Source organism: Abramis brama (genome assembly GCF_963993115.1).
Source record: "Abramis brama genome assembly, chromosome: 8".
NCBI lineage: Eukaryota > Metazoa > Chordata > Actinopteri > Cypriniformes > Leuciscidae > Abramis > Abramis brama.
The window spans coordinates 42,525,955-42,783,454 of NC_139970.1; the positions used below are offsets into that span (position 1 = coordinate 42,525,955).

Here is a 257,500-nt window from a genome sequence, read left to right on the forward strand (position 1 = left end):
AAATCATATTCAACCACCCCTTTAATACATTACTTGTTTGTCTCCTCTCAGGTCTCGGCCAATAAGACAAGTCAAGCAAGCTTTATTTCTACAGCACTTTCTACAGTACAGCATGTTTCAAAGCAGCTTCACAGTAATAAACAGGAAAATAACAGAATCAATTATGCAACCCAGCAAGCAATTTTGCGTTTAAAAGACGTATAATAGCTGTCCAAACACAGCCCTGACGTCTAGGCTAAAACAAGGCAAAATTTGGGATTTCAGTGAAAATGTAACATACGTCTAACCATATCCCAAGAATAGACGCACAGGCTACACGTAGAACATGTTGTAACATGAACACCTTGTAATCACTGTTGACTTCACTTACATAATGGAATATCATACATCTCGCAAGTTATTTTGGCAATAACGACATGCAAACAAATTCAAGGTTATTTTGGCTAGAAGTGGGTTACTCGATTATATCGGGTCTGTAGACGGTGAAAGTCTAGGTTAATAGCTATTGCTTGGGAAACTTCATCAGATATGAGGCAAATACAAATCCAGCTGTAAAGCAGCTCTAAAAAGACGTGTCATTATTCAGCTCAGTTCAAAAAAGGTTGTTCTCATCTGATAGTGTCAAATTTACAAGACAAAAAACAAACAAAAAAAAAAAAACCTTTACCTTTAACCTGACCTAACCTTACACAAACATCCACTGAGCACATTCTCTCTTGTCAATCAAGTCCACGGAGATACTTGGTAATAGTGACAGGAATTCAGACTCATTTTAGTGAGGCAGTTCAGCAATAAGAACGGCTCTTTCACTCCAAATGGGCTCTTCATTTAAATCAGGCCCTAATAGCTATTTCCTAACAAAATGAGTGATTATTAGACATTTTCGAGTGCTCTGGAGTAGGACTGAAAAACACAGTAAAAATATTCCTCGAGTAAAGATCTTTGCAAACTCAAGGGAACCTTGCCTACACTTTATTTGTAATTCTACATCTGTTTTGTACCTCCCTAGTGGATCCTGACATGTTGATTCTCTTCTCACACATTATTCTGTTTCCTCTCCTCCATGTCTGTCTGTGTGTGTGTACGCATCTGTTAGTGCTGATCGTCTGCGCTCTGTTCGTGTGCTGGATGCCAAACCAGATCCGCAGGCTGATGACAGCAGCGTTGCCCAAGTCATCGTGGACCGCGAGCTACCTGAGAAACTACGTGAAGCTGCACCTGGTGGCCGACAGCTTCTTCTATCTGAGCTCAGTGTTGAATCCGCTGCTGTATAACCTCTCCTCACGCCAGTTTCGCTCTGCGTTTTGGCAGACACTCCTGTGCCGTTTGTCTCTCGAGCACGTCAACAGAAGAACACTGGAAAACAGTCAAGCCTCAAAGAGCTCCAGAAACACCGTACGCCCCCTGCTGAGACGATCGCTAAACCGCATACGGACAGTCACCAGCGACAGATCGACGCCTCCATCTTCAGAAGAGAGACAAAGTGCTCCGATCCCCACAGACCGACAACCGGCCACCTCTGAACCACAGGAGGACGAGAGAAATCAAGCCACCACACCACCTAACACTGACTGATGAACAAACTAACTGTGTACAACTGAAGACCGCTGACCACTAAAGACTGCTGGAGATTGCTTTAAAACATAGACCACTGTAGATCACTATAGACCATTATAGACCACTGTAGATCACTATAGACCACTGTAGATCACTATAGACCATTATAGACCACTGTAGATCACTATAGATCACTATAGACCACTGTAGATCACTATAGACCACTATAGATCACTATAGACCACTATAGATCACTATAGATCACTATAGACCACTGTAGATCACTATAGATCACTATAGACCACTGTAGATCACTATAGATCACTATAGATCACTATAGACCACTGTAGACCACTGTAGACCACTGTATATCACTATAGATCACTGTAGACCACTGTAGATCACTGTAGATCACTATAGATCACTATAGACCACTGTAGATCACTATAGATCACTATAGACCACTGTAGATCACTATAGATCACTATAGATCACTATAGACCACTATAGATCACTATAGATCACTATAGACTACTGTAGAAAACTGTAGACCACTGTATATCACTATAGACCACTGTAGACCACTGTAGACCACTGTATATCACTATAGACCACTGTAGACCACTGTAGATCACTGTAGAAAACTGTAGACCATTGTAGATCACTATAGACCACTGTATATCACTATAGACCACTGTAGACCACTGTAGATCACTGTAGAAAACTGTAGACCACTGTAGATCACTATAGACCACTGTAGACCACTGTAGAAAACTGTAGACCACTGTATATCACTATAGACCACTGTAGATCACTGTAGAGAACTGTAGACCACTGTAGATCACTATAGACCATTATATACCACTGTAGATCACTATAGACCATTATATACCACTGTATATCACTATAGACCACTGTAGAAAACTGTAGACCACTGTAGACCATTATAGACCACTGCAGATCACAGCAGACCAGACGCTTTAGAGTTTGCAGACTTCAAACACAATTCAGGACATGAAGCAGTAAATGGGTCAAATGTGAAAAGAGAGTGAGGGACCAAGAAACTGTTACCATAATGAAACCTGGAAAAGGTCAGAATTACAATAGAGGCCACATAAAACCTGTTTAAAAATGTTTCAGGAAACACTTATTATTATTATTTTTTTTAAACAAAGTCAAGACATCTCTATAAGTGTTTTCATTCCCATTCATCTCAAACCTTCACTAGTGACTATGCTGAGCTGTGGCTGAATCAGTCACTCATAATACAATAAGAAATATTAGTGAATGAAAAAGTATTTTGTCAGAATATATGGCTATTTCTGAATGACTTTCAGTAGAGAAAGATGCAGTTTACCAACAGAGTCTAACTGACCCATGTTAACTAGCAGCCAAACCACTCTTTTAAACCTTTGAAGTTAACAGGGAATCTCAGTTTGACTGATACAATTATATATAGTATCAATTTAATTATAAAGTCCAATTAAGACATTCTACTAACAAGTACGTCAACTTATTCTAATAACCCTGACCCTAACCTAACACTCTACTAATACTCTAATGAAAGTTAGTTGACATGTAGTTGCAAAGGTACTTATAGTTAGTAGAATGTCTAAAGTGGACTGACTATCCATCTATCCAATCCAAAAATGATTTTTCAGAGTTGTAAATAAAGATTATTGGAGTATGACAATTGTTTTTTGTAGTTGTTTTTTTTTTTTAACAAGAAAATACTATTTCAGTCTTTCTTCTTTAAATTTTGTTTCAAGGCAACCCATACAGTGAGACTATTTGATAACATTGGGAAAGCGTGTCCTTTCCGTTAGGAAAGGGAACGCTGCGGAAGCCACATTCTTCCCCGAATGAGTTATGTGGAGATATACATATGGACTAACCCGTAGGTTGTACTGCATACAAATATAGAAGACTTAGCCCAAGGGAAAGACACGGGCTTCCGTTTAGGAGCAGCCGTGGAAGAATACACGTATGGGATCCCCGCAGGGTCGCACATATGGCACCCAGCCTAGACCCGGTTCTCAGGGATTCAACGGATAAAGGCCTGATGCCGGACGCGCCGCCACGTCCGGCTCCGAGGGTGGTGGAGGACTCAACAGGTTTTCACTCTGGAGCAATATAAGTGCTCGGTAGGGCGTAGCAAGCCGACAGAGCCGGGCCTCTCAGTGCTTCTACCCGTTTAGGGTGAGGAGACCGGCTCCACATGTAGGCTATAAAACCTAGAGAACGTGTTAGGTGTCGCCCAGCCCGCAGCTCTACAGATATCTGTTATTGAGGCGCCACATGCCAGCGCCCAGGAGGATGCAACGCCTCTCGTGGAGTGAGCATGCAACCTGAGCGGGCAGGGTACACCTTGTGCTTGGTAAGCCAAGGCGCTTGCAGGTTCACCACCTGGTCCCTGAAGAGAGTGGTAGGAAGCTTGGGCACATAGCAAGGCCCGAACTCTAGGCATGATTCGTCGACTGAAAATGCCTGCAGGTCCCCGACCCTCTTGATAGAGGCCAGTGCAACCAGCAGCAAAGTCTTCATGGACAGAAGCTTTAAGTCTCCGGACTGCAGAGGCTTAAAGGGAGCATCCTGAAGTGCTCGAACACCAGGGAAAGGTCCCAAGAGGGTATGGACGGGGATCGAGGAGGATTTAACCGTCTCGCCCCCCCCTAAGGAACCTGACAACCAGGTCGTGCTTCCACACTGATTTGCCATCTATGTGGTCGTGACACACTGAAATAGCGGCAGCATGTACTTTGAGGGTGGAGGGAGACAACCTTCGCTCCAACCCATGCTGCAGGAAGGAAAGCACGGACCCTATTGAACATCTTCGGGGTCCTCTCAGTGAGAGGAACACCACTCGACAAACAGGTTACACTTCAAGGTGTAAGCACGTCTCGTAGACGGCGCTCGCGCTGAAGCGATGGTGTTGAGGACCTCTGGAGGTAAGTCACCTAGAACCTCCGCGTCCCGTCCAGGGACCAGACATGGAGTTTCCAGAGGTCCGGACGCGGGTGCCATAGGGTGCCCCGTCTCTGAGAAAGAAGGGCTGTCACGAGGAGCATGACTTCCAGGAACCAGGTCCGGATGGGCCAATAGGGAGCCACCAACAGGACCTGCTCCTCGTCCTCCCTGACTTTGCACAGGGTTTGTGCAAGTAGGCTCACTGGGGAAACGCATATTTGCGTAGGCCCCGGGGCCAGCTGTGTGCCAGTGAATCCGTGCCGAGTGTTCCCTCGGTCAGGGAGTAAAACAGCTGGCAGTGGGAGGTCTCTGGAGAGGCAAACAGGTCTACATGAGCCTCTCCGAACTCTCTCCAGATCAGCTGAACCGCCTGGGGGTGGAGTCGCCACTCTCATATGGAGCATCCCGAGCGGTGTTAACGCTGCCATATGCCCCAGGAGCCTCTGGAAAATAATTCCGTTCAGTCGGTCCGACGTACGTCAAGAGTGACCGACTGATAGGGAACTGAAATATATATATATATATAAACAATTACATAAAATAAAATACAAAAAACTTATTTTATTTCAGCTAGCTGCCAAGACAACATTTCTTATTTTCATTTAAGTTGAAGTACTAAAATAAAATAACTAGACATTTTAAAAATGCAAAAACTAATAATAATGACGTAAAAATGGACTAAAAAGAATACTAGATAAGCTTATGTTTTGTTTACAGCTATCAATCTGTTCAATTCTCTTACCAAAGATAGCTGCAAAGTGATTAAAGACCATAAAAATTATTATAGGCTTTAAATATGGCTCATTTTCATATGGATGCCTTCATTGTTTGATCATTCCAAATCATCAAAACATCTAGTGGTTAATCATTAATGCTGCAGCCCATGTAGATAACTTCTGAATAAACTTTATTTTAATATAGTTAAAATACAATGCTCTTACAATGCATGGTGTAATTTATTTGACACATAACCTACTTAATAAACTCCTGTTCCAGTCATAATTGTATTTAAGGAAACTTAGTTTTGTCATAATGTTATTTTAAAGAAGACAGTGAGGAGATATTATTGATATAATCAGTACAATCTGAATCCCACAAACTTAATAACATGTAAATAATAAGTAATGCTTCTCTTCACTGATTCAAAATAAAACCTGATTGTTGGTGCAAACACTGCAAAAAAAAAAAAGTATTTCTGTCTTGTTTTCCAGTATAAATATCGAAACATTCTTAATAATAAACATCAGAAAAATAATCTTGTTTTCCCTTTGAATTAAGTTTATTTTTCTGACAACATTGGCAGTTATTTGCTCTTGTTAGAAAATACAGAGGAAAAGCATTATTTTTGCAGTGTACTGAAAACAACATTTGGCCCTCAGCTGGCCTTCTCAATGCCGTCCTCACAGAAGAAAGCCGTCAGCTCCTTTCCATCAGGAACATATTTTATGTTCTCAACCTCTCCTCCATAGTTGCTGGGCTTCTGGAAGTGGATTTCTAGATGGTCCTGAAGATCTTCTTCATCCATCAGCTCCTGAATTCCCCCCAGAAGCACGGTGCGATTCGGGGCACCCGAGTACGTCTGCAATGTGACACAGCAAACACCATAAATCAAATGCATGCTCTTCCTCACTGAACACCTGTTTCTGATGTGGAAAATGAAGACGAATGTGAGTTGTTGAAAACATACTTGAAATTTCTTGAGCTGGTAGTCATACAGAGGAAACACGTCAACCACCACATCGCTGCCGGTGTCGACACAGAACTTTCCTCTGAGAGCCAAATTCTCCGCAACTGAAAGTGAAACCAGAAAGGCCGTCATGAAAAACTATGAACCTGACAGATATTAAACTTCATAACTGAGCTGAAACACCCATCCACAAACACAACAGACTCAATCAGAGGAAGCATCTGAAAAACCTACAGTGGCTGAATTATGAGGAATGTTAGCAAAACATTCTTAGAGCATATTTTCGATAGCTGGGTATGTGCTTCCCAATTTGCATCCTTTTGCCATTTTGCAGCATAAATAGTCTCACGCAATCGCTCTCTCACTAATGTATTCATATAAATGTATTCTGTACTGTGCTACTTTATCTGTATCTCATTTAGAACGAGACGAAATCTGTGAGAAATATAACGAGCCAAAGACAAAAGAACTTATAAAAATAATCTGTGTCATATGTGCTGTGCACAAGACAACCCGCGTTCACTCTCAGCTCGAGGTTCAGGCTTACTTGTTCATTATTTACGTAATCTGCGACTATTCGACTCGACTTTAATCACATAAATGTCCAATTAAAAACATTCAGAGGTAATTCAACCCCTATTACATAGAGCACTGTATAAGTGTGTAGTGTGTGGTGTATAGTACGGCATTCCTAACACAACTTCTATAATGAACAAAAACTTTCACAAAACACACAATAACAATATAGAAGATCAAAACAACATCATGTGAGGATAAAGACACACCTCCAGTGTTGACGAAAGTTACACGGCCTGTGCCGTTACTCTTGTTGTACTCCAGTTTCTCCACTTCACCTCCACCTCGACTGACTCTAGAGAAGGACAGCTCCAGCCGGTCTCTCATTCGCTCCTCGGGTAAAGTGGGCGGGGCGTTGCGAAACTTGATGGTCTTCTTGGATACCTTGATATGAACCTGCATGGACAGAAGTAACAGCAGTTCACGTCAACAAAGAACACCTTATTCTGAAACAAATGTGTGATACTAGCGATGCACGGATATGAACATTTTGGCCAATGCCGATAACCGATAATTCTTTATTATTTGAGTGCCGATAACCGATATATTGGCCGATAAATCTAAATCCAAATTTTTATTTGAGAGCCTGATTAAAAAAACTAAAGTCTCATCATTAAAATCAATGTCCCAAGCACACTTATTATAATTTTATAGCCTATATGACAGACTTGCACTGCACATGTTGTACTGAACCGTATTTTCCTTTTATCGAAGCAATTCCAATCATAATAATCCATTATTTATCGGCTGTAATATATCGGTCACATTTTTTTATTGGGCCGATAAGGATAACATTAAAAATGAACAGCCGAAATGAAATGAAAGCGTAAATATCAACGTTATAAAATTAAGTAAAATTACTCAACTTTTCTGATACTGATGTTCCCATCATGCACTGGGCCTTGAATAATTAATGAGGTTGATTTTTCACTGTTTTCCAGCTGTATTTACACTGTTGTATCATTGCTTTTGTTGTTAGGATTAGTAACGTGCCATTTTGTGACATTTGGAGTTCATTTTCTACTCAAAATGACACATTCAAACACAAAAATGATCCATCAAATGCTACCGTCATTGTGTATTGTCTACCAAGTATTGAGGTCTCTGCGTTCACATGATGCTTAACGTCTGATATGTAGATATGCTGTCTTGCACAATATCTATTGTATTAATTACTTAAATGTTTCTAAGTAAAGCATATACTTTAAAAGTGTGGTTTAATTCAGTGTTATATTGTTTGAGTGAAATGTATTGCAAAGGAAACTTCAACTTAATAAATATTGCTCAGCCTTTTGCTAGCCAAGTTAAAATTACTTATTTTCTTTGTTACTTTCACTTAACTTAGTTAAGTGGAGTTTGCTTAATTCCATATGTGAAATTTACTTAAAAAATATGCGTGTGAAATTTACTTGAAAAATTTTTGTGCAAAAACTTAAACTTAAATTGAATGAAAAACCTCTCAAATCGCTCTACCTCAAACTTCACAGAAGGATCCAGAGTTAAAGAGTATGGCTTCACATCCATCTTGGATTTGTCACAGGTCACCGAGCACTTCGCCAGTCTGAGGATCTGCTCTGCCACTGAAACACACAAAGCAGAGGCAGTGTGTCCACATTATGAGAAACATATATACAGTAGTGGCAAAAGTTATATTTGTTTTTAATGACTTACAAGTTCAGTTAAACCATCAAAATATGAGGAAAATATTTAATTTTTTTTAAATATTAAATATTTAAATATTTAAATATTATTTATACGAGGGAAGAACAAAACACTAAACTTGGTTAATGTATTTATCTGACAAAATGATTTGGCAAAAAGGCAAATTACAGCTACAGATTTTAATTTACTATGCGAGAAAAAAACAAACATAGAAAAACAAAAAATCGCACAGGAAAATCAAGTAGCAATGTTAGGAAAACTTCCTACTTGCATCCCTATCTCACTAACAAATATATCACTACTAGACCAACCACTGGTATTCATCTGAATGTTCCTAGTGTATAAAATTTTCTTTTTATGCACATTGGTTATGGAATGATATGCAATGCATTGTTACTGAATCAATTCCCACTATTAATGCTCCAAAACATCTATTACAGTCTGCACTGAAGGAATCATGTTGCAGTTTGCATTAATCTTTGATATATTTGTATTGTATTTGTTGTTTAAATTGTGTTTTTATGTGAAACTTTATGTCGCCATCTTGACCAGGACTCCCTGGAAGAAGAGATTTTATATTTTAATGGGACCATCCTGGTAAAAGACAGGATGAATAAACATCCAGCAGAACCCACGACACCAGGATCTCTCTGTTGCAACTCTTACATGAATGGATCAATGCAAATAAAATCAGAAAAAATGTACAGATAATGACATTTTTTTATCTTTTCCATACCCTTCTCCTCCTCAAACGTGATGAGAGCCTGGCCGCCCTTCAGGCGAAACGATGGTCTTTGTGTGACCGTGAACACAGACGCCACGACATCCTCTCTCTCGTCTCCCTCTTCCATCTCAAGACCACGAGTAAACTTCACTGTTTTCACCGGGATTTTGGCTTGTATCTGCATTCAGAGAGAATGAAGAGTTATTGGTCAGTTATTCATATAAATCACCTTAGATTTTGGGAAAAGGCCATATATGAGTTGAGCACTCTTAAAGGGGTGGTATAATGCCCTTTTCACACGATGTAAAATAAGTCTTTGATGTCCGATCTTTGATGAGTGTGTATGTGAAGTTTTAGCTCAAAATACCCCACAGATATTTTTATATAGCATGTTAAAGTTGTCACTTTTTGAGGGTGAGCAGAAACGCACCGTTTTGTGTCTGTTCCTTTAAATGCAAATGAGCTGCTGCTCCCGGCACAGGGGGCGGAGCTTCAACAGCTTGCATTCATAGACATGCACTGAAAATGTCAAAAACTTTTAGCCTTTTATGTTCAAACCGGAGTCAGAAAATGATGGAGAGACTCAAGAAGAACAACATGTACCGTATTTTCCGGACTATAAGTCACACTTTTTTTCATAGTTTGGCTGGTCCTGCGACTTATATTCAGGTGCGACTTATATATCAAAATTAATTCAGACTGAGATGAACCAAGAGAAAACATTTATTCAGAAGCGACACCATATGAAGAAAATTCAATGGATTCAGTGATGTGGAATGAGATCGCGGGAGCTTGTTGAACTTGTTTACTGGTAACTTGCTTGTTGGACTCACTGGCTTATGTTAATTTAGCCTATTCAGCCTCCCAGGTATATGTTCTTTATGCTATTGTGTAGCTGAATAACTGTTAATGTGTTGCGTTAACATACCGGACACCTACTCAGCCTGTTGTTCTGTGTGCTACTGTGTAGTTGAATAACTTGCCTTTCCAGATTAAATGTCTGTTCTTGGTCTTGGATTTTGTGAAATAAATGTCTAAATAAATGCGATTTATACTCCAGTGCGACTTATATATGTTTTTTTCCTCTTCATGACGCATTTTTTGACTGATGCGACTTATACTCCGGAGCGACTTATAGGCCAGAAAATACGGTAGAAGCAACAGGACATTTCTGAATGGTTAGTTGATGAATTTATGTAGCTTATGTGTAGTTATCTTCTAGTCATTGATTAGCATATTCTGTCTTGATAATCTATAAATCGTGTTCAGGGGGCGGGGTTTATGTAAATTTGAGGGTTAGTGATGTCACTAACCCTGGAGGAATGTCAAGTAGTCCCTACCAGCCGTTTGTTGTAGTCCTTAAAAATAGATTTCTTTAAAAGCAAATATCTCCCTTTGCTTTGAACTTTGAGTGTCGTAACTTTGCAGAACTAACTAAAGTTAGAAAAGTGAAATCATAATCAACCACCCCTTTAAGCTACAAAAAATGTATTAAAGAAAGATGTGACATGGCATTTATCACTACACTTAAAAAAATAAAGGTTCTTTATTGGCATTGATGGTTCCATGAAGAACCTTTAACATCCATGAAACAACTAGAGTTCTTTATAGTGGAAAAGGGTTCTTTAAATTATCAAAATGTTAATTAATTAACAAATAATCCCATCTAGGGCAACAGTAAAAATAAATGTGCACATTGTAATAATAAAACACAGGTCAACCTTGAATTTGCGTTGCAGAGAGTCACTTTCGTCCCTCTTGAGTTGAAGCTTCTTTCGTAAATCATCAAGTTCTCTCTTCAGATCCTGATTGATCTGATCAAGACTCTTCATCTCATCCTGAAATGATGAAGGATAAACACAAATACTCATCAGCTGCTTTCAGTTAGAGTGGTCACCCAGCTAACAATCACATGTTCCCTTTAAAGCTATGAAAGCTTCATTTCTGAATGATCCCTGAACAATAAAAACATCCAGTTCTAAAAATGTTTATTGTTGGTTATACGAATATTAAAGGAACATTTCATTTTAGAATTTTGCACACATCATGGGAATGTTACTTTAAAACGTTCTCTAAACATTCTGAAACAAGTTACATTTAAAAAACGTTAGACGAATGTCCAACTAAGACATTTAAGAATATAAAAGAAGGTTCCATAAATTATGTATAATTAAATAATGTTTTTGTGCTAACATTTAAATAACATTTTTAAAGGCCAGATAACTCTGAACGAACGTTCTGTTAATGTTACTGGAAGAACGTTTGTTTGAGAGAACCTTGGCAAGTAGAGATTCGAGGACATATTAATGTTTATAGATCTGTGGAGTAAAAGTTATAGTTTTAATTCTGAAGTAAAGAGATAAAATTAGGCCTTTGGGGTAAGATGGGTCATCCAGAAATGGCTCAGAAGGCAACAGCTGGTTCCTAGTGTTAATCATTTTTCTTATTGTAAAAAAAAAAATCTTATTGTAATTAATGGTGTTATTATTCAGCATTTCTATGAATAAGATGTACATTTCAGACATCTTCATTTACATATTTCATTAAAACCTATAGGTTAATTGAGTGAAATCATTTAATTAGATCTCACAGTGTTTTTAATATGACATGTCTTCGATTAAAATATATGCAATTAAATATGTAAATATTCATACGCCTGTATATAAGTCATATAATTTTACCTTTTTTAGATCTCTTTTACTGGTATTCTGCTTTGTCTGTCATCGGTTATTCAATTGTTCAACTAAATTGTCAAAATAAAACTTTAAATAGAATAGCTGATTTTTACATTAATGACACTTTAATAATATATAAATATTAATATTAATGAGAAGAATTATATCAAAAGTAATTTATACATTGTGTAAAATGTTATCCAGTAGGGGCAGGCTTGCCTCTTTTAATATTTGACATTTTGTGCTATAACAACTAGGCTAAATTAGCAAATGTTTCTATTTCCCTTTATTTCCTTTAATAACTCATATGTCTGATGCATCATCATCTAAATGCTAAACTTATAAGCACATGCTAAACTTATATCTAAATATGTTGCTGTTTAAAAGGAAATCCACATTGTTCTTGAGGAAGGCATCTTCCCCCATGTTACCCCAAGTCCTGAGAAAGCTCCATGTTATTGGTTAGCCTCGAAATTCACCTGTACTTCTTGCAAATCTCTGTTATGTTGGTTAGATAGATTTTCTTCAGAATCCATGAATGCCTTAAGTTCTGCCTCGGCTTTTCTCTTTAAGTTGTCAGCTTCAGCTTTTTCCAGCAGCAATCTGGATCTTTCATTATCAGCAGACTCAATGAGATTCTGTGTGGAATCATTAATAACTCAAATGTTAGAAATAGATCATTTATGATCAATTGTTCATAGGCCTAGTTTCTGTGTTTGTGTTTTTTACCTTGTATTTCTGTAGCTCCGCCTCAGCAGCGATCATCTCGTCGTCCAGGCTGCGAAGCTGTACGTTTTAAACACGATTTTTGACAAGTTTTTCACCAAAGCATTATAAAATGTTAAACTGGATTCACCTAAAAAGTGTGTGAAACGAATGTTTACCTCGCCGTTTACTTGGTCTCCAGCGTTGTCAGACATAATCGAAAGTAACGTTATCTGAGGGAAAAAGAAGAAGAAGAAAGACAGAAGAGACGAATCAAACCACCAAATGCTTGTCCAATGACTAAATATTATTCATATTCATAATTCATATTCACCACATATTATTTACCTTCCAACTTCCTGATCCCGAACTTGGCTTGTCTCGTATCAGAAGTCACGTGAGCGCAAATCGAAAGTCTCTGAGGTAAAAAGACGAATCAAACCACCAAAAACTTGTCCAGTGACTTAATGATCAGATTTACATTCAGTAAATATTATTCGCCGGTTATTATTTACCTCCCAACTTCCTGATCTCGAACTTGCCTCACGTATTGATCAGAAGTCACATAATGCCTAGTTCACACTACATGATTTTAAGCCCGATTTAAGCCCGATTTGCAAGTTAACGAGCTCGCCGACAGGTCAGGCTGTAATCGCGTGCAAATCTGCGGGTGATCCGCGCTCGCCAATCTTTGAGTGTGAAATACTTAACGACGCATCAAAACCCCTCGCTGACACATCGCCGACGCGTCGCCGACGCCAGAAAAATATCTAGCATGCCAAATATCTGGAATTGTCGGCCGACTCGATAGCCTGTGGTGTCACGTGTCGCGACGAGCAACAACCAATGATCATCTTGTTATGATATTACAAAAGCCCTTTGTATTTGTAACCATCGTTGCCAAACCACAACAGGCAACTGCTTTTTCATTATAATGTTTTACTCACTTCCAAATCTCTATCTGACAGACAATCCCTGCTGCCCGCGTGTGCTTATCCATCCGTTCACCCATATTCTTTTTTTTTTCTTTTTTTTCTTTCGGGGTTCTAAACAGATCATTGCACAAACAATATAGGCCTATATATATATATATATATATATGGGGTGTGCGTGTGCCGGTTTCAGAATTGGTGTGACGGTTATGACGTGAGTCAAATGACATAACTCATCGGTTATTATATTGCCTATTTCCTTTTTATTTTATAAATAGGCCTACATGCAATTGGTTGATGAAACATTTATTAAAATTAAGATACACTTTGTACAAAACGAAATTCGTTTTAAATAAATTATTTCTACAAAGCAAAGTGGTAAAAATCATGTCTCACGATTTACAAAACAAAACTTCATTAAGTGGTAAAAACCCAAAATAGCATCTTATGATCCTATCTTTTATTACAATTGTTTTTGAGCTAAAATGTAATACACATCATATATACACTGTTTGGGGCCAGTCAAGGGGTAATTAAACTGCACGATCAGTTATCGGTAATGATATTGTTTATTATTGCAAATGTTTATTGCTAATGTTTATTATTGGAAATGTTTTTCATTTGTTTAATAAATCTCATAATGATGGCACATAACTATATCATAGTCATAGCTTTTATTTCTATCTCAAATGATTGAAAGAATCAATTACAGTTGGAAACGTATAGACCAATAATAACACAGACTGTCAACAATTGTTTTTAATTAGTATTTAAACATTCTCTATAATAGAAAAGATAGAAATTTACAAATATTTTAATAACACGTTTTTTTGCGGTTATAGCGTTCTAATGACGGTGCTCAACTATATATATATATGTATATATATATATATATATATATATATATATATATATATATATACCAACAATTTTGTCCCGCCGTCCATTTGCCATTGGAATGCGCCAAGACTTGTTGTCAGCTCCTGTAGTGTGTAAGCCCCTGTTGCAGAAGATTAACGTAGTGTCACATAGTCTGAACACCACAACGACTTCAAGACTCCAGAGCAAGTCATGTAGTCTGAACAGCACAGCGATCTGCCGACGTTTAAAGTCGTGTAGTGTGAACTAGGCATAAGCGAATCCTGAAGTAAAAGCGAAAGTAGGCTAAGTTACTGTTGAATCGAATCGGTAACGTTACGCCTTGTTGATTCCTTCATTTATAATTTGCTGTGAGTATCTTCGTGTGACTTATGATTGTTTTGTCACAGTTTTGTGACTTTAGGGGAAAGTTAGGCTACTTTCTCAACTCTTTTGGAGCGCAATGGAAGAGAGATGTCTGATTCTCGAGGGTTTGCCGGATGATTTTGACCGTGTGAAGTCAAAAGTTGAGCTTTATTTTAAAAATAAAAGAAGATCAGGAGGAGAGATCGAGCAGATTCGAGAACATCAAGATGACAAACGAAAAGCACTTCTGATTTATATGACTGAAGAAGGTAAGTCATCGCAACATCATAGCTAATAAACACAGAGACAAAACTAATACTAAAGCTTATTACTGACCTGGAAGCTTAATTATTTCCTCCACGGAAAAATATAATAATAATAAAAGTAATTTCCATTCAGACTTTTCTACAATACAAAATTCAGAATTACGAAATATTATAAACTCGCATTTATATTCATGTCTTTATTTTATGTTTTAATTTATTTGTAATGTATTTCTATATTTGTTTACTTATTTTTTTATTGTATTGTACTTTATTATTATTAGTCTATTGTTATTATTATTATTATTATTATTTGTAATTGTTATTCCATATAGCCTTCCTATCCAACTTTTATACGCCTTTGCCGGAATTATGTGAGTAGCCTAACTTCCGTTAATCTGTAAACAATCAACGAAAGTTTCCCCAAACCGGAAGTCCCTCCCATAATCTGAAATGCAGTAGGCTCGTTTTTTATGCCAAAGCAGCAATAAATGTGAGATGAAAAGTCACAATTATATATTTTTTATTCAGTGGCGCAAACAACCTTCCAGTTTCCAGCTCAAAACAAACCTTCCACAACGTTACATAACATACATGATTAAAAAATAACTGAAATAGTTTGGGAAATGGAAGTTTCACAGAGAATTCCCCTGTTTTCCAGATCTGAAGAAGGTGCTTGACAAAAGAATCCATAAAGTTGATTTCAAATCTAAGGGAGCAGTTGAAGTGACAGTGAAACTACCAGAAGACAAGAAAAGCAAAAAGATCAAACCACAAGTTCTGCCAAAGCCCAAGCTGGAGAAAAGCGCGCTCCTTAAGTCACTGCCCGCTCCTGCAAACCAGGTGATTATTTATGAATTATTATCGTTAATACATTTGCATTACATTTAATCATTTAGCAGACCCTTTTATCCAAAGCGACTTACAAGTGAGCAGAGCAACAGAAGCAATCAAACCAACAATAGGGCAACAATATGCAAGTGCTGTGACTAGTCCCAATTAATCTTTTTTTTTTTTTAAATAGATATATTGAATAGTAATTCTAGCTGGGATGAGAGTAGAGTGTGTTAGTGTAGCATTGATATGAAAAACCATGTTTCTGAATGACAGATCCTAGTGATGACATGTAGATGAAGAAGAGAAGTGGTCCTAGCACTGAGCCCTGAGGCACTCCAGTAGCTATATGATACGATTTAGACTCACACGTTAGACTACAAGTTTCAAAATATCATGATTCATGCCTCTTTTGAAAGACAAGGAAGCAACGGGACATTTACGCAACACTCCAGCTTAATATGGGTCTTGATCTTGATTTAAAATATCAAAGAAACATAAGAGAAATACAGTTAGGGGTGTAACGATACCCTCATGTCACAATTCGATACATATCACGATACTGAACTCACGATACGATATTATTGCGATACTCCCAAGACAAATGATAAAAGGTTAACAAAAACTGCACAGCTGATTAAAATGCTAAATTTGGTATTACATTGTGGATGTAAATGAATAGTCTTGGACTTGGTGCTGGAAAACCCAATGCAGGACAGTAGAGACACCAGAATAACAATATTCATGATTCTGAAGCTGAAAACAGAATTATTTTAGACGAATATGCTTGCATTGTTTCACGACTAGATACATTTATCAATTTTTACTGGTAACATCAGACATTTGGCATTATCAGGACCCACAAATATCCCCCCATTGCATTATTATACATTATATTCAACATTATATATAGTAGTTTAATGTAGTACTGACACTAAAACTCTGTAAACTTAAAAAAAATTCTCACACAGGTTGAATTATACACAATACAAATATCGTCACTATCCACGATACTTATTGATGCATTTTTGTATTGCGATATATTGTGGCATGATATATTTTTACACCTCTAAATGTGTAATTCAGTGAAGGAGGGACACATTACTGTAATTTAAAACTAGGTCAGATGAATGTTCATATACTCACACACTTCCTCCTTATTGTGCAAAGGTCTCTGCAGTAAGAAAGCCTGCAACACAAATTAAAGGTTTGACTATAATGCTTTTACTTTTAGTGTTTAAAAATATTCACAGATTTTCAAAACATTAACAATGACACTTTGGTCACATGTATACATTTGTTCATAATACAGACAATGAGGAGGATTCAGAAATACCAGATCTTCTAATTACCTCTTCATTAACTTCGGTTGATAAGGAAACACTTCAGATGTATTTTGAGCAATTTACAGAGCAGTTTGAGCTAGCAAAGCACGGAAATAACAGCTGGATCCTGAAACTCTACAGCCAGTCAGGTATGATTTTAAGACCAAAGTTGCACGGGAGTTTGTTTATTAGCTGCTCATATTGTAACATGAAACCAGTTTTGCAAGTCTATTTTTAATGCATCACTTACACATGATGTAGGCCTAATTCTGTTTCATTAGACAACTAGCACTAGCTAAGTCAGAGCTTACCTTAAAGAACATTAAAAAAGAAAATCATGATGATTACACTGCAGAAAATGCTTTTCTTACTTCGTATTTTTGTCTTGTTTCCAGTCCAAATATCAAACATTTCTTAAATCAAGATCCATTTACTAAAGTAGTGAAATGACATAAGATATTAAGTCTTGTTTTCTGGGGAAATAAATACAAATTTAGTGAGTTTTTGCTTAAAACAAGCACAATTATCTGCCAATGGGGTAAGAAAAATAATCTTGTTTCGGTTTGAATGAACATTATTTTTCTTACCCCATTGGCAGATCATTTTGATTTTTTTAAGCATCAACTCACTTAATTTTGATTAATTCCCCCGGAAAACAGGACATAATATCTTATGTCATTTTACTCATCTAGTAAATGCATCTTGATTTTTAGAATTTTTAGATATTTGGACTGGAAACAAGACAAAAAAAAAGTAAGAAAAGCATTTTTTACAGTGTAGTTATCATCTTTGAGATCAAAATTAACATAATGTTGACCCTTTTCTCAGATTTCAAGAAGATTTTTGGCAAGGAAGAACATGATCTTGGTGTATCTGTACAAGTGTATAATGAAGGAAGTCTGGGAGGGAAGTCAGACCCCCGTCGCTTCATCTTGACGGGGTTTGATGGCAACACAGACTGCAAGAAAATCTCAGTGTTCATTGGCAGCTGTAGCAAGACGACAGAATACACTTGGGAGACACTTGATGATGATGATAGGATTGTCGTCACCTTTAAACAAGATATTGGTGGGTTTGGAAGTCTTTCCCTCTTGGTGTCTGTTATTGTCACTCTCTGCAATGTTTTGTCCTCTGTTTTTGGGACGCCTGCTTATTTTCTCTTGTCTTGTCACCCAAGCATATAATCTGAGCAGTCATTAATATTCACAATAATGTTCTCCAGTTAAAGCCTTTTGCAAATGAGTAAAACAGTGAAGCGTGAACATTTGTTCCACCACTGCATGCGCGTCTATTAAAATAAAGACTTGCTCTAATTAGTCTTGTTCACTTCCTCAGTATTTTTGTCTTGTTTTCCAGTACAAATATCTAAACATTCTTAAATCAAGATTCATTTACTGGAGAAAAAATATAAGTGACTTTTTTCTTAAAACAAGAAAAAAATATCTGCCAATGGGGTCAGAAAAACATAATTCAAAGGGAAAACAATATTATTTTTCTGACTCGACTGGCAGATTTTTTTTTTGTTTTAAGCAAAACCCAATTAATTTTGATCAGAAAACAAGACTTAATATTGTTAGGGGTTAACAGTTTAGGACCCCAGATCCAGATGTTTGAAAGAAGACCCGGAGTCAGAATTATAAAAAATTGAAGAAAAGTTTTACTGAAGATAGTTTGCAGTTTCATCAGCAGAAGTTCAGCTTCAAGACTCACACAGGAGTTCGTAGGCCGCCCCGCTTACAGTTACAAAGATCACAGCAGTTATACACACACACACACACCAGTTATACCCTTCACCAAGGTCTAAGCTACGTCATTGCTTACAGGCTGAATGATTCTGATTGGCTAAGAAATTGATAAACATAGTAATTTTCCACACATATACAGATAGACTGAAGCATATCTCCATAGATTATGCAGCTGAAACTCAGACCCTGAAGTTTGGCACGTCGTGACCTTCCAGGTCGCAGATTTGGGTTGCTGGGTGTCAGCATGTCCCGAACAACAACTCAGTCAACCTCTAACAATGCCAGTGGTTCCTTAACCTGTAAGCAAGAAGACTAACACACACACCGACACACAGCTTTCCCAAGGTTGGATTTGGCCAGGCTCTAACTATAAACAGGAGTCTCGTCTCAAAACATCAAGATAATGCGTTCTTTCTCAAGAAGAGCTACATTTTAGTCTAAGTAAGGCTTTTACTGAGAAATGGTCCCTTAAACTATTGGCTTCAATGACCCCTATGTGTTTTAACATGTTGAAGACCTTTCTCAAACACAAAACCAGTCCCTATTTAATTTCTGGAAGCTGGGATAAATGAGCAAGCACTGTTACTGCATTCAGATATCAAATATGTAAAGTTATTCAACTCATTTGATATTTAGATATTAGATATTACCTTGATTATAATCACTCTCATTCTCAATCATTATAGTCATTTTGCTTCTCCAGTAAATGTATCTTGATTTAAGAATGTCTAGACATTTGTAATAGAAAACAAGACAAAAATCATTGTTTTGCAAGCAAATTTTAATAGTAATTCATGATTTTAATACAGTATTCACATGACAGATTTTCAGATCTAACCTCTACAGTTTGTGCTAAATCTATAACCACCTTTCATCATTGCAAATAATCTGAAAATGAATCATAAATGACATTAAAAACAAGAGGACATTGAGGAATAAAAGCAAATATTTATCACTACACTCTTAAAAATAAAGGATCTTTATTAATGGTTCAGTGAAGAACCTTTAACATTCATGGAACCACTAAAGGTTCTTTAAAATGGAAAAACATTCTTTAGACTATTAAAATGTTCTTCACAGTAAGAAAAAATGGTTCTTTTAAGAAAATGTTCTTTGGGGAACCAAAAAAATATCACTGTGAAATCTCCCTTTTGCAACCTTCCGTAAATAATGTTCAGTTCTTAATCAATAGGAAGAAAAGTGACACCATTTGACACCATCTTTTATTTCCACTCTTCAGTGTTGTGTTTTATATTCTCATGAAACAATTGTTTATAATCTCATCCAGGGCACCAGTAAATATAAATGTGCACATTGTCAACATTAAAAACCGATGTTCCCACTTCACCGTTTTACACTCTTAAAAATAAAGGTTATTTATTGTCATTGATGGTCCCATGAAGAACCTTTAATATCCATGGAACATTTCCAATGCACAAAAGGTTCTTTATAGTGTAAAAAGGTTATTTAGATTATTAAAATGTTCTTCGCACGTAGAAAAAAAAAAAGAAGGTTATTTTAAGAAATGAAAAATGATCACTGAAGGATTCTTTGGGGAACCAAAAATATCTCTTCTATGGCACTGCTGTGCAAAAAACAAACACTTTCGGAAACCTTTATTTATAAGAGTGAAATCTTTAACTGGAGAAAATGAATGACTGCCGGCTGTGGTCAACATTCAAATAAGAGTTAATAACGACATACTCAATTCTGTGAACGTTTTAAAAGAACATGCATCCTAAATAATTTTTCTTCCTTTATCATTTTATCAACAGATGTGAAATTCTTTATAAGAAAATGCACATCAAAGCAACTGCAGGGCCGAGACATCGGAGTGACGCGTATGGAGCGGACGGACTCGGTCCTGGTCCAGGGAGATCTGGAGAAGATCAGTGAAGAAATTCTCACCCTTTACTTCAGCAACAAGAAGAAGAGCAGAGGAGGAGATATCGAGAACTTCATATGGATCAACAGACGAACAAGCGCGGTCATCACCTTTGGGAACTGTGATGGTTGGTTTTCAGATGCAATGATGAAATATTCGTTTAACACCGTACACCACAAAAATATATAGTGATGCACGATATATCAGCCAACATATCGGTATAGGCCGATATATGATCATGTTTAATATTATCGTTATCAGCCCGATAAAAAAAATTGGCCGATATATATATATATATATATATATATATATATATATATATATATATATATATATATATATTAAAGCCGATAAATAATGGATTATTTCCTTCAGCTGAGACACAGATGCACACTGTTCACCATGATGGTTTTGAATTGCTTGAAATATGATTGGAATCACTTCAAACAGGAAAATACAGTGCAACATGCGCATCGCAAATCTGTCATATACGCTATAAAATTAATGATTACACTTTATTTTAAGGTGTCATTGTTACAGTGTAATTATATATTTAAGTACTGAGTAATATTAATCAACTACATGTACTTACTATAGGGTTAGGGTAGGATTAGGGTTTAGTTGAGGGTTAGTTGCATGTAATTATGCATAATTTACAGTTATTACTATAGTAAGTACATGTAACATATGTAACAAGGACACTGTAAAATAAAGTGTTACCGAATTAACTATAAAATAACATCATTAATTTGTGTGCTTGGAACATGGATTTTAATGGTGAGACTTTTTTTTATTTTTTATCAGGCTCTCAAAAAATATATAAAAACTTGGATTTAGATTTATCTGCCAATATATCAGTTATTGGCTTTCAAATATAAAGAATTACTGTATTGGTGTTGGCCAAAATTTTCATATCGGTGCATCCTTAAAAAAAAAAAAAATCTGTATTTCTGTCTTGTATTCCAGTACAAATATCTAAACATTCTTAAATCAAGATACAAGCTAAATGACATAAGATATTATGGGCCCTATTTTAACGATCTAAGCACATAGTCTAAAGCGCAGGGCGCAAGTTCACTTATGGCGTGTCTGAATCCACTTTTGCTAGTTTAACGACAGGAAAAATGGTCGGTGCTCCCGGCGCATGGTCTAAAAGGGTCGTCCCTATTCTCTTAATGAGTAATGGGTGTGTTTTGAGATTTACGCGTGTTAAACCAATCAGAGTCTCATCTCCCATTCCCTTTAAATGCCAGTTTGCGCTCGCGCCATGGCGGATTCGCTGTTTACATGACGGATTTTGATAGTGGAAAGGCTGAACGCGTCTCCAGAGCGCAAATGGAACTGCTCGTGCGTGAGGTTAAAGTGCGCAAGCAGAACATCTACGGGACAAGCCGGATTCCACCATATCGTTATGTACACAATAATAATCTTTTACATTGTAATCCTTTTATTTTAAATATTTTGCATGTTTTTGTGCTGCTGTGCGTCCTTGTGTGTTTAATCAGCAGACTGTACGCACGTTGTGGACCCGCCACATAAAAAAAAATATTGCGCCATTGACTTTAGACCAGGGTTCAGTTGGTCAAAGGCTCAGTCTATTTCTGTTGCCTCAAAATAGCAACGTGCCAACAATGCGCCAGAACACACCTCGTTTTCAGACCAGCACGCCCATGGGCGCACAAATGGGCGCAAATGCATTTGCTATTTAAACAATAGGACGTGAAAATGATAAATGCGTCGGGCTGAAACTAGCAAAAAAGCATTGCGCCGGGTGTAAGATAGGCCCCTAAGTCTTAACAATGTATCAAAATGAAGTGAGTTTATGCTTAAAACAAGAAAAAATATCTGCAAATGGGGTTAGAAAAATAATCTTAATTTAAAGGGAAAACAAGATTTTTCTGACCAAATTGGCAGATATTTGTTACAATACAGTAATTCTATTAACATGAACTAAGAATGAACAGGACTTCTTCACCATTTATTAATCTTAGTTAATATTAATGTCAACATTTACTAATACGTTATTAAAATCAAAATATGTATTTGTTAACGTTAGTTAATGCGCTGTGAACTAACATGAACAAACAATGAAAAGCTGTATTTTTATTAACTAACATTAACAAAGATGAATAAATACTGTAACAAATGTATTGCTCATTGTTAGTTAATGAACCTTATTGTAAAGAGTTACGAATAATTTTACTGTCTCTTCTGTTTTAATAGATGCACATGCAGTGGTGGAACAGAAACACAGTGTTTGCGGCACAGATGTTCACGCTTCACTGTTTTACTCAAGTTTGCAAAAGGCTTTAACTGGAGAAAAACCCTCCCTGACTGACAAAACCACAAAAGTCAACATTCCTGTCAGCGAAGATCTACTCCTATTCTTTGAAACCAATGAGCGATATAGGAAACAACTGGAGAGCGATGCCAAACTGCTTCATGCCAAAGTTCTCATTGACAGCACTGCATTAGCAAGTGAAATAAAACTGGAGATGGACGTCAATAAAGAGTCTCTGACCGCCATGCAAATCGCACCAACTTGGGAGTCCAAGATAATGAGAGGAGTTGAGTCATTTTTGAGTGGATACGACACAGAAGAGCTGAAAGTAGAGGAGGACGTCTGGAGGAAAGTTGAAAAGGAGTGCGACGCTCTCGTCACGGCTGATACAGCGCTGTCCTTTAAGGAGCGCAACTCTAAAGTTGTAATTTCTGGAGTGAAAGAGCAGGTCAGGATCCTTTCAGATAAAATCAGGGTTCTCCTGGAGAACGCCGCTGTTGAGGTGGAAGTGGAAAGAAACACGATCGAAGCCACAATTCAACTAGACTGCAGAGAGACATTTGATCTAATAAAAGAGCGCGTGCTGTCCAAACTAGGGCAGGTGAGTTTATCCCATGATGAGAAACAGCATATTATTTCCCTCAAAGGTTTGAAGGAGAAAGTAAATTCAGTGGAAATGCTCATCAAAAACGCACAGAAGAACATAATCACGCACCAGCTGAAGCTTTCTTCGCATCTGATTGACTTTCTGAAGTCGCTGGATCTTCAAAAGTTTGAGCAGGACAACCACATTCCAGCTAGATTCCTAAACCGAAAGGATTTCTTCGGGATCTTGGTTGAGAAGGAAAACCTGAAGGGAGCTGAAAACAAAATCGGGGAGATTCTCAAAGAGGAGGTTGTGTTGATTTCTCCCAATCAAAGCGTTGACGCTTTAACATGCTTTCTCAGGAATCTTCAAGGTGAACGCGAGAAAGCAAACGACGTCAAGGTCGCACAATCAAACATGCAGGTTATAATATCCGGGCTTTCCAACGCAGTTGCGGATGTTACAGGAAAAGTGAGGCGATATCTAGAGAACAAGGAACCAACGACTGAAAACGTCCCTCTGAAATCTGCGCAAGAGGTCGAGTTCGTGGACTCCTGCCTGAATCTGTCCGATCTCCCTCAACTCAAGCGGCTTGGCGCATCGATGCTTGCGTGCAAAGCGCCAAATTCTCCTGGTTTGAAGGTCACAGCGCCTAAAGACAACATTAAAGAAGCCATGGATGTCGTACAGCAGAAGCTGTCATCCATTGTCGTGGAGAAGCACAAGTATCGCAAAGCAGGAGAAGCCAAGGTTCTGGAAAAGCACGGAGACAGCATGAAAGCAAAAGCCAGAGAGAAGCAGTGCAACCTGTATTTATCGCAAGAACACATAGTTGCTCCTCCGAAGAGCTTCACGCACAGAATAGGCGATTTCGTGACTCTGAGCATCACTGAGGGAGATGTGCACCATTTTACAGCCGACGCGTTGATCTGTACGTTGAATGGGAATCTAGATTTTAATAACCCCATGGCTCAGCGCTTTCTCAAGTTTGGAGGCGAGAAGATTTCAGAAGTGTGTGAAACTCCCAAGAAGGAAAAGCAGAGTCTTTTACCTGGAGATGTGCTGGTCAGCGACGCTGGAAAACTCAACGCCGAGACGCTCATTTACGCCGTGCTTCCGCAGAAAGGTCAAGCGCTGGACTCGGTCTACCTTCAGTCATCCGTGAAAAACTGTCTCCTGGAAGCCGAGGGAAAACGATGCGTTTCCATTGCAATGCCGGCAATTGGTTGCGAAACCTTTGGATTCTCCGTCAAAGAAAGTTGCGTGGCGATCCGAGCAGCCGTTCTGCAGTTCTGCGCCGGACTTCAGAATTCACCTAAAAACATTAGAAATATCAGTGTTGTGGATTCAGATGGGAAGATCGTTGAGGAGTTCAACGCTCTGATCCAGGAACTAGTACGATCCCCTACTAATTTACAAACCTGTAATGTTTAACAACACTGCAAAAAAGTGGTTCTTCCTCAGTGTTTTTGTCTTGTTTTCCGGTACAAATATCTAAAAATTCTTAAATCATGATATATTTACTGGAAAAGCAAAATGACTGAAGATATTAAGTGAGTTAAGTCAGAAAATAAACTTAAAGAGAAAACTAAATTATTTTTCTGACTCCATTGGCAGATATTTGTTATTGTTTTAAGCTAAAAAAAAACATAATTTTGATGATTATTATTTAAGTAAACAAGACTTAATATCTTAAGTCTTAGTAAATGTATTTTGATTTAAGAATGTTTGGATATTTGTGCTGGAAAACAAGATTTATTTATTCATCATTTTACGCCATATCATCATCAAAGGCTATATTCAAGGCAAACTCAAAAGTAATAAAATTTAAAATACTGAAAAATATTGATAAAATATTGCAATCATTTAAGAATCTTATCCCTACAAACAATTAAAACAAAAAATATAATAATAATAAACATATTTCAATTTGATATTCAATAAAAATTCTAATATTTTGCCAGGAGAAACCTTTTTAAAAATGTCCATTAATGTACTTTCTGAAAATTAAAAATTGCCTAATATCATTTAAAGCAGGAATTCCAATAAAATATGCAAGGAAGACTTACAAAAATCATATAACGGCTTTCAATAAATATACATGGGTGAGTCTTGTGTGACCAATTCGACATCTCGCATGTCTGGTAATTTCTATGATCTAAATGTAAACAATGGTTAGGACTTTCATTTATAACTGGATTCACTTCATAGAATTTGTTATGGACACTTCATCCCATCCCATTCGCCACTTTTTGGAAATATTCAAACTCAGTATGGGTTTAATCCTGGAAAACAAGACAAAAATACTGAGGATGAGAATCTTTTTTGCAGTGCATCTTTTTTTTTTTTTGATCACCTGTATTTTATCATTAACAGGGATTTCCTGATATGTCAATAAAAGTCCCCCTTCAATCCTGGAAGATTAAACATGGATCAGACAAAAGAGGTACTATATATATATATATAATTTTTTAATGCCCTCCTGTAGCTCATATAGTAACATCAAGGTCATGGGTTCGATTGCAGAAACTAATACAATGTATACCTTGAACGCTTTGGAAAAAGCATCTGCCGAATGCATAAATATAAATGTAATTTCACTACTATACTTTTCTTTTCACATGACTGGGAATTCCATCAGTGCAGATCAATGGTGTGCCAATATGCCTCAAAAAGGGTGACATCACCAAAGAAGCGGTGGATGTCATAGTGAATTCATCCAACACAACTTTAGATCTTAACACCGGTGAGTGTTTCTTTGCTATAGCATCAATACTAACCAGACTTGCATCATCACCATCACACTTTTACCTTTCATGCAGTGTTTTCCAGTCTTGTTTCCATCTAATCATCATCATTTCACAGGCGTTTCTGGTGCCATCTTAAAAGCTGCTGGGAAATCTGTTGCTGATGAGTGTAAAAAGCAAGGTATCATCATAACGGCACTGAATATTGAGGAATGCTTATATTATAATGGCCGTGCTGAGTGACTTGACGTGTGTTTGCAGCTCCTCTGAAAGCAGGTTCAGCAGTGATGACGAGCGCCGGAGCGCTTCAGTGTAAGAACATCGCTCAGATGGTCGGGCCGGAGAAGATCGCAGACATCACAGCATCTCTGGGAAAGGTGTTGAACCTCTGTGAGGGAACAATGGCCACAACTCTGGCCATACCTGCCATCGGAACAGGCATGACAAAAACCATAATGTTTGATATTTACAATTATTCTTTTTTAGAGGAATTATGGAAGCCCATTTCTGCCACGTAGGGGAAAAAATCATGCTTTGGTAAATCATAATTATGACCAAAAAAAATCATTATTATGTCATAAAAAGTTTAAATTATGACATATTAAGTGTACTAATTGACATTATGATGTACTAAGTTATAATTTTGACTTTTTATCTCATAATTGACAAAATGTCATAATTATGACTGTCATAATTATGTCATTACTGTCATAAATTCTAATATGTTGCCAGGAGAAACCTTTTTAAAAATGTCCATTAATGTACTTTCCTAACATAAAAATTGCCTAATATCATTTAAAGCAGGAAATTCCAATAAAATATGCAAGGAAGACTCACAAAAATCATATAATGGCTTTCAATAAATATACATGGGTGAGTCTTGTGTGACCAATTCGACATCTTGCATGTCTGGTTATTTCTATTATTATGTCATAATTATGAGATAAAATTATGTCGAAATTATGACATACGTCATTATGAGATATAGTCATAATTATGACATACTAAGTTATAATTATGAGATAAAAAGTCGAAATGATGACATTAAGTCATAATTATGATGTACTAAGTCATAATTTCGAAATTACAAAAACTCATAATTTTTTTAAATTAACAATTAAAAAAAAATGACTCAAAACTGACATAAAAAGTCATACTAATGAGTCATTATTATGGTGTACTGAGTCATAATTTTGACTTATCTCAAAATTATGAAAGAAATCATAATAATGACATGCTTTCATACTGTAATTACGAGATAAAAAGTTGAAAAATGACAGTCAAAATTATGACTTGTCATTATGAGATATAAAGTCATAATTCTGACATGCTAAGTCATAATTATGAGTAAGACAAAGTAAAAGCTGACATAAAAAGTAATAATTATGATGGTCAAAAAATTAAGACATTAAGTCATAATTCTAATAAATAAATCAGAATTTTGACTTTATCTCATTATGACAAAAAGTAAAAATTAAAAATGGACAAAATCATAAGATGAAGATAAAAATATGACATAAGTCATAACTATGATATACTAAGTAAAATTGAGATAAAAAGTCAAAATGATGACATACTACTTAATACTACATAGTTTTGACTTTTTTCTTATAATTATGTGTAATGATATTTTAAATGTCATAATAATAATTTTATGAAAGCATGTATTTTATGTGGCGGAAATGGGGCTTCCATAAGAAATATCAAGTCCTGAGCAATAACCTCGTTTCCGCAGGACGAGGCGGCTTTAAACCGGAAGAGTCCATCAAAGCCATTCTCACAGCGATCGAGAAACATCTGCAGGAGCCGAACTCCTCCTGCTTCAGGAGCATCACTATAGTGGCATTCGAACAGAAGATCTTTGATGACTTTCACGAATACTTTAAAGTGTGGAACAAGGTTAATACCAATGAATTCACAAAAATAGTTTCCAGATTTCTTTTTCCATCATATTCAATTTGTTCAATTTGTTTTCCTGCAGCCTGCATGCAACAAGATGCCCGAAAATCAAGGTTTTGACAACCTCCTCATGCTTATTTAGCAATGCTCTAGTGTTTTAGATACACAATAAGCCTGTTGCAATGTAATAGTGAATATTTTAAATCTTTCTCGTCCTCTATAGTCAAAATCGGAAGCGTCAGGATTGAGGTAAAGAAAGGGGACATCACTACAGAAACTGTCCGAGGGATTGTGAACACCACCAACAGAGACATGAGCCTGAGAGGAGGTCGGTATAATCAAATATAACTCAAAATACGCAACACTTTTATATGAACACATCATTTACTCTAAAGCCCGATTCGGACAGGATTAGCTTTACAAGGGTAGATGGAGTGATGTAATTTAACCACAGGACGTCTGTAATATTAATGGCCAATTCGCACGGGATAAGAGATCTCAGTAAACCAGCAGAAGTGTGAGAGTAACTCGATTTACACACCGCCGTCACTCCTGTCCTCATGTGTGTGTTACGCTGCTTCCTGATATCACGTGCGCAAACACATATAACCTATATTTATATATATAAATCAGTTATGTCCGGTCGAACGATGTATTAATTATCTTCAGATTGGATTGTGTTGGTGAAAGGCTCTTATCTAACGCTAAAAGATGTTTCGTGCCTCTAACAAGTGCGTTCGGTCTTCTCTCTGATCTGATGGTGTGTGTGTGAAACACTTGAGTTTTGCCACAGACTCGTCCCAGCGTCTAGAACGCAACTGATGCTTTTTCAAGCGTCTCCATACTTTAAAAACTGCGGAAAACTACTTTTAAACAGGAAATGACGGAATATTAACGTACATATTTACAGCGGGTCTATTCGCACGGGATCAGTATCACCTGAGGTCATTTTTCCAGACCTTTTTACTGAAGGTAAAGTCGCCGTAATCTTTACTGACATTGTCCGTGATGATCACTGAGATGCACATTCAGACGGGACTAAAATCACGGAGAAGCTCTGGAGATTATTACTTTACTCCACCTCTCCATGTCACACTAGTCCCGTCCGAATGGGCTTAAAATAAGCCATAGATCTCCTAGGGTTTGTGATGCAGCTGCTGTCAGATCCATCACAACTTGTTTACAAAACAATCTCCGAACAAACATATAATCCTCCGACATGATCCAGGACGCCATTAAAATCAGCTTGATTAAATAAATGCTTTGTTTATAATGAGAAGGACGTTGTAAACTATGAAACTTGCAGGATGTTTTAATGGTACAAAGACCTCTTACATGTCAAAAGAACAATGCATTTTTAATTTATCATGTCATGACTCATTTAAATCTTAAATCTAAATTTTTTAAATTAAATCTAAATTTAAATCACTCAAATGGTTTAAAAATTCAAAAAGTTCATGATAGAATAAGAAACAAATCATGTACTCTATTCGCTGTCATTGTGAATGGTTTGAATGGCTATGCAAGCCTACACCGAATTATGATGTTTTAAACATGTTCAGCGTCTCAAAAGCTCCTTGTTCTTCAGGTGTATCGGGTGCCATATTTAAAGCAGCGGGAGCGTCTGTGGAGCAGGAGTGTCAAAAACACGGTGAGAGAACGTTACACACCACATTATCAAACCTGGATGATAATCAGTCACATGAGCAAGAGATGTTCTGGAGATCAGGTGTGATTGGGCCGAACCGATACTGAATGACAGGGACTGGTAATGTTAAACAAATTGAAGTGAGAAACTTTTCAATCCATTTTTAATGTCTTGTGAGGATGACTAACAGTACGTAAATAATTAAATCATTATGTGTCTGTAAGTCTGGTGGGATTAAATGATAGACACACACACACACACACACAGTGACACCAAAAAAGTTCACCTTTACAGCGCTTTATAATACAGATTGTTTCAAAGCAGCTTCACGGTGATAAACAGAAAAAATAACATATGTAATGCGTCGATGATGCAAACTTCATCAAATATGCATAAATCATAAATATCCTTAAAGCCTTTATATAAAAGTATTTTAAAGCATTAATTATGCACTTTATAATGCATGAATGAATAATTGTAACCACAGTTATAATACATTAAAACACTTATCTATTCATTGATACCCATTTAGAAAGTATAATGCATTTAAACACGACAAACAACCAATTTCAGATGTAACAAGGAATCTGCAAAGATTATGAAAATATATAATGCATATTAACGTACACAATGAATGCCATTATAATGCATTACACATAAAGGCTGTTACCAAAAGTCTAAATGTCATTAGATACAAAGTGTCACAACAAGAGTTATGATGAAAGATGCACGAACACACTTTACAATCATACAGAAGTTTGTTGGTTCCACTAAAAGTCCTCAAAACACACTGAGCAAAAATAAAGATCTAGTGGTGATGTTGCGAATTGCAACCAGTGGCCGACAGGAAGTGATGTCATCGTCTGAGACAGCAGAGAGTAGCCAGTTAAGCAATGAGGTTTCTTTACAAAGATAAATTAATAAATTATGTCCATTTAATTATTCAGTAAAACGATATGTTATTGCGAATATTATTGTAACTTGTTCATCATTGTGTCAGTGTTTTATTCGCTGACTTTAGCTCGCTTCTTTACACGAAGTACAACACAAAAACACGTTTGTCCGTTTAGGGCCACTGTAGAAACACGTCGATGTAAGCGGACCCACGTGTGTGTAGAGAGAAATGGCTCATTCTAAGGTAATAAAAACACAACGGTTCATTATGTAAGGTCTTTATACACCACTGAAGACATAGTTATGTGTATGATATTGCATTTCTGTCAACAGATCCTCTTAAATATTACACAATGCACCTTTAAACAAGCATCTGACGTTCTGGTTTCTTTATCTGTGAAGGTCCGTTGCAGAACGACGTCGCAGCCGTGACCAGCGGTGGGAACCTGCAGTGTGATGTCATCATTCACATGGTGGGCCCGCACTCGGCGGCAGAGGTCAGATCCCGCGTGAAGAAGGTCCTGGAGCGCTGCGAGGAGAAGCAGATCACCACCGTCTCCTTCCCTGCTGTCGGCACCGGTACGAGCGTCGGCTGTTAAAGGCCCACTGAAATTTTTTTTAGCTCTTAGTATGAATATGATAGCCTTAAAGGGGTCATCGGATGCAAAATTCACTTTTATATGGTGTTTGCATATAAACGTGTCTTTCCACACAACCACCATACAATGAAAAAAAGCCATTCACTCATTTTTTTTTAATCCTCAAAAAGCCTAAACCCTCAATAATCAAGCCGTTTGGATTTTCTGAGCAAAATTATTTCATAATGCTCATGCTCCGCCCACAACCGCTGACGGACTGTCCCGTATTAGCATATTTCCCGTATTAGCATATTTCCTCCCTCAGACATTTGAATACTGTCTGCCAAGTCAGCACTTTATGTGTCTTGTGTCGACACGCCCCACGGTGAGCACGGTTATCATTTAAAGAGACATGCACCGAAACGGGTCGCTGTGAACAGAGCTGTTTTTGAGGAGGTAAAAAGGTTTTGTTTTACACAACCACTGAGGAATTTTAACTAAAGTATGTTACAAACTTTACATGAAGACCTAAAGAATCATACTAACATGTGGAAACCGGGCATCCGACGACCCCTTTAAAGGAGCAGTCTGTAAGAATGACAGCTTGTGGTCGAAAATAGGTACTGCAATCCAAAAAAAAAAAAACGGAGATTGTTGTTTCTCCCGCCCCTCCTCCTCAGACTCGACGCGGCTCACGCAGATTGCCAGTTTGAGGACACGCAAGGGGAACGAGCACAATTGACAATGAAAATTGGCAAATTGGCAACTTGCAGACCTAAACAAAAACAGACATCCCAGCCTGGAAACGCATGTTTCAAAGTAAAACAACTGGCTGTAGAAGTGTTTTCCAGAGAAATGAGTATGTGAACTCAGCATGTTTCCTCAAAATCTGCAAACATATTATGGTATTTGTAGGCTTTAGTAGAGTGAAAAAGATACATACACCACCTTTAAGGTTATGTATAAGCTGGTGTGCTCCAAAACAATGACAAAATTCGCATTCAGGAGATATAAGCATTCAAAACAGTCCCTAACTTCCGCTAAAATGGATCGGGGATTTTTATGACATCACTGCGGACTTCAGCTTCTCATCACATCTTCTGTCCAATCAAAAGCTCTCTAGTGTTAGGGGTTAACAGTTTTGGACCCAAGGACCAGATGTTTGAAAGAAGACCCGGAGTCAGAATTATAAAAAATTGAAGAAAAGTTTTACTGAAGATAGTTTGCAGTTTCATCAGCAGAAGTTCAGCTTCAAGACTCACACAGGAGTTCGTAGGCCGCCCCGCTTACAGTTACGAAGATCACAGCAGTTATACCCTTCACCAAGGTCTAAGCTACGTCATTTTTTACAGGTTGAATGATTCTGATTGGCTAAGAAATTGATAAACATAGTAATTTTCCACACATATACAGATAGACTGAAGCATATCTCCATAGATTATGCCGCTGACACTTGGACCCTGAAGTTAGGCACGTCGTGACCTTCCAGGTCGCAGATTTGGGTTGCTGGGTGCCAGCATGTCTCGAACAACAACTCCGTCAACCTCCAATAATGCCAGTGGTTCCTTAACCTGTAAGCAAGAAGACTAACACACACACCGACACACAGCTTTTCCAAGGTTGGATTTGGCCAGGCTCTAACTATAAACAGGAGTCTCGTCTCAAAACATTAAGATAATGCGTTCTTTCTCAAGAAGAGCTACATTTTAGTCTAAGTAAGGCTTTAACAAAGAAATGGTCCCTTAAACTATTGGCTTCAATGACCCCTATGTGTTTTAACTAGGGCTGTCAATCGATAATTTTTTTTAATCGCGATTAATCGCATGATTGTCATGAGTTAACTCGCGATTAATCGCATGATTGTCATGAGTTAACTCGCGATTAATCGCATGATTGTCATGAGTTAACTCGCGATTAATCGCACATTTTTTTTATTTGTTCTAAATGTACCTTAAATTAATACTTTTCAAGTTTGTAACACTCTAATCAACGTGGGCATGGATAAATATGGATGCTTTATGCAAATGTATGTTTATTATTGAAACCATAGTCATAGAGCATGAAGACGAGACATGTTTCAAAGGTCATTGATGTTTTTCAAAGAACTTGTTCATGTCTATTAGACACATGTAGAAAGAACAAAGAAATACCAGGTTCCCATTACTTCTCTTTCTTTGCACTGAGCAATTTACTAACACAAACATGTTTAGATTTTTGCATGACAGGGCAGCTCTTCTGAAAATACTAAATGTACATTTATTATTTATTATTACATTATAGTTTGTCTCTCTGTGCCCATTTTGATGAAGCTAAATTCTGAATAAAACTGTTTTCATTGGTATATTTTACTGTTTCTGTTGTCAAACAACGGAATGATTATGAAATGGTGACTGAAACGCGACCCATTAAGACATAACCAGCTCTCCCTTCCAAGACGTTAATCTGCACAAAAATCCTGATAATCGAGTCGTCGTCTGGTGAAATCAAATACACATAAGATAAAGACAATATCTGTGCTCCGATTTCGGCTATACTTGCATGTAAAATTAGAGAAGCAACATAATATCTAAACAGAGAGAGAGAGAGAGAGAGAGAGAGAGAGATAGATTCTCAGAAACTAAATAAGGTTTGGGCGCTTTGTTGAAGGGAAACAAATTGCTAAAGGGGTCTGCAATGTCGCTAAGTTGGCAACACTGTGTATTAACGCGCTAACTTTGACAGCCCTAGTTTTAACATGTTGAAGACCTTTCTCAAACACAAAACATGTCCCTATTTCATTTCTGGAAGCTGGGATAAATGAGCAAGCACTGTTACTGCATTCAGATATCAAATACAGACATTAGAGAATACATGAAAAGAACATTTCAGTGATCACACTGGTAACTTCTATAACAAGTCAAATCTCCAGAGAAGTTATTCAACTCATTTGATATTTAGAACGAAAGATATTGATTAATACCTTGATTATAATCACTCATTACATATACATTGAAGCAGCAGTGGATTCCAATCCACCCCCTTCACTATAATCTAAAGCTCCGCCCCCTCTGCAATAAACACCACCTGGCCAACGCGACCATTGACACGTCACGGAGCAATATGTGTTGGAGATGTGTGTTCGGTTGCTCAAACGCTCAAGTTTTATTACGTTTTCCAACTATGTTGGTTAAGAATGAAGTGGCTAGAATTTATTCACATCTCTACTATTGAATCCAACATATCATCAGCGCTCGGATTCGCTTCCATGGTGCTGTCAGTCTGTGAGGTAAACTAAATGCTATTGGCTATTTGAAAAGGGGGAGGAGCCATTCAATATGTCCCGCCTTAGTTTCAGTGGAAATTACGTCAACGCATCAAACAAAGCTGATTGTTCCAAGACGCTTCAGTGGGCCTTTAAACAGGTTTAACTGCAGCATGTGAATGATGTCTCATTCTGTTATTAAAGGTATATTAATCTCATTCTGTTCATTCATTCATACATAAAGGTGGTGGAGGAGTTCAGGCTGTGGATGCCATCGCTGCCATGCTGGAGGCCTTTGAAGATCATCTGACTCCAAACGTCTCAACTGTGATCAAGCTCATCTATATCGTGATTAACCAGGACAACGTCCTACAAGAGTTTCAGAAAGGTCTCAAAACATGGGCTGCAAATGCACAGGTAGTGATGCCAACCATAACCATAACCAAGATGATTGAAAAAAGGAGGGATCGTTCACTGCAAAATGTTTTGTCTTGTTTCCCAGTACAAATATCTAAACATTCTTAAATCAAGATACATTTACTGAGTCTTGTTTTCTGAGTCTTATCTAAATCAAGTGAGTTTTTGCTTTAAACAAGAAAAAATATCTGCCAATGGAGTCAGAAAAACAAAATTAATTTAAAGGGAAAACAAGATTATTTTTCTGCATTTTAAGCAAAAACTCACTTGATTTTGAAATTCTTTTCAGAAAACAAGACCAAATGTATCCTGATTTAAAGGAACAATGTGTAGGAATTTCTCCCATCTAGTGGTGAAATTGTATTTTGCATTCAAACGAATAGTGCTCTCTAGCGCCTCGCTGTTTCAAATGCGTGTTGCAACTACGGTAGCCGTTATGTACCAAGAAGCTATGACAACATGTCTTCCAATAGCACTTCGTCAAGTTTAACTATACGGGCCCTATTTTAACGATCTGAAACGCAAGTATCAAGCGCGAAACGCAAGTAACTTTGTGGGCGGGTCTCGGGCGCTGTTGCTATTATACCGGAGGGATAAATGAATCTTGCACCCGACGCAAATCTAGAATGGGTTGGTCTGAAGTAGCTTCATTACTCATAGGTGTGGTTTGGGCGTAACGTGAAATAAACCAATCAGAGCGACATCTCACATTCCCTTTAAAAAGTCCACTGTGCATCGGGTGCAAAATAGGAATGATACATGCGTCGGTGTACAAAGTCAATTGCGCTGGGTGCAAGATAGGGCCCTACATGTTCTTCTACTGTTGTGCTGCCTATATAATGAATTACACGACCAAGCAATGAAAAAAAGCTTGTAATTTAGACCATAACATTGACTTACCTGTCGAGAAGAAAGCAGGCAACTTCAGCGTCCCTTTCAAAGTCTTTCTCCTTCATTAGCTCTTTCCACCTGGGAAAAGCTATCCCCATATTTACCCTCGTTTTTCGAATTCGTCGGTCACGTTTCCTTTTACATTAAATTTTTTGCTTGGCTGCAAAATGGCTCCTTACTTAAATTCAAACTTACCCGTCCAATGTAAATAAATATAAGAAATTATTCGCTTACGAAGATAAGTCAGATCATTGGCAGAGGTAATTTTACACCAATAAGGACATGTTTATGAATAAAGACATTGATTTTAGCTAATAGAATTACTTGAAAAACTACACAGTGTACCTTTAAGAATGTTTGTACTGGAAAAACAACAACATTATTTTAGCAGTTTAGTGTAAATGCTTTTGTGCACATTTAATTAACATCAACCCACAACTAGGAAAGTGAGGATGATGATGAAGATGATGATGAAGATGGTGATGATGAGTGGGACGATTATAGTTCAGCGGAAGAAAGCTCGTCGTCTGACCAAGAAGCTGATGCCAGCGGTAATGCGGCTTTTGATGACTTAACTTTTGTAAATGTGTTGCTATAGATGTTTCATATTTGCTTCAAATATTTACACTTCACCAGGAAACCCAGTGGAGATTATAATTGGCCCGATTAAAGTCAAGGTGTTTTCTGGCGACATCACCAAAGAGAAGGTTGAGGCTATTGTTAACAGCACGAACACAAGCCTCAATCTGACCTCGGGTGAGTTTGTTTTTAATTAACATGATTAATTAACTGAACTGAATCAACATTGAACTGAAACAACATTGAACTGAACCAGGGAACTACACTGCGACCTTTTGAAATGCCATTGCGACCCTAATTTTTAATGGGTCGCAAATGTATCACTGATTATTTTTGCACCTATGTTTTAGGCAATATGCTATGATTTACTATGAGCATTTATTAAAACAGAAATGTGTATTTTAAGAATACGTTTTATAACGTGCTCTGTCTGAGCATTCAACACATCAAGTTGGCTTCAGCCCCGCGACCGTTACTTAGATTAAAACGTACCATTGTATCAGTGATGCGTGAGCTCTCTCTCTCTCTCTCTCTCTCTCTCTCTCGCTCTCTCTCTCAAAACACGGACGCGCGCACACAGAGAGAGAAGATAATTGTCAAATGAAAATTGACATTTTTCATTTATAGTTTAAATTTTGTTCTTGCTTGTTTTTTTCTTTTTTTCTGTCAAAATGTCAGAAAGCATTTTGTATTATCCATTCGTGTTTTTAAAATTCGTTAAATGACGGACGTTTTACTGTTAACACAGCCCTCGTTATATGTCGGATTCGTCTAACTTATACTTGATATTATTTTTAGAATAAGTGATTCGTTATGCTATTATTGGACTCCTGTCTATTCATTGTCAACTGTTTTCTATAAATATGTTTGTATTAGCTAACATTTATGCAGCTAATGCGTGTCCTGTTTAAAATGTGCAATGTTCAAACGCAAAGACAGCACGTCACAAATAGAAGCCCTTTTCCCTGTGCTATTTAGTATCATATTTGGTAATTGGAATAATAAATTAAGTAGCATATCTTAATTGTACACAATGTTCCTGTTTTTTTTTGTTTTTTTTAACTGTTTTCTAGGGGTTTCTTAATTTTAGACAAGTTGACCAGCAACACATTATATGCAATGCAATGCAATATAATGCATGTGTGTCCTATGTGTGACATATTTTGCACACAGGTAAAGATGCCCAATATCAGTCATTTCTAAAGTAAAAAAAAAAAAAGTGTTTTGGAAAATATCTCTTTATTTGATTATCAGTAAATTTGTTTTCTATACAGAGATATCGGTATCGGCCATAACAGCAATATTAATATCGGTTATTATCGGTATCGGCCACAATTTTCACATCGGTGCATCACTACTTAAGAGTTCAGGAGTCTGCCCATCTATGCCAACCATAGCATGTTGAAATCCATTTTGCACTTTATTGTGTACTGCATTTTCTATTGCAGTAAATCTATCCCAACCAATGTTAAAGAAAACAAAAACAAGAGGGCATGTGGTTTAAAAGATGGCAAGTAAAATAAAAAGCACATCTGTATGCAATACAGTTTCATTATTGTTCATTATTATCCAGAGCGGCTTACTATAAATAATTTGTGCGACCAAATCATGTTTTGCGCCAGTAACTGAAAAAGTTAGTAGCGCAAGTGCCACCAGTGGAAAAGGTTAGTGTAGTTCCCTGAACTGAACTGAATCAACTTTGAACTGAACTGAATCAACATTGAACTGAACTGATTCAACATTGAACTGAACTGATTCAACATTGAACTGAACTGAATCAACATTGAACTGAATCAACATTGAACTGAATCAACATTGAACTGAATCAACATTGAACTGAACTGATTCAACATTGAACTGAACTGAATCAACATTGAACTGAACTGAATCAACATTGAACTGAACTGAATCAACATTGAACTGAACTGATTCAACATTGAACTGAACTGAATCAACATTGAACTGAATCAACATTGAACTGAACTGATTCAACATTGAAATGAACTGAATCAACATTGAACTGAATAATGCCACTATTGTCTTTTTTAGAGCTGTAGAATTTGAATTGGTCTCATATTTGAAGAAGTTTGCATTATTGATTCGGTTATTTTCCTGTGAAACTGCTTTGAAACACTCTGAATTGTATAAAGGGCTATACAAATAATGCTGACCATTGCATGTCTTTATACACGCACAGGTGTATCAGGAGCCATTCTCAAAGCATCAGGACCAACAGTGGTGGACGAGTGCAAAACAAAAGGTACAGCCTTCACAAATGTAGGCATTTCAGGCCCATTATAACCTTTATGAGAATACTCGCTCATTCTTTCTCTCCTTATGAAGCGCCTCAGCCTGCCGACGGTGTGGTCTTGACCAAAGCGGGAAATCTTTCAAATATCAAACACATCGTTCAAATGGTTGGGCAGACGAGTGAGAAAAGCATCAGCAGCTCCATGTATAAAGTCCTGACGATGTGTGAAGAAAATCACATTCAGTCAGTTTCATTCCCAGCTCTTGGAACGGGTAAGTTCATGCATTTGGAAATACAGATGAGCAAAGTCAAAACCAAGCGGTCTGGATGAAAACACAATGTTGAATGTCCTTTAGGAGCTGGGAACCTGGTGGCAGCAGGAGTAGCCAATGCAATGACTGAAGCTCTGATGAAGTTCGTAAAGGACTCGCCGAAACATCTGAAGGTCGTCCACATCGTGATCTTCCAAGCCAAACTCCTGCCCGACTTTCAGGAAGCCTTCAAAAAGTGCAAGAAGATTTCTCGGAACGCTTCAGGTACGTTTCAGTGTCTGAAACAGTAGAGGTTTGCGATGCATTTTGTCTATAATAATATGGTGATTGTTGTTTTAACGATGTACGGTCGATCTTACTGTGATTTAATCTATTGAAATGCATTTATAATGCCTCCAAAATTCAACATAAGGGGCAAAAATGCCTCTGTATGTCTTTTATATTTATAGAATTTAATATAGTTAATCAATATCACACGAAGAGTGACGTCTTTTTTCTCCAAATATCAGCATGATTACAAATGTGATTTAGATTTTATTCAACAAACTAGAACTTAATATTAAGTGACTTGCATTTTAAATACATGAAAATGAAAAAATGAAAATATTTCTGAGCAACACACCGCGGTGAATGAACGAATCGGTTGAATGAATGATTCAATGACTCACTCATTAAGACTTCGTTACTTAAGACGTTTAAATGAATCAGCTGAATATTGAGATTCAGCTGATTCATTTAAACGTCTTAAGTAACGAAGTCTTAATGAGTGAGTCATTGAATCATTCATACACGACTCACTCTTTAACAGTGACTTACTGCCACTTATAATTTCACATTTTAAGTATCTTTTCTGTTTAAAAATCATTTTAAATATCAATATTCAACATTTTATGTTTTTTAAAACATCAAAACATTATTAATGCATTTGTAACTGCAGGTTAAATGCATGCATGTCCCTCTGAGCTGCATTAAACAGTGTGTAAAAGCATCTAAACACAACTTCTGTGTTTCCTCTGCATTGCAAAGAACAATTCTGTTGATATTGATTCAGTTTGATTGGTTACAGCCCTATTGTGTCTTATTATTCTAATTGAATTTATTGATTAAATGTAAGAATTTGACACAAAAGATTATGCATACATTTAATTAGGTTACCTTCATAAAGGTAAACAGCCCATAAAAGGTAAAAATCAATTTAAACTTATTGAAAAAGGTAAAAATCAATTTAAACTTATTGTGAACTGACCAACAAACAGAATATGAAGAATATCAAAAACTTCAGGTGCCGGCTGTCCACAGCAATCCTTACGATACCAGCGCAATAACACACTCAGCTAAATATTGTTTAATTATCGTTTTTGAGAAGATCCCAGAAAATATTGAGATATAATTGTTTGTCAATATCGCACACCCCTAACGCACATCCAGACTTGGGCAGATGTACGATCAAAAAACTAAAAATCAAAGAAATGAATAAACCTGCACTGTGCTTTATCTGCTGCAAAAAATATATATTATTTCGAATTTTTGTCTGGTTTTCCAGTACAAATATCTAAACATGCTTAAATCAAGATACATTTACTGGAGAAGCAAAATGACTGAAGATATTAAGGCTTGTTTTGTGAAAGAAATTTATCAAAAATAAGTGACTTTCTTCTCAAAACAAGAAAAAAAAAAAATTGCCAATGGGGTCAGAAAAATAACCTTAATTTAAAGGGAAAATAAGTTTATTTCTCAGACCCCATTGGCAGATATTTTTCCTTGTTTTAAGCAAATTAAGACAATCCAAATTAGGCAAGAACAAATATCTGCCAATGGGGTCAGAAAAATAATCTTGTTTTCCCTTTAAATTAAGATTTTTCTCACCCCATTAGAAGTTATTTGTTCTTGTTTCCAGCAAAAACAGAAAATAATACTTGATATCTTAAATCATTTTGCTTCTTGCTATCTTGATTTAATAATGTTAAGTATTTTTGTGTTGTTTTCAAGTACAAATATCTAAGAAAGAAAATCATTTTTGACAACATACAGTGCACTGCAAAAAAATATTTTCTTAGTATTTTTGTCTTGTTTCCAGTACAAATATCAAAAAAATTCTTAAATCAAGATGCATTTACTAGATAAGTAAAATTAGATAAGATATTATGTCTTGTTTTCTGGGGAAATAAATCAAAATTAAGTGAGTTTTTGCTTAAAACAAGCAAAATTATCTGTCCATGGGGTAAGAAAAATAATCTTGTTTCTGTTTGAATTAAGATCATGGACATAATTTTGCGTTTTAAGCAAAAACTCACTTATTTCCCCAGAAAACAAGACATAATATCTTATCTAATTTTACTTATCTAGTAAATGCATCTTGATTTAAGAATTTTTTGATATTTGGACTGGAAACAAGACAAAAATACTAAGTAAGAAAAGCATTTTATGCAGTGTGTGAACTAACCTGGTTTCTTGTGTGTTCTCAACAGCCCGTCAGCAGACACCAGTGAGCCGAACTCAACCTCCAACCCTTTGTCTAGCCACAGAAACGGCCTTGGTCTCGTTCCCCGTTATGTCCGTTGACGTCTACGGGACGTCCCATGCAAACCTTGCCGAGGTCAAGAGAATCCTAGACGAGCTGATCTCTGATGAGTGCTTGAGTAAAGACGTCCAGTCGAGACACATCGCTGATCTTCCAGAAACCGACAAGAAGAACATCGTGAGCCTCAGCCGAGCCAATCAGGTCAGCGTTCTGGTGACCGGTCTGGATAAGCTCACAGTATCAGGGAAGAAAGATGACGTTTTGGATGCCGTGCTGAAGATAAACGGCTTCATCCAAGCGGCGGGTGAGGTGAAGCGTCTGCGGGAGATGCTGTGTTGGGAACGGGGCAGAGGAGAGCGATGGGAGCCGCTGGATGACGCCGTTAGCTACGACATCGAGCTCGCGTTCCAAAGCAAGGTAAAGAGCTTTCAGTACCAGGAGAACGGAAAGAGCTACACGGTGGACTTCAGCGAGATGAAGCTCACTAACAGCAAGCAGGAGTCCTGCAGGATCAAGAGGACTCTGCTGGGAGACTCGGAAACGGGTACGAGTTACAAATCCAAAGGTTTTTCATGAGAATCAGAAGCATTGGTCTCTATATCACTGCAAATATATATATATTTGCTCTGGAAAAATAGACAAAAAATACTTAAAGGGTAACTCTCGCCAAAATGCAACCTAGGGTCTTTTTGTTAATCTACCCGAGGCAAACTTTTAAGTTTGACCATATTTTCGTTTTCGGTCAAATTGCCTCTTGAATGGGAGTGAACGGGGCACGACTATGATAGCATCAAAAATCGCTATTTTTAAAACACTAAGAAGGCTCGACACAACATGAAACTGTGCTGGAAGTATCACCAGAGGCTCTACACATGAACTCCAGCACTGAGAACATTGTTTGTGTACACAGAGTTTACTAAAAAGAAAGATTTTGAACAACTCACTGTCTCTGTGTCCGCCGGTGTTTTGACAGTCAAAACTAGTCGATCTCCGAATGCGAATGAACTGACTCTGAATTTTAGTATTGTTTCATATATGAGGATCCTTTTTCAAATACAAGGTCAGTATTGATTTTCACTGACGACAAAACAACAAATTATCCGTGAATTTATATGGAACTGAGCTTTAGGAGCTTTCCATCTTTACTCTCCTCCCTGTTACGGAGATCGACTATTTTTGACTTTTTAGTAAACTCTGTGAACACAAACACTGTTCTCAATGCTGGAGTTCATGTGTAGAGCCTCTGGTGATACTTCCAGCACAGTTTCATGTTGTGTCGAGCCTTCTTAGTGTTTTAAAAATAGCGATTTTTGATGCTATCATAGTCGTGCCCCGTTCACTCCCATTCACAAGGCAATTTGACCAAAAACGAAAATATGGTCAAAATTAAAAGTGGCGTTTCCATTCTAATTATGCTTTTAAATGAAAGTTTGCCTCGGGTAGATTAACAAAAAGACCCTAGGTTGCATTTTGGCGAGAGTTATCCTTTAAATCAAGATACATTTACTTGAGAAACAAAATTATCTAGTTTTCTGCTGAAAACAAGAACAAATATCTGCCAATGGGGTCCGAAAAATAAACTTAATTTAAAGGGAAAACAAGATTATTTTTCTTATTCCACTGGCAGATATTTTTTCATGTTTTAAGCAAAAAGTCACTTAATTTTGGATAATTTTTCAGTCAACAAAACTTAATATCTTCATTTTTCTTCAGTAAATGTATCTTGATGTAAGAATGTTTAGATATATTTGTACTGGAAAACAAGACAGAAATACTGAGGAAGAACTTTTTTTGCAGTGCAGTTTGATTTCCAGTTGTATCATATGTCGTGAATTTATGATGGCAGAAACTGTTCTTTTAACTTCACTTGTTTGTTTCTCAGCGATCATTCATCCTCCTCCAACATGGACCAAAATGGATGGACAGGATTTAGAAATAATCACCTTACAATCAGATTCAGCAGAGTACAAGAAGATAAAAACAGCCTTTCTGAGCTCCAGTTTACACGCTGGTGTCTTACCCGTACAGGTTCAACAGGTAAAATGATGATTGAAAAAGTCTTATTTTCCAATAAAAAACATGTGAACTTTCTTAAATCAAGATACATTTACCTGAGAAGAAAAATGACTGAAGATATTAAGTCCTGTTTTCTGAAACATTGCTCAAAATATTTGCCAATCGGGTCATTAGATTCATGATTCGCTAGGTTCACTTAAAGCTGCAGTCCGTAACTTTTTTGGGTTAAAAATTTTCCAAAATAAATTTGAGCAAGTACATAACCAGCCAGTGTTCAACACTCTCTGCTTGCCGTAGCTCGATTCAAAACGGTAAGCTTGTGATCAGAGAATGTCTAATAAGGGGAGAACTTCCACTCTCAGGAAACTTCCGGCTTCTGAACTGGTTGCAGTTCCACTCTGGCTCCACATGAGGGCGCTCACAGGACGGGTGCAGTTCCACTCTGGCTCCACATGAGGGCGCTCACAGGACGAGTGCAGTTCCACTCTGGCTCCACATGAGGGCGCTCACAGGACGGGTGCAGTTCCACTCTGGCTCCACATGAGGGCGCTCACAGGACGAGTGCAGAATGAATGGAGGTCTATGGCGCTATACCCCTCAAAATCCACTTTTCTCAGGATATAATTTTTTGTCTAGTAATTAGAATGTTGTATTCGAAAGGAGATGCAAAGAAATTACACATTGCTGGGTGTTAGAGTCACTTTTTTGCTTTAAAAAGTCTTTTAAAATGTCAATGACGTTTCTCTCGAGGCATCGACAACACAGCTGACACAGGGAAACACACGTGCTAGAAGAGTTTTTGTTTTGTTGTTTTAAAAGACCATCAAGCGGTATCTCTGGTCGTAATCAGTCCTTCACTGACCAATCAGCGTTCATTAGCAGAATCCTAGCGTGTTATGGGCAACAACAACTCAACCTGTAAGAAATCGAAAGGACATAAGTACTCATTCATTCAACTTTCGACCTATAACCCATGTTGAACTTGCAAAACCTACAATCAAATCTGAGATTTCTCAACGGCAATTGGGTGAAAGAGACAAATTTAGCCGTCTAGCTCCATAGACTCCCATTCATTTTGCACTCATGGGCGATCGCCCCCAGTGGAGCTCTGGTGGAACTACAGCCAAAACTCGGTACAATAGGACTTAATAGGGAGTGGCCAGGCTCTCCGTAGACGGGCTCTCCTTGTGATAATGTTTTTAACTCCAGTGGCACTGGTGGATTTGCGTCATTCCGTCTCATCTGTCCACATAAAGAAGAGTCTCGGCTAGTCGGCTATGAGTGTGAGGATGCTGGAGGTGGAGATTTACAGCCTTTTCTCACAGCACTTCATATAATTAAACTTATCAATTTGATGGTGGATCCAGAAAGGTTCAAACGACAATCACCAGACCAGTGACAACTGGAGATTCACCCGCTGTAAAACGCAAAAGACTTCGGACTTCGGAGTGGCTACAGAAAAAAAGAGACCGAAACTGAGAACAAAGTATAATTTGCACGGTTTGACCTGATATGATGAGCGATCGTTAGATTTAATCAGCGCGATTTACTGCAATGCTTTTTTCCCCTTAGTTGGTCAGAACAAAAGTGGATGTTACTTGTTCTGATGATATTTTCCAGTGAAATTCTTATGTTGGTCAAACTTCCAAAAAGACTGCGAATGTCAGGATCCACACCAGCACAGTGATTGACAGCCGCACATTCTCCTCAAAACATCGGATTCATCCGCGCTGTGCCGAGCCGAGGCACAACCCACGTAAAGTTGATAATTCCGCGAATAACTGCAGTTGCAGATTTCGAACAGAGATGGCGACAAAGAGGAAAAACTACGGCCTGCAGCTTTAAATATCAGTAAAACAGATTATCGTTCGATCTTCTCTAGTAAATACATCTAGATTTAAGAATGTTTAGATACGTGTACTGGAAAACAAGACAGAAACACTGAGGAAGAACATCATGTTTTGAAGTGTGTGACTCTTAATTTCACATTGATAGGCCTGTGTTTATTAACGTCTGGTTTCTCAGATTGACAGGATTCAGAGTCAGTCGCAGTGGCAGAGATACTGTGTGCAGAAACACGCCGTGAACAAGAAATATCCCAAACAGACGAACGAGCGCCTGCTTTATCACGGCACTACCAAAGATATCTGCCAAAAGATCAACAAGAACGGCTTCAACCGGAGCTTCTGCGGGAGAAACGGTGTGTGTCAGGTCTCCGTTCGCACAGCTGACCCATAATTGCCTGAATTTCTTTTTCTTTTATTAGAGAATATAAAGACATAAGAAATGACAGTATGTTACATTATATGCCAGGGAGCAAGAACATAATATACCTTTTGAAATGATTTACACAGCTGTCTTTATTGAAGAATCAGAAGTCAGATACATTCTCATTATAATGTTAAGTCATTATTACGAGAAAGTTTCTCATTATTTTGAGATGTTAAGTCATTATTACGAAAGTTTCTCATTATTACGAGAAAGTTTCTCATTATGAGATGTTAAGTCATTATTACGAGATGTTAAGTCATTATTTCAAGAAAGTGTCATTATTTTGAGATGTTAAGTCATTATTACGAAAGTTTCTCATTATTACGAGAAAGTTTCTCATTATGAGATGTTAAGTCATTATTACGAGATGTTAAGTCATTATTTCAAGAAAGTTTCTCATTATTTTGAGATGTTAAGTCATTATGAGAAAATGTCTCATTATTATGAGATACTAAGTCATTATTATGAGATGTTAAGTCATTATTACAAGAAAGTTTCTCATTATTTTGAGATGTTAAGTCATTATTACAAGAAAGTTTCTCATTATGAGATGTTAAGTCATTATTATGAGAAATCGTCTCATTATTATGAGATACTAAGTCATTATTATGAGATGTTAAGTCATTATTAAGAAAGTTTCTCATTATTTTGAGATGTTAAGTCATTATTACAAGAAAGTTTCTCATTATGAGATGTTAAGTCATTATTACCAGATGTTAAGTCATTATTTCAAGAAAGTTTCTCATTATTTTGAGATGTTAAGTCATTATGAGAAAATGTCTCATTATTATGAGATACTAAGTCATTATTATGAGATGTTAAGTCATTATTACGAGAAAGTTTCTCATTATTATGAGATGTTAAGTCATTATTACGAGAAAGTTTCTCATTATTTTGAGATGTTAAGTCATTATTACATGAAAGTTTCTCATTATGAGATGTTAAGTCATTATTATGAGAAAATGTCTCATTATTATGAGATACTAAGTCATTATTATGAGATGTTAAGTCATTATTACGAGAAAGTTTCTCATTATTATGAGATACTAAGTCATTATTATGAGATGTTAAGTCATTATTACGAGAAAGTTTCTCATTATTTTGAGATGTTAAGTCATTATTACAAGAAAGTTTCTCATTATGAGATACTAAGTCATTATTATGAGATGTTAAGTCATTATTACGAGAAAATGTCTCATTATTATGAGATACTAAGTCATTATTATGAGATGTTAAGTCATTATTACGAGAAAGTTTATTTGTAATAATAAAAATTCTGAAAAAGATGCATTTACTAGATAAGTAAAATTACATAAGAAATATCTTGTTTTCAAATTAAAACAAACAAAATGATCACAAAAAAAAATCTTAATTTAAATGGAAAACAAGAAAAAATATCTTTTTTAAACAAGATTATATTCCTTACCACATTGGCAGATCATTTTGCTTGTTTTAATTTAGATTTTTTCAGAAAACAAGATATAATTTATTATGTCCTTTTATGAGAAAATGTCTCATTATTATGAGATACTAAGTCATTATTATGAGATGTTAAGTCATTATTACGAGAAAATGTCTCATTATTATGAGATACTAAGTCATTATTATGAGATGTTAAGTCATTATTACGAGAAAGTTTCTCATTATTTTGAGATAAGTCATTATTACAAGAAAGTTTCTCATTATGAGATGTTAAGTCATTATTATGAGATGTTAAGTCATTATTTCAAGAAAGTTTCTCATTATTTTGAGATGTTAAGTCATTATTTCAAGAAAGTTTCTCATTATTTTGAGATGTTAAGTCATTATTACAAGAAAGTTTCTCATGAGATGTTAAGTCATTATTATGAGATGTTAAGTCATTATTAAGAAAGTTTCTCATTATTACAAGAAAGTTTCTCATTTTGAGATAAGTCATTATTTCAAGAAAATGTCTCATTATTATGAGATACTAAGTCATTATTATGAGATGTTAAGTCATTATTACGAGAAAATGTCTCATTATTATGAGATACTAAATCATTATTTTGAGATGTTAAGTCATTATTACAAGAAAGTTTCTCATTATGAGATGTTAAGTCATTGAGAAAATGTCTCATTATTATGAGATACTTAGTATCTCATAATGAACAATTTTCTCATAATAATGACTAAGTATCTCATAATAATGAGAAACTTTCTTGTAATAGTGACTTAACATCTAAAAAAGAAAGTTTCTCATAATGACTAAGTTTCTCATAATAATGACTAAGTATCTCATAATAATGAAACATTTTCTCATAATAATGACAAATTAAATAATAATAAATTAAAATAAATATCAGACTCTTCTCTCTCATAATTCTGGAAGCTTGGTTCCACCATGGAATAAAGAAAATATAAAGAATTGTAACTTTTTACACCACAAAATATGTTCTTCCTCAGTATTTTTGTCTAGTTTTCCAGTACAAATATATAAACATTCTTAAATCAAGATGCATTTTTTGGAGATGCAAAATTACTGAAGATATTAAATCTTGTTTTGTTTTTTAAAATCATCCAAATTAACTGAGTTTATGCTTAAAACAAGAACAAATATCCACCAGTGGTGAAAGAAAAATAAACTTAATTTAAAGGGAAAACTTTTTTTCACACCCCATTGGCAGATATTTGCTCTTGTTTTAAGTATAAACTTACTTTCTCTTGTTTCTGGGAAAATCATCAAAATCCATTTACTTGAGAAGCAAAATGACCAGACATTTGTACTGAAAAACAAGACAAAAATACTGAGTAAGAAAATCATTTCTTGACATTTAAAAGTCACAATTACCTTTATTATTCCGTGTTGAAAACGAGCGTCCATACATAACTCCCAGTTTGTCCACGATATTGACCTCTGACACGTGTTTTGTTTCAAGCGGTCGTTCACGGTGACGGCACGTACTTCGCTAAAGAGGCCTGGTACTCCTGTCAGGATCAGTACTCCAGCAAAGATGAGAAAGGGCTGAAGTACATCTACCAGGCGCGAGTGGTGACGGGCTCCCTGTGTAAGAGCCGACAAGGAATGAAGGAACCGGATCCCATCAGGCCCGGGGACCCAGGGGCCGGCCTGCACGACTGCGCTGTGGACAGCCTACAGAACCCCTTCATCTTCGTGGTGTTCTGTGACGCCGGAGCGTATCCAGAGTACCTCATCACCTTCAAATCTATATAGTCTTGCTCATCTCTATCTGACAAGCACACTATCAAGTTTATAGACTCAGACGGATAGATGACTTTACACGGACCTTGTCACAATATCACCATGATATTCCTGTGAACAAATGTCTTCAGATGCAACTTTCATCACCAAAAAAATAATAAAAAATCATTAAATCAATTGGTAACAACTTACAATATGGTTATATTTGTTAACACTGCTTAATGCATTAACTATCACACTGCAAAAATATTATTTCCTAACAGTATTTTTGTCTTGTTTCCAGTCCAAATATCTAAAAAAAATTCTTAAATCAAGAAGCATTTACTAGATAAGTAAAATTACATAAGAAATATCTTGTTTTCAAATTAAAACAAACAAAATGATCCAAAAAAAAAATCTTAATTTAAATGGAAAACAAGAAAAATTATCTTTTTTAAACAAGATTATATTCCTTACCACATTGGCAGATCATTTTGCTTGTTTTAATTTAGATTTTTTCAGAAAACAAGATATAATTTATTATGTCCTTTTACTTATCTAGTAAATGCTTCTTAATTTAAGAATTTTTAGATATTTAGACTGGAAACAAGACAAGTAAGAAAATGTTTTTTTTGCAGTGCATGAACTAACAATGAGTGAGCATTATATTTATTACAGCATTTATTAATCTGGTAATGTTCGTGTTCACAGTGAATTAACTGATGTCAACAAATACAACTTTTGATCTTAATCTCAACATTTACAGACAGATTTTCAAGATTAATAAATCCTGTAGAAGTATTGTTCGTTGTTAGCTCATGTTAGCTTATTAAATATCAACAGATACTTTTGATCTTAAAAATGTATTAGTAAATGTTAGGATTAACATCGGGAATAATGAATGTAGTTAATGTTAACTATGAAACCTATAGTAAACTGTTACCAGTCAATTACATGATAACCTAATTTGGTTACACTTTAGATTAAAGTTCAATTATCTCTATTAACTATGACTTTTGCCTCAATAAACTCTTAATTGCTGCTTATTAATAGTTATTACTATTAATAAGTAATAATACTATCCCTTTAAGGGAGGTGTTAAGTTTAGGTATTGGGTGATTAAGGGATGTAGAATATGATCATGCAGAATAAGGCATTAATATGTGCTTTATAAGTACTAATAAAAAGCGAATATCCTAGTAATATGCATGATAATAATCAACTAGTTCATAGTGAGAATTGAACCCTAATCTAAAGTGTAATTTAATAATTGCATTCATCAAAATTTACAGAATAAAGCTCCCAAATGAAGAATTCAAAGACCATAATGTGTCTTTAGAAGTGAATATGGTGCCACTTTACAATGCAATGAGCAATACAGCATTTATTAATCTTTCTTAATAAAAATACAGCTGTTCATTGTTAGTTCATGTTAGCTCAGGTCCATTAAATAATATTTACAGATAGAACTATAATAATGTATTAATAAATAATAGCATTTAGATTAATACATGCTCTATCTTTTTAACAAACAGAACAATATTTTAAAGCGTTCAGCTGAATGTAGTCATATAATATACAGTTATCCGTTCACACGAATGAATCCCTCTAAGGTTAAATCGACAGTCCATTCTGCAGTGTTTTAATCATTCTGAATGTATGAAACATTGACTTATTCTGTACGTGAAAATTTGTAACAAAAATAAACATTTTTGTGATCTCTGTGAGATGAGCGTCGTAACCGGAGAAACACAGAAACTGATGATACAGTGAAAGACGTGAAAGCAATGAAAACTCAAAATATGTTTACCTTTAATATGAATTACAAAACATGATCACACTGAGTACAACAGATAATAGTAACTGCAGATAATTATTGTGTCAGGTAATTCATCAATTTGAGTTGTCCTACATTTTTGCACATTAATGAGTTTCTTAAGATAGTTCTACACTGTAAAAAAAATTTTTTTAGGTTTTAAGTACAAAGTTATTTCAACTTAAATTACATTAAACTGACTTAAAAAATTAGTCGAATCTTGCATAACAAAGAAAAGTTGACTTATTTTGATGAGTTAAGGCGAGACACTACAGGTGAATAGGGTAAGATTTTTAACTAGCAGATATCACCACGAAACTTTCCCAGTTGATTACCTACATTAAGATGAGAAAAAAACGTATTACAAGTTTTCTGTAATTTAATGTTTAAATATGCAAATTAGGCAATATCTAAATATGCACTAATTAGCAAAAAACTGAGTATTGGATAAAGTATTGGATTATTTTTTCATTGTGTTCACATATTAGATGGGAAAACAATTACAGAGGGATTTATGGATATCTACTTTTGTTATCCTGTAAATCAGAATATACTGTCAATAGCCTTAAAAAAATGATTTTTGCCATGTTTTTTGGAATAAAATGTTATATAAATCAGGCTAGGAATAATAAATGTACAAATCCCTCTGTAAATGTCTTCATAATATAACTAGGTACAAGACTGGAAAGTTTGGTGTATATCGATGCTACTGAAGTGGAGATTTCAGAGAGAAAAGTCATTTTGAGAAAACAGGCTTTAAAGATTTATCATCAGCCAATGAGATTGCGCATTCAGCCCTTTTACTTTCACGATTGGCTGCTGATAAAAAGGAAATGACCATATTTGGATCCGACAGGATTGAACAGGAGAGAGAGCGCTTTCTAACGGTGTATATATTAGCAGCGGGATGATTTACAACACCAACTTTTGTTGAATTTATGAGAAATCTACAGACGCAAACAGACAAAGTGTAGTAAAATAAAGACCTAAATGTGTATTTCGGACTTTTTTTCACCAGAAGTCTGAAAGAAGACCCGGTGTTTTTGCCTGCCGTGTCTCGCCTTAAAGCAATGGAGAAACATAACTTATTGATCATATAATGTTTTACAGTGTAGAGGATTAAACCGCAACAAAAAAAAAGAAAAAAAAAGAGAAGAATGACTTCAGTCGAAGTGTTTCATTGAAAAACATCTTTTATTCTATGGTTAAAGGATCAAGTAGCATCTGTGCTGAACTAGTAGAAAGACATTCTATTGCCGAGGCATTTTATGATGCTGTGGGGGGTCAAAACCACCGTATAAAACGCCACAAAGCCCTCAGGAATTCACAGCTTTATTAAATACTGTAACTGTATTAAATCAACCCTGGCAATAACAGAACATCATCCGTGAACCAGTGTGTTTGTCAAGCCTGGAGTCGTCCTGGTTAAAGTAGTCGGCACGCAGAAGCGAAATACGCTAACCTGATTTGATTAACCCATGCGGGATGGAGCGGGGGGGACGGGGAGATGGAAACCATAGCCCTAAATGATAAAACCCACCGTGTTAAGACTGAAACACACTCAAATCAAACAGCTCGGGACCGAATCACTACATCTGCTGCGTGGAGTTGCCGTTCCAGGTGTTGTTGTCGTCCTCGCTGTCTTCTTGAGTCCGTAGTCGGTATATTTTCCCATCTTTCTTGAAGTCCTCTGGCCTCTTCTCAAGAACCCTCTTACGAACTGCATCTCTGGGAGCGGGAAACAGCAGAACGAGGAGAATTGAGTAGAAATTCCTCTCACTGACACACGATATAGATAGAGCCTCGACGACTCTCTCACTTTTACAAGCAAAACATTTGACATAAAGGGTTTAAATGCTGAAGCAACAGATCTAGTGTTAATTGGTTATGAAGCGAGATCCAGTGACTCTTTCATAGCACTACAATAGCCACATATTTTTATGCAAATTTTAGGATATTGCATTAAAAACAAAAACAAACAAAAAAACATTGAATGGAAACACCAAGATGCGCATAAATTCTAAAAATGTGCACAAAAAGCATGTACTCAATTGAAGAAGATAATTTTTTGTATCTGATAAGATGACGTGCATGAACTACAAAGGAAACACTTTTACCAAATAAAACCCATTGATGCAAAAAAAACAAAAAAAACAACGTTGCCTCAGTAGAGGCTGTGATTGGATAACTGGACTAACCAGCGGACCAATCACATCGCAGCATCTCAAATGTTGGTTTGGTGGTTCTGATAAGCCGGAGTTAAAGTGTGTGATCAGAATGATTTGGTTTAATTCCCTCCAGAAGCATCTCACGCGAGTGTGTTCCCGAACACCAGCATCCGAATGCAAGAGACACTCGTTTATGATGGAGGGAGAAAAAGCCTGATTGCAGAAACTTACAGTTTTATTACTGATATTTTGCATCAGTTTCCCAGGAAGTGACGATTTTTCTAAGTTTTGTTTTCAGGCTCTACTAGAACAGGTTTTCATGTTTGAATGTTGATTATTTTCCTCATATTCTCCATTGTTGCGGCTCCTCTCTTCCCAGTCTGTCAGTAACGCTCTGTTTAGTTCCTGTCTCTATGAAGCCCCTCCTTCTGAAAAGCACACTGTGCTCTGATTGGTCGGCTGGAGCAGTGTGTTGTGATTGGTCGAGCGCTCCGAGTGTGTTTGGGAAATGTCCCGCCCCTAATTACCATAACTGTCAGTTTTAACACACTACTAACTAACTCAACCAGGCCCCGCCCCTTTATTTTGCGTATTAATTATTATAATGAGGAATATTGTGACGTGTTCGTTCCCGGAAGAAACTCAAGACTACAATGGAGGCGTTTCAGGAGTTCAGAAACACTGACACTGATATAGAGAATAAAGAAAACTTTGTGCTTTGTAACTTCGCAGAGCTTTTTCCTGCTCTTACACACAACAGAAAGATGAACATGAATAATAAAAGCATAATAGGAGCCTTTTAAATTCACAGCTTAGGATGGAAACACACCACAGACACACAGACGCACCTCTTTGGTTCTGCGCCCGCGCTGGAGCCCGCACTGGAGTCGTGTGTGTTGTGTGTGTGCTGGTTCCGGGCGGCTGTGGGAGTCGGGGCGGCGCTGAACAGGAATCCTCTGATGATCCTCCAGACGGCCAGCAGGGGGTAGAGGAGCGAGCCCAGCAGAGCCCAGACGCCTCCTCCTGAGGACGAGCTCACCACAGCGTTCGACGGCCGGCTCGACTGCTGACGGACCAATCACAGCCAGGACAGTTACAGTTACTCATTTAGCAGACGCTTTTATCCAGAGCGACTTACAAATGAGAACAGAAGCAGTAAAACTAACAATATGCAGGAGCTGTGACCCTTCCCAGTTCCCCAAAACTTCTGTCAGTAATTACTTTGGAGTAAAGCGATTACTGGCCAGTAATTACGGTCAGAAAATGTATCTCGTTTTCCCTTTGAATTAAGTTTATTTTTCTGACAGAAAACAAGACTTTATATATTTATATCTATGCAAGTCATTTTGCTTCTCCAGTAAATGTATCTTGATTTAAGAATGTTTAGATATTTGTACTGGAAAAGAAGACAGAAATGAATCAACACAGTGTGTGTGTGTCTGTGAATGTGTGTGTGTGTGTGTGTGTGTGTGTGAGTGTGAGAGTGTGAGTGAGTGTGTGTGAGTGAGTGTGTGTGTGTGAGTGAGTGTGTGTGTGTGTGAGTGTGTGTGTGTGAGTGTGAGTGAGTGAGTGAGTGAGTGTGTGTGAGTGAGTGATTGAGTGAGTGAGTGAGTGAGTGAGTGAGTGAGTGAGTGAGTGAGTGAGTGTGTGAGTGTGTGTGTGTGTTGCTCACAGGCAGCAGGACGATGGATGCGCTGGGTGCGAGCTCCAGCTCCAGCAGAGATTTCTCCAGGTCTTCAGCGGTGAACTCTCTTCTGGGGAACATGGTGGCGAGTGAGAACTGACCGTATCTGTTCCCGACCTCCTGCAGGAACACACGACTCATGACAGTCACACCACTCTCAGGCGTTGCTCATTACAGTGGCAAACAAACACAAATATGACTTTGCTAAACATTTTTACTAAACATTTCATCAGATTTGAAAAATACTTGCTTTGCATAAAAGCGTCTGCTAAATGAATAAATGTAATGTAAATGGAAACACTAACAGGAAATGAGAAGAAGAAGAGAGCCTCTATTGAGGTTTTGTTAATGAATCAGAGCGAAAACTCAAACCCGGTCACACAATCATCAGATTCACAGGACATTCATACACAGAGAGACGACTCCAGGTAAAACTACATTACACACACACACACACACTGACCTGAGCAGCGAACTGTCGGACCTCCTGCAGACGCGCCTCTGAGGGAAACTGGTTAGTGAAGGACGAGCCGTCCGGCAGACGAAACTGAATCCTGGCGACCGCACTGAGACGAGCAGAGAGAGAACATCATCAGCTCATCACTCATCTAACGTCCTGTTACACTGCAAACATGTCTAAACATTCTTAAATCAAGATTACTGGAGAAGCAAAGACTGAAGATATTAAGTCTTGTTTTCTGAAAAATGCAAAAACAAATATCTGTGTAAAGTTAATCAATTATAAAAATCAGTTTAAAGGGATATTTCACTGCTGGAAAGATGAATGTGTATCTAAATTGGGTCATTTATGTAGTAGAAATGTGAAATTATTTTAGAAGTTGGTGCCTTCTAGACTGAGAAAAGCCAGAAAATGTATTTTTGGCTCATGTGGATGAAAGACTACAACTCCCAGAATGCACTTGCTTCGCTGCCCTACGAGGCCACGCCCAAGCCTGTGAATTGAATTTACTCAGATATTTAAATATCACAGTGGCCAGAATTATCTATTAGCTATGCACACTGCAAAATATGATTTTCTTTCTTATGAATTTGATCTGGAAAACAAGACAAAAATACAAAACATTCTTAAATCAATATTTACTAAAATGTGTCAAAATGAAGCGAGTTTTTGCTGAAAACAAGAACAAATATGTGCCGACGGGGTCAGAAAAATGATATTTTTATTGTATTGCTTTTAAGCATAAACTCACTTCATTTTGATACATTATTTAAAAAAGATTAGACTTAATATCTTCAGTTATTTTGCTTTTCCAGTTTATGTATGTTAATTTAAAAATGTTTAGATATTTGTACTGGAAAACAAAACAAAAACTACTGAGGAAGAACAATTTTTTTTTTTTTTTGCAGTTCAGAGAAAAAAGGCAGAAACTCTTTTAACAGCTTCTGTCCAGAATTTTCATTTCGCTGCATTCAAGACTTTTCATGCATTACAGCAACGAGAATTCTGGAGAGTAAACGATGTCATCGTCACAAAAAAATGTGAAAAAAAATTTGTGGTCACCTTTTCTCATAAATGTACAAAAATAATAATAATAATAATAATAATAATTCTAAAGGTTCTAAAAACAGGTTTGATTTTTTGGTCACCTTTTCTCACAAATGTTACAATAATTCTAAAGGTTCTGAGCACAGGCTTGATTTAGTGCTGTCACCTTCTCTCTCTCTGTGTGGCGTCTCTCTTGGCCTCGTGTTCGGCGGCTCTGGCTTGCAGCGCTGCTAGTCTGGTGGCCTCTGTGTCCTGCTGGTTCTGAGCGTAACGGGCCGCTCTGTCCGCACGGTCCTGTGGATCAAACCAGAGTCAAGCGTGTGTGATGATGTGTGTATGTAGGAGCTAGATCTCCTACTGGACGAATGACACTGATCATGAGCACGTCTGACTTTAGTTTGTCTAAGAGCAGTCAGACGCTCGAGGTCGTGTTGTACAGTGAGTCGCTGCACATCCTTCAGACATCACTGTGTAATAAGGTATTTATTTCTCTGAAAATATTGATTTCTCAGTTGTAAATTTGATTTGCTTTCAAAATTCTTTGTTTTATTAAGAAATTCAAACAATAAATGCACTTTTGTGGCTCTTTAATGTTGCGTGAACCGATCATCTCTTCCTCTTTACTTCTAGTTACGGCACAAAACAAACATGAATGAACATCAGAAGGAATGTTGAAATATACAGTACGTTGTTTCAACCGTGGAAAGATGTCAATAAAACAAGCTTATGAACAATATGTTATGTAATGTTACATTTACCTCAGAAAAGTCCATAAATAGCTAGAAAAATAGTGCTAGAGACATGCATTTTGATAAATATATATGCACTATTATACATTCATTATATTTTTTACTAGTGCTGGGAAACAATTAATCGCGATTGATTGCATCCAAAACAAAAGTTTGTGTTTACATAATATATGTGTGTCCACTGTGTATAATTATTTTGTATATACAAATACACACATGCATGTATATATTTATGAAATATTTGCATGTATATACTGTATTATATATATATAATTTATATTATATATAAATATAAATATTTTATATATAGATAACACATTTTTCTTAACTACATACATGCATGTGTGTGTATTTATATATATACACAAAATAATTATACAGAGTACACACACATATATTATGTAAACACAAACTTTTATTTTGGATGCAATCAATCGCGATTAATTGTTGCCCAGCACAAATTTTTACTTAACCTGTTCTGCAATATTTGATGCATGTTTGAATAAATCTATCGTTAAATGTTTATATTTCAAAAGTAGTAGATACATAATTATGTTATTCAAAAGTTATTACTATTATTATTATTATTATTATAAAACTGCCTTAAATGCTTTAAATTGCAATTTAAAATGTAAATGCTTGTATACAAATCAGTTAATTTTAACAAGTTTGTTAAAACTTGTTAAAACCTGATATACAGTATATCTGAATGAATCAAATTGAATCAAATCTCAAGCTTGTGAATGGAATGATATAATTTGCACTGCAAAAAATACTTTTCTTACTTAGTATTTTTGTCTTGTTTCCAGTCCAAATATCTAAAATTAAGATGCATTTTCCTAAAGTAGTAAAAGTCCATAAGATATTATATCTTGTTTTCTGGAGGAAATAAATCAAAATTAAGTGAGTTGTTGTTTAAAAAAATAAAAATGATATGCCAATGGGGTAAGAAACATTATCTTGTTTCTGTTTGAATTAAGATTATTATTCTTACCCCATTGGCAGATAATTAGCTTTTTTAAAGCATTTCCCCAGAAAACAAGACATAATATCTTATGGCATTTTACTTTTCTCCCAAGTTGTGGAACAGTCTTCCCCCTCATATCCGGCTAGCTCAAACAATAGAAATTTTTAAGTCTTAAAATTAAAAACGTATCTTTTAGTTAAGGGTATTGTATTGCAGATATAACTTATTTTCATTTAGTTTTACTTCTCTCTACACTGATCTCATTAAACTGTTGTGTGAGGGAGTATGTCTAAGAGTGTGTAGTCATGCCTTCATCTGCTAGGCTTGATAAATATTTGTATACATGTATGTTTTACTGTTTTTAGTTAACTGTGAAGCACTTTGGGCAACAATGTTGCTATTAAATGTGCTATATAAATAAATAAAAGTTTTCTGGCAAATGCATCTTGATTTAAAATGTTTTAGATATTTGAACTGGAAACGAGACAAAAATACTAAGTAAGAAAAGCATGTTTTGCAGTGTGTGTCCGTGCCTAGCCCTACTGTCCAACACGAGAAATCACTGATCTGAGGTGATACCAGAGCGATCTGCTGCTTGACTCGTTCTCTGGCCGCTTTCTCCTCCGCCTTCTCTCGATTCCTCTCCTCCAGGAGGCGTTTGGTTTTCTCGTCCTCCTGCTTCTTCTTGTAGTCCAGGATCTCCTTCCCCATCTTACGCCTCTCCACCTCCTTCTTCAGCTCATTCTGCCCGTGTGAGAGGAACGTGGCGTCATTCACGTCATTCAGCTTTCAATGGACGTTCAGAGTGTGTTAAGAGAGAATTACCTCTTCTTCTGCTTTCTTTTTCTGCTCACGTCTTTCCTCCAGCTTCTTCGTTAACCTACATAATAAAATGAACAGAAAACCATTATGAAGACAATGCTTGGGCATTCAGCGTGTTGAGTTCATATTCTGGGCTCATCTGCATCATCAATACGCTCTATACTGAATTGAATCTTTTAATATCAGTGTTTTAGGACTTTAAGTGATTTTTACGTTAAGCGTTTTAGAATATCCCGCAGTTTTTAGTGCCTGAAATACTGCAGCTGGTGCTTATATGCATCACAAGTTCCCAAAACTTGTATTTCGTTCACATATTTTAGTTTTTCTTCTTTTGAGATGGAAAATTGTGCAGTTCTATGGATGTTTTTGCCTCCAGGTCTCCGCCAGTGAAAACTATGAATTAATCTGAGCTTACCTCACATAAAGTACATAAGATCAGATCAACGAGGCCTACGATCAATCAGTTCCAAAATGAAATGTAAAACCGGTGTTAAAGTTGATAAACATATATTGAATCAAATATTTGGCAATAACAAAGCATAATGAGAGATTTCTAAGCATTTTTTTGTACGGCCAGTCATTTTTGACCAGGAACACCACGAGTAACAAGGTTGGAAAACCCCCCTCAAAAAGTACATCAAAATTGCTTTGGAAAATTGTTATACCCTGTGGGAGCAAAGCCAGGACGTTTTAGTCCAATGCGATAACATTTAAGGTAGGGCTGTCACTTTACGTTCGAAAATCGATTGCACAATCGATCGGACCAACCAACACAAGTTTCGAAAACGAAAATAGGGAAACGATTTTAACGGCTTCTCTTGAAGCGCGTCCAGCTCGTCACGATACGCCCGCAGTGAACGCGCGTCACACAGCAACTGCAGGCTCTGACACACACACATAACAGCAAATTATACTTCTGCATAATGTGTCTCTTTTACTACAAAACTGTGAATTCTGCCGGTATGCAGACAGTCTCATGCATACAGACACAGATTCAGGCTATGGTCTACAATCGCCTACGCAGGCGAAATTTGTTTGACATTTCTAACCGTAAACACAGCCATGATGAAGACTGCAGTGATGTTTTTCACTGATGTTATGGCAGTCCACTCTTCTTATTGTTTTTCGAGAATGTTGCACTCCTGTTTGTCATTGTGCACGAAACTTCACGCCAATAAATCATCAGGAATATTGCTGACTTGTGCGCGTCTCAAGCGCCCTCTTAACGTTCGTCATAATGCCTGTTAGTTGTCTGTGGATTTGCCTATATTTGGCGTTTAAAATAGAAACGTCTTTAGACATGGAAAATCGATTTTACAATCGATTCAATGAACACTTGTCAAATCAAATCAAATCAAGTATATTTGTATAGCGCTTTTCACAATACAGATTGTATCAAAGCAGCTTCACAGTATTAAAATAAAATAATACAACAAAGTTTGTTTCTAGTGGAATTTATTGATTGATAGAATAAAATTAAATATCCCCAAAATATCCCCAACTGAGCAAGCCAAAGGCAACAGTGGCAAGGAACCGAAAAAACTCCATCAAGCGGCCTAATGGTGTCCTAAAACTCCATCAGGTGACCTAATGGAGAAAAAAAAAAACCTTGGGAGAACCCAGGCTCAGTCGGGGGCCAGTTCTCCTCTGGCATTTATGAACTAGAGGCCGGATTGTAGTTTGAAACTGTGAGATTAACAATATTATATGAATGCCTGGCTGAAAAGATGCGTCTTTAATCTAGTTTTAAACTGGGAGAGTGAGTCCGAGCAACGAACAGTATCAGGAAGGCTATTCCAGAGTTTTGGAGCCAAATGTGAAAATGCTCTCCCTCCTTTGGTGGATCTGGATATCCTAGGTATGACCAAAAGCCTTGAATTTATTGATCTTAAAGAGCGCGATGGATTATAGGGTGATAGAAGATCCGTTAAATAGACTGGAGCTAAGCCGTTTAGGGCTTTATAAGTCAGTAGCAATACCTTGTAATTAATACGGAACTTTATAGGTAACCAATGTAGTGATGATAAAATCGGTGTTATATGATCATATTTTCTTGATCTAGTAAGAACTCTAGCGGCTGCATTTTGGACTAACTGTAGCTTGTTTATTGAGGATGCAGGACAACCGGCTAATAAAGCATTACAGTAATCTAGTCTCGAGGTCATGAATGCATGAACTAACTTTTCTGCATCAGAAACTGATAGCATATTACGTAGCTTAGCAATGTTTCTAAGGTGGAAAAAGGCTGTTTTTGTAACATACGAAATATGATTTTCAAAAGACAGGTTACAATCGAGTATAACACCCAGGTCTTTTACTGTAGAGGATAAAGTAACTGGACATCCTACGATGTCAAAGTTGTATTGTGAGAGGTTCTGTGGGCGGTTTTTTGAACCGATAAGTATTACCTCTGTCTTGTCTGGATTTAATAATAGAAAATTACGCGTCATCCAATCTTTTATATCTTTAACACACTCTGTCAATTTGGATAATTTAGCGTTTTCATCCGGCCGTGATGAAATATATATTTGAGTGTCATCAGCATAACAATGGAAACTAATTCCATGTTTCCTTATAATATTTCCAAGTGGCAGCATATATATTGAGAATAATAGAGGGCCCAACACAGATCCCTGCGGCACTCCATAGTTTACTGGAATTATGATCGATTTTTCTCCATTTAAATAGACAAAATGGTAGCGGTCTGATAAGTATGATCTAAACCAGCTTAATGCTTGTCCTTGAACACCAGTATAATTTTGTAGTCGATCTAAGAGTATTGTATGATCTATAGTATCGAACGCAGCACTTAGATCAAGTAAAACTAGTATTGAGATACAGCCTTGGTCAGAAGCTAAAAGTAAATCATTTGTGATTTTAACGAGCGCAGTTTCAGTGCTATGATGCGGCCTGAATCCTGACTGAAACTTTTCATAGATATCATTTTCTTGCAAGAAAGAGCCCAGTTGAGCGGACACAACTTTTTCTAGTATTTTAGACATAAAAGGTAGATTTGAAATGGGTCTATAATTTACTAGATTATGCGGGTCTAATTGTGGTTTCTTAATGAGAGGTTTTATCACTGCCAGTTTAAATGTTCTTGGAACATGACCTAAAGATAAAGACGAGTTAATAATATTGAGGAGAGGCTCTTCTACTACAGGTAACACTTCTTTCAGTAGTTTAGTTGGTATAGGATCTAATAAACATGTTGTTGTTTTAGATGAAGTGATAAGTTTATTTAACTCTTTTTGTTCTATAGTTGTAAAGCACTGTAATTGTTCTTGCGGGGGGAAAATTGAGGCTGAATTATAAGGTGCGATTGAGGATTGAACGTTTACAATTGTGGTTCTGATGTTTTCTATTTTCTCAGTGAAGAAGTTCATGAAATCATTACTACTAAACTGTAACGGGATATTTTGTTCGGGTGACGTCTGTTTATTTGTTAGTCTAGCCACGGTGTTAAATAAAAACCTAGGATTGTTTTGGTTGTTTTCTATTAGTTTGCGGAGATGCTCAGCCCTGGCCGCTTTTAGGGCCTTTTTATAACGTGACATACTGTCTTTCCACGCGATTCTAAAGACCTCTAAATTAGTTTGTTTCCATTTACGCTCTAAATTACGGGTTTCTCTCTTTAGAACATGCGTAGTATTATTGTACCATGGTGCTTTAATTTTCTCTGTGACCTTTTTTAATCTAACAGGTGCAACAACATCCAATGTTCTAGAGAGAATGGTGCTCATAGTGCTAGTTAGTTCTTCTAGTTCATCTGTTTGTTTGGGTTCAGGCAGCAGCTGAGACAGATCAGACAAGCAACTCGAGAAATTATCTATGGTGGATGGAAGGATTGTTCTGCCTGGTCGAAAACGCGGCGCCGCATGACATATTACAGCAGTACGTAATATGCAAGTTACCAAGTAATGGTCAGTGACATCATCACTTTGTGGAATGATATCTATATCGGTTGGATCGGTTCCATATGATATAATTAAATCGAGTGTGTGATTAAGACGATGAGTTGGTCCGGTGACGTTTTGTTTGACCCCAAAGGAATTTAATAAATCTATAAACGCAGCCCCTAATTTTGATGTTGGCACTTGTGTCTCAAAAATCGAACAGGATTTTTTCACAAAAGTGACAGCCCTAATTTAAGGTGCTGTAAGTTTCTGACTGTACTAAAAGGATAAAAGGATAAAAATACCATAATATGTTTGCAGGAAACATGCAGAGTTCACATACTCGTTTCTCTGGAAAACACTTCTACAGCCAGTTATTTTACTTTAGACGTTCCGTGACGGAATGTCTGTTTTTGTTTTGATCTGTGCGATACTGCATGTTGCCAATTGACCCAATAGTATTTCGACACCCCGGGATGCCAGATGGCGGCAGACATGGGCAGTATTTCAATTAAATGTATTTTAAATACGTATTTAATTACTTTAGTGTATTTTGTAATTTGTATTTTGCAGGTGTGGAAAAAATTAAATGTAGTTTGTAACAAAATATTTTGAGGGAGTGTATTTAGAGTATTTCAAATACTTAAATACTTAAGAAAAATCACCATATGCTTATCACCATAGTAAATGATTTTGCCATATTTTGATGTTGGCAATGGCAATGTCCAGGTTAGATGCACGAAAATCACGTGACACCCTGTAGACCGGGCTCCCTCCAAGAAGTGAATGAGTTTTGAACACAGGAGAAGAAGTGGCGCTGCTCCTCTTAAAAACAGCATTAAAGGGTTAGTTCACCCAAAAATGAAAGCTCTGTCAGTAATTACTCTCCCTCATGTTGTTCCAACCCCGTAAGACCTTCGTTCATCTTCGGAACACAAATGAAGATATTTTTGATTAAATCTGAGAGCTGGATCACTCCTCCATAGGCTTCTAAGACACTATAACTTGCTGGCCCAGAAAGTATTAAAGACATCGTTAATATAGTCCAAGTGACTACAGTGGCTCAATCTTAAGTTTATAAAGCGACGAGAATACTTTTTGTGCGCAAAAACCCCCAAAAATAACGACTTTATTCCACTATTCATTTCCTTCTCTCTGGGCCTCGAGTTTTTTCACGTAGTGTTTTAGCGCAGCGCGTCTGTGTTGCACGTCACCACGTAGGCTCACTATTGGCCAACGCTGGTCATGTGTGTGATGCGTGTGACGTACAACACAGACGTGCTGCACAAAAACACTACGTGAAAAAACTCGAGGCCCAGAGAGATGGAAATGAATAGTGGAATAAAGTCGTTATTTTTGTGTTTTTTTGCGCACAAAAAGTATTCTCGTCGCTTTATAAACTTAAGATTGAGCCACTGTAGTCACTTGGACTATATTAACGATGTCTTTAATACATTTTCTGGGCCAGCAAGTTATAATGCCTTAGAAGCCTATGGAGCAGTGATCCAGCTCTCAGATTTAATCAAAAATATCTTAATTTGTGTTCCGAAGATGAACGAAGGTCTTACGGGGTTGGAACAACATTTTCATTTTTGGGTGAACTAACCCTTTAAGATTATTGTGGGAGTATTTTTGTATTTTCAAAATACTAATTACTTGTATTTTATTTAAATACATTTTTCACATCAGTATTTTGTATTTTATTTTGTTACATTTCATGAGCCAGTATTTGTAGTTTGTAACAAAATAGTTTTTGATGTATTTGTGCCCACCTCTGGATGGCGGAAAACACAGCATATTGCAGCCATGGAAGCTAGTGAACGAACTGGGTCAGAGATTCATCCGACATAAAAAGCCTCCGCACCCATCTAAAAATCTCTATGAACGGGAGCACATTAAAATGCGATATCAACTCATCACAAATCAATAAATCAACTCATCAACTTGCAGTGTGTAAGTCTCCTCGCCTTCCATTGTCAATTGCGCTCGTTCCTGTTGCGTGTCCTCAAACTGGCAACCCGCGCGAGCGTCGAGTCTGAGGAGGACGGGGCGGGGAAAACAACTCTCTCCAATATTTTTTATTTGGACTACAGTACCCATTTCAACCACTAGCTGTCAATCTCACATCCTTCACCTTTAACTGGCGTTTTCAGTAAAAAGAAAATCCTCTCAAGGTCGAAATGATCAGAGAGGGTTCATTTATTTCAGACAAACCCTCCCATAACGGCATGTAAAAACACACTGAACTGTGACTGGCTTCACATGTACATCAGACGGGCTCTCGCTGTCTAACTAGCGCAGTTCTCGTCCAGAATTCATGCTAACTGATGCTCCACTCACCTCTCCACTCTGGCATCTAAGGGCTCGTCTGGCTGAGACGCGTCTTCTGACGGCAGGCTTTTATCCTCACCTGGAGTCACATAACCTGACGCTCCTTCTTCCTCCATCGGCACAGACAGGGATTCTGGGGGAACAGAAGGATCACTCAATGAAACACGCTTCACCAGAACAGCAATGAAATCGAAACATGCAAATCTCTGTCGCTTGCGTGTTAACCTGCTAAATCAGCAGTGCGTGTCTGAAACACAGCTGAAGCAGCACTAGATGCAAATCAACCTCCCTGAAAACCAGATGTGAGCGAACCATCATCCAGCCACCTCTCGATGGCTTTAAAACGTCACCTTTAGATGTGGCAGAGCTGGAGTTAGTGACGTTCAGAGCGTCCTGAGGCTCACAGGCGGGCGTCTGATCGGGTCTCTCTGTGTCCGTCTCGGCACCTTCAATCTGCTCCGTGTGCATCTGTACAGAAGGGTTTGTTAGCGTGTGTGTGTGTGTGTGTGTGTCTAACCTGACAGAAATCTGAGGCTACATCTACATTAAAGTCACTATGGTAAATTTTTATGTAAATAACGTCCCCTCCCTCTTGCAGCGTCTCTTCTCTTCTCTGATGATGTGGGCGGAGCAACCTGTCACTCACAAACCAACCACTCACAAACCACCACCATCCAATCAATTCCCCACAGACAAAATCAAGCCTCGCCCACATTTGTTCTAGTTTGAGAGGCCGTTTCACTCGGATATGCAAGTATACTCGAGTTTTAGGGCTAGAGGATATGATGATGTATATAACTTTGATATAAGTGATCATCCAGATTTAGACTTGCCTATATTGTATTTATATAAAGCGTTCACAGGCATATTTGCTTTATGTATTTCCCTGGCGTCGTAATCAAGCACATATAAATGTCAGGAAACATGATTCCTGCTGCATGTCAATATCCATGATCGCTGGATCTTTGGTATGTTGTAAGGAACAGTATATCGAGTCCAACCTTTAGTTTAAACTGATTTTTGTTTTACTCGTGTTTTTGCAGTTTCCTCTATTAAATCCAGTCACTCAGAAGCTCTTCTGCCACTCAGTCCGGCTGAGGGAGTGTGTTCCCGCGGGAAAGTGACGTCAATGCATTCCCTCTATAAAGCAGGATTAGCTTTACAAGGGTAGATGGAGTGATGTAATTTTACCACAGGACGTCTGTAATATTAATGGCCAATCCGCACTGGATAAGAGATCTCAGTAAACCAGCAGAAGTGTGAGAGTAACTCGATTTACACTCCGCCGTCACTCCTGTCGTCATGTGTGTGTTACGCTGCTTCCTGATATCACGTGCGCAAACACATAAAACCAATATTTATATATATAAAACAGTTATGTCCGGTCGAACGATGTATTAATGAACTTCAGATTGGATTGTGTTGGTGAAAGGCTCTTATCTAACGCTAAAAGATGTTTCGTGCCTCTAACAAGTGCGTTCGGTCTTCTCTCTGATCTGATGGTGTGTGTGAAACGCTTGAGTTTTGCCACAGACTCGTCCCAGCGTCTAGAACACAACTGATGCTTTTTCAAGCGTCTCCATACTTTAAAAACTGCGGAAAACTACTTTTAAACAGGAAATTACGGAATATTTACGTACATATTTACAGCGGGTCTATTCGGACGGGATCAGTATCACCTGAGGTCATTTTTCCAGACCTTTTTACTGAAGGTAAAGTCGCCGTAATCTTTACTGACATTGTCCGTGATGATCACTGAGATGCACATTCAGACGGGACTAAAATCACAGAGAAGCTCTGGAGATCATTACTTTACTCCACCTCTCCATGTCACACTAGTCCTGTCCGGATAGGGCTGAAGTCACTCTGTTCACTGGCTAGTACACTATATGATACAACTAATCTGATGGTTAAACTATAGTTTTGCAGAACTAACAAAGACAAGTCTTTCAGTGTGAGCAGGTTCTCACCATCATGTTTGCTTGTACATGATCATTTCTAACCGTTGTGACGTGTGTTTATTCACCTGGGTGACTTTGATGATCCTGCGTTTCAGCTCGTCCGCCGTGACGCTGCCAGCGATGACCTCCAGAGGAATACCGTTCTCTCCTATGAAGAAACTGGAGGGGATACACACCACCGGATCTGTGCGAGCTCAGAGTTAAAGACACAAACACACCTGGAATATCTGAGGACTCTAGGGCTGTGCAACGATTAATCGCATCCAAAATAATCTGTGTTTACATAATATATGTGTGTGTACTGTGTATAATTATTTTGTATATATAAATACACACACATGCATGTGTATATTTAAGAAAAATGTTATTTATAAATAAAATATCTAAATATATATACAGTATATACATGCAATTTTTCTCAAATATACTGTATACACATGCATTTGTGTGTATTTATATATACAAAATACATTTGACTCTCTGTAGATGTGCTGTTCGTGAGCATTTCTTCCTTCAGACTGTCACAGGAACGCCTGACTCAAAACAAGCTTATTGGTCATGAGTTTCTTGTTTTGTTTCTTTTTTAAGCACAGAGAGCCCTGTTCACATATGAATCTTGTATCTGCTATTAATGTGAACTTTTTTATTGTATATTTTAGTAACCATTTTAAAGCTTCAAGGAGGAAATCACTGAGATGACAATGATCTGATGTGTAAACACTCAAAATGTTACCTGTGAAATTGGACATTACATTAGGTGTATTTATAGTTTAGATGTGCCATTAAAATCCCACCGTGCGTCCACAGAAGAACAGCAAAGGATACAGATCTGAGAGAACTGGACACATGTTTCACTGAAAGAACAAGAGAGACAGAGACTGGAGTGAGTGGAGGGAATCATCCAGACGACACTGGCTACGTTTACATGCACAACTTTTACATGCACAAAATTCCAATTGATGAATCCGAACGTAATGTTTACATGAACGCTAAACGTAATCGGGTTGATGTGCGCGTTTATATGTCACAAGCTTTTTTGACATGCGCTCACTGCACAAATATACAGAGTTTCCCACTGTTTGCACATAATAACTATTCTCCTACATCGGTTCTTTATTTGTTTTAAACAGCAGACTTAATATTTATCCATTTCTGGTCGTAATCTGGAGTCAATGAGCATAAGAACCGTTAAAAATGCCCAAAACCAGTCGTCTGTGGATGAGAGTCGTTGTCCGGCTCCACTTCATTATAGGATGACGGGACACTCATTTATACGACACTTTATTCAACAGGAAGAACAGCTTGTTCAGCGCGTCATACGTCATTACGCTGTTTCTACATCATTGCACATGTGCAGTGCTTTCAGTTTCGGTTTTCAATCTGATGAAGTGTTCACATGTTCTCTCGATCGAATTAGAAAAGGAATAAACCACCGCTCTCAATCGGATCGAAATTTAATGCGGATCAAGCTCAATCGGATCGATTAAGGCGTTTACATGAAGGCTTTTCAGTCCGATTGAGCCGTCAATCCCATTACTAACGGATTATTTGGTTGCATGTAAACGTAGCCACTGATCTGACGTGTGTGTGTGATTGGAGGAAATCACTGAGATGACACTGATCTGGTGTGTGTGTGTGTGTGTGATTGGAGGAAATCACTGAGATGACACTGATCTGGTGTGTGTGTGTGTGTGTGTGTGTGTGATTGGAGGAAACCACTGAGATGACACTGATCTGGTGTGTGTGTCGGTCTCACTGACCTCTGAGCGTCCACTCGTATCGCCACACAGCAGTTCTCCACCGCATCCGACACACTCTCCGTCTCCCAACTGGAGATCAGCTGAGAGGACTGATCATCACTCCCTAATGACAGACAGATCGATAGACGGATAGAGATAGACAGACAGATTAAATGACATCGACAAACAGACAGAAAGACATGATAGATAGACAGATAGATAGATAGATAGATAGAATAACAGATGATAGATAGATAGATAGATAGATAGATAGACAGACAGACAGACAGATAGATAGAATAACAGATGGATAGACAGAACGACAAATAGACAGAAAGATAGATAGATAGATAGATAGATAGATAGATAGATAGATAGATAGAATAACAGATGATAGATAGATAGATAGATAGATAGATAGATAGATAGAATAACAGATGATAGATAGATAGATAGAATAACAGATGATAGATAGATAGATAGAATAACAGATGATAGATAGATAGATAGATAGATAGATAGATAGAATAACAGATGATGGATAGATAGATAGATAGAATAACAGATGATAGATAGATAGATAGATAGATAGATAGATAGAACGACAGACAGACAGACAGATGGATAGATAGATAGATAGATAGATAGATAGATAGATAGATAGATAGATAGATAGATAGAACAACAGACAGATAGACAGAACGACAGACAGATAGATAGATAGATAGATAGACAGACAGATAGAATAACAAATGGATAGAATGACAAATAGACAGAACAACAGACAGACAGACAGATAGACAGATAGATAGATAGATAGATAGATAGACAGACAGACAGAAACACACTTGAAATCACATGATCGTCTCAGTCAGTTTGACGAAATTATCCGGTTCTGACTGGACAAATCAACTCACTCTGCACTGGATAAACAAAAGACGTTATGATGGTGAAATATTATAATAATGACTCAGCTGATACGGACATGGCGTGTCAATATAAGCGCATATCTGATTAATATAAGCGCATATCTGACACATTAACCAGATCCATCTGTGTCCTGTCATCCTCTGTCATCGACTAATACTGTAAAAACACAGTCAAACAGTTAGTGTGTGTGTGACGGAGATGATAATGATGATGATAGTCAGGTACCTGTGATCACAACCACAAACACACATTTGCGCTGTTTAGCTGACGCGATGGCCGCTGGGATTGAGCCCTCAAACCAGCGCATGATGAAGATGACGATGATGAAGATCAGTGCTGCTGCTGAGCTCCAAAAGATTCGACAACTCACAGCTGCCGGAAGCTGCGCTGAGAACACGGAAGCAGTTCGATCCGAGGAACTCTGGGAAATGTTGTTTAATTTTATTTTATTAATGTCGTACGATTTATTTATTTAATATTTATTATTTAAGAACTAAAAAAGAAAGAGGCGCAAGTAACTCCAAAATTCCAAAGACAGGAAAAAAGACGCCTAATACAGATTCATAATATTTGACATATACCTTTATAATCTACTTTGTAATAATCCAGATGGCTGCGCATTAAATTAATAAAAAATCTTTATATTTAATGGAAAAATTAAACAAAAACATAAAAGAATCGTAAGAGTACATTTTTAAGATTTCAAGACGCATCACGTGACGGTGGTACGTCATTCTAAACAGAGAGCCAAGATGGCGGCTGACAGTGATGTGAGTTTGTTTATGTCTGAATACGCATCATTATGATCTGCATCATGTCAATGTCATATGTGTCATATAAATGCACGCAGTTATTTGACATGTGTCTGCTTTATTCGGTTCTTTAACTGTCACGGTTTCTGTTTCAGCCCGAGTCTGAAGTGTTTGAAATCACTGATTTTACCACCGCATCGGAGTGGGAGAGGTACAGAAAAAAGCATTTAAACAAACATTTCTTCAGTAATCTCACGTTTCTGTGGCTTTTCATGCGGTTTTATGATTAAAGTGCACTAATGTCATCTTGTGTTTGTGTTGTTGAGTCTATATGAACGCCCATTCTTGCCACATAAGAATAAAACATCATGACTTGGTAAAACATAATTATGATATTGATCAAGTCGAAATTATGAAAGAGTAAAGCATAATTATGAGATGAAAAGTCGAAATTATGACATAATAAGTCGTCACATGCTCGTTATGAGTTATAAAAAAAGTCAAAATAATAAGATAAATAGTTATTGTTGACTTAGAAGATCATTAAAATTTTTGATGATTTAGTATGTCATAATTTAGACATTTCATCTTATGAATATTGCTCACCATGTCATAATTTCAACTTGTCACGTCATAAATGTGACTCAGAATGTTATCATTTCTACGTTACATCTTATAAACAACTTAAAAAAAGTATTAGCCTGTATTCTAAAGCATTTATGAATTGCAATCATATTTAAGTAAAGATTAAATGGTGTATTTTCACCTCTATGGTCAAAAAGAGATGCGACACTTAACAGGTTAAATGTTGTGTTTCTTTGTGTGATATTGGTTAATTTATAGTCACCGTCACTATATTATTGATTGGTATTTATTTATATGACGACACAGTAACTATTATGCATGAACTATTCATCTGTGCATTCATTATATTATTCATTCTATATAAATGTTCATTTTCTCCATTTTACACAGAGGTTTTGTTCTTGTGTGTCTTTGTAGATTCATATCCAGGGTTGAGGAGGTGCTCAATGACTGGAAGCTGATTGGTTGTCGTGTTGGGAAACCACCGGAGAAGGTCATTACCCATGATTACAGTTACACGAATGATGTATGAAATGATGTACGCAGAAGTTAACAGTGTTGATGTTGACAGGGCGAATACACCAGCGGCATCTGGGAAGAGACGAGTCTAGAGATTAACTTCGCTGATTTCAAGTTCTCCATTACACATCACTGTCTGAAACAGGAGTCGGCAGAGAGTGAAGGCGTAGATGAACCAGAGGAAGGTTCGTTTGGCACGTTGACCTCGCCAGCTGACCTTTGACCTCTTCTGCATGTGTTGAATGGTGTCTTCTGCTTTCAGATGCGTATCCGCTGGCCATGCAGGACCTGCTCTGCATGAACAATGACTTTCCTCCTCGAGCTCACTGTCTGGTCAGATGGTAAGAAGCTCTATAAAGCCCGATTCGGACAGGATTAACTTTACAAGGGTAGATGGAGTGATGTAATTTTACCACAGGACGTCTGTAATATTAATGGCCAATTCGCACGGGATAAGAGATCTCAGTAAACCAGCAGAAGTGGGAGAGTAACTCGATTTACACACCGCCGTCACTCCTGTCCTCATGTGTGTGTTACGCTGCTTCCTGATATCACGTGCGCAAACACATATAACCTATATTTATATATATAAAACAGTTATGTCCGGTCGAACGATGTATTAATTATCTTCAGATTGGATTGTGTTGGTGAAAGGCTCTTATCTAACGCTAAAAGATGTTTCGTGCCTCTAACAAGTGCGTTCGGTCTTCTCTCTGATCTGATGGTGTGTGTGAAACACTTGAGTTTTGCCACAGACTCGTCCCAGCGTCTAGAACACAACTGATGCTTTTTCAAGCGTCTCCATACTTTAAAAACCGCGGAAAACTACTTTTAAACAGGAAATGACGGAATATTAACGTACATATTTACAGCGGGTCTATTCGCACGGGATCAGTATCACCTGAGGTCATTTTTCCAGACCTTTTTACTGAAGGTAAAGTCGCCGTAATCTTTACTGACATTGTCCGTGATGATCACTGAGATGCACATTCAGACGGGACTAAAATCACAGAGAAGCTCTGGAGATTATTACTTTACTCCACCTCTCCATGTCACACTAGTCCCGTCCGGATAGGGCTGAAGGCGCGTCAGATTTTACAAAGGATATTCAAATAGTGATTGAGAATCTCAAATATGATGCAGTTCAATGTTTAGTTTTGCTCAGAAAAATGTTTATCTGTTTATAGATCATATCACAATAAAGACTCATTCAAATCTCATTCTCCACTAATGGTTGTTTTGAGACTTAAAGGGATAGTTCACCCAAAAAATTTAAATGTTGTCATCATTTACTCGCCCTCACTGTTGTTCCAAACTTGTATGAGTTTCTATGTTCTGCTGAACACAAAAGAAGATATTTTAAAGACTGTTGGTAATCAAACACTTGGTGGTAACCTTTGACTTTACTATGCAAGTCAATGGCTACCGTCAACCGTCTGGTTCACAACATTTTTGTGTTCAGCAGAACATAGAAACTCATACAAGTTTGGAAAAACAGTGAGGGCGAGTAAATGATGACAACATTTAAATTTTTTGGGTGAACTATCCCTTTAAATGCTGCAGTTAAAGATAATTAATTTAAACGAATTCTATATTTTTTAATCGTTGAATGAATGATTCAATGACTCAATCATAAATACTTCACTTGTTTCATTACAGAAATCTCTTGAATAAATATAAATAATAATAATAATAAGCATATTTCTCAGTTCGGGTGTATTTTGGCAGTGTAATAGTCTCCTCACGAGTACGGATGTGAGAAACAGCATGTTGTCAGAATAGACCAGTCAGTGAGTTTCCTCAAAGAATAGTTGACTGAAGAATCTTGCCTGTATAATTACGCTGGTTCCAGGATCTCCTGAGCGTTTGCATGTAATGCGGTGTGTCTGAACGGACCAGAAGTCCTGACGCACGTCTCTGTTGTGCTGTAGGTTTGGCATGCGTGAGTTCGTGGTGATTTCTCCCGGAGCGAACTGTGAAGCCATCGTCAGTGAGTCCAAGTGTAACCTGCTGCTGAGCTCCGTGTCCATCGCTCTGGCAAACACAGGCTGGTGAGTGAACCGTGAGTCCCAGCATGCTCCTGGATCTCTGATGAACACCTGTGATCCTCACATCCTCACTATCGTTGCTTCATTCGCCTGTAAATTCTCCCGCATTTGTTGAGGGTGAAATTACCAAAACGATTCACTGGTTCAGATTGAAAGTGTCTGGTGTTACAGTCAAAGTACAAACCCAATAATAATAATAGTTTATTGGGTAACTCTTTATTTTACAGTGTCCTTGTTACATGTTACATGTACTTATCATAGTAATAACAGTAAATGATGCATAATTACATGCAACTAACCCTCAACCAAACCCTAATCCTACCCTAACCCTATAGTAAGTACATGTAGTTGCTTAATATTACTCAGTACTTAAATATATAATTACACTGTAACAATGACACCTTAAAATAAAGTGTAACCGTTTATTGTTATGATTTATTATTAATATCTTCATTACAATTTTAAAAAAGATCAGGGCAGATTTTATCGTCAATCAAAAAGTGGCGGAAAAGCGTGTCCGACGACAACTCATACTGTGTGTGTGAAGAAAATGTCTCTTGTGTTGAATTTAGGGCTGTCGAAGTTAACGCAACAATAACGCTTTAAAAAATAGTGACGTTAAATCAGGCTCTATTTGATCATATGATTCACTTGTATCGCAAGCCAGATCTGCGTTTTTTCCCAACATCAAACATTATTTGTAGCTCCTCCCATCCAATAATCGCAAAGAGCTTGTGCTTTATTACTTCTGATAATAAACAAAGTCTCAGCTTTTAAATTATGTACATTTTATCACAAAATTCAAACAGTAAATGACGTTTTGACTCTCTTAAATGTGACGTGACCGATCGCTGTAACGCCTCAGTTCAAGTCTTTTCTTCCAATTTAATACAAGTTATAGCATAAAAAAACATGCCTGAACATCAGAAGGTTATGTTGAATGATATAGACAACATGTATTCACTCAACCAGTGTTTCAACCGTGGAAAGACGTCAGTAAAACAGCGTGTGTACAATATGTCACTCAATGTTGCATTTACCTCAGGAAAGTTATCCAATGTTCACAGTTCGTTAGTTAGTTATAAAACACTAGAGAGGTGTTTATTTACTGTTATATATGTTTGAATAAATCTGTCATGAAGACAAGCGTTTATGAAAACTACCGAATGTTGGATACAAACATTTCAGTTTTTTTTTTTCAGTTTTTTTTTTTGTGTGTGATTAGTTCAGTTCAGTTTATTTATAAAGCACATTTAAAAACGGCCACTGGCCGACCAAAGTGCTTTACACATAGAAAATAAAGCTAATAAAAATTAGTAACACAAATATTAATAAACAGTTTAAAACAGAACAATCATTGTAAGCTAGAAGCAACAGAAAATAAATAAGTTTTGAATTTATTATATCTGAAAATAAATAGCAGTTGAATATAATAGCTCTCTTGTTAATTTTAACCTCTAATGTTATATTAATGTACTAAATGAGAGGGTTCCCTTTATAGAAAAATCATACTTTAATCGGCTGTCGGCGGAGAAATTTAGTATCGGTGCGTCTCTAGTTATTGTTATATACTGGTAAAAAATAATAATAGCACATTTTTATGGTATATTATTATTATAATAATTATAATTACCATTTTTACAATTAGTATTGTTATATAATAATAATAATAGTAGTTTATTGTTATGGTTTATTATTATGCCCTATTATTATAAACTCACTCTATTTTTAATACAACTACTAAAAAGCTGTATTTTGTACCATATGCATTCTTGATTGCGAGTATCTTACTGAAGTCTGTATTGACACACGTCATTTTGGAAAACATCTGTCTCTTTGTCAATGTGAAATATGTTTTGACACATTAAAACTCATTTATGAAGTTAGATTGGCCAAGTTCCTGCATTGACAGACAGTTATAAATGTCTATGCAACAACGATTAAGGATGACTGGGGCATTGTGGGATAGAGATAGTTGTTTTTTAATAATCTCTTAGCCTCTTTTTAAATGCTTTATGTGGATGTTCTGCGTATTGCGTCCGTGTCGTGTGATGTGTTTTGTTATTATTGTGCTGCGGAATATAATCACTGTAATTGTTCATACGATGATATGAATTATGGGTGTTGAGAGATGCTTTGGCTCTGTTTGATTAATGAAAAATAAATATTTTGTTTATAAATGCATTTACATCTGTCATATTGCTGAAGTACACTTAGAGCAGCAGTGCTGCTGTTTTGACATCAGGTGGCGCTGTTGAGCTGTGTTAGCGTGTGTGTGTTCATCTGCTAGAGACACCAGAGAACACTTCATGTGTTAATGTTCACCTGCATTTAATAATTTTATCCCTTAAAACTCTTTGATGATGATCCTGTGAAAATTATTCATGCCTTAAAATAGCTTGAATGTAACCCGACACCCTTGCTTCATTTAGTATATGTGGACCCATGAATATGCAAATGAGTCTCCGCCTCCATTTATCTCGGGTTACCTGATCCACTCGGTCGACCGTAGGAAACGCTACACAAGTGGAAATGTTGGTTTAAGTACGTTTTAAAGCAGAAACTGATTCAGAAGAAGTGGAAGAGTGAATTATACAGGGTCGTCGTATCAGAATGATAATGCGTTTCATGCATCAACGTCAGACACATGACTGTAATTTATATGATTAGCCTTTGGCTTGACTACATTATCAAACAGCTAATAATTAGTTGCTAATGTTACACAAACGACGTTCTCGTTCTCCATCTCAGAGTCAAACATCTGCCTTCTGAAAATCAGCATCCTTACAAAAGCTTTAAACATCATAGAAAGTCAGTGGAGAAAGGCATGATATGGTATAATGTCATATGTCATATTAACTGACATGAACTAACAATGAGCAATACATTTCATGCTGTATTAATTAATCTTTGTTAACATTAGTTAATAAAATACAGCTGTTCATTGTTTGTTCATGTTAGTTCACAGTACATTAACTAATGTTAACAAATACAACCTTTGATTTTAATAATGTATTAGTAAATGTTGAAATGAATATTAACTAAGATTAATAAATTCTGTAGAAGTGTTGTTCATTCTTAGTTCATGTTTACTAAGGTATTTAAAGGGGTGGTATAATGTCTTAATGTCACAAGATGTAAAATAAGTCTCTGATGTCCCCAGAGTGTGTATGTGAAGTTTTAGCTCAAAATACCCCACAGATATTTTTATATAGCATGTTAAAATTGTCACTTTTTGAGGGTGAACAAAAACGCACCGTTTTTGTGTCTGTCCCTTTAAATGCAAATGAGCTGCTGCTCCTGGCACAGGGGGCGGAGCTTCAACAGCTTGTGTTCAACAGCTTGTGTCCTTTGCATCTCACACACACATGCACTGAACATTTCAAAAACTTTAAGCCTTTTATGTTCAAACCAGAGTCAGAAAATGATGGAGAGACTCAAGAAGAAGTGACAACATGTAGAAGCAACAGGACATTTCTGAATGGTTAGTTGATGAGTTTATGTAGCTGATGTGGAGTTATCTTCTAGTCATTGATTAGCATATTCTGTCTTGATAATCTATAAATCGTGTTCTGGGGGCGGGGTTTATGTAAATTCTAGGGTTGGTGATGTCACTAACCCGGGAGGAATGTGGTGTAGTCTCTACCAGCCGTTTGTTGTAGTCCTTAAAAAGCGATTTCTTTAAAAGCAAATATCTCCCTTTGCTTTGAACTTTGAGCGTTGTAACTTTGCGGATGTTGTTTATGCTCAAACAGCAACATTACACACTCACTAAAGTTAGAAAGTGAAATCATAATCAACCACCCCTTTAAGTAATGTTAACTAATGAACCTTATTGTAAAGTGTTAACAGGCATGTAGTTCATCATATCATCATGATACATCATACACATAATTCTTAATTCACCCTCTATATTGCTAAATGTACCAGATTTTTCCTGTCCCTTCTAAAAGCTGTTCTTGTGCTCACAGTGTTAAAATGTCATGATAGGAAAGATAGGAAAAGCCTGTTCCACATGTGTGACCCTGGATCACGTCACCAGTCTCGAGTCGCACGGGTTTATCTGTGGCAATAGCCGACAATACATTGTATGGGTCAAAATTATCGATTTTTCTTTTATGCCAAAAATCATTAGGATATTCAGTAAAGATCATGTTCCATGAAGATATTTAGTAAATTTCCTACCGTAAATATATAAAACATGTATTTTTGTGAGTGAATGCAGCACAATCGCCAACATAAATTAACAACTTCAAAGGAGATTTTCTCAATGTTTTGATTTTTTTGCACCCTCAGATTCCAGATTTTCAATAGTTGTATCTCGACCATCTTTATCCTATCCTAATAAACCATACATCAATGGAAAGCTTATTTATTCAGCTTTCAGATGATCTCAATTTCAAAACTGTGGCCCATGTGACTGGTTTTGTGGTCCAGGGTCACATATAATATCTACACACCTGCTCTTCTCTTGTTTTGCAGCCACGTGCCGCTGTTCGTACAGATCCAGCAGAAGTGGAGGAGGATGTTTGCGGGCGAGTGTCAGGGACCCGGCGTTCGCTCGGACTTCGAGATCGTGCATCTGCGTAAAGTGCCCAGCCAGTACAACCACCTGTCCGGCCTGCTCGACATCTTCAAGAACAAGATCGTGAGTTCTGATGATAAGCATTGGTCTCATGTTTTCAGAGCATCTTTCCTGTAGCTCAAACAGTAAAGCGTTGGCGCTTGCAACGCCAAGGTCATGGGTTTGATTCCCAGGGAAAGCAAGAACTGGTAAGAATGTAAATGTGTACCTTGATATGCAATGTAAGTCGCTTTGGATAATGTATCACGTAATGTTTACACACAGAGAACATGCTGATCATGCGGATGTGGACATTTAACTGTATAAACTTAGGAGTGTAACAATATATCGTCTCACATTATATCGCGATATAAAAATGCATCAATATGTATCGTGGATAGTGACAATCTGTATTGTGTATAGTTCACCTAAAATGAAAATTACTGTGTGAGAAAAAATGCAAGTTTTCAGAGTTTTAGTGTCAGTACTACATTAAACTACTGTATATAATGTTGAATATAATGTATAATAATGCAATGGGGGAATATTGTGTGTCCTCCTGATAATGCCAAATGTCTGATGTTACCAGTAAAAAGTGGCTTACATTATTTTAAATATATCTAGTCGTGAAACAATGCAAGCATATTCGTCTAAAATAATTCTGTTTTCAGCTTCAGAATCATGAATATTGTTATTCTGGTGTCTCTATTGTCCTGCATTGGGTTTCAGCACCAAGTCCAAGCCTGTTCATTTACACACACAATGTAATATCAAAGTTAGCATTTTAATCAACAGTAAATGTTTTGTTAACCTTTTATCATATGTCTTGGAGTATTGCAATAATATTGTATCGTGAGTTCAGTGTCGTGATATGTGTCGAATCGTGACATGAGGGTCTCGTTACACCCCTAGTAAAAACACATGCTGTATGAAGTAGGAAGGTTGATGATTTATGTGGCTTGGTCTGAAGATGGTGAGGTTTGATACTGCGTTGCATTTACAGTTAACATTTATGTATTTGGCAGACTCTTTTATCCAAAGCAACTTACAGTATATTGCATTCAAGGTATACATTTCTTTATTGCAGCTTTAGTGATATTTGAATTGTCAAATATGACAGTTCCTTCATTTCAGATTTTGGATCACCTGTAAATAATCTCCAGTATCTTCCTTCAGTAGTTAGCATATAAAGTCAAATACTATTTTTTTTTGTAATACACTTAACATAATAATAATGGTAGAACTTTACAATAAGGTCTCACATGAAAATGAACTTAACTATGACCAATATATTTTACAGCATTTATTAACCTAATATTAGGTAAAAAAATAACAGTTTCATGTTTGTTGTTTCAAAGTGCATTTGCTAATATTAACAGATACAAATTTTGATTTAAAGTATGCATTAGTAAATGTAGAAGTTAACATTAAGATTAATAAATGCTTCAAAAGTGTTGTTTATTGTTAGTTAACTAGTTAACTAATGTTAACCAATGAAGACTTATTGTAAATTGTTACAAAAATAATAATAATAATAATGTCCTTTTCCAACCGTTTTTATAAAGATTACAATAGTTTTACATGTATTCAAGTTCAAAACACACTAATATACATTGCAGCATCAGCTCATTTCTCAGTGTCTGAAACTGATTGATAAAAGATTCAGTCTCTCTAAACCCCGCCTTTCAGAGAGCCTACTCTGCTCTGATTGGTTTTAGAAGGTCCAGTCTGTTGTGATTGGTCTACTCTGCTCTGATTGGTCAGATGACCCAGTCTGTTGTGATTGGTCGACCGCTTACAGCACGTGTTAGAAACCAAACTCCCATTACCATATCTGAATTTCAGCTCTTCTTCAGCTCTTGATACACAGTGATATGAACAGTAACGATAGTACCGTTTGTTCCATTTCAAGTGACCGTTTGCAAAGACCCGCCCCCTTTAGTTACTGTTGCTATGTCCGACAAGCCACGCCTCTCTCACGCCACATCATGGCCTCACAAGGTGAAAAATACATCGCTGAGCAGAGAGGACACTGACAACACACTGACACACAGGACAGACCAGGTTACTTTTGATATGAAACAAAGTCTCAACTTTTAAATTTGGTCATTTTTTTTAACTAAATTTAAACAATAAATACCATTTTGTGGCTCTTTAATGTGTCTGACAGATCGCTCAGTTAAAGCTGCTCGTGAACCGATCATCTCTTCCTTCTAGTTCATTTATAGCATCAAATAAACATGAATGAACATCAGAAGGAATGTTGTTTTAACCGTGGAAAGACGTCAGCACACTCCGCTTTTCAAGTTCTAATCCTCCAACGTTAATCTTCTAACTCTCCTGACTGCTTTGTCGGACAAAAATGGCGGATTCGGAGGATGGCGGATTATGATTGGTCAGATCGCCTGTCAATCAAACTCCCTGCGAAGGGTCAATTCCAGCGCAAGTCTTCATCGTTTAAAAGTGCATCAAAGTGGATTTGCTTTGGCAGTGCTGAAAACAGCGTCTTCTCGACATGAACGACTCAAACCAAACTCTTCCAGTCTCAGATACAGCTACAGCGTTTGAGGGGCAAAGGAGATGTTGTTCGTGGGCAGCCAATGAAGACCATAGACGGGCATTATGTAAATTTGTTTCATACCTATGAAGATTCAGGCAGTTCAGAATCGCTTCTTTCTTTTGGAAGACAATAACTCGATTTATCTGCACTTTGATCTTTGAAACTTTGCAGAGTTTTTACATTCACAAACAGCTACAGTATATTACACACTACATGAAAGATAATACACGAGAAAAGCATGATAGGGCCACTTTAAAGTGTACTGAAGTTCCCTTTTTACCAGGACTACTAGTAAGTGGTTTTACTAGTTGAATGCAAACAGCTTCAACACTTTTCTAATCAAAACTCAAATGCATTGCCAGCTTTATTTGATATTGATTAACTGCATTTCTTGTCATAGAAAGGTGCATTTGACAGGTATGCATTTAAGTATGAAATTTAATAATTGCACAATTGATTGTTTTCTTTCTTTTGTCATTTTTACCGTCTGTCTCCTTCATTCTCTTGATGTTCTGTGTCCACAGGGCTGCCCACTGATGCCGCTGCCACCCATCAACATCGCCATTCGCTTCACGTACGTCCTTCAGGACTGGCAGCAGTGCTCGTGGCCTCAGCAGCCGCCAGGTGTGTGTCTGATCTGAGATCAGTCTGCAGTGTTTCAGCGTGTTGCACTCACTAGAAGCCTGTGAGGAGGGTTTAATGACTTCATGGACTTACCGGCTGCACTGAACACTCATGTTTTCTGTTGTTATTCGCTTCTGAAACTCTTAAAGTCCCCCTGTAGTCAATAATTTTATCCCTTGAAACTCATCTTTGATCACCAAAATGACATATTTAATGACGTTGCCTTAAAATAGCTTGAATGTAACTCGACACCCTTGCCTCATTTAGTATGCGCGGCTCTATGAATATGCAAATGAACCCCGCCTCCACTCACTCACTCAGCTCAGAGATCCACTGGTTGACGATCACACGTTGATCTGATTGGTTACAAGGTAGTTTGTGACGTCAGAAACACCAGCGATTTCAAAGCGTGTTTTTGAGACTGTCTTTGGTTCACTGCAGTTTTAAGGAGAAAATACTCAGCAATGGTGTCGACTTATGAATTTACACATGGTTTGTCTTAAAGCATATTAAAAACACCACATAGACGTATAAACAACATTAAAAACTGGATTTTCACCACAGGGGGACTTTAAATAAAAAGGCTTTCAGAACAGCTGAGAGGTCGTTGAGACGGCAGTGAGAAATCAGGTTTGCTGAAGTCAGAACAACTGAGTCAAGTCTAATATGAGATTATTATTGACCTTCTAAAAAAAAAAGTTCTTCCTCTGTATTTCTGTCCTGTTTTCCAGTACAAATATCTAAACATTCTTAAATTAAGATACATTTACTGGAGAAGATATGACTGAAGATATTAAGGGTCAGATTTACTAACAGCTTACTCCAGCACAAACGCTCTTTGGGCGTTAGAAAACTACTGTCTGGATTTGCTAAAGACACACAGTGAAGAGTTAGCGCTGAAAAGGCGAGGGTTATTATTGCAGCTGACCTTATTGCATATGCATTTGTTGGAATTTCCCTTTTAGATGCAAAATTTATGGGACAGAATTTTGTTTCAATGAAATGATTGTACTATATTTAAGTTCCATAATATTTTTTATTTAACATTTTGTATTTTTAGGGGATTTTATGGCACTTAAATTATATTTATGCAATAGTTATAATCCATTTATTAACTTTTTGAGAATAGACCATACATCTTTAATGCTTTGGAGCACAAACTTAAGTTTGGTCTCTCTTTAAAGACGACACTTGGCAGGTTATTGCTGAAGTGACAAAAGTTGTAAAAAATAAACTTGAAATTTATTGTTATGAAAATGTAAAAAAAAACAGTTTTTATATGAAATATATATTTTTCAAAACTCAAAGCCATAAATCTAAGCAATCTGTGTTCCAAATTTGAGGTTGATATCTCAACAAACGAGCTTTCAGTGAGAATTTGTTTGTGCGCAGTGGTATTCATTTTTGACCACAAACAATACAAGTATGACTATTTTTTCAGGACCATTTAATCTTTTCCATATTCATGATTTTTTTTTGTGTTCACACAGCAAGTGCCAAAACCTTTACCAAGTTTCGGACTATTCCGATGACAAAAAACACAAATGACCGAACTCAAAAATAACCGAACGGCACCAGAATTATTCATGCAAAGTGATTTTCCCTTGTTTTCCCTTTGAATTAAGTTTATTTTTCTGACCCCACTGGCAGATATTTTTTTCTTGATTTAATCATAAACTCCCTTCATATTGATGAGTTTTTCAGAAAACAAGACATACCAGGAATGATAACTATAAAGATAAGCTGTAATTATAACTATATTATTATAGTAATATAATATAGTAATATAGTAAATTATAGTAAATGTAGTAATATTATTATTACCAGCAGACGATATCGTTCTGTTTACTGTAAGCTGCAGTTTTGTCGTCTGTCACTTTAAATTGTTCAAGCTCTTTAAAGCAGGAAGGATTCTGATTGGCTATCAGTGTTTTTATGGTTCATCAGCTGGAAAAACATCGTTCTGAAACTGATTACAACGATATTGTTTCTCTGTGCTGTTATATATATCTGTTATATATATATTATGTAATTTATGGACATTTTACCCACATATTGCATAAAGTAAAATGGTGTATCAATTCATTCCGTTATTTCTTTCATAACATAGTTGAGAATCATCTTTATACAAATTTTGGTTGAAAAAATCCTGAAACCCCCAAATTTATTGGTGATTGAAAAAAAAATCCCATTGTTTTTGCCTATACATATAATTTCATGTCATTTTATTTTTTAAACAACTTAGTCCTGGCGTCCACTACAGAGGACATAGCATAACGTATGAATAAAATATTATTTTTCAAAAATGTTTTTTTACCATTTGTTTATTGTGCTCTAAACAGTGTGATGACATGGAAAAAAACTAAATTCAAAAAACTTTTTTTTTCTGGGTCCCAGGAGGAGATATATATATATAGTTGTGGTGTGAATGATTATTAGAGCTATATCTTTATCGTTATCATTCTCATCCTTTCATATCTTCAGTCATTCTGCTTCTCCAGTAAATGCATCTTGATTTAAGAATGTTTATATATTTGTACTTGAAAACAATACAGAATTACTGAGAAAGTCAAACATAATTTTTTTGCAGTGTTTCCTAGGGAATATGGACATTTTTATTTAATACATTGGAGAAATTTTCGCTGTTGCCATGGAGTCGCACGTGTGTCGATCAGAACATCTCTGTCAATATCACATTTGCTCAGTGGATTCGGTGCGCCGTGAGTGTTTACCTCTGTATTAAGCAGTGCAGAGGATGTTTACACAGGAAGATGATAATATTCTACGTATATCCTGAGTTGATTAATTTCACTGCTCTATATTACTTTGATCATAAGCTAAAATGAAAGTCAAAGTTAATATAAAATGAAAAGGTGTGTGTGTGTGTGTTGTTTTTAGACTTTGATGCGCTTCTCACTGGAGAGGTGGGCGGCGTGGAGTTTGGCAAACTTCCTTTTGGAGCGTGTGAAGATCCCATCAGGTGCGTTTGTGTTCAGTGTCACGGCGGTAGTTAATGTTCAGAGCTCATTTTCTGTTTACCAAACGCCATTAAAACGGCATTAAAGGGAAATCTGAATAAATAGATAATTATATAGGTTAATAATCCAGCTTATTGCAGCAGTGCCATCGACTGAAAGGGCAAAGTATTTTTCGGCAACGTGAAATTATTTTAATGACGATTAAGCACATTTTGCCCAAATTCTCACTACTGAAATGCAAAAAACAAAACATATATACTTAAATAAAGTATATATATATATATATATATATATATATATATATATATATATATATATATATATATATATATATATATATATATATATATATATATATACATGAAGAGTTCAGATGCAAAAGCCTCTAAGTGCCATCTGAAATTTTCTTCTAGAATGATCATTTTTATAAAGCTTGTATATTTAAGTTAAGTAATTTCACTTAAATGACAATTAATAGGTAATTTGGATTGCCATTTAAGTGAAATTATTGAACTTATATATACGAGCTTGATAAAAATGATCATTCTAGAAGAAAACACTTCATATATAATTTATTTATTTATTTTTGAAAGAAGTCTCTGCATTTATTTAATCAAAAATACAGTAAATATTGTGAAATATTATTTAAAAAAACAGTTTTCTATGTGAATATATAGTAAAGTGTAACTTATTCCTGCGATCAAATCTTAATATTCAGCATCATTACTCCAGTCTTCAGTGTCACATGATCCTTCACAAATCATTCTAATGCATTTGATGCTCAACAAACAATTCTGATTATGTTGTCAAAGTTTTTGCAGATTAATATTTTTGTGGAAACCATGATACACCACCATTCAAAAGTTTAGGGTGTGTGAGATTTTTTTTTAAATGTTTAAATTGAGATTATTTACTTATTCAAATTAAAATCTAATCATTTAAAATAATATTTATATTCAGCAATAAATTGATCAAAAGTGACAGTAAAGACATTGTCATATGTTACAAAAAATTATATTTTAAATAAACACTGTTCTTTTCTATCCATCAAAGAATCCTGAATTTATTTTTTTATTTTTTCAAATCAGCATATTATAATGATTTCTGAAGGATCATGTGTCATCATGATCACTTTACTATATATTCAAATAGTAAACACTTATTTTAAATTCTAATAATATTTCACAATATCACTGTTTTTACTGTATTTTTGAATAAATAAATGCAGCTTTGGTGAGCAGAAGAGACTTCTTACTGACCCCAAAACTTTAAGTTACCAGTAATCAAAAATAATATTGTGCTGTTTCGGCAAGTCTTTTCTCAATCTGCATAAAAATCATAAATAATAATTCAGTACACCAAATAATATGACGATTGTACTTTATAGATATACTTTGACTGATTGGTTTGTTTTTGCATTACAGTAAAGGTGCGTTAGTAACATTTCAATGTTTTGATTGTAGGTCATTTCTTAACTCGTTCTCCCATATAGACGTGTGTGGTGTGTTGTCCAGTAGGTGGCACTGACCCCAAACTCCTCATGGACCGTCAATAACAATTACATCACTTCCTTTCAGAACATCAAAGCATTGTCAGACAGATATGTTGACGCATTAGGCGCACAATCACGCAGTATCAAAATGCTTTCAACTCCTGACTGATCACATGACCCAAATTAAGTGGAGTTAAAAGTTTGTGTCTGACAGAAATCAAAATGTTAAAGAAGGATAGTGATGCTGAAACTAGAATAAAACAATGTCCCCGGGTCATTCAGGTCAGGGGCCGGTTTCACTAAGATAGACTTTGACTATGGCTTAGATATAGTAGATAGTCAGACTTCAGATAGACCGTTGCACAAAGCACTTAAGACTCTGACTGTCTTAAGTAGGACTACACTGCAATGCATTCTGGGTAAAATAAGACACTTTTCAAAACAAAAAACATGGCGGATCGAGTAAGCGCATTCAACCGCTCAGGAAAATATGTGTTTGCTGGAGGAGTATAACAGTTACAAGGACATTTTACTTGGGAAATTTAGCGGAGAATGTAGTAACAAGAAGAAATGTTTAAATTATGAGCCATTTTCCCTTTTCTTTTGGCTGTTTGTAATGTAACTTATTGTTACTGCTGGCTGCCAAGGTAACAGAGTCTTAGACCTAAGTTAGCCTGATTTAGGTGTCTAATTTTTTTGGTCTATATTAAGTCAGTCTTTATTTTTGTGAAACTACAGTCTAACACTATAGACTAAAATAGCTTTGTGAAACCGGTCCCAGATCTTATAAGAAGAATCTTTTGAAATGTTAATTTCTTGCATTAAATAGTGAAATGATTAGTAAAGGCTGCACGTGTAAATCAAATCACGCTTTGTTTTCAGTGAGCTGCATCTTGCAACAACGTGGCCGAACCTGACGGAGGGAATCGTTGTGGACAATGATGTTTATTCGTGAGTGAAGTTTCCACCAAACACACACTGTGCTTTTACAAAACTGACATTTCTTTGCACCGCGAATGATGAAAATAGAACAGCGATGTAATCGTTTTATTATAGCACTGAGTAATTCATGAATATGCATGATGCACGAAAACAACTCCAGCTGATGTCAGTGCCAGATCCATGTTTCGTCACCTCGTAAAGAACCTGTTACCCATAATAAATTTTCACAGCTCAGGAGAAGAGGGTGGGGGTGGGGGGGGGGGGGGGGAGCGTGCACCGCCTTAAAAACACCCAAGCCAAAAATTGATTCGCGCCGCATTATTTTACGCCTTTTAGTTCAGTGATGAAGTGCTGCTCGGCGAGCCGTAGCATCGCATTAACACTTTGTGCTGTTTTCTCAAGTCTCATTGGGTGTGTGGGCATGTGCTGATGAACTCTTACTTCTGCAGTACAGAAAGAGTTCTTTCAAAATGATTTTGAACAAACATTCACACAATGAAGTGCGCTCGAGCACTCTTATTTCGCACGCTCTCAGACGATCTGATCGTGAAAACGCCATAATTGCCTGATTTTTCAACAGATTTTTAAGCATTAGGAGTCATTGTTCATTTAGTTATTGGTTACGATGGGATAAGCACTCAGCGCTTCTCCAGGGGAAGGACGTGCATATGTTCTTCCTCTGTATTTTTGTCTTGTTTTCCATCCAGTACAAATATCTAAACATTCTTAAATCAAGATTAGGGATGCACCGATTTTAACATTTTGGCCGATGCCGATAATTCTTTATATTTGAAAGCCTATAACCGATATATTGGCCGTATAAAGTTTTTATAAAACATTTTAAAGCCTCCCTGATTAAAAAAACTAAAGTCTCACAACAAATCCATGTCCCAAGCACATTATTATAATGATGTTCTTATAATTTTATAGCATATATATGACAGATTTGCGATTGTTGCACTTAACAGTATTTTCCTGTTTTGAAGTGATTTCAATCATTTCAAGCAATTCAAAACCATTATGTTTAACAGTGCGCATCTCTAGTGTCTCAGCTGAAGGAAATAATCCATTATTTATCAGCTTTAATATATCAGTCAAATATTTTTATTGGGCTGATTTTTTTTTCTTCTTGTTTTAAGCAAAAACTCACTTAATTTTGAACAATTTTTCAGAAAACAAGAGTTAATATCTTAAGTCATTTTGCTTCTCCAGTAAATGTGTCTTGATTTAAGAATGTTTACATATTTGTACTGGAAAACAAGACAAATATAATAAGTAAGAATATCATAAAAAAAAAAAAAATTTGAGGCTTTTGGTCATACCTAGGATATCCAGATCCACCAAAGGAGGGAGAGCATTTTCACATTTGGCTCCGAAACTCTGGAATAGTCTTCCTGATACTGTTCGTTGCTCGGACTCACTCTCCCAGTTTAAAACTAGATTAAAGACGCATCTTTTCGGCCAGGCATTCATATAATATTTTTAATCTTACAGTTCAAACTACAATCTGGCCTCTAGTTCATAAATGCCAGAGGAGAACTGGCCCCCGACTGAGCCTGGGTTCTCCCAAGGTTGTTTTTTTTTCTCCATTAGGTCACCTGATGGAGTTTTAGGACACCATTAGATCACTTGATGGAGTTTTTTAGGTTCCTTGCCACTGTTGCCTTTGGCTTGCTCAGTTGGGGATATTTTGGGGATATTTAATTTTATTCTATCAATCAATAAATTCCACTAGAAACAAACCTTGTTGTATTATTTTATTTTAATTTAATACTGTGAAGCTGCTTTGATACAATCTGTATTGTGAAAAGCGCTATACAAATATACTTGATTTGATTTGATTTGATTTTAATAAAAAAAATGATGTGAAAATCATAACCATGATTATTTTTCGGACTCCATTGGCAGATATTTGTTCTTGTTTTAAGCATAGTCACTTATGTTTCGATATTTTTATTGGAAAATAAGACAAAAATGATGAGGAAAATATATATTTTTTTTTACAAGACAAAAATGATAAGAACATCTTTTTTCTTTTTTTTTTAAATGATGTTCTTACTTATCATATTTGTCTTGTAAATCATTAAATCATTTTTGTCTTATTTTGTCATATATTATTTTGTCTCCAATAAAAATATCGAAACATAAGTGACTTTATGCTTAAAACAAGCACAAATATCTGCCAATGGAGTCCAAAAAATAATCATGGTTTCCATTTAAATTAAGTTTATTTTTCTGACCCCGTTGGCAGATATTTGTTCTTGTTTTTAGCGAAAACTCACTTAATTTTGACACATTTTTCAGAAAACAAGACTTAATATCTTCAGTCATTTTGCCTGTCAAGTAAATGTATCTTGATTTAAGAATACTTATTATTTTTGTCTTGTTTCCAGTACAAATATCCAAGTGTAGTGTATCACAAAAATGTTTATATTGCAATGCAACTTCATAACTAGACACAAGCGTGTTTGTTTCAGTGAAGGTTTGTTTTAGTTCTACGTGTCTATTTTTTCTGCTCTCACAGAGATCTGGATCCACTTCAAGCGCCTCACTGGTCTGTTCGAGTGCGGAAAGCAGACAACCCGCAGTGCTTGCTGGGTAAGAGCGGCCGCTAACACACGAACATGCAGAGTGAGAGGAAAGATGAGCGTTAGATGAGCGCGCTTGAGCCTGATGTGTTGTTTTGATCCTCAGGTGAATTTCTCATGGAGTTCTACAAACTTTGCTGTCGGAAGGAAACCACGGAGGAGATTCTGGGCAGAAACTCTGTTGAAGAGGAAGGGAAAGGTCATCCTGAACATTTCTTTCTAGATATTAATTAACCACATATGTCTGGACTAGCCGAAAATCTCATTAAGCATCTTCTTGAGACACATTTCACTGGTTTTAGGGTTTTGGTTTTTATCTGAATGGTAAAGACAATGATTGTTTAAGGTTTTTAGGGTTATCGGGTTACTGATTTTCTTCTTGTTCTGAATTCCTACTTCATGTGTCGCCTGAATCAAGTCAAGTCATCTTTATAACTGCAGCGCTTTAGACAATACAGATTGTTTTAAAGCAGCTTCCCAGTAATAAACAGGAAAATAACAGAATCAATAATGCAGAATTCATCAAATATGAGGCAAATCAGTTCAGTGTTTATTCAGTTCAGTTCAATAACTGTGCCATCCTTTAGGATCCATTCTTTCCATTCGTGTCTGCCATTCATTCCACTATTTTAATATCTTGAAATACTGGCTTGGAGATATTCACATTGCAAAAATGATTTTCTTTCTTAGTATTTCTGTCTCGTTTTCCGGTACAAATATTGAAATATTCTGAAATCAAGATACTTTTATTCGAGAAGCAAAATTACTTAAGATATTAAGGGCCCTATCTTGCACCCAGCGCAGTTGACTTTGTACAGCGACGCATGTATCATTCCTATTTTGCACCCGACGCACAGCGGACTTTTCCCTCCACAGACGCACGTCAGTAAATTAGGGAATGAACTTGCGCTCCCGGGGGCGGTTCAGCGAAAAGAGGAGGCGTGTTCCGGCACAAACGTTCCCTGGTGCTATTTTGCAGTTTCAGAAAACAATTCCGCCACAGACCAGGAGAAACCTAGACTAAAGTCAGCGGCGCGTTACTCAGATGCTATTTTAAGGGCGCATGCTTGGCCATAATGTAGCGTGTGCACTTTGCTTCTCTCATCTACACAGACGCAGCAGTTCACATTTTTAGAAAACCATACATTATTACAAGGAAAAATATTACCACATGAGGGAAATCACTGTTGTGTCCATGAAGATGTGAAAAAATAGGCATAAATCTAGCTTACACATTTACCCAAATTATTATACGCCTGTTTAACCGAAGCTAATTTGGGTGTGTTTCTCCATCCTCAATGTCACTTCTCTGTGTTTTACGGCCCTGACGAGAACGTCGGTCTCCTCGGCTGTGAACCGCTCCTGGCAAATCCGCCGTTATAATAGCAATCCGCCATGGAACAAGCGCGCCTGCTCTTAAAGGGAATGTGAGATGACGCTCTGATTGGTTTATTTCACGTTACGCCCAAACCACACCTATGAATAATGAAGCTACTTCAGACCAACAGATTCTAGATTTGCGTCGGGCGCAAGAGTCATTTATCCCGCCGGTATAATAGCAACAGCGCCCGAGATCCGCCCACAAAGTTACTTGCGTTTTGCGCTTGATACTTGCATATCAAGTGTCATTTTCAAGTGTCAAAACAAGAACAAATATCTGCCAATGGGGGTCAGAAAAATAATAATGTTTATGTTAATAATGTCTCTTCAAATTAAGATTATTTTTCTGACCCCCAATGGCAGATATTTTTTCTTGTTTTAAACACTTAATCACTTTCAGAAAACAAGACCTAATCTATTCAGTCATTTTGTTGCTCAAGTAAAAGTATCTTGAGACATGTTCATATTTGTTTTCATACTGGAAAACAAGACAAAAATACTGAGGAAGAAAACATTATTTTTTTCCATTGCACCGTCATTCTGAGGACAAATGCTAAATTGAATCAGTTTCTAACAGCGGCTGCTCAACTCTTATCACTTATATATTATGTGTTTTTGCGTATTGTTTGATTGACTGACTCCTCCCACCTCTGTGATGTTTCCATAGAGAACAGTGACATCACTCAAGCCTTGTCCAAACTGACGGAGCCGGCTGCTGTTCCCATCCACAAGCTGTCCGTCTCCAACATGGTCCACAGCGCACGCAAGCGCATACGGCGACACAAGCGGGTGGAGGAGTCGCCTCTTAACAACGACGTGCTGAACTCCATCCTGCTGGTGAGGAGCTGTTAAAACAGAGAGCATGCTGGGTATTTACATGCGCCTGATCAGCAGCGTATTAGTGTGAGGAAATGGATGATGAAGATGTATTGGTCAGAGGCCGACCATTGTGTAACAATTAGTGCTGGGCAACGATTAATCACATCCAAAATAAAAGTTTGTGTTTACATAATATATGTGTGTGTATTGTGTATAATTATTTTGTATATATAAATACACACACATACATCATATATTTAAGAAATATTTGCATATGCAATATACATATATATACATAATTTATATTATATATAAATATTTTATATATAAATAACACATTTTCTTAAATATATACATGCATGTGTGTGTTTATATATAGAAAACAATTATACACAATACACACACATATATTATGTAAACACAAACTTTTACTTTGGATGTGATTAATCGTTGCCCAGCACTAGTAATAATATATAATTCTCTCTCTGGTCTTTACCGTAGGCTTCATCTTGTGTAGTTTAATGCATTTGTCGGCACAACTTCAGCGACGCAGGAACTGCGGGTGGCACCTGTAGCTGTTGTTTAATTAGCCTAAACGAGACTGATGTTTAATTCGGGAGTCACGTTTGCTGTTTGATTCGCATTAAAACATGCCAGATGATTCGTGCAGGTTATTTGCATATTTAGCAATTTGGCGTGTCTGCACCGGACCAAACTAAATTACTCTCATTGCAATCATTGCACATATCATGAATTGATTGATATGATTAGTTATGTTTAAATCGCTTCTGACTGTAACGTAACTGTCGGCTCATCTGCTCATTGAAATCTTGTGTATAATATATATATATATATATATACAGTCCTGGTCAGAATTATTGGCACCCTGGGTAAATATGAACAAAGAAACCTTCAAAAAAAAATCTGCATTGTTAATCCTCATGACCTTTGATTAAAATGTTAAAGTCTCATTATAAAATGAATGTTTTTCTCTAATACACATTGGCCACAATTAATGGCACCCTTTTATTCAATACTTTTTGCAACCTGCTTTTTCCAAGAGAACAGCTCTGAGTCTTCTCTTATAACGCCTGATGAGTTTTGAGATCAGAGACCCTTCCTCCATACGTTGTCTCTCCAGATCCTTCAGTTTCCCAGGTCCATGTTGATACACTCTCCTCTGAAGTTTCCTATAGGGTTCAGGTCGGGGGACTGGGATGGCCGTGAGAGAAGCTTTAGTTTGTGCTCCAATCTTTGTGTTGATTTTGATGTTTGTTTTGGATCGTTGTCCTGATGGAAGATCCGACCACGGCCCATTATAAGATTTCTAGCAGAGGCGTCAGGTTTTGATTTTTTATCTGTTTGTCTTTGATAGAGTCCATGATGTCATGGATCTGAACTAGAAGTCCAGGACCTCCAACAAAAAATAGGGTCACAACATTAAAGCTCCAGTGGTATATTTAACCGTGAACATACGGTACTTTTTATCCCTGTTTGCACCATCTGGTGGGTTCTGGTCTTTTATTTTAGCTTCATCTGACCACAGAACCAGGTCTCTTTTGAAGTTCTAGTGTCTGGGTAAATTAATATAAGTTTGTTTTTGGATGAGCGGGGAGCATTTTTCTTTTTGACCCCGAGACTCAACTATTTTCTGCTATTCACCAGCTGTGATTCTTGGAGAGTCTTTGGCCCCTCGAACTATCCTCATCATGCATTTTTAGACAATATAGACACGTTTCAGGCAGATTCGTAACATCTTTAGTTGATTGGAACTTCTTAAAGGGATATTTCACCGCTGGAAAGATGAATGTGTATTTAAATTGGGTCATTTATGTAGTAGAAATGTGAAATTATTTTAGAAGTTGGTGCCTTCTAGACTGAGAAAAGCCAGAAAATGTATTTTTGGCTCATGTGGATGAAAGACAACAACTCCCAGAATGCACTTGCTTCGCTGCCCTACGAGGCCACGCCCAAGCCACGCCTACCGGTTACAGAGGGCAGTGTCGGAAGAAATGATACAGCTAGGCTACTAGTCGACTGGAAACTGAAAAGACGCCATTTTATCGTGAGATCCCCCTATGGGCGGGTTGAACACATGCGGAACGAGCTCCTCCTACTGGCTGGAGTCTCTCGCCTCTGGACAAATAAGCTTCTGATGACGATAAATGATGATTTTTGCGTCATCTGAGGGTTTTTTTCCAGACACACAATACAGAAATCTCTCGTCTCAGGGGGACATGAGGGAAGCACGGTCATTCGAAAGGGTTTCTACTAATAAAAAGCTTAATGCTAATCAGTGAAGTATCCCTTTAATTATTGCCCTGATGGTAGAAATTGGGATTGCTTAAGCTATTTTCTTAAAGACACTTTCTATTTTGTATAAGAGCTATATTCTTTTATTTGACTCATTGTGATGGATGATTAAATGAATTTGGCCTTTGTGTTTCCTCATATTTATACTCCTGTGGAACAGGAAGTCATGGCTGGACAATTTCATGTTCCATCCTGGTGTGCTAAAAATTGTAAATATGAAGGGAAATATATACTTCAGAAATATAAGACATTTCTTATTATTATCAATGTTGACAACAGTTGTGCTGAGATGTCTAAAATGTGTTTTTTTTTGTGTTTGTTCATCAGTATCTTTTCCCAGATGCAGCTTTGGATAAAACAGACAGTAGTGACGTTAAATCCACACAGCCCAGCCCAGGTGGAAAGACTGAACCGGACAAAGACTCAGAGGATTACGTGAGTCTGAACATAGAATCGTTGAACATTATCACGCTATGACATGTTTCAGATGTAGAGCTGCACAATTCTGGATAAATTGAGGATCACGATTTTTGTTTTTGTTTTTTCAAATAGAGATCACGATTCTACCATTATTCTGAACAGACAACTAAACAGAATAATAGCATTTATTCGAGATTCAAAATGTTAATTGCGGCAGTCTATTAAAAAAAAATATTTGATTAATTTGATTTAATCTTTTTTTTTTATTGGTTTGAATGAATGAATGGCTCACTCATAAATACTTTCATTACTGGATGAATCAGCGTTTTTTGAACGAATCCCTTGAGCGAATGATTCAATGACTCATTTTTAACAGTCACTTGTCGCCACCTACTGGTGTAACGATGTAATTGACAATTATTATTCGAAGCGTCAAGTAACTTTCAAAAGGTGATTTACTCTATTTTGATCGCTACTGTAGTCATCAGTGTTTATTTCCGAATGATAAACTTTTATCCCAGTACTTCTGTGATAATATGAATTATTGTAATACATAAATTATGATACTGTGTGTGGTTGAAAAGACTGCATGTGAAGCTGTTTCATATCTATACATGACAACTGCTCTCATGTATAGAACGCATGTCTGAATGTTCACTGTGATCGTACTTGTCAAAGGTTTAATAGACAGAGCCGAATCGTTGTCATTTGGGAATAAGATCACGTGGGTGTATGTATCGAGATTGCAGTCTTTTAACATTCTACTATGCAGTAAAACTGAGCAGCGCTGGTGGTTTGCTCAAATGCACAGAAGCGTTCAGCGCCTGACTGTGTTTCCCTGTGAACAGCATCTCTATAATCAGCTGAAATCGGCTTCGTGCGACAGTCTGACGTACCGTCTGGCCTTGTGCATCTGTATGGTTAACTTCCATCACGGAGGAGTGCGTGCCGTCGCTCACCTGTGGCAGGAGTTCGTGTTGGAGATGCGCTACCGCTGGGAAAACAACTGTCTGATCTATGGGTAAGAGAAGTCATACAAACCATGTAATGTGCAGAATAAATGCCCCTTCACATCCAGAACCATAACTATATTAGTGTATGTTCTGTTATAAGCAATTGACCCTTCGCAGGGAGTTTGATTGACAGGCGATCTGACCTATCATAATCCGCCATCCGACGAATCCGCCATTTTTGTCCGACAAAGCAGTCAGGAGAGTTAGTAGATTAACGTTGGAGGATTTGAACTTGGAGTGTACTGACGTCTTTCCGCAGTTAAAACAACATTCCTTCTGATGTTCATTCATGTTTATTTGATGCTATAAATGAACTAGAAGGAAGAGATGATCGGTTCACGAGCAGCTTTAGCTGAGCGATCTGTCAGACACATTAAAGAGACACAAAACGGTATTTATTGTTTAAATTTCTTTAAAAAATGACCAACTTTGAAAGTTGAGCAGTGTCCTCTCTGCTCCGCGATCATGCGCGATGTGTGTTTCACTGCGTGAGAACATGGTGTGGCGTGAGAACGGCGTGGCTTGTCGGTCATAGCAACAGTAACTAAAGGGGGCGGGTCTTTGCGAACGGTCAATTAAAGTTTTTTTCCAAATTTGCTCTGCCTGGTAAACACCTTTGAACTACCATTGGTCCATGGTGATGATGTAATAGGTGGGTGTGGCTCTGAGGCTCCGCCTCCTTTGATGTGGAAATCTTCTCCGGTTCATTTCTTCTGTTCAGTCCATCAAGGTCAGACACGAGTAAAACCATAATCACACTGGAGAGCCGCTTTATTGTAGCAATATATTATATAAACTGCGATATAAATAATACGTGATTTGACTGGATTATTAAAACTTTATAATTATAGTTATCATCCTTGATGTGGATGGGATTTGTGTTGGGATTGTGTGATGTAGATTTGTATCTCAGTCGAGTTTGATTCACCACTGACAGTTAATGGCCAAATAAAAAGCACACAGTGATTTTTATTTTATTTCACCAACATAATATCAAATAATCACTTAACAATTAGGTTTCCCCATGTTTAAAATGTGTTTTGCTAATAATGACCGATATTATGAAAAAGATGGCTTTCAGTTATTGCAAAGATGACTGGAAATTAACATTTTAAGTATAATTTTTTTTAAGTAAAGGTAGTTTACTTAAAGGTAGTGCTTAAATAATACAAAACACATCATATATCCTATGTAAATGTTAACTTGGCTATTACTTTATTGCAGTTATGTATCAACCAACTTTGCATGTGTGGATGATACCACAAAAGACCATTCTGCAAAAATAAACAAACAAACAAATAAATCTCACAAGAGAGCATGCTGGGACCCCCAAATGCTCAAACCAAAACTGCAAACTTGGATCTGTTTAACCCCTAGATACTTGTACTTGAAAACAAGACAGAAATTCTGAGTAAGATAATTTTTTGCAGTGGAAATAGTTTAGAATGAATGTGAAGTCGATTGATTCGTGACACGCATAAGGACTCGGGTTCGAGTCTGTGTTCTTGTCTGTACGCTACTGTCATCTAAATGAATGCAAAAAGCCCAGAAATCATTGCAGTGGAGGTGATGAATTGTGGCAGTACTGTAATGTTGTTGTACTCCGTGCCTGTTGGGAAAGAGCTGCAGGCGTCCGGATCATTGATAACATTGGCGGAGAAACAATAACGCGATGTGTCACGGTTCCTCTGGTGTCCCTGCGGTCCTTCATCTCCTCATGTCATTGTGTGCAAATGAGTGAAGCCTTTGAATACGTGCGGCTCTGTTCACCTCACGGCTGTTGTGCTGTGGCCTGATGGGAGACTGTATTGATTGTATGATGAACGCCTCTGTGTTGTGTGTTTCAGACTGGCGAGTGGCCCTCCTGATCTCAGGTGTTGTCTTCTACATCAGAAACTGCAGGTGAGTCTTCATGTGCATTGAAGGGTGTGTGTGCACACTTGTAGTTTGGTTCTTTTTGGACCAAGAAAATTATAATTTTTTTAGTCACTTAGCATTCACAGCGTCATTTTGAACACCGAACCTGATGATACAAAACAACAAAAACGGCTTTTATGAAGTATATTTTGTGACAGAACTTAACGAACATCCAAAACAATGAGCTGAGAACTCATGAAGAGCTTTTAAAATGTGTAAAGGAGTCAAAATAGCGGCACAAATTCCCGTCGAATTTCCGATACTGTAGTGCAGCATCATGACTATCGCCGCGTTTCCATTACCCTTCAAATTGCGCAAATTGAAATTGCGAATTGAAAATACGGCCAATGGAAACACGTCAATTTCGCAAAAACTCCCATTTATCGCAAAATAGTTTTCACGCTTGCATGAGGAGGTTTTTCAGGCAATTTGAAAAAGAAATATTTCGCAAAACTGCGATGGAAACAGTTTTTGCGCATTTACAGGTCACCTGACGTAGATGACGCGGTGTGTTTGGACAGAATATGAGACAGAGTTCTTCATTAAATTCATAAAAGACAGAATAATTACAGGAATACTGGATTCTAAACCTCAAAGAAATGCCACAATCAAGACCTCGAAGCAGAAATGAGGGAGAAACACCCAGAAACACCTCATATGAGCCGCTCACAGTATAAGGGTCTGTCCTTACCATTAATGCTTGGAGAACACACATACGTCTCCTTTGATTAATAATAATGGCCAGTGCGGCGGCTGAGATACATAAACCGCCCAATGTATGTCACCATGATTTTTGGATTGACTTATTGCAAGAGGAAAAAATTAAGTTTTAGTCGTATAACATCGGTTAATGGAAACGCCGTCATTTCGCGATAGTTTTTCCCCCGACATTTTGAAAAAATTGCAAGAGTTTTGCATGAATCTGTAATGGAAACGCGCCTTATGACGAGAAAAACCAGGTATGCTTTTCTGTCCCTCTCAGAGTCGCATCTTGTGACATCATGTCCTGTTTTTGGTTCGTTGAGATGTCTTTGGTCCGGGTTGCGTTCATATTTCAGTCGAACCGCACCAGAGTTCGTTTTGAAGCGGATCGAGACTCCCTGAAAAGGTGGATCTTGGTCCGCTTGTTTGGTGTGCATTAGGGTTCGGATGGCAGCGTTCACACTTATTCAAGTGAACCGCACTAACAGAGCAATTGCACCAGGGTTCGTTTTAATCCAACCAAACCTGACAAGTGTGAACACACCCTGAGAGACTCTTTACACACGATCACATCTGTGGGACCGTCCAGATCAGCGTTCATTCACAAACACGCATGATAGGCATGTCAAATCAGACAGTCTTCAGTCAACTGAGCTTATTTGTGAAAATATCATCTCTTAAACATCAGTTTCAGTGTGAAAATGAGTTCAGAACTAATGTTGGTTTCAAAGTGAAAACAAACATATTTTAAGCAGTTAGATTTCTTAGATTAAAAATATAAATCAAGCCAGGCAGTCTTAACTATAATTTTAAAAATCGCTCTAGATGTAAAAGAATGCGAGTTCACACCACAACTATAACAATAACGGCACAGAGGAACGATATCGTTGGAATCACTTTCAGAGCTTTTTTAAAAACATTGACAGCCAATCAGAATCCATCCTGCTTTAAAGAGCTCGAGCATTTAAAGCGGCAGATGACAAAAACTAATATAGTTTTCTTTATAGTTCTTGGTGTGAATGGGCCTTTAGTTTATGACATATTAAATATTCCTTTAAATAATTCAAATTTTTCATCTGATTTTGATATAACTCTTAGGTTGTCCATTTAATTTTTCAAAGGACATTATTTATTTATTTTGACAAATTATAGAAAGAATGACACATTATAGAGTACAGTGGTAGAAGAAAGTGAGTCATGGAGTTTTAGAATGACATCAGTGCGAATAAATGATGACATAATTGAGAAACTTGTTTATGCGCTTTTGTTCAAAAGATTTTTTGTTTGTTTTCAAGAACTTAATACTTTAATTCAGCAAGGACGCATTAAATTAATCAAAAGTGACTGTAAATGCATTTATAATGTTATAAAATATTCCATTTAAAATAAATGCTGTTCTTTTAAAGGTCCCGTATTATGCCCCTTTTCACAAGATGTAAAATAAAGTCTCTGATGTCCCCAGAGTGTGTATGTGAAGTTTTAGCTCAAAATACCCAACAGATCATTTTTTACAGCATGTTTAAATTGTCATTTGTTGGGGCTCAGAAAAACGCTCTGTTTTAGTATGTGCCCTTTAAATGCAAATGAGCTGCTGCTGCACGACCCAGGGGGCGGAGCTTCATGAGCTCGCGCTCAGTCTCTCAGGGCAATCTCACCTCACGGAATGATGATAATATCAGAAACTCTCAGTAACGGTGTTCATTTCGAGTTGGACAATAATGCCTACAGAGTCAGAGTGCTGTATAGAGATGGAACAGGTATAGTTTAGTAGTTTAATTACGGTTATTATAACGTATTTGTCATCTGCTTGTATGTATCCATTATTTATTAATAGCCTACAAGTCTGCTGTCTGAATGATGATCAAACATATACTGATGAGTTTAATAAAGTTTATTGTACATCACACAAAAGATGAAGTGTCAGTTTTACTTCAGAAAATCACCGTAAGAGCTGAGTAAACACAGTAAGTTATAAGAAGTGTGCAAGTACATAAACGAATTTCGGTAGAGTTGAGGGAGCATTTTCTTTAAAAACAAAATAATTCCACCTCGTCTTCAGCGGCTGCCTCAGATTTCGGGAGTAAATAGAGAGAGCTATGTGGATTAATACATCCAGCCACACAACACCTACAACGCTTGGGAGACATTCTCGTCAGAACTCGATCAGGGCGGGGCTATGTTAGAACGGCAGTGTCTGTCAACACTCGTGGGCGGGGCCTTTATTAGTGACGTCACTAAAACAGCATTCTGAAAACAGGTCGTTGGGAGACAGTGCTGATGATTTATGGGGATTAATAAAAAAGGAGTGAGTGGATTTTTATCACTATTGGCTGGTTGCGTACACACACTGCCAACACACATTTATGTCCAAACAGCATGCAAAAGTGAATTTTGCATAATAGGGGACCTTTAAACTTTCTATTCATCAAAGATTCCTGAAAAAAAGTATCACAGTTTCCACAAAAATCTGAAGCAGCACAACTGTTTATTAATAATAATATTCAGAAATGTTTCTTGAGCATCATATCAGCATATAAGAATGATTTCTGAAGGATCGTATGACACTGAAGACTTGAAAGAAAAAAATTAAGCGATAGTGAATATTCTTGTGTGTTTAATTTTGCTCTGCATCACCTCCAGATGCTGAACTGCTGCATTGAGCGAAAGAGAGCAAGGGATGAAGGGAGGAAGAGCGCCACATCAGACGGAAGCCGGGACAAAAGCCGTTTGGCACCGGAGAGCGCCGGACCTGCTGAGGTTTCTCCCGGGAAGTCGTGGGACTCGTGGAGCGACAGTGAAGAGGAGTTCTTCGAGTGTCTGAGCGACACGGATGAGATGAAGGAGGTGGACACGGAGAACGAGAAAAAAACAGCCAATAAGAGCAAAGCAGAAGGTCGACTGCAGCCACACGGCAAACTCACACTCCTGAACTCACAGGAGCCGCTCTACATCCCCGTCACACAGGTATAACACACTCGCTGGTTAGTTCACCCATAAATGAAAATTACTCTCCCTCAAGCCATCCTAGGTGTATATGACTTTCTTCTTTCAGCCGAACACAATCAGAGTTATATTAAAAAATATCCTGCTCTTGCAAGCTTTATAATGGGAGTACCTAAAGTTTTGAAGCCCAAAAAAGTGCATCCATCCATCATAAAAGTAATCCATACGGCTCCAGGGGGGTTAATAAATGTCTTCTGAAGCAAAGCCATGCCTTTTTGTAAGAAAAATATCCATATTTATAACTTTATAAACTCCAATCACTGGCTTCCGGAGTCTGCCCTTTTAGCATAAACCTTCCGCCATGTGTATCTCCTCGCCATAGCGTTTAACAGCAGCGTTCAAGTAAGAAATGTATTTTTATTAAAGTTACTAAATTTATTCAGTCAAGAGCATTGAGTGATTTTCTGTTTAACTACCTTGTAGGGCTGGGTATTGACACAAATTTCACAATTCGATTCGACTTCGATTCACAAGCTTACAATTCGATTCGATTCGATTCAATATTGATTATTTTGGATATCAGGAACAATACATGACAAATTTTCTCAAGAAAAACAAATCTCTTCACTAATGCTGTAAACTATGGGAGTCAGTTGTAGCCTATAGGCTTCATTAGCCTACTATAATATTGGAGATAAAAATTAACTGATTTGTATACAAACACTTAAAATACACTTTTATTTATTTTTATAATAATAAAGTTATATAAAATATAAACATTTAAATGGTGGCTGTCATAAAAACCAGCCAGATTTATTCAAACATGCATTCAAAATTGAAGAACATTAAAAATTATAATGAATATGTAATATGGTGCATATATTTAGCAAAATGCTCCTCTAGAGTTCATTTTTCTGGCTGACTAACGAGTTTATGATCACTGGATATGGTTTTTCTGAGGTAAATGTGACGTTACATGACATTGTTTACAAGCTGATTTACTGACGTCTTTCCACGGTTGAAACACCGATTGAGCGATTCCATGTGACATGATACGGATTTCGATAAGTTGTGCTCTATCTTTTAACACACTTTCAGACGCTCATTCATGTTTATTTCGTGCTGTAACTGGTGTTATTAATGCGGAAGAGAAGATCATGTGCTTCTCTTGAGCGATCTCACGCCACAGCGCCAAAACGGTATTTATGTTTTTGAATTTTGTAGAAAATGGACGTAATTTGAAATCTGAGACTTTGTTTTATATCAATAGTAACAAAGCACAAAGATTATTGCGATTTATTGGATGGGATGCGCTACAATGTTACATTCATTCATCAACTGAAAACAGGGTGACTAATCGATTCTTGGGATTTAAGAATCGATATCGGTTCGTAAAAATGAGAATCGATTAAAAACGAGAAATCGATATTTTACCCAGCCATAGTACCTTGTCCACCAGCACTTATCCACTCCACAATCCTAAACCAATGCATTTCCAAACCAAAACATTAAAAAATCCTCTTCTTTCTCTTCTTTGTTTTAGCATCTCTCCATATCTAATCTAATCCCCAGTTTGGTCATAACTGTTGTGTGTGTGTGACGCAGGAGCCGGCGCCCATGACTGAAGACCTGCTGGAGGAGCAGTCGGAGGTACTGGCCAAACTCGGCACGTCGGCTGAAGGTGCGCATCTCCGTGCCCGTATGCAGAGCGCCTGCTTGCTCTCAGACATGGAGTCGTTTAAGGTGAGGCCGCTGCTCCGTGGATTTTATTTGTTTGAGACTAGGGCTGCACAATTAATCGAAACCGCACGCGATTTGGCAAAGGCTGCGATTATTTTATAAGTTTGTCAGTGCAGCGGCTGATCGGTAGTAAATGCACACCAGGGGGAGTCTCACATGTACAATAACACCGTGTCCTAACCAGATGTGATGCGATAAGATTCCAGCGACAAATAATTTGTTTGTCCACACTAGACGTGACGCGACTGTGAGATGCGTCAAAATCAATCAAAACTCACAGCCAATCAGAACAGCGTGTGGGCGGAGTCAGCCAATCAGAACAGTGTGTGGGTGGAGTCAGCCAATCAGAACAGCATGTGGGCGGAGTCAGCCAATCAGAACAGCATGTGGGCGGAGTCAGCCAATCAGAACAGTGTGTGGGCGAGTCAGTCAATCACAACAGTGTGTGGGCGGAGTCTCACGGCATCAGAGCGTAATCTTGACGGCACTCGCAAGAAAATGGATAAGTAGCTACATAATCAAATTCACAAATATTACACCATTTAAACATTATTAAAAATACATAGGCTACTGAGTTACTAAAACAGTCTTTATCAAATGCACTTGTTTGTTCACAGTTTGAACGTTCTTGTTTCCATTTGTTTAATTTCAAGATCTGAGGTGAATTATCCATTGTTGCTTTTACAGCTACAAAGCTGGAGCACTAAATGATATTCAAAGTTACGTTACACGCTTTTAACATTAAATAAAGCACATAAACAGTACCTGAGATTATCATCGCCACACTTTGTGTTTGTTGTTCCAGCGCGACGTCGCAGAAAAATAGAATCGTCGCGTGTCGCCGTCGCGGCTGGATAGGGCAAACACTCTGATAAACACGGAAAATAACCTTTTACCGCGTGTCGAGTGTAGTTAGGACACGGTGTAACACACATCATTCCAGGAAATCCCTATCGCTGTATCTGAATAAACAGAAGATTGAAACGCTTTGATTAAACATGACTAATAAACACACGACTGCCTTATTCTGTGTCAGAAGCACATCATCTGACAGGAGGATGAGCTCAACTGTCGTTATGAAGCGAGTTTGGAGTAAAAGCGTGTTATTAAATGTTGTCTGCTGTTGGAAAAGAGGCTCATAAATGCTTCTCATGTCTGGAAAGATGTTTGACGCGTGTTGCTTTTTCAAATTCACATTATAAGTGACTCAAACTCACAGTGCTTTAAGAGTGAGCAGCGTTTACAGAGCCGATCATCAATGACAAGCTGCGCTTACAAATAATAGCAGGCTTTGCGATTTCAAAATCACGATAAGCCAACTCGATTTAAGTGCGATTACATGGAAATTCCGATTAATCGTGCTGCCCTATTTGAGACACAATGAGAGGTGTAAAGGTTACGATTACACTGCATTCTGGAGTCTGGAAGAACATCTCCATGATGTTCACATTAGAGATAATAAAATCACGATTTCTAAACCACACTATTCACAGAGCCAGGTAATTTGAAAGACCTGTCAAACTATCGTTGCGATGAAAACAGATACGGGCCATTCATAGAGCTTTTTTCTTTCTTTTTTTTGCAAAAAAATGTAAGACCAGGTCAAGAGACGTGTTTTTTTTAAGGTGAACTTTATTTATCTTGAGCGTGTCATCCGTGGTCAAACATGTCCGTCTAGCGCATTTACATAGGAAAACAATGGCACATTTCGAACCTGGAGAAACAAAAATATAGGCATTTATGGTAATACAGGCATTTGCGAACCGCGTACCATTTTGAAAAGAGTTCAGAAATGCATAAAGACGCATCATTTATGCAAAGATACGGACAAGTGTGTGTGTGTGTGTATGCAAGAAAATTTGATCATTTGATAATTTTGATCAAAAATCATGATAGTATTTTTAAATGTATGTTAAAGCAAGAAAAAATATTTGTCTGTGGGGTCCAAAAAACAATCATAATTCAAAGGGAAAACGTTCATGTTTATATTTTTTCTTGTTTTAACCAATAAATTATTTCAAAAAACAAGACTTAATATCTCACGTCATTTTGTCATTCAAGTAAATATATGTTGATTTAAGAATGTGAAGATATTTGTGCTGGAAAACAAGACAAAAATACCAAGGAAGAGCATCATTGTTTGCAGTGTGAGCGGCTCGTTTGGGCCGAATGACGGATATCACACGGCAATGCAGAATGAGTCAACAACCAGATTTTATAGCCGCTCACATCTTTCTCAGCCCCAGACAATGGCTCCCGTCTTCATCTGTGCACAATTCACTGAATCTTTTATAGGTTTCACCTTTTAAAAACGCTTCTTGGCAGAAGCCAAAGGGAGAAGCATCATTCATTTTCATAAGCGCCACCCTTCCATCCCTCTCTGTCGGATAACGGCAAATTATCCCGCGGCGTTATGCCGTGGACAAACCCGAGAGATTAAGGAACAAGGGAATTGTGTGGGAATGAAGCGTTCTGTAAGCACAGCGAGTGTAGCCTCATTTCCAACTTCTGCTAGCGCGCTATAAAGCAAAAATGCTCGTTTTTGATCACCGGGGGGCGAGACCAATGTGGAAAGGTGACATTATGTGTCTATTTTGCCTCGCTATAGCCTGTTCAACTGCCCTACAAAATGCTCTAATTTCCTGAGCAGACACACCAGCTCGTCTTATTGCAGCGGTGAACTGCTGTGAGCGCAGCGATCGCAGTAAATGGCCCCTTTAGCTGAAGATGGCCTCTAAATTTAGCAGCAGTGCTGTCTGTAATTGTGCTTAGCCAAGCATAATTTGGCATTTTGGCTTTAATTACCATCTCCCTCCGGGTGGAGAGCAGAGAGACCCGAATATGATGAATGGGGCGTCTTAATACTGTGACGGCGCGCTCACACACCATCATCCAGCTCCACATTCAGACGTCAGATGCTGTATCCACTGTAAGCGCTGAACTAGTAACGAGTGACTGTGAGGATGAATGTCAGTAACTCATCACAAACTAGATCTACACCTTTTTCATTTTTTTTTTTTTATCAAATGTGAGTCGTGCCGGTGGAAGAACTCTCTAGCACAATGCCAGATTCGAGTTTGTGTTTGTTAAGCCGTTGCTAAAGTCGGTTGTTGGCTCACCTTTTAGTGCTTAATCCTGTTCTGTATGAGCTTCTTTCTTCTGCTGAACACAAAAGAAGATATTTTGGAAGATAAAATGGTTAAGCTAACCGTTTTTGGACCCCATTGACTTTAATGGTTTGTAAAAAAGTACTGGAAGTCAATGGGGTCCATCAACTGTTTGGTTTCGGACATTTTTCTAAATATCTTCTTTTGTGTTCAGAAGAAGAAAGAAATTCATACAGGTTTGGAACAAATTGAGGGTGAGTAAATGATGACAGAATTTTCATTTCTGGGTGAATTATACCTTTAATGACGTACGACGAGAGATATGAGAAACATTACGAAAAAAACAAGTCATATGCTGAAAATAAGACCAAAATATCACAACCCGCATCTGCTCACTTCTAATAACTCTGTAAACTCGATCGCTTTATGAGCCAAGCTTGAAGTTTTTTGGCTTTTAGTATGTATATGTTAGCCTTACTGTTATCTATAAGCTGTTGTGCTCCAAAACAATGACAAAATTCGCATTTTAGAAGATATAAGCATTATGTCTTTTTTTAATTATTATAAAACGTACAGACTCTCACTTCCGCCAATATGAATCAATGATTTTGATGACATCACTCTACACTTTAGCTTCTCATCGTATTTTCTATCCAATCAAATGCTCTCTAGAATCTGAAGCTCCGCCCCCTACAATGTAAAGAGACGCTGAAATTGGTCACTTGTTCACACATTTACTGTTTTATACATGGCACATTTTCTAAATGGCACTATATAGGGTATAGGGAACGATTCAGACAGTGTAAATATGCTTTCCATTGGGGCGAATAAAGTCTGGTTTCACGTTAGTGTCACGCAAACCGCCGCAGATCCAGAGACAGGACACAGAGTGGATCATGTGATCAAGTCGCGAATACCAGAAAACGTATCAGATCTATTCAGTTCTGCACAGAATGCTGTATTTTAAAGCGATATGGAGGAGATTAGGAGGAGAAACGGTTAGAGATTAGGAGGAAACTGTGGCTTTATCGAGCTCAACAGCTCTGGCCGATATATGTGACCCTGGATCACGTCACCAGTCTCGAGTCGCACGGGTTTATCTGTGGCAATAGCCAACAATACACTGTATGGGTCAAAATTATCAATTTTTCTTTTATGCCAAAAATCATTAGGATATTAAGTAAAGATCATGTTCCATGAAGAAATTTAGTAAATTTCCTACCGTAAATATATAAAACATGTATTTTTGTGAGTGAATGCAGCACAATCGTGAACATAAATGAACAACTTTAAAGGAGATTTTCTCAATGTTTCGATTTTTTTGCACCCTCAGATTCCAGATTTTCAATAGTTGTATCTCGACCAAATATTGTCCTATCCTAACAAACCATACATCAATGGAAAGCTTATTTATTCAGCTTTCAGATGATGTATAAATCTCAATTTAAAAAAAATTGACCCATGTGACTGGTTTTGTGGTCCAAGGTCACATATGTTCCGCTCTGTCTTCCTGTTTCAGTGGAAATTACATCAACAAATTGAATAATGCTGTGTGTTTCAAAGCACTTCAATGGGCCTTTAAACAACAAGCCCAAAAACGCTTATAACAAGTGGACATGTCAACACTGCAAGAGCTGCTCTGTGACACAGCCTGTCCAAACATAAGCAAAACACGACGCCTCCATCGACTGAGCTTTAGTTAAAACTCCTGTCGTTTTCTTCCACAGTTCGAGGTCTGACATGAAATGCATTTGGGATTAAACGTGTATCTGTCTGCAAGTCTCAAAGCCTCGCTGAAACTTGCTGCATCATTATGTCTTGTTCGTCTGTCTCAGTAATTATCGAGTATGAAAGCATGCAGCGAGTGACAGAAAGGTCATCCTGAGAAAGTTTGCGGCTGGAATTTGTCTCCAGCTCATTTACAATAGAAACGTGTGATGAATCGCTGTAGTCGCAGCTCAGTGCTGAAGGACTGCACTAATAAAAACACAGTCAATTACATGCTTTATTCAGAGGCTTTCTGCCTATTCTTTGTCTGTACATGTATGTATTTGAATGTGTATGTATCATTATTGCCAGACGATACAAACAATTTTGTAACTTTTTTTTTAGGAAAAAATACAGTCATACTAAACATTATTCAGACACCAGATATAATTACTAGTGTGTGCAGGACACTATAGTTCATTTATGCTAGTGAGGATAACTAAATAAAGTAAACTATGACATATTATACCCAAAAATTCTTCATACAGTGGACTAATGTATACAAATTTGTTACCAAATATTATTCAGACACTTTGACCTGATCATGTTTTGCTGAAGTGTGTTTTCTTTAATTGCTAATGCTCTTTTTACACACAGACTGAACAAAATGAAGCATTGCTTGGTGATTGGTTGAGCTAAACTGGTATTATCTAATTGTGTAGTTAAATTTAACAGCTGACAGATATTCAACATAATTCATGTGTGAGAGTCTAACAGAAGGACAGACAAAATCAGTCAAATATCAACTGAGTTCTGCTCATATTTTATCACCATTTTCTAAACTATAGTGAATAAACTGAGATAATGTGAGAAATGTTGAAGGTGTCTGAATACATTTTGGTTTGACTATATGTTTAAACCACACAAAACACCTCAGCAATTGCCTAGACAGTCCTAAATGTGACCCAAACATGTCTTAAATTCAGGTGTGACGTTAAACTCAAGCTGTGTGTGTGTGTGTGTGTGTGTCCACAGGCAGCAAATCCAGGCTGTTCCCTGGAGGATTTTGTGCGCTGGTATTCCCCGAGAGATTACGTGGAGGAGGAGGTGAGCGATGAGACGGGCCAGACGGTCATTCGGGGCGACCTAAGCGCCCGCATGAAGATCCCGGGCAACATGTGGGTTGAGGCCTGGGAAACGGCCAAAGCCACTCCAGCACGCCGACAGAAGAGGCTGTTTGATGACACCAAAGAGGCTGAGAAGGTCAGAACCTCGAGTCAAGTCAAGTCACCTTCATTTATATAGCGCTTTCAACAGGGTTCCCACTTGAAATCCTTGAAAGGTTGTGAAGAAAAAAATAACAATTCAAGGCCTGGAAAGTTTTTGCAAATACACATATATATATATATAATTTATTTTATGAAATTAAAAAATTCCATATTATATCCTCCGGTCCGCTAATGTGTTATTTCGCCAACACTTCGTGGCCTATGCACACTAGCTTGCTTGATTTGCGTTAGTTAGGTTTATTTACGCGTTACGTTAAATGTTTCCCGCGTGAGGTACTTTGTGTTGTACGTTGCCATGACGTTCACACTCGCACAAAACTACTATGATGGAACCTCAACGTTTGTTGTTGGACACAACAAATGTGTTCCCACATTAAGTCCTTGAATTTGAGGGTATTGGACCTGGAAAGTCCTTGAAAGGTCCTTGAATTTGAAGTTAACCGAGGTGTGTGAACCCTGTTTTAACAATATAGATTGTTTCAAAGCAGCTTTACAGTGATAGTAGGAAATTAAAGTAGCAGAGATTGTTTAGGCTTTACATCAGCTCTAGAATAAAGTTATTGTCCAGCTAAAGGTAGTTTTGATTGATTCACTTCCGTTGCAAAGATGATTAGTTATTAATTTAGGGGCCGCTAACACGACACCGTTCTAACAGAAAACCCTTAATGCGCTCCGACCGCTCATTCGCACAACAACAGTGTCTGAGGCTCGAGGACGCCAACCTTGAAATAGATTCCAAGGTGCAAGTGTTAAATTTGTTTTAAAAATGTTATCATTTCTGCGTCTGAGTCCAGGTTCACATGGTCTCGGTCCAGGAACATTATGAGCTTGATCTGCTTTTGTTGTGTGTGTGTGTTGGATTAATATGACACGTTCGTTTCAAGCTTTTTGCGAGAAACCTAATCATTCTCTGTCATTCTTTCACCCTCAAGAAGACATAACATGCATAACAACAAATAAAACAAAAAATAAGAGCAACATAGCTAAGAGTTACCATAAAACGGGAGAACCAAAACAGAAATCAGAACTCAGATATAAATTAAGAAAAAACAACCGAAGAAAAGAATCAATATGCTAAAGAGAACAGGCAGGTTTTTAAAAAAGACTTGAAAGCTATAAAAACACACTCGCCCGTCAGCGTGTCCCATGCAATCTTCAAACCAGCCAATCAGACGGCAGTTGTGCTGGAAGTGGGTTAAAATGCAAGGTGTTGTCACGGGACTCTGCTTGGAAAGTTGAAAGGGAGTTCAGGAGAACGCTGGCATCCGTGAAGGTCGCGTCTCTTTCTGTCCTTCAACCGTCTGTCGAGCCCTTGTGGGGAAGCTGCAGGATTTACACTGAATTCATTTGCTGATTTAATTTCCTCTACTGTGTTTTGCTCCAGTAATGTGTCCTGGCCAATGACAGTCGTGCATGTTTTCTGCGGTGTGTGTAGGACGGCCTGAAGGCAAGCGTCTCACAAGGGCAGCGGTGCAGTGCTAAAACACACACACACACACACACACACACACACTGAGGCTGTAAAGGCTAAACCTTCCCAATTGCATCAGTAATGCTTACATTTAAATGTATAATCAGAAGCGTCGTTAAAAACAATTTAACGATTAAATTGCTTTAAATTACATTTAAAATGAGAAACATTACATTCAAATAATTTAACAAATTAATTGCTTAAAGCTGCATTCCGTAACTTTTTTGGGTTAAAAATTATCCAAAATAAATGTTTGAGCAAGTACATAACCAGCCAGTGTTCAACACTCTCTGCTTGCCGTAACTTCATATAATTAAACTTATCAATTTGATGGCGGATCCAGAAAGGTTCAAACGACGATCACCCGTCGTAAAATGCAAAAGACTTCGGACTTCGGAGTGGCTACAGAAAAAATGAGACTGGAAAGTTTCGGAGGCAGTGTGTAAACATGATTGACACAATGTGAGGTCGTATTTATTTTTTAACGTGCGAAAATTTCGGACTCAATGTGTAAGGACCTTAACTCTACAAGCAGTTTATGGTGTGTTAGTTATCATTGGTACTGGACATTATAATTGGCTATCTGAATGAGAAAATATTTGCATAAACACAGACTGTCTTATGTAAACGTGTGTGTGTGTGTGTGTGTGTGTGTAGGTGCTGCACTACCTCTCGGTGCAGAAAGCGTCTGATCTGACGAGGCATCTGCTGCCCTGTGTCCTACACGCTGCTCTTCTCAAAATCAAGGAGGAAGGTTTGTGTGAAACCACTACAGCTGCACAATTTCTATAGTGTCTCTGATGTCCCTAAACATAAGGTGAATGTTCTTCCAGAGTCGACCGAAGACATCCCGTCCGTGCGCAAGGCACTCCAGCATCTCACGTCTCACGCCAGTAAACTTCTGCGTCACCCAAGTCCCGACTTCAAAAAACTGGAGGTGAGGGTCACGCCACGCTATCAGACACAGTAGCTGTGTCCCAAATGACAAATGACAATACACTTTGCACTTATACACTATACACTATGCACTATGTTCTTATGCACTATGCACTTATACACTATGCACTTATGCATTATGTACTTATGCACTATGTACTTATGCACTAATGCACTATGCACTTATACACTATGCACTTATGCACTATGTACTTACGCACTATGTTCTTATGCACTAATGCACTTATGCACTTATACACTATGTACTTATGCACTATGTACTTATGCACTAATGCACTATGCACTTATACACTATGCACTTATGCACTATGTACTTATGCACTATGTTCTTATGCACTAATGCACTATGCACTTATACACTATGCACTTATGCACTATGTACTTATGCACTATGTTCTTATGCACTAATGCACTATGCACTTATACACTTATGCACTATGCACTTATACACTATGTACTTATGCACTATGTACTTATGCACTATGCACTTATGCACTATGCACTTATGCACTACGCACTTATACACTATGCACTATGTACTTATGCACTTATACACTTATACACTATGCACTTATGCACTATGTTCTTATGCACTATGTTCTTATGCACTTATGCACTAATGCACTATGCACTTATACACTATGCACTTATACACTATGTACTTAGTGCATAAGTACATAGTGTATAAGTGCGTAAGTACATAGTGTATAAGTGCATAGTGCATAAGTGCTTAGTGTATAAGTGCATAGTGCATAAGTGCATAGTGCATAAGTGCATAGTGTATAAGTGCATAGTGCATAAGTACATAGTGCATAAGTACATAGTGTATAAGTGCATATGTACTTATTAACTATGCACTTATGCACTATGTACTTATGCACTTATACACTTATACACTAAAACACTAATATACTATGCACTTATACACTATGCACTTATGCACTATGCACTTATGCAACCGTTTTTTCGGTTAAATAAGTGCATCATCCAGGTACTTAAAGTGCACTTTTTCTTTATAGAATTTACTGAGAACGCACTACTCGCACTATTTATACTACAAAATGGCATAGAATAGTGCACAAGTACGCGATTTGGGACGCACCTAGTGTAATCACCATGTGAAAATCTCAGAGTAAAACTGGGAGTTGTGAAAAATATGATACACCAGTGTTTTGCCAGACGAGAAGTTTACCCATGTATCATCTTTTTACTCTTTTAATTCCTTTTATAACTGTTTTAATTTTCCTTGCTTTTATTTTGTGATTATATTAATTCCTTTCTATGTAAAGCACTTTGAATTACTTTACTTTTAACTTTATTTTATTAATAAAGCACTTTACAACCGCACCTGCAGACCAAAGTGCTGTACAATCAGCAGCATAAAAACAAACATCACATAAAAACAACATGTGTATGATTACCATATTGTTACCATATTGGAATTACCATAGTGTATGAAATGTGCTATATAAATAAACTTGCTTTGGCTTGCCTATCAGGCCGCTTCTACACTCGCATTGTGAACGTGTGTCTGCTCTGTGTTGTCAGGAGGTTATTAATCAGATGAGCGCGGTGGAGGCTGTCGTTGCAATCGCACGCTCGCTCAAGGCCAAGTTTGGCATCACTAAAGGAGAGCGGGAGGAAGATGGTGACGAGCTGGAGAGGTAAAGTCTGTTTAGTTTCACCATACTGATGCTCAGACAATGCAAATCACTTGTACAGATGCACAATATTATCAACATGTCATCGGAATCAGCTAAAAATGGCATAAAGATCATTTATCGGCATCAGCCCCATATCTGCCGATATGCCTTGCAGATGTGAAAAAAGGAAACACACTGATGGTGTAAAAGCAGTTTCTAATTTTTGTTCAGAAAACCTGCCTCTGTTTATGACTCCACCCTCCTGGTTGATATAGCTCCGCCCCTTTACTCAACATGACTCCACCCTCCTGGTTGATATAGGCCCGCCCCCTTATTCAACATGACTCCACCCTCCTGGTTGATATAGCTCCGCCCCTTTACTCAACATGACTCCACCCTCCTGGTTGATATAGCCCCGCCCCCTTACTCGACATGACTCCACCCTCCTGGTTGATATAGCAATCTCTCATTTACTTGTGTTACTCCAAACCGGTATGACTTTCTATCTTCTATAAGAAGATATTTTGAGAAATGTTCTTTCTTTCATGTTCGATAGAAAGTAAGTCATACAGGTTTGTAACAGTGAATGAGAAGTGTCGAGCAGGAGGGCGGAGCCAGATAAAGAAGGAGGGAGGAGTCACGCTGATCAAGAGGAGCGGAGCCAAATTGAGGGGGGGGCGGTATATCGAGCAGGAGGGGCGAAGCCGTGTCAAGTAAGAGGGGTGGAACTGTATCGAGTGTGAGGGGTGGAGCCATATCTGCCAGGAGGGTGGAGTTATGTTGAGCAAGTTGGGTGGAGCTGTATTGAGGGGGCGGAGCTATATAGAGCAGGAGGGTGGAGTCATGTTGAGCCGGAGGGGCAGAGCCGTGTCAAATGTGAGAGGCGGAGCGATATCAAGTAGAAGGGTGGAGTCATGTTGAGCAAGATTGGTGAAGCTATATTGAGGTGGGTGGAGCTATATCAAGCAGGAGTTTGGAGTCTTGTTGAGTGGGGGGGCAGAGCTATATCGAGCAGGAGGGTGGAGACTTGTTGAGTGGGGGGGCAGAGCTATATCGAGCAGGAGGGTGGAGTCTTGTTGAGCAAGATTGGTGGAGCTATATTGAGGTGGGCGGAGCTATATCGAGCACTAGAGTTGAGTCTTGTTGAGCAGAAGGTGCAGAGTAATGTCATGCTGAAGCGGGCGGAGCCGTATCATTCAATAGGGGCGGAGTGGTGTTGCGCAGGAGGGGCGGAGCTTGTGCTGTCAGTCTGACAGGGGCATGTCAGCTGAGTCTCCTGGCACTCGTTAGTTCCCAGGGGCCGCTCGGGGCCACAGCAGGCCGGTCCAAGACAGACACACCGGCCTCATTAAGATGAGACCCGGAGCTGCCCGCAGGAACAAAGACAGTTCAGTGCAGGTGTGTGTGTGTGTGTGATTGTGTTGAACAGGCTGAATTCACACACACACACACACATATATATACACAGACAGACAGAGGCGTAGTTGTTCTTCTCTGTATTATGGCATCATTTCTCAGGCGACTATGAACATGATAAATATTCCTCTTCCTTCCTTCATCTAAACACTCTGGCATCCTCTACCTGTACTGTACAGTCACTGTCTCACATTATACCATTATTCCTGTCTGTCTCTCAGGTTTGTGAGCTGTTTGCTGGAGGAGCCTGAGGTGTGTGTGGTCGGTGCAGGTCGAGGTCCTGCTGGAAGCATCATACATAAGCTCTTCGTCAGTTCTCAGCGGGTAAACACACACACACACACACACGCCCGATCAAGGGTTTTATGTTTTATCATAATCATGGACTGGATTCTCTCTTCTCAGAAACATTGGGCCAAAATCGAACGAAATGAGTCAGAAAATACTGGATATCAGCTCTAATCTAATATTGTGCAATGTGCATCTGTGCTTGCTTTTGATAAAAGCATCTGCCAAATGCTTTAAATGTGAATGTATAATTCTGTTCTTGAGGTTACTAATGTTAGTAACACTTTGCAATAAGGTCCCATTAGTTAATGCATTAACTAACATTAACAATAAATTTGTTAGTGTTTTTTAATGTTAGTTTATAAAAATACAACTCTTAGGTCATTAAATAAAATAAACAGACACAACTTGAATGTTGAAATTAACATTAAGATTAATAAATGCTTTTTTCATTACCGGTATTAGTTTATGTTAATTAATGTAGTTAACAAATGTAAACTTATAGTAAAGTGTTACCGAGACGTCGGCTGTCGGAGTAAAATTAAAGGGACGGTTCGGAGTAATTTCAACCTAGGGTCCTTTGCACCATGACCTCGAGCCAAACACCCCCCAGAAGCTTTTTTAAAGCCCTTAAAAGTCCTTTGCAAAACTCACAAGTGTAAAGGAAAAGCTAGTGAATTTAACACTCCATAGAAATTGATTTTTTTTTAAGTGTTAACAACTTAGTGTTAACTAATAATTGTTATAAACTGGTGCTACCAACAAAATATTAGTGCATTCCTGGAACTGGGCATCGTTACACTACATCCTTATGATCGCTTTCTGCAGGACTTTTACGTGCTTTTCCCAAACCACTGAAGTGACGTCGACGTGCGGGTTAGCGGTAGCATTAGCCGTCAGGCAAGTGTTATTTAAATAAACTCCTGATGTACTTACAAACTTTCCAATGCCTCGTTTTATGAGTGCAGAACCTATTTGTACGACTGTAGAAGTTTGGTACCATTCTGGGCATTATTAGTGCGGTAATTTAAAAAAAGGCTTCTGGGGGGTGTTTGGCTCAATGGTGCAAAGGACCCTAGGTTGAAATTACTCTGAACCGTCCCTTTAATAATTGTACGAACGCTTCATATCTGTGAGACGGAGCCGGACTCGTTCACATCATAAGGTCTCAAAGCGACTTTAACAGCAAGAAGAGCCAAGGGTTTAAAAAATACATTTAAAAATCTGTTTTTCTGTTTGTCATAATTAGCTAAATTAATGAAACGCAGCAGATGTCTTAGTTTCATTTAGAGCTTTAATGTGACACAGAGGTAATTAAACACGCCGGGCGAGTGATTTGTTTAAAAAAAGATTATTATAGAGAGTGCCGGTTAAACAGCGTGTTTGATGAACGGCTCTAAAGTCTGTCCTCGCATTAGTCTTGTGTTTGTGTTAGTAGTGGTTTAGTTAGTGCCACTAGTACCGGTCACTCATCAGTGTGCTAACTGTTAGCTGGTCAATCTCACAAAGAGATTTATGCCGTGAAAGTGGTTGATTTCAGTTGATTTCATGGTAACACTTTACAATAAGGTTCATTAGTTAACATTAGTTAACTACCTTAGTTAACATGAACTAAGAATGAACAATACTTCTACAGGATTTATTAATCTTAGTTAATATTAATTTCATCATTTACTAATACGGTTGTATTTGTTAACATTAGTTAATGCGCTGTGAACTAACATGAACAAACAATGAATAGCTGTATTTTTATTAACTAACATTAATAAAGACTAATAAGTAACAAATGTATTGCTCATTGTTAGTTCATGTTAGTAAATACATTTACTAATGTTAACCTTTTTGTGAAGTGTTACCGATTTCACTGTAAAATCTGACCTGTAAATCAATTAAAGCGGCATTTTTTGAGATTTTTTTTTAATGCAAAATATAATGCGTTCATTTTTCTTTCGATTTTGAGGCGTTTCCATGAGATTCACCTGAAGCCTCAGAGAGAGACATTCATTTCCCCCCGTTAGTTCTTAATATTAGTCACTTCCATTTGTGTCATCGTCATTCCCAGGATGCAGTTGTGCCTAATGGTCCCAGTGTAAATTGTAATTCTCAGCTACTTAAAGTTAAACAGGCCGAAAATGCGATATGAGCGTTGAAATGTCAGCGGTGTGGTTCTCGAGGTGAGCTTCAGACGTCTGTGCTCACAAGTTTTCTTTTAAGTGAGAAATGTTTGAAATTGAGTTTGTTTGCCTGAAACTCTCGCTCAGTTAGCCCCCCCTCTTCTCTGTCTGTGTGTGTGTGTGTGTATGTGTGTGTGAGGACTAAATTATAGCCTGTGTGTTGCCAGGCTGCAAATAGAAAGGCAATAATTATCCCAAGCATCCCCATGTAAATCATGTGAAATCAGGGATTCAAATGAGGTGAGATTTCCTGGAAGAAAGAGAAATGAGAGAGAGAGAGAGAGAGAGAGAGACGGACCTCACAGAGGAGGAGAGACTTTGTTGCATGTGTTTATGGATATGTGCATGCACTGATTGCTCTGATTTATCATGTTTTGGATGTTTCCAGTGTGTCACCAATGAACAGAGAATGTGGTGCCGTGACCCGGACTCATCCAAAGCATTACTGCACCAACGACCAATCAGATTCTATAATAATATTTGATTTCTTTTTATAGGAATAACATTCTGAAGGAACGTTATATTGATGTTTATACTCATGTTTAGACCATTTTGTACGGAGATGAATCTTGTCGTCGGATTTCAACCCAAAATCAAAAGAAAAGACATTGTATTTCGCTTAAAGATAATCAAGCGTATAGAACCATTACGTTTTTTGTAGCATTTATTGTCATGACAACTAACCACATTCCCCCACTCTCGCATTATTTTTAATGATGATTCTCATTACTGTAATACAATCATTTGTCAATTAAAGGCAGAACAACAGCAGTCACTGTGATAATGTATAATTTGGACATTTAATTGTGCTTAATTGTCATTAAAATATTGCTACCAATAATCGTAATGGTTTTAAAAATTGATGCAAATTCAATTTTCTCCTTTTGATTTTTTGCTTGAAATACGACCTGCACGTGTTGAGTGGTTTGGTGAGATTCACCGTTGCACGTTACAGCATGGACTGAACTTTTAAAAGTGCTCTTATTTGGCCTTGTATTTTGTGTTGTTCTTTTTCTTCATCTTTTTTGTTTGTTTGTTTGTTCTCTCCTAACACCGCTTGTCTGTCACTCTTGTCAAGTTGGCCGACTCCAGTGACGAGGTAAAATCAGCAACATCTGACACTATACGATTCCCCACCATTCACTGCAACAACAAAAAAAACAATAATGTTCTTCCTCAGTATTTTTGTCTTGTTTTCCAGGGCAAACATTCTCAAATCAAGATACATTTACTGAAAAAGCGAAATGAGTTTTTGATGAAAACAAGAAACAACATCTGCCATTGGGGTCTAAAAAATGATCTAAATTTAAAAGGAAAACAAGATTATTTTTCTGACCCCATTTGCATTCTTGTTTTCAGCATAATCTCACCTTATTTGGACAGATTTCAGATATCAACTTAATATCTTCAGTCATTTTGCTTCGCAAGTAAATGTTTAGATATTTGTACTGGAAAACAGGACAGAAATACTAAACAAGAAAAACATTTGATTGCAGTGTTTCAGACAGATGTTGATGTCAGTGAGGAACACAATCTGCAGAATCTGAACGTCTGTCACTAATCGCTGCTTTTTGATTTTTTTTATCCTCTCTTTGATTCGTTCACATTCTGTGCGCATTCAGGGCTTCCTGATGGACGTGGAGGTTTGTTTATAGACGCGTCTCAGTGCTATAGAGATAGTTAGTGATGTTCTTCGTGTGTAGTGCAGTCATTTTAGTGCACATGCTTTAGCTCATGCCTCGTTGTGTGATTAAACAAAAAACATCCCTGTAGTATTTGTGTTACTGTCATCATGGGATTTTCTGTGCAGATGGACGTCACATCATAGGTCGATCTGAATCCAGAATGTGCATTTTCTCAGCGTTCAGTCCCTGAGATGTGAACAGACATTTGCTAATTTGCAATCAGCTTTGCAATTAGTGAAATGTGTTCCTGTACGGGGGAAAAAAAATAGATTGTGTCAATTTGCTTCACTCCTGCAGTCTCAAAACGCTCATTTAAGTCTCACTGAGAGCATTTGTTGAGAAGCGTCTTTGCTTTGTTGCTCTTTGACACTCAAATAGGTTTATGTAATGTTGTCAGCTTAGCTTATTATAAAAACGTTACCTTTATGCATATGGCATTAGCACTTTATGCAGTTCAGATTTAGCCACGTCCACACTAAAGATTTAGGAGTGACACCGAATTAAAATTTGAGAGTGAATCCCCTTGTTGATTGACAGAGTGGGAACCACATCAACCTTCTGGCATCTTGTTTGTTTGGTAATATTGGTTAATAATACAGTGACCAAAGACTCGTTGGCCTGGTTTCCCAGACAAGGCTTTGATTAAACCAGGATTAGGCCTTCGTTTAATTAGGGCATTCATGTAAACATTACTGGTGTGCATCTTGAGACAAAACAATGGCACTGATGTATTTTAAGATCTGTCAGTGCAAGTTGCTTTCAGTTTAAAAAAAAAAAGTTTAGTCTGGGGCTAGCGTAAACCTCGTCTGAAACCGGCTAGTCATGTTCTGCAATTTTAACTTTAAGTCGTGTTTTGTTTCTGCTTCTCAGAGGAAGTGCATGTCCACTTCTTATAAGCGTTTTTGAGCTTGTTGCGTGATCTTGGCTCGTAAAGCGATCCAGTTTATGGAGCAAGTAAAATAGGAACGTGCGATATTTTGGACTTGTTTTAAATATAAAGCTTTTGGATTTATCTTAGTTTATTGTGAGGTCGTTCTTGTTTTTTCTAGCAAGATCTTGCAACACGAATGAGTCAAGACTCTTTCCCTGTGACTTTCTTGCACTGCACACGCATTTAATTACGTAATTAACTACTAGTTCGGTTTCGTTCACACAGAAGATTTAGGGTCCTATCATACAGTGCAGTGCAGTACCAGACGCGACGCAAGTGTTTTTTGCTAGTTTCAGCCCGACGCAGTTTTCATTTTCACGTCCTGCGCCACGTTGTTTAAATAGCAAATGCATTTGTGCGCCCGTGGGCTGCTGGTCTGAAAACGAGGAGTGTGTTCTGGCGCATTGTTGGAGCATTGCTATTTTGAGGCAACTGAAATAGACTGCACTATTGACCAACAAAAACCTGGTCTAAAGTCAGTTTTAGAATATTATAAAATATATATTTTATTCAACATTTTTTGAAAATATTTAGCGTGTTAGTAATGTGCACCTATAGGCGGGTCCACAACACTTTGTCCTGTAGATGGTCTCGCTTTAACCAAGCGCACGAGCAGATCCGTTTGCTCGCTAGAGAAGCGTTAAGTTTTTCCGTTTGCAAATTCCGTCATGTAAATAGCGAATCCGCCATGACGCGAGCGCAACTGGCTTTTAAAGGGAATGGGAGGGAGACTCTGATTGGTTTATTGCACGTTATGCCCGAAACACACCCATTACTCATCAAGAGAATATGGACAAAACACACCCATTACTCATTAAGAGAATAGAGACGACCCTTTTAGACCATGCACCGGGAGCACCGACCATTTTTCCCATCATTAAACTAGCAAAAGTTGATTCGGACACTCCCTAAGTGCACTTTAGTGCACTCCCGGACACTCCCTAAGTGCACCATGCGTTTAGATCGTTAAAATAGGGCCCTCAATGTTGATTCAGTTCAGTTGAATAACAGTGTCGATCTTGCACAATCAAATCAATTATAAAACAATAAAAACAAAGAATGCAAAAAGTGCTGCACGGGGTGTAACTTCAGTATCTCGGTGCTCTCTGGGTGTAGGGATGATTCCACTCACAAGAAAAAACAATCCAAGGCACTTGAATAATTAGTTTTAGAAAAATATAAAGTTGTAAATGCCTCATTCATTCATAAAAAGCCTTTATTTTTCATGGCTTAGACTTTAAAAACAGGTGACAATCAATTAGTCACAACAACGATCACCTGGTCATGTGGCACAGGACAAACAGAAGAGACAAAGTTCAAGAAAATATGTTTTTTCTTACAATTATAAAACAAATTCGATTCAGGTATAAAGCAGATCTGTTTTCAGAAAAAGAACCTTTATGAAAAAGCCTGATGTGTTTTGTGCGCTGATGTGTTCAGGCTGCCCTGTTGGCTCCGATGGAGGAAGAAACGGGGCGTTTGGGAGGAACGGATGACAGGAAAGCGGTTCCGGATTTTCCGCCCCCCGCTGGACGGGAGATCCTCCTTCGGACCTGCGTCCCTCGGCCCGCGCCGTTCTCCAAAGCCCTGCCCCAGCGCCTCTTCTGCGTGCTCATGCGGGACGAGTTCAGGCTCGCCGGGGCCTTTTCATCCGACACCTCGTTCTTCTGAGCGCATCCGTCGTGTGCGGGACGGGCTGGTTAAATGGGACGCAGCTTTAGTGATATCAGCGAATGGTAATGGTGTCTCCTGCTGTTCTTACAGAGTTGAAACTTTGCACATGTAATCACGGGAAACAGCTGTTTCTGGATCGGCCCTCAAGGCAACTGCTCTTCTGAGGGTCTCATCACCTTCGCTTGGATGTTAAAATGGTTTTATATCTGGTGGGTTTTCACACATGCTAATAATATCAGTTCCCCTACTGTGTGTTTGATGAGAAAAGCTTTAGATTGACTACTCAATGCTTCGCCTTAGGAAACATCATCAGAACACACACACACACACACACGTTACTCACTGACTAGTAGTAGTAAATAAAAAAAAGCTGAGATCATGTAGCATTTAGCATCATTGTATCGGTTTGTCTCGGATCACGTCGAGTGCGTTCAGACGTTTATGTATTGATTCGCTCTTGTGCTTCTGCTTTTTCCTTCGTCAGAACGTCAGTCGCTTTCTGCTAATGACATTAATGTAGAAGTCTGTCTGATGATGTATTGTCAGTCTGTGATATTATCTATCTCATGCATTTGACCAGATCTAAATGTCAAACCAATATGATCATCTGCATTGTAAGACTGTCCTAATTCAGTCGCAGATTTGACTTGATGAAAATAATAAAATGTCTGAACATAATTAGGCTTTCCAGCCAAACTTGTTATTGTCGTTGTTCTCGTTTCATGATCATTGCCTCATTAGCGCTTTGTGCCGCTCGCGGTGCTTTAATTGCATTAAGGGCTTTAAATGAACGCTGACGTTAGATCGTTAATACGGGACGTTAGTTTGAGGAACTTCTGCTCCGGATCAGACGAGTGCGTCGCGATTCTGTTTCAGCTGATAAATAACTCTCTATGACGTCTTACGACCCCAGAAACTTTCACACAGAGATTGATAACGATAACAATATAATGACAACTATATCAGCGTCCACACCAACTTTGATTATTAAGTATGGATTCTGATTGGCTGTCAATGTTTTGATCATTCATCATCTGGGGAAAAAAAAAAAACGTTCTGAAAGTGATTCCAACGATATCGTTCTTCTGTGCGAAAAAAAACTGATTTTTAATTCATAGCAAGAAAGGGAACAATAACTATATCAGCGTTTGCTGGATTATGTCGTTAGGTTTATTATACGCACGCTGCTGTTTTGTCGTCTGTCGCTTTAAATGCTTGAGCTCTTTAAAACAGGATGGATTCTGATTGGCTCTCGTTCATCAGCTGGGGGGGGGGGTCGCTCAGAGGGGGCGTTTACACGACACCGTTTTCAACTGAAAACTTTTTATGTGTTTTGACTGTTCATTTACTCGACAACAGCGTTTAAGGGCCTGAAAACACAAACTTTGGAAAAAACGGGTTTCAAAAGAGCAAGTTTTTGAAAACGATACAGTTATCGTCTCCATGTTAACTACAAAAACTTGAATTTGTGAAAACGGCGATATTATGCGCATGCGTGTTCAGTCAAAGTGACATCGCCCTCTACTGGCCTGGCAGCAGAATACGCCATTTTTAATAATTTTCACGAATTCGTGTGAAAGTTTTGACAGTGCCATAAATACATTAATAATTTTGAAATATGTTCCTTCGATTAAGAGTGTTTTTAATAAATTTATATTTTGTGTTATCTGTATTGTATCACGTGATTTTTACTACTTTTATATGTGTTACGTATGCGTAATAATTTTGAAGAACAGTTGGGAAGAAGGAAGGGTTGGTGCTAGACAGACTTTTGACCGTGGAAAAGGCTAGAATTTATGTTTCTGGACCGGGAATAAGTGTATAATAGTTTTTGAGTTTGATTTCTCTTAAAATGTAACTTCACAAAGAAAAAGAAAAGCTTTACAAGACAGGTTATGGATTCACGCGTCAAATCCTTTGAGCAACACCTTTGTGGAAATGGCTAAACTGAATTTTATAAACTTTGTTACCTAGCTTTTCTAGTAGCCTTCAGTAAATTAACTTGTCTAAGAAAATTATTTATAAAACATAAATATCAGCTGACCCTGTGTTTGCTTTCTACACTGACAGACGAAGACAGGAGAGAGCAGGTATTTAAAAATAATCTACCGCCCACTGACATGGTTTTAAAGCTACTGTTATTAAAAAATGTTGGGCTTCAAATGTCTTGAAATGCACATATGTAGATCAGAGAAATCCACATTTTCTTGGGGAGGATTTAATATATTAGGATATGATTTAAAGTTCCCCTGTGTTGAAAATCCAGCTTTTAATGTTGTTTGTGTCCATGTGGTGTTTTTAATATCCTTAAAGACAAACCATGTGTAAGTTCATAAGTCGACAGCATTGCTGAGTATTTTCTCCTTAAAACTGCAGTGAACCAAAGACAGTCTCAAAAACACGCTTTGAAATCGCTGGTGTTTCTGACGTCACAAACTACCTTGTAGCCAATCAGATCAACGTGTGATCGTCAACCAGTGGATCTCTGAGCTCTCATTTGCATATTCATAAATAAGGCAAGGTTGTCAAGTTACATTCAAGCTATTTTAAGGCATAAAGAAAAAAAATGCAAGGAACATTTTTTTACAAATGTAATTTTGCAGATCAAAGATTAGTTTTAAGGGATAAAAATTATTGACCACAGATGGACTTTAATATAACTCTGATTGTGTTTGGCTGAAAGAAGAAAGTCATATACACACGATGGCTTGAGGGTGAGTATGTTTTATATATTATACTCCTGCGGTCGAACACAGATGGGCTACTATGAAGGGGCCCTTATAGTTATCATCCTTGTTGCGCACGGGCCTTTATGCATTTATCCAATGCGACTCTGCATTAAAGCTGTCATTTATTTGTCACAATAACGCACGGTGTTGTTGATCTCACGCCCTTCTGTTGTGATCAGCAGGAAAACTTTATTTTCAGCACTTTATCTTGCGCCGATTGCGCTCAGTTTTAGGCTACTCTGCGGTTGCGAGCGGGAGACAGCTTGAGATCTCGCTGGCTTTGGCACCGTGCGATCGGTGCCGTGGGAGAAGCGCTTCACAGCTTGATGATCGGTGTCTGCTGGCTGGTCCCGTAGCGTTTCCATAAACAGAGATATGGCTGTGAAACGCTTTAACACCCGGAGCTCCGCTTATCACGGTTCTTGTTGCCATGGCGACGTTCAGCACTTCCCCCGTTTCCAACCAGCTCCCCTCTTTTTTTCCCGTTTGGTGTTTGGCAACGCACACGCGTCGAGGAGGAGCGTGTGGGCGTCGGAGCGCACGCACACCCCCGCCGGTCTCTTCGGGACGACGGGCAGATTTTCACACACATGTCTGTGTGTGGAGGATGGAGGCCTTGTTATTTTGAATTCCCTTTTCGAGGGCCAACCAAACCTTGTCCAAAATCAAACGCGCGAAAAACACAAAACCCAGCTAGCAGGGAACGTTCTCAGAACTTTTGCTAACATTCCCTACAAGTTTGGTTAATGTTCTAAAGAAAACATTTGAATGTAATGTTTACCGAACATTTTAAGGATGTTTTCTCATTTTAAAAAATGTTCCTATAACGTTATATGAAAACTAAGATATAACATTTTAACTGCAACATTCAAAAGATGTTTTGGGAATGTTTCTGAAGTAACAAGTTGTACTATGATCTCAAAATATCATTGTCCCTATGTTTCATTATAACAAAAGAAAAACGTTCTCTCTGTCACGTTAGGAAAATGTTTTGAGGATATCATTGAGAGATGAGATGTTTAATGTTCTTTATAAAACGTTCTTCTAATGTTACGAGTTAACAAAATTATAACATTTTATTTGCAACATTTTGAGAATATTTTGGGAATGTTGTTAAAGTTAAAGTTTGTACAATGATCTCAAAATAACGTTGTCTTAATGTTTCATCATAACAAAAGAAGAACGTTCTTTCTGTCACATTAGGAAAATGTTTTGAGGATATCATTGAGAAATGAGATGTTTATTGTTCTTTATAAAACGTTCTTTTAATGTGACAAGTTAACTAAATTAAAACATTTTACTTGCAACATTTTGAGCATATTTTGGGAATGTTGTTAAAGTTAAAGTTTATACAATGATCTAAAAATAACATTGTCCCAATGTTTCATTATAACAAATGAAGAATGTTCTCTCTGTCACATTAGGAAAATGTTTTGAGGATATCATTGAGAGATGAGATGTTTATTGTTCTTTATAAAACGTTCTTTTAATGTGACGAGTTAACAAAATTATAACTTTTTATTTGCAACATTTTGAGAATATTTTGGGAATGTTGTTAAAGTTAATGTTTGTACAATGATCTCAAAATAACATTGTCCCAATGTTTCATGATAACAAAAGAAGAACATTCTACTTGCAACATTTTGAGCATATTTTGGGAATGTTGTTAAAGTTAAAGTTTGTACAATGATCTCAATATAACATTGTCCCAATGTTTCATGATAACAAAAGAAGAACATTCTACTTGCAACATTTTGAGCATATTTTGGGAATGTTGCTAAAGTTAAAGTTTGTACAATGATCTCAATATAACATTGTCCCAATGTTTCATGATAACAAAAGAAGAACATTCTACTTGCAACATTTTGAGCATATTTTGGGAATGTTGCTAAAGTTAAAGTTTGTACAATGATCTCAATATAACATTGTCCCAATGTCTCATGATAACAAAAGAAGAACATTCTTCTTGCAACATTTTGAGCATATTTTGGGAATGTTGCTAAAGTTAAAGTTTGTACAATGATCTCAAAATAACATTGTCCCAATGTTTCATAAAAACAAAAGAAGAACATTCTTCTTGCAACATTTTGAGCATATTTTGGGAATGTTGCTAAAGTTAAAGTTTGTACAATGATCTCAAAATAACATTGTCCCAATGTTTCGTGAAAACAAAAGAAGAACATTCTACTTGCAACATTTTGAGCATATTTTGGGAATGTTGCTAAAGTTAAAGTTTGTACAATGATCTCAATATAACATTGTCCCAATGTTTCGTGAAAACAAAAGAAGAACATTCTACTTGCAACATTTTGAGCATATTTTGGGAATGTTGCTAAAGTTAAAGTTTGTACAATGATCTCAAAATAACATTGTCCCAATGTTTCGTGAAAACAAAAGAAGAACATATACTTGCAACATTTTGAGCATATTTTGGGAATGTTGCTAAAGTTAGAGTTTGTACAATGATCTCAAAATAACATTGTCCCAATGTTTCATAAAAACAAAAGAAGAACATTCTACTTGCAACATTTTGAGCATATTTTGGGAATGTTGCTAAAGTTAAAGTTTGTACAATGATCTCAAAATAACATTGTCCCAATGTTTCATAAAAACAAAAGAAGAACATTCTTCTTGCAACATTTTGAGCATATTTTGGGAATGTTGCTAAAGTTAAAGTTTGTACAATGATCTCAAAATAACATTGTCCCAATGTTTCGTGAAAACAAAAGAAGAACATTCTACTTGCAACATTTTGAGCATATTTTGGGAATGTTGCTAAAGTTAAAGTTTGTACAATGATCTCAATATAACATTGTCCCAATGTTTCATGATAACAAAAGAAGAACATTCTTCTTGCAACATTTTGAGCATATTTTGGGAATGTTGCTAAAGTTAAAGTTTGTACAATGATCTCAATATAACATTGTCCCAATGTTTCATAAAAACAAAAGAAGAACATTCTTCTTGCAACATTTTGAGCATATTTTGGGAATGTTGCTAAAGTTAAAGTTTGTACAATGATCTCAAAATAACATTGTCCCAATGTTTCGTGAAAACAAAAGAAGAACATTCTACTTGCAACATTTTGAGCATATTTTGGGAATGTTGCTAAAGTTAAAGTTTGTACAATGATCTCAATATAACATTGTCCCAATGTTTCATGATAACAAAAGAAGAACATTCTTATTGCAACATTTTGAGCATATTTTGGGAATGTTGCTAAAGTTAAAGTTTGTACAATGATCTCAATATAACATTGTCCCAATGTTTCGTAAAAACAAAAGAAGAACATTCTACTTGCAACATTTTGAGCATATTTTGGGAATGTTGCTAAAGTTAAAGTTTGTACAATGATCTCAATATAACATTGTCCCAATGTTTCGTGAAAACAAAAGAAGAACATTCTACTTGCAACATTTTGAGCATATTTTGGGAATGTTGCTAAAGTTAAAGTTGTACAATGATCTCAATATAACATTGTCCCAATGTTTCATTGAAACAAAAGAAGAACATTCTCTCTGTCACATTAGGAAAATGTTTTGAGGATATCATTGAGAGATGAGATGTTGAATGTTCTTTATAAAACGTTCTTGTAATGTTATGTGTTAACACAATTAGAACATTTTACTTGCAACATTTTGAGGATGTTTTGAGGATGTTGTTGAGATAACAGATTATATAATGTTCTCAGTAAAACATTGGCACAATGTTCCATAATAACAGGAGGAACATTATCAAAACAATGTTCGTAAAATGTTTTGAGGATATCACTGAGACCTGAGATGATGAGTGTTTTTAAAAAAACGTTCTTGTAATGTGACATGTTAACAAAACTAGAACATTTTAAATGTAACATTTAGCAATCAAACTACACAATTATTGTTAAATTGAGCTTGCTGGTCTGACAGCAGGCCAACAGGGTTCACGATGGAACATATGGTGCGTTTAAGTCCTCCTGGGAAGTTTGTATTCATGAGGTTTTACAATTTTTTTAACGTTTTAAATTAATGAAGCCACTGTAAACTTTATCATCACATATTATACTGTTATATATTAATGCTATCATATTTTGTGCAGGCATTAGCTTATTTCATTGTCACTGCTGAATACCTAAGTATAGTGGTATCCCACAATGTTTCCCACTGACACGCCCCTAACTCTTCAAGATCGGGGTTAAAGAAAATCCTGAGCTTCCTACTCATATTCTCATCATTGTGTTGGCGTTCAACTTGTAAATACGATCTTTATGACATGACTTGAATGCACCAATAGCTCTAGCTTAATTAGGGACAATCCATACAAACACTCTTTGCTAAAATACATTACAGACTGTCACAGTGAGAAGTTATTCATCCTGTATCAACGCTAAAGGCCTAACCACTGCAGTCAACACCTTGGAGTCTATCCATGCTGTTAAATAAAAGTCTGTAGACAAGGGTTAGGGTTAGAGTTATGGTTAACCTTAACCCTTAATTTCTAACCCAGACCCGGTTTCACAGAGTTTAGATTAAGCCAGGATTAGGCCTTAGTGCATTTAATTAGCTTTTAAAAATGTGCCTTAGAAAAAAGAAAAAAGAAACATTACTGGTGTGCATCTTGAGACAAAACAATGGCACTGACATATTTTAAGATTTGTCAGTGCAAGTTGCTTTCAGGTAAAACAGCTCAAACGTGCATTTTAGTCTGGGACTACAGGCTTAAACCTTGCCTGTGAAACCCGGGGTATATGTTGCAACTTGTATAGAATTATGCCAATGTTAGCAAAGTGTTGTGTTGGACAGAGGATTAACCCTAAACCAACAGGTTGTGTAACAGTGCCACACAGGGTGAAAAGCAAGTTGACATTATTAGGCATAAGAGTGTTTCTAAAGGAAAGGTCAATATTTTGTTAAAGTGCAAAAGGATCATTATGGGTCACATGAATGTAACTCTAATGTCACCATGACACCAATCCATTATTTTTTCATGTAGGTAAGGTATACAGAATTGTATATGAATAGCCTACATATGCAATGTTTGCTCTGTTTAATATATAATATAATATGTTTGCTCTTTTAAACTGCTGTTGGCAGAGCAGTGGTAAATATAATTTTGTTATATATGGTATATATTATTTATGTTATTTATTATTATTATTTATATGTTATTGTAAGTTTTTTTTTTTTATCATGCACTGCAATGAAGACACCATTTAACCAATTGATTAAATATAACAGCCAGCTTACAAATACAACTAAATAAATAGCACGTGCACATTTTTTTCATATTCTTTCTTTTAAAACATGTCATCTTTTCCTGTAATTGCAATGTTACCACATTATTGGCTGTCTCTTCGAGTTGTTTTGAGCATGATTGGTTATTCAGACTGTCATCCAGGAATCTGGCCAATGGCAGCTATGCGCGCCTTTTACTGGTCAAGTTTGAATATTCGTCTGTTAGAGTGTGTGTGTGTGTGTGTGTGTGTGTGTGTGTGTGTGTGTGCGTGTGTGTGTGTGTGTGTGTGTGTGTGTGTGTGTGTGTGCGCGCGCTGCTGCTGCTCGGGATCTTCAGTACTAGCCTCCTTCGGTTCTGTGGCTTTTACATTGTTTAAAACATGGATTATTTTGCATCGTACTGTTACATTTTTATTTTGAGCGAGTTGCGGGATGTAAATGGACAACGAATTTTAACAACGTACGTGTAACGGACATATTGCAATCTGCGGAAGGTAAATAACTTTATTTTATATAAAAATACATTCTGCTACATCAAAATATAGTGTGTTAAATTGAGAAGCCAATTTTAAATGCGATTAGAGCAATATCGACATTATGTCAATGTTTCAGGCTAAGCATGTGTAAATATTGTCAGCTAACTTAGTTTTTGATAAAATAAAAATAAAAAAAGGAGCTTTACAATGAGTGAACTGAGAACATTGTGTCTTTATACAGAGAGGAACTCGAACCACACTATGAAAACTAGGCTTTTGAATATTGTTGATCGCGGGATATCGGCCTACCGTCAAAATGATGAGTCATCATCATAATATGTTTTTGAGCTGGTGAGTAAAATTTTGCAAGCTTTTGCAAATGTCTCTTTTAGTAAGTAAATACAAATAGCTAATAATATTGCTGTATGTGTGTGTTTCCCATTATCTAGGAATTTTGGGAATAAATATTATCCAGCCACACGATCTTGCGGTGAGTATTGTCATAGTAAAATACACGTGAAATAGAGGCAGAACATGTAAACTCTGCTCAAAGGCACACTGGTCCAAACCCTCCAGACAATATTTTACCTGTCTTCTTGATATGAGTTTACGGGCCTAGCTGACCCAAACATAAATGTCCTTCCAAAATGAAATTATTTTCAAACCTGTATGACTTACTTCTGTGAAACACAAGAATGTTGGGAATAAAACAACATTGGAACCCATTTTATGGAAAAAAACAAAACAGTGAAGTCATTTCTCAAGATATCTTAATTAAGGTTATACAAAATAAATTCATACAGTTTTGGAACAACATGGACTACCGGTAAATAACGAGAGAACTCTATTTTTTGGATGAGCTGTTCTTTTTAGGACATGTTCCCAGGGTCCTTTGCTAAATTAACCATGGTTTTTATTATAGTAAAGTGTAGAAACAATGTTTTTATGGTGGATTGATTACAATAATTTATTACCATTAAGTTAGTGTAGCAAAACCATGGTTAATGTTAGTAAGGGTTCTCCAGATTTATATAGCCTAACACTTAAGGAAAACATAAAAAATGGTCCTATGTCACCCAGATCAATAGTCTGTTAACACACATTAACATTGTCCCAATGTTTCATGATAACAAAAGAAGAACATTCTACTTGCAACATTTTGAGCATATTTTGGGAATGTTGCTAAAGTTAAAGTTGTACAATGATCTCAATATAACATTGTCCCAATGTTTCATAAAAACAAAAGAAGAACATTCTCTCTGTCACATTAGGAAAATGTTTTGAGGATATCATTGAGAGATGAGATGTTGAATGTTCTTTATAAAACGTTTTTCTAATGTGACGAGTTAACACAATTAGAACATTTTACTTGCAACATTTTGAAAAAAAATAAATAAACCTCAGCATAGGAGCTTTACAATGAGTGAACTGAGAACACTGTGTCTTTATACATAACATAAATGTCCTTTCAAAATGAAATTATTTTCAAACCTGTATGACTTCTGTGAAACACAAGAATGTTGGGAATAAAACAACATTGGAACCCATTTTATGGAAAAAAACAAAACAGTGAAGTCATTTCTCAAGATATCTTAATTAAGGTTATACAAAATAAATTCATACAGTTTTGGAACAACATGGAGTACCGGTAAATAACGAGAGAACTTTTTAGGACATGTTCCCAGGGTCCTTTGCTAAATTAACCATGGTTTTTATTATAGTAAAGTGTAGAAACAATGTTTTTATGGTGGATTGATTACAATAATTTATTACCATTTAGTTAGTGTAGCAAAACCATGGTTAATGTTAGTAAGGGTTCTCCAGATTTATATAGCCTAACACTTAAGGAAAACATAAAAAATGGTCCTATGTCACCCAGATCAATAGTCTGTTAACACACATTAACACACTTTTTAAATTTTCTTAAGATCAAGCATTGGAACAATGTTCACGGAGCAGAACAGGCACCAACAGAGAAACAAGTCCATCACTAGTAAGTATCCACTGCATTTTATAAAACCGTAGTCAATTTTAAAGGCACAATGCACTCCAAAATAAAAATGATCTCTTTTTTTCTCCCTCGTGCCTGATTTATATCTGTCCCAGATTTATATCTGACTTTCTTTCCACAGAGATTTTTAGAAAAATTATCATTAAAGAGAATCATATAAAGAGAAATGTGGGAGGAGCTTGAATTTATTACCTAGCCCTGTTTGTTTGAACCGCGAGAGCCGTCAAAGCTTATGCTACTCCTACGTCATACATCGACAAGAGGCTTTTATAGTCTACACGTCGGACGCAAGCAACTTGCAGTTTTGCCCCCACCAACAACGCATAGTATTGCATACAATGGTGCGTCGCGTATCAAAAACTGGGACGACACATTTTGCTACGCATAGATGCATAATGGCGGCCGAAGTGTAGCGATGCGTAGCCTTGCAGGCGCGTATGCGTATCGATGCGTTGACTCTATAACTCTTTGGGCGTAATTTGACTTGCATATGGCTGTCTGCTGGAAGCTAGTTATTTAAGTCGATAAAGTTATAAATATGGTAGGGCTGGGGGAATTAACACGTTAATCTTTGCGATTAATTTGAGATGCATAACGAGTTAAAAAAAAATAACGCAATTAACGCAGCACTTTTTTTGCCTCGTTTTAATGACTTCCTGTTGCGGAAAAGGCTGCAAAATATGCCGTCCCGCCCCTCCGTGTTCGGCGATCAGGTTTTATTCTCACGCAGCTTTCATGAGCGGGTCTTTTCCGCGCCGCGCTCTCCATTCCGTGTGTGTGTGTCGGCGCACTGACACACACACACAACATTGAGCAAACATTGAGCTCTTTGCTCAATGTTCTGCTCCGTGTTTGCGCTGCGTGTTCTGCTCTGTCGTTAACGGCCCAAACGCTCCAATCATGTACCGATCATGCACTGGAAAGCAAAGTCAAATAACGTGAATTTTCTCAGTAGTAGACTTCTGTGAAATAGCCCTACTGAGCTGGTATAGTCATGCTGGCAACAATGGTAAAATTACCTGCTCTGATCACATGCTCTTGTAATAATAGCTTTGTAGGACTATGTTTTATTTTGATAATTAGTAAAAAAAAAATATATAATAATAAATTGTTAAATTGATTATGTTGATTGATTATTGAAAAATAATAATATATTGATATATTGATGTTTAATATTATTTTAATACAGGGCTATTTTCTGTTCCTTTTTTCCTGTGTTGTTTAATTAGGTTATTCTAAGTTTAAATATTGATGATTACAAGCTTGGGGGAAATGCAATTAATTGCATTTAATTACAGCAAATTGTGTAAATAATCAGTTACTTTTTTTTAATCGATTCCCAGCCCTAAAATATGGATATGTTTCTTACACGAACGCATCACTTCGCTTCACCTTTCGCCTTTATTAACCTGCCAGAGCCGTGTGGAGTACTTTTATCATGGATGGATGCATTTTTATGGACTTGTCAAAAAAATCCCACAGGGAGCTACAGAATAAGAAATCTTTGAAGTCCACTTTTTTACTGTCTGTTTCCATCAGTAAAATTACCGTTTTTTTTTGTTTGTTTTTCTCTCAGAATTGTGAGGCAGGAACACACAATTGCAAGAAAATATCAGAATTGTGAGCTGTCTTTTTTACTCCCCTCAGAATTCACCCTTCGAGGGAGTTTGATTGACAGGTATTTATTTTTTACATTTCTATTTTACAAAAATTATTTTTTTTCTACAGAAATTACACAAATTAAACGTTGAAACTTTGTTTCATATCAAAAGTAACCTGCTCTGTCTTGTCTCGGCGTTTAGACGTTTCAACGTTTTTTCTTTGATCCGCAATGTATTTTTCATTGCGTGACAACATGATGTGTGGCGTGAGAGCGCCATGGCTTGTTGGACATAGCAACAGTAACTAAAGGGGGCGGGTCTTTGCAAATTGCATTAACCATGGCTGCCTGTTAATTATCACTGGACTACTTCGCTCTCGCATCTCCCAAAAGTTTTTTTTTGTTTTGTTTTCTTGATTCCATTTTAATGGTTTAATTAAATTGCTATAACCAATTATTTAAAATGTAATGATTTAAGCAAAACTTTCTTCAAAGGTTAAACCAAACTTTTATTTGACGGATTGCCGTGTAGACCTTTGAGTCTCTCTGTGTTTTATGATGATAGTTTTTCTCAAATGAAGCTAAAATGCTGCTGAAGAGCGGCTGTATTGATGAAGTGCATTAATGTCCTCATATAGAAAAGACAGCAAAAACAAAATAAGCCAGAATTGCTTTTTTTTCTCAGGTTTTACTAATTTATCCTGTGATTCTGACTTTCAAACAGCCAATTGCGCACTTCTGAGAAAAAAAAGTTTGAATTGTGAGTCGCAATTACCTTTTTTAAAAATTGTATTCCATGGCGGAAACAAGCTTTCATATGCACAGACAGTAGCTCACATTTAACATGCAGATTGTGCGCACACAGAAACCTACTGGAGCACAGAAAGTTAGTGTCAACACTGTCCTGTGATTTCTCAATAAGAAACTGCGTAGAAACAGAAGTTATAGCATATTTCTTTCTGCTTTTGAAGTAACTAAAACTTACAGCTTAGCTAATAGCAAAGAGACGATACACAGGTATGATTAAATCACACTAGAAATTGTTCCATCGCCAATGCATTCAAATGCAGTTCTACTTTATCTGTATCTGATTTAAAACAAGCAGAAATCTGTAAGAAATGTAACAATCCATAGACAATATAACTGATGAAAATGAGCTGTTCGTGAGCAGAGCAGTGCAAAAGCATCGTGGGCAGTGCTGTGACATGCTGCAGCTGTGCTCAAGGTGACCTGAGTTCAAGGTTAACACTTCTCAAGCCAAGTTTGTAGTTTGTTAAAATAATTTAGCCTCTAGTTGTGTTATTAACATGTATATAATGGATTAAGTATATGTTTTAAATTACAGAAACAAAATAGATACTCATAAGGTATCATATTTATACTTTTAAATAAACTAATCTAATTAATTTCTGATTAATAATTAGGCTGGCTAATTTTGAAAGTTTTCAAAGTCAATATTGCTTGTGATCTTAATATGTAATATGTATTTGTATTATTTTTGTTTACACTGTTGCATGATCTTCTTTTATAGGCTATGAGGAAAAACTCTACCATGCACACAGAGAATGGAGCTCAATTCTGCTAACTGGGATAGCAGCTGAAAAACAAGAAGAGAAGAACAGTAGAACACCTATTAATGCAGATGACTTTATTCTTTTTCTGCAAGAACCAAGACAACCAAAGACTGATGATGAGCGCTCTGAGCAAACAGCAGTCAAGACGTGTGATTGCACATTGGACTTTACTGAGTTCTTCATGTAATGTTGGGCATCTACTGTACGCAGAACTTCTAATAATTTATGTGGATGCCATTCATAATCCTGTTAGATTTTTGTTTTATTTTAGAGATTAATAAAATTGTATGTTTTAACAATGTTATAGCTAAGCATTTTTTATGTTTAAGAGAACATTTTGGGAACAAAAATAAAAACACCCCCTGAAAACTTTCTAAGAACGTTAGAGAATAATGTTGTAAGAATGTTACACCTAAACATTTGAATAATGTTTTTAAATAATGTTATCCGAACATTTAAAAGAACATTCTGGGAACAAAAATAAAACTATCCGCTTACAACATTATAAGAACGTTAGAGAATAATGTTATAAGAATGTTATTACTAAACATTTTAATAATGTTTTTAAAAAAATGTTCTCTAAACATTTAAAAAAACATTCTGGGAACAAAAATAAAACTACCCGCTGAAAACATTATAAGAACGTTAGAGAATAATGTTATAAAAATGTTACTACTAAACATTTTAATAATGTTTTTAGAAAATGTTCTCCAAACATTTAAAGAAAAAATTCTGGGAACAAAAATAAAACTACCCGCTGAAAACGTTCTAAGAACGTTAGAGAATAATGTTAAAAGAATGTTACTACTAAACATTTTAATAATGTTTTTAAAGAATGTTCTCCAAACTTTTAAAAGAACATTCTGGGAACAAAAATAAAACTACCCGCTGAAAACTTTCTAAGAACGTTAGAGAATAATGTTATAAGAATGTTATCGCTAAACATTTTAAAAATGTTTTTAAAGAATGTTCTCCAAACTTTTAAAAGAACATTCTAAGAACAAAAATAAAACTAGCCGCTGAAAACTTTCTAAGAACGTTAGAGAATAATGTTAAAAGAATGTTACTACTAAACATTTTAATAATGTTTTTAAAGAATGTTCTCCAAACTTTTAAAAGAACATTCTAAGAACAAAAATAAAACTAGCCGCTGAAAACTTTCTAATAACGTTAGAGAATAATGTTAAAAGAATGTTACTACTAAACATTTTAATAATGTTTTTAAAGAATGTTCTCCAAACTTTTAAAAGAACATTCTGGGAACAAAAATAAAACTAGCCGCTGAAAACATTTATAGAACAATACATGCTAATGTTCTTAGAACATTTTTAGAACAAAAAATTTCTAGCTGGGAAGTTGATGCGGTGCGTAAAATGGAGGCGGCGACGGCAACAACAAAAGGAGGTTCAGAACTTCTGCCTTTGTTCCAGTTTGAAAGCTCTTCTCTCCTCCTAGCCAAACACGGATGAGATGTTACAATAACTTTAGAGCAGAGGGGAAAAAAATGTGCAAACCCATTTTTCACAAAGTTTTTGCTCTACTTTTAAACTGTATTCCCGCTCAGTGTCGTCTCCCTCTTTTTCCTCCCGTTAAACCCCCACCGAGGCGCACGGGCTTGTTGTCATAAATCACGCTGGCACTTCTCGGTTGGAGAAGACAGATGCGGCCCGGATAACGCGGATTACGAGCTGGATGCGGTGATTGAGTCTGTTACTCGGGACGGGTTACTTACTACAGTTGATGTCTAACACACTTCTTTGTTCTTAAACCCAAGTTATATCAAAATTGACTATAGTGTTCATTATCAATAATTTATCAGTGTACATCCCAATCCTTTTTCCTGCCGTTCGACTGTCCTGCACAGTTCATCTCCAACCCTTATTAAACACACCTGACTTTAATTTTCAAGTGATCCTAAAGACCTTGGTTGCTTCTGGTGTGTTTGATTAGGGTTGGAGATGAACTGTGCCGGACAGTAGATCGCTGTACATCATTGTTATTTTTATTCATGTGCCTTGTAATCTTTAATCAAAATAACTTTTGCAGCGACTTCTCTGATGACGAGGAGGCAACCTGTCACTCACATGAGATCCACCAATAGCAAACCACAACCATCCAATCAATTCCCCATAGACAAAATCAAGCTCCGCCCACATTTGTTCTTGTTTGAGAAGCCGTTTCACTCGGATATATATGGAAGCTTGTTTCCGCCACAGAATTAAAAAGTTAATTGCGACTTTTTATCTAAATTTAATCAGAATTGCATGATATAAAGTCACAATTGCGAGTTATAGCCTAAAGTCACTGTATAAAGTCAGATTTGCGTGAATCGTGATATAGAGTCACAATTGCATGTTATAAAGTCAGAATTGGCCATGGGAGAGGATTTGTGAATGGCAGTAAAGCGACACAACTGATGCTGGTAGGTCACATGATAATGACATCATGGCAAATGTAGTAGCCTACGTCCATATTACATTCATACTACACACATTCATACTATATAGAACATACTTTTTAGCTGTCTAAAGTAATTACTTATTCAAATTAGTTATAACTTATTCAAATTAGTTATAACTTATTCAAATTAGTTATAACGTATTCAAATGGCAGTAAAGCAACACAGCTGGTAGGTCATGTGACTGTAACAACATGGCGGATGTAGTACGTCTGAATTTCATTTATACTACCCACATTTATATTATATAGATTGTACTTTTTTAACACTTGCATAGTAATTTCAAATGTAGTTCCTAGTATGTGATTTCAGACACAAGTATTGCCTGTTACTGATTTCTACTTCTATATCACTGTTCAGTTTACTGTAAAGCAAATCTACTGAGCTAAATATTTTTTATTTTATGCAAAACATATATTTCATGAAATAGTGTGGACTCTAAAATTGCTAGAAAATCAATGCCATGTCTAAATAAGTTGTGTTCCAAATTTGAAGTTGATATCACAAAAGTCGAGCTAAAAGATTTTAAAAGAATTTTGATTGTTTAAGCTATGAAATGATACCTATTCATGATGATTACTATAATTAAACGCTTTTAAAACATCACGGCGTCTTAGACACCAGTATTTTAACCATTCATAAAAGATGAGTCTGGTCAACTGTTTTTGTCCGTATAATGAAAGCCAATGGGGTCCAAAGTTGTTTGGTTCCCAACGTTCTTCAAAATATCATCATTCACAGAAGAAAGTCAAACAGGTTTGAACAACATGAGGGCGAGTAAACTATGAGAGAACGATCATTTTTGGGTGAACGATCCATTTTATTTTTAGCATGTGTGTGTGTTAAATGAATAGGCGGCACATAATAATGAAAACATGATCTGTTTGTACAGAGAGTGTTAGGTCAGCACTGGCCACAAAAAAAAACAAAAAAAGGTTTGTGTGTGTAGGAAGTGCTATATAAGATTATCTAAATCTGGTTTTGTGCCTCAAATACCAACTCCCACATGCAATAGGTTGCATAAGCTTCGGTGTCAAGATCTCTTTAAAGTGAAAACCGCAAAGTCTTCTCAAACAGCAGCTTATGTGTTAGAGATGCAATGTTTAACATTTATGAGCATTAGAACTGATTTTTTAAACAAACATAATTTTAGACCTAATTTTAAGATCATGAGGCCCGTACTGGTGGCTTTGACTCCTAAATGAATTTGCACTGGCCTCTTTCTGTGAGAGCCAGACGTGCAGATTAGTGTCAGGATTAACTGATTGCTAAATAGGAGCAGATAGGACTACGTAGGTGTTTCGTGCTTCACTGGTTCGGCTTCAACTCCTCAAGCCAATCACAGGCCTCATGTTGCGTACGGCTTATATTCCCCATTATACCAGAGAAAGGACTAAATGCCATTACACAGCCGATCCTGTCCCATGACAGGCTGTGTTTTATGTGTCTGTGTGATGTGCAGGTTTGCTGATGTACATGCTGTCCTGAAGATGATTCTTAGCAGTTCCAGAAAGCAGAATTAAGAGCGAGCGTGGGCTGATCATTGATGAAGAGAGCTAATGGACCCTTCGCCGATCTCCTGAGACGACTCAATGGAAGCCATAAAACCTCAGCTCTCTATTCTCTACCTCTACCCCTTTTCTCGTATGCAAGAATTTACACTGCAAAAAAAATTGTATTTTTCAAGTAAAAATATCTAAGCATTCTTAAATCAACATGCATTTACTTGAGGAGCAAACTGACTGAAGCTATTAAGTCTTGTTTTCTGAAAAGGAGTCAAAATTAAGTGAGTTTTAGCTTGAAACAAGAACAAATATCTGCCAATGGGGTCAGAAAAATAAACTTGTTTCCCCTTTGTATTTTTCTGATCAAAAATGTATTTAGATTTTTATCTAATCTGGAAAACAGGACAAAGGCACTGTCCCATGTTCAGAAGTGACCCTGTTCTCTAGCATTCGTAAATGATTACTCCAACCTGTTAGTTCACCCAAAAATGAAAATTCTGTCATTAATTACTCACCCTGATGTCGTTCCAAACCCATAAGACTTTTGTTAATCTTTAATCAAATCTGAGAGCTTTCTGTCCCTCCATTGACAGCTACATAACTACCACTTGATGCTTCAAAAAGTTCATAAAGAGTTTGTAAAACTAATCCATATGAACTGAGTGGTTTAGTCCACGTTTTCTGAGGAGACTCGATCACTTTATATGATGAACTAATTTAATTTAGGCTTTTAGTTACATGTAAACATTGATAAGCAAACATAAGCAGAAGTTCAACCGTACTTGATGTGCGAGAACAAACCACTTGCTGAAGCTCAAACGTAATGCGTAACACAAGAACGAACCTCATTGGTTCTTGCTGAAGCTCAAACGTGATGCGTAACACAAGAATGATCCTCATTGGTTCTTGCTGAAGCTCAAACGTGATGCGTAACACAAGAACGAACCTCATTGGTTCTTGCTGAAGCTCAAACGTGATGCGTAACACGAGAACGAACCTCATTGGTTCTTGCTGAAGCTCAAACGTGATGCGTAACACGAGAACGAACCTCATTGGTTCTTGCTGAAGCTCAAACGTGATGCGTAACATGAGAATGAACCTCATTGGTTCTTGCTGAAGCTCAAACGTGATGCGTAACATGAGAATGATCCTCATTGGTTCTTGCTGAAGCTCAAACGTGATGCGTAACACAAGAACGAACCTCATTGGTTCTTGCTGAAGCTCAAACGTGATGCGTAACACAAGAATGATCCTCATTGGTTCTTGCTGAAGCTCAAACGTGATGCGTAACACAAGAACGAACCTCATTGGTTCTTGCTGAAGCTCAAACGTGATGCGTAACACAAGAACGAACCTCATTGGTTCTTGCTGAAGCTCAAACGTGATGCGTAACACGAGAACGAACCTCATTGGTTCTTGCTGAAGCTCAAACGTGATGCGTAACATGAGAATGAACCTCATTGGTTCTTGCTGAAGCTCAAACGTGATGCGTAACACGAGAATGATCCTCATTGGTTCTTGCTGAAGCTCAAACGTGATGCGTAACACGAGAATGAACCTCATTGGTTCTTGCTGAAGCTCAAACGTGATGCGTAACATGAGAATGATCCTCATTGGTTCTTGCTGAAGCTCAAACGTGATGCGTAACACAAGAACGAACCTCATTGGTTCTTGCTGAAGCTCAAACGTGATGCGTAACATGAGAATGATCCTCATTGGTTCTTGCTGAAGCTCAAACGTGATGCGTAACACAAGAACGAACCTCATTGGTTCTTGCTGAAGCTCAAACGTGATGCGTAACACAAGAATGATCCTCATTGGTTCTTGCTGAAGCTCAAACGTGATGCGTAACACAAGAACGAACCTCATTGGTTCTTGCTGAAGCTCAAACGTGATGCGTAACACGAGAACGAACCTCATTGGTTCTTGCTGAAGCTCAAACGTGATGCGTAACACGAGAATGAACCTCATTGGTTCTTGCTGAAGCTCAAACGTGATGCGTAACATGAGAATGATCCTCATTGGTTCTTGCTGAAGCTCAAACGTGATGCGTAACACGAGAATGAACCTCATTGGTTCTTGCTGAAGCTCAAACGTGATGCGTAACATGAGAATGATCCTCATTGGTTCTTGCTGAAGCTCAAACGTGATGCGTAACACAAGAACGAACCTCATTGGTTCTTGCTGAAGCTCAAACGTGATGCGTAACACGAGAATGAACCTCATTGGTTCTTGCTGAAGCTCAAACGTGATGCGTAACATGAGAATGATCCTCATTGGTTCTTGCTGAAGCTCAAACGTGATGCGTAACATGAGAATGATCATCATTGGTTCTTGCAGAAGCTCAAACGTGATGCGTAACATGAGAATGATCCTCATTGGTTCTTGCTGAAGCTCAAACGTGATGCGTAACATGAGAATGATCCTCATTGGTTCTTGCAGAAGCTCTAACGTGATGCGTAACACGAGAATGAATCTCATTGGTTCTTGCTGAAGCTCAAACATGATGCGTAACACGAGAATGATCCTCATTGGTTCTTGCTAGAGCTCAAACGTGATGCGTAACATTAGAATGAACCTCATTGGTTCTCGCATGTCAAGCGAACATGCTTGAGCTTCTGTTTAACACTGATGTGTGAGTTGATCAATGTTTATATGTGAATAAAAGCCTAAATTAAATCTGTTCATCATATAAAGCGGTCGAGTCTCTTCAGAAAATTTGGACTAAACTGCTCAATAATCATTTTGATTATTTTTACGATCTCTTTATGAACTTTTTGAAGCGTGGTTTGAAGTGGTAGTTGCGCAGCTGTCAATGGAGGGACAGAAATCTCTGAGATTTCATGAAAGATGAACAAAAGTCTTACAGGTTTGGAACGACATCAGGGTGACGGAATTTTCATTTCCCTGCGAACTATCCCTTTAAGTTTAAGAAATCTAGTTTATGATTTCCCACATCTGTGGCAGGAAAACAAGCGCTGTGGTGTCTGGAGAATTCAGACAATCATAGAGAGGTTTGGACGAGTGTAAATGTTGGCATTTCAAATGGGAGTCGTGACCCAGTGGGCCAGTTAGACACACATCGATCCTCCTTTTGCAATGAGAGCCAGTAATTAGTCGGGATTTTCTGAGAAACACAAGGAAAGCCACCAAAGAGCGCAAGGAACGATTTTTCAGCCCCAAACACACACACACTCGCTCGGGTCACACTTGCACCAGTCCCATCATGCCCCGTACGATAGCATTTATTCCAGCCATTGATTTCTGAGAGGCCGCCTGTTGGGAATCTGCAGTTAAATGGCAAGAGTATCTCGATCCGACGACCCTTTAAACCGCTTTGAGCCCCATATCCCATTAAATCATGTCTTTCTTAGTCGCTTTCCCGTATCCCACCCCACACACACAGCATCCGTTCCTCCTACGCCGATCTCCCCTCACTCCTCCGCCGGCATCTTGGCATTGTTACCGGGTTCCTGGGGGAAAACATCCCACACAGCTCCAAATGGTTTATCTTCTCTCAGCACAAAGCGGCAGATATCAGGAGAGAGTGTGTGTGTGTGTGTGTGTGTTGGTGTTTCTTTGCATGCCCTCCTCCTGCCTCCGTTTGTCAGCGTTTGAGCGGCCTCTCGCTTTCTGCATCACAGATCCGGGCCATTTCAACACACCGCTTTTTGTAGTTGACAAGGAGTGTCAGAAGTGTGCGTTCGTCACCTGCGATTCACGCGCATTCCTTCTTATTAATTTTCTCGTAACTGTTTTTGAGGGAAAAGCAGGAACAGGCCGTGTTTTTTCATGCATGTTAAGGCATGACATGTTTTCAATGTTAAATGCATTAAATTGAATTGAACAGAAGGTGAATTTATAGGCATACACTGCAGTAAATGATGTTCTTCCTCAGGAAACATTCTTAAATCAAGATGCATTTACTGAAGAAGTGAAATGACTTGAGATATGAACACTTGTTTTTTGAAAAATGCATCAATGAAGTGAGTTTATGCTGAAAACAAGAACAAATATCAGCAATGCAATCTGCCAATTCCATTTGAATTGTTTATTTTTCTGACCCCATTGGAATATATTTTTTCTTGTTTTCAGCAGAAACTCTCTTCATTTTCCTTGCATCTTGATTTAAGAATGTTTAGAGATATTTGTACTGGAAAATAAGACAAAAAAATACTAAGTAAGAAAATATATCTTGCTGGGCAACGATTAATCACATCCAAAATAAAATATTATGTAATTGTTTTACATAATATATGTGTGTGTACTGTGTACAATTATTTTGTATATATAAACACACACATATGCATGTATATATTTAAGAAAATGTGTTATTTATATATAAAATATTTTATATATATAATATAAATTATGTATAAATATATATATACATGCAAATATTTCTTAAACGAACACGCCGACTTTTTGAGACTTTAGCTTATTCACCGTATCCCCCAGAGTTAGATAAGTCCACACATACCCTTCTCATCTCCGTGCGTGCCGTAACTCTGTCTGACCAGGGCTGCCAACTTTTGAGTTTAGCTTGGAGTGAGAATTTATTTTTAATTTTTTGGGGGGGGGTAAAAACAAATATTGCATCACAATAAGTGTAATTGTGATTGTCAAAACATTTGGTAACTAAATAAAATTTTATGAAGTTTAGTGACAACATGTTACAATGTTTACATGTTTAAATATAATGCAGTTTTCGTTATAATAACAATTATTTAATGACATAAGTAAAAATATAATAAATATGTAATATAGTGCTCAGCAAAATCTCCTCTCTAGCTATTTTTTCTATTCAATTAACATGCTATGGTCATTAAATGGCTTTCCTGAGGTAAATGTAACGTTATGTGACATAATTGTTCTCCTGCTGTTATATTGACCTCTTTCCGTGGTTGAAAAACACTAATTGGTCGATATTATGTATACTTTCGGTAAGTTGTAGGCCTACTGCGTCTTTAAATAAAAAAGTAACAGATGATCGGTTCACGTGCACTTGAACTGAGGCGTTCAGCGATCTGTCACGTCACATTTACAAGCGCCAAACGTATTTTTGTCTGAATTTCGTAATAAAATTAACGGAATAAGAGCTGAGAATTAGTTTAATATTAAAAGTACCTCTTTGCTCCGCAATTTTTCTGTGCGTGAGAAAATGGATGTGTGGCGTGAGAGCGTGTGAAAAGTGTCAATTGCGTGAGAGTTGGCAGCCCTGGTCTGACGCATCACTCCGCAGAAGTAGCAGTGCTTCGCCTTCTGAGAATATAGTTCCCAGTATGTATACAGTTAGAAGATGACTGTGTCTCATGTGACCTTGTTATTTGTACACGCTGTGACTATACAAATCACAACATGTAAATAGGAAAATGTTGGAGTTATTTTGTCACTTATTGGGAGCAGTATGCTAGCTGGAGCCGTTTACCTCCAGTCTTTGTGCTAAGCTAGGCTAGCGGTGGGTGCGTCAGACAGAGTTACGGCACGCACGGAGATGAGAAGGGTATATATGGACTTATCTAACTCTGGGGGATACGGTGAATAAGCTAAAGTCTCAGAAAGTCGGCGTGTTCCTTTAAATATATACATGCATATGTGTGTATTTATATATACAAAACAATTACACACATATATTATGTAAACACAAACTTTTATTTTGGATGCGATTAATCGTCGACCAGCACTACATTTTTTGTCATGCAAACGTGCTCCAGGAGTGTCAAACTCCGCTCACAAATCAGTGACAATACGATGCAGATGATCAGATGTTTTAGATCTGATCACCTGATTTAATATTCTGGTCCATCTCTGTGTTCTCCAACCTCCTTCAAACTACACAAGGTCCAGAAAGTCACCAGTGAAATGTGTGTGATGGAGCGGCTCTACACATTTCCCATGCTGCACCAGTGAGAGTCTGTTGACCTGTTTTGCAGGGAAGAGTTCAAGTTATTCCACTCGACGCGTTCATTTCTCATCCGCACGCCAGTGAAGCCCTTCTACCTTTCAGACACTGGATTAAGTCCTCGTTCTCCCGCAGATCTGCGTTCACCACTTTCAGGAGCACTTTTTCCCCTCTCTCTCTCTCTCTCTCTCTCTCTCTCTCTCTCTCTCTCTCTCTCTCTCTCTCTCTTTCTCTCTCTTTCTCTCTCTCTCTCTCTCTCTCTCTATATATATGTATATATATATATATATATATATATATCACCCTCTCACACACACACCAAATGGCTTGGAAAAGCAAACAGTCTGAGGGCAGTGTGTGGTTTTCTCTTTCCCCCTCCCTCCTCTCTGTCAGTTATAGTTAGGACTCTACAGCTCAAGATGAGAACGCTTCTGCAAATAACTGAATATTGAAGAGCGTTTCACGCTTGTTATTGCAGTGTAACAGTCTGCACATACGTGTCGAGAGCATATTGAGAGGGTCATTACCCATGAGCCCGTGCTGCGCCTGTGTCTGCAGAGATCAGACTTATCTCAGCTCTGATATCCAGCGTTATGATGTCGTTTGACCTCCGTGACCTCTTCAAAACTTTGAGCTTCACTTATAGAACCGTGAACATCAGAGCCACGTTTTTTATTTGAGAAAGGACATTAAGCCTTCAATATGACTGCAGGTTTTATTTCTTCAAGGCCAGATTTAAAGTACATTTATAATAAAAAATTATAATAATGGCATTTAATTTAACAACACGCATATATAGTAAGGTGATTCCGGCAAAGCACGTCAAATAAAGACATGATTTATATGTTTTTTTTACTAAAATAGAAAATGTAATAAAACATAATTCAATACAACCATATAATCTCATGCTTTATAATTATATATTTATATATATTTTTCAACATATATTTTATTTTATATTATTTATACTATATATTAATTTACTTTAATATTTAATATTATATTATTATGTTTTATATTCTTAATAATATATATATATATAACCATAGTTTTATAATTTGTATTAATATATTTTATAAATACTTTAATGTTTTATAATATTAATAATAAATATATATATAATTTACTTTAATATTTAATATTATATTATTATGTTTTATATTCTTAATATATATATATATATATATATATATATATATAAAACCATAGTTTTATAATTGTTATTAATATATTTTATAAATACTTTAATGTTTTTTTAATAGTAATAATATATTTTATATTATTATATTTTAATATATACATACATATGAAATATTCAAGATATTAACATAAAATATATTAATATATTAAAATATAATAATATAAAATATATATTTTAAAAGTAGGTTATCTTATATCCTATAAGCGATAACCTCAGGCTTATATATAATATAATATATATTTTAAAAGCAGGGCAAAAGCAGGTTATCATTTTATATTAATATGTTTCCATGTAAATATGTATTATATTCATTTGAATTTTTTCAAGATTTAGTCATTTGAATGAGTATATATATATATATATATATATATATATATACTGAAGTAGAGATGGGGCAACACATGAAAGCGGTTCTGACTGTTTACATGTTTGTTTTTTCCAGCTGCTCATGAAAGGAGGAGGTTCGTTCTTCAAAGAGATGAAAAGAGCAACATGAAAGAGTGAAGGTCCTTCCTGAAAGATCTGCGTTCACAGTGTGTGAATGATGGTGATGGAAAGGCTGATGTGTAAATTGATTCGGGCTGAAGAGAGACCGCTGGTCTCGTCGGTGACTTCAGATGCTCTCTGGGAATCTCACCAAGTAATTGGCCGTCAACGAAGAGCTGCATGTATTTATAGTCGTCTTTAATGCTTGACACTATTATGTTTTCCAAAAGAAAGCAAGTTACACGAAATGCCTGTTCACAACAACAAGATTTTATATCAGTTCATCACCACAGTGAGTCTGAATATACCAAATAATAATCTGTTAGGATTTATTCATTTGATCCACACTGTAAAAAATTTAAAGTTGTCTCAACTAATTATTATTTAGTAGTTCCACAGATTTTTTTAACGTTCACTCAATTTCTCTCTTCAAAATTCTGCTTCACTCGTTATTTTTTAGTCGTCCCAAACTTGACTCCAACTTTTTGCTCAACTAGTTTTATAGTTCATTCAACTAAAACGTTTTAATCAGGATTTATTATTTGGGCATAACTAGAAATTGCTGTGCTAAATTTTATATTGAGGTTAACAAAATTATTTACTGGTGTCAATATGTCATTAGTTGTTTGGAAATCACATGAAATATTACAGAATACAAAGCAGCTTCACTGTAATAAACAGAATCAATGATGTAAACTTCATCAAATATGAGACACATTCAAATTCTGCTGTAAATCAGTTTTTAAAAGTCTCATTAATCAGCTCAGTTCAAGTTTTCTTCTCGTCTGAGCGCAGTCAAATCAATAATATTACTGAATATTAAGTGCCTTTTAAACATTATGAATGTTGCTCAGTCTATGATTGCTCATGTGTCGATGTTAACATGCAAAAGCAGCTTCACTGTAATAAACAGCATCAATGATGCAAACCATCAAATATGAGACAAATTCAGATGTAAAGCAGCTCAAAAAAGACAAAAGCATCATTATTCAGTTTAAGTTTTGTTCTCATCTGATAGTGTCACTGCAGTCAAATCTATAATATTACTGAATAATGTCTTTTAAACATTTGCAGTCACTCGATGAACGTTGCTCACTCTATGATTGTTCATGTGTCGATGTTAACATGCGTGTTTTCTATTTCCGTCCCCGGATCGGCACTTTCACACGGACATGAACATCCTGGTCCTCCTTCACCCATTACCAACCACTTTGATGGCCTTAAGTTCTAGTTGTGCATCAAACCGTACGGCTCTATATCCTCCTCCACGGATTTCACTACTCCATCCACCCACCATCCATCCGTTTTTGACTCGGCCCAGGAGGATTATGCCATTCTTCACAGGACGAGATCTCAGCGAGTGGGCAGGAGAGTCAGCAGCGAAGCCCCTAATGACACAGCGACTCCCACGCACGTCCACAACCAATTTTACCCTCGCTAAAAGAACAGCCCTCGCACGTTCCCATGCATACAAATGTCCGATCGATGCCGGTCACCGACTCTCTGCCCTCTGAGATTCAGTGAGCTCGGGTCCGGTGGATCAATTCCAATGACAGGTGTTAGAACGACAGAGACAGACACCGATAACTCGCTCGTTTTCCTTCCAAAAACAATCTCTGGAAATGTTGGTTTCCCACTCGTAATCTCATTAGGGATTGAATGGCTCTCTTTTGAAAGGCGCGGATGCCTGCGAAGAGGAAGGCGGCATGGAGAATGACTATTGGATTAGCGTAATCCGGACGAGAGCTTCATTGGAGGGCAGGTTTCCATCTCTTGTGCTGCGGTTGCTGATAAGGCCGCCATTTATTGAAGGCTCTTTAGATTTCATAGTCAGAAGGTGTTTCGCAGTGTAAGCTGACCTGCTTTTGAATACTCCTTAAGTAAAAACGCCATTCGTTTGCTCCATAGGAAAGTCATTTTTAACAATAACTTATGATCCTTTAAAGACAGAACTGTTGTGAGTTCAGACTGTAAAAAAAGATGGACGACACCCCTTCACTCTCTTCCATTGGTGAAAAGTGAAGTCCTAATACACTGACATCGTGCGCAGATTTGGGACCTGATTTTGCGCAGTAGTGGAGCTGTGAGATCAAGGTCCTGCCCACACTCTCGCAGAAACGGTTAGTTTAAAGTTTACTGCTGAGTCAGTGTGAAATAAACAGTTATGGACATGTAGAAATTAAAGTTGAAGCTCTAATCTCCTTCCAAAAATCCCCCAAAAAGTCTGTTGGTGCCTCAGTGACCACTTCGTTTAGAGAAGCTGTCAATCACAGCTGTCAATCATGACGTCACATTCACACTTTTATAGCATCAAATAACTAACTAAGACCAAACTTACTTCAAAAAATTAACACTTAAACTTACATCTGCGTGATAAAAACTACCTAAAATGACAGAAAAGATGTTTGGAAAAAAATGTATTTGAAGTGAAATTTGATTGTTTAGTTTCCATCGCGTCCCATTAGACTCCATGGGGAGGGCAGGGTTTATGAGCTATACTGGGACCAGCCATCGGGGGGGCGATCGAGGCGCTTTGGCTTCACGCTTAGTTCAGAGGTTGTTAATCAATCTTTTGAAGCAAAACTACATTACCCATGATGCTGTGCAGAAATTTTCACCAATCATAAAATCGCAACAAAAGAGGCATGTCCGACTTAAAGCGGCACTGATCGGTGTGTGACATCAAAGTACCGCGAGAACAATTCGAAAGTCATCAAAGGACTCTCACAGTGCATTATGGGTATTCTCTAGCCATTGAGCGTACTTTGGTTGTACACTCGTTATTGCGGTGCATTGTGGGATTAAATGAGAGCACTCGATAACATCCACGATGGTTTCGGACACCACTACAAATGGCTGTTGAACTGGGTATAGGGGCGATTTCGGACACATCCGAACACAACTAAGAGCTCTTTAGCTCCGCCCACTCCCATGAAGCACCGCGAATCATGTAACTGAGTCTCCATATGCTCCCAAAATGCTTGTGTGTGTATGTATACATATAAATGCATATATTGCATTAAACTTAAAATATGTTGTTTCTATAGACACAATCAAGAACTTTAATAGTTTTATATTTCACCATTGTTTCTATTTTGATTGTTGTTCGCAATGCTTCATGGGATTGTAGTTCTTTCCCCTCATTAAATTCATCAAGACTTTTTTTGCTTCAGATCAAAGTTTGTAATGTTATGGTTCTCCTCGCAGCCGGTTGGTTTGTTTGGCAAATAGCGTTTAAACAAAGACTTTTACATTTCTATAGGGAAAATAAATGGGAAAAGTACATCCGGAACCAACACTGATGAACTCTACAGTTGTGCGTTTGTGAAACTGTCGCCCACGTGTCGAGTGAAGCGCCATCTACGTGCTCAAAAGTTTCATTGACACGGGATCTTTTCATAACTGTGCTGCAGATCCGTCTCAGAAAGTTTCACAAGAAGTTGAGAAGCTCCTCTTGCTGCAGCGCTCGAGATGTGGCGAGGACAGCATGAATAGACAAAAAAGGCAGGTGCTGCGACACAGCGATTTTTTATGTTTTTTTGGGATGGAGGGATGGATTCTGTCAGCATCTCGGCGTTGATAAGAGCCACATGGCATCAGCAGAACAGGAACACTGCGCTATTCATTAATGTGGGATTCGACGGCACATCACGCCTATATGTCCGTCTCCTGGTCATTAAGTCAAACCTCGATGTCAGAAATGTCCAATAGCTGCAGTTCGGTTTGTAACACGAGCTCCGGGTCTGAACGACTGGAACATAATGAAAGTTTTCCCAGTTTGTGTGTGTGTTCGCTGGAGAGGCACATATGCATCCATAATTAATGTCTCTGAGCATCACAGTGAACGGGAAGTGACCGTATGCATTATTTTAGAGCACAACTGCTTCGTTATTGGTGGGTCCGACAGACAGATAGATGATTAGCTGCAACTCAACCGATTTATATCAGTGACACGTCATTCGTGATGGACTAAAAGCGGAATTTGCAGAGCAGAATTGTAACAATTATCTGGATGTAGCTGAGATTTAGCAAAATAGTTTCACTAAAACTTTTCATGCAATACTAGTTCTCATATTGAACAAACCCTGAACCGTATTAAACTATAGCAAGTCTTAAAGTCCCACTGAAGTGCCTTGAAACACGCAGCATTATTCAGTAATTTCCACTGAAACAGGAAGAAGGGGCGGGGCATATCGAGTAGCTCCTCCCCTTTTTTAAAATAGCCAATAGCGTTTTGTTTATATCACAGCTCGGTCAGAGCTGTTGAGCTTGATAAAGCTGCAGTTTCTTCCTAATCTCTAACCGTTTCTCCTCCTAATCTCCTCCATATCGCTTTAAAATACAGCATTCTGTGCAGAACTGAATAGATCTGATACGTTTTCTGGTCTGCGGCGACTCGATCACATGATCCACTCTGTGTGTCGTGTCTCTGGAGCTGCGGTGGTTCGCGTGACACTAACGTGAAACCAGACTTCATTCGCCATAATGGAAAGCATATTTACACTGTCTGAATCGTTCCCTATCCCCTATATAGTGCCGTTTACCCTGTATAAAACAGTAAATGTGTGAACAAACGATTTCAGCCGCAGTTTCAGTGTCTGTTTATAATGTAGGGGGCGGAGCTTCAGATTCTAGAAAGCATTTGATTGGACAGGAAATCTGATGAGAAGCTGAAGTGTAGAGTGATGTCATCAAAATCATTGATCCATATTGGCGGAAGCGAGAGAGAAAGTTTTGAACGCTTTATATGCGAGTTTTGTCATTGTTTTGGAGCACACTAGCTTATAGATAACAGTAAGGCTATCATATTCATACTAAAAGCCAAAACTTTTGATTTCGTGAGGACTTTCGTGACCTTTGACATCTGATCACCAGATTCCTGGATTAAACCGCACCAATGGAAGTAATGCAGTGAAGTGGATGTAAATGTGTAAGACGGTGGAGGAGTTTGTGTGGCAGTGTTTCTGACGGGACTTTAAGAGCTGCTCCCTGAATGCTGGCCGGTGAGAGCACTAGGTGGGCGTCAGGTGAAGAGAAGATCATATTCTGCAGTACCGGGTCACGCAGCAGCTCTTCAGGGTTTGCTGATAGTATGTGACGTCATGCACTGGAACATGATGTTCGTCCTCAGTGTTTCTGTCTTGTTTGCAGTACAAATATCTAAACATTCTTAAATCGAGATACATTTACTGGAGAAGCAAAATGACTGAAGATATTAAAGTCGCCCTGTGGTGAAATCAAGTTTTTAATGTTGTTTATATGTCTATGTGGTGTTTTTAATGTGCTTTAAGACAAAGCATGTGTAAATTCATAAGTCGACAGCATTGCTGAGTATTTTCTCCTTAAAACTGCAGTGAACCAAAGACAGTGTCAAAAACACGCTTTGAAATCGCTGGTGTTTCTGACGTCACAAACTACCTTGTAACCAATCAGATCAACGTGTGATCGTCAACCAGTGGATCTCTGAGCTGAGTGAGTGAGTGGAGGCGGGGCTCATTTGCATATTCATAGAACCGCGCATACTAAATGAGGCAAGGGTGTCGAGTTACATTGAAGATATTTCAAGGCATGAAGGAAAAAAATGGTTAAATATGTCATTTTGGTGATCATAGATGAGTTTTAAGGGATACAATTATTGACTACAGGGGGACTTTAAATCTTGTTTTCTGAAACATTGTGTAAAATTAAGTAAACTTAAAACAAGAAAAAATATCTTCCATGTTGTCTGTCTTGCTCTCTTCCCATCATGCAGAACCTCGCCTGACCAGCAGCTAAAGCGGGTTGGGATTGTGGATATGATCCTGTTCTCTTCTTGAGTGTCAGAAGGTGAAACAGGTGCAGTTTTTAAAAGCGCTGACATCAAACGCAGTGGCCGAATGAGTCCAGGAGGGCTGTTTCGCTTAAACATTAATAATTCATCAGAACATCTCTCCTAACACCGTCAGATCAGTATTTTTGTTTTGTTTTCCAGTAAAAATATCTAAACATTCTTGAATCAAGATACATTTCTTAAATTATAGATATTAAGTCTTGTTATCTGAAGCGAGTTTATGCTTAAAAATAACAAATATCAGCCAATAGGGTCATAAAATACTCTTGTTTTGACTTTGAATTAAGTTGATTTTTCTGACTCCATTGGCAGATATTTGTTTAGATATGTTTAGATAATTTTACTGAAAAACAAGACAAGAATACTGTTTAGCAGCATAAATTGAGATAAACGTAATGTAATTTTTCTGACTCATTCGGTTCTTATTTGGATGATTCTTTGTAACTTTATAAAATGACTCCTTGTTTAGTGAGTCTGAACAATTGTGTATAATAATGGGACTTCTCTTACTATCAAAATATCAAGGGTTTGATTTTTATTAATTCATATGTCAAAGAGCTCAATCCAGATCGGCTAATCCAATCATTCCGTGTCAACTGAACTAGACGTCCCCGGCTAAAAATGTAGATTTTTATTTATTTATTTTCAGGTGAAAGAAATACATAAATGAAGAAGAAAGCCAAAATATTAAATGTCATGAACGTATATTGACCGAATAATCCACTGTTTTGTAGAGAGGGGTCAAAATGACACTTTTCACCTGAGATTTGGAGCCAAATGGGGTGTAAAAAAATAATTTAAGATGGCAGCATCATTATTTTATTTTTACACTGAGATTGGCAGGTCTATTAGCAAAATCTGTTGACTTTACTAATCTTTGTTGCATTATATGCCAACAGTGAGAGTTCAAAAATGTGGAAAAAAGGCACTTATTTTGTTTTTTGCCCCAAGTTTGCATGCCTGGAACTCAAAAAGTATTAAAGATATCTTAACATCCTTTTTTGATTCTGGTTCTTAACAAACTTTTCTTTTGGTATCTCTATTTTAAAGGCTCTATATGGTTCAATCCCAGAGATATGGAGATCTGTATGTGGGTCCATGAGTAAAATGGTCAATTGTACACATCTTTAGTGGTCAAAAACTGTTTGTCAAAAAACAAAATCTAAAAGGATATTAAGATATAATACTTCTGGAGTTACAGACATGCAAACTTGAAGAAGTGCTTTTCCCCCCTTTTTGAACTCTCACTGTTGGCATTTAATACAATAAAGATTACTAAAGCCAACAAATTTAACTAATAGACCTGCCAATCTCTGTGTAAAAATAAAATAATGATTCTGCCATCTTTCTAAAGTCATTTTTACCCCCTGTAATTTGGCTCCAAATCTCATTTAAAATTGTAATTTTGAACCCTACTTAGGCCTACTACAAAAATAGTGGATTACCTAGTAAATAATTCAGCCATTACATTTAATATTTTGGCTTTAATCACTATTTATGTTTGTCTTTCTTCAGAAAAAATACTGACAAAATCAAAAATTTGAGCCATCTGGATGTGTGCTTGAAGAACCGAATTAGATCTGGTGTTTTTTCTAGTGACATAATGAAGAACGGACCACAGACTGAAGAGAGTGCAGGTAAAAACGCCATTAATGTTCTGTGTGTGTGTGTGTGTGTGTGTGTGTGTGTGTGCAGGAGGTTTTATTCCAGAGCATTTGATGATGTATTTCTAGCACAACAGTCATTAATGCACAAACACACCTTCTATTTGAGTTGGTAGTTCACAGTTATCTTCTAAACACATCTCGTTGGATCGGCGGACGGCTGGTAAAACTTTTGGAAGCCAAGATGCAGTTAAACTTTACATAACCCAAGTCTGCAGAGGGCTTATTCTGTACATGTAGTACAATATCAACACCTACACACCGAACGCAACAGCCACTAAAATACTGCGCCATCTGTGTCTCAAACGAAGCGTGGGCACCAACACGCTCCATCATAGAAACTAATACACAACATGCTGCTTATTATAGAAGCTACTGATGCAAAACGCCACCGATGGCAGTCTGAAGCTCAAGAGGTCAGTATGTAAGATGTGAGATGTTAGAGACGCTGTAGTCTGTGGAGCTCCGGGGGGAAAATGATGCTTTTGCGTTCCCACAAGAAACTTTGCATTTACTCACAGAACTTTTGAGTTTCTTAAAGGGATACTTCAGGATTTAGCATTAAGCTTTGTATTAGTAGAAAGCCTGTAGTATTTTCGAATTACCGTGCACTGCTTTCCACCCTCATGTCCCCCTGAGACGAGAGATTTATGTATTTTTTGTCTGGAAAAAATCCTCTGATGACGCAAAAATCGTCATTTTGCGTCAACGGAGGATTTTTTGGCCAGAGGCAAGAGACTACAGCCAGTAGTAGGGGCAGTCCCGCATGTGTTCAACCCGCCCATAGAGGGTGCGATCTCACTCACTCACTCTCACTGAATGTACACTTATGGCGCTTTTCCATTACCAGTACCAGCTCAACTCGACTCGCCTCGGCTCGGCTCGCTTTTCGCTCCGTTTTCCATTGCAGATAGTACCTCCACAATAGTACCTGGTCGTCATAGCGACGCCGCAGGAAACTGCCGTGACGTACTCTTCTACGCGAGACCTTTATTTTACTGTCTATGCGCGAGACACACCCGCTACCCACACACATAGGACAATGGAGGAAATCGAGTGTATGCTGTTTTTGGATGTTTTTGTTTTTGCTGTTTTTTATTCAGGATACTCCGTCTGGCGCGTGCAATGATGACGCAGTGAATAGTGACGATTCTCTCTGACCAATCAGCAGTCTGCCGTGTTTTCACGTCACATTTTAGTATCGCCTCAGCTCGCTTAGAACCTCGCCGGAGGTGGTACAAAAAAAAGTACCTGGAAGCAGGTACAGGTACAACTTTTACACAGTGGAAAACCAAACAAAGCCGAGTCGAGGTGAGGCGAGCCGAGGCGAGCTGGTACTGTGTAGTGGAAAAGCACCAATAGTGTCAGCCATCTTTTTTTGGAAGCTAAGCTAGCAGGCTCTTGTTCTGTGGAGAAAGCTGAGTAGTAGGGGTTACCATCCTCTTTTTCCCGGACATGTCCGGCCGTCGAGATCGTCCAAAATGTCCGGGATTCGGCTTTTGCTTTCTGCAGTCTAACTTCAATCTAACTGAATTCATTCCAATTGGTGAATCTGAATGTAAAGTTACATGAACGCTAAACAAGTGATCGGTTGATGTGCGTTTTAACATTGCTAAGAAAATTCCCGCTCCTCTGTGAGAGATATGAGACCGGTGCGTCTCAGTAATCACGCCACCGGCGCCGTAAACATAATGAATGGCGACTGTAGAATGCAAAAGCCGAATCCCGGACATTTTGGGCGATCTCGAAATCCCGGGCAGACTCGTCACGGAGACTCACTAGTAGCCTAGTCTTGTTGTTTAACTGCGCGCTCTTACCGGTAGGCGTGGCTTGGGAGTGTCCTCGTAGAGCAGCGAAGCAAGTGCATTCTGGGAGTTGTTGTCTTTCATCCACATAAGCCAAAAATACATTTTCTGGCTTTTCTCAGTCTAGAAAGCTCCAAATTCAAAAATAATTTCACATTTCTACTACATAAATGACCCATTTTAAATACACATTCATCTTTCCAGAGGTGAAGTATCCCTTTAAGGAAACGCAAACGCATTGACATCTTTTTTTTTTATCGCCATGTCCCTTTAGGGGCTCCGTAGTGACGCGGTCGTGTTGATCTTCAGGTGCAGACGTGATGCTTTGTGTGAGAAACAGACACTCATTTGAGGTGTTATTCAGTGAAAATTCCTGCAGCTTGTGATTCTCGTTTGTGGCGTATCGTCGTCACGTGTATTCAAATGCCATGTGAATGTGTCACTGTCAGTGATGAACGTACAGAACTGTGATGTTCGCAGTGCTAAACATCTGCTGTTCCACAGAAGGAAGACAATCATAGGGCTTTGGATCGACATGAGGGAGAGAAACTGCATTGCAAAAATACAGGCCTTCCCAAACTTTTTTGTCTGGGTCTTTAAGCAAATATTTCAATAATTTAAAGGGCACATTCATATGTTCACGGTACTCTGATGCTGGTTTAAATAGTCACTTAAACAGTGCTTCATTTGGATTGTTTTATTTTTATATATATATTTAAATGAATTATTATTATAAAGTCAGCATAAAACAGAAGTTGCGCTAGTCTTTACTCCCCTATTATGACGTATACGAGTGAAACGCTTCTGGAACAAGAACAAATGTAGGTTGGATGGTGGTGGTTTGCTATTGGTGGATCTCATGATTGACAGGTTGCCCCGCCCCCTGTCATCAGAGAAGAGAAGAGATGCTGCAAGAGGGAGAGGAAGATATTCTGATTCAAGATTACGAGGAACAAAAATTGAAAAATGATGTGCAGGGATAAATCATTTAAAAACAAACACTGTAATATTTCATGAAAAATAAGAATTGTCAATTTTGATTTCATGGCGACTTCCACACTACTTTACCAACTAAAATACTAATGTTTATGTCTTAAATTGTTCACTTTTAAACATCAAAACCTTAAAGTCCATCTGTAGTCAATAATTTTATTCCTTAAAACTTATCTTTGATCACCAAAATGACATATTTAAATGTTTTTCTTGAAAAAAAAAATTCTTCATACCTTAAAATATATTGAATGTAAATTGACACCCTTGCCTCATGAATATGCAAATGAGCCCCGCCTCCACTCACTCACTCAGCTCAGAGATCCACTGGTTGACGATCACACGTTGATCTGATTGGTTACAAGGTAGTTTGTGACGTCAGAAACACTGTCTTTGGTTCACTGCAGTTTTAAGGAGAAAATACTCAGCAATGGTGTCGACTTATGAATTTACACATGGTTTGTCTTAAAGCATATACAAAACACCACATAGACATATAAACAACTTTAAAAACTTGATTTTCACCACAGGGTGACTTTCAGCTTTTATTTAGGCAGAATATTCGCAATATGCTGTAAACTTTTGTCCACAAAAATGTTTGAAATGAAGCAAATGTGAATGTAAAGTGAACCTGCACACTGCATTCCCAAATACATGTTAATCTTACCGCACATGCAGAGATGGAGAAGCATTTACAGTGAGTCATAAACAAAAGCCGAAAACAAAACTTACAAGTCTTAAATCATTTTGCCTCTCAAGTAAATGTATCTTGATTTAAGAATGTTGTATTTTTGTCTCGTTTTCCAGTGCAAGAAAGAAAGAAAATCTTTTTTTGCAGTGTATTGATTTGTAATCTAGATAGGCTACTTGTACTGGACATTTTGCTGAAGAATATGATTGATTAGCCGTGTGAATGTTAATTTTCCGCTGCACTGTTCCTTTAAATGTGTATCTGTGGAGTTATTGCGGGTCAAATGAGTCCCAGTCGTTCATATCAGTGCAGAAACAGATCGTGCTGCTGCTCTTTGGGCCATTTTCTGTGTAATGACGCTTTGACTGTTTTCTGTGTCTCTCGGGTGGCCGTGGACGTGTCGAGAGGTTTGAGAGAAACAAAAGCAAAAACCCCTCCATCGCACTGCAGAAATGCTGCTAATTGTCTTTTCCATCCCGTGAGTTTGACTCTCCAAAGGCCAGTGACGCTTATGGATTTTCTCAAATGTCATCTTAGTTTGGGCTCCTGAAGCCGAGCTACAAATCCACCGACAGGCGAGCGATTACAGCTCACCTTGTTTATCTGCCGACCGCCAACAACCAGGCCATTATCTGAACAATGCAATGGACAGAGACGACACAGAAGATTCATCAGAGCGCTTTATACGCCAATTGCCAGAACACAGTAAAAAAAACATATGAAGCTTTCACCGAAATCCACATATGGTTTACATTTATTTTACTGTTGTTGCTCAGGTGTTTCATGCCATGTATATAGACAAACATATTCTTATTATGTGTGAATGATTCCTTTAATTATACACTGCAAAAATTGTGTTTCTGTCTTGTTTTCCAGTACAAATCTAAACATTCTTATATCAAGATTCATTTACTGGAGAAGCAACATTACTTAAGTTTTGTTTTCTGAAACATTTATCAAACTTATGCGTAAAACCAGAAACATTATTTGCCAGTGGTAGGACTATGCGGAAAAATAAACTTTGAATTACGTTTCTCACTTAATTTAACATTTTACAACACTTAAGTTTTTTTTTTTTTCAGAACTCAAGACTTTATATCTTAAGCCATTTTACTTCTAACATAAATGTATCATGATTTAATAATGCTTATATAATAAAACAAGAACAAATATCTGCCAATGGCTGCTAATTCAAAGGGAAAACAAGTACATTTTTTCTTATTCCACTGGCAGATACTTGTTAAAGCATACATTTTTCAGAAAACGAGACTTCATATCTTCAGTCATTTTGCTTCTAAAGTAAATGCATCTTGATATAAGAATGTTTTAGTATTTTGAAGTGAGAGATCAGTCATTTTAAGAGCAGATCAGTGAGGTTTGTTCACTGATTGCTGCTGTTTAATGAGGGTTTTGCTCTTGTCTGTCTCTCTTTCTTTTTAGTGCCAGTGCAGAAGTTCCTGAAGCTCATCTCCCGCAGAAACTTTGCCTTCGTCGGTCATCTGAGGAGAATCTCGGCAGGATCGGTGTCACAGCGAGGGCTGACAACACACATTCACACACAACTCTGAGGCCTCATCAGCCGCCGCGAGTCCAACTTTGTGATTGACACCAAACCCGGCTCCATTGTCTCTGCGCAGGTTAAAAATATAATACAGCGGCAGTGTCGCCACGACGATAAGGGCCGTCCAATCATATGTCTCGCAGCTGCCAGGTTGTTAAAGAACATGCGAAAGACTTCGGGTTCACTGTGCATTTGTGCTGCCATTGGCACATCAGCAAGATGGACTGTGAAAGTCACGCTTTTTCATTCGTTTCTCTATTTCTTGTGTCGTGTCACGGTGGGCTGTAATGGTATTGCAGGAAAGTTTTCATGACACTTTCCCTAAATGTTAGACTGAATAACTGTGTGTTCGGTCCATATCACTCTTAAAAATAAAGGGACCAAAAAGGGTTTTTTTGCACGGTTTAGCCATATAAGAATATTTTTCAGTTCCCCAGAAAAACCTTCAGTGGTCAGTTCTTAAACGGGTCATCGGATGCCCGATTTCCACAAGTTGGTATGATTCTTTAGGGTCTTCATGTAAAGTTTGTAACATACATCAGTTAAAATTCCTCAATGGTTGTGTAAAACAATTCCCTTTTTACCTCCTCAACAACAGCTCTGTTCACAGCAACCCGTTTCGGTGCATGTCTCTTTAAAGCAACACTAAGGAACATTTTTTACCTTAAAATAATGTTTCCAAAATCATATCAGTGGTTCAAGTCGTATCAGGGTGAAAGGCACTTCTTGATTCGCTTTGCAGCCCTATATCTGCTATAACCACACTATGCAAGATTGCCAAACCGGGTCGCGTTTCTGTAGTTCGAATGAGACATAAGAAAACTACAAATTTGACTTGCTTTACGGCAAGCGTTACAATAGTCATTATTTAGTTTTTCTTCGTTTCTGATGTCGCAATACATCATACTTTCATGAAATCATGCAACATACTCTACCTCGTCTGTGGACATTGTTCATTCTAAAGCCGGTGCTGGATAAACAGCGAGCGTGCGTGCGACAGTAGGCTGCGGGCAGCAAAACTATTTACGACAGCAGTAATGGACAATTCTGCTTCCAACCTGTAGGGGGACCGAAGAGGAAAAGTTCCTTAGTGTTGCTTTAAATGATAATGAGCAACTGTCCCCCCCCCCCCCCCCCCACCGGAAATATGCTAATATGGGAAATATGCTAATACAGGACAGTCCGTCAGCGGTCGTGGGCGGAGCATGAGCATTATGACATCATATTGCTCAGAAAATCCAAACGGCTTGATAAATGAGAGTGTTTAGGCTTTTTGAGGATAAAAAAAAAGGAGTGAATGGATTTTTTTCATTGTATAGTGGTTGTGTCCACACACTGCAAAGACATATTTATATGCAAACACCATATAAAAGTGAATTTTGCATCCGATGACCCCTTCAAAGAACCATTTTTTTTCTCAGTGTGAATAACATTTTAAAGGGGCCAAATGGAGAATACTGAAACCCTTGTTATTAGCGACACTGGTGGCCGTTAAGTGAACTGCAGCAGCAACTTAACGTTCCTGATGCATGAATGCATGCGTGAAGCATGTGCGCTTGATGTGCGAGAACCAATGAGTTTCGTTCTCGTGTTACGCAGCACGTTTGAGCTTCTGTTTATATTTGCTGATCAATGTTTATATGTGAATAAAAGACTAAATTCAATCTGTTCATCATATAAAGCGATCAAGTCTCTTTTGGACTCTTTTGGAAAACATTTGGACTAAACCGCTCAATTCATACGGCTGTATGTACAAAGTGTTAGTTGCATAGCTGTCAATGGAGGGACAGAAATCGCTCAGATTTCATTAAAAATATCTTCATTTGTGTTTCGAAGATGAACGAAAGTCTTACAGGTTTGGAACGACATGAGGGCGAGTAATTAATGACAGAATTAGCATTTTTGGGTGAACTAACCCTTTAAACACACATCACAACGCCGTCCACTGCTGCTGAGAGCGACGGAGATGAATATGTAAATATGTGCTGCACTTTCCTCTCAATAGCAAAATAAACAGCAGTTCAGAAAACATCTGATCATAGAGATGTGATGTGGATGTTTGCACAAGCTCTGAGATTCACCGGCATCATGTCAACAGATGAGCTCATTAAAATTACACTTATGATAGTTTGAATATAAAGTATATTTGAGACTATAGACTATATGGATCTGGCTTTGTGAGACTATAGTTTGAATCGATCTCTTTTCTTTGCATGACACAATGACATTACAGTACAGAATGGCTCTTTCGGCATTATCCTGAACATTGTATAAGCATTATTTTCATGTGTCATTGAACATAAGAGAGGCTCTCGGGAGAGTAAACATTACATCATTTTGATTTTCCCGCCAAAAACCTCAAGAGTTTCTCACATAAAAATCAGTCAGGCTTTCATAGACAAGTCGAGGAAGGTCTCGTTATATAAGTTTCACTACAAGCTGTTCACACTGGTGATACAAATGCAATTAACACATGAAAATCCTTACATTTAGCCCCTTCATAATCTAAAGAATATTTTTCCATTAGTGGTTCTTTAGATGTTAAAGGTTCTTCATGAAACCATCGATGCCTACCTTTATTTTTAAAAGCGTGTCTTCCTTTAACCCCTGCATCTCTTCTTAACCGGACCGGTACGTCACGTGTTGAGCGTTTTATCTCCAGCATACAGATGCATCTGTGTTGTTTAAGGCTAGATTGATAAAACCTTCCCACGAAACATCTGCACAACGGCGCTATTATCGAGCAGAAATGGGATCCATATTGAGCTGCTCTGTTCTTTCACATTCATTTATCCGAGGCTTAAGGTCAACACTTTCTTTCAGATGCTCAACTTTGGCATCTGTGAATAAATGTTGCTCATGCTATAATATTTCTGAACGTTGGGCTCTCAGAAGTCAAACTTCATCGCATGAGATAGAGCGCTATTCTGAGCTCGGGTGGAAGGTCTTTAATATGAGGACGTGGGTTTGAAGACGCTCGATGTGATGCATTGTACCATACAGACGACCGACCCAAACACGAGGCCGTACGGTCACTTCTAAGTGGGAAAACAACATCGACAGTAGCCTTGAAAGATGAATGCGCTCTGTTTGTAAAGGAAACAGCTTTTTATTTCATTCTTGAGGTTTGGAGTCTGATGTAGTATTACCAGTCACCCTGTCCTTCGTTTGCAAACCGTCTGTAAACCAATTTGACCTGTGAACTTTTATTATGATTTCACTCCAAAAATGATGGAAACTGCCACATAAGGGAAAAAAATGCTTTAGCAAATCATAATTATGACATCAAAATCTAAATTATGACACAAAGGTCAACATTTTGACATACTAATTTTTTTTTTTTTTTTGATTGACTGAAGTTTATTTCGAGCAGTAAAAAAGAAAAGAATATATATATATAAACACAATATAAAAAAAAAAACATAGCAGTTTATCTCCCATATATACATACATACATATATGCATATATATATATATATATGTTACCGGCAAAGTGTGTAATCCGGCATTCTATAGAATACCTAGGTAATGTATTTTTTGCAAAAAACATCAGGAATTCTATACATTGCCTAGGTATTCTATACAATACCGGGATTTCACACTTTGCCGGTAACATATATACATACACACATATACACATAGCCTACATACATATGCACATACATACACACATATACATTACAAATAATAACTATACACATACACATATATATACACACACACATATACATATACACGTGTACCTGTACACACACACATACATTACAATTTTGATACACATATCCACATACATTATTTACACTAATGAGATTAAAAAGTGGAAATTATGAGTTGAATTATGAATTTGAATTATGAGATGAGTTTAATTTTAAGTCATAATTTGAACTTTTAAGTCATAATTTTGACTTTTAATCTCATAAATATGACTAGTATGTCATCATTTCGACTTTTTATATCATAATTATGATTTACCAAAGCATGATTTTTTTCCCTTATGTGGCGGTAATGGGCTTCCATGGTGTTTTTCAGCCATTTCTCTCCAAAAGGGCTAAAAAAGAAACATTTATATTTTCTAGAAGGTGAATTCTATTTAAATTAATTTAATTATTTGAAATAAAAAGGACCATTTTTCTATCCCAGCTAACAAAAATATGTTCTAATAACATTTTTCCCATTTTTCTAAAGTCATTTCTGAATGTCCAAAGATCAAAAAAATCAAAAGATCAAAAAATCTCAGAAAGATCAAAAAAATGTTTCTTTTTTTTTTTTATGTTTTAAAAACATTAACATTATGGGAATGTTTTAGTATACATCCTCATAAACACAGTTATATCTTAAGTGAACGTAAACAGTTGAGAGAGAAAAAACGCATGCGTCAGTATATTGGATCCGTGCAGCTCTTAAAGTGACAGCAGTCTAATAAACCATGTTTTAATGTTCATTTTTAATGTTCTCTGAACATTCTGAAACAAGTACTAACATTTAAAAAATGTAAGCCCAATTTAAGTCCATCTAAAACATTTCAGACCTTCCATAAACAATGCATAAATAACGTTTTTGTGAACATTTTGAGACAATATTTGAACAAACATGGTATTAATGTTACTGGAAGAACGTCTGTTCATAATGTTGAGAGAACCTTGCCAGAACATTCCCTGTTAGCTGGGATTGAGGTGTTTTAAATAAAATAAAATGCATCCAGGCAAGCACTGGATATAAATATTGGTCCCCCCAGTTTTCAAGATGGTCATGGAACACAAAAACAGAATTTCTGAAGAATCTTCAGCATAAGAGTCGTACGAAATGTATTTATATGTTGAAAAATCCAGCATAAAGCAGCATGAATCAGTCTAGGCTGGTTTATGCATCTAGACCAGCACTATACCAGCTATAACCAGCATAAACCAGCTTAGACCAACATGAAGTTATAGTGCTAGTCTAGCTGGCGGACCAACATCATGATGTTCTCAAGCAAAACTGAACTGCAACCCAGCAATCAAAACATGCCTTATGCTGTAGTATAAACTCTCATTGTGGAAAAGGCATTCTTCAGAATCTTCTTCTGTGAGTATAATTGATGATTTGGTGAGCGATTCCTGTAATATAAAGCGTGATTTGTATTAAGGACAAAGCGGCGTCTGCAGTCCAGTGTTAATTACTCTGAGCAGAACTGGGGCGATGCCGGAGAATGTCACAATCTGCATTTTTATGGTTCTTTAACTGGTCTTCGACTCCTCCGATGGGAAATCAGCAGACCTCTAATGGCACAAGAGAAGCTGTTTTCAAGCACTGATGATCGCTGTATCTACACCACCGTCATTTGTCCCAATGTCTTTATCATAGAGACACTAGAAAAAGATGAAATCGCAGCAACTAACGCCAATTAAAACCAATGCACTCGTCAAACGGAAGCACTGAATTCCTCATGACAGATGCGTGCTGTTGCTAGGCTTCCTCACTCTGATTTACACCGGCTCTATAGATCATCATTTTACGTATGACAGGGTTAATGAGGTACACATGTGTCACACTCAAGTTTCTGTCTTGTTCCTTGTAATGATGATTTTATTGTTTATTGCAAGCTCCAGAATTAAACCATCGGCTCATCTTTATTTCTGTAGCACTTTATACAATATAGATTGTTTCAAAGTTGCTTAATAAACGTGAAAATAACAGAATCAATGATGCAACTATCAAATATGGGACAAGTTCAAATTCTGCAGCTCTAAAAAGACTATAGTGTCATAGTTCAGTTCGATAACTGTGTAAAGTTCATCAATTATTTAACAAGTTCAGTTCAGATACAAGCAGAAGACAATGGTGTCGTCATTCAGGTCAAGTTTTGTTCTCGTCTGATAGTGTCAGTGCACGGAAATCAATAATATTACTGAATATTGAGTGTATTTTAAACCCCAGACTGTTTTAAAGTCAGTATTTACCATTAGCCTTAAAAGTGTTCAGACTAAAGCCTGTATGTGTGCATCTGCGTTTAAAGATAAAGACGACACACCGATTTGACCTGCCGTTTTGACTGGAGACCCGTGCTGACAGTTATTAATGAGATGCGGCGCATAATTAAGATTATAAATAAGGTGTGACTGTCAGAGAGCATGTGCTGACCGTCGATCTGTCCGTCTGAAACACACATGAACGCAGATATTAGATCCGTAACGCTTCACAGTAAGGTTTGTTAACTGCATTAGCAAACATTAGTGTTTATTATTCTTTGTCAATGTTGGTTAATAAAAATGCAATTTTTCATTGTTTATTCACCCCTTGTACATTTATTTTTTTCAAATTTGCAAATAAAACAAAGGTTATTGTAGCCTATATTTTACAAAAAAATACTATTTCAGTCTTTCTACTTAAAAACTTCATGTTTAGTTCAGTGTGTTATTTAGTTTCTTTGTAATTAAAAAAATTAATTAATTGTTTCTGCGTCACTTTTGATCTTAAAAATGTATTAGTAAATGTTGTTAACATGAACTTAAAATGAACAACAGCATTAAAGCTTAGTTACACACACAAAAAAAACAATACAAATATCAAAAAATTCTTAAATCAGGATATATTTACTAGAGAAGCAAAATGACTGAAGATATTAAGTCTTGTTTTCTGAAAAATTTATCATAATTAAGTATGTTTTTCTTTAAAACAAGAAGAAATATCTGCCAATGTGATCAGAATACTAAACTTAATTTAAAAGGAAAACAAGATTATTTTTAACTCACTTAATTTTGTTGATTTTTTCAGAAAGCAAGACTTCATGTACCCGACACACCTAATGTACTCGTTACATCATGAGAAGAATGGCATCTACGCTAATGTTAGTCTTTCTGTTTATTCCGAGGTTTACTGAAGTCAGCCGGATCCGGGCCGTGTCCAGATCAGATGGTGGACCTGCGCCTGAACACGTCCACGACGCATCCCTGAAGGTCCAGCCTCATCAGCCCTGTGAAGGCCTCATCGACACGACAGCCATCAGCACTGATCCTCAACACACCGGCGTGACTTCGACTTCCAACCAGACGGAACTGGATAATATTCTGAATGTTCTGATCCAATCTGACCTCTGACCTGTAACGCTGCCTGGATCACACACTGTTCGCTCGTTGGCCAGAGGAGAACTGAGACTGAGTCTGGGTTCTCACAAGGTGTTTTTCTACATTCTGTCACTGATGGAGTTTTGGTTCCTTGCCACTGTTGCCTTGGCTTTTGGCTTGCTTAGTTGGGGAAATTAAATATTCAACAACAGTATTGATCTGAGTTACTTAAGGTGGACGATGACGCAATTTTCTTCTAGAAACAAACTTTGTTGTATTATTTTCATGTTATCACTGTGAAGCTGCTTTGATACAATCTGTATTGTAAAAAGCGCTATATAAATAACGGTGAATTGACGACTTCAGTTATTTTGATAATCTTGATTTAAGAATATTTAAATATTTGTACTGGAAAACAAATACAGAGGAAACATTTTTTTTTTTTTTTTTGCAGTGTAACGACATAATATATAAAAACAAATTATATTATAAATATGTTTAAAATATTTAGCTTCTGTTATGTTACATTATTGCATTATTTGTTTATTTTATAATCAAATTTATGTTCATCTTTTGTATTTTATTCAAACCTTTATGCATTTATTTAAATATAATTATTTTAATTTATTCAAATGTATTATTTTATTAGTTTTTGAATCTGATTTATTTTTTTAATTCTAATAAAATGTATTTATTAATTTAGAAAGTTAGTTTAATCCTCTTATTTTATTCATTATTTAAAAAAATGTTAACGTTTTACGACTCCTGTCTTATGTGCTGCTTTATTCAGATATGTTGATCCTCAGAACGTCACAGAGAATGATGAAGAGATGCATAATGGCAATGTGTTCCTCCTGCTGACCTGCTCTAATGAACATTCACATCAGAGACGGTGAGATGAATCTTTGCCCACAGAGAATGTAAATAATGAAAGCGACCCTCCTGCAGTATGTTCCAGGAGCAGGTGTGTGTGTGTGTGTGCATGTTTCTCTATCCCGGTGGGGACTAAAACCTGAATGCACACACACTCATGGGGACTCGTGTCACTGTGGGCCTAAATTAAGGTACACACGCTTATAAATCATACAGAATTAGTTTTTTTTGTAAAAATGTAAAAATGCAGAAAGTTTTCTGTGATGGGTAGGTTTAACGGTCGGGTTAGTGTGTGTGTGTGTGCGCGTGTGAGAGAGAGTGTGTGTGTGTGTGTGTGTGTATGCGTGAGTGTGTGTGTGTGTGAGTGTGAGCCTGTGTGTGTGCGTGCGTGTGTGTCTGTGTGCGTAAGTTTGTGTCTGTGTGTGTAAGTGTGTGTGCATGTGTGTTTGTGTGTGAGTAAGTGGGTGGGTGAGTGTGTGTGTGTGTGTGTGTGTGTGTGTGTGTGTGTGTGTGTGTGAGTCTATGTTTAGGTGTGTGTGTGTGCGTGAGTGAGAGAGTGAGTGAGTGAGTGAGTGAGTGGGTGGGTGAGTGTGTCTGTGTGTGCATGTGTGTGTGTGTGTGCGCGTGTATGTGTGTGTGTGTGTGTGTGTGTGTGTTCAGGGTCATGGTCTGGTCATCATGGCAGCCGCTGGCACACACACTGAGACCGCCACTGATGACAGCAGATGTTCCCTCACCATGGCAGGACGGGCGACAGAATGACCCTTTACCACAGGACTCCTGCAGACACGGGGAACGAGCGCATGTGCCTCTCTCACACTCCGGTCGTCTCCACTTGTACTTGAAACACAAGTGTGTGTTCGTGTCTGTTTGGTTTGTTATGGTGACATCATGTTTATATGTCTTTTTGAATACTCGATTCTGATTGGCTGGAAGGTGTGCAATAAAACCGTCTGATGCGCAGCAGAGCTGTTGAATAATATAAAATAGCACTATTAACCACTAAGTAGATTACAGATTGTCTTTTCTCGAATCTCAAACATGCACATACACTCAGCGCCTCAAGCTAGCTTTTTGCCACACCTGCCAATGGCCGGTGACTTAAGAAAATGTACCGGCCATAAATGTTTTTTTACCAGCCATGAAAAATAGATGAATCCTTATTAAAGTTAGAAAAGTTATTCAGAGAAGTGAGTGATTGTTCTTTGTCTTTTGTTGTTTGATTAACATTAAAAACACAGACAGCATCAGGAATATTAGGCTGCTATCACTTTAAGAGCTGCACGATAGGATACTTTAAGATACTATCACTTAAGATATAACAGACTTTTGTTAAACATAATGGGCCCTATTTTAACGATCTGAAACGCAAATATCAAACGCGAAACGCAAGTAACTTTGTAGGCGGATCTCTGGTGCTATTGCTATTATACCAGCGGGATAAATGACTCTTGCGCCCGACGCAAATCTAAAATGGGTTGGTCTGAAGTAGCTTCATTATTCATAGGTGTGGTTTGGGTGTAAAGTGAAATAAACCAATCAGATCATCATCTCACATTCCCTTTAAAAGCAGGCGCGCTTGTTCCATGGCGGATTGCTATTATAACGGCGGATTTGCCAGGAGCGGTTCACAGCCGAGGAGACCGACGTTCTCGTCAGGGCCGTAAAACACAGAGAAGTGACATTGGGGATGGAGAAACACACCCAAATTAGCTTCGGTTAAACAGGCGTATAATAATTTGGATAAATGTGTAAGCTAGATTTATGCCTATTTTTTCACATCTTCATGGACACAACAATGATTTCCCTCGTGTGGAATATTTTCCTTGTAATTATGTATGGTTTCCAAAAATGTGAACTGCTGCGTCTGTGTAGATGAGAGAAGCAAAGTGTATGGCGTTGTGCACACGCTACATTATGGCCAAGCATGCGCCCTTAAAATAGCATCTGAATAACATGCGCCGCTGACTTTAGACTAGGTTTCTCCTGGTCTGTGGCGGAATTGTTTTCTGAAACTGCAAAATAGCACCAGGGAATGTTTGCGCCGGAACACGCCTCCTCTTTTCGCTGAACCGCCCCCGGGAGCGCAAGTTCATTCCCTAATTTACCGACGTGCGTCTGTGGAGGGAAAAGTCTGCTGTGCGTCGTGTGCAAAATAGGAATGATACAAATGATACGGTGTACAAAGTCAACTGCGCTGGGTGCAAGATAGGGCCCAAAATGTTTATGAAATTATTGACACAATTTTGTTTTAATATGTCTGTTCAAGCACAAGAAGCCGTGAAAGAGAGATCAATTCACTATTCACGATGTCTGAGACGTGGATTTCTGGGCGCGTGCTTCAGTAACGAGTAACGAATTGAGTTCCCTTTTGCTTCTTCATGCGCTTGAATATTTCAATTGGCAAGGCATTAACTTTCGTGACGATGCAGCTCTGGCCCGTCTTCCGTCCCGAGCGTCATTCACGTTCATGTTCTCACAACACTGCATAGTTAGAATTCATAAAAATGTTACTGGCCAACTGGCGATTGACACCGTTTCATAAACTCGCCAACGCCGATTTTTACTCACGTTTGGCGATTGGCGAGTGTTAATTTTAGGCCCTGCACACACTACAAGATTCACAAGATGTCTGCGAACAGATCAGAAGGTTTAAGATTTGATCTGTAAAATCAAGTCAGGTCACCTTTATTTATATAGCGCTTTATACAATAGTCCTACAGATTGTTTCAAAGCAGCTTTACAGTGATAACAGGAGCGGCTGTTATTCAGCTGAAGTCAGTTCAGTGTTGATTCAGATCCGTTGGAAAGATCATTAATTATTAAATTAGTTCATTTCACCTATAAAGCAATTCAGCAAAACAAATGATGTTATCGTCCAGCTCAGTTCAGTTCTCATTCAACAATGTCAGTACATGCAGGTCAATAATATTGTTGAATATTAAGTGTCCTCAACTAAACAAGCCAGAGAGGACATCAGGTGACAGAATGGAGAAAAATCTAATGATCTAATGGCCTGGCAGCAGAATACAGCGTATTTAGTCGTTTTCACGGATCCGTGTGAACGGGGATCGTTTTGACAACGACATCATACGTACGCGGAAAACTCTAAGGAACAACTTCTCCGTTTTAAGCATATCGTTGTTGTGTAAATGTACCGTTGAGAAAGTAGGCATACTTTAGAGTTGGAAGATAATGAAGCTTCACATGTTTGAAAGGCTCAAATGCCCCTCTATTTTACCAGAAGAATTTAGCTGTTCGTTCCCATTTGATTCATTATGTGTCTCCTCAACAACCTCCACAGGCTTCATGTGGTGTCAGGACCACTGAGGACAAACCTACATTCGTCTCCTTGAGAGTCCCGCGCCGGCTGAGTGTGAACGGTAAGGACGTTTGCACCTTCAGGGTCCACTAGCTCTGCGTCTCAGCAAACACACCATTGACAAGCCACATATGAGCTTCTGGGGTTTTGGGACATCGCCTTCCTTATAATTACCTCTGTGCACATGCAAAGAACACAGTTAGAGGAGAAGAAGAGGTCAGAGACACTGCAGTTGAAGCACTGAGACATTGACTGATGAAGCTGTTCAGTTGCAGAGGTGATTTGAGATCAGGCTCAGTTCCAGAATCAAATGCTTCTGAAGTTAGTGAGGGTGTTCTAGCGAGTCTCGGGACGGTTATGTTGGATGGCTGTGGTTTGCTATTGGTGGATCTCATGTGATTGACAGGTTGCCCCACCCTCGTCATCAGAGAAGAGAAGTCGCTGCAAGAGGGAGGGGAAGTTATTCTGATTCAAGTTACAAGGCACATGAATTTAAAAAATAATGATGTGATTGTGCACAGATAAATAATTTATAATATTCACTGCAATATTCTATTAAAAAAAGATTTGTCCATTTTGATTTCATGGTGACTTTAAAGCTTTAAGAAAAAACACAAGAAGGAATTACTGATGTAGGCTATTTTATGTAGTAGAATTATATCTTGAGCTTGTGTTCAACACAGACCTTATTTCAGCCGTTTAACCAAAAACCCAGTCAAAAAAAAAAAAACTTCAAGACGATGGATATTTAAATGCTAAAATGCAACTCGTTTATAGTTTTTTTTTTTTTAAAAGCTGCTTTTCAGCATGATTGAATTCTGCTTGCATCAGTGATCACAATGTTTCTGTTTATTACTGTAAAGGCCTGTTCACACCAAGCGATAACCATAAAAATAACGATAACAATATTATATCGTATTGTTTATTATAAGCGGGCGCAGCAGTTTTGTCGTCTGCCGAGCTCTTTAAAGCAGGATGGATTCTGATTGGCTGTCAATGATTTTATCATCAGGAAAAAAAATCGTTCTGAATATTATGGAACATTGCCGTTATCATTAAAGTTGTGGTGTGAACTCTGCTATTCTTTTATATTTAAAATGATTTTTAGATCTATATCTTTATCGTTATAATTATCGTCATTGGTGTGAATGGAATTTGAAACAGTCTGTACTGTGTAAAGGTGACTTGCTTGACTTTTGGTCTTCCTGACATCTTTTCTCAGAATTGAGAGTTTATATCTCACAATTCTGACTTTATAACTCGCAATTGCAAATTTATATCATCCAATTCTGACTTTATAACACAATTGCGTGTCATACATTTAGAAATTAGTTTATTTCTCGAAATTGCGAGTTTATATCTCAAAGTTCTGACGTTTTGCGACTTTATATCTCGCAATTCTGACTTTATAACTCGCAATTGCGACTTTATATCACGCAATTCTAACTTTATATCTCGCAATTCTAACTTTAGGCTATAACTGGCAATTGCGACTTATATCACGCAATTCTAACTTTATAACTCGCAATTGTGACTTTATCACGCAATTCTGAGATAAAAAGTCAGGATTGTGAGATAATTTTGCTATTACCTTTTTTTTTTTATTATTCTGTGGCGGAAACAAGCTTCCATAATATTCTCCTTTAGCAGAGCGAAGGAAAAAAATGAGATTGGTTGTTTAGCCTATTGCAATATACACATATATCTTGTCTCGTTTTCCAGTACAACTAGCCTATCTAAGAAAGAAAATAACTGTTTGCAGTGTTCAGAATCGCTGGCTGACTGCTCTGCTGTCAGGCGTTTGGTGTGTAAGACTGTTCTAATTCCTGCTTTAGATGTTCGTATTAAATGTCCAAAGCAATGGTTACACTCACATTAGGCCTCGCTTGAGTGTCAGTCAACAGCGCAGGCTTTCAGACTCGATCAATGACACAATTAATAATCGCAGTGACAATTTACCTCCATCGATTTAAATATGCAACGCCAACTTAGGAAGTTATCGATCGGACGGGCCACCGATGAGACGATCTTTCTTTCCAACCTTTCCTCCACCGTCCAACCATTGTATACACAACAAACACACACACACATCGCGAGATAATCAGGCTCTCCAGCGCTTGAGTCTCGCGATCTGATTGGAGTGTGTGCTGTGTGCTATATTTAGGACCCTCTTCCCGCTAATTGGAGGTGAGGAATGCAAGTGTGAGACAATGTTCGTGAGGGGAGGTGAGATTGCAGACACTCTTCTCTCTTATTTCTTGCTTTTTTTACACCTTCCTTTATTCCATTAACGTGTTGAGGAGATTAGTTTCCTGAGTTGGGGAAAGAAAGCGGTCGCGTGGAGAGTTGCTCGCGCTAATACAACAAACCTCGTTTCCTTCTGTTTGAAGGCCCGAGTGTGTGGATATAAGGACAAGATTGACAAACACACGAATTGAAACGTTGTAAAGCCTTGAATGAATCAGAACGTCATCTTTAGTGAATCTGCTGGTTGATCTGCTCACGTTTGGCCAGAGAAGAAACACTCCAAAACAATTCTTGCTCAGTATTTTTGTCGTTTTATATCTAAACATTCTAAAATCTTGATACATTTACTTGAGAAACAAAATGACTTGTTTTTTTGAAGAATACAAATATCTGCAAATGGGGACAGAAAATTAATCTTGTTTTCCTTTTGAATTAAGTTGATTTTTTCTGACCCCATTGCCAGATATTTGTTCTTTTTTTAAGCATAAACTCTTTATTTTTAAACTTTTTTCAGAAAACAAGACTGCAGTGCAGACTAATGACATGAAAAGGTTCTTTACACTCTTAAAAGTCCCCACGAAATCAAAACTGATGCTTTTAGGGCCCTTTCACACGTACCTTGTTTGGTCCGGGTTTTCAGACTTTTCAGTTTGATCCGAATCAAAATTACAGGTGTGAAACCTCCCCTGGACCACGGTTCGGATCAAACTGAACAAAGGTTTGGTTCGTTTCTAGTGTGAAATAATTTTCTGTATGGTTCGGACTTTCAGATTTACAGGAAGTTCTGGTGGAAGTTCTCGCAGGATTGCTTGAGTCTTCTCCTCCTTTCCTGCCGACGATGATAAAATGTTCGCACAACGAGGACGTTCATTTGGTGAATTTGAACTAGCCTCGAATATAGTTGGTGCTGCAGGTAGTAATGCCGTACTAATAACAGTATAGTGGCAACAATATGCGTCTGTTCATTCATTCTTGTCAACATTTTTTTTTTCATTCTTGTCAAAGTTACCCGCCGAATTGACAACACGCTTACGTCAGACACACATCCGTTTACAAACTTCAATGTCAATGATGCAGCCCACATAGATGATGACGACACGACGCAAGTATGTCATGTAAAGTGCTTTAGTGCGCTCGCATAATTGCAATGTGAAACCAAACCAAAACTTGTATAAAATGTATGAAAACATGAACTGTGGTTCGGACCTTGGTGCGGACTTTCAGGTGTGAAAACGCCCTTAGTATAAATATGTTAGCCTCACTGTTATCTATAAGTTGGTGTGCTCCAAACAATGACACAATTCGCATTAATAAGATTCTGTATAAGCATTCAAAACTTAGTCTCTCACTTCACCAATATGGATCAATGATTCTGATGACATCATTCAGCACTTCAGCTTCTCATCAGATTTTCTGTCCAATCAAATGCGCTCTAGAGTCTGAAGCCCCGCCCCCTACATTATAAACAGACACTGAAGCTGCGGCTGAAATCAGTCACTTGTTCACACTATTACTATTTTCTGCATGGTGAATGACACATAGTCCACTATATAGGGGACAGGGAACTATCAGACAGTGTAAATATGTTTTCCATTGTGGCGAATGAAGAAGTCTGGTTTCACATTAGTGTCAAATTACGTCATCAACACTCTGAATAATGCTGCGTGTTTGAAGGCGCTTCAGTGGGACTTTACAAATTAAGATTCCAAAAGGGTTTTTTCATCAGAGTGATGTCATAGAAGAACAATCTTTAGACCCTAATGAACCTGTCAGTGATCAGTTCTTAAAACAATCATTTTTTCTTAGTGTGAAGAACATTTAAAAAATCTAAAGAACCTTTTTACACTATAAATTACTTTAGTGGGTTCATGAATGATTATTCATGGAACCATTGATACCAAAAAAGAACCTTTATTATTAAAAATGAAGTATAATGTGTCTTGTCTCATGTTGACGTTGTGTAGCGTGAGTCGCATTCAACACAGTCAGCCAATATGAGTGATTACTTTAAATAATAGATTTGTTTTTTTACTTTAATTGACTTTACATTTTTTAAGGGTTTAAAGTTACATTTTTACAGAATTTTGTCACTATAAAATATTTTAACTTTCTCTCTGCAGAACATCTGTATATAGATAAATAAAAAAACAAAAAGCTCATAGGAAAAAGCATACATTGACAACAACATAATCAGTTATTAATATTTCATTGGTTCTCTCTTGTGTTCATAATTTCTTTGTATGAGAGCTTTGATAAAAATGATGTTGGCATGTTCAATTTGGCATGTTTCCTTGAATTATTATTATGACTCCAAGCACAACTACACAATACAAAATCTTTAACACATTTTGAACAAAATCTGAATAAAGGGGTGAAGATGTGAATGTGCCGAACATCACTTTTGCCCGCTACTGTATACTGTCATGTAAGTCATATGATGTTTTGTGTGTGAACAGAAGGAATCTGACGCCGTTATTCACTAATTTTCACTGATCTCATTTGTGGTCACATGACACACGAGGACCAATGGCGTCAGTGTGGTGCAGCAGTGTATCTTAAGGTACGTTTACACGACAACAATGTGCTTAAAACAGAAGTTTTTCCTTTGAGATTGAGGTACAGACGAGGCCATTATCAAAATGATCCCCATTCACACGGATCCGCAAAAACGACTAAACGACTTGTTCTGCTGCCAGGCCATTAGATGGCGATCAGCCGAAAACTGAAGCTCCCCCGGGCGCCGCCATTGATTAGCAGACCATCACCTGCTGTTAGCATTCCATTGACTCCCATTCATTTTGGCGTCACTTTGACAGCGAATAACTTTACATCTGAGGCGTTTAAAGACTCCATTTGTCCATTATTTATTTCTAAAGAAACACGAAAATGTATAAAAGTCTCCATTACCTTGTATCTTATGTTATGGCCCTGTAGAAGCAGTTTTTGTAAAAATAGGCTAACGATTGCATCATAACCACACGACTCTCTGTCGCACAGTAGAGAGATTACCGTATGGACAGGAGGAGAAGCTCTCGGGCAATCTGAGGGACGTGGAGGCAAAATTACAAAATAATTCATCAGAATACTTAGCAAAAGTTTCTCCTGCTCCAGCTCATGGACAGCTCCTACTCACACTCTCCGTCTCTGCAAGTTTCGGAAGGGAATGATTCAGATTTCTCTCGGCACAGCTACTAGAAGACAGACGGGTTGCTCACGTCACATCTACGTCGTCAAGCTCAGTTTGAGTCAGCGCAGTCGCTCAGCCATCAGGAAGTGAGTGCTTCTAATTTGCTTCACTTTTCTCCGTTGAATCCAATGGTGTCCATTTCTTTTATTGTCTATGGTTTACACAGAGACCGTTTTCAAAAACTTGCACTTTGAAACCCTTTTTCAAAAGTTTGTGTTTTCAGGAACCCAAAACGCCGTTGTCGTGTAAATGAACGGCCAAAACCCTTAAAAAGTTTTTAGTTGCAAGCGGTGTCGTGTAAACAGCCTCTCAGGCCACATTTTTAATTTAAATTTGACTGAAGTGTGAATGAGACACAGGCTGCTCCTCGATTAAATTACTTTTGTGTTGTTTAACTTTAAATAAAGGCCGGTCACTCTCCGTGTGAGAGATTGTTATTTAAAGCGAGAGCTTCACACTGATCCTGTTCTCGTCGTCTTCAACTAAGTTGCAATTGCTGGCTGACTTTATTGAGAGCTGAAGAGGGTTTAGACTTGACAAGCATTGGCCATGCGAGGCAGTTAATCAGCGAGCCGGAGAGTCGTGGCAGTAATTGCAGACGGCAGTAATTGCAGACGGCAGTGATTGTGGCAGGTAGAGGTCCGTTCACCTCTCAGAAGTGTTTCTACGGGTCATGCATAACACATCTGGTCTGTGAATTTACCTTTTCATGCAGGTTTCCACATGTGATCTCTGAAGACTTGGGTGGAGTTTGTCTCTCTTTGCATGCACTGATTTTCCGCTTGTTTTTGTGTAGAATGAACACAGACGTTCCTCTGCTTCGTTAAATGCGCGTGATTGCCTTGCAACTTTTGTTCAGGCTTCTTCTAAACTTTCCTTTTTCTTCTTGCAACCTGCTGAAATAATACTTTCTAGCTAACGATCAACTGTCACTTCTATATTAATGATTCGCATTGAGTTGAAAAAACAACAGTCTTCACTGTGTTAACTGTTATGGTTAGTATTCATCAGGTTTCCCAGCATGCATTGCAAAAAATTATGTTCTTACTGACTTTTTTTTCTTGTTTTCCAGTTTAAATATCTAAACATTCTTAAATCAAGATACTTTTACTTGAGAAGCAAAATGACTTTAAAATATGAATTCTTGTTTTGTGAAAAATCATCAAAATTAAGTGAGTTTGTGCTTCGAACCAGTAAAAAATACACTGGTAGACATTTTTACTTCTTTTAAGCATAAACTCACTTCATTTTGATGTTTTTTCTTAATAATCTTCAATCATTTTGCTTCTCAGGTACAAATATCTTGATTTAAAAATATTTAGATATTTGTAATTGAAAACAAGACAAAACTATTAAGTAAGAAAATCATTTTTTGCATTGCAATAACCAGCCTGACCAGTGAAACCCATCCTGGTGGCCAGTAAGACCATCAAACCACCAAAGGCTGGTTGTTTTCAGCATGAATGTATATTTATGTCACTTAAAACACTAAAACTCTTTCTAGTTTACTCTAAAGTTCTCAAAAGTGAATTTGACTTTCTTTTAGATGCAGACTGTGATTGTATGAATATCACACAATCATGTTTGACGTTGAACTCGCTGTAGCGGCATGTGCGATAGATGGCTCCCAGACTTACACCTTTATAAAAATAACCGTGCATCTGCCTCAAAAGGTGTAAATTAATGAAACGCGATCATGCCATCTGTGGTTGTTCTCTTGTCAGCGGCTCACACAGGAGTTTGAAGCCTGGTATATCTGCTCCTCTGAGGCGCTCGAAAGCCAAAACGCTTTTTGTGAGCGTTTGTCAATGCAGAGGTCGAGCATGTGTCGTGTGTGTTAATGTCACCATGAAATCAAAATGGACAATTCCTACTTTTTATGGAATATTGCATTTGCAATTTATCTGTGCACATCTTTTTTTTCTTTTCTTTTTTGTCAGTAGTCAATAATTTCATCCCTTAAAACTCATCTTTGATCACCAAAATTACATATTTAAAAGTTTTTTCCTTGAAAAAAAACTTTTAAATGTCTTTGTCTTAAAATAGCTTGTATGTAACTCGACACCCTTGCCTCATTTCTATGAATATTCAAATGAGCCCCGCCTCCACTCACTCACTCACTCACTCAGAGATCCACTGGTTGACGATCACACGTTGATCTGATTGGTTACAAGGTAGTTTGTGACGTCAGAAACACCAGCGATTTCAAAGCGTGTTTTTGAGACTGTCTTTGGTTCACTGCAGTTTTAAGGAGAAAATACTCAGCAATGGTGTCGACTTATGAATTTACACATGGTTTGTCTTAAAGCATATTAAAAACACAACATAGACATATAAACAACATTAAAAACAAAAAATAAAAGCCTAAATTTAATCTGTTCATCATATAAAGCGATCAAGTCTCTTGGACTTTGTAAAAATTTGGACTAAACCGCTCAATTCATATTGATTAGTTTTACAATCTTGCTTGCTTCATGCTTGCCTGTAAAAGATAGATAGATAGATAGATAGATAGATAGATAGATAGATAGATAGATAGATAGATAGATAGATAGATAGATAGATGTGATCAAACCCATAATAAAACCTGTGACACCGTATTAACTGCAGTGTGAATGAGACTGATATAGCTTAAAATACTGAAACACATTAAAGGCAGTAAATGTACTCTGTCCTCACAGTTAGTGTGGATGTCTAGGAAAGCCTGTAGCTGTAATCATATTTGAATTCCTTGTTTATTTGAGTATTATTTCAATATTCACCCACATGATGACATTTCTGATCGTGCATCACTGTTTACAAGCACGAACTCGCGTTCTTTATGTGTGTTCGCAGAACCTTTTGAGCGCCGAATCGCTTCAACCAAAAAATCAAGCTGTTTTCGAGAGTGGCGCATGCGGGGAGTAATTACAGGCAGCTGTTGCTGAGGTGAAATTACATGTGTGTCTCGACACGATCACTCGCGCTGACAGCCGACGAGGGAGACGATTTGACGCCGTGTGTGTGTGTGTGTGTGTGTGTGCATCTGCATCTGCTTGAGCGCGAGATTAAGAAAAACTAACTTAAACCAGACTTAGGTTTGCAGGTTTCTCCTGCATTGCACGTATATCCCAGGATTCAATTCAATTCACTTCACATTTATTTGTATAGCGCTTTTCACAATACACATCATTTCAAAGCAGCTTTACAGAAAAGTGCATGAGTCCACATTACAGTTTAGAGTGATCTGTTATCAGATTGTCTTAGTTATGCATTTCAGAAATGTACATATACAAAGTCATGGTTAGCTAAAAATGTAATAATTTATACACTGTAATAATTTAATGCAGAAACAATGAGCTCATTGAAGTAATGAATACTTGTTTGTTAACAAATGATTATGACATTTAGAAAAGGTAGCATTGGTGCATGTTGATTCAGAGTCTTCATTATAGGTTGGATCCAAACTGGAGCTGACAAACTCTCTAGTTACCTCAGGATGGGCATCCCAAGATAAAACAGAAAGGCAAATGGAAAATAATTAGCGCAGCTGCTGTTCATTTCATAACATTAAGCAAGAATAAGCATGCATTTGATCTGACATAACAAAGGTTAGGAGATGCATTATATGAATGAGATAAAGAGATCTAGATTTAAACTGGGAGAGAGAGTCTGAGCCCCGGACATTATCAGGAAAGGCTATTCCAGAGTTTAGGAGCCAAATGTGGATACGCTCTCCCTCCTTTAGAGTGCAGGTAAAACATGGTTAATTCACAGCGTTTTCTCCATTAGGGCCTCATTTGAGGACGTCGAGAGCGTTGCATTACCTGTAGATTCATCTTCTCTCCTTCTGAACCCTGGAGGAATTCTGCTAACTTTGTTTCTAAAAGTGGCATTGCGAAGAAAGTTCTGTGGGTTGTCATGACAACTGTTTCCGACAGAGAGAGAGAGAGAAAGAGAGAGAGAGAGATGCAGAGGCTCAGTGAGATGCAGAAGAAAAGGTTGAACAAGAAGCGTTCTGAATTAAAGTGTTCAGAGGCCGGGTGAGCAGATCCACATATCAGCTGTAGATGCGTGAAACAAACCATAAAGTTAAGGCCTGTCAGTCAATGGGAAATTGTGTCTTTTTTAAACTGAATTATTAATGAAGCTGCTGTCTTGTGTTACTGTGGTCTTACCATGGTAAAAGAGGGTTTTAGGCACTCCATGCCATGTTAAAGATCGTCAGTGAATAAAACAAAGTGACTCTAGTATGGCAAACCGTTTTGACGTTTAATTCTTGATATCAACAATTAAATTTTCACTTGTTAAAATGCTAATTCTTGATATCAGAAATGTGATTTTTACTAGTAAAAAATGTTAATTCTTGATATTATTGAATTAAATTTCAACTATTAAAAACTGTCTCGATAACTGTATTTTTACTAGTTAAATGTCACCATAGGCTGCCATTCAAATTCAATTGTTGATATTAAGAATTGATTTCTTACTAGTTTCACATATCAGAAATACAATTATTACTAGTAAAACTATAATTTTTGACATCAGTAATTACATGGTTACTAGTGCAAATGTCTACTCTTGATATCAACTGATTTGCTACTAGTAAAATTGTAAAATGGTTTTGATACCAATAATTTGATTGTCACTAGTGACAATGTTCATTTCTAATATCATGAATGTGATTGTTATGAGTAAGAAAGCAATTTTAGACTCTCCTAATTATTGATATCAGAAATGCCAAATGTAACATATTGAAATGCATTTACAGATATCAAGAATTAACATTTCAACTAGTGACAATTGAATTCTTGATATCAGGAATTTATTTTTACTAGTAACAAAGTAATTATTTATATAAAAAATTAAGAATTTTAATAGTAAAAATTGTATTTCTGATATGTGAAATTGGAGTTTCAACTAAAGAAATCAATTCTTGATAAAAAAAACTTGCTGTCTTAAATAAAGTAATTTCATTTTTTTAAAGTATTTTCAACATTTAACTGACTTAACTGTTTAACTGTAATTTAACTGTACAACAAAAAAGTTGAAAATTTATTTAAAAAATAAAACTTATTTTGATGAGTTAAAGCAATGTAAAAACATGTTGTCATAACTTCTTGATCATATAATTGTTTTCAGTGTAGTAAAAATACAATTACAGATATCAAGAATTATAATTTTTACTGTAGTTGAAATTCAAATCTTGATATCAAGAATTCATATTTCTTCAAGTGATGATGTCATTGTTGATATCAAAAATTAACATTTTTACTAGTAGAAATCTAATTCCTGATGTCAAGAATGAGCATTTTAACTAGTGAAAATTGTTTGTTGATAACAAGCATTCATATCCTGGGAATGAATATAAGTCAACTAGTGGTGAACATGAAACAGTCCTAAAAAAACAAATATGCTTCAGTGAAGAAGTGAAGTCTCAGAAATAGAGTATCACACACAGCAAGAGTAATTAGTGTGAAACACATGATATTTTTTCAGCAGCTAATTGGATTTCTGTGCTCAGGAGAGACGGTCTGCGGTGACCCGAAGCAGATTGAACACACTGAAATCTTCTGTACGTGTGTAACGTCGATGCGCTCATGACTTCAGGAGCACCTTCAGATCCATGGAAGAGTTAGAGAAGGTCACCAATCGTCCATCGCAAAAGCTTGAGCTCAGTTCTGGTGTCCTGAGGTCGATTATATGCGGGATGGGAGGACGGTTTCTGGTACATATATAGCGATGACACAATGAGGATAAAACAAGTCATGTGGTCAGGTGACACTTTGAGGTCAGTGACTGAAGATCCTCCCACTTCGCTTTTACTCTTGGAGGACAACGAAGTGTGTGTGTGTGGGGTTTTTTTTCAGTGCAATTAATGACAACATGAACAACGTCCTAGTTTTTGCCTCCGATTCGGTGCAAAACGAGGGAAAATTCCCAAAGATGGCCGCCTGAAAAGCTCCGGCTAGGTCGGTCACGCGGCTCATCCAATTATAGAATAGCTGTGACAACTCGCGGGGTGAAGATGGAAACTCTTCCCTCCGACGCTATAAATCAAAGTGGTTCGTTTTCAAGGTGAGATGTTGGGGAAGTTGAAGAGTCAGGAATTTGTGGGAACTGGAGCACAATCACGGGGAACTTATTGGAAACATAAATGCAGCTTATCTTTCAATAATCAAAGCACACCTGCACATGCTTTCAGATAATGCAAACTTGAGCTGAACAGCTTTGAAAATGAGGACGATGACTGTTGGACATGATGATTTGCTGCTCTAGAAACATGTCTTATTATTATCAATGTTGAAAATTTTATTTGATAATTTAAATTAATACTTTTATTCAACAAGGACGCATTAAATTGATCAGTAAAGACATTTATAATGAAAGTCAAAAAAATAAGTGAATAAAAAAAATAATGGAAAAAAAGAAGCATTATTAATAATTAAGCACCAATAATAATTGAGCTGCAAATCCTCATATTAGAGTGATTTCTGAAGGATCATGTGACACTGAAGACTGGAGTAATGATGCTGAAAATTCAGCTTTGATCACAGGAATAAATTACACTTTACTATATATTCACATCTTAACCTACAGTATATATTCACACACACACACACACGTGCGCATGTTTTGTTTCCATATGGGGACTTTCCATAGACATAATTATTTTTATACTGTACAACTGTATATTCTCTCCCCTTACACTAACTTGACCCCTAAACCTACCCCTCACACACACACACACACAAATATGTGTGTGTGTGTGGGGGGGTAACCAAGCAGCTCTACAGAAGTGTCATTATTCCGCTCAGTTCAGGTTTTGCTCTCATCTGATAGTGTCAGTGCAGTCAAATCAATATTACTAATATTATATAATATTACTGTGCCAAGTTCTGCCAACATATTCTGAACTATGAAAGATGACCACATGTCAATGTTTTGCATTGAGACAGAGAAACCCTGCGATATATCACAGGTTAAACCGGTTCAGTAATGTTTAATGTTCAGTAGTATGAATAATTTACTCTGACTAATAGAGGATGTGTATTAAAGCAACACAGGGTCAGTACCTCTAATTAACCAGACATATATTACCTCATTTATAGATGTGTGTGTGTGTGTGTGTGTGTGTGCATTCTTCACTCTGACAGCAGCGCAGCTCGGCTCCTCCACGGTCCCTCATTACTGGCCCTGAGCTCAGAAACAATGGGCAGGTTTGGAACAATGCGCTCGTGCCCTCGAGCTTCGGCCTACACGCGCGCCAGAGATCCACAGGAATAAATCACTGCAGAAACTGAGACGAAGGTGTTTTCAGACGCCGTCACCGCCTCAATGTAGGGCGCTTCCTAAACACCACCTCATACGTGTCTGTTAATTAGCAGCAAAATCTGCTCTCAAAGAACAAAACGGCTTTCGCTGTACTTTTGCCAAGAGACGACGACAGTGAACGTCAGTCATGTGAGTCTGATTAAAAAAAGCTGGAAGTCTTCATATGTGCATACAGGATTGTTGGATTTGGCTGTGGTTTTATATCTTTCCTTTTCCAGATGGTGCGTTTCCATGACGTTCCAAGAGCGAGAACATAGAGGTGCGTTCGGCTTTCGCCAGTCCCAGCTAACAATAATATCATCTAAGATAATTTTTGATAACGTTCTCATTAAGTTATGGACATGTTATTAGGGGTCAAGCACTGAAGGTGTGAAGGCACCAATTGTATCCGTTGGCACTCCTGTTATTATTATTATGTTTCCGTTTCCCATAGACTATAGAACTGCTTGCGGGAAAGCTTGCACACAAATAGAGGACACTCTGAGCAGTTTTGGAGTCTCTAACTCAATCCCTCTAGCGCCACCAACTGTCCAAAATTGCACTCAAGTTTGTTCATATTTTTTTAACCGTGAGGGATAGAAACGAAATATTTTTTCCCCTGATTCCTTGGATCATGACGATTCAATTCCATTTAGAATTTAGAATTTTCGGGGGGAAAAAACAACTTTTCCGATTTTCACAAAAATTGAACCAGATCATCTTCATACCATGCCGACAAAAATATATGGAATTCAAGTTGATTCGTCAAACCATTCTCGAATAACAGATATTTCTGCAATGCTTTAGCGTATTCTGATCAAACTTGGTGTGTGTTATGACAGCCATCATGACCTGAGGCTACTTGCCAAGTTTCGACACAGTGCCACCTAGTGGTCAGGACATATGAAAAATGGCTATTTTTACTTATAACTTCTGAACGGTTTGGCCACAAATCTGGTCTCTTTAGATTTGGTGCAGCATGCCGAGTCAAACGATACCCAATTTTCCCATATCGGCCATTTAAATTTTTTGGGTAAAATGCTATATTTTATGAACGCCTTGGCATATCGTTACGAAACTCGCCATGCGGTACTCAACGTTTTGGGGCAGCGCCACCTTGTGGTCAACAATTATAAACAAATGTCCAAAAATGCTAATAACTCATAACAATTTTATTGAATTAGCCTATTGTAAATGTCTTAATAGATTCCTTGGGTCACAACGTGAACATGCCGTCCGCCTTTTCGATTTTCCACTTTTTCAAACTCCTCCTAGAGCGTTTGTTTGATTTTCACCACAATCGAATCGTGTCATCTTCAGACCATGCCAGCAAAAAGTTATGGATTGCGTGTTTATTATTCGTTTACCGCATCAACACATTTGATAGCATGATGCAATGACTGTATCTCTGCAATGTTTTAGCATATTGACATCAAACTTTGCATATGTCAGTCATCTTACTCTGACCACACCAATTTAGTCACAGCGCCACCTATTGGTCGAAAGTGATAAACCATTAAATCAAATTACTAGTGATTGTATTTATGATTTTTCATCCATTTTGCCTAAAATCATGTTAATATGTCTTTAATTGCTCATTAGTTGGTCTAATGCTTCCAGCCATGTTGGCATGACTTATCTTGCCTTCTTTGTGCTTGGCCCCTTAATGTTTTAAAAGAAATGTTTCTTGTTTAAGTGAATGTTAGCAAAAACATTAAAAGTACGTTCCATTTTATAATTTTACAAACATTATTGGGACGTGTTGTTGAATGTTTTGAAACAAGTAACGTTTACAAAATGTTAGATGACCGTTGCATAAGTAACATTTTTGTGCTGACGTTTTTAGAACATTATTAAAGACTTTGAACGAACATTCTATTAACGTTACTGGTAGAGCGTTTGTTGATAACTTTGAGAGAACCTTGCCAGAACGTTCTGAGAATGTTAGCTGGGTTTTGGCTTCTCCAATATTCATTAAGTCTCATGTAATAACGGCAGCGAATGAAAAGCCTCGGAACCTAGATATGTTGATTAATGGATTCAGAGGCTTCCGACAGCACTTCGATGCATAGGATCCTATTTGCGATGCTGAGGAATGAAGGAGAGAGCCAAGGAAAGAGGGAACGTCGAAGAGAAGAAAGTGTGATAAAATGATAATTAGTGTTAATCTGATACCATTGCCTAGCAACAGACGATAGGCTGTAATAATGGAGTAATGGCTTCTATTTTTGGCGCCTCTGTCTTTCCAACCCCTGCCGCCTATTTTTCTTCCACAAAGAAAGAGAGAGAGAGCTTGAGCACAGGAACCTAATGGTCAAAACACTCCTAATGGATCTGAGTTGAACAAACCGACCACTAAAATATAAGGCACAGTCTTACGTCGCTAAACGCGCCTCAAGCTCGTGCAAATTGCCTGTCAATGAATACAGGTGTATCGCTTTTCAAACGCTCCCCAGTGACGATTCAGCGATCCGTTCGGGGAAAAAAAGCTTGCTTGTTCAATACAAAACGTGTATCATTTCCATTCTGTTCCAGTCCGCATTATCATTTCAAAAGCGGTTTCTGTGCAGCGCTCGTGCTCCTCTGATTATACTATTCCAATAAGATAAACTCATTCGGTAAGGTGTTTGAACTCTTTTGGTTTCATAGTCACCATAATCACACTGAAGAAGAAATGTAGGGTAGAGTGGGAGAAAACAAACCCCTTAAGGACGGTGTCATTTTTTTCTCTGTTAAATGAGCCTATAGTTAACTTATCCTATAGTTTCAGTGACGTAAGTTATAAACCAAGTGTGAAAAAAAAATTTTCATGTTAGATTTTTGGCAAAAATGACATTTGTAGCCTACCAATGAGGCGTTTCCCCACACTTTTCCCTATTAGGCCTACTTAAAAAATACATATTTTGTTTTTGTAATGGTATGTTTTAGTTCACTTTGAACTGAATCGATCTGAATAAATACACTACTGTCTTTTTATCTGTTGTGAATCTGCTTTGAAACAATCTTGTTGAACGCTATAGAAATAAATAAATGTGACTTGACTAGTGAGCTCATTCTAAATGACTTAGATTTTTTTTTTAAATCCATGAATTTGCATAAAGGACCATAGTGAGAACAGCTAATAGCATGCACACACTGTAACAAAATAGGAACATATTAAATATATACTAATATTGAGATAGGAAAAGTGGTGTCGTCAGCTTTTTTAATCATCAATACATAGAAATAGGGTAAAGTGCTGATGCATGTATGAAATATTGGCTGCGTTTCCCCCGCGCCGCATGGTTTCGTGTTGTGTTGCCAGCTCACTCGCAATTAAAACGACTCAATCCCTCTCGGGCCCTCTAATACTCCAGCAGAAATTTGCTGATGAATAAAGATGGTCCCAATTAAATCATAAATGACGAATCACGTTCATTAATAGTGAGCTGGCGTCCGTGCGAGGGAAGCGGGTGAGCACCTTTGATTATTGACCTTTGCCCCCTCGATGATCTATGAAGCTCCTTTCTGCCACCAAAAAATAAATAAATAAAGCTAGCCATTACGATAAACTCTATCAGCGTCCACAACAATGCATGATATTGTTCTGTTTATTATTATAAGCGCACTGCAGTTTTGTTGTCTGCCGCTTTAAATGCGCGACAGCTCAAAAAAATCGTTCTGAAAGTTGTTTCTTTGTGCCGTTATCATTATGGTTGTTTATGCTATTCTTTTATATTTTAAATGATTTTTAGATCTTTATCGTTAATGTTATCATCCTTGGGGTGAACAGGCCTTAATTGTGACTTTTTAATCTCACAATTTCTTTTCAGAATTGTGAGATTATATCTCGCAATTGCAAGTTATTAAATAGTTAACATCTGTCAAATCTGTCATCTGATTTTTTTTCTTTTTTTTTCTGTAATGTAAGTACACAACTAAAAATATATATATAACATAGATATAGTGATTTTTGCTATTTTTAAAGCAAAAAAGTTACATATTGTGCCTTTAAAGGAACCGTATGTAAGATTGTGGCCAAAACTGGTACTGCAATCACTTTCAAATTACTGTAGAGCGGTGTATCCCCTCCCCCTCCCCCCTGACTCGAGGTTGCCAGATATGCTGCAGGATCCAGCAGGAACGTTTGTAGCTGCAGCTTTTTACTGGCAACCCGGATGCCGAAACACTACTGACTTCGTGATTAGTAGATAGGTGGAGGGTGGGGCATCAGGCCAAAACACAACATGACAACATCAACATCAGTTGAGGGCTGCAACTATCACTTTTAAATGACAATATCCTGGCCGGACTACTGTTGTCAGTGATGTAAGTATTTGAAATGAACATGATTTCTTAATGTCTAGTGACATGTCAGGGCCATTTTATGATTAATTGAAATACATTTCTTACATATGGTTCCTTTAAAGCCGTGCATTGTCACCATCAGGCAACATTCAAAATCAGACGAATCAAGTGATGTCACGTGTAAAAGCGTATTGAGCTGTGAAAGAGAGGCTTTCTGTCCACAGGATCTGAGGTGGAGAGAAACACGGAAAGTAGTAGTACAGGCTACTTTTTGGGCTTCGGTGTGCGCTTAATTGAATAAATACACACAAAATTGTCAAAATGTCCATTTTAGGGACTTTTTAACTTAAAGTCGTTCAGTGAGCATAAACAGCTGGGAAAGAAATTGAATGCTTGATTGTGTATCATCAGGTCTGTGCATTCGGTCTTAAAGTGACAGCAGCCTAATAAATCCGATGCTCTCTCTGTCATGTTTATCAAACAACAAAATATGAGAGAATCATTCACTGTTTACATTAGTAACTTTAATAAGAATCAGTGTATATTTAATTCATAAAGTGAAGACTATGTATTGTTTTATTATTATTATTATACATTTGATTAGCCTACTTTATTCAGTTTCTGTATTGTAGAATATTAGTAAGCTAAACTGTTAATTCAAAAAAAAAAAAAAATCTATCATATTTGTCCTACTGTATTGTATAACTGCACGTTTTAACTCACTGTTGTTGGTTGACAGTGAAGCTGCTCTGAAAGAACAGATTACGGGGTTGGGGGTCATTTTGGGGGTTTTATGAACGCACTCACAGGGGCCCCCGGACAAAGTTTTGCTTAGGGCTCCTAGAAGTCCAGGACCAGCACTGATTGCGAGCTATAATCGGAAATAAGCTTCCATATAGTGATGATGACCCGCTGTTTTTCCGCTTGAGCACTTCATCTCAGTCCCTGCGCGCTCCACTGCTGGAAGCAGTGCATTGTGGGGTTTGAGAGGCGTCGTGGGTGGACGCGCGTGGGCGCGCGCGGGTGGGCGGCAGCACATGAGCTTTTCAACTCAATGCTGTTTTGATTCCCTTTGAGTGCCGATCGGGGAAAACGCACTTCTGGGGTTACAGCTGATGACTGTCTCTCACTAACACGAGCCGTATCAGTTTCTGCTTCTTATCTGGACGATGTTCCAGCAGTGAAGTTCATTACACCTCATTGCGCTCGGGGGGTGATTACGCGTTTTAATAACTCACAATTACTGTAAACCTTCTTTTGTGCAGCCCACGTGCATTACGGAAAGGCCCGATTGCTCTCATCAAATCTCCCGGCGACGCGCAGCGAACTGACAGCGCGTCTCATTCTCGCGCGCGTGTGATAGGCTATTTACGCTCGCGCGGGGACTGGAAATCTCTGCGCTATCGATCTAATGGACTGCTGGTCTTTGAGGCTGAGAAAATGAGGCATGGATTGCTTTGGCCCCAAATGTCACGGCAAACAATTTAGAGGGACACATCTGAGAGTTTGCATGACGTCCTGCTCCACTGAGATCCACTGTAAGACCGAGGCATCAGGAAAGATCAAACGCATTAATGCATCTGATGCTGATCATGTGTAGATTATATTTCAGGAGGCTTTAACTTCGGCATTACCATTTGATTCATGAAATCTTTTGTTCCTCGCGTCACGTGATCATTTAAGTGTTTTTATAGTTTGTGCATGTGCTCCTAAAGAGTTTCAGTGTAATTAACGGAGCTGCACAATCACTGTTAATGAGCAAATGTGTTTGTTAATGAGGGAAAAAGGCAATTTATAATGAAAGAGAAAAACAGTGGAAGAAGTCGTGACTTTAATTAAAGTATACCTTACTATCATACTCTTAATATAGAGACAGATATTAAGACAGTTTTTATTTTAATTGAACTACTAAATGAGGACATTACAGCATTTGAGACATTATTACTGTGATTGTTCTCAGTGCTTTGAACAAAAGCTTGTTTCGCCATGGAATAAAAAAAGGTGATTGTGACTTTTTATCTCACACTTCTGACTTTTTTCCGCAATTGCAAGTTCACATCTTGCAATTCTGATATATAAATGCACGGGTCTGAGATATAAAGTTAGAATTTGCGAGATATAAACTTGCAGTTGCGAGGAAAAAGTGTCAGAAGTGTGAGATAAAGAGTCACAATCACCTTTTTTATATTTTTATATTCCATTGTGAACATGTTCAACACTTCATGATTTGTAAGATCTTTCTCTGACTCATTATTTGATTACAAAACGAAACTTTTCTCGACTTCCTATGTTGTCTATGAGACTGATATTTATGATTTTTGTTTTTTTTCCAGGAAAATCATGATGTGACGTTTACACTCGCTCACTCCCGAGAGCCTCTCTTCCGATCAATGACATATGAAACTAATGCTTATACAATGTTCAGGATAATGCAGAAAGAGTTATTCTGTACTGTAATGTCAATGTGTCATGCAAAGAAAAGGGTTTTATTCAATAGTCTCACATAGGCAAATATATATAGTCTATAATCTCAAATATACTTTATAATCAAACTATAATAACGGTGTAATTTTAATGAGCTCATCTGTCGACATGATCTCAGATCTGCTGAAAACATCCACATCTCTATGATCAGATGCTTTCCGAACTGCTGTTTTCTCATTTTCGTTGTGTTTATTTTGTTATTGAGAGGAAAGCGCTGCACATATTTACATATTCATCTAAACGTCACTCTCAGCCATGTGCACGGTGTCAGGATGTTCATTAACAGTAAAGGAATTTACAACTTCTTTTTACTTCTAAGCAAAGAACAAAAAAAGAAGTTCGCCGTGAGTATATCTGTATTTCACATGAGTGTAATAAGTTGCTGCTGCAGTTCACCTAATGGCCACCAGGGTTTATGAATTCTACATACAGCCCCTTTAAGTTCTGAATGTTCAAAATATTTTTAAAAAATTGTTTATGCAAACGTTAAGGGACGTTAACAGAAACATTTTATTTTATCATTTTGCAAACATTATGGGAATGTTACTTTTGAATGAACTTTCTCTAAACATTATTTTAAAAAAACAGTTGAAACGTCCAAATAGAACTTTTCAGAGAAAACGTTCCATGAATGATGTATAATGACATTTTAAGAACATTATTAGATACTAGATAACTTGGAACGAACATTCTATTAATGTTACTGGATGAACATAACTTTGAAAGAACCTTGCCAGAACGTTCTCTATGTTTCACACTGTATTTCTCAGTAACCAGTGTACGGTAAGCTATTCTTCTCGACAAGTGAAACTGAACTGCTTTTAAAGTTCCAGTTATGATGCTCTTGATTATTAATTTGCTGAAGTCGGTGCAATCTTATAAGGTAGAGAAAAATCTACCTGGATACCTGTGCTAAAATAGAACATAACTGTGAGAAATAAAGTTCCTCACTCGGCTGATAAACATGAGTTAGTTTAATCAGATTGTAGATGTTTTTAATCAAACTTGAATCAAGTCGATGAGCTTCTGTCGTGCTGTCAGCTGTCATGTCGTCATGAAGCACGAGTGCGTATATGAACACACATCACACACCGCTTTGACATGAACAATCTGATGGTGTGTGTGTGTGTGTTTTTCTATCCCGGTGGGCACTTAATTGAGGTACACAAGCTTATAAATCATACAGAATGAGTTTTTTTGAAAATGTAAAAATGCAGAAAGTTGTGTGTGATGGGTAGATTTAGGGGTCGGGTTAGTGTGTGTGTGTGATGGGTAGGTTTAGGGGTCGGGTTAGTGTGTGTGTGTGTGTGATGGGTAGGTTTAGGGGTCGGGTTAGTGTGTGTGTGTGTGTGTGTGATGGGTAGGTTTAGGGGTCGGGTTAGTGTGTGTGTGTGTGTGTGATGGGTAGATTTAGGGGTCGGGTTAGTGTGTGTGTGTGTGTGTGTGTGTGTGTGTGTGTGTGTGATGGGTAGATTTAGGGGTCGGGTTAGTGTGTGTGTGTGTGTGTGTGTGTGTGTGTGTGTGTGTGATGGGTAGATTTAGGGGTCGGGTTAGTGTGTGTGTGTGTGTGATGGGTAGGTTTAGGGGTCGGGTTAGTGTGTGTGTGTGTGTGTGTGTGTGTGTGTGTGTGTGATGGGTAGATTTAGGGGTCGGGTTAGTGTGTGTGTGTGTGTGTGTGTGTGTGTGATGGGTAGATTTAGGGGTCGGGTTAGTGTGTGTGTGTGTGATGGGTAGATTTAGGGGTCGGGTTAGTGTGTGTGTGTGTGTGTGTGTGTGATGGGTAGGTTTAGGGGTCGGGTTAGTGTGTGTGTGTGTGTGTGTGTGTGTGATGGGTAGATTTAGGGGTCGGGTTAGTGTGTGTGTGTGTGATGGGTAGGTTTAGGGGTCGGGTTAGTGTGTGTGTGTGTGTATTTGTGATGGGTAGGTTTAGGGGTCGGGTTAGTGTGTGTGTGTGTGTGTGTGTGTGTGTGTGATGGGTAGGTTTAGGGGTCGGGTTAGTTTGTGTGTGTGTGATGGGTAGGTTTAGGGGTCGGGTTAGTGTGTGTGTGTGTGTGTGTGTGTGTGTGTGTGATGGGTAGGTTTAGGGGTCGGGTTAGTGTGTGTGTGTGTGTGTGTGTGTGTGATGGGTAGGTTTAGGGGTCGGGTTAGTGTGTGTGTGTGTGTGATGGGTAGGTTTAGGGGTCGGGTTAGTTTGTGTGTGTGTGTGTGTGTGTGATGGGTAGATTTAGGGGTCGGGTTAGTGTGTGTATGTGTGTGTGTGTGTGTGTGTGTGATGGGTAGGTTTAGGGGTTGGGTTAGTGTATGTATGTGTGTGTGTGTGATGGGTATATTTAGAGGTCGGGTTAGTGTGTGTGTGTGTGTGTGTGTGTGTGTGATGGGAAGATTTAGGGGTCGGGTTAGTGTGTGTGTGTGTGTGTGTGTGTGTGTGTGATGGGTAGGTTTAGGGGTCGGGTTAGTGTGTGTGTGTGTGATAGGAAGATTTAGGGGTCGGGTTAGTGTGTGTGTGTGTGTGTGTGTGTGTGTGATGGGTAGGTTTAGGGGTCGGGCTTGTGTGTGTGTGTGTGTGTGTGTGTGTGTGTGTGTGTGTGTGATGGGTAGGTTTAGGGGTCGGGCTTGTGTGTGTGTGTGTGTGTGTGTGTGTGTGTGTGTGATGGGTAGGTTTAGGGGTTGGGTTAGTGTGTATATGTAGAATATAGAATGTAGAATATACAGTTTGGACAGTATAAAAATCATTACGCCTATGGAGAGTCCCCACAAAGATAGTGAACTGGACGTGTGTGTGTGTGTGTGTGTGTGTGTGTGTGAACATATATTTACCATTGAATAAACGTCCGTAAACATGCTCGGAAATTAGAGGCTCTGGATTTTTACTTGATTTTAATAACATCCTGTTGTGGTGAGAGGTTAACAATCTAACATGAAGCTCAGGATGGTTATAAATATCAGTGCTTGGCGAGCAACATGCAGGATTTATCCTGACGTTACCATGGCAGCGACAGACGGGTCATCTCTGCCTCGCTGAAATACTCGGGGAGAAACTCATCAACAATAACAAGGAGGACGAGTTCGGTGGTTTGATTCCTTCTTTAGACGTGCATATCAAAAAGTTCAGTGTGTTTCAGTAACAAACTTTCTCTCATTTAGCATCTGTGAATAATGGTTTTCATTGAACAACACTGTGCTTCTTATTTACAGTGAGGCTCATTTCACCAGATCCAGCAGAAACATATGCAGAGAAGAACAGCTGGACAGTGTATATATGAAGCAAAACCCATCCAGACGTGAATGATCCCTCTAATCGTGTGAGTTGTTGAGGAAAGTGTGCTTTACTAAGTGATTTTCACCTAATTGAACTAAACAACTGCTGCTCATGGGTGTGTAATGCAGGAACCCATAACAGAACTTGAATCCAATGTCAATGCGCCATATTTCTATAGTGCTTTATACAGTTTTTACACAGTAACAAACAGGAAATTAACAGAATCAATGAACAAATTTCAGCTCTAAAAAGACAATAGTGCCATTATTCAGCACAATTCTATGTTGATTCAGTTCAGTTCAATAACCGTGTAAAGTGCAAGAGAGGAGGAGCTGTAGCAGAGGAGGAGGAGCTAAAGTAGAGGGAGGAGGAGCTGTAGCAGAGGAGGAGGAGCTGTAGCAGAGGGGGAGGAGCTAAAGTAGAGGGAGGAGGAGCTGTAGCAGAGGAGGAGGAGCTAAAGTAGAGGGAGGAGGGGCTGTAGCAGAGGGGGAGGAGCTAAAATAGAGGGAGGATGAGCTGTAGCAGAGGAGGAGGAGCTAAAGTAGAGGGAGGAGGAGCTGTAACAGAGGGGGAGGAGCTGTAGCAGAGGGGGAGGAGCTAAAGTAGAGGGAGGAGGAGCTGTAGCAGAGGAGGAGGAGGAGCTAAAGTAGAGGGAGGAGGAGCTGTAGCAGAGGAGGAGCTAAAGTAGAGGGAGGAGGAGCTTAAGTAGAGGAAGGAGGAGCTGTAGCAGAGGAGGAGGAGCTAAAGTAGAGGGAGGAGGAGCTGTAGCAGAGGAGGAGGAGCTAAAGTAGAGGGAGGAGGAGCTTAAGTAGAGGGAGGAGGAGCCGAGTACACACTGAGTATAGTGCATAAGTACCTAGTGTACACTATAAGTAAATGCATAAAATTGTGTAGCGAGTCATTTGGGGTTCTTGGGGTCAGAAGTGACATCATCTTGCTCACTGTAGGTGCGTGTGACCGGTGTCAGTCAGTCTGCTGTGCTGCGCCACAGATGATAGATGTCTCGTTCTCGCTTACACAGCATCTGGAGTCTGTATGCGTTTCCTCCAGGTGAGCACATCCACCCTGAGACCGTGGTCAGCAGATGCTGCTAAAGACAATTCACACAAGACTTCTGCTTAATAATAGAGAATGTCGGGCATAAGCAAAAAATAAAAAATAAAAAAGCAAAGAAATAACCACCTGAGAAATAACTAAAGTTGTGCGATGAGCTTATGAAGTTGCTGTAAGAATGTATTCAGCGTTATTCTGTGTGGCTGTTACATAATCATGTGTAAGTTACTGTGACTAAAGTCGTTAAAAATGATGTTCTTCCTCAGTGTTTCTGTCTTGTTTTCCAGCATAAATATCTAAACATTATTAAATCAAGATACATTTACTGGAGAAGCAAAATGACTGATGATATTAAGGCTTGTATGCTAAAAAATGTATCAAAATTAATGTTTGCGCTGCAAAAAAATGCTTTTCTTTCTCAGTATTTTTGTCTTGTTTCCAGTCCAAACATCTAAAAATTCTTAAATCAAGATGCATTTACCCCCACCCCACCCCACCCCAATCCACCCCACCCCACCCCAATCCACCCCAATCCACCCCACCCCAACACACCCCAATATAATGAAAGTCAATGGGGTCCAATGTTGTTTGGTTTTTCCATGTTCTTCAAAATGTCTTCATTCACAGAAGGAAGCCAGTCATACTGGTTTGGAGCGACTCCTCCACATATCATATTGCATTGTCTTAACATGATGGGCAAACGCTGAATAGTTTACATCCATATATATCAACAATCGAAAAGCCAGTTTGAGATAAAGCAGATAACATTTTAATCTGCGGCGAGGTTCATTAAATGACAGCGCGAGAAAGTGTGTGTCAAGAACGACTGCATGTCTCTGCGCTCCAAACCACAGCCACAGAATAAATGTCACCGCAATACTTCACACACTCATTAATGAAAATCACTCCTTCCTCAGGCTCTGCTTAAAGCAAACACACATTGAGCCAGATCTTTGTGAAAGTGTGTTTAATCACAGCAGCCACAGAATATGATGTGTGTCTGTGTGTGTGTGTTATTTCAGGGCAAATATTACAGCTATAGAGGATATGAGCTGTGTTTAGCAGATCTCTGAGGCCTGACGCTCTTCTTTACGGCTTTAAGGGTCAAACACACTTTAACACTTACATTATAATACAGACGCTTTGCTATGGAAGCCCATTTCTGCCACATAAGAAAAAAGAAAAAAAAACTAAAAAGTCAAAGTTATGACTTTTTGTCATATTTTCAACATTTTATGTCATAGTTATAACTTTTTAAATCACAATTTCGACTTTTTATGTCAGAATTTCTAATTTTTTCTCATAATTATGACTTAGTATGTTATTTCAACTTTAATCTCATATTTATGGCTTAGTATGTCATAGTTTTGACTTTTTATGTCATATTTTTTGACTCAAGTCATGATTTCAGCATGTCTCAATTATGATTGTCAATTTAAATTTTTATCTCATAATTATGACTCAGTATGTCATAATTATGACTTAGTATGTCATAATTTTTACTTTTTATCTCATCATTTTATGTCAGAATAAAAAAAACCCCTCAAAATTATGATTTAGTATGTCATAATTTTGCTTTTTAAATATCATAATTTCTTCATAATTATCACTGTCATAATTTAGATTTTTTTTAAATCTCATAATTATGACTTGGTATGTCATAATTATTACTTTTTATCTCATAATTGTTTTACATTTTAAGTCATAATTTAAACATTATTTTCTCAATTATGATTTAGTATGTCATAATTTCAACTTTTATCTCATAATTATTGACTCTTTAAGTCATCATTTACATTTTTTCTCATAATTATGATTTAGTAGGCAATCATAATTTCAACTTTTATCTCATAATTATGACTTTATAAATCATAATTTCAACTTAATATGTCAGTTTTGATTTTTATGTCATAATTATAACTTTTTAAGTCAGAATTTCAACTTTTTATGACTTAGTATGTCATCATTTCACATTTTACTCAATTATGACTTAGTATGTCATAATTTCAACTTTTATCTCATTATTATGACTTTATAAATCATAATTTTGGCTTGTCAGAATTTCAACTTTCTATGACTTAGTATGTCATCATTTCGACTTTTTTCTCAAGTATGATTTATTGTGTGAATTTAGATCTTTATAATCATGACTTTTGTCATAATTTCAGTTTTTATCTCATAAATATGACTGTGGTGTAAATGGGCTTCCATATATGGCCTCTCAAAATGAAAGTTTTTGTTTGATCATTAATGTCTGTGTTTCTAACGAACCGCCGCATGCAGGAACGTTATTGTTGGTGTTATTAAACCGCATTTGGCCGAGATCATGTACACTAATCAAAGTAGAAGGTTCTGAACGGCAGATGAATTATGAGTGTTATGAATGATTTACCATCATTGCTGGAGGGAAGAGACGCCACACATCTAGTGCTCTGCCATTAATGGGTTTGGACGGCGAACAGATTTCACAAGTCTGCATTAGCAAGTGGCGTTTCACAGACACAAGACCTTCTCCAAACACCCCCGCGATTAATGCCATAAACAACAGCAGGACAAAACACTGACAGATGATTGACAGTCCACACTGGCTTTCTCACAAACAACAACATCAATTCAGTTTGTTGTGTGTGCATGAGAATATTTTTATTTTTTGACAGCATGAAACCATCAGTGTGAAGTCATTGTGTGTTTTGAATGAAAGTCTCATGTTTTTGTGCACAAGAGCCCTAGTGAAATACTGTTCTGTCTTAGTGAAATATTACTGATAATCATTTCCCCTGATAATATTTCAGCAAGCATGCCATGCGTGTTTCTATCAGCTGATTTTTAATGAATCACTATTGATCTAATCGGATTTGCAAAAAGGTCTGAAATAGATTCAGTTCGTTCGGACAGGAAAATAATGGAATTAGTGTTGCAAAATTCGTCAATTATGAAACAAAATTCGATTCTGCTGTAAAGCAGCTCTACAGACACAATCGTCTCGTTGATTCGGATCAATTCAAGTTCAAGTTTTCTTTTCATCTGATAGCTTCAGTCAAATCAGTAATATACTGAATATTAAGTTTTTTTTTAATCTTGTCATAATTTTAACTAATCTCATATTTATGACTTAGTATGTCATAATTTTTACTTTTTTCTCATCATTTTAAGTCAGATTTTTTTTAAAATCTCATAATTATGATTTAATGTGTCAATTTTTCTTTTTAATCTCATAATTATGACTTTAAAATAATAATTTTTTCATAATTATCATTGTCATCATTTGCATTTTTAATGTCATAATTTTTTTCATAAACTTTTATCTCATAAATATGACTTAGTATGCCAGAATTTTTACTTTTTATCTCATAATTTTCAACTTTTTAAGTCATAATTTAACATTTTTTCATAATTTAACATTTTTACTTTTTTGTCATAATTATACATTTCTAAGCAAGAATTTCAACTTTTTATGACTTAGTATGTCAGAATTTCAACTTTTATCTCATACTGTAATTATGATTTAGTATGTCATAATTTCAACTATCTCATACTGTAATTATGATTTAGTATGTCATAATTTTAACTTTTAACTCATAATTATGACTTAGTATGTCCAAATATTTACTTTATATCTCATAATTTTCAGCTTTTGAAGTCATAATTTAAACATTTTTCTCATAATTATGATTTATGATGTCATAATTTCAATTTATGTTATAATGAAGACTTTTTAAATCATAAGTTCCACTTATTATGTAAGTTTTTACTTTTTTGTCATAATTATAATTTTTTTAGATATAATTTCAACTTTTATCTCAGACTGTAATTATGATTTAGTATGTCATAACTTCAACTTTTAACTCATAATTATGACAAAGTATGTCCGAATTTATCTTTATATCTCATCATTTTCAGCTTTTTAAGTCATAGGATTGTCTTAATCTAAGCATTTGTCTTAATTTTTTATCTCATAATTATAAGATAAATTCATCTCTACAGAAACAATAGTGTCCTTATTCAGCTCAACTCAGAGTTTTGTTCTCATCCAATGGTGTCAGTGCAGTCAAACCAATAATATACTGAATATTAAGTGTCTTTCAAACCCCAAAAGGTTTTAAAAAGGCTAGAGACACTCCTGTGGTCAACTGGGTCATATTTAACAGAAATAAGCGCACTCATTCTGATCTGAACCTCCTCCAGATGTGTGTTTTCCCCAGTCAGCTGATGGTGTTTTTGACAGCAGTGTTTGTTATCGTCCGTCATCCCGACTGGAGGCTGCAAATCAAAGCTGAAGGTTTTATTGGCTTGTAATCTTGGCTGTTTTGATTCTAACGCTTGAGCCTGGCCGTGTGTGTGTGTGTGTGTGTGTGTGTGTGTGCCTTTACGACAACAGGATCAGTGTGATATAAACAGCCCTCTTCGACTCGCCCTGAAGGCCTTTGAGTAATGTGATGCTCGCCAGTGGTGTTCCCTTTTTAATTGCTCCGGTTCCCTCTCCCCGTCGCACACAATAGAGTCTGAGAGCGATGTCTCCGTGCATTAATCATGTCTGTCTGCGGGACGCTTGCAGACGGCAGATCTGGGGTCAGTTTCTTGACAACACTAATGTTATCTCTCCTCCAACACACCGGCCACCTGACAGAGGAGAATCCCTTTATTCCCCTCTGCTGATACCAACCTCTCCGACTCGACCCATAATCTCTGCGCTCACACCCGAAGCGGATTTTAACTCGCTTGTAATTTGCCTATTGATTCATTTCAGCGAAAGCCTTTCATACTGAGTGTTTGCGGGGTTTCGCAAGGGCTGATGATGGAAATACTGTGGTCTACACTCTTAATAATAAAGGTTACCGCGATGCTCCAAAACACCTTAGTGAACATCTCTTGCATATTTATTAGTGTGAAAAACATTTTAATCATATAAAGATACTTTTTCCATCACAATAAAGAATTTTGTGCAATGGATTTTGTGCATTTTTCAGCTAATAGTTAAAGTTATGAACAAATGTTCTTGCTGGGCAACGATTAATCGCGATTAATGGCATCCAAAATAAAAGTTTGTGTTTACATAATATATGCGTGTGTGCTGTGTATAATTATTTTGTATATATAAATACACACACATGCATGTATATATTTAAGAAATATTTGCATGTATACATAATTGATATGATACATAGCCTATACAAACTTTTATTTTGTATGCGATTAATCGTTGCCCAGCACTATTTCTTAGTGTGAAAAACATTTTAATCATCTAAAGTTAATTTTCCATCACAAAAAAGAATTTTGTGCAATGGAAAGATTGATGTTTAACTCAGCAAACAGGGAACATTCTCAGAAAATTCTGGAAAGGTTCTCTCAAAGTTATGAACAAACATTCTTCCAGTAACGTTAATAGAATGTTCATTCAGCGTTCTTCAATAATATTCTCAAACATTAGCATTAAAAACATTTATGTTTTGTTTGTCAAACGTTTTTTTTAAAATGTTAGCCTATACTACTTGTTTTGGAATGTTCAGAGAACATTCAAAAGTAACTATCATAATGTTTGCAAAGTGATCAGATGGAATGTTTTCTTAAAGTCCTCCTGTGGTGAAAATCCAGTTTTTAATGTTTTTTATATGTCTATGTGGTGTTTTTAATGTGCTTTAAGTAAATTCATAAGTCGACACCATTGCTGAGTATTTCCTCCTTAAAACTGCAGTGAACCAAAGACAGTCTCAAAAACACGCTTTGAAATCGCTGGTGTTTCTGACGTCACAAACTACCTTGAAACCAATCAGATCAACGTGTGATCGTCAACGAGTGGATCTCTGAGCTGCTGTTAGTGAGTGGAGGCGGGGCTCATTTGCATATTCATAGAACCGCGAATACTAAATGAGCCAAGGGTGAAGAGTTACATTCAAGCTATTTTAAGACATGAAGACTTTTTTTTTTTTCAAGAAAAAAAAACACTTAAATATGTCATTTGGTGATCAAAGATGAGTTTTAAGGGGACTTTAATGTTCATATAATCAAGACAAAACATGCATTTAATATGTTCTGAGAACATTCAGAAATAACATTTTCATAACTTAATGGGAACATTAGCAAAACATTCTTAGAACATATTTTAAAGGTTCTTCATGGAACTATAGATGCCAATAGAAACCGTTATGTCGCTGTATGGCCGGAAATGCGTTTCTAAATTAATTTACAACTCTTAGCGCATGCAGCATATTAATGGAGAACTCTGGATGTGTGCACATTTATTATTGGTGAAGGATAATAGCTGGCCAACCACCAACTGTTATTTATCCCAGAAAGTTGGCAAAAATCCATAATGAAGGAAGGTGTATTCAGAATGTGAGCTTTAGTCAGGATAAACGAGGATGGGAATATTCACAATAGGTATTTCTGTCTGGACGGGATTTGATTTCTCAGAGGTCACTTCATTTTCAGCGTCTTCTTTAATGGGGTTGTGTGAGGAAAAACATAAATATTCAGTTGAAATCACGAAGTGTGTCTGAAAATTTCAAATAGCCTAAGTCATCTTTCAAGTCAAGTCAGCTTTATTTCTACAGCGCTCTATGCAGATTGTTTCACAGCAGCTTCACAGAAATAAACAGGAAAATCACAGAATCAATGATGCAAACTTCATCAAATATGAGACTAATTAAAATTCAGCTGTAAAGCAGCTCTAAAAGCACAGTAGAGTCATTATTCAGCTCAGTTCAGTTCGAGTTTTGTTCTGTTGTAATTGTAAAGCTTCAACATGCATCAGGTGAGAAATCTCTCGACTCGCCAAAGCACACGCAGACCAGATAAACAAACAATCTGACATGGGATGATTTCTGTCTGATAGCATTATGAACTCATTCTGACATCTTAACGTGAGCTGTGACAATTCATTAGCCCGTAACAAAGCCGGCCAGCGCGAGGCCACGCGAGACGCGGGATAATGATCTCTCTTAATTGTTGCTGACCCTGTGGGATTCGTGCTTTTGACGCAGACCCGCAGGATCGTGTGAGTACACTTCCACCTGCTGATGCATTTAGCGTTTGTGATTGTGTTTGATTCATAATTATTGCTCTGTGGGTCTTTCTGGCCTTCGCGGGCGCGCGCTCTTTCTCATTATTCCACTTCATCATCAGTTCAGTGTGGAGAGGCTGAACCGTGTGGCCGTGTTTGCTATTCAATCGTTTCTGAACAGAATATTAGTAATTTATTTTTCCTGCGTTTCCTTAGTGGAGCATTTTAATTTGCCTTCATCTAATCCATTCCAGAGCATTCTTTTAAATATCATACTGTAAATAATTAATACGCAAATAAATGGGCGGGGCCTGGTTGAGTTAGTTAATAGTGTGTTGAAACTAGTGATGGTTTCGTTCATGAGCGATTCGTTCATTTTGAACAAATCTTTAATATGATTCGGGAACAACGAGCTGTCTTAGTGAGTAATTCGTTCATTTTGTGTTGACCGCGCATGCGCAACATCTAGGTTTTGTGCAGGAAATATAAATCATTAATTCACCTCTTGAGTTTTCGGGTTCGAGTCCGAGCATAGGAGTCCGAGTCATTCATTCTTTTGTCATATGACATAATGTTTGTAGCCTATTGGATACAGAAATAAGTTAATAATTCCCAAACTTCCTTTTAGACAAGCACGGTTTTTTAACTCTTACAGTTAACATGATGCATTTCTGTTCTCAATTGTAGCTTTTTCATTTCTTACAATTATTATTATTTTTTTTACATTTCTGTCATGATGGTTCTGTTCCATAACATTGAATGTGGTAATAAAGAGTTTCGTGATGCTTTAAAATGTATCCGTATGATGGGGGAAAAAGCAAAAACAAAGCAAAGCAAACCTACGTATAATAACAACATACAGTTACGTGACAAAAGTAGCCTACGAACCGACTCGAACCCAACGACTCGAGAGTTGAACTAATCATTTCTGTATCCGGCACTGCATAGCTCAGGTTATGAGGATGAACGAACGACTGAGGAAGACAATAAGACTGCAAAGCCTGAAGACCCACATAAGCGATGAATTAATCTTTTCTGTTTCTCATAATTTGCCCATGGTCTTGCATTGCAATTTTTTTTTTCTTATTCTAAATGTGACCAACAAGTTGATGTGTTGGGGAATTTGGCTATTAACATTCTGCTGAAATGAACAAAATGACTTGAAAAAAGATTTGTTCATTCTGAGTCAGTAAAATGATCTGAACTTCCCATTACTAGCTGAAACCAGGGGCACGGGAAGATGTTTTAGCTTGGGGGTGCTCACCACTTTTGAATAAGAAACAATATCAAGTCTATAAAACTTGTCAAAACTCTGCGAATCACAACAAGCGTATCGGTGAGAACACATTTAAACAGCATACACACCCGAACTTGACATTTTTGACATTATTGATACTGCTTTCAATCGTAATGCAACGGACCAGTCTACGGGACATCAATTAAGCCTTTAAATAAAAGGGTTATTGGGCTGTTTACACTGTCATATACAATAAGGAGTAGAGCGGCTGCGGACTAATACATTTTTTTTGTGGCTGCTGACAAATTTTTTCTACGCGCACACACAATATGACGTCACACTGCATGCGCGTATGTTTTAAAAAACATAATTCAACATATAAATAGTCCTAACACTTTTTAAATAGCCCACTTAAAGTGTTTATTACACATAAATTACTAAATGCTTAAAATGAATAAATGTAAATGAACAAAAATTTGTGAAAATAGACATTTCCCAAACACAAAGCACTTGACCAATCACAACACACTGCTCCAGCTGACCAATCAGAGCACAGTGTGCTTTTCAGAAGGAGGGGTTTCATAGAGACAGGAAGTAAACAGAGCGTTACTGACAGACTGGGAAGAGAGGAGCCGCAACAATGGAGAATATGAGGAGAATAATCAACATTCAAGCAGGAAAACCTGTTCTAGAGCTCAAAAACAACATCAAGACTTGAAAAAGGCCATCATAGGTTTCCGTTAAAGATGGTTTAATGAGGCTGTTGTGAGAGTTCTTTGGGTTGTCATTTACACTGTAAAAAAATATTTAATTTTAACTATAAAATGCTGTCAAAATGCTGTATAGTATAAAGACCTGTTCATTGGTTGACAGTAGGTTCCTTATATGAGAAATCTGTAGATCTAACCTTATTTTATGTAATTTTACATTAAAATACTGCATTTTTGGAAATAAAAAATGCAAGTTATCTTATAATTTACAGTGAAAATCCATTCCCAGAATTCCCTGTATAACAGCTCGCATTTTATGTTTTTTCATTTTAATAATTATGTTTCTTCTTCTTTATTGCATTATTTTAGTGTCATGTGTGTTACCATGATAGTGTGTTGTATTTGACACTGTGCATCTTCTATATATTAACTTATGATTCATCATGTGTTTCTCTTTCTCTGCAGTGTTATATGGATGTCAGTGTATGTTGAAGGATCAAAACAGCTTTTAATAGCAGCGTCGCCTCGGACTCTTGGATTTACCAGTCTAAAATGTAGATTAATTTTTGTAAATTAGTTTTAAATGGTAAAATTTACAGAATGTTCTATATAAATATGTTTACATTTTTATTATATTTTTACAGAATTATTCTGGCAACAACAGATAATTCCTTGAGAGAAATAGACCCGAATGAGTCGATATAGTTGTTGAACAGAGAGGATCATGGGTGGATCCGGGTCGTGTGAGTCTCTCTCTCTCTCTCTCTCTCTCTCTCTCGCCCGCAGCACTCTCACATTCTATATAAAGAAGCCTAAAGGCAGAAGGCAAGACAGTCCATTAATGACAGTAATGCCGTCATTCTGCTAGTGTTAGAGAGTAACTCACTTAAAGTAGAAATACTGCTAATTTAACTCTTCACTGGCGTGTCAGTAATAGTGTTGCTTTTCCATGTTACATGCTAGTTTCTCTAGTATAGCATTGAGCGTTACAAAGATTACAGTACATGGCTGGTTTTATGTCTCATCATATTTCTCGCAGTGAAGAGCTGAAATCAAACAGTCCACGAGGAATTCTCTCTGAAATGGCATAATTCATTTTAGTAAGGCGGTTGCATGGTTTGTACAGTGCATTTAAATGAACTGGTTCAAAACAGAAAAAATGTTCTCATAAAAAAATAAACGAAAAGAAACATGAAATGATCATCACTTATGTTTCTGGAAGTCCCTGCGTGACATTAGTAGAGCCTCTGAAGGGACATCGTGATGGCAAACAGAAATGGGAGCAAAAATTAGCCTATATGTGTCAATGTTTTTGCGTTCCCGGGGAAACTTTGATGGAAATAATACACTCTTAAAAATAAAAGTTCCAAAAGGGTGTTTTCAGTTACATTTTCATTTGCATTTAATCATTTAGCAGACGCTTTTATCCAAAGAGACTTACAAATGAGGAGAGCATAGAAGCATTAACAATAGGACAACAATATGTGCTGTGACCCTTCAGTTTGGTCTAACGCATTATACATATTATTATTTTTTTTAAAGATATAAAATAGAATAGAATAGATGAGAAAACATATTACAATGGAATAGAAGCATCATTTTTGGCTCCTCAAAGAACCTTTCAGTGAACAGAAGAACCATTTTTCCTTAGTTCGAAGAGCATTTTAAAAATCTATGGAACAGTTTATCATTCAACAGAACCTTGCATTGATGTTAAAGGTTTTTCATGGAAGCATCAATGACAATAAAGAACCTTTATTTTTCAGAGTGAATGAGGTGGGAGGGAAAACTATGTTTTAGTGCTTTTGTGAACAAACATGAAGTTTCTTGAGGGAATGCAATAGTTTTGCAGGCTTGAAATAATCTTCCTCCTATCTCGTTTTCTTTCAATCATCATGTCCCTTTATAGGGGCTCCGTATTTTGCATCTTTTTTGTTGTTGCAGAAAAATGAATAATTGGTGCTGAACAGCAGTTTTAAATTAATTTCTGTGTCACTACTTCTATTGTAATGATAAAAATAGGAATGCACCGTTATAAACAGTTTGGCCGATACGATAACCGATAATTCTTTATATTTGAAAGCCGACAACCGATATATTGTCCGATAAATCTAAATCCAAGTTTTTTTAAATCATTTTTGAGAGCCTGATTATAAAAACAAAAGTCTCACCATAAAAATCAATGTCCCAAACACACAATTATAATGATGTTCTCATTATAATTTTATGTAGCCTATATATATGACAGGCTTGTGCCGCACTTTACAGTATTTTCCTTTTTTGAAGTGATTCCAATAATTTCCAAGCAATTCAAACCCATCATGTTGAACAGTGCGCATCTGAAGTGTCTCGGCTGAAGGAAATAATGCATTATTTATCGGCTTTAATATATCAGACAACATATATCGGCTGATATAGCATGCATCCCTAGATACAAATATTGCTCTTTTTATAATCATATGATAATTCGGTAACAGGTCCCATTAATGTTACATAAAAAAATGTCAGTACTTATGAATCTTTACTGTTTGTTAATAAAAATACAACTAGCCTATAGTTCATGCTCAGGTCCGTTATGTAATATTAACACAGATTTTAATAGTTGAGATTAACTAAGATTATTACATGGCTTGGTCGGTGTGTTATTTCGTGATAGACCGCTGCTAAGGATAACACACCGTTGCCATGAAAAACAGAGCGTTGCTATGGACGCAGGATTCTAACCGTAGAGACGGAACGGACTATTTTCTTTAGCGGAAGCAATACAATCGTTTTTAAATCAATAAACTCCTTTTTAAATCAATATTTTGTGTCAAATTATTGATTTATTTGGTAGGTAGCCATGTAATAAGTGGGATAATGTAGAGCGAGGCGGATATTATAGCGAATACAACCCCTTCAGACTGATTCAAGATCCCTCCGCTTCGCGTCAGCTGATCAGCCTGTCGGGGTTGTATTCACTATAACAACCGCCTCGCTCTACATTTATCCTTACTTAATTAACGCACCTTTTGTACCAGTATTGAACATTTTGCACCTTGCATGCATTTAGCTTTCTGCTTTTAGGGCAGAATGCTAGTTTTGAGCAGCTTCTTGCATGCGTCCTGCAGATTGACCGTTGACGATCGTTTCTGTAAAGAGTGCCTAAAATCCTTCCTCTCATTCCCACTGTCAGTCCTAAATGAAACGGCTCAGAAATCCGACATAAGCGCTTGGGTCAATGTGAAGACAAACCCTGAGGCGACGATATTCACCAGGACGGGCAAATGAATATGAATGACGCAGGTCACTGCCAAGTAAAATATGGCTGCAGGGGACCAATAAACTTGGGAAAAAACTTAGCAGGATGAATAATACGGGGGAAAAGCCATCTGGGGGAATGCGAGGGGAGCTAGATTGCTCCATTATAAAGGGCTAAAGCTGTGCTGAATATGCGAGCGCAAACTGCCCTCCCAATTTGACCAGGGGACGAATGGCGGCCTCCTCCCTCGAAGACCCGCCGATCAATTTACAGATAAATAACCTGTCTGTCTTCAGCATCTTCACACGCACACAGCCCAGCTTCCAGAGCTGATCATATATCACAACACAAAGTCCTGGGATCATGGTTTGCGCTGTCATTGGATGATCTGGCCGGTTGGTAAAGCTGGCTGGTTGACCTGTGTGCTTCGGACAGATAAGCCCAGCGCTGTCACGTCGTGCTGATGCCTGTATTGTTCGGCTTTCTTGAATGGGTTCAGTTCAAGCGGCTGAATGCAAGAGAATACCTGATTATAATTCTGAAGCTGACGCTCTCTGTAGAGGATCAAGCCACGTTACACATGGTATTTACTGACATGCAGTGAATCATTTTTGTCTGAGAGCACAGAAAGAAACAGGGGATTTCATTTCGTCAAATCACCTCATGCGTTTTCTTGCCTTTATCAAAAAATGTGTAGCATGAGTGGTTAAAATGTTACTGTAAAACAAATGAGTCAAATGAAATGAGCTTATTTCACTCAGATATTACTGAAAGTAGACTATACTTTATAGAAAAAGCTGATCTTAAAGTGAATGAGTGCAGCAGTGTTCTAGTTCCCAGCATGCTTTGCGTAAGATATTGAAATTAAGTGGGGTTTTTTTGCACAAGATTACTGTTCATAGGCCTACTTCATTTAAATAATTCATTTTGATTTAACATCATTGAATTAGGTTTCTTGTTCAAACTCGATTGCGTCATGTTAAACTGACTTGAAACGGTTCCTCTTTGGCCTAACTCAATGTTTTCATGTTGGGAGAACGTTTCAGTATCTTGATTATAGAAAACAGGATTTCCATTTCCCATCATGCTTTGCATGGAGTTTGATTGGGAGAGTAATTGTTGGTAGAAAGGGATATTTTTTAGCAAAATAAGAAAATGGAGAGACTTGTTAATGTCCTATTATGTTGATATTTAATTGCCTAAAAAAACAAAACAACTATAGGAAATGTCATGGATGTAACCAGTATCTTTTGGTTGCCAAAACCAAAGTTCAGTGAAAGAGTTTTTTGTGTAAAGCTAAAGTTAATTGAAGTTAACAAATTTGATTTCAGATATAAAGCAGCTGCTCAGCAAAAGACAATATTATTCATCTTAATTTAGTTCAGTGATTCAGTTCAGTAACTGTCGATGTTGCAAAAACTCATCACATTTGATGCAGCTCTACAGAAGACAATATTATTCAGCTAAATTCAGTTCCAGTTTCGTTCTCGTCTTATAGTGTCAGTGCAGTCAAATCAATAATATTACTTTAGCTAGCACATCGAGTGGCAATGGATAGAAACAAAACACGGTTCCTTAAGGAAACAACAGTGACACAACAGGCAATAAATAGTAACAAAAGGTATAAAAACAGAACTGGCAGCAGTGGGATATGACTGATTAGATCAGATTTATAGGCGATAAACCTCAGCAGAGAGTATTTCCCTCAGCCGATCATATCGGTGTGATCAGTTATTGGGTTTAATGGGAAGTACTTTTGTCTTTAGTAGCCAATGCTCTGAAATCCAATGAAGTGCTGCAGTCTGAACTAAATATTCAAGTGGAAGCGACACTCTTATATGATCTCGAGTTTAAATTCAGCTTCATTTTCTGGATTTGCCATTCCATATTAAGAGCAGACCCACACACACACACACACACACAATATTCAGCACAGATCAATAGATATTTCAAGCTCTGTTTGAGCGTGTGTGTGTGCGTGTGTGTCACTACTTTGGAGGGTATTTACATAATTTTATTCCTGTACTCCCCCATAACCTGAGTGTGAGCCAGTATCCATTTGTTAAAAGCGGCTGCCCACACACACACTGCACTGGATGGGCTGCGATCGTCACCGGCCTCCCACACAGTGTTATATAAAACTAACAGCATCTCTTCACAGGAGAATGAACGTCAGCAAGTGACTTCTCAAAGGTATCAACCAATTTAGAGAGAAGGCCGGGAAGCAGAGGCTGCCCTCGCTGAATTACAGCTTTCTTCTCGGAAAGGCTCGGGATCGTCTGGAAGTGCTCTTTGCAACAGTCGGGTCTGTGCCGGGTTGGTGGTCGGCTTCGGACCGTGTTAAACTGTCAAAAGCAAATGGATTTGGTGCAACTCGACAGGGGAAAAGGCTCTGAAAGCGTTTCCACAGATAAAGGCTATCTTGTGCAGTTAGGGTTAGATCGGCGGATCTGAAGATACACCTGTAAAATGAGAGAGGGCAAAAATAAACACAATGATTTAGTGCCTTGCTGTAGCTCAAACAGACACTCTTAAAGGGTTAGTTCACCCAGAAATGAAAACTATCCTATATTTACTCACATTTAAGCCATCATGTATGACTTTCTTCTTTCAGCCGAACACTATTGGAGTTATATTAAAAATAGGGGTGTAACGATACACTCATGTCACATATCACGATACTGAACTCACGATACGATGTTATTGCGATACTCCAAGACATATGATAAAAGGTTAACAGAAAATGTACTGTTGATTAAAATGCTAATTTTGATTTTACATAGTGTGTGTAAATGAATAGGCTTGGACTTGGTGCTGGAAACCCAATGCAGGACAATAGAGACACCAGAATAACAATATTCATGATCCTGAAGCTGAAAATACAGAATTATTTTAGACGAATATGATTTCACTCTGACTAGATGTATTTAAAATAATGTAGGACACTTTTTACTGGTAACATGAGAGATTTGACATTATCAGGACCCACAAATATTCCCCCATTGCATTATTAAACAATATATTCAACATTATATATAGTAGTTCAATGTAGTACTGACGCTTTATAATGGGAATGAATAGAGCCTGAGTTTCTCCATACAGTAATCCATACGGCTCCAGGGGTTCATAAAGGCTGCTTTTTTAAAAAGAAATATATCCATATTTATAACTATAATCACTGGCTTCAGTAACGGTCGTACGCAAGTTTAGTTCCGATGTAAAAGTGACCTCTGACTCGACGCATGACGTCAGAGGTCAGAGGTCACTCTTCTGCCTGAACTAGACTTGTGTACGACCGTTACTGGAAGCCAGTGATTATAGTTATAAATATGGATATTTTTAATAATAAAGGTTCCAAAAAGCGGTTTTCACAGCGATGCAACAGAAGAACCATATTTGGTTCCACAAAGAACTTTTCTGTGTTTTCTTAGTGTGAAAAACAATAAAAAATCTGAAGAACCTTTTTTTTTTTACACTAAAAAACCCTTACTGCAATGGAACGGTTCCACTGATGTAAAAGGTTCTTCAAGGAACCACTGATGCCAGTAAAGAACCTTAATTTTCAAGAGTGTAGATTATGGTGCTTGCAACACCATGGTCAAGGGTTTGATTCCCAGGGAATGCATGAACTGATAAAATGTGTACATTCAATGCAATGTAACGTCCAAAATATCTATTTCAGAGGGTCCAGCTCGCAGCTTTATTAGTTAGCATATGTGACGTAATAGGTAAGTTTCAGTTTGAATGCAGAATAGTGAAATTCAAACATTATACTTCAACTTTCCTGTAGCTCAAACAGTAGATCATGGCACTAGCAACACTAAGCTCATAGGTTTGATTCCCAGGGAAAGCAAGAACTGATCAAATGTAAATACATACGTTGAATGCAATGCACTTTGAACAAAGCGTCAGCCTAATGCATAAATGCAAATATAAAATTTTATCACATGATAAAAAGGTGAATGAGTTTAGAGTTTTAGCTTTTGAGTTTAGTGTTACAATGCAAAAGTAGCACTCAAACTACATTAGCATTAATTTGAGGGGAGGGGGTTAAAAGACACTTAATGTTATTGATCTAACTGCATTAACACTGTCAGATGAGAACTTGAACTAAATTGAGCTGAATAATTACACTATTGTCTTCTGTGGAGCTGTTTATAACATTTAATAACTGATTACCTTTACACAATTATTGAACTGAACTGAATCAACACTGAACTGAGTGAGCTATATAATGACACTATTGCTTTTAGAGCTGCTTTACAGTATAATTTACAGCTCATATTTGACTACATATAGGCCTATGCATCATTGATTCTGTTATTTTCCTGAAGCTGCTTTGGAACAATCTGTATCGTATAAAGAGGTAGCTATAGAAATAATTGTGACTTGACAAATGAGGAACACAACAGGCGTGCTGTGGTTATCTACCTCTCCAATTATCCACATACATCACGGGAAAAAATCACAAAAATTAGCATAAACATGCCAACACCCACTCAATCTCCACTCATGTGCGTCCTTTCCACAGCTCCTGCTCATATTTATAGAGCCCTTGCGTTAACACCCGCCTCTCATGTCAACACTGTGAAGTGATTGGCTCTCGATCGGAAATAGACTGCTCTGATTCGACCAAACGAGGTGTCCGTCAACGTGTTCCACGCCGATCTCTTCAGCAGTCGCTCCTTTATTTTTCACAGTAAATGACAACAAACACTCACAACATATTAGCATTACCGTCCACAAACGACACGCTTTAACGGAACCGGTAAGAATATGTTTATACTTGTTTTCGGTGTAAGTTACAGTTTATAATATGACCAACGGCTGCATGAGCGGCTGATTAGCAAGTCTGCTAACGCGGTATCTGCATTAGCTGGTTAGTTAAGACAGCTCATTTTAACAAATAATCTGACTGTACTAATCCTTTATATCGTGCGAATAGCTCGGGTTAGTTCATGTTGTGATTTTACTGCTATTGTAAATAAGTGCGCCATGTGTTTCATTGAAACCGGTGTCTGACTGAACTCAACAGGCCTGTGATTTTAAGTGATTGACATGTCACACGAATACGTATTAACTGATCTGGATCAATAGATTTCATTTTGAGATTACATTTTGGCTTCATAAATGTCAACGTGCTGTCAAATACACATCTTATTATTGACTGGCTATTAGCAGCACAGCTAACATGCTAACTGTTGTCAGTGAGAAATTCAGTCAGAGTGAATGACAGATTTTAGCAATGCAGTATTTGACTAGATAAGGTTAAATGTTTAGTCACAATTGTTTATTCTGCATCTGATTAGCCTTGTACTATGGAAGCACATTCCCTCCACATAGGAAAATAGCTTTGTTTTAAAATAATTAGGCTACATATGAAGTCATATTTATGAGATACAGCTAATAAGTGACACGAATTGTTGATAGTGAGTGTCTTGTGGTCAAAGTCCCTCAAAAGCCTGATGGATCATAATTGATACACACATTTGATTTTTCTAAACAATGATGTATAGATAATTAAGTATACCGAAGTTGCTTCAATCAGTGTGTGTTTAACTTGAAACATTACTAACAATACAAAAGTTATTCTTCTGTTAACTTCAGTAATCAGTACATATTTTACAGGGTTTTTTTGTGAACCACGACCTGAAGGTGATTGTTTTATTTTTCTTTATGATACTAACAGGTCTTTATCTTGGAAAAAAGACTTACTTGGAATCAGACTACAAAAGGCGTATAGTAGATTGTGTCCAACAGGTTTTTCAACAGTTGATCATGTTGGTATTTCAGAAGCCTTAGAAATGAATGTATCCAATGTAACACAGTAGGCGTTATTGCATTAGACTTTTATATCCAATGTTTCTATTGGTTATATCACAGTTTGTACCATTTTCCAGTGTTCGGCAACTGTTTCAACAGAAGATTTTGTAATGAGTGGATGAGTTGAACTAGGTGTGTTAAGTAAGGCTGTAGCTGTCAAGTGCACTTAGTAGTGACGTAGTGCAATGTACACAGGACACACATCGACTTAAAGCCGATTTGCAAATCTGCCTTCAAACACAAAGGTGTTGTTTAAAACAAGTGAGGGTGCCATTTTAGTTGAAAATATAATTACCATTTGGGAAAGAGAGGAGAAAAGATTCAGTCTAGAGGCATGTGCATGATATTGCTGCAGTCTTATCACATTATAAGTGCTCTTATCAGCAGTATTGTTCTGCGGTGTTCCTCCGTGGCCTGTATCTGTCAGCGGCTGATATTAATAGTGTGCCGGTGATATATGAGCTCTGCTGAAGAGTACTGAACACATGTACTGTAGGTGCACATCACCCCACGGGACCAACTCACCTGAGAGCCGTCGGCCGTCTTCATGAACCGTTCAGAAAAATCCAGAGCCAGAACTGTTTTAATCAGCAGGTTAAGCTCACTGGGATTTGAGGATACGTCCACACTAGCGTTTTCCAAAAGTTTCTCGTAGGGGTGTGACGGTTAGTATATAACCGTGAGACCGACGGTTATAGTTGAACACCGTCATTACAACTCTATAACCGCCAAAACCGTGTTATTAAAATATTTTTTACAAACATTTTTTAGCATAGAGAATGTTTAAATACTAATTAGAAACAATTGTTAACAGTCTGTGTTATTAATGGTCTACATCGTTTCCAACTGTATTTGATTCTTTGCCAAGTACCCCCTGACCGACCGCCAATCATTTGAGATAGAAATAAAAGCTATGATATAGTGATGTGCCATCATTATGAGATTTATTAAACAAATGAAAAACATTTGCAATAATAAACATTAGCAATGAACATTTGCAATCGGGAGACATGGTTTTTACCACTTAATGAAGTTTTGTTTTGTAAATCGTCAGACATGATTTTTACCACTTCATTAAGTTTTGTTTTGTAGAAAGCCTTTCTTTAAAGCGAATTTCGTTTTGTACAAATTGTATCTTAATTTTAATAAATGTTTCATCAACCAATTGCATGTATTTAATAAATAAAAAGAATAAACAATAAACAAATATAGGAGACAATATAATAACCGTGACATGGAGGCTCCGATGTGCCGCGTTCACTTGCATTGCATTGTGAAGTTGAACTAGAGCGCATCTCATCGTAAATGAATGAAACTCAGCGTAGGCCTATGCCTCATACATTAGCATTAAATATCTTTGCTGCTGCATCCTTTCTAGAACAGACAAGGGCTTTCTTGCGGCTCGCATCAGCAGAGCATTGCATCGTCCATAGACCGCAAAACAATGTACGAACCGTCACATTTGACTCACGTCATAACCGTCATCACCAATTCTGAAACCGGCACACCCCTAGTTTCTCGTCCAAACCTAAACACACTGATGAGGCTGTGTACGATGTCGCCCCCATTTACCCTCATTCACTATTCCCTACATTAGTCCACTAATATAGTTCACTTGAAGGAGTGAATGAAAACAAGTGAGTGGATTCGGACACTAAGTCTACTTGGAAGGGCTGCCGATATAGGGGTGGGCGATCTATCATCTAATAGCAAACAATCACGAGCCGAATCACGATCTTCTCAATTTTGAGATACTATGGAAAATATCCAGACTGGAACAAGCCTATGGACTTTAGTCCGAGATGTGTCAAAATCAATCAAAACCCACAGCCAATCAGAACAGTGTGTGGGCGGAGTCTCGCGGCACCAGAGAGTAATCTTGACGGCACTCGCAAGAAAATGGATAAGTAGCTACATAATCAAATTCACAAATATTACACTATTTAAACATTATTAAAAATACATAGGCTACTGAGTTACTAAAACAGTCTTTGTCAAATGCACTTGTTTGTTCACAGTTTGAACGTTCTTGTTTCCATGTGTTTAATTTCAAGATCTGAGGTGAATTATCCATTGTTGCTTTTACAGCTACAAAGCTGGAGCACTAAATGATATTCAGTCACATTACACGCTTTAAACATTAAAGATGCAGTCCACAGTTTTTCCTCTTTGTCGCCATCTCTGTTCGAAATCTGCAATTGCAGTTATTCGCGGAATTATCAACTTTACGTGCGTTGTGAAGGCACGGCACAGCGCGGATGAATCCGATGTTTTGAGGAGAATGTGCGGCTGTCAGTCACCGCACCGGTGTGGATCATTCGCAATCACAGATTCTACTTTTTGGAAGTATGACCAACATAAGAATTTTCACCGGAAAATGTAATCTGAACAAGTAAGTAACATCCACTTTTGTTCTGACCAACTAAGGGGAAAAAAGCATTGCAGTAAATATCGCTGATCAAATCTAACGATCGCTTATCATATCACGTCAAACCGTGCAAATTATACTTTGTTTTCAAATTGTTAATGTTAACAACATCAGCATTGCGTGACTACATTTAATGCCCTTCTGATATTTATCCTTGTTTTCGCATGGGCCGGTTGCAGTCTCTTTTTTTTCTCCCAAGTCCGAAGTCTTTCGCGTTTTACGACGGGTGAATCTCCAGTTGTCACTGGTGATCGTCATTCGAACCTTTCTGGATCCGCCATCAAACTGATAAGTTTAATTATATGAAGTGCTGTGAGAAAAGGCTGTAAATCTCCACCTCCAGCATCCTCACACTCACAGCCGACTAGCCGAGACTCTTCTTTATGTGGAGAGATGAGACGTAATCACACCAGTACCACTGGAGTTAAAAACATCATTACAAGCTTACCGTTTTGAGTCGAGCTACGGCAAGCAGAGAGTGTTGAACACTGGCTGGTTATGTACTTGCTCAAATATTTATTTTGGATAATTTTTAACCCAAAAAAGCTACGGACTGCAGCTTTAAATAAAGCACATAAACAGTACCTGAGATTATCATTGCCACACTTTGTGTTTGTTGTTCCAGCGTCGCAGAAAAATAGAAACCGTTAGGGCAAACACTGAGGATTAACATGGAAAAGAACCTTTTTACCCGTGACACGGTGTGACACTACATTGGTTTTAACTTCATCCATGATGTATCAGACAAGATCTGCAGTTGTGTGTCAAATCTGTTGAACGTTTAGCATGTTATTCAATCGATTTCAGACAGTACAGCAGCTTTGAACTCATCCGCCCCTGATTTAGAGTGTGGTTTTTTCATTGGTGTTGCGTTAAGAGCCGTTGTGCAGTTTGAGTCATTAAGCCGTGCTCTGAGTAATGGCCTGACCCGAATCGAGCGCATGTTCATGAATGGCAACTCACAGCTTTCTTACAAAGCGTTTTAGACGCAGTCTCCATTAGAGCGTTGATGTGCCTGTCGCTGCATCTCTCTTGACTGTATCATGTCGCGTCCCGCCGGTGTTGCACGTAAAAGCTCTCAACGCTCGCTCTTTCAACCTTTTAGCATTTAACTCTCACTTTTTATGCCCCTCTCTTCTGGCCTTTAGCTATGGAAATGTCCCTGACAGATTTTCCGTGTTAAAGGAACTGGATCCTTGCTTTTTCTGCATCTTTTCCTCCATCACCCATTAGAGGCATTCGCTTCCCATCTCTATATATGAAGTGTCTGACACTAGACATTTGTTGAGCTCTTCCTTTGACGCGGCGGGTGGCCGTTTCCATCCACCTCTGTGCAGGTTTAACACCATTACCGGCTCAGCCATCAGTCTTTCTTGTCTTTTCAATGCTCGGGGTATCTAGAGCCATCCATCAATGCAAGCGGGTCATCGAGTCAATTAAGTTTCCACAACATTACAGTTCTGCCTGTGCACTTTGCAGAGAGAAGTGTCTCGTGCGGTTCACCGGCTCAGTTCTCCAACAAAGTTGGGAGGTCTGTAATATTCAGCTGCTCGCGTAAACGAAAAACCTTCTGTTTTCAGATTCGTGAAATTGGCACGAGCTCTGAGCGACGCTGAATAACCGCAGTTAGGATGTGCTCGGCGTTCCCACGAGCGGGAAGCGCGTATCCCGTGTAATTGTCCAGGTTCCCTCAGATCCAGGTAGAGGTCGACATGTAGCGCACGGTTGACCTAATTAGAGTGTGTGCCGGCGGAACGCTGGATCCCGTCCCATGGTGCAACGGTGCCCTTCATCGTCATGAGTTGGTGGGGATAGTTGATTTTCTTTCTTTAATTGCTGCAGGCATTTCTCAAGTGATTGAAGTGACATTTCTTTTTCTTTTAGGGTCTCTTTCTGCAGCTATTTGCATTTCAAGTCATGATGTACGTCCGGTCAGATTTTCCTGCTTTATTTTATGTTGAGTTTTGCATTGAGTTTTTCTAGCAAAGGTCAATCATGATGTTGAGAATATTGAATATTGAGAATTGTAAATGGTCAACCATTTAAGATGGAATGACCCATGTGCTTTTGTTTATTCAAATGACTTTTATCTATTATTTTTAGAGCACAATGGGACACTTTCAAGAAGAGCTGCACAATTAATCATTAAAAGATCACAATCTTGATTTAAAAACACGCATGTGATCTTATTTCTAAATGACAACGATTCGTCTCTGTCTATTAAACCTTTGACAAGTACAATCAGGGCGAACATTTAGATCTGCGTTCTGAGCCAGAGAGATGTGTATATAGTATACATATAGATATGAAACATACAGTTCCATCTGTTACAATAATTCAAATGATCACAGAAGGACTGGATAAAAGTTTATGATATAGAGGAAATCACCATTTGAAAGTAACTTGGATGCTTAAAAAAAAGTTTTTCAATTGCATAGGTGATGTTAAAAATGTATTTGTCATTGAATCATTCATTCAAGAGATTTATGCAAAAATGCTGATTCACACTGTAATGAAGTCTTTATTAGGGATGCACGATATATCGGCCACCATATCGGTATCGGCCGATATATGTTCATATTTAATGTTAACGTTATCGGCCTGACAAGAACATTTGGCCGATATATTAAAGCTGATAAATAATGGATTATTTGCGTACTGCGTACTGTTCGAATTGCTTGAAATACAGTAAAGTGCAACATTTGCATATAGGCTACAAAAAAATAAGAACAACATTATAATTGTGTGCTTGGGACGTGGGAAGTGGCTTTTAATAATAAGACTTGTTTTTGTAATCAGGCTCTCAAAAAGTATATAAAAATTCGGCCAACATATCGGTTATCGGCTTTCAAATATAAAGAATTATCGGTTATCGATATCGGCCAAAATTTTCATATCGGTGCATCCCTAGTCTTTATGAATCATTCATTCAAATAAATTTTAAATTTTAAATTCAAATTAATTGAATATTTTAAAATAGACCGCAGCAGTGAACAGAACATTTTGTCTAAACTTCTAGTAAATTGCATGTTTTTTTTAATTTTAATTTTAATTAGTCTATTTAGAATTGTGATCTTTTAACAAAAAAAAGTGATTTTCAACTTATTCCGAATCGTGTCGCTCTACTAGGGAGTGTATTATAAAAACAGCTGAGAGTGTGATAGATGGAGCAAGAGTAGCCCTTCATGAATGATTCTGTTGTTTCTCCAGGGCGTAACGTTCGATTGACACATTGCAGGTGTGACAGCAGAGGTTGGTCTGTTGTGTTCGACTAGCAGGAGAGTTTTCATTCTTGGCCTTCTCATGTCACTTTCACTTTCTTTCTTTTGAGTTTTGTCAGCAATTTTTGCACTGCTGTAGTTTTACTCAATAAGAAAAGTGTCATTGTTCTCCAACAGCCAAAAGTTAATTTTAACTGTTACTAGTCTAGATGCTAATGTGTCCTGCCATCATCACTGCGGTGTCACTGCTTCTCGTCACTGCCGTTCTGCGTTTTCACTCCGTAGATCTTCCTCTGTTTCACAGATAGAATAGAGGAGATGCTGAAACGCCTGCAGAACTGGTACAGCCTTCGTTCACAAAATTCTACTCTCCGTTTCTTAAGTAATTTGGCTAATTTCATTATGTTTGCTGGTACTAATAATTCATCAGTCCTGTTAGCTCCATTTAAAGGGGTAGTTCACCCAAAATTGAAAATTGTCATTTAGTCACCCTCATTTTGTTTTCTTTCAGTTGTCTTAAGGTTTGTTCTAGCGCGTGACGAATGCATGTGTGAGCTTCCGTTCCATATTGTATGTGTGTCTAGGCAAGAATACAGTGAGTTTTAGTTTTTTTTTGTCACACAATGCGATACATGGAGACTATGGTTTACCGATATTGTTTTTTTGATGGCCGATGCCGATATCTTAGAGAGCAGGGTGGCCGATATAAAGCCGATATTTATTTATTTATATACAGTGCTTGAAGTGGGGGGAAAAAGGTGCCGGTACTCTCTTGCCTTACTCTCACCGCCTTCACCCAGGGCCGGATTAACAATTTCCTGTGCCCTGTACAACCAGACTCAAGTCCCCCCCGTAGTTAGGGGGGTTCGGGGGCATGCTCCCCCGAGAAAATTTGGATTTCTCTGATCTACATATGTGCATTTTAGGACTTTTGAAGGCCAAAAAATTATAAGAAATAGGCTATCTTTAAAACCTTGTCATTAGATTATTTGTCAATACCTGCTCTCTCCTCATCTTCATATTTCTTTTTCTCTCAGTCTTCTTATCCTGGACTATTTCTTCCCCTCCTAAAGCTGAACTTAGTCTTTTCATTTTCGTCTGTGTCAATGACGAAAGTAAACATAGGCTCAACAGATATTTATACGTTTTATGAATCATTTTCTTAGACAAGTGAATTCACTCAAGGCTACCAGGAAAGCTGTAGCCTAAGTCAGTATTGCCATTAGGAACCTTCTGCAAGCTTTGAAATTTGAAAACGTCTATTTTTAAATGTTAAAAGTAATTTTAAATAATACAAATTATATATAATGTCATATTCTGTGTTAATTTTGACCACGAACCACGCGCTGTCACTTTAATTCAGCGCGTGCAGCACAGCGAAAATAGACTCGGTGTGGAAACGATCGTTGGACTGCTGTATATGCACCGCTCCTGGAACGCATTGCCGGACCGCATCCGCGTGCAGTGTGAAAGCTCTAACCTGTTAATATGGGTGCGAAAAAAAAAAAGCACCGCATACGCATTGCAAACGGAGTATATGTGAAATGGGCGTGACACTGACGCTTTTTTTGTCAGTGGTAGAGTACCGGCTACATGCGAGAAGTAGCGGTACGCAAGAAAACGTGCAGGTATGCTTTGGAGTAAAATGCAGAAGTGCCGGTACTGCGTACCGGTGAGTACCGCCCCACTTCGAGCACTGTTTATATATATATATATATATATATATATATATATATATATACACTTTATATTTATTTTAATAAATTATATTTTAATAAATTAGAAATAAATTAGAAAAAAAATCTTTAAAATAAACATGCTTATACTTTCAATGGCAACTTCTTGAATCTGAAAAATTCTTGAGTTCTTCCACCCGTCAAAATAAAAGTCCCGCTTCCAACACATTGGCCAATCAGAAAAACATAAAAGATGGCAGAAAGCGCACACCCTGTTCGTTTAAAAAAAAAAATTTTTTAAAGCCAAAATATTAAATGGGCTGGGTAAAAAATATCGATTTCTCGATTTTAATCGATTCTCATTTTTACGAACCGATATCGATTCTTAAATCCCAAGAAACGATTAGTCATCCTTTTTTCATTTGATCAGGGAAAAAAATGATCACGCTGGTGCCTCCGGGAACACTTGTGTATGCGTTAATAATAGCGCACATTTATCCAGGTTAATGTTAGAGCAAGTGGCCATGTAAAGTGGCTAATGTTAGGCTAATACTTACATGTTTTAAATGAGAAGCCATAGTTAAGTCGATGAATGATAGGAAAACGTTTCTTCTGTGACTAACCGACTAATTCAAATTTGTTCAACTTGAGGTCCGAAATTCTCGGTCGAAATTTCAAAACCTCACGTTTTGTCAATCACGTTTTACACACTGCCTCCGAAACTTTCGTCTGTCATAAAAAAAATCGTATCGGGCTCGATTTTCTGCGTTTTTCGCATCTGTAGCAAGCATTTTGAGAGGTGTTCAGACTGACATTTCAGAGCCACCGTACAAGCGAACTCCAAAGTCCAGAACTGTTCAGGATCAATTGGTTCACGGAAATTGGTGGTCTTGTTTTTAATATGTGGCTCCAGTATCGCTAGCAAAGCATCAAACTGAGCCGCTGACATCCTGAAGGAAACTTTGAATCGCTCGGGATAATCCCGCAGCTCCTCCTCCTTGATTCCTCTTTCTTTTTCCTCTTTTTAAGAAGAGAGAGGACAACAAAATAATCCTCACTGCTTAAAGACTCCATTTTGTATTGTACAGTGGGAATTTTTCTTTCTTTCTCAACGGATTAATTAATACGCATCGGACTCAGTGTGCAAGGTTTCTGTGTGTGACGAATTTTTAGGATGACAAAAACGGATACAAAAAATGTCAGACTCGATGTGCAAGGATCTTAATCCTGTTCTAGCATACTAGGAGTGGGAATTGGCAAAAATGTGACGATTCGATAGTATTGCGATATTTGGGCCACGATTCAATATTATTGCGATTCTTAAAATATTGCGATACAGCAAGTATTGCGATTCGATTCTGCGATATTTTGCGATTACAAAGGCATTACAAAAAATTTGGAAAATAAGACTGATCAACTCACTTCAAATATCACATTTAATTCTTTGAACATTATCTTCTCTACATTAACTGAAGTGCAAAAACTTAGGAGGGTAGTGCAAAAACTTTGTCCTTGAACATTCAGGACACAGGACCTTATTACAGGACAGGACGTAATTATTCTCTGAATAGGAGACCCCTCACATGAATGGTGAGCTCCCAGCACATAACTTAAATTATTTAAATGCAATAGAGTAACATAAAGCAGACATAACAGAGGAGCATAAACCTGAGAATAATCATATAAATAAGAGTAACTTGGAGCTTCAATCAAATTGAGAAAAATACAACAAAAATGTGTTCTGCCAGAGTCCAGTCCTGTTGGCTGCAAGGTCATCAACTTTGGTTTCATTTGGGAATTGGAGATGGTCAACATGCCCACACTTTCGATTTGAAAGAAGACGGAGTGAACCGGTTGTGATGGTGAAGCCATTTTCATTTGAATTTGCTGTTGAATGCAGGACAACAAAGCACCGCAACAAGCGCCACCTTGTGGATGTAATACACAAATGTAAATTATCAGAGTAAACCCCGAGAATACCAATGGAGAAAACCCGAAAGTAAAACAGATAATTTTATAATTAAATATTGCAATACTTTGCGCTACTGTATCGATATAATTGCGTGCGCAAAATACTGCGTTACTAAACAGAATTGATCCCCCCCCCACTATAGTCTACTAACGTTTGGTCAACTATTAGAGGGCAGGACTTGTTTCAAAGGGTGCTTTCACACCTGCCTCATTTAGTTCGGTTGAATCGCACTAGAGTTCGTTTTCCCCATTGGTGCGGTTCGTTTGGGCTGGTGTGAATGCGGCGATCGCACTCGGGTGCGCACCAACAGCGGACCAAACAAGCGTACGGTCTCGGTACGCTTTGAAACGAACTCTGGAGCGGTTCGTTTGTGGTGAGAACGTGATCCGACCTCGAACAGAACCAACTGCCAGAGAACTGCGCATTTTTGGACTAAACCAGTTGCCGTAGTCAGCAGCGCTGTGCATTATGGGATGAGGAGAAATGTCTGCACTGTAAGCATGGCAGCTCACGGACAAACTTGGAGTTGTGAGGAGCCTGATAGAAATTATTAACGTTATTTTCGAGCCGCATCCTCGCTTCATTCTCAAATATTATTATATGTCTAAAGTGGTGTAGACAAACTATATAATAAAATATGACCAAGGATACAATCAGCCCGCGCAGTCGTCTCTCCATAGTGAACAGCGGCGTTTGTCTGCCGGATCTTCCTCCTCTTCGTTTACTTCCGGGAGTTCTGTTGGAATTTTCCCGCACGTTAATTCTGACCAATCGAAGTGCAGTTATGGAAATGCGTTCAAGACACATCTGGCCAACGAGTGATGTGGATGTTGTCACGTGACTGCATTTTGGTTCGTTTTATAAACTCATAAACTGATCCGGACCAGAGCGATCAGTGTGGTGTGAAAAGGAACCAAAACGCCTGAAAAATGCTACAAAGTTTCATTTTTCGCCCTTGGACCAAATGAACCGAACTACAGATGTGAAAGCACCCAAAGATGAATGAAAGTGTTATGGGTTTTGAATGCGTTTTCATTTTTGAGTGAACAAACCCTTTCAAGTGTGTGCAGAAGATGCTAAAAAAGTCCATGGTTTGTGTCTGGACCGCACTACGTTCAACAAGTCCCATTCGGTCGCATACATGGACTTGAGCTACTGAAGAATAATGTGGTGAGTGAGTCAATCACATCAAATGAAGCAGAATTAGCCTGGATGGAGTAAGTGCCGACGGCCGCCCTCGGCTGCATGCAATCGAACGTTTCTCAGGCTGTAATTGTCGTGTGACCCGAGGACAGATGCGGGAAGGAGTGGCGGTGGCAGTAAGTGTGCATTAAGCGTCACATCGCCTGCCGTTTTCTGTCCCCACCTGTCCTGTGCTATAGAAGCAGCATGTCACGGTGAAGAGGAACACTGTCGCTGCTCGCTGACACATCCTAAACCAGATCGGCATCTTTCCCCTGCTCTAATGAGGATGGAGAACAGTGTCCGCCGAGTGCTGTCACGTCCCGATGAAGGCTCTTCTCCTGCTCGGCCCCCGGGGACCTCATTAGGCTTTTTTCTTTTTTTTTCCACCGTCTCCATGCAGGAATCACACCGTTCCTTAGGGAAAAATGTAAATAAACGCGTTTGTCACTTAGCTCCCTCCCTATTTTGCTTTTTCCAGGAAGAGAAATTGCATTGTGAGGCTTAATTAGTAAGCACTGCCATTATGCGTTCTTTATAATGTAAATGAAGCGGCCGAGCACTTGGAACTGTTGTCTCGCAAGCTTTGTGCCAGGTGTTTTCTGGCTGAAAGCTGGCGGTGCTTTTTTCATCCTCGCGCTAAAGAAAAAGACAACTGTACTGTGAAATCGTAGGACGAGCTATAATTATTTGACAGATGATTTTTTTCTCTCTCCCCTCCTCTCCGATCCACAGCTTTAGTGCTGTGAGTGACGACGCTTACTTTGATTTCCTTTGTTGCGGTCGAGCTTAGAAAAGGGATGATGATTTTCCGAATGCTGTGGCTGTCAAGCGTTGGGATTCTCTTATTCTCTCGTCTCTCTCTCCTCTTTTTCCGAGAACTTGATTCCCGGAAATCTAGGAGTTGGAACGGTCATGCGTGTAACGGTGCCGGGCGCTTCTCCCCAGGGGTTAGCGCTTGATTAATATTGAAAATCTATAAGTCTTCCCCCTTAGCGGCAGGTTTTATGAGAGGAAATGTGGAATGATAATCTTGCCCACCTGCTCCCGCCATCCTCACCGGCAGCACGAGCGAGGGATGATGATGAGGGAGATCTGGGAAGGATTATGACTTGGAAATTGACAGTGACTGAGGACGAGGCCGCAGTCCATCCCGGGCTTGAGTTGATTTATTCTGGAGGAACTTTTGCTTGTCTCTCTTTGTCCTGTAAATCTGGCCTGAATCTTGAGCTGTGTCAGCCAATCAGATTTAGCATCATCACCTGTCCGTCATGTTTTCAGTATTAAAATGCTGATTAAATAATATATGAGATTAAAGTTAAAATATGAACCCTTCAGTTTTTCCCCATGATTCATAAATCCACATTTCAGCAAGACTTTTATACAAGATATTTGGCCATTATATTGGAATATGAACAACAGAAGTTCCTCCTCCCATCACTTCCAAAATCTATTGAAATCTATTTTCAAGCTTTGGTGGGAGGAATTATGTAATTGTTATATGAGTGGCTGGAATTAATTATAGTATTATAGTGTATAAATGCATTATATACAGTGATATATATATATATATATATATATATATATATATATATATATATATATATATTTATATATTTATATTTATATATTTATATTTATTTATTTATTTTCAAAATGTAAACGATACAAAGTCCTTGAACATGGAAAACAATAGAAGTTACACAAATTTTGGAACTAAACCAAGTTTTATTTATTTCCCACAAAGATAAACGTGTTGCCGTGTGTGTGTATATATATTATATAATATATATATATATATATATATATATATATATATATATATATATATATATAAATATATAAATAAATAAATAAATAAATAAATTAGGGCTGGGATGATGATCACAATACTTGGGTGCCGATACGATATGTATTGAGAGATTTTTTAAGGAATTGTAATTCTACAAGTATTGCGATTTCAATATTACAATGTTTTGAGATTTTGATATATCCGTTCAAGCACAAGAAGACGTGAAAGAGAGCTCAAATGAGCATTCACAAGCTGTCTGAGAAGCGGCTTTCTAGGCGCGCGCTTCACACAAAACTCCTCACAATATTGAATCGAGTTCTCACAATAGTTAAGTGAATTGATTTATTTTTCCTGCCCGAATACAACCCTGTGTTTTGAGAGGGATGTGGGACGCGAGAGGATGACAGAGACCGTCTCCAGTCTAATATCTTCATGTTTTCTCCTGATGTTCCAAAGCAATTGTTGTAAAAGGTCTGAAGAGCACATTTTATCTTCTGCAGGTGCGAGATGTTTAGGCCTATTTGTTATTGCACTTCCAGAGAAAGCCAAACTAAATTAACAGCGCGTGTGAAATCTACTTTCACAATACTCGGGTGCCGATAGGATGTGTATTGTGATTTAAAAAAAAAAAGTATTGCGATATTTCATATTACAATGTGCGATACACTAAACTTGACGTGCCTTACCAAGTCTAACAAGCACAAACTGTGTAAGTATCTGTCCTGCAGCGTTTTACCACAGTAAAGGACAGAGAGAAACGTTTATAATCCCCTGAGAAAAGGCGTGAGTGGAGATTTGTGAAAAGAAACACGAGATTGTATGCGCTCTGACTGTGTGCAGGTGTTGCGGTGAAGCTGTTGCAGGTGCGTTGAGTGTGTGTTTCCCATTATCCTCTCTGTTGCTGTGAATCTCACCCGCACACGGTGACGTTCCTCCTCTCTAACTGCCCAATCTTGTAAGCTAATGTGTTGAGAAACGTCCGGTTTAGTGACACGAGTCCTCGTCAGTCTCGAAGTCACCGGCGCTCACGTGTTAAAGCGAAGAGGGAGCGTCGAGCTCGCCATGCTGAGATGTTGGCTCGGGGTTTTTCTGGAAGGTCACGCCACAGTTGTTGGCAGTTTCTCCGCCCGTGTGCCCTGATGTGTTGACGCTTCTCGCCCACACACACACATCGCTCGCACCTCCGCCTGTCAATCTGACTTCACCACCTGAACACGGGTAATAAACTTGTGCGGCAGCTCAATGACACGCGTGTCAATTTGGGTCGTGTTTTCAGCACCTCATTGTTCCTTTGAGCAATTACAGATACACACCTCAGAACCGAAGATGGAGTGTGTGTGTGTGTGTGTGCTTTCAGGAGAAATCATCAAATATTAACATGTCACAGACGATTTTAAATGCGAGACTCGCGGCTATTTGCTCACGTTTGTCAATAAAACGGTGCACAAATACAGCTCGCATAATGTTTCTCATCATCTTCTCATTATTAGGATATTATGTGCTGCCGCGTTATTACTCGTCGCATTGTTTTTTTCTGAGGACTAATGTAACAGCGTTCAGTGAGCGCACGCTTTCCTGCGTCGCAGCTCTGTGGTGCTCCACTGAACATGGATATTAGTGCCTCCATGTTACGCTGCGGCTGCAGTAATTGTCTGAGAGACACGAGGTGTCCGTTCTTCTGCCTCCGTGCGGGAGCAAATCTTCATCTCCTCTCGTTGAGTAATAGCTCACACACACACAAATTGAAATAAATTGATTATGGGGTGAAGATTCCTGCGTGCAGTTTATCAGCGGTGCAATTATTTCAGTGCAGTGGAAGTGTAAAGATGTGAGCACATCTAAATGAGAATTTTGGTTTAATTGTATGTAAATTACAGTGAGTTTCTTCAGATGGTGTTGTTGGACTATTTTGTTTTTGTGGCGTTATTACCTTTTTTTTAATTATGTTTTATGTTGCATGTGCATTGGTTTGTAACCGATTGGTTTCATAATTGGCGAATTTGCAACATTGAACTGAATTGAATCAACATCGACCTGATTTTATCTGAGTAATGACACTATTGTCTGTTTAGAGCCGCAAAAAAGTCTCATATTTGATGTTTGCATCATTGATTCTGTTATTTGTCTGTTTATCACAGTGAAGCTGCTTTGAAACGATCTGTATTGTATAAAGCGCTGTAGAAATAAAGCAGACTTGACTTGTTTCGGGTTTGTTGGGAGTGTTTTAGAGCGTTTTATCTAAAAACGACTCACTAATTAATGCATTTGAAATATTTGTTGGCTAAGAAACAATCTGTGTTGTATAAAGCGCTATAGGTGACTTGACTTGTTTTAGGGTTGTTTGGAGTGTTTTAGAGCGTTTAATCTGAAAACGACACTCATTTATGCATTTGAAATATTTGGTTGCTTTGAAACGATGTGTGTTGTATAAAGCGCTATGGAAATAAAGGGTTGTTGGGAGTGTTTTAGAGCGTTTTATCACACTCATTTGTGCATTTGAAATATTTGCTGGTGTTTGTGGGCCGTTTAATTGAATAGTGCGAATCTTAATGACTGTCCGTGTGCAGACGGCAATTGAAAAGCACCCTACAATTATTGATTAAACCCTCTTGAAATGGATCTGGCATGTGACCCGGCCTCTGTAGACCACCAACCCCTCCCAACAACGCGCTCGGGGGGGTATTTTTGGGGTTGGGGGTGAAGGTAAACCACCCACGTCTCCCCCTGACACCTCGGGCTCGGCTGTTTGGCTAATGAAGAGCTCAATTTAGCCAGTGACGTGCCGCGAGCGCAGTCGCGCGCTCTGACTGGCTGAGCGCTAATGACATCACGTTGGCCAGCCGTTGATTTGCCGCTGTCTCTGAGGCTTCGGGCGAGAGTCTCAGCCATGGGCTTCGAGAGTTAGACGCATACAGAGAAGCTCTCGCTGAAGACTGAGACACAGAGAGGAGGAGGAGGAGGAGGAGAAGGAGGAGGAAGAGGAGGAGGCGCTTTAGGGAGCGCAGAAGCCCATGCAGTCTCGGGTAATATGGAAACTAACCCTCTGATCCATGGAAATAATGACAGCGAACATGTGTCAGGTGAGTGTTCGATGCGGACGCACAGGTAATGCGTGAAGATTCAGGTGTTAGAAACTTTGCTCAAGGCAGGAAAAGCAATGCAAACTGTTTGTTTCGGGGTGATTTTCAGGTTTTCTTTGGATAAAAGCATAAATGTGAGTGTAAATGAATGTGAATTTCGAGGTTTCTTTGGATAAAAGCATAAATGTGAGTGTAAATGAATGTGAATTTCGAGGTTTCTTTGGATAAAAGCATAAATGTGAGTGTAAATGCATATGCTCTAGTTGTTGCTCGAGGTGAATGTGATGCTGAGATCTCGACAAGTCTGTGAAACGTCTCTTCCTATCTCAGTTCATTGCGATGGAGACGTTTTCCAGTTCTCCAGTGTTGTAGTGGATAAAAGCGTGTGCTAAATGCATAAATGTGAGTGTAAAAGCATATGCTGGAGTTGTTGCTGTCGTGGGGCTCGTTTCAGAGGAGGTGAATGTGCTTTTGGACCGGAGACGCTCTCCCGTCCGGTGTTGTAGAGCTGAGCTGGTGTCGGGTGAGGTGAGGACGGTCATGTGCTGGTGCGGTTTGTTAATGTATGAGCGCTGCCATTTACTCTAACAGTTGCTGTGAAGTGCACTTGATCAGTGTGTGATGACTGCTTGTGTTTCAGTCTGAAGTTTGGCGTGTGTGTGTGTTTTACCTGTGATTTCCTCTGTGTGTGGAGATGGGCTTTGTTCGGTGTGTTTCATGTGGTCGTGTAATTGAGCAGATGGAGGTGTTTGATCACACAAGCGTCTTATGAACGGCATCCGAGTGTCCTCGTCCTCTCAGCGGTGGCGCTGATGAAATCAGATTTACAAATGCATTTAATTTGCACACTTTCTGTTAAATCTAAACTTGACTTGAAAATTCTGTTTTTCTGAATCAACATTGTCTTTTCAGAGCTGCTTTACAGCTGAATTTGATGAAGTTTGCATCATTGATTCTGTTATTATCACTGTGAAGCTGCTTTGAAACAATCTGTACTGTATAAAGCGCTGTAGAAATAAAGCATTTTTTAATTCAAATTAGAAACTCGTTTTGTCTCGGTTAATATCACGAGACTCGCTCCTCTTTCTCTCCATTTATTTAATAATAAACTGTTTTATACTGTATTTTTAGGCAGCTGTCAATCATCTGAGCATAATTGACCGAAAAATAATGACTTGCGGAGCAGATGGGGCTCGTATTAATAAGTACGCCGTGGTTATGAATGTATGAAGGAAAAGCTCAATAACAAAAAGCTGTTATTTATCATATGCAATCGTTAATTAAGAGCATAGATTACATCGTCTGCAAAATGAATAAATGTATATAAATGATTACAATGCACTGCTGGGTTTAAATAGTACATTTACTGTTCATTTTTATGATATTTTTAGAATGTATATATATATTTTTTACATAATTCTCAGTTTTTCAGGGTTTGAGACGTGGCTTATATCGTCAGCCGCCTGTGTTGAACATTTCACAAACGGCATGTAGAACAAACGGCTTATTTGTCTAAGCTGACAAAATCAATACATGTGCGGCGCTCATCTGACAGCAACACCTATGTCTCATTTGAGGAGTTCAGACTGATAGTGCCATCAAACTGTGTATTTCTCTTTCCCCGTTTCATTTTCCCAATCCTCCTGTCAGCAGTTCCCGGCGCGCTCGACCGTGAGACGTCTCATTCAGACATCGTTTCTGTCTGCTACACACGGGCCTGTTAGCGCCGGATGTCGACTCCGTCCTCAGATGCTCGCCAAGCTTGAGGGAAAAATACTGATTTATGGAAATCCAGTCATGTTTTTAAGCCTCTATCAGAGTTTGTAAACTGTTGTGCATTTGACATTCAGTGTGACCAATTCTGTTGCTGGATTTCATGGCGTGTTTGTGCTCTCTCTCTCTCTCTCTCTTGTCCTCGTTTTGAAGGTGTGTGTCCGTGCAAGCGTATGGTGTCACCAGATCCTGGCACGCGTCCCTTTCCTCCTCTTTGTCCCCTGTCGAGTCTCCATCTTTCCTGGCGTCCGGTTCGGATAAGAGAACAAGCTGTTTCTCCCTGCGTTACGGCCCAAATGCTGTTCGAGCGCTGCGTTTAAGAAGGGAATATGAGAGTTTGCAGAATTCATTTTGAAGGATGTTTGCGAGTGTTTAGCGCGCCGTCACTCCCACATGCGGCGAACAGACGCAGTGATTTGACAGCTACCTGTGTGTGTATGTGTGTGTGTGTGTGGGTGTGTGTGCAATGACAACACACACACCCTGAGGCTTCAGATCTCATGAATATCAATCAGCCGCGGCCATCAGCCTCTTAAATAATGCAGAAGCGGCGCCTCGCTCGCATTTGGCTGATAAATGCGTTGCGTCGTCAGCGCTCTGCCCCGGCGAGTGTTTGTTTAGCTGCACCCTCTTTCATCTCTGACCTTGTTTTCATGTCGTTTTACTAAAGGTCAAAGTGCATCGTAGGGAAATATTCAAAGCTCTTGTTCAATGATGCTCTGGTCCGTTCTGCATTAGAGCTCATTCAAAAACCACAAAACAGGGTAACTTTGCAAGCGAATAAATCGTTTATTTTCTTCTTTTTTCTTGCATGCATGTTCTGACCCGTCGTTCTTCGGTGTTTGCAGGCTTATTTAGTAAGATTATGCCTGAAAGGGGCTTTATTTATTTTTATCATGTGTTAATTAAAAAAAAAAAATTATAATATGACGACTTGTGTTTGTTTGCTTGGTTTTATTGTATTTATATGATATTTGTTTTTTTGTAATTGAAATTTTGCCATGAAAATAGCCTTAGATGCTGACATGGCATTAAATCAAACCATCTGTCTATCTGTCTGTGTTTGCAGGTTCCTGAAGGACATGAGAGGCTTGTTGGCGGCCGGCGCTGTTGTGATCTGGCTGTGGTGCTGGTGAAGAGGACATGGGCCGCCGCTTCAACTCATGCCACAACACGCTCAACAGCGCCACTGAAACGGACCAGGGTTCGGTCTTCACGCCAGGGCGACGTCAACAGGCCGCCATCGGGTAACGGCGCCGCTCGTGAAGCTGAAACACTCTCGTTTAGTCAAGTTTTTAGCATAAGAAGAAGATCCACCAACATGTTCTTTATCCCTCAAGCATGTTTAACCTTTTTTTATTGAGTTAACTCTTTGAAAGAAATTAATGAAACCAAAACTTCAGCAAAAATTGATTTACTATAAATTAGAGACAGGTGTGTTTTTTGTTTTGTTTTGTTTTTACGCCATGCATTGCACAAGCAATGCTAACAAAATGTAATTCAGTTGTTGTTGTTTTTTCTGCATAAGATCAGTTTCATTACTGCAATCAAACACTAATATTTGAGCTGGTCCTTCAATGGACTGAAAGTAATACTGAAAACTAACAGCATGACTGATGTGAAATGAATCCTTAATGCACCTTTGAATTTTGCATATGTTTGATAAGCACTAAAAATACTATAGTAATGGATTATAGAAAAGTAAAAAAAAATTGCTTTTAGGCAACACACAATTCCTCAAAATCATACAAATAATTCCTACTTGATGACATTTTAAATCTAATGATGCTTTCTTACTCGATTCTTTCTTTTTTTCAATGGGTAAAAAAAAGAAGCTTTTCTGCAGGGGCAAAAATGTGTGTTTTAAAACACCAGGATATAGTGTGACGAAGAGAACGAGCTTTCTGCTCGTCTATAAAAGTCTTTTATCATTTAATAGCTATTTTATAAGCAAGTAACAAGTCATTTTGATTCAAAGCCGCCCTCGTCGCTCTTTAGGTCGATGTTTTAGCGTTGCGGTTTGATGCTAACGCCGACTGCCTTCACAGGTTTCTCCACCATCTGGATGAGGTGTCGTCTCGGTGGGGATTTGGACCGCCGCGCGTGTTAGAAATCTCACTCGGTGCTAACGTGTTAATGAAAGTCTGAGACGGGTGTAATTCTCATTAACTCATTTTGCCCTTCAGATTCTTGTGCAAGACACTCGGCTCATAATTGCTAGAGGTTAATTGGTTTGGGTAACAGCACTCATGCACACCGTCTCCCTTGAGAACTCAACTACGTCATTGAAGACGTCATGCATTTTTTTTATTTTTTTTAATATAAACTCATGCTTTTTATGCTCATATTGACCGATTTGCAGCAAATACCTGCAGGTTGTAGTTAAATCATTGATAGTCACAAACGCTTGAGATTTATATGTGCTTAATAGGGCTGTAACAATATATCGTGGCACTATATATCGCAATACAAAAATGCAGCATTATGTATCGTGTATAGTTCACCCAAAACGAGATTTTTTTTTAACGTTTTCAGAGTTTTAGTGTCAGTTCTACATTAAACTACTATATATAATGTTGAATATAATGTATAATAATGCAATGGGGGAATATTGTGTGTCCTCCTGATAATGCACAAATGTCTGATGTTACCAGTAAAAAGTGGCTTACATTATTTTAAATATATCTAGTCATGAAACAATGCAAGCATATTCGTCTAAAATAATTCTGTTTTCATCTTCAGAATCATGAATATTGTTATTCTGGTGTCTCTATTGTCCTGTGCTTTGGGTTTCAGCACCAAGTCCAAAACTGTTCATTTACACACACAATGTAACACCAAAGTTAGCATTTTAATCAACAGTTAATTTTTTTGTTAACCTTTTATCATATATCTTGGAGTATCGCAATAATATCAATATGTGACATGAGGGTCTCGTTACACCCCTAGTGCTTAATAAAGCAACCGAATCAGCCACTGATGATATTAGAGGTAGTTTCTTTTATTATTAGTAGTATTTTTTATTTATTTTTTTTTTTAGAAATGCATTAAAATAATTGAAGCATGTTTTTTAGGTTCCAGGCTCTTGGTAGACGCTCCAAGTAGCCGTGTCTGATGAGGATGTCTGATACTGTCGGTGAGACTATGAGAGCTCTGGACGAAAACACCTCGACCGCAGCCGACCACGACCTCGACGCGTCACAGAGCCAACGCCACCGTGAAAACTGCAGCGACGACAGGACTGAGACGCAGGTAACGTGACGTCAGGACAAAAGAGTCTCGCTTTCCTTCAGAGCCTTTCATTTCAGCTGAAGTTCTCAGCTTAAAGAACAAAATTATTGGAGAGAAACGCTTTACAATAAGGTTCGTTAGTTAACATTAGTTAACTACATTAGTTTACATGATTTATACAGCATTTATGGTTACACTTTATTTTTTCGGTGTCCGTGTTACAGTGTAATTATATATTTATTATACAAGTACTGAGAAATATTAAGCAACTACATGTACTTACTATAGGGTTAGGGTAGGATTAGGGTTTGATTGAGGGTTAATTGCATGTAATTATGCATAATTTACTGTTATTACTATGGTAAGTACATGTAACAAGGACACTAAAATAAAGTGGTACCGCATTTATTAATCTTTGTTAATGTTAATTTCAACATTTACTAATGCTTTATTAAAATCTTGTTAACATTTGTTAATGCACTGTGAACTAACATGAGCTGACAATGAACAGCTGTATTTTTATTAACCTACGTTAACAAAGATTAACAAATACAGTAGAAACTGTATTGCTCATGTTTAGTTCATGTTAGTTAATACTTTAACTAATGAACCTTATTGTAAAGTGTTACCAAAGTTTTCTCCCAGTCAAAAAGTGTTTGCGAACACTCAAATGAGATGAAGACTAATAATAATACAATATTATTATTATTTTGCACGCAGCAGGGTACGTAATGCTTCGCAGTGATTGGATCAAATAAACTAGCACATTCAGATGTGCAATTATTGATAGGTTTTTAATTGATCGTTAACCCCCTACAGGCCGTTTGCTGTGATGACATTGTTCTTCGCTCATATCGATCGTTATAGTTCGTTCTGTGCTGCAGAAACGGATTGTCCCTTTGTTTGTACGGAGAGCAAGGGTCAGCAAAACAAACGCCCGAAGCGATTGTTCTGTTTAGCCACAGACGCCCTCAGGAGTTGAGCGATCAATCGCCGGGTAATTGTGTTATGAGAAGCGGCAGACATGGACAAACTCTCGGCCGTCTTCAGATGGTGAAGGTTACAGCGCTCTCTGATACGGTGACACTTTCCTCTTTCTTTGCGTTTAATTCCCTTTGCCATGTTTTGAAAAGCGCTAGTGAAAAGAGAGCGGATGACCGAGTCGACAGCCGTGAACGTCCCGCATGTTGCCCGAAGGGACTCAGCGAGGGTCTTCATGGCCATCTGGCTCTTCTCTCGCGGATCTTGGCAGCTCCTGCCCACAATGCAACTCTACCTGTGTGTTTTACTGAGAGCGCAGACGGCCACGTTACACAGACTCTTCCAGCATCAGTTGTCAGTGAGGCTCTGTGTGGCCGTATGCCAGATTCAGCCTCTCAGGGAATACATTATGTTCAATAGCCAATTAAAGCTGAATAACCATCCGTCATTATTCAGTAAAGACACCCTGTGCTTATTAACAATCGGCCACTTCTGTGTGTTGAGGCTGAGAGAACAATCGAGACAAAAGACATGTCAACAAATGATGTACTGGATCACTGTGTGTGTGTGTGTATATATAATATTTAAATGTAAATTATATATACTTAATATTAAATGTGTATATATAATTTAAATGTTTTGAATGTGGTTGTTTTTATATACTTTATATACAGTAAATGTATATAATATTGAAATTACTTTTAATTTTTATATATATATATATATATATATATATATATATATATATATATATATATATATATATGCGTGTATGTATATATATATATATATATATATATATATATATATATATATATATATATATATATATATATATATATAAAATATGTGTGTGTGTGGCATTTTATATAATATAAACATATATTTATTTAATATATAGATATTTTTTATATAATAATTTTATATATAATTGGTAACCCTTTAAATTAGGGAACACAATCACTTACTCACAATATTTACATTTAAATAATTTTTTTTTTTTTTTACATAATTTAAATGTTTTTTTTTTTATATATAATGATTTTATGAATTTCCTTCAATAAACTCCTAATTACTGCTCATTGACAGTAAGGTTGTAGTGGTTATGTGTAGATTAAGGGATGTTGAATATGATCATGCAGAATAAGGCATTAATATGTGCTTTATAAGTACTAATAAACAGCCAATATCCTATTAATATGCATGCTAATAAGCTTAATACTCAATATGTGTTCCCTAATCTAAGTGCTTTATATATTTATTTTATTAGATATAATTTTTTAATATACATTTTTTTTTCCAGTGTGTCCAGAGTGATTCTGTAATGGGTTTTCATCCTGAGGGATCATATTTCCATTATATTATATTAGCAGAAACCTCAAAGGTATCCTAAAAAGGACATTTCAAGAGCGTGACACTCTTTTTCTTTCTCGTGTCCAATGAGAGAAGATGTGCAGCTGTAAATCTAATGATGGCTTTTGATTGACACTCCTGCCTTTTATTAATCTAATCGTGTCCAATATATTTGAATGAAAGGTTTTCATAAATCCAAGGACTGGTTTAGTGTTGAATATATATTTATTTTACGCCAGTGTTCCAGAGAAATAATATTCCTGTGGTCGATCTCAGAAACAAAGTATTTTTTCCCCTAAATGAAACCATGAAGAAAAGAGAAGCAGTTGCTGGTTCACTCATGTGATGTTTAATCACTAGGAAATTATGATACAGTTTTTCTGATAAGTGGTTCAGATGAATGTGGCCTTATGTCCGTTTCTCTGTAGCATCTCATGCAGAGCTGAGCTTTTTTGTAGCTTGTGATTTAGAAACATTAATCTCGGTGAGATTCACATGCTTCATTGTGTCTCATTGCCCTCCATACAGCGGCAAATCCCCGGACAAGGCACTAAAAGATCCAAGGTACCGCGTCCTGAGGCATGAGCACGAGTGTTTGCTGCTTCCATCCGTCAGACGGTTCAGTGTTTGCTGTCGGTCACTGTGTGTTTGTTCATTGTAACGGGCGGCTTGTGTGTTCTGAGGAGTTCGGAGACGTCGCCTTGTGCCGCCGTCATGATTTGGTTCAGTTCTCTGCATGATTCTCATCAGCCTTTCCTGAGGATCATACGTTTGATCACACGTTTGCATTCAGTTTGATGAGGTCGTTTCATAATCAGTGACCCGTGTTTATGTTTGCATGGGATTTTTTTTTAAATAAACACTGCCGTTCAGAAGTTTTTGATTGGTACGTTTTTTTTTTTTTACAAATGTTTTTAAAAGAATCTCTTCTGCTCACCAAGGCTGCATTTATTTGATTAAAAATACCAAAAAAAGTGTAAAATTGTGAAATATTATTACAATTTAAAACCGCTGTTTTCTAAGTGAATATATAATAAAATGTAATTTATTCCTGTGATCAAAGCTGAATTTTCAGCATCATTACTCCAGTCTTCAGTGTCACATGATCCTTCAGAAATCACTCTAATATGATGATTTGATGCTCAAGAAGCATTTATGATTATTATCAATGTTGAAAACAGTTATTTATATTTTTATTTCAGGATTCTTTGATGAATAGAAAGTTCACAAGAACAGCATTTATCTGAAATAGAAAGCTTTTGTAACATTAAACACTACCCTTCATAAGTTTGGGGTCAGTAAGAATTTGTATTTAATTTTTTGGGGGAAAAGAAATAAATCAATAATTTATTCCTCAACTTTCTTTTCATCAAAGAATCTGAAAAAAAAACATTGTACACAACTGTTTTCAACTGATAATAATAATAACGAATGCATCAGAACCGCATATTAGAACGATTCCTGAAGGATCATGTGACACTGAAGACTGGAGTAATGATGCTGAAAATTCAGCTTTGATCCCAGGAATAAATTACATTTTACTATATATTCACATAGAAAACAGTTATTTTAAATTGCCATAATATTTAACAATATTACTGTTCTTTTTGTATTTTTAATCAAATAAACGCAGCCTTGGTGGGCAGAAGAGACTTCAAAAAAAGCTTTTAAAAGCATTGAAAATCTTACAGATCCACAACTTCTGACTGGTAGTGTATTTGCTCCCTGTTTTCAGGGGTTAGTTTTTCCATGCGTTCATGCACTCCTGCTTGTGAAAGTCAATGACTCTGTGTGTAACCTTCACCCGTACTCTTCTCCAGTCTAATGCAAAGTTAAAGTTAGTTCGGAGCCTGGCCATTTGTGAAGAACCCTCTCCTTCCACAATTACCACACAACTGCCTCAAGACCACCAGGTAAACATCATCAACAGTCAATGCAGTCCAGCTCATGACGTGCTGCTCAACACACATGCATCATGTTTTAATATATGTGACATATCATACTGTACATTTCGCCCTGATGTGACTAGTAATAATTCAGATACATGATACTAATATCTTACATGTTTATGTCGAAATATTAACCCTTTCCCCGCCATTAACGGAAATTTCTGGCTTTCCGTGTTCTCACTGTTATATGGTAGAGGGCGCTATTACGCAACTTCTGAACGAGTGCCGAATCTCCTGATCAAAACACAGGCGAAGAAGCAGCAGAAACAAGCCATATCACATGTTAGCATATGCATATGTAAAATAACGCGATCATCAACATTAAACGGCATGTGAATCAAAACGGCCAAATGTTACTGAATGAAATGTCGAACCATGTCGAGCTCTAGGACTGTGAAGCATTATGGGTGTTGATGGACTCGATCGACTCCATCTGTGTTTTGATCATCATTCTGAATCACAACCCGGACTTAGTATTTGACAAAAACCTGATTTTTCTCAGCTTTTTGCTCAAAATGTTGCTTTTTTATGAAACTTACCCACATTCAAGTGTTGATAAAACTGAGGCCATGTTATTTATTTTGATATATTGCATATTCAGATATTCATACAACAAAATATACTAATTAAAATAATAAAATGTTCTCTTTTTCTTGTCAGTATTGCTGTTTGATTGTCATTAACGGCAATATTATTAATAACCAGACCACTTAATTAATGCTATTCATCTATTCCTTTTTATCACAGTTGCTTTATTAAAAATATGATTGAGGTAGTTAGCAAGAACTGTGATGACACAAACACAAGTCTATATTTTCATTGAGATATTGGTGTAGTGTTGTGGAAAATGTGCTTATTGTTCTGCTCCATTAGCGCTGTGTTCATCTTCACCCCTCAGGATGGAGATCGTATTAAATTCTCCCAGACGTTTGACAGAGAAGAATCGCCTCTTACGGCAAACGATGATGATAAAGACAAAAGTGCCAACAAGCTTGAGAGAATGCCACGCAAGATGCTGTCCAGAGGTGCGTTGTGTTGTGCGATTCGATTTTAAAGACAAGGAAAATGTGAACGTTAAAAATGAACTTGTTCTCCTCTCTTTGAAGACTCCAGCCAGGATTACACGGACTCCACCGGCATCGACCTGCACGAGTTCTTGGCCAACACACTGAAGAACAACCCCAGGTCAGACACCTTTGACCTCTGTGAGCACACTGTCCACAACCAGTGCCTATCTTAATCTTTATAAAGCACAATTAAGAACAACCACAGCTGACCAATGTGCTGTACAATGTTCTAAAACCAAAAACAATGAATAAAAATAAAACAAAACAGAACAACAAGCAACATAACTTTGACTTTGGAACAGTTATTATGGATTAATTGTTAAATTTGATGTGTAATACTTCATTTGACCTCTAGAGGTGGTCATTCAACATTTCCTGAAGGATGACATTTGTTTTAGTTATTTTTTATACCCTGTTGTGGAAAGTGCTGGTTATATTTATACCCGTTTTGAATCATTATGTATTAAATGGCTAAACGTCGACGTTTATCGACAGGGACCGAATGATGTTGCTGAAGCTGGAACAGGACATCCTCGACTTCATCAGTAATAACGAGTGAGTCCTTCATTGCAACTGTGAAATCTGTTTTGTTTTTTTCTAAAATTATTTTTTTTCTGTTTGAATGTTTCTGGATTTCTGGAAGTAATCAAAAAGCATGTAGAATACATTAAAATAATTAAATGTATACAATATAGCAACAGTTTATTAAACAATTTAACAAAGGTTAAATTTTAGGGCCCTGTGAAATCCTTTTTTTTCTTTTCTTTTTTTTTTTTTTTTCACAAACTCCAAAATTCCGGTTTTTCCATTTTAATATATTTGGATGCTTTTTTAATTGTTTAACTAAATTTTAATAATCAAAAATCTAATCAATTAAATGTATATAACTCTAACAATTTAATGATTTGTTAAAATTTTTTAATTAATCCATTTGAATATATTTTGGATTCTTTTTTAATTGTTTAACTAAATGTTAATAATCAAAAATCAAATCAATTAAATTTATATAACTCTAACAATTTAATGATTTGTTAAAATGTTAAAATTAGTCGGCGCCAATAGCCCCATGGTTAACGCGCCGACATATAGCGCAACTGCGCCTCAGGCGACCCGAGTTCGATTCCCAGCTCGAGGTCCTTTGCCGAACCCCTTCCCCTCTCTCTCCACCCCACGCTTTCCTGTCAAAATCTCTACTGTCCTATCAAATAAAGGCACAAAAAGACCAAAAACATAACTTACAAAAACAAAACAATTTTTTTTTAAAATTAATCCATTTTAATATATTTTGGATTCTTTTTTAATTGTTTAACTAAATTTTAACAATCAAAAGCCTAATCTCAAGTCAAGTCAAGTCACTTGACTTACTTAAGTCATTTAAGTAACTTAATCTGTCTAATCAATTGAATGCTTACAACTTTAACAATTGAATGATTTATTAAAATGTTTAAATGGTGAGTTATTGATGTGTTTTCTGTATGTTCCAGGTGTCAGAGGAGAAAGTTTCCGCCCATGACCTCCTATCACCGAATGCTCCTGCACCGAGTCTCTGCTTACTTCGGCTTAGACCACAACGTCGACCAAACCGGGAAATGTGTCATCATCAACAAAACCAGCAACACACGGATGTGAGCGACTGCGGCGTCTTTTGCGTTTGATCCTTTTGAAATGAGTTTTAGAGCAGAAACGTAATTATGAGGGATTTGAGATAGGATTGTCAATGCGACGGAATAAAGCGGCCGTGTAAACACAGCGCTTCTCCTGGAAAGTGTCTCATTTGTATTTCTCTCTCTGTTCCCCCCGACGTGTGCAGACCAGATCAAAAGTTTTCCGAACACATCAAAGACGACAGGACGGATGATTTCCAGAAGCGCTACATCTTAAAACGGGACAACTCCAGCGTAGACAAAGACGACAACATGGTAGGTGGAGAGCTGCTAATAAAGCCAACATGGTTATTAGATCGCATAATAACGTAATGTAATGCTTCATAAACTGCAGGGAAAGTTCAAAGAGCGTTGTGTGTTTCAGATGCGGATGAAACTAAAAGAGGACAGGAGAAGCAAGTCAATCGAGGAGCGTGAGGAGGAATATCAGAAAGTGCGAGAGAGGATCTTTGCTGATGTAAGATGCATTAACGGCTACATGATCGTGTGCTTATGGGTCTTTGAAATGCAATTTTAACAGCCTTGAATCTCTTTTGCAGGGTTTAGATGCCTTCCCGCTGGATCAAAGGTGAGTGTAAGACGAGAGACACAGAATTTAAGGGAAACACATGTAGAGCATGACGCTAGCAACGCCAAGATCATGGGTTTGATTCCCAGGAAATGCATGAACTGAAATGTAACATGTGACCCTGGATCACGTCACCAGTCATGAGTCGCACGGGTATATCTGTGGCGATAGCCAACAATACACTGTATGGGTCAAAATTATCGATTTTTCTTTTATGCCAAAAATCATTAGGATATTAAGTAAAGATCATGTTTCATGAAGATATTTAGTGAATTTCCTACCGTAAATATATAAAACATTTATTTTTGTGAGTGAATGCTGCACAATTACGAACATAAATGCACAAATTTAAAGGCAATTTTCTCAATGTTTCGATTTTTTTGCACCCTCAGATTCCAGATTTTCAATAGTTGTGTCTCGACCAAATATTGTCCTATCCTAACAAACCATACGTCAATGGAAAGCTTATTTATTCAGCTTCCATGTGATGTTTACATCTCAATTTCATAAAATTGACCCATGTGACTTGGTTTTGTGGTCCAGGGTCACATATAGTCACTTTGGATTAAAGCTTCTGCCTAATGCATAAATGTCAAATGATGGGTGTTTCACGCTCTGAACTGAATATTTACATTTATGCATTTAGTTTTGCTTTTATTCAAAACGACTTGCAAAAAAGGAACAAAAGCAATTCGTACAACATTTTGCAATATACAATGTCATATTAGACGATTAGATTAGGAGGAATAGACAACATAGAGAAAATCAAGTCCTGCCCTACAGTTTTTGTTCTTATTAAATATCATGCATCACTCTTTCATTATGGGAGTAAATGGGTGCCAGACAGTATTTGATTTGACTATAAACTTAATATTCAGTGATATCATCAAATTAACCACTCAACCAGATGAGAACAAAACTTGAACTGAATTGACTTGTTATCTGTAGAGCTGCTTTACAGCTGAACTGAGTTAATTTCGTAACTGTTGAACTTTGCAACACTGACATTATTGAATTAAATCAACATTGAACTAAATTTAACTGAATAACGACACTTGTTTTTTTGTAGAGCTGCTAATTTGTCTCATATTTGATGACATTTTCATCATTGATTTTCCTGTTTATACCTATAAAGCTGCTTTAAAACAATCTGTATTGTATAAAGCGCTGTAGAAATAAGGCCGACTTGAGCTTAAGTTGCCCGTACTGCCATAATAAATCACGCTGAACGTCAAGTAATAAGCGACATGTTTTCCAGGATTCAGGAGGACGAGATGTGTAACAACATACAGCAGAGACGGCAGATCTTCAGGTAATCACTGCCGTTCATCATATTCTCATGACCTGCAAGTGAATTGAAGCTGCCGCGTTTCCATTAAAGATTTGCGGGGTTTTTTCTTTTTTTCTTCTTTTTTTTTTTTTGTTGACAAAAAATGATTGCGAAATGACGGCGTTTCCATTAACTGATGTTATGCAACTAAAACGTAATTTTTTCCTCTTGCGACAAGTCAATCCAAAAATCATGTTTATGTATATACCAGCCACCGCACTGGCCATTATTATTAATCAAAGGAGACGTATGTGTGTTCTCCAATCATTAATGGCAAGGAAAGACCCTTAAACTGTGATCGGCTCATATGAGGTGTTTCTGGGTGTTTCTCACTCATTTCTGCTTCGAGGTCTTGATTGTGGCATTTCTTTGAGGTTTAGAATCCAGTATTCCTGTAATTCTTGTCTTTTATGAATTTAATAAAGAATATTCTGTCCAAACACACCGCGTCATCTACGTCAGCTGACCTGTAAATGCACAAAAACTGTTTCCATTGCAGATTTGCGAAATATTTCTTTTTCGAATTGCCTGGAAAACCTCCTCATGCAAGCGTAAAAACTGTTTTGCGATAAATGGGAGTTTTTGCGAAACTGACGTGTTTCCATTGGGCGTATTTTCAATTTGCGCAATTTGAAGGGTAATGTAAACGCGGCTAATAAAGCTGTCTGATGTTCTCGCGCAGGCTGAAAGACGATCGGTCGGCGAACAGCCGCCAGAGCAGCTCCGAGAACGAGGCCAGGTTTTCCGAGCCGCGTCCGTGGAGCAGCACGGATTCGGACAGCTCGAACCGCAACCTCAAGCCTGCCATGACCAAAGCCAGCAGCTTCAGTGGCATCCCGGTCCTGACCCGCGGCGACAGCTCCAGCAGCAGTAAGAGTGTGGGCCGGCTCTCAAAGACGGGTGAGTGACATCACAAGACAATTCTGTTCAATTCACATTTATTTGTATAGCGCTTTTCTGTCCCGACCTTAGCGTCGAGCCCTGAGATTGTTGACTCCCTCTTCCTCTGATGATTTCATGCTCTTTTCTTCTCAGTCTTTATTCTTGCTCGTAACCGCATGCTTTATTCCAGCTCATCTGTGTCTCACTGCATGCTTTGAAATTCACTTTTATTAACAATCCTCTGAATTCATTGGTGATCGTTAATACTCTACCCTCAAAAAGTTCGGGATCAGTACGAACTTTTCGGGGTTTTTTTATTGACACTTAATAAGACCTTAGTACGACCAATACCTTTGTTACAGTATTTATTCATCTTTGATAATGTCAGCTAATTGTTAGCTCATGTCAGCTGAGGTCCATGAAATAATATATGAACTCGGATACAACTTTTGATTTTAATAATGTATTAGTAAATGTTGAAAACTAAGATTAATAAATGCTTTAAGTATTTTGCACTCTTAGTTAATTTTAAGTAATGTTAACAAATGTTTTTTTCTTTCTTTTATTCATCAAATTGACCAAAAGTGACAGTAATGATGTTACAAAAGATTCTGTTTCACATAAATGCTGTTCTTTCTTTCTATTCATGAAAGAATCATGAAAAAAGCATCATGATTTCCACAAAAATCTGAAGCAGGTCAACTGTTTTCAACACTGATCATAATAATAAAAGTTTTTTTGAGTAAAATCATCATATTAGAGTGATTTCTGAAGGATCATGTGACACTGAAGACTGGAGTAATGATGCTAAATTCAGCTTTGATCACAGGAATGAATTACACTTTACTATATATTCACATAGAAAAGTTATTTTAATTATTTTAATTTAATTATTTATTATAAAGTTATTTTAAAATTTTAATAATATTTTTTAAAAATTATTGTATTTTTGATCGCATAAATTCAGCCTTAATGAGCAGAAAATACTACTTCTTCCAGAAACATAACCAAACTGTTGAACGGTAGCTCTTATGTAAATTACCGTCCTCCGCCTGTACGGCATTTGAGACATGAACACGTTTAGTGCTTTTCATTTCAAATGGGAAAAAAAACATCCCATATTTGAGAGAAGAGACAAGAAACAAGTAAATTGCTAAATGAGCCGAGACATTAATCAGAAATTAATTAATATGTCATTCTCAGGCTAATACAATTATTCTCTTCTTCCATTGCTTCGGTCCCTGAGGTAATTAGAAATGAAATTGAATTGAGCATCTTGTTGAAATTCGTCTGACCTTGCTTTCTATACTTCCATATTCTGCAGTGTTTTAATAACTGCAGCGCTTCCTTTGCCAATATGTTCCACGATCCCCAGTGAATTCACGAGCGATCGCTCTCACTGCTGCTGTTAAAGGGATAGTTCACCCAAAAATGGAAATTAGCCCATGATTTACTCATCCTCAAGTCATCCTAGGTGTATATGATATTCTTCTTTCAAAATGTCCTGGCTCTTCCAAGCTTTACAATGGCGTTTCTGTCCATAAAAGTGCATCTATTCATCATAAAAGTGCATCTATCCATGATAAAAGTGCATCTATTCATGATAGATGCACTTTTATCATGGATAGATGCACTTTTATCATGAATAGATGCACTTTAATGATGAATGGATGCACTTTTATGATAGAGGCACTTTTATCATGAATAGATGCACTTTAATGATGATGGATGCACTTTTATGATGGATAGATGCACTTTTATAATGGATAGATGCACTTTTATAATGGATAGATGCACTTTAATGATGGATAGATGCACTTTTATGATGGATAGATGCACTTTTATGATGAATAGATGCACTTTTATGATGGATGGATGCACTTTTATGATGGATAGATGCACTTTTATGATGAATAGATGCACTTTAATGATGGATAGATGCACTTTTATAATGGATAGATGCACTTTAATGATGGATAGATGCACTTTTATGATGAATAGATGCACTTTAATGATGGATAGATGCACTTTTATAATGGATAGATGCACTTTAATGATGGATAGATGCACTTTAATGATGGATAGATGCACTTTTATGATAGAGGCACTTTTATGATGATGGATGCACTTTTATAATGGATAGATGCATTTTTATGATGGATAGATGCACTTTTAAGGACTTCAAAACAGAAACGGCCATTCACTGCCATTATAAAGCTTGGAAGAACCAGGACATTTTTTAATATAACATCTGAAAGAAGAATGTCATATACACCTAGGATGACTTGAGGGTGAGTAAATCATGGGCTAATTTTCATTTTTCAGTGAACTATCCCTTTAAGGCTCCTGTCGTTACTCCCTCTCTAGGTTCTGACTCTTGTAGTAGCGTAGCTTCGTCCACGGGTTCGCTCTCTCGATCCCAGCTTCCCTCTGCCGTGGCTTTAACGCAGTCGATGGGCTATCCTCCTGTCAGCGCTAGTAGCGGCGTTTGCTATGAGCCGCCAGCGTCTACAGCTAATGCTAGCTACTATTTGCTTCCCCTGGAAGCCGCAGGGATACCGGCCGGAAGTATCCTGGTCAACCCGCATACAGGTTGGTAAACGCTGTGCAACTGATTTCTCTCGATATGCATGTCTTTATATCCTCCACTAACCCTGATCTTAACTGTGTGTCTCAGACTGTTGTTTCATAAACATTAGCCGCTTTCCGACCGGAGGAACCTTTTCACAGTTCCTAGAACTATTGGCTAAAGTACCCGGATGTCGGCGTGTTCGCACCGCAGGAACTAGGAACGATTTTAGTTCTAGGAACTCCATTTGTAGGAACTAATTTGGGTCCTACTTCAGAGTAGGGTCTAAACCAGCACTATAGGAACTACCCGTGACGTTAGTGTACGCTGATTGACCGAACGCACGCGGAACACCAGCACCTGCCATTTTTAAAACAGCTATAATGTAAACACACAGATTATAGCCTATATATTTACTCCATAAACTATACAAACATGGAAAACAGTGATAGATGGGTCTCTAAACCTTTATGCTGAAGAGAAAATCCAACGCAACTTTGAGGGGACCAAGCCAAACATGATTATGTTTATCTGCCCAGCTAGCAACACTGGACATCAACCACACGGCATAGGCTAATAACCTTTTTTCATATACTGTCTACTTTCTATAACAGTTCTATCTAATAAGATATTAAACAGTACTGTTAGACAGATCGCTAACTAATAAACACAGAGAATGCGAGCATTGTTTGCTCTGATGTTCTCAGCGCCGCCAAAATAAAGGTCCGTCGCGCCGTCAAAATAAAAGTCACCGTGCTTGCGTCACTCCCTTACCCCTCCTACCAGTTCCTATGGCCACTTGGCCAGTGCGAACGCAAACAGCAAAACCGAGTTTGGGGGAGAGTAGTTCTTAGAACTGTTTAGAAGTGGACAGTTCCTAGCACTAAGTTCCTATAACTACTTGGTCGGAAAGCGGCTATTGATGCTGAATTGATGGTGGGATTTTACGGTACATCACTGTTTGGGCTCGTAATGAGGATTTTATTTTCTTCTGAAAGGTCAAAGTTTTTAATAGATGCTCTGTAAATCGTAGGGCCCTCATTTTTCCGTTTTAATTTTTCTTGACTCTTGTTTTAATGTTTAAAGTACATTTTGGTAATCAAAAAGCACATCTAATTAATTGAAATCATGGAACTTGTGAAATTAAACAACATTTTTAGGGCCCTAAAAAATATCTTTGATTTAGTCTCAAAATCCTTTTTTTTTTTTTTTTTAATTCCATGCTTTCCTTTTGTAATTTTTCTGGATTTCATTTTAATGGTTTAATTGAAATTTTAATAATCAAAAATAATGTCTAATCAGTTTTTTTTAATACAATAGTTGGGCTGATTTTTCTTTCATTTAAAAAAAATTCAGAAATTGTGTGATTTAGAATTTTTCTTGATTTATTACTTTATACAAATTTATTAAATCATAAAACATTAATTTTATTAAACGTAACATTTTTAGAACCCTATGAAATATGTTAGTTTTTTCTTTCTTTTTTTTCTGGATTTTATTTTAATTGTTTAATTAAAATTGCATAATCAAAATAAAAAAAAAGCATTTTTAGTCAATTTAATTTAATTTATAATTTAACACTTTAACAACCTAATTCTTAGATGATGATGATTATTATTATTATTATTATTATTATTATTATTATCTTTTTTTTTTTTTTACAATAATAGGAATCTATGATTTTTATTTTCTGGATTTATGATTTAAAACAAAATGATTAAATCATAAAACATGATAATAATAGGGCCCTAAAATCTCCTCTTCATAGTGATCATAAAAATAAAAATAAACGTGTTAAAAGGTCACTTTCAACCTCAGACTTCACTCAGCAAATACATCCACAGTGTCCTGCTGGGAAACTCGTAATGAAGCAATTTGTGATGTGTCCGGGGCCAGACGCACGTGTAAAATATTGTTTCATTGGAGACCTTAAAATATGCATGCGGCCGCTAGGTCACGTTATATGGCCAGCGCTAATGCGTTTACAGCAGGCAGCACCGGTGTGTAATTGCATATTGACCTCTTTACGGAGTTTGCAAATGGGAAATTTCTTACTTCTGCCGAGGCCTCTGGGATGTGAGATCGTGTTCTGGAGCTCAGTGCCTTCTTATGTGCTGCATTTGTCATCATTTACAGGTTTATATTCAGACTTTAGCTCATTTGCACTGTTGTTCGTAATCTAGTGCGGTTCATCTTTCTCAGTGTGAACAAATGAGCCAATATTGGACATTAGCATTAAGTCAAGTCAATTTATTCCTAAAGCACATTCACAATACTCCGTTTCAAAGCAACTTCACAGAAAATCATGATAGTAATGTTTATGAATATCTTCATGCTTCTAGTTGCAATCTGCAGATTAGAGCTGGGCGATAATATACTTAACATTTTACTACAATATAAACAATGAGATTTGCTATATAATATGTGACCCTGGATCACAAAACCAGTCTCGAGTCACACGGGTATATCTGTGGCAATATCTATAATAAAATTATGGGTCAAAATTATCGATTTTTCTTTTATGCCAAAAATCATTAGGATAGTAAGTAAAGATCATGTTCCATGAAGATATTTTGTAAATTTCCTACCCTAAATATATAAAACATATAGAAGATGCTGTAAATCTACAATCCTCTTGACTGATTGCAGGTCAGCCTTTCCTGAGCCCTGAAAGCAGTGCTGTAGTCTACAACCCCAGTATGACATCACAGGCCTCCAGGTGTCAATCATCTGTAGCTCCGCCTCCAGCCGCTCACCAGCCCGCCAATCACGTCATGTCACAGGTGAGTTTAGCATTGCTGACGTTTACTAATGAATCCAGTGGTTTGATTTGGTGTTCAGACGCAGTCTTTAGGTTAGATGTGCTGGATTATGGGACGTTTTTGCTCTGAATCTTTAATTTTATGGATTTATTTAAGGACATATACATTTTCTAGGAGCCACATTAATGTTCTTAGGTTTGGGAAATGAATCTGTGTTTATAAGTGTCGTTGATTGACTTTATAAACCATCTGCACGTTCTCTCCTGATTCCCTGACTTTTTCCATCCTGTACATCTGGGACTAAATCCATTTTCTTCCTCTGTGTGTGTTTCCTCTTCCTGTGTGTGTGTTTCCTCTTCCTGTTCTGTGTCTTCAGCCTCTCTGGTCTGTCCAGCCGTCCACGGTGTCTTACCCACCGATCCTTACAGTGTCTCCTAACCAGCAGTTCACTGTGGTACCTACATCTCTCTCTCTCTCTCTTTCTCTCTCTCTCTCTCTCTCTCTCTATCTATCTCTCTCTCACTCTCTCTAACTCTCTCTCTCTCTCTCTCTCTCTCTCTCTCTCTCACTCACTCACTCACTCACTCTCTCTCTCTCTCTCTCTCTCTCTCTCTCTCTCTCTCTCTCTCTCTCTCTCTCTCTCTCTCTCTCTCTCTCTCTCTCTCTCTCTCTCTCTCTCTCTCTCTCTCTCTCTCTCTCTGATGTCGACCGCTTTGTGCATTTCTCAACTTCTTGACTCCATCATCGTACGCTTTTCACATCAATCGCACATAGCAAAGCTGCAGGGTTCAGTATTTTAAGAAAACGTTCTCAAACCCATCATGGCTCACTCGGACACGCATCATAACCTCTTTTTCTTGACCTCCCTCAGCCAGTAAACATCCCTTAATGACTAATTAAAAGAGTGGGAGATGCTTTGAATAATTAATGGAGGAGCAGATGCTGGAATTAATATTCTATGAATATAAAAGCGTCTCGTCTCTTACCATTTCTAATGGGCACAAAAAGCAAATTCATAAAGCCTAATAGTTACAGTAAGAGTAATCTTTAATCTTACATAGTAATCAGTAATCTTACATACTGACGAAGTGCTTTGGCCATCTAGCTAGCAAGAGTTGAACTAACTTACATACTTGTTTCAAGCAGCTTCACAGTAATAAACAGGAAAATAACAAAATATGACAATGTTTACATGCAGCCTCATAATGCAGTTATAATGAGATTTAGACAATATTGCAATTCATCTTTTCCTCATGTTAACACAATACTTGATGCAATTAAGCTCATAATAATAGCAACCATAATCATAGTAAAATGTGGAGAATTACAGGCATGTAAAGTGTTGATTCTCTTCAGTTCTGAAAACAAACAGCAAATACTTTATGAAACAAAATCTTCTGTCAGCAGGATAATCTGAGCGCCCAGTTCAGTCACATGATGATGGTTCGGCAGGCCTCGGGAGACACCCGTGACGCTCACGCAGTCGTTTACCCGTCGCCCGTGTCTCTCCAGACGCCTGCGCCTCATCAGGCCGGATACATGATGCCCTCGCCGGGACAGAACGTGCCCACGTTCCCTTCATCGCACGCGACCTCCGTCAACCAGCAGCAGCAGAGCTTCATCCAGCAGCAGGTGCGGGACACAATCAGAGCGACTAATGTCAACACACGTGTTCTGTCCCTATACTAACACTTTTTGCATTTGACCTCTTGTCTTACATGCCATATTGCCACAAAATGGCACAAAAATGCAAGTTTATACAGAGCTTTTTCTACATGTTTAGAGTTTCAGTGCATTGCAGTTTAAAATAAACGTCTAAATGTCTGTTCAGTAGATCCTATGTAATACTGATGCTTCTAATTAAGTGTAAAACAAAAAGCATTTGCAAATGTTCTAAAAAACACTCAAGCTCACCTCTGCACCAATACAATGTGCAACACTTTATGTTTGTTTTCCCAGTTTATATCTCGTAATTTCCAATAGTACATTTTTAATTGCGAGTTTCGGCTCACAATCCAGAATTTTTTGCTTCCAGTTGATTGCAAATTATAAACATTATTACATCTCACAATTCAGATTTTTTTCCCTCGGAATTGTGAGTTATAAACTCCACGTTTCACAATTTGAGTTTATACCTCTCAATTTTGACTTTTTTTCTCAGAATTGTGTGATTATAAAGTCAAGGAAAAACTTGAGATGAAAAATCACAATTAGCTTTTTGTTTTTATTCCATGCTGGAAACAAACTTCTATAAATATCTAATTAATTTAACTTACTTTGTTTTCCTCTGCATTGCACATTTTTTTGTTCCTGAACATGATGAATGATGGGATACACGACTCAAATAAGCGTTATTAGAGATAGTGTATTTAGTGTGCGTTAAGGCCGCTGAACTTTGTGAGTGTGAGGATCAGGATGGGCCATGGTCTCCCCAGATCGATGGTGCAGAAGTGACAGACTTCAGCTGTCATGAATTCAGTGACTGTAGTCGCGTCACCCGGAGGCATTTTGTGTGAATCAGCTTGTACTGTACGTCACTGAAGTTCATGTCATGTCATTCTTGTCACAGATGGCACCGTGTTACTGTTCACCCAGTCAGTACACAGTGTCTGGACAGCCGTACCGGCCCGTGGGCTCGATGCCATACAGCAGCCCTCAGAGTCAGATGCCCACAGCACCCACGCAGCCGGCAGGTAACTATACGCATACACACACATGCACACAGACACACTCACATGCACTCATATACAAACATGCACGCGCATACACTCACATGCACTCACATGCACTCATATACACTCATATACACTCACATGCACTCATATACACACATGCACACGCCTGCACGCGCATACACTCACATGCACTCATATACACACATGCACACACACGGACTCATATGCACCTGGCATTCAGGCACACACATGCACTCATATACACACATGCACTCATATACACATGCACACACACATGCACTCATATACACGCATGCACTCACATGCACTCATATACACACATGCACTCATATACACATGCACACACACATGCACTCATATACACGCATGCACTCATATACACACACGCATGCACACATGCACTCGCATACACACACATGCATTCACATGCAAACGCATACACTTACATGTACACACATACACACATACAGACATATGCACTCACATTCACACGCATGTCATGCATACATTCATCTGCACACTCATGCACACACATGCACACTCATGCACACACATGCACACACGTGCACAAGAGCTTTAGCAGCCAACGCAATTTTTACCTCGTCTCTTTGAGCTCATGTTGAATTTAGTTTGTGTTAATTACTGGGCCTCTCGATGTGCTCGTTGTTTATCCACACTCTCGGTGTACATTTGTTGTCTGTGTGTTGCACACACACAACGATTGTCACAGGAGATTGCAGGGCCCTCGTGGCATTTGGCCCTTTGAACAGATACAAAGAGGTTTGATTTTGCTCTATTGTTCAGCGTGCGCCAGTGACAAATGTTTTACTGGATTGAATTGGAAAGCTTTCTGCTTGAAACAAAACCTCCCTCGTGCTTTGAATATCTGAAAGCGGATCCGTTGAGAACCGTGAGGGAAACTGGACGCTCAGAGCTGGAGCTTTGCTGTGTGAGTTCTGTCGGAGCGGCTGAATGCGGGGCCGAGGCACTGTCTGAGACGCCCTACGATTCTCACAGTGAACCGGTCTCTTTTCCAGCCCCTCACTCCTCTTCGAACATCGGATCAAGCTGCGTTTGAGTCGTCTTTAATCTTCCATCTGCGAGGTCACGTTTGACTGTCACACAGCATTAGTCTGTGTTGTTTTGCATAAAATGTTTAACATGTTTCCCTTTTTTGGGTCAGTTGCTGTGGTCATTTAATGTAATTTAATGATCCAGACTACCAGTAAAAAAAAAATTAACCATTAATTTTTTTTGAAAGAAGTCTCTTCTGCTCAAGGCTGCATTTATTTGATCAAAAATACTGTAAAAATTGTGAAATATTATTTCAGTTTTAAATAACTGTTTTCTATGTGAATGTATAGTAAAGTGTAATTTATTCCTGTGATCAAAGCTGAATTTTCAGCATCATTACTCCAGTCTTTCTAGAAATCATTCTAATATGATGATTTGATGCTCAAGAAACATTTATGATTATTATTAATGTTGAAAACGGTTGATTCTTTGAATAGAAACTTCAAAAGAACAGCATTTATTTGATTTTTTTTTTTTTACATTATAAATGTCTTTACTGTCACTTTTGATCAATTTAATGCATCATTGCTGAATAAAAGTATTAATTCTCCTTTTTTTAAATCTTAACTCCTTTAAACTTTTGAATGGTCGTGCATCACGGTTTCCACAAAAATATGAAGCAGCGTAAGTGTTTCTTAAGCAGCAAATCAGCATATTAGAAGGATTTCTTAAGGATCATGTGAAACAATTATAGTTGTTCTTTTCTTTTCTTCAGGAAATTCAGTGATAAAATGTTTTAGTGGTTATATCATAATGTCTGTGTTTGTATAATATGGTGAATGAAAGCTTGATTTTTCATCATGTGTATCAAATCAGAAGATTTGTATCAAATGAATGAATCCGTGTAAAAACATCTTCATGAAACCAAAGTCTCAAAACAGATTTTTCAGACTCTGATTCTGATTGGATGAATCCTGAATCCTGTTGGGTTTAAAGTCAACAGATTGTCTGACGTTTACATCTCTAATGACAACACAGAACTGTGAACAATGTGTGTTTCTTAATTGTACGTTTCATTTGCATCAGAAAGAAAAGTGAGGAATATGTTCTGAATCCTGTGTGATGTAAATGATGATTAGAAATCAAACCCTTCAGATGTTCTGAGACCGTGAAACACATTTTCTCCTCTTCTGTACCTGCTCGCTCAGCCAGAACCCAGTGTTTAATATTATATTCCCATCATGCTCTGCTTCTAAGTGGAGGTGAGAGAATAGAGCTAAAAATAGCGTGCGTTCACCATCTCCTCGCCGCGGGCCGTCCGTTTTCTTTTGTCCCACTTCTGGGCTAAATTGATTGCCGTCCCTTTGGCCAAAAGCCAGCAGAAATTGAAAACGCCCTCCTCCCGCGGGGAGAGTGTGTTTGATAGTGTCACGGAGTTACACGCTACCCCCAATAACCTTGACACCAATGCAAATTATCCTGCCTCATGATGGGCCGTTTCTGCGCGCCGTACGCCGCCGCTCATGTAAATTACCATCTTACATGTAGAAGCTTTTAAAGGCGTAACATTGGCAGCCATTATGTAAGCTATTGTCTTTTGGGGAGTGTGTGTGTGTGTGTGTGCGCTCCGATAATGAGAGGCAATTTAATGCTGCTGGTTTGGTGAGATCATTAGTGATTTAAAGCGTTTTAGATAGTAAGGCTATCATTAGCTAGCTTTGCTCTAATTGATGAGCTTTATGACGACACAAATCTGAATTTAGAGACTTGAATCGACCAGTTTTGATGATCCTCAATATTTTAAGAAACCTGGGTGTCGTTTTGGATTGTGAGTTTTAAATCTCATATAAATAAAGTGACGCAAGTGTTGCCAGGATTTGTCCTTTTTAGCTTTGGATGATGCTAATGCATTTATCTTTTCTCGTCTCATCTAAATTGCAATGGATACAAAATGCATCAGCCAGAGTGCTAATAAAATAATAAAAGTTGAGAGCTCCACAAAAACGTGGAGGAAAGCGGGCGAGATCCACAAAATAAGAGGAAAAAATGTTTTCTTGTGCCTTTGGATGTCAGAATCATCATTTTTACAGAATACCGTCGTCAAAGATGCCCTTTAAAGTCAAACAGATACACTGCGACGTTTACCCTCATTTTAAAGTATGAATTTGATGTAAACAATAGATCCACATATAATATTCACATGTAGTTCATAGGGAGCATAATATATAAACTCTATAGTTACAGCATGAAATAACATTTAAGCCTAGAACATTTTTATCTCACAACATCAGTGACTTTTTTCTCTCAATTTGGACTTTAAATGTTGGAATTATGAGTTTATATCACATTTCTGAGAAAAAAAGTCAGACTTGCGGGATATTCTCGCAATTCTGAGGGAAAAACGCAGAATATAGAGTTTAAAAATCTCGCAATTGTGATTTTACTTTCCTAGAATTGTGAGATATAAACTTGGAATTGCGAGGGAAAAAAAAGTCAGAATTGTGAGATATGAACTTAAAATGATCTTTTTTATTCTTTTATTCTGTGGTCTAAGACCCAAATGGTTTATTACAGTGGTTTTAATGGATCTACACTGACTGCCAGTTCAACAAAGGACTGATCTTAGTTTATAAAGTACTTGGCGCCTTCATTTTTTCCTGGTTATTGGTCAAAATATGTTCGTAGTTTAAGATCTTCTAGTGCTGGTCTTGTGACACACTATACAGTCAATGCAGTGTTGGTGCTTTTAGTCACTATGCCTCAAAAAGATTTTGAATATATTAATTTACATTGTGTGATTGACATTTCATTTCTGCCACAGAATGAAAAAAATGGCTTTTTATGTCACAATATCACTTTTTATCTCAGAATTGTGTGTTATAAAGTAAGAATTCTGTGAGATATAAACTCACAATTATGAAATTTGAAATTCTGACTTTTTTTTATTGAATTGCATGTTTATATCTCACAATTCTGACTTAATAACACGCAGTTGGGAGATATAAAGTCAGAATTGCATGAAATAAAGTCAGAATTGCGAGTTTTTCACGCAATTCTGATTTTAAAACGCGCAACTGCAACTTTATATCATGCAATTCTGACTTTATCTTGCAATTGTGAGATAAAAAGTCAGAATTGAGTGAAATAAACTAGCAATTGTTAGATAAAAAGTCGCAATTATCCCAATTACAAGCTTCCATAGAAATCGCATTGTTAGTATTGTACATTTTTATTATTATGGTTGTGTTTTACCTTTGCGAAGAACATAGAGCTGCATTTTATGTATGAAACATACATATAAATAAATAATTTGAAAAAACAGAGATTGTTTATTTTTCATTTGAAAGGATGATTTTGTTTTGTAAGTGGACAGTAAATGTTTAATTGTGTATTTCTGCCACTTTCACTACACATATCTGCTATTGAAGCGCTTGCATTGTCCTGTCGTTTCTGTACGTTCCTTCAGGTTACCAAACTGTGATGCCAAATCAGCAGCAGAACTACCAGAACGCCATCCAACCGCTGCAGAATCAGGCGCTGGTCAGCAGCCAACACAGCAATATGGGCAGTCCGATGCCAGGCATGATGGTCCAGTATATGTCAGTGCCATCTTATCAGGTGAGGAACATGTAATGGACTCTCTCAGTCTTTGCGGATGCTTTACATTATAACACATTAGTGATTATAGAGCTGTCTCATGATGAGAAGTTTAATTTCTGTCGATGAGAACGCACAGTAAGACGTCTTTTTTTTTTTTTTCATTCTTCATTTGCAATTTAGTTTTAGTGCAATATATTTCTTATAAGTGCAATTAGGGATGCACAGATTTTAGCCGATACCGATAACCGATAATTCTTTATATTTGAATGCCCATAATTGTCCAATAAATCTAAATATTCATTTTTGAGAACCTGATTACAAAAACAAAAGTCTCATCATTAAAAGCTATGTCCCAAGCACACAATTATAATGTTTTTATTATGATTTAATGTAGTCTATATGACAGACTTGCGCTGCACATGTTGCACTTCTACTGTATTTTCCTTTTTGAAGTGATTTAAATCATATTTCAAGTGATTCAGAAACATCATGTTGAACAGTTGCGCATCTGAAGTGTCTCAGCTGAAGGAAATAATCCATTATTTATCGGCTTTAAGATATCGGCCAAATTTTCTTATCGGGCTGATAACGATATCATTTAAAATGAACATATATCGGCCAATACCGATATGGTGGCCGATATATCGTGCATCCCTAAGTGCAATATTTAAAACTGATTTTTTTTTTTGTGTTATGTTTAATATTTGTGTTGTATATAACATTGTTTGTGTTGTTGTATAATCCGGCACTAAGGGAAGGACTAATTTCATTACACATTTATGTTTATAATGATATTAAAGGTGATCTAATCTTGTGTGTCAGGTGTCCTCGGCTGTGCCACAGCAGGCGTATCATCAGCCCGCCGTCAGCCATGCACCCGCACCTGCGTCCAGCTTTCAGGTCTACTACAGCATCGGACCTCATAACCAACAGAACGCCCTCAGGTACGGGCGTCTTGAGCCGAATCCGTTACACCGAAAAAAGGTGAAACTGCTCTGTTCATTTGCAAAATGAAAAGGATTTGTTTTGCAGAAGCATTATGATTCATTCAGATCTTCTAGTAAATGCATATTTCAGGGTTCGTACAAGGTGCTTAAAGCGCTTGAATTTGACTTTTTGAAACTTAAGTCCTGGAAAACCCGTGAAAACAGGCATATTTATGAAGAGGTACCTGAAAAGTGCTTGAATTATTACAAAACAATATATAATTTTTTCGATTAAACAATATTTTCATGCAAAATTAACGCTGCTGCCTGTCTGATATAGATATATAAAGATATTATATATATATATATATACACATTTGAAAAAAAAATCTGTTTGAATAAGGAAAGCGATAACTTTGTCATAGTATCTTTTCAATGGTTACAGTTGCCGCAGTCTTTGTATATTTTGCACGTATATTTTGCATATTTATTAATTACAATAAAAGCACATGATACTGTGATGATCCGCCTGTGTAAAACAGAAAACAGACAAAATAATCAAGTCAAGTCACCTTTATTTATATAGCGCTTTTTACAATACAGAGTGTTTCAAAGCAGCTTTACAGAGATAACAGGAGAATAATGCAACAGAGTTTGTTTCTATAGAAAATAGCGTCACAGTCCAGCTTAAGTTCAGTGTAATTAATAATGAATCTAAAACTCTTTGTGTTTGGAGTTCATCTCTGAAACTGTTGTAAATATTTTTTTTAATGTGTCCATTGATGAATTTTCCTGAGAATAATATATTCAGACTCATTTAATCTTCAGCTACGAACTGAGATGAAACTAGACTTGAGAAGGCTTTCAGTGTGGTGTAAAATGGCTCTCGCTGTAAGGGTTTTGTGAAGAGGTCACTCGCTCGCTTCTGTCGTCTCGTGGGACCTTGACTTTAGTAGGCCACGTTCAAGATGATTTATAAGTCCAGAACTGCAGCTGGTCTTAATATAACGCTGGGTCCCGTGAGGAGAGCGATCTCGCGCAGCACATCCTTCATATGAAGCGGTTCACAGATGGCGAACGACGACTCGCAGCTGCGTCACACGCCTCGTGTCCTTATTAAACCGCTAGAGACGGCCCAGCTCTGTGAATACTGATGATCTGCTCATCGAGCTGTGCTGATCTGGCACTCGTCACGTTTATCAGGGGTAGTGCTGATCAGAGCCGAACACACACTACCAGTCAAAAGTTTGGTATCGGTAAGATTTTAAAAGAAGTCTCTTCTACTCACCAAGGCTGCATTTATTTGATTAAAAATACACATAAAAAACAGTATTGTGAAATTTTAAAACAGCTATTTTCTATGTGAATGTGTGTGTATATATATATATATATATATATATATATATATATATATATATATATATATATATATATATATATATATATATATATATATATATATATATATATATGAAGACTTCAGATGCAAAAGCCTCTAAGTGCCATCTGAAATTTTCTTCTAAAATTAGTAATTTCACTTTAATGACAATTAATAGGTCATTTTCATTGCCATTAAAGTGAAATAACTGAACATAAACATGAACATAAACATAAAAATGCTCATTCTAGAAGGAAATTTCAGATGGCACTTATATATAACATTTATTTATTTATTTATTTATTTATTTATTTATTCATTCACATAGAAAACAGCTGTTTTAAAATGTAATAATATTTCACAATACTGTTTTTTTGTGTGTGTAATAATCATATATCATATTCACAATATATGTGAATCTGACTGTATTTTTTATCAATTTAATGCAACCTTGATGAATAAAAGTATTGATTTCTTTTATTTCTTTCCCCCCAAAAATAAAATAAAAATTCTTGCTGACCCCAAACTTTTGAACGGTAGTGTTTAATGTTACAAAAGCTTTCTATTTCAGATAAATGCTGTTCATCAAATAATCCTGAAATAAAAATGTAAATATATAAAAATATATATATGTAAAATATATAAAAATAGAAAACAATTATTTAAAATTGTCATAATATTTCACAATATTACTGTTTTTTCATTATTTTTAATCAAATAAATGCAGCCTTGGTGAGCAGAAGAGACTTCTTTTAAAAACATTAAAAATCCTACCGATCCCAAACTTTTGACTGGTAGTGTATGTGACGTGGTTTTGGCATGTTAAG

The 257,500-nt window shown here is 37.6% G+C and overlaps 6 protein-coding genes and 1 long non-coding RNA gene across 26 annotated transcripts in view; 5 read left to right on the forward strand and 2 right to left on the reverse strand.

The window, feature by feature from the left end:
- Positions 1 to 1,988, forward strand: part of gpr39 (G protein-coupled receptor 39) — a 3,595-nt gene extending 1,607 nt beyond the window's left edge. Inside the window, exon 2 of the mRNA XM_084123001.1 lies at positions 1,097 to 1,988. Coding sequence (XP_083979127.1) covers positions 1,097 to 1,575 — 479 coding nt within the window. The 3' untranslated portion in view covers positions 1,576 to 1,988. The remainder of the gene's footprint in view (positions 1 to 1,096) is intronic.
- Positions 1,989 to 5,414: 3,426 nt separating this feature from the next.
- nmi (N-myc (and STAT) interactor) lies at positions 5,415 to 13,101 on the reverse strand. Its single transcript, XM_084122412.1, has 10 exons — positions 13,069 to 13,101; positions 12,733 to 12,786; positions 12,578 to 12,634; positions 12,328 to 12,486; positions 10,895 to 11,011; positions 9,186 to 9,351; positions 8,261 to 8,367; positions 6,997 to 7,183; positions 6,212 to 6,315; positions 5,415 to 6,103 (listed from the first exon to the last, which is right to left on the reverse strand). Exons 2-10 carry the CDS (start codon positions 12,766 to 12,768, stop codon positions 5,900 to 5,902), a joined length of 1,137 nt encoding a protein of 378 aa, XP_083978538.1. The 5' UTR covers positions 12,769 to 12,786; positions 13,069 to 13,101; the 3' UTR covers positions 5,415 to 5,899.
- Positions 13,102 to 14,614: 1,513 nt separating this feature from the next.
- parp14rs3 (poly(ADP-ribose) polymerase family member 14-related sequence 3) lies at positions 14,615 to 50,740 on the forward strand. Of its 4 annotated transcripts, XM_084122407.1 has the most exons (27): positions 14,616 to 14,673; positions 14,754 to 14,978; positions 15,634 to 15,815; positions 16,977 to 17,013; positions 17,119 to 17,280; positions 17,960 to 18,199; positions 20,652 to 20,888; positions 22,985 to 25,023; positions 26,005 to 26,074; positions 26,270 to 26,374; positions 26,494 to 26,556; positions 26,637 to 26,813; positions 28,111 to 28,274; positions 28,357 to 28,387; positions 28,498 to 28,602; positions 29,863 to 29,925; positions 31,219 to 31,395; positions 34,880 to 35,052; positions 36,386 to 36,494; positions 36,580 to 36,699; positions 38,720 to 38,782; positions 38,866 to 39,045; positions 39,130 to 39,309; positions 41,514 to 42,110; positions 43,449 to 43,603; positions 45,608 to 45,782; positions 48,751 to 50,740. In XM_084122407.1, the coding sequence occupies exons 2-27, from the start codon at positions 14,807 to 14,809 to the stop codon at positions 49,044 to 49,046; spliced, it is 6,072 nt and encodes a 2,023-aa protein (XP_083978533.1). In that variant the 5' UTR covers positions 14,616 to 14,673; positions 14,754 to 14,806; the 3' UTR covers positions 49,047 to 50,740. The 4 variants fall into 4 exon arrangements, with proteins under 4 accessions (XP_083978532.1, XP_083978534.1, XP_083978535.1 ...); XM_084122406.1 differs by having other exon boundaries at positions 14,615 to 14,978; XM_084122408.1 differs by lacking the exon at positions 26,494 to 26,556 and having other exon boundaries at positions 14,615 to 14,978.
- A 63-nt stretch (positions 50,741 to 50,803) lies between these two features.
- ubxn4 (UBX domain protein 4) lies at positions 50,804 to 69,990 on the reverse strand. 3 transcript variants are annotated; one of them, XR_014607494.1, is made up of 14 exons: positions 69,809 to 69,972; positions 68,675 to 68,777; positions 67,740 to 67,768; positions 66,980 to 67,098; positions 65,304 to 65,421; positions 64,963 to 65,086; positions 58,730 to 58,784; positions 58,484 to 58,648; positions 56,355 to 56,482; positions 55,145 to 55,247; positions 54,670 to 54,801; positions 53,846 to 54,063; positions 51,910 to 52,557; positions 50,804 to 51,098 (listed from the first exon to the last, which is right to left on the reverse strand). XR_014607494.1 is itself a non-coding variant. In XM_084122410.1 (13 exons), exons 1-13 carry the CDS (start codon positions 69,888 to 69,890, stop codon positions 52,419 to 52,421), a joined length of 1,515 nt encoding a protein of 504 aa, XP_083978536.1. In that variant the 5' UTR covers positions 69,891 to 69,990; the 3' UTR covers positions 50,804 to 52,418. The 3 variants fall into 3 exon arrangements, 2 of the variants coding, with proteins under 2 accessions (XP_083978536.1, XP_083978537.1); XM_084122410.1 differs by having other exon boundaries at positions 50,804 to 52,557; positions 69,809 to 69,990; XM_084122411.1 differs by having other exon boundaries at positions 50,804 to 52,557; positions 53,846 to 54,060.
- A 282-nt stretch (positions 69,991 to 70,272) lies between these two features.
- On the forward strand, positions 70,273 to 121,502 carry rab3gap1 (RAB3 GTPase activating protein subunit 1). Of its 3 annotated transcripts, XM_084122413.1 has the most exons (26): positions 70,273 to 70,353; positions 70,491 to 70,546; positions 71,338 to 71,413; positions 71,492 to 71,624; positions 71,702 to 71,780; positions 73,371 to 73,490; positions 77,970 to 78,135; positions 81,136 to 81,235; positions 84,134 to 84,215; positions 86,588 to 86,656; positions 89,172 to 89,245; positions 89,342 to 89,434; positions 91,283 to 91,452; positions 94,075 to 94,182; positions 95,016 to 95,188; positions 97,028 to 97,082; positions 100,440 to 100,763; positions 102,348 to 102,485; positions 108,332 to 108,559; positions 110,714 to 110,810; positions 110,890 to 110,993; positions 112,562 to 112,677; positions 114,294 to 114,396; positions 117,613 to 117,633; positions 118,157 to 118,177; positions 120,591 to 121,502. In XM_084122413.1, the coding sequence occupies exons 1-26, from the start codon at positions 70,336 to 70,338 to the stop codon at positions 120,819 to 120,821; spliced, it is 2,955 nt and encodes a 984-aa protein (XP_083978539.1). In that variant the 5' UTR covers positions 70,273 to 70,335; the 3' UTR covers positions 120,822 to 121,502. The 3 variants fall into 3 exon arrangements, with proteins under 3 accessions (XP_083978539.1, XP_083978540.1, XP_083978541.1); XM_084122414.1 differs by lacking the exon at positions 118,157 to 118,177; XM_084122415.1 differs by lacking the exons at positions 117,613 to 117,633; positions 118,157 to 118,177.
- Positions 121,503 to 129,001: 7,499 nt separating this feature from the next.
- Positions 129,002 to 134,799, forward strand: LOC311087989. Its single transcript, XR_014607411.1, has 6 exons — positions 129,002 to 129,260; positions 129,484 to 129,593; positions 129,692 to 129,732; positions 131,171 to 131,235; positions 132,830 to 132,931; positions 134,385 to 134,799. It is a non-coding gene; the product is annotated as an uncharacterized lncRNA (long non-coding RNA).
- Positions 134,800 to 210,381: 75,582 nt separating this feature from the next.
- LOC311088371 (R3H domain-containing protein 1-like) overlaps positions 210,382 to 257,500 on the forward strand; it is a 56,059-nt gene continuing 8,940 nt past the window's right edge. Inside the window, exons 1-20 of one of the 13 annotated variants that reach the window (XM_084122425.1) lie at positions 210,382 to 210,524; positions 229,773 to 229,950; positions 231,778 to 231,955; positions 234,797 to 234,832; positions 236,089 to 236,181; positions 237,116 to 237,242; positions 237,324 to 237,402; positions 237,780 to 237,839; positions 238,769 to 238,909; positions 239,095 to 239,203; positions 239,313 to 239,405; positions 239,488 to 239,516; positions 240,775 to 240,828; positions 241,529 to 241,746; positions 246,947 to 247,080; positions 247,436 to 247,513; positions 248,464 to 248,691; positions 249,629 to 249,752; positions 254,236 to 254,387; positions 255,192 to 255,313. In XM_084122425.1, the coding sequence (XP_083978551.1) occupies positions 231,818 to 231,955; positions 234,797 to 234,832; positions 236,089 to 236,181; positions 237,116 to 237,242; positions 237,324 to 237,402; positions 237,780 to 237,839; positions 238,769 to 238,909; positions 239,095 to 239,203; positions 239,313 to 239,405; positions 239,488 to 239,516; positions 240,775 to 240,828; positions 241,529 to 241,746; positions 246,947 to 247,080; positions 247,436 to 247,513; positions 248,464 to 248,691; positions 249,629 to 249,752; positions 254,236 to 254,387; positions 255,192 to 255,313 (2,015 nt within the window). In that variant the 5' untranslated portion in view covers positions 210,382 to 210,524; positions 229,773 to 229,950; positions 231,778 to 231,817. Of the gene's footprint in view, positions 210,525 to 229,772; positions 229,951 to 231,777; positions 231,956 to 234,796; positions 234,833 to 236,088; positions 236,182 to 237,115; positions 237,243 to 237,323; positions 237,403 to 237,779; positions 237,840 to 238,768; positions 238,910 to 239,094; positions 239,204 to 239,312; positions 239,406 to 239,487; positions 239,517 to 240,774; positions 240,829 to 241,528; positions 241,747 to 244,095; positions 244,321 to 246,946; positions 247,081 to 247,435; positions 247,514 to 248,463; positions 248,692 to 249,628; positions 249,753 to 254,235; positions 254,388 to 255,191; positions 255,314 to 257,500 lie in introns of those variants that run through there. The other 12 variants (XM_084122416.1, XM_084122421.1, XM_084122423.1 and 9 more) reach the window with 12 other exon arrangements.

What these genes read in the sequence shown, in the direction of transcription:
- nmi (XM_084122412.1), bottom strand. Translation starts at nt 12,768, where the DNA reads ATGTCTGACAACGCTGGAGACCAAGTAAACGGCGAG. An exon ending in CGGAGCTACAGAAATACAAG is followed by an intron (nt 12,487 to 12,577) that starts GTAAAAAACACA and finishes GATTCCACACAG; the next exon opens with AATCTCATTGAGTCTGCTGA. An exon ending in GAGATTTGCAAGAAGTACAG is followed by an intron (nt 11,012 to 12,327) that starts GTGAATTTCGAG and finishes TCATCATTTCAG; the next exon opens with GATGAGATGAAGAGTCTTGA.
- parp14rs3 (XM_084122406.1), top strand. Translation starts at nt 14,807, where the DNA reads ATGGAAGAGAGATGTCTGATTCTCGAGGGTTTGCCGGATGATTTTGAC. An exon ending in CTTCCCTGCTGTCGGCACCG is followed by an intron (nt 31,396 to 34,879) that starts GTACGAGCGTCG and finishes TCATACATAAAG; the next exon opens with GTGGTGGAGGAGTTCAGGCT. An exon ending in GAGCTTCTGCGGGAGAAACG is followed by an intron (nt 45,783 to 48,750) that starts GTGTGTGTCAGG and finishes TTTTGTTTCAAG; the next exon opens with CGGTCGTTCACGGTGACGGC.
- ubxn4 (XM_084122410.1), bottom strand. Translation starts at nt 69,890, where the DNA reads ATGCGCTGGTTTGAGGGCTCAATCCCAGCGGCCATCGCGTCAGCTAAA. An exon ending in GCCACACAGAGAGAGAGAAG is followed by an intron (nt 55,248 to 56,354) that starts GTGACAGCACTA and finishes TGCTCGTCTCAG; the next exon opens with TGCGGTCGCCAGGATTCAGT. An exon ending in CATCCATCGTCCTGCTGCCT is followed by an intron (nt 54,064 to 54,669) that starts GTGAGCAACACA and finishes TTGGTCCGTCAG; the next exon opens with CAGTCGAGCCGGCCGTCGAA.
- rab3gap1 (XM_084122413.1), top strand. An exon ending in GCTCTGGCAAACACAGGCTG is followed by an intron (nt 73,491 to 77,969) that starts GTGAGTGAACCG and finishes CTTGTTTTGCAG; the next exon opens with CCACGTGCCGCTGTTCGTAC. An exon ending in CAGACATGGAGTCGTTTAAG is followed by an intron (nt 102,486 to 108,331) that starts GTGAGGCCGCTG and finishes GTGTGTCCACAG; the next exon opens with GCAGCAAATCCAGGCTGTTC.